Source organism: Pristis pectinata, chromosome 4 (assembly GCF_009764475.1).
Source record: "Pristis pectinata isolate sPriPec2 chromosome 4, sPriPec2.1.pri, whole genome shotgun sequence".
NCBI classification, from domain to species: Eukaryota; Metazoa; Chordata; class Chondrichthyes; order Rhinopristiformes; family Pristidae; genus Pristis; species Pristis pectinata.
Window position 1 is genome coordinate 48,138,633 of NC_067408.1, and position 288,358 is coordinate 48,426,990.

The 288,358-nt window shown below is 41.3% G+C and overlaps 4 protein-coding genes and 2 non-coding genes across 7 annotated transcripts; 4 read left to right on the top strand and 2 right to left on the bottom strand.

Annotated features, from left to right (window-relative positions):
* The first annotated feature begins 3,890 nt into the window (after nucleotides 1-3,890).
* On the top strand, nucleotides 3,891-5,009 carry LOC127569977 (actin, clone 302-like). Its single transcript, XM_052015110.1, has one exon. It carries the CDS (start codon nucleotides 3,891-3,893, stop codon nucleotides 5,007-5,009), a length of 1,119 nt encoding a protein of 372 aa, XP_051871070.1.
* Nucleotides 5,010-40,860: 35,851 nt separating this feature from the next.
* trnak-cuu (transfer RNA lysine (anticodon CUU)) lies at nucleotides 40,861-40,933 on the bottom strand. The gene has a single exon. It is a non-coding gene; the product is annotated as a tRNA-Lys (tRNA).
* A 7,585-nt stretch (nucleotides 40,934-48,518) lies between these two features.
* Nucleotides 48,519-156,347, top strand: shtn3 (shootin 3). The gene is made up of 17 exons (XM_052014265.1): nucleotides 48,519-48,697; nucleotides 66,932-66,992; nucleotides 112,211-112,305; nucleotides 112,686-112,842; nucleotides 115,129-115,226; nucleotides 117,109-117,190; nucleotides 120,270-120,364; nucleotides 123,169-123,315; nucleotides 126,809-126,962; nucleotides 131,040-131,199; nucleotides 131,848-131,918; nucleotides 132,612-132,712; nucleotides 137,076-137,093; nucleotides 142,806-142,865; nucleotides 147,418-147,538; nucleotides 149,908-150,055; nucleotides 152,301-156,347. Exons 1-17 carry the CDS (start codon nucleotides 48,686-48,688, stop codon nucleotides 152,476-152,478), a joined length of 1,758 nt encoding a protein of 585 aa, XP_051870225.1. The 5' UTR covers nucleotides 48,519-48,685; the 3' UTR covers nucleotides 152,479-156,347.
* A 4,434-nt stretch (nucleotides 156,348-160,781) lies between these two features.
* trnaa-agc (transfer RNA alanine (anticodon AGC)) lies at nucleotides 160,782-160,854 on the top strand. Its single transcript has one exon. It is a non-coding gene; the product is annotated as a tRNA-Ala (tRNA).
* A 2,228-nt stretch (nucleotides 160,855-163,082) lies between these two features.
* On the top strand, nucleotides 163,083-193,379 carry kif20a (kinesin family member 20A). Of its 2 annotated transcripts, none has more exons than XM_052014633.1 (18): nucleotides 163,083-163,387; nucleotides 170,671-170,947; nucleotides 173,784-173,903; nucleotides 175,910-176,048; nucleotides 176,357-176,541; nucleotides 177,777-177,888; nucleotides 178,466-178,663; nucleotides 179,264-179,375; nucleotides 179,904-179,972; nucleotides 181,337-181,480; nucleotides 181,978-182,143; nucleotides 182,815-182,988; nucleotides 184,971-185,110; nucleotides 186,085-186,238; nucleotides 188,728-188,926; nucleotides 190,743-190,834; nucleotides 191,171-191,308; nucleotides 193,048-193,379. In XM_052014633.1, the coding sequence occupies exons 2-18, from the start codon at nucleotides 170,690-170,692 to the stop codon at nucleotides 193,366-193,368; spliced, it is 2,721 nt and encodes a 906-aa protein (XP_051870593.1). In that variant the 5' UTR covers nucleotides 163,083-163,387; nucleotides 170,671-170,689; the 3' UTR covers nucleotides 193,369-193,379. The 2 variants fall into 2 exon arrangements, with proteins under 2 accessions (XP_051870593.1, XP_051870594.1); XM_052014634.1 differs by lacking the exon at nucleotides 163,083-163,387 and adding an exon at nucleotides 164,803-164,897.
* A 1,858-nt stretch (nucleotides 193,380-195,237) lies between these two features.
* Nucleotides 195,238-227,587, bottom strand: cdc23 (CDC23 (cell division cycle 23, yeast, homolog)). Its single transcript, XM_052014635.1, has 16 exons — nucleotides 227,418-227,587; nucleotides 225,137-225,209; nucleotides 222,712-222,849; nucleotides 219,155-219,197; nucleotides 217,248-217,353; nucleotides 215,676-215,808; nucleotides 215,015-215,192; nucleotides 212,670-212,767; nucleotides 210,592-210,673; nucleotides 209,147-209,300; nucleotides 200,768-200,887; nucleotides 199,904-199,979; nucleotides 199,283-199,344; nucleotides 198,983-199,061; nucleotides 197,897-198,016; nucleotides 195,238-195,405 (listed from the first exon to the last, which is right to left on the bottom strand). The coding sequence occupies exons 1-16, from the start codon at nucleotides 227,519-227,521 to the stop codon at nucleotides 195,238-195,240; spliced, it is 1,734 nt and encodes a 577-aa protein (XP_051870595.1). The 5' UTR covers nucleotides 227,522-227,587.
* Between the last annotated feature and the right edge of the window lie 60,771 nt (nucleotides 227,588-288,358).

Sequence of the window (288,358 nt, forward strand, 5' to 3'; positions counted from 1 at the left end):
AAAATATGCCCAGCTTCCTTTCTTAGGAGAGTGGAAATGTTTGAGAGGCAGGTGTGAACAGCTGGCTTTTCAATAAAACTAAGCTTTAATGTATTTTTTCCACCTCTCAAGTACTCCTTCTACCACTCACTTACCACCAGGGGAAATTTAGACGAACCTGCAAGTCTTTGGGATGTGGGAAGCAACTGCAACACCCAGAGGAAACCCATGCAGTCACAAAAAGCATACAAATTCTACCCAGACAGCGCCAGAGGTCAGGATTGAAGCCGGGTTGCTGGAACTCTCTCTCCTTCTCTTTGTCTCATTCTCACTGGACAAGGTCATGTATAACTGGCAGCAGCAGCAAAGCAATGAGTAAAATGAGTTGCTGCATTGCCTTTCTGCCCACGCCATCATCGATACTCGTGGCAGAGCGTGCCTGCTATAATTGGAGAAGCAGTCTTGACAGTCTGCCAGTGGGGGGAGCTGGAGTTGAAACCATTAAAGACAAGTACCTCATCCTCCACCCTACATCTCTCTCAGCTGACAATCTTTACAAGCTCTATGTAGTGTGAGCATGCACCTTTACTTCTTCCACTGCCAGCTTCTTTTGTCAAAGAAATCCAGTCTGGCCAGGTGGTGACCGAACAGCAAGACAATGCAAACAAACAATACTTGCAGTATGGAGACACAAGAAACTGCAGATGCTGGAAGCTGGAGCAACATGCAAAATGCTGGAAGAACTCAGCGGGTCAGACAGCACCTGTGGAAGGAAATGGACAGTCGACATTTCGGGTTGAGACCCTTCATCTGGACCGAAAGGTAGATGGTAGAAAGCCAGTATAAAAAGGTGAAGGAAAGGGGTGGAGCAAGAGTGAGCAAGCGATAGGTGGACCCAGATGAGGAGGGGGGATAGGCAGATGGTGGAGGGGAGAGTGGAAATAGCGACAGAGGCTGGGAGATGATAGGTGGAGGCAACAAAGGGCTGAAGTGTCCAGACGACCTTGGCTCTACTTTCCCTTTGGTCCCATGCTTTATCATGTGTTCCTTCTGTTGACCATCCAACATTTCTGGTCTGGCTTTGGGCAGCTCTGCACCTTTGCACATCTGTGCACTTCGAGAGTTAACTGTCTAATGTGGTCATTCCTTCCGGCTGGACTCCTGATTTCCACAAATAATCTGATCTCCAATAAGCAAGTCATTCACAAATATGAAAGTGCAGTTATCAGCTAAAGTCTTAGCTCTGTTAAGTATCAGAAGATTCTCCCTGCTCTTGGGATAGACAACTGTTTCATTTCTAGGCAAGTTGTCAATAATTGAAAAAGTCAATAATTGAAATTAGCAATAAAGGTAAAATAAAAACAGAAAACGTTAGCTGTTTAGTGAAGAGAGAAACAATGTTAACATTTCAGTTTGATATGAAACTAGTTTTAAGTTGCAGAGAAAAGGAGAGGGTCAGAGAGAATAAAAGGGGAAAGACGAGGAGCGATTGAATGCCAGCTGAAGAAGATGGTAAACAGGTGGTTGGCAGAGGTGTAAACAGGAGGGGACTAATGACAGCTGATATACCAGGAGAGAAAAATAACTGAATCGGAAATGTGAGGATCAAGACAGGTATGGCTGATTATAATTTATAATTCAATGTTGAGCCCTTAAGTTTAATAATGTGCCTAGTGGGGAGATGAGATGCTGCTCCTTGATCTTACATTGAGCTTCTTTGGAATAGAGGAAGACAGAGTGAGAGTGGGACTTAAAGCTCAAGGTCACCCATGCAGATTGAATGGAGATGTTCCACAGAGTGCTTACCATATCTGTGTTTGGTTTCCCCACTGTAAAGGTGACCACATCACGAGCATGGAATTTAGAACACTAAATTGGAAGAAATACCTATAAAGCAACAGGAGAAATAAAAGTAAGTCTTAAAATGTCAGGGCAAAATTTCTTATTTTGGACACCTCCACATAAGCAGATAGACTCTGGAACTGGGTGATTGTGCTTCCCGTTGTTGGAGAATCTAGAACAATGGGTCACTGATTAAAAATAAAGGGTCACCCATTTATGACAGAGATGAAACAATTTTTTTCTCTCAGTGGGTTGTGAGTCTTTGGAGTTTTCTTACTCAAAGAGGTTTTGAACATTCTTAAAGCAAAGATTGATAGATACTTGATTGGAATCATATTTGACTGATTACAATAGGATTGCCACAAACTGAAAGAGGCTATTAGGGTTACTGAGGTGAAGGATTACCATAGGTAGACTGTAATGTGGATGTAATCAAATCAGGCACAATTTAATTAAGCAAAGGAACAGGCTTAAGGTGCCGAATGGTCTATTCCTGCTCCTAAGTCTAATGTTTGTATGCTTGCATGTAATCTGATTGGCTATGGAGAGACACATTTGTGTATCCTGTTCACAAAATTCCCTGATCCATGTGCCAAGCTATTTCTATAATTAGCCAAGAGGGACGTGCACTGCATAGATAGTCTCTGGGAAGGTGCATGTCTTACTGTCACCACTCAAAACATTTAGTTCATGGAATCACAATCTTCTAGACTAAAGAATCTAGTTTTATGAAGTGGCAACCAATCTGGTAACATTCAGGAATAATACTTTGACAGAAGGTCTGGGGTCCGACAGTAGCCTTAAAAGCCTCTTTCAGTTTGTGGCAATCCTATTGTAATCAGACAGATATGATCCCAATCAAACAAGTAAATGATGATTCTATTATAACTGGACATCTTTCATTGGTCTTTGTTATTCCAGTCTGACATCGAGTTTCAATCTCAGTCCAACACCAGCCAGCAATAGTAATACAGTCTGACTTCAATCAATTACAGTCACAGTCTGACATCACAGCCCAGAGTGAGCTGGAAGCTGTGATAACTTCAGAATAACAGCAATCACGTGTGACAACTAATTAGCATCACCTTCAGAAGGATGATTCCAGTGGCCAACATTTATTTTGCTTCATTCTTACTTGAAATATATTTTGAATCAAGTCAGAGTGTTGGAGGCTGAGGGGAAACCTGATGGAAGTTTATAAAATTATGAGTGGCATAGAGACGGTAGATAGTGAGAATCTTTATCCCAGGGTAGAAATGCCAAATACTAGACAACATGCATTTAAAACAAGAGGGAAACAGTTTAAAGAAGATGTGCGGGGCAAGTTTTTTTACAGAGAGTTGTAGGTGTCTGGAATGAGCTGTCAGGGGTAGTGATGGAAGCAGAGTGCATATGAGAAGCTTTCTGATAGACACATGAATTTGCAGGGAATAGAGGGATGTGGATCATGTGCAGACAGGAGAGATTTAGTTTAATTTGGCATTATGTTCAGCACAGACATTGTGGGCTGAAGGTCCTGTTCCTGTGCTGTATTGTTCTATGATCTACTGTATATGTAATCTGGTTTCTATCTCACTACATGATATGCAAGCTTTATTTTACATGATTTCCTGTAAATATTTACATCATAAATAGTGGTTAATTGTAAACTTAAAATATTCTTGTTAATGACTTTAAATGGTGGATAGACAGTACTGGATTGATAAATTCAAGTTACGTGGTTGTGATTTTCTATTTGGACATGTTAACTCATTAATGTATTTATTCAATTAACCTCAATCTGCAGTAACAGCTCATAAGTTAGATAGGTACCAGGTACTAATGCAATGGCTCATTTCCCTGATCATCTGGCTGTCCATTGTGGCATCATCGTGGGTGTAATAATCTGAGCTGTTTACCCTCCTCCCCACCTCAGCAGTGACTGCACTGACTGTAGTTGCCTGTGCAGAAGAAGCAAATATTAATTGAAAAACATACCCCCCTCCCCAAAGTTGGTAGAAATTCAAAATCAACGAGAGTCCTTTCTCAAAGTATTTGCTCACCATCGTGTCTTTAGTAACAAGATCAAAATGATGGCTAATCCTGCTGTGATCATAGACAATGGATCTGGGCTCTGTAAGTCTGGGATAGTTGGTGACAGCATCCCTACATCAGTCATACCGTCTGTTGTGGGCTGCTCCAAAACTACAAAGGGACCACGTAGTGCCAACCTAAAAGACTATTATGTTGGAAAAGCAGCCCAAGCCAGGAGAGAAGTCTTGAGTTTGAAGTATCCAATTGAACGTGGCATGGTAACCTCTTGGGAGGAAATGGAGATGATCTGGAGATACATCTACGGCTTTGAACTGCGCGTGAAATCCAAAGAGCGGCCGATTTTGCTGACTGCTGCCCCATTGACTCCTTTCTTTAATAGGGAAAGGATGGCTGAAATCATGTTTGAAGGCTTTTCCGTACCCGCAATGTTTGTAGCTATTCCAGCTACATTAGCACTTTACACATCAGGTCGTACTCGAGGAGTGGTCTTGGACAGTGGATACGGAATAACTGATGCTGTGCCCATCTATGAAGGGTACTACCTCCCCGATGCTGTACAAAGACTTAATCTGGCAGGAAGTGATATCACTACAAGTCTTTGGAGATTCATGTTGGAGAATGGCCGCTCTTTTGCTGAAAAGATGGAAACAGATGTTATCCAGGACATCAAGGAAAAACTGTGCTATGTTTCCCTTGATTCCAAAGTGGAGAGCAATAAACCAGTAGAAGAAATACAACGTGAGTACAGGTTGCCAGATGGTACACAGATTATGATCTCAAATGAGCTTTTCAGAGCACCAGAGTTGCTTTTTACACCCGAGAACACAGGATTAAAAGATACTGGAGTTCACAAGCTATTGTTAAACAGTATTGCAAAATGTGAAGAAAGACTGCATAAAGAACTATACAGCAATATGTTGCTATGTGGTGGCTCAACCCTTTTCCCAGGAATGGAGGAACGGTTGCTCAAGGAGATCAAGCTACATACACCCAGTGGAGTTCCAGTCAAAGTCATTGCTCCACCAGAAAGGAACTATTCTGTTTGGATGGGAGCCTCGATCTTAACAAGTTTGGCATCCTTTAAACATATGTGGATTACTCTCAATGATTACAATGACTTTGGGCCATCTGTAGTGAACAAGAGATGTTTTTAAACAAAAAGAACCACGTGTCCCAAAGTTAGACTATAGTGATCAAATTTTTAAATGTATGTGATCAGATACTAGTTCAAAGCTCACAATGTCTCGAGTGTAGCTCAAATCAACAAAGGATTTGGAATTAATATTTCTTACCAGCAATTCCAGTTTAATTGTATTTCTTGTCATCCTTAATATGTACAAATGGAGCCAAACAGCGTGTAGGACAAACAGTTGATGTGAAAAAGTGCTTTCTCTAGTAGAGCATTGTAAAATGAACCTATTAACTTGCTTTGACCTTTTCTTCATAGTCAAGTGCACAGCCAATAATCACATTGGTTCTCTGGTTTCTAATTTCTCACTTAGCTGATTCCTGCTCCCCTCCCTCAGTCAATCTTCCTTCCCTGCTAAAGATCTTCATTCTCATTGTGCTTGGGCAAATATCAAGAGGAGTTTCCATTGTGATATAAAAAAATTCCAGAACCTTTGAATATATTTCAGAATGCTATTTAGTGATGCCTGGTGCAAAGTGGACATTACTGGCATCATTAAATAATCCGCCAGCACTCATGGTCTATGGTACTCCCATTAGGGTTATTGGTTCCAATGGGAAGTGAAAGGGGCTCTTAGGATAGGTGGATACAGAAATAGAGGTTGGTGTGGAGTGGAAATCAGGAAATTAACCTTAATTGTTTTCAACATGAGATTAAATGGGCTCTTAGTGTTTAGAAATATCAAAGGAGGACTGCAGGCTTGCTAAGGTAGAATTGCACTTTGGGAGTGGAAAGTTCATTCTTTTCATCTTCACAATCTCCTCTAAATATTTCAATCATACTTTTCTTACAGAAAAGCTCCTGATTGACATTGGTATACCAGTCCTTCCAGGTCATTTTTCAGAGAAGGTAGATTTTCTGATTTGAACTCACGGGATTTGGCTAATGTTGTGGCTTTATTTCAGAAGGGCTACAGGGACAAGCCAGGGAACTGCAGGCTGGTTGCCTAACATCAATGGTAGGAAAGCTACTGGAGGGGATTCTGAGGAACAGGATCTACCTGCATTTAGAAAGGCAAGAACTGAATGATAAGGGATAGTCAGCAGGGCTTTGTGCATGGGAAATCGTGTCTCATGAATTTGACTGAGTTTTTGAAGAGGTTACCAAGAGGACTGATGAGGGTAGGGTGGTAGACATTGTCTACATGGATTTTAGCAAGGCTTTCGACAAGGTCCCGCATGGTAGGCTGGTTCAGAAGGTTAGGTAATATGGGATCCAGGGTGAGCTAGCCAATTGGATACAAAATTGGCTTGGTGGTAGGAGGCATAGGCAGGTAGTGGAGGGTTGTATTCCAGACTCGAGGCCTGTGACCTGCTGCTTGTCACATATACTAATGATTTGGATGAGAATGTAGGTGGCATGATTAGTACGTTTGCGGATGATGCCAAAATTAGTGGTATAGTGGACAGTGAAGGAGGTTGTCTAAGGTTACAACAGGATCTAGTTTAACTGGAAAAGTGGGCAAAGGAATAGCAGATGGAATTTAACCCAACCAAGTGTGAAGTGCTGCCGTTTAGGAAATTAAGCCAGGGCAGAAAATACACAGTGAATGGCAGGGCCCTGGGGAGTGTTGTTGAACAGTGGGAGCTAGGGATGCAAATACACAGTTCCCTGAAGCTGCAACACAGGTACAGTAGACAGGGTGGCGAAGAAGGTGTTTGGCATGTTTGCCTTCATTGGTTGGGGCATTGAGTATAGGAGAAGGTACGTCATGTTACAGCTGTACAAGACATTGCTGAGACTGCACTTAGAGTATTGTGTGCAGTTCTGGTTGCCATGTTACAGGAACAACGTGATTAAGCTGGAGAGGGTGCAGAGAAGATTCACAAAGATGGTGCCGGGACTGGAGGGCTTGAGTTATAAGGAGAAACTGGATAGGCTGGGACTGTTTTCCCTGGAGCAAAGGAGACTGAGGGGTGACCTTATAGAGGTTTATAAAATCATGAGGGGCAGAGACAGAGTAGACAGTCACAGTCTTTCTTCCTGGATAAGGGAGTCTAAAACTAGGTTTGAGGTGAGAGAGGAAAGATTTATAGAGGATCTGAGGGGCAATTTTTTCATACAGAGGGTGATGGGTATATGGAACAAACTGCCAGACAAAGTGGTAGAGATAGGTACAATTACAATGTTTAAAAGACATTTGGACAGGTACATGGATAGAAAAGCTTTAGAAGGATATGGGCCAAGTGGAGGGAAGTGGGATTAGTTTAGGTAGGCACCTTGGTTGGCATAGACAGGTTGGGTCAAAGGGCCTTTTTCCATGTTGTACAACTCTATGACTCTTATTGGCTTTAAGAGTCTTTACTGGCCTGACTGCTGCTGAGGTGAGTAAAGTCATAGATTGACCAGTATTGGGTTAGTGAATGAAAATCAAAAAGTGGCTGATGCTGGAAATTGGAAATAAAAACAGAAAATGCTGGAAACATTCAGTAGATCAGGCAGCATCTGTGGAAAGAGAAACAGAGTCAATATTTGAGGTTAAAATCCTTTCATCAGAACTATGAATGAGAGAAAACAAATAACTTTTAAGTTGCAGAGAGGATGGATGAGGGATGGTTATCTCTCATAGGGATGTTGCCATGGGGATAATCTGCAAAGTTTCCTGGTTGATGGTTTAATGAGGGTAGTTTGAGTGAGGGAACATGAACAAAGGAACACTGTGGCTATTAAATGAGGGGAGAGAGAGACAGAGAGACAGAGGGAGATGGAGAAAACAAAGGAACGTAAAAGCCTCAAATGTAGAGCTGTGGGAAATGCCCAGCTAATCAGGCTGTGCTAATGGAGAAAAGAAGACTTGAGCAATATTGCTAATGGGTGACTTAGAACAGAATCTGTCAGTTCTGATATAGACAGAGAAAGTGGGTTACCTGACGTTATAAAATTTGGAAGGCTGCAATGTTCCCAGACAGAAGATGAATCACTGAGTCTCAAGCTTATATTGGGCCTCATTATAACAGTACAGGAGGTCATGGACAGATAGGTTAGAATGTGGGTGGAATGGAGATTAAAGTAGCAGGTAACAGGAAGCCCAGATTGCCTGTTGGAGTTCTAGAATATCTGCTATAGACCAGCATCTCAAAGTTAAGAGGTCTTAAGTCCCTTTCATAACACCAGCCTATGATGGCTTTTCATGGGCTTGTCTCAGTGGAAATACAAAGTGCTTCATGGAGTCTGATGCAAGAGACAATTTCTCCTGGCTTTCAACACAATATCGTACATGTCTTTTATAAAGTTTCTGCTGTAAAATATAATTCATTGTGAGCCACACTGAATAACTTTCAATGTACATATTATGTTAATATTATTGCAAACATATTATCACTTTAGTATGAAGCAGAATTTTTATGATTTAAAACAAAGTAAACAATCATTCACAATTATGAGAGGTTCTGACCGTTAAGGAAAAACTGTGTCACAGTCAGAAGAGCCTAACACACCTTTACTGTAATTAGTAAAAGAAAGTATAAAGAGTCAGAGAGTTTGTTTATGCACCAATATGTTTTGATTTGGAAAGACTGCTGGAAACACATTCAATAGTAACTTTAAAAGAGAATTGTATATATATTTGAAAAGGAAGAATCTGCAGTGCAGAAAATGGAGGGAATTGGGACTAATTGGACAGTCCTTTTGTAAACCAGCACAGACACAATGGACTGATTAAACTGATTCTGTGCCATGTAATCCTATGAAACTTGCTGATTATGAAACTCATACAGATTAAACTTTCTTAAACTATTGCATGAATAATGGATCAGAATATAGTCTTATTTCAGTGGATTTATATATTAACTCTTGAGCTATCCCATATAAAACAAGCTAAGTCACCAGCTGGAACCACATAAAGCACTGGCCAAACATTCTTCTTTCATTCCGAAAGGGTTAAGGACTTGAAAGTATTTCTATGCAGAGAAGGATAATCAAAAGAGAACAATGACTTATTTTTGAAACACTTTGGGTTCATTGGTAACATTGTGTAATAAAAACCATCATCATGGTTAGATTTTTCACTAAGTATGAAAATCTATATTTCCAGTTGACTGTATCTCTGCAAGTTCCTTCACTTCCACAATAACTATAGCGACATTTTGCAAGTTATTACAAATGGAGTAATCTCCAATTTTTGCAAGAGTTGCCTTATTGTTAAGTAGGTGAAGAATGTTAACCCAAATCCATCATCTTTTAGATGCTATTATAACTTAAACTCAAAAATGCAGGGTTGACCACAGATTTTGTTACAATCATGATATTGAGGAGTTAGGCACAGCAACAACTGAACAACCTGAGGTATCCAGGATTTGTTGTGGTCACCCATGAAATGTAAAGATATCTCTACAAAACCAGCCGGTAAAGCTACTAATGGGTGATGATCCATCGCACAAGTGGATATATCTGTCAGACGACTGAATAGAGATCTGTACCATTGAAACTTCTAAGTACATAAAGCACTGAAAGATGAAAATAAACTATGTTTGAATTGTAATGAGTATTTTTGCTATAATCTTCTTGTGGCTCAAGTATTCAGCTACTGTGTAAAAATGAAGAAAAAATATTTATATAGCACCCTGTCACGTCCTAAGGATGTCATAAAAGAATTCAAAATAAATGTTTTTTTGTACTGTGTAGTTATCATTGTCTTTCTTTCTTTTTCAATCTTTTTATTAGTTTTCAAATTAATACAGATTAATATATAACATCAATGTTTGTACATGTAATACAAAGAGATCGGGAGAACAATCATGGCATGGATAATCATAAAAAACAATAAAGTATATTAAAAAATCTGTAGATCCAACGATCTCAGTGAATGAATATAATATAAAAGAAAGGAAAGAAAAAGATTTATTATAAAATATAAAAGAAAGAAAAAAAAATCCCCAAAACAATAAGAAAATTTATAAACAATATATCAAACCAAACTAAGCTAAAGAAAAAAAAATTCAAAAAAAAAGGAAAAAGAAACTGGACTAAAATTTCTCAGTAGAAACAGAGCAATATTATGTCATCAACTCCATTCCTCTAAGTTGAAAGGGAATCTATATCATGTGAAAATATTGAATAAATGGACTCCAAACTTCCTCAAATTTAAGCGAAGGATCAACTGTACCGCTCCTAATTTTTTCCAAGTTTAAACATGATATCGTTTAAGAGAACCATTGAAAAGTAGTAGGGGGTATTGGATCCTTCCATTTAAGCAAAATGGAACATTTGGCCAATAAGGTAACAAAGGCAATCATATGGTAAGCAGAAGCAGATAAATGGCCAGACTCTATCCTTGGTAATCCAAAAATTGCAGTGATAGGGTGAGGTTGTAAATCAATCTTCAATACATTTGAAATAATGTTAAAAATATCTTTCCAATATTTTTCCAAAAGAGGACCGGACCAAAACATATGTGTCAAAGAAGCCACATTCGATTTACATCTGTCACATATAGGATTTATATGTTGATAAAAACGAGCTAGCTTATCTTTTGACATATGGGTCCTGTGAACTACCTTAAACTGTATCAAACAATGTCTGGCACACATTGAAGATGTATTAACTAAATGACGAATTTTCTTCCAAGTCTCTGTAGGTATAGATGTCTGGAGTTCACTTTCCCATTCATTCTTAATTTTGTCCAGTGGTTCTGAACGAATTTTCGTAATTAGATCATAGATTATTGCTATCAAGCCCTTCTGACAAGGATTAAAACCGAAAATTTTTTCTGTAATTTCAGTTTTGTAAGGTGTCGGAAAAGAGGGTGTTATCATCGTCACTTAGGACTTTACAAGCATCAAGTGAGTTGGGCAATGAGTAAATCTGTTTTGTTGGTATTAGAATTTAGAACAATTTTCATTTCAAGTTGACATTAAACCCTAGCTTATTTACAGAAAGTCAGAATGTCCTGACATACTGGTTGAGACTGCATATAACAATTTTTGGTCTGGATCTATTTATACTGCCTTTGCCCAATTCAGAACACAATAAAACATATTCCGAAAGAGTTGCAAGTAGAAAGATCAGGATGTTGAGCGAAGAGTGGCTATGGGCAAACTGAGTTCCTAGATCTCACAGATGAAGGACTATCATTCAACTCTGGACATGGTGATGTTTTCTCATCATGGCCTTAGAAAAGTATACGGTTGGAATTTCTTCCCTCTAAATGTTAGAGCTCGCAGGATGTATTATATTACTTGCTTGTCCTTTTCCTGCTTGGCATTTACTGTAACTAAAGATGGTGCTGTTCCAACACTCTATTAGTAAGTATATTAAAACTTGCTTAAAACCACTAGAGACTGAATCACATGGAGATTATTGTTTCAGGATGAACAACTCTTTGTTGAGTACATAACAGTATGAAATCTACTAATATTGATGCCCCTGGGCGAGACCTCAGTTAAAGGTAATAAGTAAAAAAGTATTAAAAGACTGATGCTCATCTGAACAAACCAGAGAACATTTGGCTATGACTGAGGTATAAATGGACACCAACCCTGCCTGCAAATGTAAATGAGAAGGAGATATTTTAATTGTGACTGATTTATAGGAAGCAGACAATGCAATACATAAAACAACCAAGCATCCCCTTAATTAAACCACCAGAAATCATAGAACACTAGGATGTTGGCTAGACCACTGTTGAAAATGAGGCAATTAACAAAGGAAGGTCAGAAAGCTGTGCTGCTGCTGGGCTCTGGCAAGAAGAGAAAAGTTTTAAATTGGAAGAAGCACAAACGGAAGCAGAGCAGCTGGAGCTGAAAATTCAATGAGATGAAAAATGCCACACCAAGATTGATTACGGCAGAAATAAGCCAATTAAATAAAAAGCTCTGTATCTGTAAATTACCTGTATCTTAAAACTACAAGAAAGCCATGAAGAACTGAAGTACACAAATGTTAGGATTAAAGGGAGAAAATCAGTGTTTGTGGAGTATGTGTTCCCCAACATCCAACTAAGTCTATTTGTAGAGTGTGCAAACAAATGCACATGAGGCACAAGGAACTCAAAACCAGATGTGCCCTATTCATTTAAGTGCCCCTCACAGACTTCCTCTATCAAACTTTCTGTGAACACTGTTGCAGGCTGGAGACCAATTAGTCATATTACACAATCCTTAGAGAAGTTTAGCCTTTAAGGTAAGAATTATTGCTGACAACCCAGATTACGTTTACTAGGCTGCTTCCTTTACTGAAAAAGCAACGACTAAATTGAAATCATAGGTTTACACATTTTACGGATTCAATATAGCCACCTGTTTGCACCTTGCTGTGACTTCTCAACAGCGTGGTCCCACCTGCATTGAGCTCCTAGGCTCATCTGCAATACTACAATACTTCTTGACCAGTGGTGGGATGCACTTCACAGACCTCCATGTCGTACTCCTGGGTATCATGGAATAAGTGGCTAACCTGGACCTGTGGAACCTATTGCCAACTTTCACTGGATAATTTTCAGTCCCATAAATCTCTGCTAACTCCCCAATATCCCAGCTGGGAGATACCAGTATTTGAAGTTAGACAACCTGAACCACATCTTCTGGCTGGAGTTACTGCTTCCACTGTTTCCATTTCTGCTCATCCACATTTGGTCCTGTGCTGAAATCCCTGGAGTGGAGTTTTAAACAATGACCACTGACTGTGAGAGTACAATCAGCTGACACAGAAATCAAAACGAAACAACACCCTCAAGACTTGCAGAGATCCATGATAAAGATCGTTGGATTAGATCAGTCAAGGACCCCATCAAAATTGAGGGCTCACAATCCAGAGGTGGGTTTAATAGAAACGATCATAAAATTGGTATGTCAGGACAAATGTGTAGTCCTGTTGTTGATTTGCAAGTGAGGTGAAGTGACGTGGCTTACACCTGCTTCGCCTGACTCCTCCATCCAACCTGAGGGCTTCTTAGTTCACTGAATGGACTGTTCAGTGTCCTCAGGCAAAGTTAGAGGCAGAGGGGTCTGCTTCTTAATAACTCGTGGTGCTCGGATGTGATGGTCCTGGCGAGTTCATGCTCACCCAACTTTGAAAATCTAACGGTGAAGTGTCGCACATACTACCTGTCATGGGAGTTCACTTCAGCTATCCTGACAGCAGTCTACATCCCACCCCAGATGGACGTGAAGCCTGCATTCAATGAACTATACTCTTTGGTCAACAGCCTAGAAACAGGATATGCTGAGGCCCTCTTCATCATTGCAGGTGACCTCAACCAGGTCAACTTCAAGAACGTTACCAAAATACTAGCAGCATGTCTCCTGTTCCGCCAGGAGCCCAAACACCCCTGACCTTTGCTATACAACTGTCAAAGGTGCCTACCAAGCCACCCCCACCCTCACTTTGCTAAGTCAGACCACCAGGCTGTGCTCCTTCTTCCTGCATACAAACAGAAGCTGAAATGGGAGGATCCAGTACAGAAAGTCATACAGTGCTGGTCTGCGGAAATAGATGAGCCTCTATGTGACTGCTTTGAGTCAGTAAACTGGTTTATGTTCAAAGACTCAGCTGCCAGCCTAGATGAGTATGTCATCACCATCATGGATTTTATCAGTAAGTGTGTTGAGGTCTGTGTATCAAAGAGGACAATCAGGGTGTTCCCAAACCAAAAACCATGGATGAACCAGGAGATCCACTCCCTAATGAGGTCTAGGACTGCAGCATTCAAATCAGTTAACCCTGATCTTCACAAGAAATTGAGATACAAGCTCCGTAAAGCTATCAGGAATGCCAAGAGACAATACCAGTCCAAGATTGAGCTCCAGAGCAGCTGTCAGTTGTGGGAGGGCTTACATGCTATAATGGGCTACAAAACAAAGTCGGCAGCATTGCTGACAACAGCACATCTCTTCCTGATGAGCTTAATGCATTCTATGCACGTTGTGAACAGAACGGGATTGGAATGTCACCACCCACCCCGACAGCCTCCAATGCACCTGAACCCACAATCACCGTTGAGGACATATGATCAATCTTCTGGAGAGTGAATCCGTGGAAAGCATCTGGCCCAGATGGTGTCCCTGGCTGTGTCCTCAGATCCTGTACAGATCAGCTGGCGGGGGTATTTGCAGACATATTTAACCTCTCCCTGCTTCAATCTCGGGTTCCCACCTGCTTTAAGAAGGCAACTATCATCCTGGTACCTAAGAAAAACAAGGTAATATACCTTAATGACTACCACCCGGTGGCTCTGACATCCATCATCATGAAGTGCTTCAAGAGGCTGGTCATGGCACGTATTAACTCCAGCCTCCCAGACAACCTGGACTCACTGCAATTCATCTACTGCTGAAACAGGTATATGGCAGACACCATCTCCCTGGCCCAACACTCATCTCTGCAGCATCTGGACGGTAAATACACCTACGTTAGACTATTACCTATTGACTACACCTCCTCCTTCAATACTATAATTCCAAGCAAACTCATCACCAGACCCTGAGACCTGGGACTCAACACCTCCCTTTGCAACTGGATCCTTGACTTCTTGACCAACAGACCGCAATCAGTAAGGATAGGCAGCAACACCTCCAGCACGATTATTCTCAGCACTGGTGCCCCACAAGGCTGCATCCTCAGCCCCCTACTCTACTCCCTGTACAGTCATGACTGTGTGGTCAGATTCTGCTCTACCTCTACAAGTTTGCAGATGATACCACGGCAGTGGGCAGAATCTCAAATAACAATGAGTCGGAGTACAGGAAGGAAATAGAGAGCTTAGTGACATGGTGTCATGACAAACAACCTTTCCCTCAAAGTCAGCAAAACAAAAGAGCTGGTCATTGACTTCAGGAAAGGGGGCAGTGTACATGCACCTGTCTACATCAATGGTGCTGAGGTCGAGAGGGTTGAGAGCTTCAAGTTCCTAGGAGTGAATATCACCAATAACCTGTCCTGGTCCAACCATGTAGATGCCATGGCCAAGAAAGCTCATCTGTGCCTCTACTCCCCAGGAGGCTAAAGAAATTTGGCACGTCCCTTTTGACACTCACCAACTTTTATCGTTGCACCATAGAAAGCATCCTATCTGGATGCATCATGGCTTGGTATGGCAACTGCTCTGCCCAGGACCGCAAGAAACTGCAGAGAGTTGTGGACACAGTTCAGCACATCACAGAAACCAGTCTCCCCTCAATGAACTCTGTCTATACTTCTTGCTGCCTTGGTAAAGCAGCCAGCATAATCAAAGACCCCACCCACCCCGGACATTCTCTCTTCTCCGCTCTCCCATTGGGCAGAAGATAGAAAAGCCTGAAAACACGTACCACCAGGCTCAAGGACAGCTTCTATCCTGCTGTTATAAGACTATTGAACGGTTCCCTATTATGATAAGATGGACTCTTGACCTCACAATCTACCTTGTTATGACCTTGCACCTGCGCTGCACTTTGTCTGTAGCTGTGACACTTTATTCTGCATTCTGTATTGTTTTACCCTGTGCAACCTCAGTGCACTGTGTAATGAATTGATCTGTATGAATGGGATGCAAGACAAGTTTTTCACTGTGCATTGGTACAATAATAAACCAGTTCAATGCAATTCATTCCATTGACCCCATCTCCCGGATGGGTTGGCATTAGGGTTAGAAAGGCAATAGTCAGGTCAAGTGGCTGGTGCAACAAATATAGTTGCCATGTATGGATCAGATCCTTAATGCCATCATGATAACTGTCTCACCTATTTTTACCATTATGCCTAGCCCAGAATTAAAACATTCTCTCACTATGTCCTGATATCCATGCTTTCTGTGGAAACAATCGCATTATGGTGGCCCAATGGTGTAGCAGGTACTGCTGCCGCCCCATAGATCCAATAACCCAGATTTGATGCTGACCACTGATGCTGTTGGTGTGGAGTCCACATGTTCTCCCGGTGATTGTGTGGGTTTCCCCAGGGTGCTCTGGTTTCCTCCCCCATCCCAAAGACTTGCTGGTTGTTAGGCTAATTGATTACTACCCCTGCTGCAAGTAGAAGCAGGGTGGAGTTGATGGGCATGTGGGAGATAATAGATAAATGAAGGAATGAGTTTGATGGCATTGATCTGACAGCCAGCAGAGATTTGATGGGTGGAACAGTCTCCTATTTCACAGGAAAACGTGAGGAAATAGGAGAAAGTAGCCCATTACAAAAGATTCAGGAGAGTAACTAGTGCATCTTGGTACTACCAAACTGTTTTAATTCCCAACAGATCTAAATATCAATTATCAGAACTGAAATGTTCTCTCTGTTTCATTCTCCATAGAAGCTGGCTGAGTGGCTGAGGGCTTCCAGTACTTCCTGTTTTTGTTTCAGATCTCCAGCATCTGCGGTATTTTGCTTCTGTGACAGAGATTAGTCTGAAGGAAAATGTACTAAATAAGACGAAATAAGAAAGGTGAAAAGGCACTTTTATATCACTCACCAACCCCACCCACCCCCCACCCCCCATCTCAAATTGCAGAAGTTTTTAACATTTTTTTCAATGTTTTCTCTTTATAAAGCCTGTGCAACCGTCTTGGCACAACTGCTGCAGTTTCCTCCTCCTTGTTCATTGAGAGTATCACAAATGATCAGCTTAATTGTGAAGACTAATTTATTGGTCTGTTATAAACAGTTTTTTTAACAATAATTTGGAGAAGAGCCTGAAGACGAAACAAAAATAACAATACAATTTACTGGATTTTGGTAAGGATGTGCTGTTTTGATCATTATATCTGTTGTATATTATGCTTAGTTAGTGAACCAAGGGGATGATTATTACAGTTAGCTAATTTATTCAATTGTGAAAATTTGGCTTTCATTGCAGCTGCACTGAAAATTTGGTTATTGTAACTTGTGGAGACTCAAATTCCGGCTGGGACATTACATCTAAAAATTGGTAACTCTGAATTACTTAACTGTTCATATAATTTGATGTGGAAAATTCTACACCTGTGGGAGTTGACATTTTGAGATACAAGCTTATGCAAACTAACCAAAAAGTTAATGCAGTTCAGCATTTTCTCACATAAATGCCAGTGAGTTTGGGATTCTGGTGCAACAGTGGGGCAAGAGCTTGCTGATATTTTTTAGCAGATCTGCCTGGGAATCTGCCCACCATTCATTCCATTGGAATGGCTCATTTTATTCAAATGCAATGATTTGTGAGCAGATTCCTGGACTTACTGTGAGAGTGTTTTAAGTTTTGTTTCCCAACAGATTTGTAAGTGTTTTAAGTTTCTAGCTGAATAATTTTTTTAAAACTTCGAATAGTTGGTTAATCCTTCTGAATGTCAAGAACATTCAAAAATGTTACAATGTAGACAAGTTTGACATTGTGGATTTGTCATCAGTCAGAATCTTTCAGAGTTTAGTGTGTTCTGCGTCATGTAGGGCATTTTTTGCTTAGCTCCAAGACCATTATGATAAGCCAGATCGCCTTTCCTCATGCTAACAAGATAAATGGGAATTACAAATGTCTTCCAGCAACAAGCATGGGCAACTGGCCCCACTCAGTAAGATTCAGGTCATAAATTCAGTGGTTTTGACATCTCTCAAAAAGTTCTTAATACTTAAACATGGGAGTTTAATTCATTTTAAATTTTTTCAACAGTATTTTTGATGCCTAAGCAGTTTAAAATTACACAGACTTTGAAACTCCAGCCTCCAGACAACCTGGACCCATTGCAATTCGCCTATCGCTGAAACAGGTCTACAGCGGATGCCATCTCCCTGGCCCTTCACTCAGCTCTGGAGCATCTGGACAGTAAGGACACTTACGTTAGACTATTGTTTATTGACTACAGCTCTGCCTTCAATACAATAATACCAAGCAAGCTTGTCACCAAACTCCGAGACCTAGGACTCAACACCTCCCTCTGTAACTGGATCCTTGACTTTCTAACAAACAGAACGTAATCAGTGAGGATGGGCAGCAATTCCTCCAGCACGATTATTCTCAACACTGGTGCACCTCAAGGCTACGTCCTCAGCCCTCTACTCTACTCCCTATACACTCATGACTGTGTGGCCAGATTCTGCTCTAACTCCATCTACAAGTTTGCAGATGATACTACCGTTGTAGGCTGTATCTCAAACAGCGGTGAGTCGGAGTATAGGAAGGAGATAGAGAGCTTAGTGGAATGGTGTCATGACAACAACCTTTCCCTCAATGTCACCAAAACTAAAGAGCTGGTCATTGACTTCAGGAAAGGGGGCAGTGTACATGCACCCGTCTACATCAATGGTGCTGAGGTCGAGAGGGTTGACAGCTTCAAGGTCCTAGGAGTGAACATCACCAACAACCTGCCCTGGACAAACCACGTGGATGCCATGGCCAAGAAAGCTCATCAGCGCCTCTACTTCCTCAGGAGGCTAAAGAAATTTGGTTTGTCCCCTTTGACACTCACCAACTTCCACCGATGCACCATAGAAAGTATCCTATCAGGATGTATCATGGCTTGGTATGGCAACTGCTCCGCCCAAGACCGCAAGAAGCTGCAGAGAGTTGTGGACACAGCCCAGCGCATCACGGACACCATTCTCCCCTCCTTGGACTCTGTCTTTACCTCTCGTTGTCTTGGTGAAGCAGCTGGCATAATCAAAGACCCCACCCACCCGGGACATTCTCTCTTCTCTACTCTTCCATCGCGTAGAAGATACAGGTGCTTGAGGGCACGTACCACCAGACTTAAGGACAGCTTCTACCCCACTGTGATAAGACTATTGAACAGTTCCCTTATTCAATGAGATGGACCACGATCTACGACCTTGCACCTTATTGCACTGCACTTTCTCTGTAGCTGTGACACTTTACTCTATACTGTTATTTTTTTTACCTGTACTACATCAATGCACTCTGTACTAACTTGAAGGAACTGCACTGTGTAATGAATTGACCTGTAAGATCGGTTTGTAAGACAACTTTTTCACTGTACCTCGGTACAAGTGACAATAATAAACCAATACCAATACCAATACCAAAATGTTTATATGAGACACCTACCATGCAAAAATGATTGATAATAATGCACTGAAGAATAGTTCTCAGACATGCTCAGTTATTTGAGAGCAGCTTGATATGAAGTGGTTAACGATTTAGGAGAGTGAGAAACTACTTTAAATCAAGGCACCAACACATGCTCCATAGAAAAGCAAATGCAACAATCTCTGCATAAAACACACTGGTAACTGTCAAAAAAAAAACTTAAGTTGAAGTAGAAAGACTTTAGACTTACAAAACTGAGGGCAGGATTTCCTTGAAAGGCCAGGAAAAATAACTCTTAGCACAGAGTATATTCTTAAGGTGTCCAAAGGGAAAGCTGCATGCTTTTAAATGCATGGCACACTGTACTGCAGAAAGTTAATATGTGTACACAACCAAATGTCTGGGAAGATACCGGAATATCGCCAAACAATGGTAAGGAGTGTGGAGGGTGTCAGCTTCTTCAGGATCCAAGCCTTTGCACAGAGTTTGGAGCCCATACTTCCGAATTTGGATTGGCTGGTCACTGGCGTCAGAAGACCAGTGAAATTTAATATGATATGGTTTCAATAGGTCACATCAGAACTTACATTAAATCATAAAAACTCCATTTCCACCCACATCTCAAAGATGTATCGGTTAATTGGCCATGGCAAGTTGCCCTTAGTGTGTAGGGGAGTTGATGAGAATATAGGGAGAATAAAATAGGATTAGTGTAGAATTAGTATAAAATGGTTGTTGATGGCCAGCGGGGACTCAGTAGTCCGAAGGGCCAGTTTCCATGCTGCACAACTCTATGACTTAGTGCCTCATAAATGGTGGCAGGAACTGCTCCATCAGATGGTAAAGTTGTGCAGCATACAGCTTAGCATAATAAACTGTGAAACCTGCTCAGTGGAGCTCTGCAGACCTTCTCCAGAGCAGTTTTGGAAGCACATGCACTGTTTTGACCTTGCACAATCTCAGCAGAGAAACATTATTAGGGCATATATCATATGTCATTTTCATGGAAAGTCTCCTCAATGAAAGCCAAGGAGACTGACTATAAAATGCAAATAACCCAAAGATCAAAATGTTGCTTAATTAAAGTTGCTCATGTCAGAAGTCTTGAGAAGTGGATAGGATGTGGCAGAGCAGGATGTGGAAAGCCTGCACTATGTTGTATGGGAATTTCAAATGATTTAGTACCACTGTATCTCTGGCCACAGGACTGCATCATCTCATGTTAAAAGTGCCCATCCATTCCGGATTGAAACAAAAGACTGAAGCCTTTCACAAGATTGCAAGGTGTAAAACCTGAGCATGCATCTCTGAGCAGCTCTATGGCATCCCTAAATTCTAAAGTTAGGTTATCCCAAGCTAAAGCACGTTGGCAAGATTCCTTGTACCTGTCACAATTTTGGGAAAAGGCTCAAGCATTTTATGAGTGAAAATCTATACCTGTGGAAAGGATATAAGAGGACTCACTGGGAAAGCAGCAGCTAAAAATGAAAAGCTGAGTGGATGGGACTGAGTGCAGGGAGTGTTGAAAGGAAATGAGAGTGGGCAGGCAGCTGCAAGAGTTGGCAAAGGGCAGAGCAGAATATTGTGGTGCCGTTGCATCTGTGCCCGTTTTGATCACAGTAACTGATGTAATTTTCTTTCCTTTTAAGCTAGTATTCATTGATCTATTCTCATTGTTCTAGCTCAGCTGTTGTTAGGAACAGCGTAACCATGTGCAAATTGCTGTAAGTGTGCTGACAGATGGCACCCTTTCGATCATTCTGATCATGCCACCCAGTCAATAATTACTGGCTCCAGTTTCCTTTTTTCAAATGTAAATTTTTTTTTGGAAACACTTACCAGCACAATAGTAGCACAGCTCTACGCACTTCTGAATTTCACAATGTCTCATTATCCTACTCTCCACATGGAGCAGTGTAATTAATTTTCTTCAGTTACATCACCAGCATTTTTTTTGGAGATAAACTATTCCAATTAACTTCATGCACCAAAAACTCCAATTCGAAACTGCAGCTGCCTCCAGACAGATTTCTGCTCCACATCAGGAACTGTGCTGTGTGTGGTACTTACAAACAGAAGTCTGAATGTACCATTTCAAGAATGAATTATTGAGACTCAATGGCATTCAACCTGGCTTTGAATTGAGCTTTAATGTGTGCTGATATGTGTCTTTTAAAAATAATGGATGGTCTTTGACAGTTGTTTTGTGTTTCCGATGCTGCTGTCAAGTACTGGAGTAATGATGGCATGAATGAGCAGTAGATGAGTTAATGGGGGCAGAATCAGAGGTGGAATCACGATGGCATAAAATGTAGTCCAAAACTCTCATTATGGTCAAATATATTGCACACAGTCAGGTGAGGTTTAAACTGATGCCAGTGATGCCAGGGAAAGGAGGAGAAAAGTGGCTAGGGAAATGTGGATTATGGAGGAGTCAAGGGTTATGGGGAAGAGGCAAAAATGTAGAGCTGAAGCCAAGGTCAGAATGAGAACAGATACAATGACCGAACAGGTTTGCGGGAACATATGGTCTGCTCTTGCTCCTATTTTGTATGTTCTTTTGAACTTGGAGTGAAAGAATAGGCTTCAGTTTTCCCAATTTTTATCCATAGAAAACTTTTGCTTGTCACATTGAAATGGTCTGACAACATACAGACAGTGGAGGGGGTTGGTCAGGTGAGGTGGTCATTAAATGGAGCTGGAGCTTACATGGGAAATGTGAAATGCTCCTGGAAGAGATGACCAAAGGCCAGTATTATGTAGAAAACATTAATCCTTTGGAGATAAAGGAAGAAAAGCCATTGCAGGTGGCTCTGTGCCTGCAACACAACAGATAAAAAATGGAGCTTGACCTTTCTATGCTTTGCACAGAGATTCTTTTTTTTAATATTGTCTTCAACCTTCGACGTAACTTCCTGATTCCTTCATCATCCATAAGCATTTTCTGGTGACAGGCAATACTTCAACTTGTATTAAGTTTCAATGGGATTAGAGTTTGTCAATATTAGCTAGTCAGGTTGATTGAGGATTGTCATAACCAAGCTAAATGCTAAGAAACTGGAAATGGAGGCAACAAGAACCAATTAGCAAGGTTAACTGCCAAAGCTGGTGCCTGTCAGCTGGAATTCCTTCCATTGTTTGTAGCACACTGACATGACAGAATATGTTGTAGGGCTCCTGGTGGGAGCACTTTTCCCCAAAGGAAGAGCAGGCACTTGTACGGCACCTCATCAGGTTTTCAAAGTGATTTGCATCTATGAATAACATGGGGACAAACAAGGAACTTATCACTTGCACAAGCCTATGGATAGGAGATGAGACTATTCAATTGTGCTGGCTAAGGAACAGTAACAGAGACATTGAGGAAACTCATTGATCCCACTGAAACTGGTGCATTTAAGTTTTTTATACTCACCAGAAAAAGTCAGAAAGGTTTACCAGAATGATTTCACCTCTGATCATACAGCAACACCTCAGTCGTTACAAAAAAAAGGCTATAAGCATCACCCCATCTCTTTCCCCTCCCCACCCTCTCAATCTGCCCATCACCCATATATTCCTCCCACCGGTTCCTGTCCTCACCTCCTTCCCTTTACTCCATGGTCCACGTACTCTCCTATCAGATTCCACCTTCTTCAGTCCTTTGTCACTTCCACCTATCACCTCCCAACTGCTTCTATCATTCCCACTCTCCCCCCTCCCTCACCTATCTATCACCCCCCTCTCCTGGATCCACCTAGCACCTGCCAGCTTTTGCTCCACCCCTTGCCACCACCTTTTTATACTGGCTATCTCCCTATTTCTTTCCAGTCCTGATGAAGGGCCTCGACCTGAAATGTTGATGTCCATTTCCCTCTATAGATGCTGCCTGACCCACTGAGTTCCTCCAGCTTTTTGTGTGTTGCTCCAGATTTCCAGCATCTGCAGTCTCTTGTGTCTACAAGCAGCTCATGATTGGAAGTTAAACATTCCCTTTGTAGGATCTTTAGAAAAGATAGGGAAACTGGAAGTGAAAGAGGTTGCTGGGAAGGACAAAAGATCATAAGAAATAGAAGCAGGAATGGATCCCACTATACTTCAATATGATCAATACTTCAAGACAATTTTGATCTCCCCATCTCCAAATCCGCAGATTCACTTAGAATTCAGAAACCATCAGTCTTATCCTTGGATGTACTTAACAACTGAGCATTCACTGAGAAGTCCAAAAACTTACAAGAATATCCTGTTGCTACAGAGACACAAGAGATTCTGCAGATGCTGGAATCTGGAGCAACACACACAAAATACTGGAGGAATTCAGCAGGTCAGGCAGCATCCATGGAGGGAAATAAACAGTTGATGTTTTGGGTTGAGACCCTTCATCAGGACTGGGGAAAATTCTGTTTACCTCAGGCCCCTAAAAGGCCAACGCTTTTTTCTGGGACCACGTACCTTAGTTTATTCAGGTTGAGGAAACAATTGCTTGGTACCTACCTTGTCAATTCATCTCGCAATGAGAACATCTCTCACTCTTCTAAACCTCAGTCAATGTGGACAAATCTTCCTCAATATCTCTTCACAAGAGAACATCAACCCCCCTCACCCCCATCCCAGGAGTGAATCTAGTGAATCTGCATTGCACTGACTCTAAGGTAGGGGTTGTTAGGTCCAGAGATCAAACCTAGACACAGTCACCAAATGTGGTCTCTCTAAAACCCTATACAATTTCAAAAAAACTTCCTTAATTAGTCCTCCAATCCCCCTGTAATAAAGAACAACAGACTACTTACCTTCTTAATCCATTGTTGTATCTGTATGTTCATATTCAACACTCAGTAACTGGCATACCCAGACTCCTCTATTTACCAACATTTACCAGTTTCACTTAATTTCAAAAAGATGTTCTGTTTTTCCATTCAGCTTACACTAAAGTGATATCCTGACATTTTCCCACATACTTTCTGTGGCATATTGCCTATCTCTCTTTGTGAACATCCTGCATCTTCCTCATAGTTCACAACTGCAAACTTTGATGTCTTACTCTTGTTTCAGAGTCATGTAGCAAAGAAACAGGCCTTTCTGCCCAACCAGTCCATGCCAACTATCAAATACCCATTTACACAAACCCAATACTAATCCCATTTTAGTCTTCCCACTTTCTGCTCCCTCCAGATTCAACCACTCACCTACACACTAGGGGCAATCTACAGTGACCAATTAATCTATCAATTTGCATGTCTTGGGGATGTGGGAGGAAACCCATGGGGTCACAGGATGAATGTACAAACTCCACACAGACAGCACCATAGGTCAGGATTGAACTCAGGTCACTGGAGCTATGAAGCAGCAGCTATACTAGTGGAACCACTGTTTCGTCTGAGTCTTAAATTATGAGCAGCTGAGGGTTTGATACTGAACCCTGTGATATCCCACTAGTAACAGAGGTAACAGCCAAGACTTCATGGTTAGAATTGAATAATAAGGGAGACCTTTAAACTCTTTGTGGAAGTTGTCTGTAGAGCTTCTTTACTAACAGATGTGGGTAATATGGAACCAAAGAGATTCAGGGGTCATGGTGCACATTACTAAAATGTGGTCAGGATAATTAAAAACAAATGGGCTAATAGAATATTGGTTTTTATACCCAGAAGTCTAGACTATAAATGGGGCAAGGTTTTGCTCTATCTATGCAAAGCTGTGCTTAAGCTACCTCTTAAACACAGTTCTGGACACCAGGATGTATAGGTCTTTAAGGGAATGCAATCAAATTCACTTGAATGTTACCAGCGTACCAAGAGTTAAATATGGAGAGAATTTGGATAAGGTAATCTTATATTTCCTAGAATATAGAAATTAAGGAATGAGTTAATTGGGAATTTTAGGGTTTTAAAAACAATTGATGTGGTAAACAGAGAGAAACTCTTTCAGCTGGTTGGGGAGGTAAAGAAGGGGACATAAAGTCATAAAGGAAACATAAACATAGAGCCAGTGTCCCTGGCATCTGAATCTGCATGGATTGCAGGGATCCTTATGTTGTGAATGCTCCACATCTGAACTCAGTCATTTTCATGAACTGAGAGGATTGCTGCTCTCTCAGTAATGTACCTTCTGCAGCAGTGCACCACACTCTGAGCAAGGTCACTATTATCTCCCTTGACGGTCAAAGCCAAACACAAAGGATCATTGTCATTGTCCCCTTTACAAACACTGTTCACGTGTTTTGCTGTAACATTTTACCTCAGTTTGATTATAACTATCCCTCTGCTCTTTTACTGTGGGCTAGTATTAGTCCACATTGGCTCAGCTGCCTCATGAGATGGACCAATGAATAAGTCTGGGATCAAATTTCTGCCAGAGTACCTGTCTTTTCAAGGTCATTTCAGTGTGATAGTAAGTGAGACTGAAGTGACATAAGGCTGGAGTAACCATGGCAACTGTACAATAGTCTCCTATTCCTTTGATTTGAGGACCATTAGTGGAAGCTGGTTATTGCTACCTCTGTGCAAAGGTTAGACCCAGAGGAAGTGATGGTGGAGGGAGACTTACACTGAGCTTCAGAGTATTCATGATTATGCCTAAAATGTGCTTTCTAACAGATTCTCTCTCCACTATAAAAATGCAGTAGTCAACATAATGAATATTATTATCAGAAAACAATTCCAAAATATGAGATGGATCTTTTTGTTGATTTGTCCCACAGCAGCTAAAATAGGTATATTCAGCAGGCACAGCCTATCACAACCTCCCCATCCTGACCTCAATTTCTCTTCTTTACATCTGCCAGGAAGCAGCATGTTGCAAGGGGCTCAGGTTCCCTGCCCATTTCTTCTCTGTTTGCCTCCTTATTGTTGTACCACCTGTGATGGTACACCACTCTAGGTGCGTTCTTTCCTCTAAATTTTCCCCAATGGTTTATGCACAAAAGTCTTAGCCTTCTCCAATGCCATCAGCAGAGTACTGCTCCCAGTGTTTGGGGCCTGTGACCTATTTATACTTCATCCCACTTCCTCAGTATTCCAGCAAAAGGCACAATCTGGATCCTGTTTTGTTGGGGGCCTCTTGTTAGGAACTGTCATAGATATATTTGCTCATATTTTACTGGCTTAGGCACCCAGGCCATACTTGCCACCTGCAATTCCCTTCCTCCAAATCTTCCACTCCTGCCCTGGAGTTGAGTAATGAGGCTCTGACTGGTAGAAGGTACTTGAGTGATGTAACAGAGTGATGCAATTAGGGTAGCACAATCCCTGGGCAGATAACTCCACTGGAAAGCTTTGACAGCCAACTGAGCCCCACCCCCAGCTTTGCCAGCTGTCACATCTCTCATAGTTTTCACCAATGTTTATGAAATTCAAAAGCATTTAAAAGACATTAAAAATAAAACCAACATTTTAAGAACATTAGAAATGCTTAAAAGCTGAAAAAGTAAAAAGAACACAATCAACTAAAAATATTTAAAAACACACACTGACATTAAATGAAGCACAAATACTTTTAAAAAATTGCAACTTGCCTTCCTATTCCCTTTCTTCTGTGCACTGTGACAACGTCCATTCAGATGAATGGCTTGTGAATTAGACATCATGTCTAAATGTATGAGAGATGCAACAAGCTCCACAGATAGAGAATCCAGTGAAGGAGCAAATCTGGGAAATGACTGGTAAGTTGGGGAAATCCACATTGACGTTTATTGGCATTAACACTAAGAAACACTAAGTTCTCTGTGGACTGCTGCCAAAATCGCATGAAATACAGAACACTATACTCCATACCAACAGACAAAACTGACTGCAATTTAACATGAAGAGTCATGAGAGTAGCTGATAGAGACAGGAGCAGAAACATTGGCATGTAGTCGGAACTGCTCCATCTGAGTAACTCTGCTACATGCAGAGTGGAAGAATTCTACATGGACCACAAAGCAGAATTCCAGAGGTGAGGTGAGAGTGGCTGACCTTGATGTGAAGGCAGTATTTGAGCAAGTGTGGCATCAAGGTGCCCTGGTAAAACAATAAAACAAAAAAAAACAAAAGGCATCAAATGAAAAGTTTGCAGTGGTTGGAATCAAACCTCATACAAAGAAGCATGGTTGTGGTTGTCGGAGCTCTTTATCCCAGCGCCAGGACATCAGTGCAGAATCTCCTCAGTGTCTCAGGCCCAATCATTTCCCGCTGCTTCATCAATAACCTCCTTTCCATCATAAGATCAGAAGTGGGGAAGCTTGTTGATGACTGCATGATGGTCAATTCCATTCTGAAATCCTCAGCAAATGAAGCAGTCCATGCCTGCACGCAACATGACCTAGATAACATTCAGGCATAGGCTGAAAAGTGGCAAGTAACATTCATGCCACAAACGTGCCATGGGATGACTGTCTCCAACAAGAGAGAATCTAACCACCTACCCTTGACAGTTGATGGCATTCCACTGCTGAGTCCTCCACTATCAATAACCATTGACCAGAACCTCAACTAGTTCACCCACATAAGTACTGTGACTACAAGTGCAGGTCTGAGGTAGGTGTCTTGCAGCAAGTGACTTACTTCCTGACACCCCAAGACCTTTCCACCACCCACCAACAGGAGGGTGATGGAATGCTTTCCACTTGCTTGGATGAGTGCAATATGAACAACTCTCAAGAATTTCGCAGCATCCAGTTCAAAACAGCTCACTTGTCTGACAGCCATTGAAACAATTGTTTCCTCCACAATCTGCACACAGTAGCTGCAGGTAAAAATTGCACTGTTGTTACTCACCAAGGCTTCTCTGATGGCACTTCAAAAACCCAAAATCTCTACCACCTGGAAGGACAAGGGCAGCAGCTGCATGGGAACACCACCACCTGCAGGTTCCCCTCCATGTCACACACCATCCTGACTTGGAAATATGTCACCATTTCTTCATCAATACTTGATCTAAGTCCAGGAACTCCTTTCCCAATAGCATTGTGGATACACCTTTAGCAGGATTGCAAGGATTCACCACCTTAGGATGGCAATAAATGTGGGCCTTACACAGCATTTATTGCCATCAATTTTACTTAATTTAGAGTATTACAGCGACTATATTACAAACCCTTGAGTGTATTCCTGCATCTCACAAGAGAGAAAAATTAAAACTATTGCACAACCTTCTTAAATTATTTACCCTGCAGCTTATTCTAAAAGTATACAATTTTTAAAAATGTTTTCTCTAACCCACTGATGTTTTTCTATGGGAATACAACCCTCAATACAACTGGTTAAAGTAATAAATAAGTTAAGATAGATTTTCTTCAACCATTGACTTATCTGTAAAATAACATTAAAACTGCATTACACCTGACAGCTTAATCCCACTGAGACCAGCATGATTTTCTTTGTTGGTTGTTCATTAAATATTTTTGACAGATTCCCAAGACTATAAGCTCTTGCAGCAGAAAGTTTGTCTTGCAGGAGAAATAAACCAGTGATGGTTCAGCAGCCGAAAGGGCAAGAGTCAACATTTTATTTCCTTAGCAATTTGGCTGGGTACAATGTCTGAAGTTGGTAGTTCTAAAGGCCACACAGTTAAGAATCTGCAGCTGAGGTGTTGCTGTCTGTATACCAGCAAAGGAGTATCTGATGTATGGTCATGAGGAGAGAAATGTAAACCAATACCATGGAGGGAGGCATTTTTAGCAATTAGTTCTACCTTTAAAATTAAAACTGCTCAATGTTTGAAGTTCATTGACCTCCTCAGGACAGCCAAGGTAGCTTAAGGTAATTATAACCTGTACCAGTGCACAATAACAGATAGCTTTCTAGTTACAGCTACCTTGGCTTCTGCTTTGGACACTTCTGGAATCTTTCATCTATATCTATGTGATAAAACATTATCCTCTACACCCTCTTTCTTTGAAAGGATAGGAGAAACTTGGAACCAAATGGCAGATAGTGCGATTTTGGATTTTTTTGAAATTGTTTGGAACATATTTCTTAAAGTATATTTCTGTAAAGTTACATTCTGTTTCCTTTTTGCAATAAGCCAGCAGGATGATTGCCATGATAACTTATCTAGCTATCCAAGGAGATCCCAGAACTGACAGCTAATACTTGTTATATAAACAGGTGGATGCAGAACACAGATGTCAGGTAAGACCCAGTTCTGGAATACTTCAATTAAAAAAAAGGAAAGCCCAGCAAAGTCCTGCAGCCTGAAATTTTACAAACAGATACAACTCCCTGATTGATTGCAACCTTTTATCAGCAGTTAGTATTATATCTATTACTTACTTAGCCAGAAAGCTTGAAACCATGTTTCCGACTATCTGTAAACAACGCCATGGTATATTTCTGTGGGTATCAATAAGAAATTTTGAAAGGGCTGACAAGTGCAGCAAACATCATTTTCAATTACCTTCTGGAGATAGAAACAATGTCTCCACGTTCTGGCATTGAGTGCCCAAATTGTCCCAAGTAATTTGTGCCATGACCCAAATGTTCCCTTATTGAAAGAAGTGTGAACAGTACTGAAAATAAAGTTAGAGGGATGTGCAAAGGAATAGAGAGGGATTACTAGAGTTGAATCTATACCCAGAATAAAGAAGAGCAATGAACCTGTTTAAGTTTTAAACTTGACAGAAGCAAAAGTCTAGAGGTTCAAATCACACTGGAAAACATGTGTTTGAATGGTGACGTGCAAGAGACCTATACCACTTGTTCCAGTGCACCTCACACCCAAAATTAGTGTGTGCATATTGTTATAGTGATTGCAGTGTTCAGACCAAGTCTATCACATTGTTTACTGCTTTAAGGGTGCCACTTTGGTTAGCTGGTAGAGCTACTGTCTCATGACTCAAGTAACCTGGGTTCAATCCTAACCTGCGGTGCTGTTTGTGTGAGTTTGCACATTTTCCCTATGAATGTGTGGGTTTCCCCTGGGTTCTCTGGTTTCCTCCCACATCCCAAAGACATATTGGAGACACAAGAGACTGCAGATACTGATAGTCCAGACGAAAGGTCTTGACCTAAAACATTGACTGTCCATTTCCCTTTACAGAAGCTGCCTGACCTGCTGAGTTCCTCCAGCTGTTTGTTCTTGCTCCAAAGACGTGTTGGTTGGTAGGTTAATCTCCAACTGTAAAGTGCCCCTAGTGTGTAAGTGAGTGGTAGAATCTGGGGGAAGTTGATGGAAATGTGGGGAGAATAAAAGGGGATTAGTATTGGATTAATGTAAAGGGATACTTGATGGTCAATACGTCAAAAGGGCCTGTTTCTGTGCTGGAGGACTAATATGCACATTCACAGGATATAATTTGAGGATTGCTCAGCACCAGCTGAGTAAACCTAGTGCTGGAGTTACACACCTGCACCTCTTAAAGGGGAAATCAAGTCCCGGCTTTAAAAAGATTTACACTAGCCATGGCAAATCAAGCATAGGATTAAGCACCTTGATTTCAGTTGAAGAGCTGGAGAAGAGGAGGGAGATTTACATCAAGGGCCCAGGAAACTACTGAGGTCAAAGGGAGAAGTGGACAAAGTGGCAAGAGCAAGGCCCAAAGGACTTGGATGCATGGTGGAAGAAGTTTAATGATCTCATAGCAATCAAGGTCCGTGAAGGTATTAATAAATCCCTCTACCAAGAACTAAACCACTCCACCCCCATCACTCATCTAAAAGCAAGCTCTGGCAGTGAACACTTTTAATTAATTTTCACATTGTACTCAAGAGCTGGCATGGCAGTAAAGTACTTATTGGATTAATAATCCAGAGGAATGAATGACTGAGCTGGAAGCAAATTCAAATCCTACCATGGCAAATGGCAACTATGAATTCAGGTTTTGTTTTATACATTTGTGGCTTCCCTATGGATGAGTACCGGGTATAAGCTCCGTGCATAACGTTGACTGCTGTGGAAATCACATTAATGAGGTGGGAGTGATTTTCTACGGATCTTGCACCAGGTCAAATGGAGCAAGGTTGGTTCTGTACCATGATGGGGTTCCATAGGGTGGTCCCGTATTGTGATCCCAACTCATATTTTCCAATGGTAAAAAATATCTCCCTCAGGGTGCTGCACCACCGACCTTGTAGATAAAAAGCAATTGCCTGGGATTTTATAATGGATGGGATTATAGTGGAGACACAACTCATTTTCATGGAATATACTCTGCAGTTTACTGTCAATCCAATTCCTTCACACTATCAGCCTAAGTAACATCCCAGCCACAAATCCAGTGTTAGAGGGAGTACTTCTACTGATATTCTCCCAGCTCTGTCAGGTTCATTAACACTTCCCAGTCAGACCCTGAATTATAATAATTACTTTCTGACCTACATGTGTGAAGTGGACCAGATCCAAAGAAAATATTTTCTGTACTTTAAGCACTCTCCTTTTAACTCTTGCTGACTGCACAACAATGAAAGGAAGAAGGTAAAAAAAGATGAAGGATGGCTGGTGGTCTTGGGCTCCTCTTCCTGGCCACTGCCATGTGAAAAGGTTTGGTTTCTCATTGATAACGGATGATGGTATGAATAGATTGGCCTGTATGCGAACAATGTACATCTGTCTGCTGTCTGCAAACATTATGTCGTCCTATTTACTGCAGTGAGAATAGATTTCCTTCTTAGGAAGGCTAGTTTCATTCATTGGACTGAGCTAATTAAATTTCTCTGATGACCAAAGATTGCTTACTTCCAGACTACACAGGCACTCAACACAAGCATTATAAGTAATGCTGATCATAATATCCACAGCATAGAAAGTAGTAATCGACCTATTGTGCCTCTTTAAAGGGGTTATCAGTTAGTTCATCCTGCCTTTTCCTTTCTAATCTTGCTATACTTTTCTCCTTTTTCAAATATATATTCATTTCCCTTTTGAAAGTTACCATTCAATCAGCTTCCATCACCATGTCAGACTGTGCCTTTAAGCTTCAATCGCATTTGAATGAACTCCACTGTCTTGCTAACAGTCCCAGTATCTCTCTCTGCATACCACCAAGGACTTTTGAGCTGTTTTTATAACGTGCAAGATCCATTCTATTGCCTGATACTGACAAAGAATGACAACATGAAAGTAAGTACACTGGCACTCTATCGGCCAGCTGTCAGGAACATGGCCATGAGTTGGTTACATGAGTCTAAAACAAAATTCATGTAAAAGCATTTACTTGTAAGTCTAGTCTCAAGGGATCAGGAGCTAAAAGAAGATGTGTTCTCCATGTGCTATTCTCTTCAGGTTGTATTCTACACCTGCAGTTTTATTCCACAACTGTTTGAAGTTAATACCCACAATAGATGAATTAAGACTAGATTTGCTTATAAAATACAGAACATGAAGCACTGTGGAATGGAAGTGCTTCATGCACTTGTAAGCTGCCTGCTATTGATGGCGACATTTATAGTATATAGGTTCCCTCTGGAGTCAATGTTAAAGTGGGAAGAGGTTGTGGAGACCCAGCAATGGTGGCTCTGCCTCATCTTCTCAGGGTATCCTCCAGTCTCCTGCCAAAGTACTAGTGGGAGACCAGTGATATTTCAGGGGCACTACACTGCAGCTAATCAGCCAGCACTTGAATTTAACTGCTGCCAACAGTAATGTGTAGCAGAAATTCCTCATGTAATTCAGAGGCAACACACAAGTCTCACACTAGGCTGGTAATTTTGTGGACTCCCTCAGGTTTCAGAGGACTTCCAAACCTTATATCTGGACCCATTAAAAAAATTAGCTGGAGAAGCTATAATTAAAATAAGGATATAGATAGTCCTGCCTGTTGCTGTACTGTAACAGGATAGTGGCAATGATAATTAAAGAAGAGCACAGCAGGGCAGACAAATTAACTCTGTTGACTGTAATGAGAATCTAGCCATCATTGACAAAATGGATGTAATCCAGTCAGGGAATATAGGAATACATGTAAGAACCTGCTTTAAACATAGGGTGAAATATCCTGAGAGGAAAGGCCAAGCTTATATAAAGGGCTTTAAGAAAAGAGTGGCTTTTCATTCAAAACCACGGTAACTACTGCATCAAAACTTCCATAAACCCTCTGTGTGTTTCCAAATGTTGAAGTAGGTGGAGCATTTTGGAATAGGATGGGGGGAGAGGGTGTTTGACCTAATTTCTAAAAGTTTGTAAGCTGTTCTGAGTTGTGGATGGAATTTTCATACAGAGAATGCAGATTCAGTGCATATTGCACTGTAATAGAGTCATAGAAACATAGAGTGAAACGCCATGGAAACAGACCCTTCAGCCCACTGGGTCCGTGCCAACATCAAGCACCCATTCTTTTACTTTAATCCTACTCTAAGTGATTTATTCTCCCCACATTCCCATCAACTATCCCTGAGAGTCTACCATTCACCTATATACTAGGAACAATCTATATGGCCAATGAACCTACCAACACAATTTTGGGATATGGGAGAAAACCAGAGCACCTGGAGGAAACCCATGTGCTCACAGGAGGAATGTGAAAACTCCACACAGACAGCACTGGAGGTCAGGACTGAAACAGGTCACTGGTGCTCTGAGATAGTAGCTGTACCAGCTGAGCCGCTGTGCTGCAATGGTGAAGCTTGGATCAATACTCAGACAATCAATACGGTACAAATCAGCTGATTTTGAAATCTTTCCGTTAATGCTTTTCTTAAGCCTGCAGATTAATATCAAGATATCCTAAATGAAGGCAGACCAAAAAATAAATGTGTTAGCAAAATTGAAGTCTATGGGATTAAAGGGAACATTGACAGTGTGGATAGTAAATTGGTTAAGGCCCAGACAGGAGAGCTGATTGAAACTTTTAAGCATAGTAAACAATGAAGATATTAACTGGAGGACTCAGATGGACACAGATAGACTGCTGAAACATGCAGGAACATACAATAAGAACTACTGGGTGATAAGGTTGAGAAAAGGAAATATAAATTAAATGGTATAAGGGATACAAGAACAGTGAGATCTATAGAATGTACAAGGGAACATTTCCAGTCAACTGAACCTGAGACCTTCAGGTCTCGGCCTCCAATTGGCACAGCCCCAACTTAAGACAAGCACAGATGCCAAGGGAGGTGTGGGGATGGCCCCTTCTGCCAGCAAGACCAAGAGTTTGTCCAGAAGTCTCTGGATCCAGGTAATTTTCCTAAATTGATCGAAACTGGGTCAAATCCTGAAGTTCCAAGATATCATGCATAAATCTTTGGAGGTGACAGGACAGGTTGAGGAAGTTGTTAAGATACATATGGGATGGCTTTAGGATTAGAGCACAAAAAATAAGCTGTAATAACCTTTCATGAAATGTTCATGAGGCCTCTAGTGGAGTTATGAGAGCACACTTTAGAAAGAGCCAATGACATGGAGATGGTGCAGAGAAAGTTTACTAGTTATGGCGCCAGGGATGGTGGACCCCAATTATATGAAAAGACAAGAAGCAGTTTAAGAGGTCGTCTTGACCACCCCAGAGGTTCTTTAGCATCGAAAAGTTCCCATGGAAATTACTTAGGCTCTTACAGAGTTAGCTTTTGGCATTTGCAAATCTCCCTGATGACAAGAGTGGGCAGGCATGTAGTTCAAATGAACAGGAATTCTAACACTATTGGCTTAAGTTAAAAGTTAAGTGTAGCCTGGTATCAGCCCAGGAATCTTTTAAAGTGACTTCTTAAGGCAGAAGCTGTATATGCTATTTGGACCAAGCCTTGTTCCATGCCGCTTTGACTAGTTTGGTCAATTGGGCCATGACAGTCCCTCTATTACCATGGGCACACACAGGAAACCTGGTATTTAACTGCAAGAAGCACTCACCAGTAAAACACCCAACCCCACCAGCACTGTTTAAAGAAATTCTCAATTAGCTGCAGGTTTGATGACGGATGAACAGAAGGAGAGTTGCATGTGCACATTTGCTGAAAGCTCTTTGGAGTTGCAGAAGCAAGAGGGTGTAATGTGGACCAGGATAGAATTTTACTTGAGCATACATCAGGTCCATCCAGATACAGGGTTTGTTGTGGCTCTACCTCTAAGCATTTAGCCTGACAGGGAGGAAGAGGAGAGGAGCCGCAGAGAATTGCATCAAGCCAGGTGAGGGAGGAGGAGAGGATTAACGACTCTGGATATGAGGTCCTGTCCATAACATATTGCATCATCTCTGTAATCATGGCCAGCTGTTAATGATGGTCAGAGCCTGGGGAGCAGCCATGATACCTACCTGTAGTCCACCATCCCTCCTATTTTTCAGCCACTGTACTGAATTGGAAGCTGAGATGTTGATCACAGAAGCTGCATGGTGATTGTGTCAATAAGCAATGAAATGGAGCTGGCCACTAAAGCTTTAAAGAATAGTTTTCAGGTTTCATAGTAAACCATCACAAGCTCAGGCTGCTTGACATGTCATTGGACTTGCCCATTGGCCTTCCCCATGGTCCACCAAAATGGTTACCACCACTCTCAGGAGCAGAGCAACCTTGTCATCAGGCGAGCTAAAACCTCACCGCTCCCTTCTACTGCCCTGGCTGCCAGCCAAGTCAGTAAATGCAGATGCTGCGACTAATTTTCCCACCCATATATGGAGTGAGTGGGTGCCTGAGGGCCTTAGGCCAAGTGTCTGGGTGCCTTCTTCCCTCCCTTGTGTTGCTCAGCAGTTAGAGCCTGGGTAGGTGGGAGCTCCTAGTTACCTGAAAATGTACAGTTGTAGTGAGAGGAGGGATGATGCAAGAGATGCACACTTTCTCGGCCTGAAACCTGTAAACCAGAAGTGATTGTAAGAGGAGGGGGAAGTGGGTTATGAGCTGGAGGGTCCGGTGTGAGTGTACCATTATTTTCAATTTTCTCTACACCATTGCTGGCCACAGACTCTGTAGCAGCTGCTGTAGTAGTGCCCAGCTCTCTGTTCTCCACACAGGTGAGTCTTTGGATGGGTTCATCCCTTCTTGTCTGCTGTTGCTATCACTGGTTATACTCTGTTTCTTCATGTACAAGGATAGGAAATGTGCTAGTTTGTGTTTTGCCATGTGTCTGGGTGATGTGCCTGCCATGGTGATTAAGTGACATGTATCAGATGGGAGTGTAAGTTTTGGAGAAGTGGTAAATGTGTGCGGGTGTATTGGGCTAATGAATGATGGGAAGGACCTGCCTGATGGGGATTATGTTCAGGTGAGCGATGAGGGCGTGTTGAATGGGGCAGTGTGTCGGGCTAGTGATACAGTTATCGAGATGTGGGATTTGTCCACACATGTGATGTCATTAAGCTTCTGCATCCATTTTGACTTTTGGAATTGACTTCAGTTATGACCTCCTTCCACTGCCACTTGACTATGCCTGAGGGGATGAAGGAGGCAGAGACTATAAAATCAATTGTGAAGAATCTAGATGAGCACTTGAATCACTAAGACAGAGAAGGTTACAACCAAATGCTGGTAAATGGGCTTAGTATAGAAGGGTGTGTGATGGTCAGCATGGACATGGTGGGATGAAGGGCCTGCTTCTGTGCTGTAAGATGTTATGAATCTATAAAAATGGAGAGCTTCTGATGAGCATTGGCTGAGGTGCTCAGAGAAGGTTGGGATGCCTGCTCTCCTTTTTGGTCTGCCTTGTCTTTCACTTAGCTTCCCAAACTGCTAGAGTGACTGGCACTACCAGCTGAAGGCACAGAGCACTTCTCCTTTAAGACCTGGTTATCTTCTACTCCTACCAATCACTCATGAATTTGGGTTCCACGGCCATCTGTGAGGGCAGACAGTGCAGTTACTGTTAACTGTACACTCAAATTGTGAGCATGAGGTAGCAGCAGAAATTTATATGCATCCTGCAGCAGATCAAACAGGCATGGGTTAATTGTGCATCACTACCCCAGTGCACGTTTTCCAATTTCTCTCCCATTGTCTCTCCTCTCCCTCCTTCTATTAGAAGCAGCACATGCTGCTTGCAATTCTATCTTGTTAGGGGAGTGAGAGCACCAGTGCAATGAGCATATCTGTGATCTTGCAGAATACTGGCAGCAGGCAGACTGCCAGGAAGCTGACAGAATATTAGTGTGCTGGGAGACTGCAGAATATGACACATTAACCCAAGTTCAGAATCACATTTAAATCAAGTGATACATAAATGAGCACAGTGCTGTCTTTTATATTCAATATAAGCAAATTTTCCTGACACTTGCAGTGCTTCTGAGTGTTGCTAATTTATGCATTTGAAAGAAAGGTACAAATGGAATGAGAGAAGAGAAAATAATTAGGAAAAGAAGCGAAAACATTACTGAGAGAGGCAGTTCTTGCATCATTGCAAGTACTTGACTTTGTGACAGTGACTTGTGTTTCCAATCAGCTTGTTCAGGGTCCTTGCTGGTGATTTTGCAGAAGGTTTCTTGATTCTGCTGCTTTCTATTCTACAGGATTTCTTTGTTCAACCCCTCGACCACTTAAGAATCTAGTTTCCCCTATATTTATAAATATCATCATATTCAGTATTTGGTGCACTTTCAATGGGGCCATCCCCTTCACAGCCCAGAACCAATCTGGACTCCAAAACCATTTTCCCATTTCAGCAGATTGAGGACCTAACAAGCTACAAAGGAGACTTCAGCAGTTTACCACCTGAAAGTAAACGTGTCAATGACGATGCCAGGAATGCTCAATTACATCTTAAATTATAGTCATTGCAAACCTAGAAAACTTATGATATGTTTGCCATTGGCTGCACAAGACCAGTACTATTGGAGCTTGTAGTATGTTGTCAGGGCCCATAGCCTTCCATGTGTCTAGTACTTTCAGCCACTGTTTATTATCACCCGGAGTGATTAAATTGGCTAAACATAGACTTGTGTGATGTGACGTGGAAAGCAGGTTGAGTAAAATCTTACACTGATGACACTTGCAAATATTCCAGCTTTTGTCTCATGGAGTCACGCATTGACAATGGAAATACTTGTGGAACCTACACCACCCAGTAACCATGTGGTTGTCTACTGCTGTTCTCAACTAGATGTGTTGAGTATGTGGAGATTAGTAATAATCAGTTGACGGTAGGGTTATAGAGTCATAGAGTCTTACTGCACAGAAAGAAGACCTTCGGCTCAACTCGTCCATGTCAACTGTGTTGCCCGGTGAGCTAGTCTTATCTGCCCACGTTTTGCCCATAGCCCTCTAAGCCTCTCCTATCTATGTACTTATCCAAATGGCTTTTAAATGTTGCTAATATGTCCACCTCAACCACTACTTCTGGCAGATCATTCCAAATACACCCCACCCTTTGCATGAAGAAGCTGCCCCTGATGTCCCTTTTAAATCTCTCATCTCTGACCTTAAACTTGTGCTCTCTTGTTTTTAGCACCCCTCCCTAGGAAAAAGACTATGTGCTTTCACTCTGTCAATGCCCCTCATGATCTTATATACCTCTGTCAGCTCACCTCTCAGCTCCTACATTCCAGGGAATATAGTCTACGCAACCTCTCCTTGTAACTCAGGCTCCCAAGTCCAGGCAACATCCTAGTAAATCTTTTCTGCAACTCTTTCTAGTTTAATAACATAACTCATTTGCCAATCCTCAGCCCCAATACCTAGCTCATCAAAAGCCCCCTGTAATTTTTCATAACCTTCTATACCGTCTACAACACCACCTGTTTTTATAATCTGCAAATTTACAAACTATGCCTTGTACATTCACATCCAAATTGTTTATATAGGGTTAGTCCTATGCTGCATGAGGTCTGTGTTTGCTCCTATGCTCTGCTTGATGCTGGGCCTGGTATGAATTTCTGTCATCCCTATTGAACCTGCTTTAGTCACCCTGCTAATTCTTTTGCTGCTATTGATAGAATACTATCTCATATCACACATTATTTTCATGCTGAAAAAAAATATCAGAGATCATGGCCTAAAAACTTCTCTCCCACTTTTTAATGGCATTACAACAGCATTGTTCATCACCCTAATGCTGTTATTAAAAGTCCTACAACAGCATGAACCTCAACTGTAGGCTTCTCAGAAGAGCATGGTCATGTTTCCCTGTAATCCCACTGCATCTGATTCAATTGATTTACTTCTAGATCTCACATCTGCCTGCCCTTATCCTTGTAGCTTGAATCTTGGGAGACAACTCTTAAAGGGATATATGCTCATAACAAACAGGCTACAGCAAGGTGTCAGGCAGGAAGTTACCAGCAGAGTATAAGTTGTAAGCAATACATGAGTACAGTCTGTGAGTGCCTGGACTTTGGGCAGGCTTGCAGTAGTGGAAAGTCCCTATATCTGATCTGCCTGCTCCTATGAGCCAAATAAAAAGTGGATGAAGTCTCCTTTTGTGGGTGTGAAGTTTGGGTGACTTCCTCAGTGCAGCAGTGAGCAGATAGAAACAAAGTGAGTCAGTGGTGGAGAATTAAAATGGGCAGCACAGTTGCATGGCAACTAGACCTGCTGCCTTATGGTTTCAGTGACTGGGGCTCTACCTGATCTATACTGTCTATATGGAGTTTGCAATGTTCTCCCTGTGACTGCATAGATTTCTCTTGGGTTCTCTGGTTCCAATGGCATGTGAGTTGGTAAATTAATTGGCCACATAATTGTGTAGGCAAGTGGCAGAATCTGGGGGAAGTTGATAGGAATGTAGGGAGAATAAAATGGGATGAGTATAAATGAGTGCTTGATGGTTGGTGCAGATTTGGTGGGCTGAAGCACCTGTTTCCATCCTATGTGGACCTATGACTCTATGAGAATCCAGATTATATAATTACTGTTGTGCCATCTAAGAGAGGGTGGTGAATGCTTGCTAACCATTGCTAATCTGTCTGGAGAAAGTGTAAATAGAAGAAGAATGAGTGAGGATCGAAAAGGGAGAAAAGATAAACATTACTGGAACTGTGAGATGCAGAACAGAGTAGTTGCTAGAAATCTATAAAATAGAAAGCAAGGAATACTCAGCAGGTCAGGTATCAACTATGGAGGGAAAACAATTGAGTTAATGGTACAGGTGGACAACCTCAGAACAACCCAGCTGTGAAACAAACAGGAAAGGGTGGTTGAATTTCAAATTGAGTCCCGAGGGCTGCAATGTGCCGGATAGAAGATGAGATGCTGTTCCTTGAGTTTACACTGGGTTTTGTTGCTACAGTGAAAAGGTCTAAAAACAGAGGTCAGAATAGAAGTTGGATGGGGAATAAAGTGACAGGTAACTGGAAGCTCATGGTCACCCTTGCAGAGTGAACGGAGGTGTTCTGCAAAATGGTTATCCAATCTGCATTTGGTTTCTCCAGTGTAGAGGAGGGTGCATTATGAATACTGAATGCAATGCACTAAATTGGAAGAAGTGCAAATGAATTGCTGCTTCTTCTAGAAAGACTGTTTGGGTAGGGAAGAGGTAAACCTCCAGGAAGAGGTAAATCTCCTGCATTTGCATGACACGGGAAAGATACAGGCAGGCACAGTAGTGTAAGTGGTTAGCGTAATGCTTTACAGCGACCCGGGTTCAATTCTGGCTGCTGTCTGTAAGGAGCTTGTACGTTCTCCCTGAGTCTGCGTGGGTTTCCTCCGGGTGCTCCGGTTTCCTCCCACATTCCAAAGACGTATGGGTTAGGAGGTTGTGGGCATGCTATGTTGCCTCTGGAAGCGTGGTGACACTTGCGGGCTGTGCCCAGGAACTCTACGCAAAAAGATGCATTTCACTGTGTGTTTCGACGTACATGTGACTAATAAATTTTTTAAAAATTTTTTAAATTTTATTTACAGTGTGGTAACAGGCCCTTCCAGTCCAACAAGTTCGTGCCGCCCATTTTAAACCCAAATTAACCTACCCATACATCTTCGCAATGTGGGGGGAAACCGGAGCACCCGGAGGAAACCCACGCAGACATGGGAGAACATACAAACTCCTTACAGACAGCGACGGGAATCGAACCCCGATCACTGGCGCTGTAATAGTGTCGCACTAACCCCTACGCTACCGTGCCGCCCCAAAATGTTATCACCCAACATGGGGCTTGAACCCATGACCCTGGGATTAAGAGTCCCATGCTCTACTGACTGAGCTAGCCGGGCTGTTAGCAATCTAACATATCTAATCTAATCTATATTGTGTTTTTTGTGAACCAAGAAGTGGTGGAAGGAAGGAGTCCCTTCAGAATTCTGAAAAAGGAGAGGAGAGGAAGTCTAGTCATGGAACCTCATTGGATGTGGAAGAAATCACAAAGAATGATCTGTTGAATGTAGAGGTTGAGGACAAGGGAAACCCAATGCATGTTCTGGTTGGTAGAAGAGGGTTGAGAGCAGAAGTGTGGGAAATGGAGCAGACTTGGTTGCGAGCCCTGTCAACAACAATAGAGGGGAAGTTACCAATATAGGAAAAGGAAGATATCTCAGAAGCATTGATGTGGTACCTCATCATCAGAACAGATACGGTCAAGCTGGAGAAACTGGGAGAATGGAATGGAGTCCTTATAGGAAGCAAGTTGGAAGGAGGTGTTGCTAAGAATGCTGTAGAACTCTGTGGGCTCATTAAGGATATTGATCACTAACTGATTCCCTGAGATGGAAAAGGAGCAGTTAAGAAAGGAAGTGTGAGAGATATACCTTACGAAACACAGAACAGGGTAAAAATTGGCAGCAAAGGTGGTGATATGTTCTAGTTCTGTACTAGTGTACAGAAAGATGCACCAATACAGTCATCAACATTGGATTAGTAGTAGGACTTCAGAACCAACATCTGAGTGTCTATAAATGTCTTTACTGACTGTGATCCCTTTACTGATTACAGCTTTTTTTGTTCAGTCACTGTTTGGAGCGATCATGGTCTCTTAATGAGCCAGCAGCTCACAGTAATCACAGTCACATATCAGGCTGGGTCATTATCACAGAAGGGAATCCAGACATATTGAAGAGTGCCATGTTTCCACCTCCCATGGCATTGGATTTGTGGAGAATCCCATGGAGCAGTGTGTAAAGTTAATGCTGTGACTGCAAGTGACTATGGATTTGTTCCTTGACCTTCGCAACAGTTGTGAGGTTGTTAAACATGTTCTGGCATGGTTTCCAGGTCTTGTATTTTTACTTATGGTGTTGATCTCATTTGCCACATCCTTCCTGGGGCATTTCATAATGGGTCTGTATGGTATCCTAGGTCACTGGGCACAGAGGACATCTGCTCCTCACTACCTCTTCTACTGAGACACTCAGAACAGATGTGGATGTTACATCCCTATTCCAGAGCTCGCACCCATACCTCTCCCATTTCCCGCACCTCCGTTCTCACCCCACCCCTCCCAGAGCCAACAGGGACAGGGTCCCCCTTGTCCTCACATTTCATCTAACCAACCTATGTATCCAACACATCATTCTCCATCACTTCCGCCTTCTCCAACGGGACCCCACCACCAAGCATATCTTCCCCTCCCCACCCCTTTCTGCCTTTCACAGGGACCGGTCTCTCCGCGACTCCCTAGTTCACTCTTCCCCACCCCACCCCCACTCATCCCGCTCTCACCTCGGGAACTTTCCACTGCCCCCGCCATAGGTGCAGCACCTGCCCCTACATCACCTTCATCACCTCTGTACAGGGACCCAAACAGTCACTATCTCTATCTCTTACCTGCATCTACCTATCACCACCTTGTACCCACCCCACCTCCCCTCTTTTGTCCACCTATCACTGCTCTGCTTTTCCCTCCTATATACTGGCCTTCCCCTTTTCCTACCCTCAGTCCTGAAGAAGGGTCCTGACCCGAAACGTTGACCGCCTGCTTTTCTCCACAGATGCTGCCTGGCCTGCTGAGTTCCTCCAGCATCATTGTTTTTTTCATCTAGATTCCAGCATCTGCAGTCCTTTGTTTCTCACCCCATTCCCACTCTGCTTAAGCTATGTCCAAGCATTTAACTCCTGTGTGGTCCCAGTTAGTTTCAGCTATAAAATATCACCCTGCAGATACATACCAATTTCAAAAAATAGGGTTGACACCAGCTGGACTTCAGGTGTAACCTGCACTTTATCAAACTAGCATGTTTAATTTGCATAACGCAGTCATACCACATTTTCCAGCACGATCCAATTTTGGCCCAATGTGCATGAATTATGATTTGTGTCTTAGTTTTCTACTCCGTTGTAACCTATAATGGATTTACAAAGCCATTAATACATGAATTGCTTTTCTTGATCTCCACTAGTCATTCTTATGCCTGAAGGCTGAGTCATTCCCTACCAGCTAATGTGTCCTTTTTCTTGTCTACAACACAATTAGCACTAAGTTAATTTGATGTTAACAGATGCATTTCCCACACACCTTCAGTCTTATTTCTATTTGTGCTATCATTTGCCCAATGAACACAAATAGTGAATGAGCTATAATCTACTTAAAAGGCAATTAAGTGTAACTGGCACGTCAAATGATGCTCCAACACTAGTTCCTCACTTTTAACATGAATGGTTTTCAAATGAATGTGGAATGTTGATTCTAATTGGACCTGAGTGCAGAACTGGGAAGTCCAAATGTTGTTACACAGCCAGTGGATCAAGTTCAACTAACTCCAGCACAAGTTGCCTCAGAATACTGTAGTATCGTTCCTCTGAACGCTAATTGCGCGTCCCTCTTGCCCCTTTTTACTGCTTCATTGCAGGACAATAATTCCCATTTTTGGCTAAACTAGGTCTGCGCTCCCGAGTACTGGTTGTTTCCCTTGCACACCCATGCTACTCCCCAAACCACCAAATGCCATGCAAGTGTTGAAACCTGCTTAAAATAACAATGCAGTTGAGCAAGCAAGATGATACACCCACCCAATCTCGGAAAATGCATGAATTCACATTTATAATGATGCATGTCGCTATTCGATGTAAGTGTTAACATTGTCACATAGCTCAGAGAAGTTTAAATAGATCATACAAGTGGATTTCATGCAATAGGGGCTTGACCCTGTTTGCCTTGTCACATACCTATCTCCTTCACATAGTCCACTACATTGAGCAAGCACTAACTGGCAATTAGCTATTTTCTCCTTCTGGTTTCCAGGTCCCAATGAAATCCCAGGTCCATTAGGGAGAGGAGCAGATGGGCACCCTTACTCATTCGTACACTTGCAACCAACAGCTCAGAACAGGATTCACACTGGCCCAGTGCACAGACCATAAGCAGCAAGGGCAGAAAAGACAGCTCAAAACACAACTCACCATCTGCTCAGCTTAATGTAATGAGAAGAAATGATAACTTTTCTGAACCAGGCATCAACTACATTCCAGGAACTGTCAGGTGTTGTGGACTGCCTTTTAGGGAATTACACAACATATTGGAGAACATGCAGGTACTTACATCCAGTGTGTGTGGCCGGGACCAATCTCGTCAGAGTGGAGGTTTTCAAACAGTGTTGGGGAGGGTTTAAGCTAGTTTGGCAGTAGGATGAGAAGCAGGAAGATGGGAATCTATCAGAAAAGCCTGAGATAAGATTGGATGTGGGTGACTGGGGATAGATAAATTATTTTGAAAGGTAGAGGTAACAATTGCAGGAAAATTGGTAACAAAGAAGTTATGCGGTGTTGAATGGTGTACACTTCAATGTAAGGAAGCTAGGAAAGAGAGTTGCCGAGCTGACAGCACAGGAGTTACGATATTAGAACGACTGCTGCAACACAGGTTAAAGAAGGGCAGGAATACCAGGTCAACATTCCTGGCTTTAGAGTCTTCAAACTTTTTTTTGGGAGGGAAGCAACAAAGCAGAAGGGGATAACAGTATTGTTAATTACAGATATGAGGAGGAATGATGTGCTGGAAATATCAACAAATGAGGCAGTATGGATTGAACTGAAGAACAAAGATAGGACTGCCATACTGTTGTAACATAGGGCCCCAAAAGTCAAAGGGAGTTAGGAGATCAATTATATGGGAGATTTCTGTGGCCTGTGCCTTGTAGGCTAAGAGGTCACAGACTCAGATACTCCCAAGGATCTGATGCAGTCACACATGGTATGTTCTGCAGCCAAGAGTAAAGTACGCCTGTAGTACTTGTACTTAAACAGTATTACAGCCTTTCAGTAAAGCACACCTTCTCACAACCTGTGCATTCTCAGTGAATCATGTTGTAAGATGTCTTCCAAATATAGAATGTGCACCTTAGAACATTACAGCACAGTACAGGCCCTTTGGCCCACAATGTTGTGCTGACATTTTATCCTGCTCTAAGATCTATCTAATCCTTCCCTCCCACATAGCCCCCCGTTTCTCTATCATTCATGTGTCTATCTAAGAGTCTCTTAAATGTCCCTAATGTATCTGCCCCCACACCCTCTGCCAGCAGTGCGTTCCAAGCACCCACCATTCTCTGTGTGAAAAAACACCCCCTGATATTCCCCTTATATCTTTCTCCAATCACCTTAAAATTATGCCCCCTCATGTTAGCCATTGTCACCCTGGGAAAAAGTCTCTGAGTGTCCACTCGATCTATGCCTCTTATCCATCTTGTAGACCTCTATCAGTCACCTCTCATCCTCCTTCTCTCCAAAGAGAAAGCCCGAGTTCACTCAACCTATCCTCATAAGACATGCTCTCCAATCCAGGCAGCATCCTGGTAAATCTCCTCTGCACACTCTCTAAAGCTTCCACATCCTTCCTATAATGAGGTGAACCAGAAATGAACACAATACTCCAAATGTGGTATAACTAAAGTGCTATAAAGCTGCAACATTACCTTGTGGCTCTTGAACTCAATACCCGACTAATGAAGCCAACACACCAGACGCCTTCTTAAAACCCTATCGACCTACGTGGCAACATTGAGGGATCTATGGATGTGGACCCCAAGATCCATCTCTTCCTCCACTCTGCTAAGAGTCCTGCTATTACCTTGTATTCTGCCTTCAAATTCAATCTCCTGAAGTGTATCACTTCACATTTATCTGGGTTGAACTCTACCTGCCACTTCTCAGCCCAGGTCTGCATTCTATCAATATCCGTTGTAAATCTACAGCAACCTTCTACACTATCCACAATACCACCAACCTTTGTATAATCAGCAAACGTACTAACCCACCCTTCCTCATCCTCATCCAAGTAATTTATAAAAATCACAAAGAGCAGGGGTCCCAGAACAGATACCCTGCGGAACACGACTAGTCACCGACCTCCAGGCAGAATATGCTCCATCTACCACCACCCTCTGTCTTCTAAGAGCGAGCCATTCTGAATCCACAGAATCCTTGGGAGATCAAATGTAAAGAGAGAGGGTACACTGTTAATGGCAAGACCCTTAACAGTGATGATGAGCTGAGGGATCTTGGGGTCCAAGTTCATAGCTCCCTGAAAGTGGCTACACAGATTGATAGTGTGGTGAAGAAGGCATATGGCATGCTTGTATTCATTAGTCAAGGCACTGAGTTCAAGAGTCAGGAAGTTATGCTGCAGCTTTATAAAACTTTAGTTAGGCTGCAGCTGGAGTATTGCATTCAGTTCTGGTCACCCCATTATAGGAAGGGCATTGAAGCTTTGGAGAGAGTGCAAAAAAGGTTTACCAAGATGCTGCCTGGATTAGAGGGCATGTGCTATGAGGATAGGTTCGACAAACTTGGGTTGTTTTCTCTAGAGGCGGCGGAGGCGGGGGGTGGGGGGAGATCTGATGCAGGTTTGTAAGATTATGAAGGGCATAGATAGAGTAACAGCCAGTATCTTTTCCCTATGGTTGAAATATCTAATACCGGAGGGCATGCATTTAAGGTGATGGGGGGAAAGTTCAAAGGAGATGTGTGGGGCAAGTTTTTTACACAGAGAGTGTGGGTGTCTGGAATGCACTGCCTGGAGTGGTGGTGGAGGTAAGAACAATAGGGGCATTCAGAAGCTCGTAGATAGGCACGTGAATGTGAGGGAAATGGTAGCATATGGACATTGTGAAGCAGAAAGGGATTAGTTTAGCTGGACATTTTATTACTAATGTAATTGGTTTGGCACAACATTGTGGGCCAAAGGGCCTGTTCCTGTGCTGTACTGTTCAATGGTCCTGCTCCATCTCACCAACAAGCTCTGATTTCAATGCTTACAGTTGTTGTATTGCCATGAGATGGTGCTACATATCACTGTACTTCATACAACAAGTAGTGTCCTTGCTATTGAGCCCCTAATCTCTGCAACATCAGTAATCAGGTTGCAGAGTGCTTGTAGTCTCAGGAATAGTGGTGGATAATCAACAGGCTTGATGAGTTGAGCACTCTGCTATGTGTCCAAGGGAATGTCTGTGCTTGTTCCACAGGACTACAGTTTAGCTGCACCCAATCAATGAGATATGGATTGCCTGAGGCTGATGACAGGGTCCTGTAGGGACTGTCTGCACCTAAGATTGCAGATTGTCACCAGAAGTTGACAGAAACACCAGGGGATGATGTACAAGCCTCGGCACTGGAAATTGTCTGCACCAGTTACTGGGGCTACAGGGAATGCCTGAGCCAATCACTGACATCTTAGGAAGTATCTTTGATCCCTGAGACACACTGTAGTCCACAACTTTTCTTTGAGTACCCCATAAATTTCTTGTTAATCTGGGGCAATGGCAAAGCCCTGCCCTGCGAGATGAACAGAGTATGCAACTTTAGTGAGGCAACATTCATCCCACAGAATTCTATATAGCAAGATAAAAATATCTCAGTGAGTGCTTTGGGGGTTATTTTTTGATAGTTTTTTTGTGAGGTTTAATGGAATGGTACATTGCTATCACACCTATGCCATGTGTGGTCAAATTTCAAAGTCTAACAAAAACTTTGACCTCATTACAACCCCAGTTTCATATCTCCTTGTCAGCTTATTAGTGGAGTGATATTTAGTTTGACTCTTGTTATCAGCTTTGGTATTTAAGAACCATCCTCTCAGGATCCAGTGTGGATAGTTCTGAAACAATAGGCAAGGCACAGTTGCAATAATGCTGAGACTTTCAGAATCTATTCCTGTACCAAGAATATGCCTCTGTCAGGGATTTGCTGAGCTCTCTAAGGACATATTATTGTGCACTACTCAAAATATATCTGATTTCTCTCTTCTGCAGTCTCGAAGATTCTTTCATGGATTCTGAATCTACAATGTCACAAAATCAGGATTAAAGAAATTTGCATCACATTTACAGTTGTATAATTCCTGCAATTCTTGGGAATAAACAAAAGAACTAAAAATATGCATGTTGTAGGAATAGGGATTTGTGACTGTGCCGTCTGTGATTTCATGAGGCAGATACACTCCAGGAAATGGTAATGTATTAAATATCTGAAAATAAATGAACATGTCAGCAGCAGTTCCCTCTTTGGGACTGGATCTAGTTTAATGTAGGTAAGATAAAGTGTTCTATATGGCTTTACCCAGAGCAGCTGTTGAGCAAATTATAGTGTATCAGTTGTACAATACTGGAGGGTGGTTGGGGTGGAGGGGAAAGGGAAATGTAGTCTGATTAATGCTACTGAATTGTGCTCATTAATAGAAATGGGGGAGGGAGCTTCTATTCAGAATGCATTGACGTGCAGTCCACAAGAGATCCCAAGGGATGATGTGTGTGAGTGCGTGGGAGGGTGGGGTGTGGGCGGGGAGTAGGGTGGTGGGGAGGGGGGGGGTGTTGTTGCAATGGGAAGGAGCCATTCTCTCTGGCAGGGGGCAGCTATTATCAAATGGCAGAATAGAAGAAAGTGCTGATGCACTACACATGCTCAGTGTGCTCTCTGCTGTCTCATGCAGCTGCCGGCTGCAGTCTGTTCTGCTCGTGGCTCGCTATCATGCTGCCTTGCCCCTCCACACCAGCTATCACGGAAGAACTGGTGGAGGAAGAACAGAATAAACAGGGAAAATGAAGGTGGAGGTAGGTTAAGATGGGATTATGTCTTTTTGACTCAGCTCCAAAAATAAGATTACATATTATTTGTAGACCTCTGCCAGATTTTGTATAAAATATCTTGCAATAATTTAACTATATAATATAATTCAGTAAAATATTTGTATTTTGTCAGTATAGATGTTAATATTGAATCTGTTAATATTTCTTGTTTTGCCCTTAAATGAAAGGCAGCATGCCTCACATTCTTCAGCTCAGTGCATTCTTTGTAGCAATCTTTATTGGGAAATGCATGTATAAAAATCAAAAATATTCAATAGATCTCAGCATTCTGAACATTGAATGTTAATCCACCTCAACATGAAGGACAGAATGAGTTACCCCAAAAGGTTCATTGAGATGTGTGTAGTAGGGAGTTGGCTGCCTGACTGGCCAGTCTCCTTCTGGCAAGTGCCGGACACAGCACTTTAATTAGGACAGGCAGACTGCTTGAGAGAAGCCCCCTGTAAATACCCTGGGACACAATAAACAGAGCATAACCTGAGACGAGGGGTGGGGTGAGGTTGTAATGAGGGGGGATAAAAGGGGAAGATGAAAGCTAAATAGGATTATTATTCACTAGAACTGATGTTGGAATTTGGAGAAAACACTGGTTAAATTGGAATGATCTTGTGAAAGAATAGCAAGATCGAAATAAAATATTTTTTTACATAAGCAGGAGTTTCCTTTAATTTTTGCTCTAGGCAGGGAGATCATGCTGTAATCAGCAGCCACTTAACATGCACATTGGAAATTTGAGAAACAATTATTTGAAAAATAAGCATTTATACCTGTAGAACACAAGGAAAATATTGCATTCTCTGTCGATATAGATTAATTCAGGAAGTGGGGGAGTTCCTTTTTCTCAGTGTTATTTAATAAATGTACTTTATAGATTTTCTTTTCCTTAAAAGGTGTCTGATTTCCAAGTTTATGATCAGTCTGACAGGTTGCATTATAAAGGAAGGAGCTTTGATCCTTGCTGTGGGATTAGCCAGGAGGATGGGTGACCAGTGTGGTGAAACAGTCGATGTTAAGACTTTTCCATTCACATGCTTGAGCTGTGGGGCAGTTTTTGTAAAGAAGGTTTTTTTTCAGGGAGAAATGAGTTTGCAGAATAACAAAGAACATATTTTGTATACAGCTGAAGACCTTATCCTCCAGAAAATCTTCCAATTCCTTGACATTTTTATGGGTTTCAAATCAGTACATTGGGTTAAATTTACCTAGAAATTCATCCTGGTTAGTAAGACTAAACACACTACGTGATATCAGCTCACATCTACACCACTTCCAAAATTTGGTTCTATTATTGTCAACAGAATTGAATTTAAGAAATGGAATAAAACTGGCAGTCTGTGGGGGCATATTGTGCTACTAACTGGAGATAAATCTCTAACAATCTTATTCCAGTTATTTTTACATTCTTGGATGGCAAAGCAGCGCAGCTAGTAGAGCTCCTGCCTCACAACTCCAGAAACATAGGTTCAGTCCTGACCTCCTGTCTGTGTGGAGTTTGCACGTTCTCCCTGTGACTGTGTGGGTTTCCTCCAGCTGCTCCAGTTTCCTCCACATTCCAAAGACCTTCAGGTTAGGAGCTGTGGGCATGCTATGTTGGTGCCCGAAGAGTGGTGACGCTTGTGGGCTGCCCCCAAGCACATTCTCAGCATTTCATTGTGTGTTTCGATGTACATATGACAAATAAATATTTTAAAAAATCAATTGGCCTCTGTAAATTGCTCCTAGTGTGTAGGTGAGTGGTAGAATGTGGGCCTGGGGTGGGGATGGGTTGATGGGAAAGTGGGGACAATAAATGGTTCAGGGTAGGATTAGTGTAAAAATGGGTGTTTGATGGTTGGCACGGATTCGGTGGGCCTAACAGCCTGTTTCCAGGCTGTGCCTCTCTATGACACAAAATTGTTTTAAAGATTTCATTTTTAAACTGTTTAAATTTATTTCAGCTATATCTGATCACATTTAGAGACGGTGGTAAAAGGCCTTCTGATAGCAGGAACTGCCAGAAGGCATTATAGTGCTCCAGGGCGGGGCCTCAGCTTGCATTGCCTGAGCCTGGTTCTCACTCATGAACTGCTCTGCTCTGTGGGACAGCTTCATATCAAGGACGTTGGGAATCAATTGGTTTCTGCCAGTGTTTATGATCCTCATAATCCTTCTCTCCTCCTACTTCATGTATCCGTCTCAGCATGACCTTCAATCTCTTTCTCCTTATCTAATTTCTCCCTGAGTGCATCCATGCTAGTTGCCCAACTACTCCACTCTAAACACATTCCACCCTCTGTGAAAGAGCTTGTCCTGAATTCTCCCCGGATTTATTAATGTCTGTCTTATATTTATGACCCCTAACTTTACATTGCTGTATAGGCAGAAACATTGAGCCAAGTAGCGCTTGCCCTTCCCCACACCTCGTGTTCCTCTCTCCTATGATGTCCAGAGTCACACTGACCTTCTGCAGCTCCCAATGTCCTCAAGGCGAGGCCGCCTCGGCTGTCCCACAATGCAGAGCAGTCTGGAAGTTGCACCCAATGCAAACACAATCTGAGGCCCCAACCCGGATCACAAATGATGGCATTCTGGTTGCACGTGCTAACAGTAGACCTTTTTCCACTGCCTCTAAACGTCTCTGGTGATCAGAGATGATTAGAGATAGTTGAAATAAATTTAAATTATTTAAATTTTAATCAGTTTAATTTAAAATTTTAAATGAATAGTTATTGGTTAATTGGTTTATTATTATCACATGTACCGAAGTGCAGTGAAAAACTTTGTTTTGCATGGCATCCATACAGATGATTTCATCACATCAGTACATTGAGGTAGTACAAGGGAAAAGAAATAACAGAATACAGAATGTAGTGTTACAGAGAAAGTGCAGTACAGGCAGACTCTCGCTAGGCAACACAGTCGGCATGTTGGGTCGAAGGGTCTGTTTCCATGCTGTATGACTCTAAGTTCACCAATTATTTACTTAATAATTGGTATACTAATTGAACATCAACATTAGTTAAAATAGAGGGGAAAAATCATTCACCTTCATCTAACTTATTATGAAGCTTGGCGCTAGATACACAAGCTATGAGACTGGTGTGAATCTGAGGGGCCAAGTATGAAGTGTATCTGGCTCCTCAGCTCAGGGCAATTAGGAACTGTTCCTGGACCTTGTGGTGAGTCCAGTGGAAAAGCCAGGAATGAGATGGTCTGTGCTTCTACATTGCACTGAGCTGGTGCTGAAGTCTGAAATGAACTGACATGTGCACTGTGGAGCTGTTGACAGGTCATCAGAAATATCTGGAACAAGTCAACCACATTGCCTGTTATAGTTCATTCTTACCTTTCCAGAGAAAGGAGCTCAGATTGTGACATCGGTCCCAAAAATAATATTGTTAAACTGATTATTGTGGACTGGATAGACATTTCTAGTTTGTTTGCTTGGATCTGTCTATGGCCAGTTTCAACCTTTATAGAGCTTAAACCTTGAGTTTTCTGCTAAAAACATGAGCTAAGAAGATACTGGACAGTCTTTACATGAGAAACCTCTTCTGTAATCTGCTTTGGGCAAAACTTCGTAATCAAATTGAAAAGCAAAATACTGAATTTGCTGGAATTCTGAAATAAGTACACACAAAAATACTCAGCAGGACAGGCAGCTTATGTGAGGACAGATACAGAACTAATGTTTCAGGTCAATGACCTTTCATCATGAGTAACACTCTGTTGGAAGTACACTTTAAAGAGTGTATTGATGAAATAAACAGAGCAACACAATTTAATATCCAGGAATTTGTGGTGTTTGATTTGCCAATGCCCATTTTGGACTGACTTCACCTCCACCATCATACTTATACTGTCCTGCTGCTCTTGAATATGACAGGCTCATGATTATGGTGCTGGAATAGTAATATAGTTATTATGTGGTTGAATCTTGCAAAGACAAATTGTGAAACTGAGTACGCTACATTTGTTTGAGTTCTGCCCACAAGTATAAAACATGGGCATTGGAGAGGGTGCAGAAGAACATGACAAAGATAAAACCAATTGCGTGTGAAACTAGAGAAACATGGAATAGTTTCCTTGTTTGGAAAGGCAAGGACTGATTAGGGATAGTCACCATGGCTTAGTGCATCAGAAATTGTGTCTCATGAATTAAACTGAGTTTTTTGAAGAGGTGACCAAGAGGATTGACAAGGGCAGGACAGTAGATGTTGTCTATGTGGACTTTAGCAAGGGTTTTGACAAGGTCCCCCATGGTAGACTGGTCGGAAGGTGACATCATGTGGGATCCAGGGTGAGCAAGCCAGCTGGATGCAAAATTGGCTTGGTGGAAGGAGTCAGAGGGTCAGAGGGTTGCTTTTTCAGATTGAGGACTGTGAACTGTGGTGTGCTGCAGGAATTGGTGCTGTTTCCCCTGTTGTTTGCCAAATCATACGAATGATTTGGATGAGAATACAGGTGGCATGATTACTAAGTTTGCAGTCGACACCAAAATTGGTTGCGTGGTGGACAGTGAAGAAGGTTGGCTAAAGTTACAACAGGATCTAGATCAAATGGGAAAGTGGGCAAAGGAATGGCTGATGGAATTTAACTCAGACGAGTGCAAAGTGATGCATTTTGGAAAGTTAAATGAGGGCAGGACTGACACAGAACAGAGAGAATAAATACATAGTTCCCTGAAAGTGGCAACACAGGTAGACAAATTGGTGAAGAAGGCATGTTGCATGGTTGCCTTCATTGGTCGGGACATTGAGTACAATAGTTGGGATGTCATGTTACAGCTGTATAGGGTGTTGGTGAGACCACACCTGGAATATTGTGTGCAATTCTGGCCACTATACTATAGGAAGGATTAGAGAGGGTGCAGAAAAGATTCACAAGGATGTTGCTGGGATTGGATAGGCTGGGACTGTTTTCCATTGAGTGAAGGAGGCTGAGATGTGACCTTATAGAGGTTTATAAGATCATGAGGGGCATAGATAAGGTGGATGGTCAGTCTTTTTCCCAGGGTAGGAGAGTCTAAAATCAGAGGGCATAGGTTTAAGGCGAGAGGGGAAAGATTCAAAGAAGACCTGACAGTCAAGTTTTTCACATATATGGAACAAGCTGCCAGAGGAAATGGTAGGGGCAGGTACAATTACAACATTTAAAAGACAACAGGAACATGGACGGAAAAGGTTTAGAGGGATATCGGTCAAATGCAGGCAAATGGGACTAGTTCAGGAAGACACCTTGATTGACATGGTTAGGGTGGGCCAAAGGGCCTGTTTCCATGCTGTATAACTCTATAACTCCAAAGTAAAAGGTCAGGAAATATTTAATAGGGCCTTTGATGGAGCTGATATGGTGCAACTATTTCCATTGGCTGACAGAGGGACAAGTCTGGAGCATTTTAGATAATTGGAAAGTAAGGAGATCTTTTTAAATGCACCTGAACAGCTGTGATTTGGAATGCATTGCCTGAAAGGATCCAAAAGTAAGTTTCAAAAGTGAAGCAGATATATTGTAAATAGCTGCTTAATCTAGACTTAATGGACACATTATCATTGACCTTCTCTGCCATAAACATTTCTGTAATGGATTTTCATATTCAGCACTACTTCAATTAGTTCATATTCTTATGATTTTGCAAGTTGGTCTATGAGTGCATCTAATAATAAATTAATCATACTTTCATCTATATATCACATTGCGACATCTTAATGTACAGCAGCCATTTGGCTCCTGCAACATCACATATGTACCAGCAATCACACTTATGCCAGTCACTGAAAGAATGCAGTTTAGCAAGGAATCAGATCTTTAAACAGAAAAAGAGTGGCTGGGAAATGCAGTAAGTAGTAGCAAAATTGAGGTCTTGCCATACGCCTTGATTCTATGAAATAAAGGACCAGGGTAAAGTGGTTAAGGAATAATCAATGAAGTGTAGTATGTTATTTTCTTAAGGAAGGTTCTTACATTTGTATTTCTGACTTTAGAGTTTACTACAGTGAAATTGACTCCAGTGGGAGTAAGGCAGACAGACAATGCTTAATTAGACTGCTTGTATGGCTCACAGGAGGGGTTTATGAACAGTGTTGTCTGGCTGTTAAGCTCAATGAAGCAGCTTTGTTAAGCGAGCATTTTGTTATTGGAAATTCTCAGAAGGAAAAACTCCAGTAGTTGATCTGAAGGGTGCCAGGTGTCGATAGCAACCTTTGCTCTACTTGATGCACTGTGTTTCAACATCTCAGTCCTTCCATTCTTTTTTATAGCCCGTAGGTATTTCCATAAAAAAGATGCCTTTTAATGTGGTAAGGTTACTAAACTGATCAGGGAGACATGAAGTCACTGCTCAGCTCCCAACACATGCAAGTACCCAGTGGGAGTTAACCAGTATCTAAAAGTTGAAACATTGTTACTGATTACAGTTGTCAGGCAATCTCCCCTAACTAAGAGGCAAAACAAATATCACTTGGGGCTCCCCAAAAATTAATCAGCTGGCTTTGCCCTGATGAAATTAGTCTGGAGTCACAGGTGCAAGGCCCCTGGCAAATCTCAAACTGACAGGAAGATATTCTCCATGCAGAAATAAGTTTAAAATTAAGAACCGTCTTTCATATTAGCATATCCAAAAACGCCAGCTATTCAAGTTCATTCACAGTCTAGCCCTATCTTTGGAGAAAGATAGTCAATTACCCGCATATATTAATGAGATAAATGACCAGATATCCACCTGGCAATGGCGTTGGTTGAGGTCAGTGTTCATTAAAAGAATGGAATAATTTCCTTTGTTTTCTTTAAATGGTGCAACAGGATCATTAACATATTGAGAGGCCAGACCTGGTTTGTTAATCTCAGCCAAAAGTTGGCACCAATGGTATTACAGGACTCCCTCAGTACTACACTGCAGTGCCTTTAGATTATATTCTTACATCCTGCAGTGTGTTTTGGATGCCTTTTGATGGAGGCACCTTTGAGCTAAGTTGACCCTTGAGCTTGTTGTCTTGATATGAATGGAGAAAACATATATATAAAACTGGGTAGAGGCAAATATTTCATGATGGGGATAGGTGGATGGGAGGATGACAAGGAGGTGGACAGCAAATATGGAGGAGGAACCAGCTTGACCAAATTCGCAACCTAATCAGGTCATGTTTAGCCTATGCAAGTTCTTGAAATATTAATGAAGAGAGGATTCTTCATGTCTGTGAGCCTTCACGCACAACATGAGCATATTGTAAGTGCAACAACACACAGTGGCTGTGTTTTTGCCTACTACATTTGAATGGAAAGGAGAATGTGTTGGGCTATTCATGTGGCCTTTAATATATGAACTTTAGAAAATGGCAATTGCCTAACCAGTAACATGCTATCTCTTTCAGATCACTTCTAAGTCTGAAAATTTCAGAATATGTTATGTAAATTTGTTTATAGAAAGTTTCCTTGACCATTGTTGCGGGCAGATTTGCTCAAGCTGTTGGAGAGGGTTTAAACTAGTTTGGCAGGGAGATGGGAACCCGAGTGATAGGTTAGAAGTTGGTGCATTTAGTGTACAAGTAGATGCAAGCATGTAGAAAGACTGTGAGGAAGGATAGGCAGTTGAAAGGGCAAAATTGCAGTCAGTTGGATGGGCTGAAGTGTGTCTACTTTAATGCAAGAAGTATCAGGAACAAGGGTGATGAACTTAGAGCATGGGTAAGTACATGGAACTACAACATTGGGTTGCCATTACAGAGACTTGGCTGTCACAAGGGAAGAATGGCTGCTGGATATTCTGGGGTTTATATGTTTCAAAAGGGACAGGGACGGAGGTACAGAGGTGGGGGAGTGCCTTTGCTGATCAGGAACAGTATCACAGCTGTAGAAAGGGAGGAAGTCCTGGAGGGATCATCTACTGAGTCAGTGTGAGTGGAAGTCAGAAACAGGAAGGGAGCGATCACTCTGTAAGGAGTATTCTGCAGACCCCCCAGTAGCAGGAAAAATGCCGAGGAACAGACCGGGAGGCAGATTTTGGAAAGGTCCAAAAATATCAGCGTTGTTGTCTGGGTGATTTCAACTTCCCTAAAATTGATTGGCACCTCCTCAGTGTAAAGGGGATAGATGGGGCAGAGTTAGCAAGGAGTGTCCAGGAAGGATTCCTGACACAGTATGTGGACAGGCCGACTTGAGGAGAGGCCATACTGGACCTGGCACTAGGCAGTGAGGCTGATCAGGTTTCAGATTTCTCGATGGGAGAGCATTTTGGAGACAGTGACCATAACTTCTTGACCTTTACCATAGCCTCGGAGAGGGATAGGAGCAGACGATATGGGAAAGTATTTAACTGGGGGAGGGGGAATTATGATGCTATTAGGTAGGAACTTGGGAGTGTAAATTGGGAACAGATGTTCTTGGGGAAGTGCACAACAGAAATGTGGAGGTTGTTTAGGGAGTACTTGCATGGGGTCCTGGATAGGTTTGTCCCATTGAGGCAGGGTAAGGATGGTAGAGTGAAAGAACCATGGTTGACAAGAGATGTAGAATATCTTGTCAAGAGGAAGAAAGAAGCTTGCATAAGGTTTAGAAAGCATGGATCAGACAGGGCTCTGGAGAGTTACAAGGTAGCCAGGAGGAAGCTTAAGAATGGACTTGGGAGAGCTATAAGGGGGCATGAGATGTCCTTGGTGAGTAGGATTAAGGAAAACCCCAAGGTTTTCTATATGTATGTGAAGAATAGGAGGATGACTAGAGTGAGGGTAGGACTGATCAGGGATAAATGAGGAAACATCTACCTGGAGTCAGTAGAGGTAGGTGAGGTCCTTAATGAATACTTTGCTTCAGTATTCACCAGTGAGAGAGATGTTGACATTTGTTAGGATGGCGTACAACAGGCTGATATGCTAGAGCATGTCGATGTGAAGAAAGAGGAGGTGCTGGAACTTCTGAAAAACATTAGGATAGATAAGTCACTGGAGCCGGATGGGATATATCCAAGGTTATTATGGGAAGTGAGGGAAGAGATTGCTGCATCTTTGATGATGATCTTTGCATCCTCACTGGCCACAGGAGTAGTGCCAGATGATTGGAGGGTGGGAAAATGTTGTTCCTTTGTTCAAGAAAGGCAATAGGGATAACACTGGGAATTACAGAGCAGTGAGTCTTACTGGAGAAAGATTCTTAGAGACAGGATTTATGAGCACTGGAGAAGCATAGGCTGATTAGGGACAGTCAGCACGGCAGGTCGTACCTCACGAGCCTGAACTGAATTCTTTGAGGATGTGACAAAGCACATTGATGAAGGTAGAGACAGTGGATGTGGTGTACATGGATTTTAGTAAGGCATTTGATAAGGTTCCTCATGGAAGGCTCATTCAGAAGTCAAGGGAAACTTGGCTATGTGGATACAGAATTGGCTCACCCATAGAAGACAGAGGGTGGTTGTAGATGGAGAGTATTCCGCCTGGAGCTCAGTGACCAGTGGTGTTCCACAGGGATCTCTTCTGGGACCCCTGCTCTTTGTGATTATTATAAATGACTTAGATGAGGATGTGGAAGGGTGGGTTAGTAAGTTTGCAGATGACACAAAGGTTGGTGGTGTTGTGGATAGTGTAGAAGGTTGCTGAGGGTTACAACAGGACATTGATAGGATGTAGAGCTGGGCTGAGAAGTGGCAGATGGGGTTCAACCCGGATAAGTGTGAAGTGATACACTTAGGGAGATTGAATTTGTAGGTAGCATACAAGGCTAATGGGAGGACTCTTAGCAGTGTGGAGGAACAGATGGATCTTGGGATCCATGTCCATAGATCCTTCAAGGTTGCTGTGCAAGTTGATAGGGTTGTTAAGAAGGCATATGGTGTGTTGGCCTTCATTAGCAAGGGTATTGAGTTCAAGAGCCGCGATGTAATGTTGCAGCTCTATGAAATTTTGTTAGACCACACTTGAAGTATTGTGTTCAGTTCTGGTCACCTCATTATAGGAAGGATGTGGAAGCTTTAGTGAGGGTGCAGAAGGAGATTTACCAGGATGCTGCCTGGATTGGACAGCATGTCTTATAAGGATAGGTTGAGCGAGCTAGGGCTTTTCTCTTTGGAGAGAAGGAGGATGAGAGGTAACTTGATAGAGGCATGGGATCGAATGGACACTCAGAGACTTTTTCCCATGGTGAAAATGGCTAACACGAAGGGGACATAATTTTAAGGTGATTGGAAGAAGGTATGGGGGGGATGTCAGAGGTAAGCTTTTTACACAGAGAGTGGTGGGTGCGTGGAATGCACTGCTGGGGGTGGTGTCGGAGGCAGATACATTAGGGACATTTAAGAGACTCGTAGATAGGCACATGAATGACAGAAAAATGGAGGGCTGTGTGGGAGGGAAGGGTTAGATAGATCTTAGAGCAGGATAAAATGTCAGCACAACATTGTGGGTTGAAGGCATGTACTGTACTGTAGTGTTCTATGTTCTATAATTTCTAAGGATTAAAGTGCTCTTCTGTAATAAACCGTATGCATTATAGTTTTTTTAATGTGTGGATTTTGAGGCAATGGTGCACACTGTAAATTAAGATTTTGTACCAAAGAATGCATTAATGAATTTATAATCTAAATTGACTGTATCAATTCAATACTACTAACAAAATATGGAATTCCTGTATAATTTATGGGGATCAATATGGTCTAGCCAATTATGATCTATAAGTAGATAACTGTGATGTCATCAGGTACTGAAGATAAGGCTATTCGCTTTCTCCTTAAATCAATTAATGACAGTTTCTCTTCCCTCTACCATCTTCACTTGAAAACCTTTACTGGCAATATTTCCTCCTGCTTGGTGTGGGCATTGCACAATGTGAGCTTTGATAATAAGAACAACAATGTTTTTTGCCATGGGCAAGGCTAAATCTGTCAACTCTCTGCCCACAATATCTCAACTCCCTACATGGACCTTTGGACTAAAAACAGAGAACAGGGCAAATGACTCACTTTTCCCCTGTTAGCTGAAAGGGATCGAATTCAAGCATAAAAAGTAAGACATGTTTATATCAGAAGTTTTCATGACCTTAAAATGCTTTAAACAGGCAAAGTAATTGAGGTGTTGGAAGCAACGACAGCCAATTTACATACAGCAATTAACAAATAGCCTGGTAATTTGTTTCATTGTTATTGTCAGAGGAATAACTGTTGGCCAAGCACAGACGGAATTCCCCTGCTCTTCTTCAAATGCTGTGGTGGAATCTTTAATAACTGCATGTAATAGTAAATAGGGTCTCTATTTAATGCTTATCCACAAGTCCACACTGATGTATCATCCTCAATAACCTGTTCAAGTATCTGGATTCAGCCAACCATCTTCTGACCCATAAAGTGAGATTCTCACCACAGAATCACAGCTGATGCTTTTCGTGTTGCCCTGAAAGGTCCTGACTGAGATCATTTCATCTAACCACAGGACCCGAAGCCATCTTGGTTTATGTGATTTAAGTACTGACTAAATTAATTTACAGAGGCAAGAGGAGAACTTAGATACCAGTGCCAGCTTCTGGCAATCCAGTTTAAAGTAATTGTTTTGTCTGTCTGAAGAAATTGAGTGTACAATGAGTGCAGTCACAAAGTGGTTTTGCAAAATGAGGTAATTGGTAAACCCCCTGTGGACATATGTATGCAAAGAAGTAACACCTGCTTCAGGTGAGTGCACTTAACACTTTCAAAGGAGCCTTTACAGGCAGTGTACTTTGACATGGATTAAGCATTTCTTCAGGCAATTCTGGCAGCCAACCAACAACCGTCAGGGGACTCTGGAGGCTGAAAAGGGAGCTGGAACCTCTGGCATTTTATCAGCCCAAGAGCTAAGGAGTTTCATTACAGCTGATTTCCATTCACTTGCTAAAATTCATTAATTATCCCTCCCTTCATTCATTGAATCATAGAAATTTATGGCACAGAAACAGACCATTTGGTCCATTGTATCCATGCTGGTCATAAAAAGACTAATTCTATTCTCCAGTATGTAGCCGTGTGTAGGTTATGGCACTATAATTCTTAACCAGGCACTACTTAAACCTGATGACAGCTTTTGCCTCCATCACTCTTTCTGGCAGAAAATTCCCGACATCACCCACCCGCTCCATACCAACCATGACCCTGAGAGTAAAATAAAGTTTCTTCATCTCTGCTCTAATCCATCTAATTTTTAATCCATGCTCCCTAGTCATTTACCTCCCTGATAAGAGAAATAGGTCCTTCTTATTCACCTAACTTGGCCTTTCATAATCTTATACATATTTGTTATATTTCCTCTCAGCCTCACCTGTCCCGTAGAAAATAACTCATGGGCCAAGGTGTCCTTATGGACTAAAGAAACCACCAATCATTACCATTTGCTTCCTGGTTGTGAGTCAATGATGGTGCAAGGGTTAAATTACTGGACTAATAATCCAGAGATTGAGATTAACAATCCAGAGAATTGACTTTGAATCCCACCGTGGGTGCTGTGGAATATAAATTCAGTTAATAATCTTGAATCATAAGTGTCATTAGTATCAACACCTATGAAACTCCTGGACCATCATTAAAACCCATCTGGTTTATTAATGCCCAACTGGGAGGAAATCTACCATCCTTACCCATTCTGACTGAAAAGTGACTCCAGACCCACCAATGTAGATGACTTTAAAATGGCCTAGTCAGGGCAATTAGAGATGGAATAAATGCTGGCCTTTCCAACGAAGACCAGATCCCAGAAATAATTACATTACAAATGGATCCAACTTGACACTTTCCCTCTTACTTTTCAGATCACTCTGTCATGTGGAAGTTTGGAGCATTCAGTGAGCACAATCTAGGACAGTCCTGAGTTTGATGGTTAGATTAAATAAAAATGAAAAATACTAGGATGCTGGAGGAACTCAGCAGGCCAGGCAGCATCCGTGGAGAAAAGCAGACAGTCAACATTTCGGGTCAGGACCCTCCTTCAGGATAGTCCCGGACCGAAACGTTGACTGCCTGCTTTTCTCCATGGATGCTGCCTGGCCTGCTGAGTTCCTCCAGCATCATAGTGTTTTTCATCTGGATTCCAGCATCTACAGTCCTTTGTTTCTGTTAGATTAAATAACCTCAGTTAGAGTATTTGTGGGGACTCCACACAAAGAAACAAGCACGACTCATTGTTGTCTTTCTTACCTTTGCTGGGTTCTTGGGTTAAAGTCTGTAGTCCATGTAATATTGGATGCAAACAATAATTGCTGCTTTAAGACGTTTTAAGCAGTGTTGCAACAATGTTTATAGAAAGCTCTAGAAGCTGTCAGTGAAGAGCCCTTGAATAATCCACGCACATCTAGTCTGAGCCCCTCTTGTCTCATGTGTATTAGTCTGTACACTGTAATATGACAGGCTGACAGCCCACTCATACTTCACACTGCCAGCAAGGATGGGTGATGAAGAATCCAGTCATTAAAAGTGATATAGTCATTGAGGTCATTGTATGATTATCTGACTGTGTTGATAGTGGTTAGCGCGACGCTATTACAGCGCCAGCGATCGGGGTTCGATTCCCGTCACCGTCTGTAAGGAGTTTGTACGTTCTCCCATGTCTGCGTGGGTTTCTTCCGGGTGCTCCGGTTTCCTCCCACGTTGCAAAGACGTACGGGTAGATTAACTTGGGTTTAAAATGGGCGGCACGGACTCATTGGGCCAGAAGGGCCTGTTACCACGTTGTAAATTAAAAAAAAGGTTTCAAAACCTCATGAAGGTCTGAGCTACAGATTTGAGCACAAAGATTAAGGCCACACCGGCAAAGGTTATTTCAAAAGAAAAAGTAACTGCATGTTCAGTTGGCCACCTCAGCTATGACTAAACATAACCACACTTCCATTCATGCATCGAACAGTGGAAGGTGCTCTTTGGGCAAATAACGTTGTCAAACTGGACAGGGAGGGTAAAATTGCTCAGAATGAGGAAATTTGCAAAGACAAGAAAACAACCATACTAGTAGGAAAAGGGTCAGACATTTAAGTGATGCATGCTTACCTGGGCAATGGATTAAACATTTAGAGAAGTAATAAAAGAACTGGCTAAACATTTCAGTCCAACGCTATCGGATATTGTGGATAGATATAAGCTTGAAACCTGCAATCTGAGGTCAGGGAAGACAATTCTGAATTAGATTGACCTTCCAAAAAATTGGTTGTGGCATTGCAACTTTGGCACATTCTTGGATTGGTCCCTGCATGATAAGTTTTTGTGTGAAATAACTCATGAGTACATGTAGCCCAAGTTACAGGTTCTCCCCAGGTTACAGCAGGATTCTGTTCCTGTGAACTGTTCCTAACCCCGACAGTTCGCATGTCAGAAATGCTGCTGTGAACCATTCAGAAGATGCCTGCAGCCCTGCAGCAGTCAGCAAATCCATCCTGCCGGTCTCCCAAATGCTCATTTGTAAGTACGGGCTGTACATAAGTCGGGTGTTCACAAGCTGGGGAGGACATGTACCAACATTCAAATGGACGTGTGACATTTATGGAAAGTTCAGGAGAAAGTAGAGGCCATCAGAGCCAGAAAACCTGAAAACATATTGGTTTCCGGTCATTTCTTGGGACGATTCAACATTACCCAGGACACTTAGCCAACCATGCACAATACTGAGTCCATTATATCCACTATTAAAGTCCCATGGAGGAATGGAAAAGATCAGTAAAAGACATGCAACCTATGCCAGAAAAGCACTCAGCAATAAGTCCTATTTGGCACATCACAACACTGAATATACACTAAAAGTTGTTTGTGATGCTCGTAACTGTGGAGCTGTGTCAATGATTTAGCCAAGTTATCTCCAGTGGCCATGAGGTGCCTTTTGTTTTCCACCCACCGAGTCTGCCCTAACCATCAACCCATTTTCACATCAATCCTTGATTAACCCATCTTATTCTCCCCACATTCCTATCAATTCACCCAAATTCTACCAATTATCTACATATATGGGACAATTTTCAGTGGCTAATTAACCTACCTTCGCATTTTTGGGATCTGGAAGCACCTGAGAGAAACCCACGCACGCAACCACATGGAGAACAGAAGCCTCCACACAGACAGCACTGGAGGTCAGGATTGAAGCCGGGTTGCTGGAGTTGAGAGGCAGCAGCTCTGCCAGCTGTGCCACTGTGCCACCTTGATGTTAAGTACAAAGCACCCACACAAAACACTACATCCAGACCACCTAATAAAGAAGACACAGAAAGAGGAATTTATACTCTACAGGTGATAGTAGATGATTCCCCTGTTCCAGCAGTGGAAGTAGCTAGAACTACCCAAAAAGACTAGATGTTGAGGAAAGTGCATGAACACATCTTGAGTGGATGCACTGAATCAGACCCGGGTCTCGATGAAGGCATCACGCTGTTCCATCACATACGCTATAAATTGCTCACCAACCAAGACTGTGGTAACAGGATAGTGAAACAGAAGGAAGTGCAAAATAAGGTTATAGAAGAACGTCATGCAGAACTTTTGGGTGAAAACAGTGACTAGAGGATATGTTTTTTTTACAGCGTGGTAACAGGCCCTTCCGGCCCAATGAGTCCACGCTGCCCATTTTAAACCCAAATTAACCTACCCGTATGTCTTTTTGCAATGTGGGAGGAAACTGGAGCACCCGGAGGAAACCCACACAGACACGGGAGAACATACAAACTCCTTACAGACAGCGACGGGAATCGAACCCCGATCGCTGACGTTGTAATAGCGTCGCGCTAACCGCTATGCTACCGTGGCCTAGCATCAACAAAGATAAGGAACACCCTCAAACAATGTATATCACATTAGGATTGAAGAACACAAACTTCTTAAGCCCCTCACTATATGCAGAAGTGACCTACAATGCCATTCCAACAGGACCACATCGATCATTCTGAAAAAAGGTGCGGACAGCCTTTTAGAATTAATTGACAGCCATCAGAAATGGTCATAGATATGTAACACTTGTAGGATCACACACCACCAGAGGACACACTAAAGAGTCTTAAAATCTACCTTTGGCCCACATAGTCTTCTGGAAGAAGTCTTATCAAACAGTGGCCCACAATTTAAATCCTTGCATTTTGAACAATTTATAAAGAGCATTGGAATAAAATACTATTTCAATTCTCCCCACCACTCAGCTTCAAATGGGAATTGGAAAGAGCAGATTGCTAGCAAAGGAGGCGTTAAGAAACAGGCCGTGGAAGGATGACAAAACATTCACTTGCAGCATATTTTTGAAGCTGTGGAATAGCATTATCCTCCACACCCACATGCACTTATGTAAAGGATGATGCACAGAAGACTCAGCATACAGTTGAGTGTTGTTCAGCCCAATTTGGAACTAAAAGTGGAGAAAAGGCAATTCAAATCAGTAAGTGACATGACACAAGTTGCAGGGAAAAGAGATTCTGTATGGTAGAGTTTGTACTGAGACTTCCAGGAGGGCCATAGGTGAGAAAATAGGATACACATGAATAATGGAGACAAATGACTCTAGGAATAACCTTCTGAAGGTTGGTGAGGAAGATATGTGTAGACCACTTAATAGACCTCTATTCTGGGAGAATAATGAAGAAGACTGCAAACTTGAAGATGTTCCTGAAGTGAATCTCACAATTATACAAGAATTGCCAACATCTATTTTTTCTGGCAAGAGTCAAAGTGAAACAGCATTACTGATTCCAGAGAGGAATGACTATCCAACATCTGGTGAACCTGTGAGTTCAGCCAAAATAACACCAGTATCACTGCAAGCATCACACACAGTGTCAAAACCTGTGACTTGGTTAAATTTGTAAAATCCGTAGATATGTTAAATCATTTTGTTTTTTTTAATGGAGAAGCAGCTTTGTATAAGTAATACTGGTTGAGAAGAATAATTATTGCTTTGAGGCCTTAAGGATTGTGTTAAATGACTAACTTCTCTCTGGGCTGCAACAATGTACAGACAAAGTTCCAGAGGCAATCTGTGAGACTCTCAAAAAAAAATCTTGTTTGATTCCCTTGAGTATCAATCTGTACACTCTGTAATGGACTTTGTTAGAAGTTAAGAACCCATAGAACACATATACTTTACAAAGACCTACTCCTGTCATGAGTGCATAACTTGGCTGTCACATCAGTGCAGAACTGTTGAACGAAACATTAAACTGAGGCTATTTCTTCCTTATCAAATATACAGCATTTTTCAAAACATGTTAGACCCAAAAGTTCATGTTTTCCTCATCTGAAATGAATGCAGCCTGATCAAGATTCAAGGGCAATCAATCAGAATCAAGTAATATGGATAATGATGGATTCTTAAAGCTCCTTGTAGAGTAACTCCAGAATTCGGACAGATATTCACATTTTGCTCTCATGAGATTATGTAATCTGAAAGTGATCTCATTGAAACATGTCCCTCTAAACTACATAGTTTAATATGCACAGTAAGTTTAAAGCCACAAAGTTGAGTACTGTATCTGGAAGCAGGCCAAGGTTTGGAGGATGGTTGCGTCATGGATAAGAGCCACCAGATCCAACATGAAATGATCTCCCATTACAAAATTTACCTACACATATTGTTAATCCAACACTTCATTAGGTATTTTCAATTGAATCAATACCATAAATTGTAGTCCAGATGAAGGGTCTCAACCCAAAATGTCGACTGTCTATTTCTCTCCACGGATGCTGCCTGACCTGCTGAGTTCTTCCAGCAGCTTGTTTCTTGCACCATAAATTGTACTCTCAGTTCCAATTGTACACAAAGTATTCGTTGACCATGGTAAGAGAGTGAACACACGAGTGGGGAACCTAAAACCACACATATACACAGCTCACAGACCCATACATAAATATGCAGGCAAATGTGTGTTCACACTCAAACAAACATGCAAGAGCCACAGAATGCAAACACTAAGCTCTTTGGAAGGGGGAGAAAAATTGCACTGAAAAATTAAGTGTTCATGCCTCAGAATGGACAATGAGAACCAGGCATGCATTTTCATCTTGCATGTTAGAACTCTGTAAGCTTCCATTTCATTTCCACACAACACCCAATATAGAACATGGAACATGACAGCCCCCACTCAGCTGCAAATCCCAACCTATATTTGATAAGAATGATCTTCAGGATCATGTTTTTGCCTTTGTGAATAAGCCAGGATTGTTAAAAGCAGGACAATGTTTACTTTGGCTTTCAGTAGCTGATACATGACCTGATCACTGACGAACAATCTTATTTGTTTTTTTCCCTCTAGTGTAAGCGACTTGCTCGTGAACGAGATGAGGCTGAGAGGCAGCTGAAACAGATCAAGCGAGGTATGCCTAAACCCTTTTCCTACATTTATCATTCTTCATTCTTCAACTTGCTTGCAGTGGTTTAAGTCAATCTTCAATGGTAAAAAATCTCTTTAATTCTGGTCAGTGAGGTAATCTATTCTACAAGAGAATGTTCATTTTCACCTATCTAGCAATTACATTTCTTTGGCATTGCTTTGCAATGAGCTGTTCATTCACAATCCATGGATAGTGGTGCTGAGAGGAGACTTCACATTGGTAAAGGCTAAAGTTATATCTACTGGACCTTTAGTTATCATCAGTTGATTAACTATCTTAACAAAACTCTGCAGATATTAGTGCATTCAATCACATAAGTTTGGAGTTGTTTGTACAGCGTTAGCATTGACTTGTTTAATTGGTGATGAATTGCATTGTTGCTACCTTGAGAGCCATTGATTGAATAGAGCACGCTACTCATTATAATTCTGCCTGGTGATGAACAACTCTGTCAATGTTTGAGTAAAGGATGTAGAATACACAAAAAATATATCAGTTTTTAAGATAATAATGTTGTAATTTTAACATTAAAATGTATTAATTTACTTTAGATGTTATCACTAAATTTTCAATGTTCTCCCACTGCAATCTATTGCCTAGTATTAAGAAAAAAGATGGTTTATTTATTTTCTTTGATACCAATGATATCTCTCTACACAAATATACCCCATCTCACTCTTTTATTCCAAAATGACTCCTGCATTATTGTTGAGTTTCAGACATAATGTATCCAATAATTTGCTGCTTTTGGGAGCTTCCATGCATTCTCAGTGAAAAAATGAAAATGGCAGTGAGGAGATACTCTGCAGAATGTTGTGAAAATGAAATGCAAAAGAATTTCTGCCCCATAATAATTTATATATGTTGTCCAGTGTGTCATTGGTACATTGTTGAACAATGTATGTTACAGCCATTAAGAAACTGTCCACATCAAAACTGTAACTCAGGAACTGCATTGACACTGTCTTGTCCCCTTGGTAGAGGGTCATTAACAACATCTGCTGCTGCTAATGGAGTGGGATGAATAAGTCACATTGTTTGTGCACTGTGCAATTGCGTTAATGCCATGAAGCAGGGAACAGATATAACAGTATTGCAGTACAATGAGAATAGGCTTGAAACCAATCTATCTTTGTAAATGCCAGTGATGAAAGATTAGAGATAAAACAAAATTATAATCCAACAAAATAAGACCAGAAAAAAGACTTAAACAGATACTACAAGCAATTAATTGGATTATCAAATTTGGGTCATCAAACTTGAGTTATATTATATCAGATTCAGTCTCGCAGCTCATAAATAAATGACTTGATTAGCTTTTGTAATAACAGAGTAACTGCGTTGGGGAAGGGAGCATTTCATTATTCTATTAAATAATTCAACTCTGAGTTTCAATAATTCAGCACTGGATGCAGTGTCTTGAATTACACATAGACCTTTGCTCTTTTTTTACAGAAATGAACATAATAGGGAATAAGACCTTTTGTTACTTTTTAAAATTGCTTTATTGGTAGATTCTCCTACCTCAATTATTACTTCATTGTAGAGACTCTTTCTATAGTGGATGCACAAAAATAGCTTACCAATGTCTGTCCTTCCTTCATAGTGAAGGTGGCTGGCCTTTGCATTAAAACTAAGCTAGAACTACATTATAGTGTCTAGAATCTTGGCATGTGGTGACTCAATCCTGTTTCTTTGTTGTATTACTATTCCATAATTTACAACTGGTTCACACAAAGGGTAGAAGATACCTAACCCCACTCCCTTTAAAGGCTGTAGTGAGACAAGGTCAAATGAAATTTTTGAGACTGTCATTCTTTTCATAACTCTAATGACCCACTTCCTGTGTCCATAAGTCTTCGAAAACAAGATTAGGGATGGAGAAAAGAACTTTTAATGTAAAATTATTAGAAGACAAGTTGAATAAATTATGATCCAATTGTTCTTGACACAAGCATGATTATTGAATTAGCTCAAATCATATCATACATCTGTACATTTGTATTATAACTGTGGCAATGTAGTTTTGTCTAGCCAATGATGATGAACACTGTTTTAGATATAGATGGTGATAAGTTATGCTATCCCTTGGAAAGCTCATTGAGTGTTTTAGAGGGTACCTTTTTAATAAGTTGGACTTATCCTATGCAAATGAACACATTAATAAACATAATAAGCAGCTTGGTGGTTTAAAGAAAAAAATGACAGCAGTAATAAAAATGCATAACTAAACCACAGTTAATAACAATGAAGTTATTGATATACTTTCTTGTTAATATATTTTATACATATATTTTTAAATAATGGTTGTCAAAAGACCTCTGTACCAAAATCAGTAAAGTTCCTGGATCTCATTGAAAGACAGATGACTAGAGGAAATGAAACAGTTATTTGAAATGTGTCACTGGATTTAGTGCAATAACCAGGAGAAATAAATCATTAACTGGCATGGAAGACGATGGTTCGACAAAATGTAGTTGATATCAGCAGAAAGGAATGTTGCACACATCTGGACAATGCAGACAAAAACCCCTCTTCAAATCTTGGTAAGTAATGCACATTTTTATTATTTTAATGAATATATCTAGTTAGTAAAGTCCTTTAAATTTTGTGCAGAATGGTTCTAATTATTTGCTGTTTATGAAGAAAAGTAATTCGTGGTTTTCTTTTAGTTTAGAAGTCTTATTGTAAATACATCTGGTTCTTCAAGGATAATCCACATGCTCAGTCATTCAAAAACCACAAGAGAAGAATAATATTGACAAAATGATGATGGGTCATCAGCTGAGGACAATCTCACCATATCCCCTGAGGACTGGTAAAAGACAGTGCCACCTGTGTCCCAGGCTTTTGAACCATAGAAAAAGATAACACTTCTGGAAGTTCCTTCAAAGTAATACAGGTGTCATGCCATCCATTTGGCTCCTTAGAAAATTCATCAAATACTAAGAGCCTTCAAGTCAATGCTCTAACACAGTACAGCAGGTGAAGTAGCTGAATTTACACAACCTGGCTGTACCCAGATGTGATGTGGCATATCTGTATCGTATCCTAAAATGCAATTTGACTGACATAGTAGGCACAGCAGATCATCATGACCACAAGTGTCACAGAATGAATCTTTTCCCCACTGGTCCAGTTTGCTTTCAGTGGAAACGTCTTGGATTCTCTGAAGAACAGTCTGCAGAGGTAGCATTCCACAATAATTTGGTTTATGTTTTACTACAAAATATAGACTAGGGAAGAAAGCTTTCAGCAACTTATATGTGGATTCTCTGAAAAACTATGGATTTTCTCCAAAAATGTCTTCTTTTCTCTTCATTACTTTTATACACATTTAACAGTTTTATAAATTTCTTCTTTTCATTTTCTACAGAGTTCACTAACAATATGACTAAGTAAAATAAAAATAGAAAATGATAGAAACATTGAGCTGCTCAGGCAGCACCTGTGGAAAGAGAAACCAAGTTAACATTTCAGATCGAAGCACCTTCAATAGATTTCCAGCATCTGCAGCTCTTTGGCTTTCAATATGTCAAACTGCATTGTTATTGAAATTAAATTATTTCATATCATTTATCAGCTGCTGGTAATGTTCACACATCTTTATTTTCCAGCAAAAATACTGAAATATAATGGCATCAGTTATCTGTGTGCCTTTGCATAAATTTGTGCAATGTGCTTAAAGTAGACTGACAAAATAAATTTCAGTGAAGGTTGCTGTAGACTGATTTCTGATTATTTGCTATTGTTGAAGGTACAGCAGATGAAAGCTGCTTTTCGATGAAAGTTAGTTTGCATTTTATTTTGAGCATTCTCTCCATGCTGATAGAATTCAAAGGCAGTTTATCAAAGCAAGTTACATTATTATTCAGGATACTGTCACTGCATATAGCCCACAATATCATTGAAGAAATGTTTATTAGAAGTAGTTTAGATTGAACTAATGCAGAATAATCTGTCAGAAAGCATCTTTGAGTACTGAATGAGCCACTGCTGAACTTCCTTGATGTTTCATTAGAAGATCTCTCTAGTTCATCCCATTTGGTAAGAAACATTAATGCAAATAATTTATATACTTCTCCCCAACATTTACAATGCAACACTTTGATAATACTAGTGGTGTTCTGCATGGATTCAGAATAACTTGTGAAAATATGATGAACCCCTCAACATAGGAGGAAAAAGGCAGGATCTATATGGCAACACTGATAAAAATAAAGAGAGAAGTAAGGTTTTGAGGAGACATAAATATTTCATTATCTTGCTTTATAGGCAGTTCTTTTAATGTTTCCTTATTCTCGTTGCTCACTTTTCAAGTTTAAGTTCCTCTCTTTTCACCTCCTATTAGTTGTGCTTTACGTTTACATCCAAACATTAGAAGTACATACAAGTATTTTAGGACAACAAATAATGTACAGGTACAAACCACTGAAGGGCAAAATAATGGAAATGGGAGGCATTGAGCTCTTAGAGCATGCCTATACGGAAGCATGGAACACAGTATGACCACAGACCAGACATCTAGGACAGAACAGAAGATAAAGTTGAGGTCCCCATACAAAGAAGATCCACTATGATTTTTCATATCTTTTAAGGAATCATGATCTCAAACCATTTAATCTCAATCTGCTAGAATAAAAACGTAACCCAATTCCCATTCAGTTTTGACATCCATCAGAACAAACCTAGGTCGAATCCAAAGGATGTTCATTTGATGCCAGACAATAGTGATAACATGCCAAGTTTATAAAGCTTATGAAAGACAGATGTTAAGTAATTGGTTCCTTCTAAATGTTATAGGATTCTAAAGAAGTACATGCCCACTGGACATGACATTATAAGTGCCATTCACATTGAAAACCATTTTGATCTGAGTCTGAGATAAGTGTTTGAATGTCTGGCTTTATGAAGTACAGTTGCAGTTATTTCAGAACCTATTTCTCCCTTCCTCAATAATCATGCAGTTATACTTGCAAGTAAAGATTTTCAGCACTTTATTGAAATTGTTTATGGTTACCCCACAATATAGAACATAGAACATAGAACAGTACAGCACAATACAGGCCCTTCAGCCCACCATGTAGTGCCGACCTTTAAACCTCGCCTAAGACTATCTAACCCCTTCCTCCCACATTTCCCTCTATTTTAAATTCCTCCATATGCTTATATAGTAGTATCTTGAATTTGACCAATGTACCTGCCTCCACAACTGCCCCAGGCAGCGTGTTCCATGCTCCAACCACTCTCTGGGTAAGAAAACTTCCTCTGATATCTCCCTTGAACTTCCCACCCATTACTTTATAGCCATGCCCTCTTGTATTGAGCATTGGTGCCCTGGGAAAGAGGTGCTGGCTGTCCACTCCATCTATTCCTCTTAATAATTTGTACACCTCTATCACCCCCAAACAATATGGGCTAATATATAATTTGCCTTCTTAACTGCTTGCTGCCCCTGCCTAATAACATTTTGTGATTCGTGCTCAAAATCACTAAGATCCCTCTGTACTTCACTCATCTGTAATTTTTCTCCATTTAAATAATAACCTGCATTTAGATTCCTCTTGCCAAAGTGCACAACCTTATACTTTCCAATGTTAAACTCCATATGCAAATTCAACCAATTATTCAAGTCATCTATATCCAGCCACAGAGTTGCAATATCCTCATCACAACATGCCCTCACACCTATTTTAGAGTCACCGGCAAACTTGGATACCTTACACTCTGTCCCCTCCTCCTGGTCATTAGTATGAAGGCCACAAACTGATTGTTGGAGCATTCCACATGTATAAATCATAAATAATTGAGGGCCATAAACCGATCCTTTGAGCACTCCACTATTTACATCCTTCCAGCCACAGAAAGTCAAGTTTATTGCCTCAATTTTAAAATTTTTATGTCATTAAATCCCACCATGGACTCACCTCCTCTCTATTCAAACAACCTCCTCCAGCCTTACAATCGTCTGAGATATCTTCTGGAATGATCCCAGATCATTTGGGAAACTGAGGAGATGATAGACAGGAGTTACAGGGAGGCAGTCACATCTGGGCTGCAGGATGCAGGTAGCTGGGTGACTGTCAGGAGAGGTAAAGGGGATAGGTAGTCAGTGCAGGGTACCCCTGTGACCATTCCCTTCAATAACAAGTATATCATTTTGGATACTGTTAGGGATGACGACCTAACAGAGGAAAGCCACAGTGGCTGGTCTCTGACACTGAGCCTGGTTGTGTGGCTCAGAAGGGAAGGGTGGGGGGGGGGGGGGGCGAAGAGGAGTGCAGTAGTGATAGGGGATTCATTGCTTAGGGGAACAGATAGGAGATTCTGTGGATGAGAAGGAGACTTCCAGATAGTATGTTGCCTCCCAGGTGCCAGGGTCAGAGACATGTCAGATAGATTCCACAGCATTCTTAAGGGGGAGGGTGAGCAGCCAGAAGTCTTGGTCCACATTGGTACCAATGATACAGGTAGGAAGGGTGATGAGGTCCTGCAAAGTGAGTTCAGGGAGCTAGGTGTTAAGTTAAAAGACAGGACCTCCAGGCTGGTGATCTCAGGATTGCTACCCATGCCACATGCTAGACAGGCAAGAAATAGGAAGATAGTGCAGTTTAACAGGTGGCCAAGGAGATGGTGCAACAGGGAGGGCTTCAGATTTTTGGATCATTGGGCTCTCTTCCAGGGCAGGTGGGACCTATACAAATGGGACGGTTTGCACCTGAACTGGAGGGGGAATAATATCCTTGTGGGAAGGTTTGCTAATGCTGCTCTCGGGGTGTTTAAACCAGAGTTGCGGGGGGGGGGGGTGGGAACCAGAGTGGCAGGGCATCAAGTGGAGTGGCTGTGGGGAAAGTAGATGTAAAGCCTACAAGCAAAGACAAAAATCGACTGGTCGATGAGTATGGTGGGACTAATGTTAAGGCAGATGAACTTAAAGCATGGACAGGCACATGGAATTATGATGTTGTAGCCATTAGTGAGACTTGGTTGCAGAAGGGACAGGACTGGCAGCTCAATGTTTCATGGTTCTGGTGTTTTAGACATGATAGAAAGGGGGGAAAGATGGCATTACTGGAGGGCTCGTCTACTGAGGCAATACGGGTGGAACTGAGGAATAATAAAGGGATGACCATGTTAATGGGACTATATCATAGACCTCCCAATAGTCAGCAGGGTTTGGAGGAACAAATTTGTGGAGAGATAGCTGACAGTTGCAAGAAAAATAAAGTTGTGATAGTAGGTGATTTTAACTTTCCACCTATTGACTGGGACTCCCATACTGTAGAGGGATCAGATGGGATAGAGTTTGTCAAATGTGTTCAGGAAAGTTTCCTTAATCATTATGTGGAGGTCCCAACTAGGGAGAGCACTTTACTGTATCTCCTCTTAGGGAACAAGACAGAAGTGTGTGTGGGGGGAACATTTTGGATCTAGTGATCATAATTCCATTAGTTTCAAGATATTTATGGAGAAGGATAGGACTGGTCCTTGGGTTGAGATTCTAAATTGGAGTAAGGCCAAATTTGATGGCTTCAGAAGGGATCTGGCAGGTGTGGATTGGGATAGACTGTTTTCCAGCAAAGAGATGCTTGGGAAGTGGGAGGCTTTCAAAAGTGAATTATTGAGAGTATAGAAACTGTAAGTTCCTGTTAGAATAAAAGGCAAGGCTAGCAGGTTTAGGGAACCTTGGTTATCGAGGGATATTGAGGCCCTGGTAAAGAAAAAGAAGTTGGCACATATAAGGTATAGGCAGATAGGATCAAGTGAGGAACTTGAGGAGTATAAGAAAGGCAAGAGAACACTTAAGAAGGAAATCAGGAGGGCAAAAAGAGGACATGAGGTTGGTCTGGCAGACAGGGTGAAAGACAACCCCAAGAGTTTCTATAGCTATATTAAGAGTAAAAAGGTAGCAAGGGACAAAATTGGTCCTCTTGAAGATCAGTGTGGTCATCTATGCATGGAGCCAAGAAAGATGGGGGAGATCTTAAATGAATTTTTTGCATCTGTATCTACTCTGAAGACCATAGAACTGAGGCAAATGAGTAGTGAGGTCATGGACCGTAACCGGATTACAGAAGAGGAGGTGCTGGCTGTCTTAAGGCGAATTAAAGCAGATAAATCTCCAGGGCCTGACAAGGTGTCCCTTAGAACCTTGTGGGAAGCCAGTGCAGAAATTGCAGGGGCCCTGGCAGAGATATTTAAAATGTCCTTAGCCATGGGTGAGGTGCCAGAGGACTGGAGGATACCTAATGTTGTTCCATTGTTCAAGAAAAGCTCTAAGAATAAGCAGGAAAATTATAGGCCGGTGAGTCTGACGTCAGTCGTGGGTAAATTATTGGAAGGCATTCTAAGGGACAGGATATATAAGTATTTAGATAGGACTGATTAGGGATAGTCAACATGGCTTTGTGCGTGGTAGGTCATGTCTAACCAAACTTATGGAGTTTTTCGAGGAGGTTACCAAGATGGTCAATGAGGGAAAGGCAGTGGATGTTGTTTACATGGACTTTAGCAAGGCCTTTGACAAAATCCCACATGGGAAGTTGGTCCAGAGGATTAAGTTGCTTGGCATTCAGGATGAAGTAGCCAATTGGATTCAACACTGGCTTAGCAAGAGAAGCCAGAAAGTGGTAGTAGATGGTTGTCTCTCTGACTATAGGCCTGTGACTAGTGATGTGCCGCAGGGATCAGTGTTGGGTCTGTTGTTGTTTATCATCTATATTAATGATATAGATGATAATGTGGGAAACTGGATCAGCAAATTTGCGGATGACACCAAGATTGGGGGCGTAGTGGACAGCAAGGAAGGCTATCAAAGCTTGCAGCGTGATCTTGACCAGCTAGGAAAATGGGCTGGAAAATGGCTGATGGAATTTAATGCAGACAAGTGTGAGGTGCTGCACTTTGGGAGGACAAACCAGGGTAGCCCTTACACAGTGAATGGTAGGGCTCTGAGGTGTACGGTAGAACAGAGGGACCTGGGAATACAGGACCATAGTTCCTTGAAAGTGGCAACACAGGTTGATAGGGTCGTAAAGAGAGCTTTTGGCACTGTGGCCTTCATAAATCATGGCATTGAATACAGGAGTTGCAGTGTTATGTTGAATTTGTACAAGAAGTTGGTGAGGCCGAATTTAGAGTATTGTGTGCAGGTCTGGTCACCTACCTACAGGAAAGATGTCAATAAGCTTGAAAGAGTGCAGAGAAAATTTACGAAGATGTTGCCGGGACTTGAGGACCTGAGTTATAGGGAGAGGTTGAATAGGTTAGGACTTTATTCCCATCCTATACCTCTATAAGATCTCCTGAGCATTAGAGAATGAGGGGAGATCTTAGAGAGGTATACAAAATTATGAGGGGTATAGAGAGGGTGAATGCATGCAGGCTTTTTCCCCTAAGGTTGGGTGAGCCTAGAACTAGAGGACATAAGTTTAGGGTGAAAGGTGAAATATATAAGGGGAATCTGAGGGGAAACTTCTTCACTTAGAGGGTGGTGCGAGTGTGGAACAAGCTGCCAGAGGAAGTGGTAAATGTGGGTTCAATTTTAACATTTAAGAGAAGCTTGGATAGATACATGGATGGGAGGGATTTGGAGGGATACGATCCGGGTGCAGGTAGATGGTACTAGGCAGAAGATCAGGTCAGCATGGTACTAGATGGGCTGAAGGGCCTGTGTTGTAGTACTCTATGACTCTATCTTCACTCCTCCATTTCTGGGCTACTTGATCAGTTGCTGGTCATTGCACTTTCAGCTGCCAAGGTCCTAATTTCTGGAACTACTTTCTAAAACCTTTCAAACTCTCTATGCCTCTTTTCTATTTTGAGGTGTGCTCCTTTGACCAAGCGTTGGTTGTCTGCCCATTGTCACTTCATGTGGTTCACTGTTGAATTATGTTTGATAAAGCTCCTGTAAAGAACATTGTTACACTAAAGGCACCATATAAATGGAAGTTGTTGCAATGTTGCAATGATATATGCATTTCTACTATACTTATCTTGAAGCAAGTGTAGATGAAATCACAAGACCTCACGGAATGGCAGAGCTGGCTCAAGAGGCCCTGTCACCTACTCCTGTTCTTGTATGTTATGTTCTTACAAAGCTTGAATACTATGCATTTGACATCTTCCAGCATCAATAAGTGAATGTGCAGGCTGTACTTTGTTATCGCCAATGTGCATTGTGTTATAACTAGCAAGCAACTCTTAAACTTGAGACATGCTCATCCATTTTCATGCACATGAAGGGATTGTTTCATAGACACATTAAAACTGCAGCTTTGTGGTAAGTATTAGTTAAGGCATTGGGAGAAAGCTCGAAGTGATGTATAGGTCGCCCGTAATAGAGTTAAACTGACAAACATTTTTGAAAGTCATACTGCAGATCCCAAAATATCTGTAAAATGCAGCAACATTCAAAGTTTGAAACAAGGTTGTTTTAAAATTTCATCAGTAAGCAGGAAATCTTATCAGGTGAATATGAACCAATGATGGTTCTCGAATGGCAGTTCCGAGCTGGTCTTCATTGTGCTGCAGAATGCTACCATTCTTAATGTCAGAGCAAGACCCGAAGGTTTCTTAAGATTAAAAATTGCATTATATTAACCTGTCTTTTTGCCTGAGAGACCCGTGTTCTAGTTCTGCCCAGACTGATGCCATGTAGTTTCTTCAATGTCTGACTAGAAAATGCTTCAGTGACATGAAATTGGATTAGCTCAGGCTGTCCTTGTGTGTAGTGTTATTCATAATTCAACAGAAACTTGAAGTACTGCAGTTCACCATATTTTGAAGACAGTAGCCTAGAAATTCAGTCGAGCACGCATGTTTCTTAATTGTTATGTTATTGATTTAAATTGCAAAATTGATCATGAAACATGACTGGTGCATGCAGTGTTTGAAATTGAATCAACTTCTGTGTGTGATGTGCCCAAGTTGAACAGCAGTGCTGAACACACATGCCCTTGAATGTTCCAGTGAGGGAATGGAAGAAAGCAACATTGCTCATGGAAATCAGAACAATCAATGTATTGTACACTGTGCAACTAAGGAGCTCAACAACAAGATACAGAAATCTTGCTTACAGAGGTAGGTCAGAGATTGGAAGAATTCTTCAATCCACATCCACGTTGATTGAAATGTTACTCCAAGAGCTATAGCTGAAGAGAATAAAGTAATGATGAATCTATCCCTAGCACTGATGCAGCCAGCAGTAAATCAAGAAGTTGTCATTTCCTTCATCTCCAGGATCAAGTACAATGTTAGAAACAGGCAAAGAGCTGAGGTGGTCATAGTTACTAAGGAAGCCAGTCAACAAACTGAACTTGGAAAGATTGTGTATAACTGGGAGACGTGTTTATACATATTTTCTTTAAAGTGGGAAAGCAGTATGGTGCATCTCTGTGTAGTTACGTAAAAGAGTCATGTGGTCAAATGTCATAGTGGCATTATTAATGTATTTATATTATGTAAGCAGCACATAAAAGGTGTTCCTTTTTGTAAGAGCTAAAATAAAAGCAGTCTTATGCAATGCTACCCTGTTCTACATCTATTACTATGTATAATAAAACTGGCACTATCCCTGGTCCATATTAGTAGACATCACAAGGACCGAGATTGACTGAATAGTTAGGAGAAATATCATTAGGTGTCTGGGGGGCGGGGTGGGGTGGTGGAAGGGAATAATGAGGTCAGGGCTCAGAGGTACTTAAGGGTCAGAGTTTGGGGTCAGTAATGCTTGTTCCTGGGTCAATACGATATATATCACCAACAATGATCACAAGGAACACTGTACCAGAAATTATGCATGTCTGATGCAGAAATCATCTTAGATACACAAGCTTGGAACAAGTCAGTAAGTGACCAGTAAAATATCCAGTGATGCAAAATAACATAGAATTGGTCAATATCAGGTTTCACTCCATGGGAAGTTTGATCTTCCATTGCGTGGCACAGAAATAAACAGCACTATGTGACCAAATTTCCAGGAACATCTCTCTCTATGTTTGACAGCTCTGCCAGACTTGACAGAAATGGAGTGGAGCTAAACTAGGATTTTAACTACCTAGAGATTGAATGCTGTGTTAGGAAATGCAAACAGTTCCTATGAATCACAGCTGCTGTTGTTCAGAAAGGACTTTGGCAGATCAGTAACACACAAATAGCACTTTGCACCAAACACACTGATTGTTTGTCTCCACCGTAATTGGGCACTGTCATTTCATAAAAGAATATTGTCAATGTCATTTGCATTGGTTGCCATTAAAGGGTCTTATAGTATGGATGTGATGTCATTATAGTGAAAATGATGCTTAGTTGCCCAACTGCCCTCCCTCCTCAATGGTAAAGGCCACTGAACTCAGGATACTATTATTAAACTGCGATTAGCAAGGGTCAATAAGCAGAGAAGGAAGCATTTGTCTGTGTTTAATGGGAGACTGCTTAAGCTCCACTGAGCCAGAAAATTGATGTCAGAAAAAATGGAGACTGATTAGAAAATTTCAGAAATTGTTAACAACGTGGCTTTATTCACACAGTATTGAAAGTGGATTTAGATTAACACAGGATTTTAAGTAGCTTAATCTTTCCTGAGCCAACAGGCTCAGTTTAGATTGATTCTATATGGACCTTTGTGATGGGAATTGTTAGATTAAGCTAGTTACAGCGGTTGGCATTGATATACATATAGTTAGTTAATCTGAGAACTGTGCAATGGGTTTGCGGATGGTCGCAGAAGTATTACAAAATGGTAATATGTAATGCATTTGTCTTAAGTGGAACTGTTTGACTTATTGCCAATAGTTCTCCAATGTACATGTATTCAATTGTGGAACCATCAAGCACTGAAGCAAGTTCTCAGTCACGTGTCTTTGTCAGTCTTGGTTCAATGGAGGGACTCACCTCTGAGCCAGAGGTTTGCAGATGCCTTATAGACCTGACTGTATGGAAATTCTTGCCCTGATTATCAATGTGCCACCATGCCAACTCCCTTCCCAAACTTCCTCTGTCCCCATACCCCTCCACCAACCCTCTATAACAACTCACCCTCACTCAGCCACCTCCCACAATAATCCTCACTTCCCAGAAGATTCCCAGAAGTCAATCCATACCCCAGGCTGCACTCCCCCTGAGACTTTTCAGTCACTGTGAACCAGAATTAAACATGCCTCATTTCCTAATTATCCTTACAATGATGAAGGAAGCAAAGGATCGACTTTTCCTGTGTAAGGTCTGCTCAGCAGCACAGGAAGCTTTGGGCCATAGGTGTGGCTGAATCTTGCTGCAGTGAGCCCTGGATCACCTGACTTGCACCACCTCACTAATACAGTTAAACAGGTGCCATCCAATTTCTAGGCAAGGAGGTCTCCTAACTGCATGATGGGAACGCAGTTCCTCTTCAACTCCATGCCAGGATCAGCATCAAGTTAAGAATGCCGATGATTAATTAAAACTTATTTCTTTTACACATTCAGTCAGGTGACAACATTGTTGTTGATGGTAAGGCCAACTAGTACTTCCTTTCTGAGTTCTGGTTTTATAAACTGATTGGTTTTTGCTAAGCATGTGATTGACTACACCATATGATTAACACTGACTAATCAGAAAGTCAACAATAATCCTTTATTATTCATCATTTGTACATACGTGAATCTTATGTACTTGATTGAAGCATACAACAGCATCAGTTCACATTATAACACTGCAAGAACATGTACTAAAACAAATCATACATTAAGCTTAGCTTTACCATGAGGAGAGAGGTGCTTGAAAGAGATTCTTAGGAAAATAAGAAGAAACTGATAAGGAGTTATATCTGGGCCACTGAGTGGTTCAGATCAAAACAACATTAATAAAGGCTGGGGAAAATTGTCTACTTATTCTCCCGATGTCACTGTGGAAACAAAAGAAACTGATAATAAGCAGTGTTAAACAAAGGCTTCCATTTATATAACTCTCTCCACTTTTACAGGACACCTCAAAGTAACTTACAGCCAACAAAGTATTCCTGAACAATGGTCACTTTTATAATGTAGGAAGGAATCCATTGGCACAGTAATGTATTCCAAGGCAAAAATATCAGCATCCAGAATACTCCATTAGTTTAAAAGCCCAAAAGCACAATAACAAGAAGCAACCATGAAGCACAGGGAATCTACGCTGATACCAGGATTATTAGGACATCTTTCCTCTTTGAAGATTTGTCATTAACTCAAACATTCCAAGCCTATTTGCTGCTTAAATACCCTGATTCAGCCAAGCTTGTCAACTTCATTCATTTAGAACAGGCGTCATTCATTTTGTTAACCTATTGTAGTGCATTTCACTGTGAAAAATTACCACAAACACATTTTTCAATGAATGAATTTGCAACTAAACTGGCTTTTTTTCTGATCATAAATTACTCTTCTAGCATCTTTCCATGTAGATTTAGCAGGCACATGTTATGAATTGGGCTGCGTCTATTTAAGCAAAAAGTGAAAACAAAACTCAAATGAATGGAAACAGCAAAATGTTCGTTGACAGTTTTAGTCTAATTACAGTGTCTCACACCAAAACAATATAATAGACTGTCATCAGATACTAGGTGAAAGCCTGCCAGGGTCATTTGTATTTCCTTGCTTGCTTGCCCTTATCTGTGGCAAGCTGCCAATTGATTCACTCTCACAGATAAATGGTCCAGCTGCTACAAGTGCAGAAAATGAAAGATGAAAATTGCATTCAAGATGAATGAAGAGTGAGGATTAGGTCTGTCTTTATCAGCTGAGCCTACACAATGTTCAACTTATGGGTACATTTTACAAACATACACTTCTACTGCACAGTTGTGTAAATATTGGGAATTTTTGTGTAAAGCTTCACTCTGAATTTATAACGTGCAAAATGCTCTGTCCCCTAACCTTAATTCCAATGAACAAAGCATGTTTGGTCGTGCTAAATCCAGATTTTTTTCACAAAACTGGATCTGCAGACTATACTTTCTAAGCCTTTTAGGAAGGCATTAGGTGCTGATCCACGCAAAGCTCTAAATGAGTCTGTGCTGTATTTTCTGATGACTCTCACTCTGTTTACTGTGCTTATGATCGTTTTTTTTTAAAAAGAGACTAGACAGACTAAGTGCAGGAAGATGTTGTGGTTAATTGAGGGAAGGAGCCATTCAGAACAAGCAGATCTTTACAGGTTTCTATGAGATCTCCTCTCATTCTTCTATGTTCCAGTGAATAGGGGCCTAATCGACCCTATATGTACATCTGCCATCTCAAGAAACAGTCCTTACACTCCCCCATGGCAAGAACATTCTTCTTCACATAAAGAGACTAAAACTGCACACAAAAATCTAGATGAGGTCCCACCAAGGCCTTGTAATCCTTGGTCCTGTATTCAAATTCTCTTGCAATGAAGGCCAACATACCATCTGCCTTCCTAACTACTTGCTGCACCTGAGCGCTTGTTTTCAGCAAATGGTGTACAAGAACACCCAGATTCCCTTTTTCCAATACATCACCATTCAGGTAATCATCTGTCTTTCAGTCTTTAGAATTAAAGTGGGCAACATCACATTTATCTGCATTATACTGCATCTGGCATGCATTTGCCCACTTACCAACTTGTATAAATCATATTGGAGCCTCTTTATAGCTTTCTAACACCCCACAGTCCTTCCATCTTGAGAAGCCCTATCAAAAGCCTTCTAGAAGTCCAAATACACCACATCCACTGGTTCTCCCTTATCTGTTCTACTACTTACATCCTTGAAAGGCTCCAGTAGTTTTATTAAGCAGAATCTTCTTTTCATAAACCCATGCTGATATCCTCCAATTCCATTAATTCTTTCCAAGTGTTCTATTATTACACCTTTTATAATGGACTCCACCATTTTCCCTAATACTGATGTTTTGCTAATTGGTCTGTAGTTCCCCATGTTTTCTTCTCCTCATTTTAAAATAATATCTGCCACTCTCCAATCTGTAGGAACTGCACCAGAGTCTAAAAGACTTTGGAAGATGATCACCAATACTTCTACTATTTCCAGGGGCACTTCTTTTGGTACCCTGGGATATAGATTATCAGACCCTGGGAATTTGTCAACCTTTAGCCAAATTAATTCCTCTAGCACTATTTCTTTACTAATATCAATTGCCTTCAGTTTGTTCCTCCCTCTAGACCCTTGAGTCCCTAATATAACCTGATATTATTTGTGCCCTCCTTTTGTGCACAACCAAAATTTATGTTCTGCCATTTCTTTGTTCCCAATTATAAATTCAACGACTTCTGACTGTAGTGGATCTAGATTTACCTTCACTAATATTTTCTCTCCACATATTTCTGGACATTTAACAATCAGTTTTTACAAGACCAAAAGAAAATAGGAGCAGGTGTAGCTAAAATATGTAAGATACTAGAAAAGGAGCATGCATCCTTACTGTCTTTAAAGATTTTGTAATGCAATATACAAGGCAATGTAAGCTGAGTTAAAATATTGTAACCATTAATTGAGACAGCTCTATGGAATATCGGGTTAAAGGGCTAATGGAGCGAAGTTAGGCTTGAAATGATTATATTTTGGGAAAGTCTAGTCCTTGGCAAACAACTGATAAGAAAATATTTTTATTGACTGGAAGGTAACTATAGGAACATCATTGCCTAGAACAAATTGTCATGAGAACAAGTTGAAAGCTCTGATGGGAAAACATGTTGCTCACATTATTTAGTTTATTTCAGGGTGACCTTTACTATAAATATATAGTGGGGACCTAAGTTTTTTGCAGTTGAGAAGCAAAAGGCATTCTGTTACCTTTGTGAGGGATTGACGTAGGCTGAAGGCTAAACTGTCTTAGGTTCCACAGAAAAGAGGTAAGCACTAGTCAGGATTGGTGGAGATACATTCAGAGTCTTGATCCTGATAAACAATTCTGGCATACACGCTCTCTGCCCCAGGACTTGAGCAGGTAGTGCGGCCCAATATCTGTTTGCAGCAGTGTTAACTACAGCATTAAAAAAAGTGTTTTAATTTTATGAGGAGAAATGAAGCTAACTGCTCTTAACCGCATTGATGTAAGGTTGAATGGCCCTCACACAAGATCAAACAGTGTTAACAAGGAAATGAGGATCATTGCAAAATTATATTCATTTGCTGTAGAACTGAACCGTTTTGTTTACAAGCAGGGACTTCTGGCTTGCAAGCTTGAAAGTGCTGAATATAGTTTACATTGATGCATGCTTGCATTTTGGCTTAGTTAACTTTATATTTATTTGGAAAATCACTCTGTTACGTTATTAATTTGCAGTGAACCATGAATTAGAACTTTTTGTTTTCAGATCTGCTTTTTACCAGAAGATTATTGCTTTCGTTCATTGCAATTTCAGAGCTTTTTAAAAACAGCAGTGGTCGTGAAAAGGAATATAGATTGTAGACATGTACTAGAAAGAACAATGTCAACTTTGTTGAAAAACAGGAAGAACAATGGATAATGGGTAGTAAATGGGATTCAGTGAATAATTCAGGAGTGTGCAGTAACAACCTTTGGGTAGTTGCTTTTTCCCATTTATTGCTATTACGATAAAGATGAACTCTTGATGTCTCAATCTACCTCGTCATGCCCTTGCATTGTAACAATATATTCTGTATTCTTTTTTTTTCCTTTTGTACTATCTTGAGGTACTTATGCATGGAATGATCTGTCTGGACGGCAGGCAAAGAAAAGGTTTTCACTGTGTCTCAGTACATGTGACAATAATAAACCAATTACCAATTACTAATTAGAATGGAAGGGACATAATTGGCTAGAAATTGGACTTCAGACATCTTTGGTGTGCTAACTGGCTGCTGCAAACAGCACTAATACCAAATCCGAATTCACAAGTTGGGACTCTCCTGATCTGAGAAATCATTATCATGGTTTCTGTTATGTTTGTTCTTCATCACGAGACAAACTTGGCGTGAGTTTAACATCTGAACATTTATTAAAACAACAAAACAGCAACAGGCTGCAACAGACTTGCAACAGACAGGCTGGCTGCTTTTCCCGCTCTTTCTAGACACTTCCTGTTCCCCATGCGACCCCTTGCATTGTCTACTGGGAATTGTAGTTCTTTATTATAACTACATAACAACACATAATAACACATCTTCCCCCATTAAAGAAAAACAAACACAATACTTTGTCCTTATAAACCTGCCAAGAACCCTTGTTCACTCAGCAGCTTTCAATCAGTCTCTGAGGTGGTTTTATGGTCCTTTTTGGTCTGGTACAGGATGTGGTATAAGTGGTTCTGCTTGCTGCTTTGGTCTGTAGGGAAGGCATATTTCACATGAAGCAGTAGTCCGGCTGATGTCTTGGTTCACTCTTGGCTAGTACATCAGTTCATGTGCTCTACATTTACATTTTTCCTCCCCAAGATGCCCTTCGTGTATCTTCTGGAGCATCTCCTTGCGTAGTGACACTGGAGTCACAAACCTGTTCCCTTTGAAGACCATATCTTTCACTACTGACAGTTCGGCTCCACATGCCCAATAATCCTGAATACACATTGGACAGTCATCCTTTGCTGCTGGCCATCCTTTCTGTATTGTATCATTGAGTACTTTCATTGTTTCATCTGCCTCTGCTATTTTCCTAATCTGCTCTGTTCTATCTGGAGATACTGGAAGAGAGATGACAATCATGTCAACATAGGCCTGCATATCTGCACTAACCTGTTGGTCATTCTTTTCTGTCTTGTCAACTGCTCGAGACAGAGCATCAGCAGCAAACATATATTTTCCCGGTGTGTAGATCATCTTCACATCATATTTCTGCAGCCTTATCAACATGTGCTGTATCCTCATGGGACAGTCATTCAGTGGTTTGGACATAATTGAGACCAATGGTTTATGGTCTGTCTCCACTTCAATAGTTTGCCCATAGATGTACTGATGGAACCATGCATATGCAGTGGTGAGAAGCTCTTTCTCTATTTGTGCATAGTTGGCTTCTGCACTTGTTAAAGCCCTTGATGCATAGGCCACAGGTTGCCATTTGCCATCATGCTGCTGCAGTAGTACTGATCCAAGGCCTTGGTGGGACGCATCAGCTGATGTCCTGATACACCTTTCCAGATCATAAAACCTCAGCACGAGCTCTTCAGTTAGGACCCTTTTCAACATCTGGAAACACTCTTATTGTTCATGAGACCAAATCCATTCATTTTGTTGCTGAAGGAGTGACCTAAGTGGTGCTGACACTGTCGACAGTCGATGGATGAACTTAGCCAGGTAAGTCACCATCCCTAAGAAACGTCTCACCTCCGCTTGTTTTGGGGCCTCTCCATGTTTTTAATGGCTGATATCTTTCTTGGGTCAGGCTTCACTCCCTCTTCAGATATGACATCTCCTATGAAGGTCAGTGTCTTCACACCAAACTCACATTTCTCTTTATTTAATTTCAAATTGACATTCCTTGTCATGTCAAGCACTTGTCTCAGTCGAGTATCGTGTTCCTCCTTGGTGGACCCCCAGACGATGATGACATCCATCATGGTCTCGACACCAGGTATGCTCTTGAAAATCATGTGGATGGTTTTATGGTAAACTTCTGGTGCAGACAGAATCCCATATGGCAGCCGAAGATAGCGATATCTTCCATGTGGTATGTTAAAAGTGCACAGTCTCGAACTTGCCTCATCAAGCTTCATCTGCCAAAATCCAGACGATGCGTCGAGCTTGCTAAACCATTTGGCACGTGAAAACCGGGACATGATCTCCTCCCGTGTTGGCAATTTAAAATACTCTCTCTTGATGGCTTTATTGAGATCTCTTGGGTCTAGACATATCCGCAATGCTCCGTTTTTCTTTTGCACAATGACCAGTGAACTCACCCAATCTATTGGTTCTTCAATTTTCTGTATGACATTCATTTGTTGCATGCGTGCTAGTTCTTGTTTAAGTTTATCTCTAAGTGGAAACGGAACTTTCCTGCATGCATGGACAACAGGAACCACTGCCTCATCTATGTGAATTTTGTGTACACCAGGTAAGCATCCGAGCCCCTCAAAGACATCTGCATACTCTTCCATGAGTGTTGTGTGGTCATCTTTGGTATGTGAAGCTACTATGAAAACTCTTTTCACTAGGTTGAGCTTTTCACATGCACTCAGACCTAATATTGGCTGTACTCTCTTTTCTACAATCAGTAGCTGTGATTTTAAGTGCTGCCCTTTGTGCTTAAAGGTCACCATACAGCCCCCTTTTACTGGAACTTTCTCTCCAGTGTAGCCTGTCACTTTTAACTTCACAGGGTAAATCTTACTCTTTACTGTGAGAGTCTTATAATCATCCATGGATAACAGATTCACCTGAGCTCCGGTGTCAAGCTTGAATGGAATTACTGTCTGATTCACAATTACTGGAACAATCCATTCTGTTTTTCTAGCAGCCACAGTCTGTACAGAATCCACAAAGAATTCCTCCATTTCCTCATCAAGTATGTGCACCTTTCTCTTGTTAGCCCCAGCTTTACAGCACCTTGCAAAGTGGTTCTTCTTCCCACAGCTATTGCAGGACTTCCCATAAGAAGGGCACATCTTTGGAATGTGTTTACCTCCACATCTGCTGCATTTGCTGTTTGAGCCTTCCTCTTTGATTTGCTGTTGCTTTCAGAAACGCCTTGGGAGCTGCTTCTCTGTTTTCACAGCATGTACTGTTGTGTCTGCTCTGTATAGCTCCTTAGCTTGTGCTCGTGTGGTTTCTGCTGACCCACACATATTCACTGCCTTTTCCAGGGTCAAATCTTTTTCACGCAACAGTCTTTGTCTGAGTCCAATTATTGGCTAGATTGCCAGTAAACTGCATAGGCTTGGGAGGACTTAGCTTATCCATAACGGGAACTCTTGGCCTCTCACCTGAATCTCTCTTGGCAAATCCGGTGACTGCTGAACTTCAGGAACAATGTGCTCCTTCACCACGCCGGCAGGCTTTTTCTCCATCTTTTTACAGCTTTTCTTTCATACTCATTGAGTCTCTTTCTCAATTGCACACAGTATTCGTTTACTTTCCTTGTTCAGACCTCACACCAACTTCTGACACCATGTTATGTTTGTTCTTCATCACGAGACAAACTTGGCGTGTGTTTAACATCTGAACATTTATTAAAACAACAAAACAACAAAACAACAACAGGCTGCAACAGACTTGCAACAGACAGGCTGGCTGCTTTTCCCGCTCTTTCCAGCCACTTCCTGTTCCCTCATGTGACCCCTTGCATTGCCTACTGGGAACTGTAGTTCTTTATTATAAATACATAACAACACATAATAACACAGTTTCCTCACCTGAAGCAGCATCAAAACCTGAACAGCATACTTCACTGATGGCGACTACCTTGTGGATTGTGACACATGGGGTAGCGATTGGAAGAGATGGACGGAGAGTGGAGGAATCAGGAAGGGTAACAGTGCATAGGTCTGCTGGGAGAAGCCCCCTCACCCATCCCCTGACTACTTAGTAGGTCTGACCACACCCTATTGCTGCAGGTGGCACCAAGCTCCTCCAGTGTGTGCCACTGTCAGGATAACAGATCAAGGAGCCTCTGAGCTGCAGCTGGCATTTCCAAGACTCCTCAATTCTTTTGAGGAGCGTGGCGACACTGATGTATTAAAAATTCCAATGGGAGCTTTTTTATGGATAACCTATAATTTCTATATGTAATATAAAAATATTATGCAAGTAATTCATGAATAGTATACTACTTTAAGCATAATGTACTCTGTTCTATTATGTCTTAAATCAGACACTTCTTCACAGTCACACCTAAGAAGGAGAGGCAGATGAGTCCAATATCTTGGCAAATGTGTCGGTTGTTGTCCTTATTTTGTTTAAGTTTTCCACCACATTGACCAACGATTAACCTATTGGGTCCCAATCTTTTCTGCATATCAGGCCCTGATCTCAGCTGTCGGCTGCACATTGGCCCACATTCTCCAACCCAGGCTCCATCTGCACACACTTTTCTGGTCCCCAGCTTCAGCTACACATCAAGCACACCTTCCTGGTGTCCACATACCTGCAGAAGCTAAGGACCAGGGTAAGAGACAGGGTGAAGGGTGTGTGTAGTGAGGATGGATGCAGTGGGCAAGGATTCCAATGCTTCAATGCTCACTGATCTGTGGGCATTAAAGTCCATGCAGAAGAGCCTGGTCTCCAGTCATCTTGGTCCACCTTGCCTCTGGCCTCACTCTGTAAGGCCCATGTGTTAGCTGATGTGCAGTGATTACCCCACTTTAAAACCACACACAGGCAACTTCCACTCCTTAGTTTGGAAGTTTGTGACTGGAATGTCAACACCCTCATGGACAATCCCAGCAGCAATTCTGCAATCAGAGCTCAGGAACCCAGATGCTTTGATATCAACATCACCAATCTGTGGTTCCACTTTCTCCTGGAGAAGCAAACAGAGTGGTCTTCACAGAGTGAGCTTTGCCATCAAGAATGAGTTGGTCTGCTGTCTCCGTGACTCCTGCTGCAGAATTAGTGAATGCCTTGTGAACCATTAGCGCACTCTAATTTGGAGCCATTGTAGTATGGTTATCTGTGCATACAGCCCAACCCTAGAAGCTTTGGACAAGACCAAGGAGGACTTGACACGGACCTTGACAAAGACCTGGTCCACATTCAATCTGGAGACAAACTGATCATCCTGGGAAACCTCAACATCAGGGTGGGAAGGTTTATAATCCTCTGGTAAGTCATGATTGGTGAGGAAGGAATAGGGGCTTCCTCCCCTGACAATATGTTTGGAGCGTGGGCTTTTCATAATGAACAAGGGTCATGTCAACACCCCTGTACAAGCACAGGCACCTGGTACATTATGTCACCATCCAAGGGAGGGACCGCAGAGATGTTCATATCACCTGCAAGATGACACCAGGTGCTAATGTCTGCTGGACTGACCATTGTATAATCAGCACTTATTTCCATCAATCTGACTTCAAAACACCAACATCAAGAGACATGTTGCCACAAAATATTAATGTCAAAGTTCTCAAGGATCCAACAGGATAATTTTTCCCAGAAAATGCCTCACAACTTGTCGACAGCCTACAGAAGCTGCAAAGTATCCACAGCTTATGGCTGTGCTGAAATCTGCCTTAATTGGCACCTGTGAAGAGACTCTAGGCTCCTCCACCAAGAAGAACCAGGACTGGTTTGATAAAAATTACCAGGAGATCAAAGAGAAAATTAAGGTCTTCCTGAACTAGAAGCTCTAGAGTTCCTCAACGGAAAATAAGACACCTTTTCAGGTACGTGAACAGGGAGATCCAGCAGAAAACCTGTGAGCTACAGAACAGATGGTGGATGCAATTCACTGACAGCCTTGACATGCATGAGCTTTTCAGCGCTGCCAAGACCATCTACAACCCAAAATACTCCCTGCTGTCTGTCACTGAGAGCCAAGAAGGGGATAAACCAATCACGTACAGAGAAGAGTCAACACTTTAGAGGAAGCAACACCTTGAACACCTTCTCAAGAGGTCCTTGATGTGATCACCCCTGACTCCATCCCACAGCATCCTATTTGGTCTAACCTTGCTGCCACTCCTGACTAACAAGAAGGTCATAAACCAACAAATGAATAACAAGGCCTCAGGAGCAGAGGGTATTCCTGCTGAAGTTCTAAAACTCAACACTGAAGAGCTTCAGTCACAAATCCATAATCTCATTGTCCACATTTCAGAAGAGGATGATACACCAGGGGAACATTTACATGCTAAAATCAAGAAAGTCTGACTGTGGCAAGTACAGAGGGGTCTCCCTTGCTGTCTGTCACAGGGAAAGTCGTCACCAGGGTCCTCCTCAACTGACCTGATCCAGTGGCCTTAAGAGCTGCTCCCCAAATCATAGTGTGGATTCCATCCATCCATCCATCCACCCACCCATCCAGGGGACATGAGCAGCATCATGAGACAATTTCAGGACTATACATGACCACTATACATGGCCCTTTTGACCTTATCAAAGCCTTTGACTCCATCAATCAGCAGGAAACACCCTCTTCAAATTCTGCTGCTCACAGAAATGTTTCTCCAACTTATATTTACTCGATGAAGGCCTGCAAACTCTTATATTAACCACTGGGTCTATAACAGAACCATTCTCAGTGAAGACGAGTATCAAACAAAGCTGCATCTTTGCCTCAACACCTTTCTCCTCTCTTCCTACAATGTTGCACTTCACCTCCAACACATATCCTGTTGGAGTGAGCTAATTTTTAGAGCTAATGGGAAAGTATACAACTACACTCTAGAACTAAGGGTCACCATTCCAGAACATAGAAGACACATATAAATAGCAGAAGGAGCGTACCATGTTGGAAACTATCCACTTGCCTGCCATATCAACCATCTCCTGTCCCACTGGTGGGAGAGTCTGTGGTTCCCACATTGACCCTATCGGTTAGCTTCGGAGTGGGAGCAAATCACCCTTGAGCCTGAGGGACTGTCTAAAAAGATAAAGATTCTATTGGGATTTCCTCATTTCCAATGACTCACTCATAATAGACATCAGCAGCTCATAAATCTGCCCCTTTCTTTCAGCATTCTGAGCTAAACATTGCCTTGTTCTAATGATTTATTTGTTTTTGAGCCCTTTTAGCCTTTCAAAGGCATTGATTTTATTTTGGTTATCTGTGTGTGTGGAATACATATTATTCATGTATTTCCTTGTGAATACTTGGGGGAAGTAATCATTCAAGTTATTTATTGTCCTGTGCTGATTTCAGTTTTAATTCTAATCTTCTGCTTTTTAACTTTATGGCTTTCATATCTTCAACTAGCTCTTCTTGTTCTGATTTTGATCGGTTTTCTTCCTTATATTGGTATTGGTATTAGTTTATTATTGTCTCTTGTACCGAGGTACAGTGAAAAGCTTGTCTTACAAACCGATTGTACAGGTCAATTCATTACACGGTGCAGTTACATTGAGTTAGTACAGAGTGCATTGATGTAGTACAGGTAAAAACTGTAACAGTACAGAGTAAAGTGTCACAGCTACAGATAAAGTGCAGTGCAATAAAGTGCAAGGTCACAACAAGGTAGATCATGAGGTCATAGTCCATCTCATTGTATAAAGGAACCGTTTAATAGTCTTATCACAGTGGGGTAGAAGAAGCTGTCCTCAAGTCTGGTGGTACATGCCCTCAGGCACTAATTCTATTTGTTTCTTTAAATTCCCCACTTTGGTCTCAAATTATCTTTTTAATTTATTGCTTCATTTTCCAGCATTTGTCTGAATGAAGTTCTTCTTTCTGTATTTTCTAGCAGTATACATATTTTATATCTCTATTAATTTGTTCGAGAATTATTGGGTTATATTTCATCTAAATTCCTTGGTTTCATGTGTTTATCCTGTACATTCAGTAAGATTGTTTAAGATATTCCACTTACCTTTCATTGAAATTCTTTTACAGGAACTCTTCATATTTATTTGCATTAGTATGACCTCGTTCCTTATTGGCTATATCTGACTCCCAGATCAAACTTTATAATTCTGTAGTCTGTGTCTCCCCTTGTGATATAGAATGTAGAAATTATCTGGATCATTTATTAGTACTTCTTGTAAATTTTGGGTTCACAGACGCTGCATGACGAAAAATAATTTTAAACAATGAGCAGTTAGGATTTGTAATGCACTACCTGGCAGAAGGTGGAAACACATTCAGTACTGACTTTCAAAGAGGAACTTGGATAGGTACTTAAAGAATGAGAATGGGGGATATGAGGAAAATGGGGAGAGAAATTCACTGAAGTGACCTTCAAAGAAACTGGAGCAAATTTGATGGATGAAATCGCTTTCTTCTGTGTGTAATCCTTCAATAATCTATATGTTCAATTTGAATTCTACCCTTTGTTGCGTCAATGCCAGATTAAGAAATAAAGAGGTCATGATTAACAATCTGATTATGCAACTCTTGGGTTAAATGTGTAAGCATGAATATGTGCGTTTGTGTATGACATTACATAAATTTTATTGGGTGTTTTGTCTCTTAAGGTGACAGAAAGCACTCCGTTTCATTAATAAGAATCTCCATGTTAGTTGTAAGGACTAAGCCATTCAAGTCCCTTGTTTGACCACTGATTTGGATCATTGATGATCTATACCACCACTCTATTGACCCACCTTCGCTTCATGGCCTTACAGTATCATTAGGCAACAAACATCTATTAATCATACTCCTGAACATTTCATTGCCCCTGTATTGATGGGCTTTTATAGAGATGGTTTATGTCAAAAAGTGCTTCCTGAATTCCCTTCAAAATGAAGTGCCATAATTAGAAGGTTACTGCCTCTTGTTTTCTATTTGCCCAGAAGAGGAAACAGTTTCTGCAAATCTTCCAATTGAATACTTCCATTATTTTAAACATTTCAATTGCAATTTTCCTTGCCTTACTAACACCAAGAGAACCCAAGCCATGCTCATTCTGCCTATCTTCAACATCTAACAATTTAAGCTTCCTATCATGCTGATAAATCTGCCTGGTACTATCTGAGCTTTGTCATCTGAAGCATCTCTTTCGCTTTGAATTCCAGCACCCATAGAATCATAGAGAAATTTATTACAGGAGAAGCTATTATGCCCAACTTGTCCATGCCTTTCAGTAGAAAAACTACCCAACCTAATCCTATTTTCCAGCACTGGTTTCATAGCCTTGCAGGTTATAGCTCTTCAAGCACACATCCAGGTTTTGTTTGAATGTTTTGTCTCCATCCCCTTTAGAAGAAGTGAATTACGGAGTGTTACCATACACTGGGTGAATTTTTTTCCTCACTCCCCCACTAATCTTTCTGCCAATTACACTTTAGTTTTGGGTCCCATGATTTTTGACTGCTCTGCAAAGGGAAATAGGTCCTACCTACAGTCTCTGTCTAGGTACCTCGTGATTTTATATTGCGCAATTAAGTCTCTGCTCAGCCTTCACTGTTCCAAAGGAATTAGTCCTAGCTTAGTCAATCTTTCCTCACAGCTAAAATCTTCAAGTCATAAATCTCCATTGCACCCCCTCCAATGCAATCACATCTTTCTTGTGATGTGGTGGCCAGAACTGTGCCCAGTAATCAAGCTGTAATCTAACTAGCACAATATACTGTTCCAGCATGACCTCCCTGTTCTTACATCCTATGCCTCTGCTAATAAAGCAAAACATCCTCTGTGCCCTCTTAATCATCTTATTTGACTTATCCTGCTACCTTTGAGGATCAGTGGTCATACATTCCAAAGTCTCCCTATTTCTCAGCACGCCTCAATATTCCCCACTTATTGTATATTTTCTTGCCTTGCTGCAGCTCTGCAAATGCATTATCTCATACTTATCAATTAAAATTTCACTTCCCATTCTTCTGTCTGATAGATTAGATTATCTCTCTCCTCTTGCAACTTAAAACTTTCCTCTTCACTGTCAACCACACTGCCAATTTCTGTATGATCAGAAATTTCATTAATACATTCCACAAAAATCAAGGGACCAAGTACTGAGCCTGTGGAACCCCCTCCAGAAACAGCTTCAATTCACAAAAAACACCCATTGCTTGTCACTGAGCCAATCTGGATCTAATTTAATACTTTCTCTTGGACCCCATAGGCTTTTACACTTTTGACCAGACTGCCATATGAGACTTTGTCAAAAGCCTTTCTGAAATCCATGTGGACTACTTCCAACACACTGCCCTCATCAAGTTTAATCAGATTAGTCAGAGAGTATTTTCCCTTAGCAAAACCATTCTAACTGCTCTTGATTAATGTATGCCTTTCTAAAGTTTAAACAGTCCCCCAAAATGATTCCAGTAATTTGACCCCCAGTAAATTACTCAGTTACCCCTTCCCCCATTTTAAACAGAGAAGCTCTCCAATCCTTCAACATCACTCCTGGGCTAGGGAGGATTAAAATATGATGGTCAGAGCCCCTGCAATTTCCTCCCTTGAGATAAAGATCAATATTCTAATTGCCTTTTTGATTATTTTTGTAAACAACTAATTTTGGAGACAGGGCCTGGAAACAATTTCACAAAGAGAAATGTTTGTGTGAGATCCACAAAAGAATTGAATCGCGATCATGTTTAGATGGAAACTCTTCCAATGTGACAAAATAGGGCACATGCTACTTAAATAAGTTTACTGTGCGTACCCAAGCCCCGCCCACAGATGCACAGTGTCTCACAGCAATCAAACATGCCAGTTCTAAAACAGAATATGCTGGAAACACTCAGCGAACAGGCAGCCTCTGTGGAAAGAGAAATAGAGTTAATATTTTAGGTAGAAAAGACTTTTACCTGCAGCGTTGACTCTTTCTTTTTCCAAAGATGCTGAGCGTTTCATTTCAAATTTCCAACATATGCTATTTTTTGTTATTTTCAGTTCCAGTTCCAATTTCTTTCAACAACTACAAGATTTTTTTCCCTCAGTTGTCACTGGTAAAGGGAACAAGCTGGGCTTGGTATCATAGAGTAATAGATAGATAAAGTCTGGTGAAAACCGGGTATGCATTTACTTTGCATAGCTTATGAGTGGTAATGGTGCAGCTAGTAGTCAGGATCAGCATGGAAACAAGCCCTTTAGTCCACCAAGTCCGTGCTGACCATCAGTCACTCATACCTAAGAAAGGATATATAGTATTGGCAGCAGTCCAAATGGAAAAAAAAGGCTTAAGTCCTGGGATGAGAGGGTGGTCCTATGAAGAAAGGTAAGACAGTGTGCATCTGTATTCCTCAGAGTTTAGAAGATACAGGAAAGAGGGATGACCTTATTCAAACATATAAGATCCTAAGGGGGCTTAACAGAGTTGAGATGTCTTCACAGTTGGAAGAGTCGCAAACAAGCAGACATAGCTTGTCTGATAGAGAACAATAGAGAAATGGAGGGCTTTGTAGGAGGGAAGGGTTAGATAGATCTTAGAGCAGGATAAAATGTCAGCACAACATTGTGGGCCAAAAGGCCTGTACTGTGCTGTAATGTTCTACATTCTACAGCTAATAAGGAGCCAACCACTTAAAACTGAGATGCGTAGAAAATTCTTCTCTCAGAGGGTGATGAATCTCCAGAATTCTCTTCCCCGAGAGTGATTTTCGCTTACACAAGTGTCAGCCATTCCCTGAGTTGCTGCGCTGGTGTATGGGCTCCTAGGAAGCCAGGGTGGTTGAGGCTGGTGCAGTTCTGGGAGGTTGCAAGGGAAGAGAAGCCCGCAGTTGGTGGAGGGAAACGTTGGAGATAGGGAGGTAAGGGCAAGGGTCAACTGGCAGCAATCAGTGCTGGGGGGTGGGTATGATCACTGGTTACATGTGGAGCGTGGGGAGAAGTGCTCACTGGGTTGGGGTGCAGTTGTCAGACTTAGGGGCAGGGGGCGAGTTTGTAGGGAGAGTTGCTAGCTCAGGGGAGGTTAGTGACTTGTGCAGTCAGTGGGTTATCACTGAGCTTGTGGGGATGGGGGTGTAGACCATGGAGAGTGGTTGTGAGTTGACGGCAAATCAGTGGGAGTGAGATTCAAAGTCAAGAGCAAGGACCAACAGTCAATCATCATGGCTGGGCTCGGGAGGTCAGAGCCCAAGGGTCAGACGATTAAGGACTGATGTCTGCCCATTAGAGCAATTAGTGTGTGTTTATTAGTTTAAATGAGGGTTGTGACGGGTGTCTAATGTGGGTGAGCCATAAACTGAATAGAGCAGGCAAGAAAATAAGTTGAAAGAAACGCATCTGTTTGGGTTTATGATGCTATCCTTAGATCTATTATGGAGGCCTCCATGATAGGTCTAAGGCTGGCAGAAATGTCAGTGCTGTGAATATCTGTCTGGCTTGAGAGTGCCCATCACAGCCGTGCTTTAGAAACAAGTGAATTAATTTCTCCTGGCAATCTTCAGAAGAGTGTTGCACAGGGAATGATGTCATTAAGTCCAGTGCAAAAAAAAATTATCTGAGCAATCGTGATCCAGAATAGGGATTGCCAAATTTCTGGATTGGCACAATATGATCTGGAAACTGTTATAATTGCAATTGACCTGACCTGCTGAGTATTTCCTGCACTTTCTGTAAATGCATTTCATTCTGAGGAAATAAAATCTGATTTTTAAATGCACAGTGCTGATAAAGGCAAGGTAATGTGACCATATTTCTAGGCAGCATGCCTAATGCGCTGATTTAGCATTAGAATGACAAATCCCAACAGCAGACAATGATGCTCTTTGTAGGACAGAACTGCATTGATGGTTCTCGACAGAGGTTCCTGAAATAAGTCTGTAAATACGCCATTACATAGCTGAAAGTTGAACAGCAGCATGAGGCCACAGGTCGCAGGATTCCACTCCATCTCAATCGGTGGTACATAGGACAAGAGTAATTACTGCAGCGAATTCACTTGAGTGCAATGTGCATGTCTAAATGGGCAGCTACTCCCTAGTAATTTTAGGGAAGTTGAAAGGTCACTTGCAGTTATGAAGACTAATAAGAAAGCCTCACATAAACACTACAGCTGTCAATGCATTCAAATGACATCATCTAGTTTGATCCACTCTTTTGCCTAAAACAGGGCTAATAATGCCTGTCCATTTAAATTCTAATAATCCTGGACACTGCAGGCTGGTCAGACTAACCTCAGTGAAGGGGAGTAATTTTCAGATGAAGTAAACCACAATAAATGTAATTTTCACTCAAAAGATGTGCGTTGATAACTGAGAGTGTGTGGATTTGTAAAAGGGAAATCTGACTACAACTTTAATCTATGTCAAAACCCAACCTGAGATGATGTTGCACAAGGGAACCACACATAGTTTCAGCAGAAACACTAAGTTACAAGTATGATGTCTTGTTATGGTGGGAGCTCTAAAGCTAGCATTTTTCTTCAGTAACTGCTTCGTTAAGCGGTGGGCTTCAAGTGTAATCACTTAACCAAGAATGGCAGATAAGAGAGGGAACCAGCGTCTTGTTGTAAGCTTTATGGCATTGCTGGTAGGCACCTGCAGGGAGCATCAGAAAAGTCAGAGATTCCCTCCAAAGAAAGAGGTGTGCCACATGTATGTGTGTAACTCTATGTGTTTATGTGCAGACACGTACATGTGCAATTATAGCCATTTGTGTCTGCCAGTGTGTTTGCACATAGGCACATGAATGCCTGTGTATGTGTATGTATTTTTGTGTGTGTGCACACGTGTATGTATTTATATGTGTGTTTATGTCTGTGTGTGAACATCCCAATCAATAAATAACAAGACTTTGTGAGGAGATGGTATATCCACTGAAAATTTATGATTCGATGAGGAAGAGCTTCAGTCACAAATCTACAGCCTCATTGCCTACATCTAGGAAGAGGAGGATATTTCAGGGGACCTCAGAGATGCCATAATTATGACCATCTTAAATATGACTGCAGTAACTACAGAGGGGTCTTTCTGCCGTCTGTCACCGGGAGGCTCATAGCCACGTCCTCCTCAACTGTCTCCTCCCACTGGCTAGAGATCTGCGCCCCAAATCACCATTTGGATTCTGTCTATCCAGAAGCACAGTGGATGCAACATTGCTGAGAGAAGTGCAGGGAGCAGCACCAGCCACAGTACATTTCCTTTCCTTCATCATTCGGTGAGGGGTACTGTAGAACATGCTCCTCAAATTCAATAGAACTCCACAGAAATTCACCTCCATTTTATGCTAACTCCATGATGACATACAAGCCATGATATTAACCAGTGAATCTACAGCAGAACTATTCTCAGTGAAGACAGGTGTCAAACAAGACTACATTATTGTCCAACACTATTATCAATCCTTTTTGTAGCAATGATGCATCTCGCTTCTTACAAAATCCCCATGGGAATGGAGCTAATATTCAGAACTAATGGAAAGCTGTTTAACCTATAGTGACTACACTCCAGAACCACGGTTACCTAAACCTCAATTCAGTAGCTGAGCTGCAGTCTGCATACGACACTGGCATTAGGACTCGCTTGGAGAATGAGCTCCAAGCCATTACTGACTCTTTAACTGAAACATAGGAGAGGTTGAGCCATACACTTAATACCCACAAGACAACGTCCTCTCTCAACTGTCCTTCTGACAATAAAAAGTACATGGTGAGACCCTGGAAAGCGTGGAACACATAACAAATCTTATGAGCTACCTCAATGCACCAGCACAGATTTTGGGTGATTGAGGAAAAGTGTATTTGCAGATTAAGCTCTCAGAACTGGAACAAAACTCATGGATTACTGGACAGCAGTGATCCCTGTCCTCCCAAATACTTCTGAGGACTGAATGCACCACAGCAGGCACCACAAGGAAAAAAAGGCACCTGTGCTGTCATTGCAAAACCGTGACATAAGACTTACGCCTTAAGTCTGACTTAAGTCTTATGCCTGACATAAGACTTATGAAAAGTACATTCTGTTCCAAGCTTTGTCATAGGGAAGACCAAGCAGAGTCATTACCAGGAAGACAGAGGAAAGTATTCAAGTATATGCTGAAAACATGTTTGAAGAAATGCAACATCCTCACTGACTCCTGGGAGTTTGAGGCCAATGACTGTTCAAAATTCAGAGAAAGCATTTGGGTATTGAGAGCCTCAAGTCCATGCATCAGGAGCACACAGAAACTCTGCCTGAGCAGTGGAAGGAGTGGACCACCTGCTCACTCAATCAGCCACAATGTGCCCCTCCTGAGGCAGAGTGTGTGGTTCTGACATGGGCCTCATTAGCCATCTCAGAACCCACAAAACTGGAGTGGAAGTGTTTGATCCCAAGGAGCTGTCAAAGAGAAGAGAGGGAGGTTATAACCAGAGGCCTTTGATGCATGAAGCAAATTTTGTAATTGGTTTTCTACTTTGTCCATTGGTCTAAATAATTGTGCATATCTGTTAAAGGCAAATCTTACTCGAAATTATAATGTACAACAATTATGTGTTCATTGTGGAATGAAGTTAATGGAATTCTTTTGTTGAAGTGTTGGAAAAGGTTGATAAACATGGTGAGGTTGTTGTTGTGAAACAGACTTTCACATGATAAAAATACCATATAATAGATGAATCTCATGGGTTTAAAGGAGTAGTGGAAGCAGAGACATGAAATTGGACAAGAAGCAGATTTTCAGACCAGAGAGCATTCTGTAGTGGTTCAATATCAGAAGTAATAAGACAAAATTTCAAAGTTCATAAATGGCATAAGATTGTGAAATGTTGTAAACAATTAGGACAAAAGTGGCAAATTTCAGAAATTCATTAATAGACTGGTGAAATGGCAGACACACAGCTGAAGAAATTTAGTGCCAAGAAAAATGAAGTAATCCTTTTGGGAGGGAGAATGAAGGGTGGTAATGAAAACAAATGACTAAAAATTCCATGATCTCCCAGTGGGCATCAAGGGCACATCGAAATTCACACCAAGGACCGTGGCACAAACATCTTCAGCTGCTTCATCAAGCATATTCCTTTCAATATAGGTTCAGGTAAAGGGATGTTTGCAGAGGATCACATAATGTTGAATTCCGTTCACTATGCCTCAGAAATTGAATCACTCCATACCCACAATGTAACATTTACACCATACCAGTGCCAGGCAATGGACACCTCCAACAAAAGAGAGTCTAACCAACTACATTTGATATTCCACAGCATTACCATTGCCAAGCCCCACCACCAACATCCTAGGAGTCACCATTGAACAGAAGCTCAGTTAAACCAGCCACATAAAAACTGTGGCTACAAGAGCAACTCAGGGACCAGATATCCTGCAGCAAATGACTCACCTCTTGGCAAATCAAAGCCTTCCACCAGCTACAAAGTACAAGTTAGGACTGAGATGGAATATTTTCTGTTTGCCTGTTTGAATGCATCTTCAACAGCTCTCTAGATTAACACCACCAGGACAAGGCATGATTAGTAGCCCCTCTACCATCCTAAACTTCCATATCCTTCATTCTATTTGGACAAGGTGGATCATGTAGTTGGTCCTTATTTTACATTTATGAGATTCAGTATGGAATGGAATTGGTTTTAAATTTATGGTAGTAATTAAACAAATCGTGTGCAAGGCTCCCGGCTTTATTTCGTGTGAATGAAGCCAAGACCTGCAACTTAGACGTTGCAACAATGGCCCTAAGGATACGTTGCTGTGCCTTGTTCATGTTGTGCCCTGAACATCCACTCCTTGCTGAAAGATTTGAGAAATAGTTTTACTGTATTACATCTTAGTGACTTCCGTGTAAGTTGTTCTATATAGAACAGGAAAAATACACCAGTAATAACTAATCTGATGGTGCTTGGTGTGTGTTCAATTCTCTAGATTTCAATCCAAGGTAAGGGTTGCTTAAGAATGTGAATTCAGTGATTATGCAGAATGCCATTTAAGTGTCTGACTTTGTACTCTGGCATCTTGCCTTGTCCCTATTCCAATATATTGCTTTACAGGGATCAAATAATGTGCATATTTTAAAAATGGTTAAATATAGACACAGCTCAGAACCAAGAACAGATGTATTATATATGTCAAATCTAAGCAAAGGTGGGACTTTTTCCTTTTTACACACACGACCATACAAGCTATAAAATTTAATTTTGCTGCAGAGTATGAATTCAGATTGTACAAATTCATGGAACTGCTTTTCAGATATGTGGTTTAAAAACTGTAAGATGTCACATCTTCAGTGCAAAAACGTGGGAAGGAGAATCCACGTTCTGTCTGTTTTCAAATAGAATTGGGGTGGGGAATGAAGGTAAATTCAAGCAGTGAGGGTCCCACAATCTCACAGTACCAACCTAGATTACTTCAATGCCCTAATCCAACACTACTGTTCCTCATTTTGCCAGGATGGTCCTGGCCACTCCCTGCACAGTACCACTGCGATTTTGCGAACCCATACTGATAAGTAGCTGGAAAAACCTGGATTGTTACTGGCTAAATTTATTCTAATATTTAATCACAAAAGAACAAGATCAAAACCATAGATGTTCAATACAGAGTTAGGGACCATGGAAGCCAACTCAACCTTTCTCACTGAGAATCAACAGGCATTGACCTTTGGCAGTTTAATTGCTTTGGTCTCAGGTGGTCAATGCTAAAAGGCAACAAATGATTATTCAAGGCTAGAAGCAAATTGTTTTGCATGGCCTTGAATATGTCAGCAGCCACTTCAATGACAGACATGAATCATACTATCACCGGGATTGGCATTTTAATTTATTGTGCAACAATGAGTGCTCAGAACCTGAATAATGACGGACTATACACAGATCAAGAGAATCGTGATGTACTTCCATGCTGCTGATAATATTGGAACAGCTACCATTGTGACACTGAACTCTAAGTATTCAACAACAACATTTATAGAATACTTCCTGTATAGAGAAAACAAATATCCTAGAGAAATAAAAGACTGCAAGTGCTGGAATCTAGATGAAAAAAAACAAGATGTTGGAGGAACTCAGCAGACCAGGAAGCATCCGTGGAGAAAAACAGTCAACGTTTTGCGTCAGGACCCTTCTTCAGGACTGAAGATAGGAAAAGGGGAAACCCAATATATAGGGGGATCTCTGCTTTCCCCCCTATATATTGGGCTTCCCCTTTTCCTATCTTCGGTCCTGAAGAAGGGTCCTGACCTGAAACGTTGACTGTCTGTTTTTCTCCACGGATGCTGCCTGGCCTGCTGAGTTCCTCCAACATCTTGTTGTTTTTTTCAAACAAATATCCTAGCTGCTTCAAAGGAGCACAGCCAGCTCAAAACTGACACCAAGCAAAAAGGAATTATTGTAGCATGGATAGGGGCCAGCCTTACCAGTTCTCTGCAAGAGCAGTCCCTGGCTCATTCCCTGAAAGATTTTCTCTCACAAGTAAAGTTCCCCTTCAAAAGAAGTTCCTGAATCTACCTCCACAACCAAGACTGGCCAGGGAAGAACATTGCACAGTAATCACATCTCCAGTGATCCGGGCTTGATCCTGACCATGGGTGTTGTCCAGGTGGAGTTTATATGTTCTCCTTGTGAATGTATGAGTTTCCCCCAGATGCTTTGGTTTCTTCCCACATCTCAAAAATGTGCTGTTTGGTAGGTTAATTAGCCACTGTGAATTACCCCTGGTGTTGCTGGGTGGCAGAAGAATCGGTGTGGTGTTGATGGCACGTGAGAGAGAGTAAGTTACAGGGAAATATGTGGGGACATATGATTAATGAGATTGTTCTGAGAGTCAGCAGGGCTGAATGGTCTCCTGTATCATAAATAAGTAAATGAGAAAATGTAATCAAAATATGAGAAAACATACCCTTTCAGACAGTGACTGAAGTATGTGAAAAGAAAAGGATTAATGAAGACAGGTTTGGTCTTTTACAGTCAGAAACAAGAGAATTTATAATGGGGATCAAAGAAATGGTAGAACAATTAAACAAATACATATGTTCTATCTTCACAGAAGAGGACACAACTTTTAGGAATAAAAACAGAAAGTCCTGGAAATGTCGAGCAAGTCAGACAGCCTTTGTGGAAGGAGGCACAGGGTTAATGGTTGGGTTGAAGACCCTTTGTCAGAACTGGGACAGAGAGAAAACAAGTTAGTTTTAATTTACAAAGAACGTGGGAGAGGAATGGATAGGACAAAGCAAATATCTCTGATAGGGTGAGAGCATGCCATGTGCTTAAGCCACTTTTGATGAAGGGTTTTCAACCTTGGTATGACCACACCTTGAGTATTGTGTTCGGTTTTGGTCTCTTGACCTAAGAAAGGATATACTTGCCATAGAGGGAGTGCAACAAAGGTTCACCACACTGATTTCTATGATTGTAGCATTGATGTATGAAGGAACAATGGGTTGACAAGGCCTGTTTTCACTAAACTTTAAAAGAATCATAAAGGATCTCATTGAAATGTACACATTTCCAACAGGGCTCAACAGACGGGTTGTGGAGAGGCTATTTGCCTTGGCTGGAATATCTCGAACAAGTGGACCAATCTCAGGATACAGACTGACATCTAGGACTAGGATGAAGAGAAATTCCTGTGGAATTCTTGTCACAGAAGACTGTGGAGGCCAAGTCATTTAGATTGATTTCCGGATACAAAAGGCATTGAGGAATATGGTTAGAGAGTGGGAATGAGTTAATGAAATAGACGACCATATATGATCATATTGAATAATAGAGCAGGCTCAACGAGCCAAATAGCCTACTCCTGCTCCGATTGTCTATGTTTCTATGATTCTAGATCAAGACCACTCGCTACAAAAAAATTCCACATGTCACCCTTGCTCTTATGCCAATCACTTTAAATCTGGTTCTCAGCCTTTCCACAAATAGGAACAAATGTCTCTTTATTCATTTTGTCTGGACGCTTCATTACTTTGCTGTCTCCCATCAAATCATCCCTCATCATGGCCAATTTGCTCTTATACTCTGTGCTCTATTTCTAAAACTTGTGTGCATTTTTAATGGCTTCCCCCACCTGCCACTTCAAAGGGTTGTGCAAGTACACCCAACTCTCTCTGTTCCTCCTCCCAATCCAGGGAGGGATGAGAATATGGAGAGGTCCAAACATAAGGAAGAGGATTTTAAAATGGAGGTGTTTGTACCCTGGGATCCAGTTAAATTAGACAAATTCATAAGTATTGTTCAACAGGATGGTGCAAGTTAGAATATGACATCAGAATTTTCAATGAATTCATTCTTATGGAAGGTGAGCTGCTGCCCTGGAAGATTCAAGTCTGCAGATTGTGGCTGTTGTTAGATTTTGTTGCAGGTAGAGTAGATGGGACCAGTACATTTCACCAGATGCCAGCAGTTATTGACAGTGCTCATACGAAATCTGCTGACATGGAAGAGACCTTCACTTGTTTAAGCAGGATATCCATGACGATGACACAAGAGACTGCAGACGCTGGAATCTGGAGCAACACGCAAAATGGTGGAGAAATTCAGCAGGTCAGGAGGCATCTATGGGGAAAAATGGACAATCAATGCTTCGAGTTGAGACCCTTCATCTGGATTGAGTGATAAGAGGTAGCCAGTATAAAAAGCTGGAGGGAAGGTGTGAAGCAAGAGCTGGCAGGCGATAGGAGGATCCAGGTGAGGGGGTGATAGGCAGGTGGGGGAGAGTGGGAATTGCATCAGAAACTGGGAGGTGGTAGGTGGGAATGACAGAGGGCTGACGGTGATGGAATCTGACAGGAGAGGAAGGCGGAGTATGGAATAAAGGGAGGGAGGTGGAAAGGGAAACCAATGGGAAGAGTGTGTGGATGGTGGGCAGATGGAGAGGGTGGAGGAGGGAGAGTGGGACTGGGGGATATCCATGATCCTACAGTGGCTTTCTTTTACCTAGCGCCTCAGGCCTTTGAGAATATTAAAAATTTTAATATTAATTACATTTTTATAATTGCATTTTTAAACCTTGTAGCTTACCTTATTTGAACTCACTGCAGCACCATGTATCTGAAGGTACAGAAAACAGTACATCTGAATGCTATTGTGCCTTCTTGTCTTGATCAGTTAGGTTTGAAGTGATACCTTGCAATGGAAAACAGGATACATGTGCATTATTCACTGAACAATAAGTCATTGATAAACGAAGAACAGCCAGATTTTATTGTTCCTTGGAAAGAACTGACACCGGCATATTAGTGTTCAAGCTATCTTTAGATGCAGGTGTGCTGCAATTAGAAGCATACATTAACTCTAGTGAGCTGGCTATGTATAGTTTTGAGAGATGATAGCTTTCAGGGATTAGAGCATTTTCTATTTTGCATTTTGGGTCTCCATGGACTAATGCTGGATGAAGAATGAGACAGAATGCATGAGATTTCCCTAATGCCTCCATTTCTGTGTTTCAGCTGGTCCTTTGATCCTTCACCTATGTGCCCATAGTTTATTTCCTGCAGCATGATTGACAATGGGCAAAATATACATTAATTTGACTGGCTTTGAAATATTTTGAAGGTTTCTTCACTTCAGACATATGAAATAAAAATCAAAACTCACTTCTGTGTTTGAAACCTGCTGATTATTTCCTTATTTCTTGATTCTGTATGCTTGAACTAGTGTACAGAACATTAGAACTGTATAGCCTAAATGGTCATATGGTCCACAGAAAAGTCAAAAATGTAATTCCGAGTGACGATATAGCAGGATGTTCACTCTGTATAATGTTTTTTTTATTGTCTCCACCTAGGTTATTTCCCTCTGGATGGTAAGGGGGGCTAGAAGAGGTGGAGGAACAGATATCTAACCACTTGTCTCGATTTCTCAAAGGTTAAGAATAGTACATGTGAACGGTAGAGAAAAGCTCCTATTCTATCCCACCTATGTGACTTCATCTTACTGATCCAACTTCACACCATTTCCCACTACTGCACCAAGGTGCTATAATTGTTTGACCTATTGTGCATCTTTGGGGCTCATCTGAAAATGGTGTCTTTCCTCAATTTCGGGCAAGTTGATCAGTAGGAATTTCAGTAATTATTCCATCATCTCCAAAATTGCAGGAGGCTTTCTCCCACTGATGTAGACTTAGCATTTTAATTTATTCACTTACCTACGCAAAAAAAAGGACACTAACATTCTAAGCAATAATTTTGGAGTAACAGCTGAAAAATAAATTTATGATGAAAAGTTTAAATAACATGTAAAAATGTCTCAACCTGAACTTTGTTTTAATGTTTGCATAAAATGCTATAGCAGAATGTAACCTGCAATAGAAGAGTGGAGAGCAAATTAAAGCCCTTGCTTAAGAAATGGGAATTACCTTAATAGGCTCCAGAAAGGAACACATATGTTGGTAGAACAAGGGTTAGATGACTGGACCAGTTGTTCCGAGGTTGAATTCGTAAACCGGAGACTTGCATTCAAATCCCACCATGGCAGCTGTGGTATTTAAAATCAGATTAATAATCTGTAATTATATAAGAAAACAACTCATTAGTTTTGATGACCACAAAAGTACTGAATCATAAAACCCATCTGGTTAACTAATGTGCTTCAGGGAAGAAATCTACTGCCTTTCCCTGTCTTATCAACATGTAGCTCCAGACCCACCAATGTGGTTGACTGTTAACTGCCCCTGAGTGCAGTGAGCCATTTCAAGGGCAATCAGGAATTGCCCCTGCCAATGACTTCCAAATGAATATTTTTTTTAAAAATGGCATTAAAACATGGCTTTTCTGAGAGTACCTAATATCAGCACTCCTGGGCCAAAATGGCTTAATTCCCTGACTAAGGAACTGATGCACCTCTGTCAATGAAATCACTTCGGATGCACAAATACAGCTCATGTCAGGAAATGTCTGGTTGAACTTCCAAAATAACATTGAGATACATAGAATATAGGACAGTAAAGCACAGTATGGGCCTTTGGCCCACAATGTTGTGCTTATCTATATAAACACCTACTCCTTGATCAATTTAATCTTTCCCTTCTACACAGCCCATAACCCTCTATTTTTCAAACATCCATGTGCCTACCTAATACCCTTTTAAATTTCCCTGTCATATAAGCCTCTACCACCATCCCCAGCAGTGTGTTCCAGGCACCCACCACTCTCTGTGTGAAAAGCCTACCTCTGACATCTCCCCTAAACTTTCCTCCTCTGACAAACTGATGTCCTCTGGTATTGGCCATTGCCGCCCTGGGGAGAAGGTGCTGGTTATCCACTCTATCTATGCCCCTCATAATCTTATACACCTCTCATCCTGCATCACTCCAAAGAGAAATGCTCAACCTTTCCTCATAAAACATGTTCTCTAATCCAGGCAGCATCCTGGTAAATCTCTTCTGCACCCTCTCTAAAGCTTCCACATCCTTCCTATAATGAGGTGACCAGAACTGAACACAATACTCGGCAAATGTGGTCTAACCAGAGTTTTGTAGAGCTGCAACATTACCTCGCGGCTCTTGAACTCCCTGGCTAATGAAGGCCAGCACACTATATGCCTTCTTAACCACCCTATCAACTTGCGTGGCAACTTGAGATCTATGGACTTGGACTCTAATATCCCTCTGTTCCTCCACACTGCTAAGAATCCTGCCATTAACCTTGTACTCCGCCTTTAAGTTTGTTCTTCCATAGTGTATCACTTCACACTTTCCAAGATTGAACTCCATCTGCCACTTCTTCGCCCAACTCTGTATCCTATCTATATCCCGTTGTAACCTACGACAACCTTCTACACTATCTACGACACCTCCAACCTTAGTGTCATCTGCAAACTTACTAACTCATCCCTCCATTTCTTCATCCAAGTCATTTATAAAAATCACAAAGAGCAGAACCCTGGAGAACACCACTAGTCACTGACCTCCAGGCAGAATACTCTCCATCGACTACCACCCTTTGCCTTCTGTGGGCAAGCCAATTCTGAATCTACGCAGCCAAGTCTCCATGGATCCCAAGCCTCATGACTTTCTGGATGAAGAAAGTCTGACTTTCTGGACTTCCTGGATGACATTGTGGTAGTCTTTAAGATAAGAGCGCTTTCAATTTTGCAATATTATGAATGACCATAGAAGAGTAATTGAAGCCTATTCCAAAATTACTGCTGTCAAATGTTTGCCTGAAGAGGAAATTATGTTTGATTTTATTACCAACAGTAACACAGTAAAACTCTGACAATCTGGCACCCTGACTAAAAGATCTTCCAGATCATTGGATGTTACTCCAACTAATCCAGCACACTTTTAATTCACTTTTTTTACATGTTACACAGTAATATCTCAAAAACAAATAAATAAAAAAAATTTGATTATATAGTGCTGTTTGTATCAGAGTTAAACAACTGAAAATGGACTGTACCTGGAGTGAAAGTCAATAAGAACATACAAAATAGGGGAGTAGTGGGCCATGTGGTCCCTCAAACCACCTATGTTTTAATGCTATTTTTATGCTGACCACAGTCCCAACTCTGACCCCATCCACACCTGGTGCACAGTCTGGACCTTGGCCCAGGTTGCATACCTGGGCCACTCAAATCATATTCAAGGCACCTGTCTCACATTCCAGATTAACGAGTGAGTCAAATGCTGAAAAATCAAGATTTCTGAACAATCGATAGTAGACTATTGACGTTGTACTGTAATTGGTATATCAGTTCTTCAACGTGCCAAAGTAATGGTGATTCACAGGGGAATATGAAAAATCCAGAGCCAAGCCAAGAAGAAAAATTTTAGAGCAGTGATCAAGGTCTTGTCAAAGATCTGAGTTTTAAGGATGACAGAGATTGAGGCACTTAAAACAGGACTGAGACAAAGGGGAAGTGGTGTACATGAGACTGGAGTAAAAGGATGGAAGAGGTTACAATGAAGCAAGGCCATGGTGGGACTTTAGTGCAAGGATGAAAAAATGCTAAATTTAAGGCTTTAGAACATTGGGATAGGTGTGAAGCATGGCTGTGTTTGGCATGGAATGGGATATGAGAGGCAGTGTTTTGAATGAATTGGTTTATGGACTGTTGGGGGAGTGGGGTTAGTGGTGCAGGGGGTTTGGGGAGTTACTGAGAGTCCTGCTAGGAGAGCAGTAGAATAGTTGGGTCTGAATGATAAAGGCTTGATTAAGGGTTTCAGCAATATCAAATCTAGCTCTAGCTAGATATGGGAGATATAAGGTACATATACACAGTTTATGTGTTGGAGGATTTGGGAGCTAACTGAATGCAAGATGGCATTTCTATCAGGAGTTTGACTTAACTGCATCAGCTGTTTTGGGGACCAGGTTGGACAATGGAGCTGAGGCCAAGATCAGATCAGTAGGGTCAGTTTGAGGGACCATATGACCCACTGATGACCAATTCTGTGTGTTTTTATTGAGTTTCCCTCCAGGTAAAGTCCAATTTCAATTGTGTAGCTCTGAAATAAACAAAGCTATACAATCCATTTTTAAAATGTATTTGTTTTCAAGATATGGACTTCACTAATAAGGCTAGCATTTATTATCCCAGCCTAATTGCCCTTGAGAAGTTGATGATGAGCCACCTTCATTAACTGCTGGTGAAATGCTTTTGGGAGAGAGTTGAGTATTTAGACTCACCCCTGCTACCCATGGTTACGTTTGGCCAGAATTAGACTCCTGCCAGTTGTGCAAAAGATCTGAAGCAGGGATTTCAAAAAATGACACCACCAAAATTCCATTACTTGAGGTTGTGAAAGCATTTTAATGTAACAGCTGGCACCATGATACCCTTCCTTCTCTAGATCCTTCTGTGCTATGAGCTGAACCCTGCATAATCAAAAGCAGACTGGGGGTTAATTTGCCATTGATTAGATGAAGTACAGCTCCTGGTGACTGACCAGGTCACCCTTCCCTGACTGCAGTTTCTGTCTCAAAGGGTCATCTGTCAACATCTGCTGATGACTAACTAGGACCATTCCCTAACTGTTGAGAGATACTGCTTTTAAAAATAAGACCCCACTAGCTGCTATAATTGTGGCTTCTCCTCTGACCTATACTCCCCCTGTTCCTGGCCTGAGCAAACAGGGTTTCATTTCGGATGAACCCCTTCTCTCTTTCTGGAATTTATGATTTTGATACAATTTTAATGTTACAAAGTCACAGTCTGAATTACAATACAGGTGTTAAAACACAGTATCAAAGGTACAATGGGGCTTCAGATGAGAGAATAAAAGTTTCGAGACTTCCTTACCGTTCTCTCTTGTTTTTATTGCACTGTTTGTATCTTGTTTTTTTTTTGAAAGCTTGAGCTAACCACCATGATTAAACATGAAATGTTATGGTAAGCAAACTGGTCCTTGAGACACAGGGAGTTTTGATCGTAGTAGCTCTTTGGATAGTCAGAGTGCTTTTCTAATGGCTTTTAACACACAAAAAAAGAAAAGAGATGGTTAATCTTAGTACACAGACCTCTTTCTCTCCCTCTCTCTCCCTCTCTCTCTCTCATCTCTTTTCACAACTTGTATATGTACAGAGCCCTTGGTTCTCTCATGACAAGCTAGACTATTAAACTTTGGTCAATTTCTGGGTAGATGGGCCATGATCCACCTTTACTCTACAGCCACACTACCCACTAATGTAGGTACAGTTTGTAACACTCCTTAATGTAGATATGGCTATTGCACCAATGATGAAGGAATCATGATATGTTTCCAAGTCAGGGTGGTGAGGGATTTGGAGGGGAACCTACAGGTGGTGAAGTTCCAATATTCCGCCTGCCTTTGTCCTTCTTGGTTGTCAAGGCTGTGGGTCTGGGAGTTGCTGTAGAAGAAGCCTGGGCAAGTAACTGCAGTGCACTTTGTAGGTGGTATGCACTGCAGCTACAGTGCACTGGTGTAGTAGGAAATGATTAGGATGGTGGATGGAGTTCCCATCAAGTAGGCTGTTTTGTCCTGAATAAATGTGAGCTTTCCGAGAGGTGTCTGAGCTGTACTCATACAGTTAAAGTATACACATTTCTGACTTATGCCCTGTAGGTGTTTGAAAGGCTTTGGAGGGTCAGAAGGTGAGTCACTCACTCATGGTATCCAACCTCTGACCTGCTCTTTGAGGTTCTGGTTAATGGTGATCTTCAGGATGTTGATGGCGTGAGACTTCACTATGATGATGCCATTGAATTTTAAAGATAGGTCGTTAGGTTCTCTTGTTGAAGTTGGTACTTGTGTGGTGCAAATGTTACTTACCATTTATCAGCCCATGCCTAAATATTGTCTGGATCTTGCTGCATGTAGGCATGGACTGCTTAATTTTCTGCAGAGTTGTAAATGAACATGATGTAATCATCAGCGAACCTTCCCACTTCTGATCTTTTGATGAAAGGAAAGTAATTGATGAAAGAGTTGAAGATGGTTGGGTCTAGGACACTGCCCTAAGGAACCTCTGCCATGATGTACTGGGCTGGAATTATTAACCTCCAACACTACCATCATCTTCCGTTGTGAGGCTCATTTGGTTGAAAGGCCAGTAATGTCAGTGAACATGTAATATAAGTTTAGTATTTGTAAATTGGAAAATAATAACTTAAAAGCTGAAAAGTTCTCCCTTCAGCCCCCATAACTCTTTGTATTTCTAGTTGTACCTTGTAATAGATTCACACTCCTCAGTGTTATTTTTGCAGAGATAATAGAAAACGATGGGCTCATCCTGCTTCAACAAGCATATTTGTGCATTTCAGAGGATTAAGTGGCAAATTAAGGCCGTTGCCAATTACTGTTACAGATTAATGAACTTCTTTAGATTTCACCTGAAAAGAGATGGAGTGGTTTTTATGAATTAACCTATCCATTCTCACAGTTTCACAGATGGTTATAGAAGAAGTTAACGCTCTGCACACACAACTAGAGATTGAAAAATCGTGTCGAGAGAATGCAGAAGTCTTAGCCACCAAGGTAACAATGCCTCTTATTAAACTCAGTGCTTATAAGGGGGCGCAATGCAGATGATGTTCACTCAGTTTTGGTATGATCAAGTGTTCTCGGGCTAATTAGGCATGGAATAAAACTGATTGCAGAATCTCTGTTAAATACTTATTAGCCTCACATTCAGTGATTTGAGGGAATATAGGAAACTGTCTTCAGAGTGAGGTTAAGTGCATCTGTTAAATACTTATTAGCCTCACATTCAGTGATTTGAGGGAATATAGGAAACTGTCTTCAGAGTGAGGTTAAGTGCATGAATAGTGAAATGTCTTGCTTCTCATGCCATTCCAGGTCACAAAATGTTTTTTTTTGGTCATAACAGACTTTGATTCAAAGACTTGTTGTTGCAGCTTAGTCATGAAAACAAGAAGCTGAAGTACCTGAGCCTAACATCACGGGTGTGCCTTGATGACCTTTTGCCCAGTATTTCAGATTGTGGTGCTGCAGAGGAGGAGCCACAGGACACCAGCCCTGACCCCTACATTCAGTATCAGCAGCAGGTCAAAGGTGAATATTGATGTCTGTACTAAAAAGGGAACCTGAGGTAGAAATTTTTCCCAGCTTACAATGTAGCAGGGAATTTACAGGTAGGGGTCATACGTTTTAGGGAATTGGCAGAAGAATTAAATGTGAGTTGTGGACATTATTTTTCACCCAAGGTACAGTGCAAGTGTGGAACTCACTGACTGGAAGGCTGGTAGAGACGCAAGCTCTCATGACATTTAAAAAGTATCTGGATAAGCACAGAACCAAAAAGACTATGGATTGGGAGCAGAAATGCAGGAATAATCTAAATAACTCCCTTTCTCTGTTATGAATGCAGAAGTCTGAATAGTTTCCTTATGTGCTGTAAAACTTTGATCCAGAATTTGCAGGGTGTGGAGTGTGCAGACTCTGAGGTTTGGGTATCCAGGTGCTACTTGGAGTCTGCACCTGAAAGGCAGAAGTTGGGTGACCCAGAATTTGAACTAGAGGTCCTGAGATCCAGTAGTTATCATAAATTAACAGAGACTTAAGTCACACTGAGAGAATTCCCAGGCTTGCCTATTATTGGTGTCGATGTACATCAATGTCAGGTTCACCAACATTACTGCACTACTACAGTGCAATACCCATCATACTGTGCGTTATAAAACAAGGAGAAAGATACACTCAGCTGGCATCATTTATTGAAGTATCATTTATGTAACCAGGTTTTAATAATTTAACAACATAATGTGGCAAAAAGTATCCACTTCCATCTTCCAGTAATCCTCCAGCTGACCCACTGCATAATTTAGGCTTTAATGTGTTATAAGTAATAAGGCTAAGTTGAGTAATTGGGCGAGTGTTACAACAACAAGCTTTACGATGATTCCCTTGACCTGAAGCCTCTCATTTTAGGGCCTACAGCATGCTATTGTGCAACATAGATGAGTAAACACCCCAAAAAACAAATGGTGAGTTGTTCCACGACCACCTTCAGCATCTATGGTTGAGTAAGTGCCCTAAGCATCATGGAGTCATAGAACAACACAGCACAGATACAGGCCCTTCGGCCCAATGAGTTCATGCCAACCACAGTGCCCACCCATCTCGTCCCAATTTCCTGCGTTCGGCCCATATCTCTCTGAGCCCTGCCCTGCACGTACCTCTCCAAGTGGTTCTTAAATGATACTATTGTACTGCCTCAACCACTTCCTCTGGCAGCTCATTATATATATTCACCACCCTCTGTGTGAAAAAGTTGCCCCTCAGGTACCTTTCAAATCTTTCCCCTCTCAGCCCAAATCTATGCCCCCTAGTTTTGGACTTCCCTACCCTGGGGAAAAGACTGCTACCATCCACCTTATCTATGCCCCTTATGATGTTATAAACCTCTATAAAATCACTCCTCATTCTTCTACGCTCCAAGGAATAAAGACCTAGCCTGGCCAACCTCTCTCTGTAACTCAGGCCTTCTAGTACTGTCAACATCTTCATAAATCTCTTCTGCACTCTTTCCGGTTTAACCACGTCTTTCCTATAACAGGGTGACTAAAACTGTGCACAGTACTCCAAGTGCGGCCTCACCAATGACTTATACAACTGCAACGCAATGCCCCAACTCCTATACTTGATGCCCTGACCGATAAAGGCCCGCTTTCAATGAACTATGCACTTGTACTCCTAGGTCCCTCTGTTCCATTACACTCTTTAGTGCCCTACAGTTCATGGTACAAGTCCTACGCTGGTTTGACTTTCCAAAATGCACCATCTCACACTTATCTGTATTGAAATCCATTTGCCACTCCTCAGCCCACTCCCATAACTGATCAAGATCCCCCTGTAATCTACAACAACCAATATCAACAACACCTCCTAATTTTGTGTCATCCACAAATTTACTGATCAAGCATTATGCATTTGAATCCAAATAATTTATATAAATAACAAATAATAAGGGTCCCAACACTGACCCCTGCGGCACACCATTAGTCACCGGCCTCCATTCTGAGAAACAGCCCTCAACCACCACCCTCTGCTTCCTACCTCTGAGCCAATTTTGAATCCACCTAACTAGCTCTCCCTGGATTCCACGGGACCTAACCTTCCACAGCCTACCATGTGGGACAACATCCACTGCCCTACCCTCATCTACCCTCATCCTTGATTACTTTTCTCCTAACCATTAGGCCTCAGGTCTTTCAGGTTGCTGAATAAAAATGATGTTCAAGAGGGCCTTCTGATGAGCTTCTGATAGATACATGAAGCTTGGGTGAAGGAGAAATCTGACTGTTTCTATTGTATATCATGATTCTTCTGTGTCTGCAGATCTGCAGGAGACTGTAACACAGCTGCTGGAGGAAAAGAAACAGCTTGCTGGTCAAGTACAGGAACTGCAGAGCAATATTGAGGAACTAACCACCAGAGTAAGTGCCTTACAGTTCTAAAGGAAAAAAATGTTTCTCTCCAGTTTGCAAAATTAGCCTTGGGTGGCTTTACAGAAGATAATCATATCCAGGCAAAACCAGCTGGAAAGAGCTGAGATAGTGAAGAATGGATAACTGAAGTCTGCAAATAAACTCGTTAGTATGAACAAGCTACCAGTCAACCTCTGAGTCAACAATCATGTGCTCAGTTCTGCACTGTGCTCTACAGGTTTAGAATACTGCTGCTGTACATTATAGAAACGCTGAGTGCATTAATTGCTGGAAAGAATATTAACCAGATGGATGCAAAATCCTTTCACCACAACCCTTAACCAAAGAATGAGTTGGAGATTTATTATTCATGACCAGGGTTCATTATGTGCTTAAAGTTTCACATGACTTCAACTGTCTTACTTCAGTCTATCCAACAGATACTCCTTTTAAGATGCACATATTGTTAATCCGTTGTTCGCTGTCAAAGAGGACAGACAAACAAGCATAGTCCATGAATTTATTCATCCCAACGTACTTAGCTGCATGAAAATACTGAACATTAAAAAGTCTCTAGACTTGAACCAACACTGGCAGAATCAAAAAACCTTTTTGTCACAAAGATTTTTTAAGTGCATCCCATCAACATAGCACCACTGAATTAGAATGAAGTTTCTCTCACTGCCCACAACTGGCAAGCTTAATTTAAGTTAGACTCCTCTGTGTGGCATAAAGATCCAATGGTTTGGGAAGCAGAAGGCAGTAGATTGGTCTTCATTTATACACTGACAGATAAGATGCATAATGGACAGATGATCTCGTACCACCAGTTTTACGCCCTACCACAGTAAAAGATTAACTCTCAGGTGCACCTTTGAATAACATCTACCTGGCATGTTCAAAGTCTAATTCAGTTTAATGCTGGTATGTTTGAATCCCTGATCTCACATAACCCATTCTGCTGTGTCAGAATTGTGATGAATAATGTGCTCCTTTGGTCATTTGTGGTCCCTTTGGGTATATTAATATGATGAATCTCTGTCCATGGATGTAATATGCATTCTTTTGAGAGATATTTCCTCTTTTGTAAAATTAATCTTACCTGCAGGTCTCAGAGACATAATCCTTACAAGCAAATTATGTTTTTAAACAATATCTTTCATCTTTCAGAACTTTGAGGTGTTACATTAAATAATCATTTTAAGGTTTATTTCTTTAGTTTTATAATCCTCTCTAGATTTATCCAAAGCCCTAAAGCCATCTAATTATTTTCCTCCCACTTTGAATATCTGGGACCTTTAGTATCAATCAAGAGTAGGCAGAATGTGGCAGTGCTGGGGGTTTAGTTAAAATAGAGGGATGTTACCCTATCTGCTGCTTTCCTGGTCAAAATGGACACCCAGCTGAAGCCAGTAGGTTCCTTTCTATATGTGAGAATAGGGCCAACTGATATCTCTACCTGAGGTCTGAGCAGTTGTACTTTCAGAAAAGGTGTGGAAGTTGGGAGACATAAGTGGTAGATGGCTAAATGAATGTCATCTGTTTACATTACCACCCAAAGTGAAAATTGCCCCTTCTGCATGTTTGCCAATTATTTGTAAAAAATAACTAGCAAAACATCTTCCCAGTAGAAATTCAAGTGGATAAACACATTTAATGAATTTGGTAAGAATAAATGAAAACATAGAGTATTAAGAGTGGACACTTAGCATTCAGATGTGAAGGCCTTCCTTGTCACTGTCTGTGGAGGTATACATTGGAGCATCATAGGTGTGATGAGTCATGATGGTTTGCAACATCTACAAATCCCCGTAATTAATCTCATAATAATATAATATTTTCACTGGATCAAAGCTAATATCAGTGTACCTGTGTGTGCAATTTTTTTAAGCTGGAGAAAGAACAAGCTGAGATGGAAGAGCTACAGAATGTGCTGGATAAACAAACAAAAACAATCAAAAGTTTCAACAGGGGTGAGTTCAAACATTTTGGTACTGTTCTGGGGAACAATAGTTTCAAATGCACTTGTTTAATTGCCAGTTTATAACTTGTATCTGTTACTCTGTATGGACACAGTAGTGTGCTGATTATATTACTGGATTTATAATACAGAGGCAGGAATTAATGACCACTCATGAGTCAAATCCCAGCACAGCAATTGTGAATTTAAATTATTAGGCACATTAAATCTGGAGAAGAAAAAGCTACTGGTGGTGATGATGAAATTCATCAAATTCTAGCTGGTTTACTTACTCACTCTAGGGAAAGCAATCTGACTTTTCTACTCAGTGCAGCCTTCATGGCTCCACGGCAATGTGATTGACTACTAATTGCCCCCTGAACTGTCCTAATGAGCCACTCAATTGTATCAAAATGCCACTTAAAAAGAATAATCAGATTAAATCAAACAGATAACCCTGCTGCAACCTAGTCACACAACAAAAATGCACCCAGCTTTGCAAAGTCCTTTTCACTTATTTCAGATTTACAGCATCTGCAGTTTCGGTTTGATTTTCCTTTTCACTGACATTTGGGAACATGGTCCAAAACTAGTAGAACTGTCCCACAGTTTGACGCAGTCACTCCTGTCGAATTGTACATTTTATCGATCCCCTGGACTCCTTTATCAGTGAACCGGGATGTATCCTTTCAATGTGGAATTATAGACCCAGCAGAAAATCATGTACAATCAGAGGATTGTGGGAAGAAATGTCCTTGGAACTCCTTCACATTATCTCTGGACCAAATGAAATCTCATGGCATCAGGTCAAATATGTACAAGGAAACCACTGATACCACCTACCACCTTTCCTCAGCTAACATTGAATATCACTTGAAAGAAGTATTTAAATCAGTAACTATTTGGTATGATTACTACTGTGGGCAGATGGTAAGACAATCAACAGGAGAGAATTTCCCTCCGTCCCCGACCCCAATCTGGTCTCCACTAGTTTATCTGTTGCAGATGCATCTGTCTATGATACTACAGGCTGATGCAAGAGGTAGTAGGGATGCAGCCAAGGGGATGGGGTGAAGGTGGTAGAGATGGAGCCAAGTGGAGTGGGTAGCGGGTGGTAGGGATGTGGTCAAGGGGAGTGAGTAGAAGTGATAGGGTTGGAGCCAAGGAGAGTGACTGGAGATGGTAGGAATGGAGCCAAGCATATTGGAAGTGACAGGGATGGGGCTAGGGGTTGGGGAAGGTGACAGGGATGGGGCCAAAGAGAGTAGACGGTGGCAGAGAAATACTAGAAGAGTAAGTTTGGAGGCAGTGGATGAGCATATTTGGATGCCTAGGGAGGAACGGAAAATAATTCCTATTAAAGAGCATATTAAAGACAATTCTAACAAAATGGCACAGCAAGTTGATTAATACATCCAACTGTCATTGTGCAATGTTTCATGCCATTTGCCTCGTAAAAACAGGCCGAGATTTTGACCTTACTATTTCTTCTTGAAACCAGGCATTGGCCTTCTGGTCATTTTTCAGGGAGATTCATTGCTCTCTCACCAGAAGACCTGCAGAAAGCCCATGAATTTATCTTTAAACTCTTTTGCCTCAAATGTGCATTCTGTTAGTTAATGCAAATCAAAGTAAACTTAATTTCCTGCAATGTAGGGAGTATATAGTTTTAAAGTAGTGAAATGTGTGTGTGTCTGTGCGTGTGTGCGAATTCATTATAAGAGTTGGATTAGAATCTGTCCCACATAAAACAAAAGCCCAAGCATTTGGTTCATGTTCTTGTTGCCCACAGACTAAATATTAAAATGTATTCTGCATTTTTAAGTACCTAGGACACAATATTCCCCTGTTAATATGCCTGGGTGATCTAGTGCAAGAAGGTAAATAATTTCATCACCAACTAGCGATGAAGTGGAAAAACAATTATAAATTTTAGTGATTAGACTGTCGTGGTGAATCCTAGACTTCAAATGTACTTTGTTGGGGGTGAAAGGCTTTCAGAAATCCTGAGATTATGCTAGAAGTTGTATAATACCATATTTTCTCTCTTGTTAAATGTGGTCTACTGCCTTATTCTAGCCCTGACGGCTTTATTCAAGTGATCTACTGGGTAGCAGTGATCCCTGCCCTCCAAAATGCTTCTGAGAATGGGACTACCTGCAGCAGAGATCTCAAGGCACTGGAGAGATAACACTAATACTGTCTCCACAAACTCTTCCAAATCTATTGGATACAAAAGTATATCCAATATTTCCTCTCCCAGGCCCATATGTGCAGAATTGAGGCCCTGCACTCAGTCATTTACTTTAGGTGGGCCATGTCGTTAAGATGACCAACACCAGACTCCCAAACAGACACTCTGTTCTGAGTTTTGACACAGAAAGAAGTTACCAGAGCAGAGGAAAAGACTCAAGGATGTGCTCAAATCTTTCATGAAGAAGTGCAACAACCCCACTGTTTCCTGTGAGCCTCTCGCTCATCACCACTCAGTTAGGATGATATCTGAACCTCACATCCAAGTATCTGGAGCATATATAAACCCTGAGTAAACAGCAGAAGAAGCACACCACCTCATAAACTGCCCTCGCTGTCAGGAACAAGCCATCCCATCTGACTGCAACTTCCACCTTAGCCTCATCAGCCACCTCAGAACTCACAGAACCGGAATGGAAGCAAATCATCCTTCAGGACACAATGATTAAATGAAAAATTAGGATTATATATTTGTGAAAAATGTTCCATACCAAATTAAAATGTTCAATATATTTAATATAAAATTCAACATTTCGGACAATGGGCAGACTCTTCAGAGAGCCTTTGGAAAACATGCCACAGAATGAAGCAGCATTTGGAAGGAGTTTGTGCAGTTTTATCAGTGCTGTGAGCACCCTTATTGGCTTTTAAATGGCCATAAGGATTCTCAGCCTTATTCTGCTCACCCACCCATCACCATCCTGTCGTGACCCTGCCCTGTCCTCTGCTGCCAAAACCCCCACCTCCTCCTCTTTTCATCTCTGTTAGATTTTTGCTAAAAAAATCTGCTAGATGTATGGGATCACAATAACCTCTCTGTGCAATGTTTCCTGGCCCAGTGTCCACTTTGGCTACCCAGGAGTATGAGGAGCTTAGGCAACAGCTGGATCTGGAACAGAGCCTGAGGCAGGAGGCGGAATCCTTTGCTCATGAGGTAGGTGTACAAAGGCAGGCAGGAAAAGGCATACTTCTTGGATGGTGGTTAGGTGGCTTTACTTAAACATTGTGGATGCTATTCTTGTGTTAAATGTGGTTGGATGAGCCTACTTAATCACGCAATGTTTGTTAAACGTCTAGTCAGAATATTGCTACTATTTTTGAATCACTAATAATGTTCATCAGTGATTAAAGGTGTGTAACAAGCCATCACAGAATTAATGTGGAGTCACTGACCCTTCAGGTTGCAGAATGGAAAATGACTCTATTTTGTTTCAGCGAATAATGGAAATATTATTACAGTACATACCTGAAAAGCTATTACAGCCTGTTCCCTTTCACACTAACAACATAAGGGTGCAAGAGGACATTATATTATTCAAAATATAATCTCAGCAGCACCCACCATCCAAACCAACACACGTGGATTAACATAAAGATGGAGAGAGAAACTTGGAGAGATGACAGTCATATCAAATGTCCTCATAGTGTTACTGAGTAACAGGGGAATTCTGAGGTCTCTTGCTGTGTGCAAGCTTTCTGCACGATAGCGATTACTTTTCAAAAGTAATCCATTGGTTGTAATGTACTTCGGGAAGACCTGAGGTCATGAACAGGTATTCTATAAAGAAAAATTCTTTCTTGAATGGACTGTTCTTTGTCATTTGCAGAGACGTGTGCCAGAGTGACAAAACTTATATTGATTGGGCAGCATCATATCATGAAAATGTGGCATCATCAATAGTATACAAATGTTCTGCCTTACTTACTCTTAAAATAAAATATTGCCAAGCACATTTACATGATAATGCTGTTTCCATAGCACTGCCTGACTGGAATTGAACTGTGCCAACCCATTTCATACCATGTTTCACTGGAGAATTGTAGTGACCAGTAGAATTGCTGTGTGGTTAAAAACATCTGCAGATAATAACCCTTAATACATGGTGATTAAACTACAGGACTAATATCCAGGTGCTTGGACAAGTAACCTGTACTCAGTTGCCATCAGCCATAACCAGACTATAGTATCAATGAGGTTTGAGTTTGATCATAGATACCGGCCATTTAAAGACATTAAAAGACATAAAAAAATGATTGACAAGCTTTATTTAGTTAAAATTAAAACAGAGCTGAACATCATTTTCACAAAGGGGTCATTGGTAAGGGATGCTGTGATGTGTTTTCATGCTGTTTAAGTAATCATGTTATAATCAAGTAGAGGGGTTTGCAAAATATTTTTATGGCATTGTAGCACATTTCTCACTTCTTGGTAATTTTATCCCTTTTATCCTCTGCCAGGGGACAAGCTCATTGTATTGTGTGATTCACTGTAGGCTTAGCTGACAAATACAAAAAGACATACACATTTCTGGCATGAATCATGATAAACACCACCTCAACTGACTCCTGCCAGAACTTGTGTATCAATACAGTTGTGAATCTTGTTTTTTGGTTGCCCTCCATTGAGTTGGCAAATTCTTCAGCACCCAGTGCCTTGCTGCACCGCATAGTTTAGATTAGGAAATGGTTTCAGAAGAAAAACTGAGCCTATTGAAATAAATTCCAAATTCATTCGAAAACATTTTTAATTGCATGTAAATGCTTTAAATGGCTGAACTAGCAGAATGGAAGGTACTTATTTCAGACAACATAACTGTGACCATGATTATCTACGTTCTTCAATGTCTTCTACTTTGTCCTCAGGTCTCTGAGCTGTTTCTACAAAGCTTTCAGATTTCCTATAGAATTGTTATGTCACAGGGGGCTATTAAGGCCATGCTGTGTCCTTCAGTTCAGTCCCATTTCACTGATCTTTCCCTATAGCCCTCCAAATTACTTTCTCTCAACTCCTTCAGTAATTCTGAATGCAGAGCAAAGCCTAACTCAAAATTCACTCTGAACTGAAACAGCCCACCCCCTCCCATTTATTACTCTCCCTCTCATAGCCACCCCTCCACTTTTGTTCTTCTTCCACTCTTCCAGAACTGAGCATTAAGGAACAAAGGATTGTGCCTGGCCCATTTTCCACAATCTAATTTAACTGCAGATAACCTGTAGCTTTCAAATTGGTAGTGTTTACTTATAGCAAATTAGCAAATGTAACTAGAACTGTAGTTTTAATAAGGATATTTCATTTTCTGTCCAAACAAAGCCATTTAAAGTTCAAGAATACTTTGGTAAAAGACACATCAGGAGCTAAAACATAGCTATTATCTTTGTACTAGACTAGCTTATTGACTAGAATGAGGACAAGATCCAAGTGTTGAGATCAAGATCATTCCTAACACTACAATTACCCTCAATATTTCTTCCCTGCAATAATGACTTTCTTTGCCTCAGTATCAGCTCTCTTTTCACATGGAACTCCTACTGTTGCTGCACCATCTCCCAGAAGTTTAGTTTCCTCTGTTGTGTCAAATATTTCTTTGCTTTCAATATCTCCAACCCAGTCTGTACTCCTGAATCAGATATCACCAGCCAATTGCATTCACATTACCAAATAGCATGGTAGGTAGTTTGTCATTCACAAAAAGCTTTCCCTAGAAATTTTACACATTTGCACACACGTTTCTTGCTCAATTTATAGATTATCCCTCAGATGGATTGAGCTAGCGATTATTTCCCAGTCAAATAGCAGCCATTGGGAAATTGGCTAGGCACTTCTGTGTGTAGTTCTCTGTATTAGATTGATGTTTGTCTGGTATGGTTTTGCAGTGAGGAGAAATGTCAGGGTAAGAGTGGCAGGAGCAGAAGGGAGTGGGGAAGGCCACCCTTTATTGTATTTTGATCTTGTTTCAGATGCTGATTAAGCAGAAGGAGGTGAATCGGCAGAGCGCAATCCTACTGCAGCAGGTAGATCCCAGCATGCAGCTGCTCAAAGCACTGGAGGAGGTGGCCACCATCACCAAGACCTTGGAGGAGGAGCGGCTTCAGCATCAATTAAAGGTAGTGACTTGGGTGCCACTCAATCGCTTTTCTTTGATCTCTCACCTCACAAAGTAATATCAGAGCTTGAAACCTGGGTGTGGCTGATGCAGACCCATCAGTTCCCAATGAGGACATTGAATGGGCCAAATTGCGTTGACTTAAGCAATGATTTAAGTAGCAGGAACAGCATATCAGTTCCTCTCGGTCAAACATGAAGAGTCATTTTGACTGTGTACATGAACATATATAGCAAGGTGCATGGTGTTATTTGTGTTTAAACCAAAAAATTGGACCAGTTTGTCTAACATGAAATAAGTTGGAAGCAATTGGATCTGTGATCTCTTCCCCATCACCCATCAATTTGATTTTCTGACAGTTCTATGTGTAACTGGAAAGTCTGTGGCAATTGCAAGTCCAAACCTTCAAGCGTTAGGAGCTCATTAACATCCCCACAGCAACATGAGCAACATTGGCTCATAGCCAGTCCCAAAGGTAAGGTCTACTGCAAGGTTAAAGCTGATAGTGGATGGATGCGAAGGGTAGTATCCCATATGCCTTCTTCATCACCTTATCTGCCTGTGGTGCCACCTTCAGGGATCCTTGGACTAGTACATCAAGGTCCCTTTGTTCCTCAGTACTGCCTAGGGCCTACCATTCATTGTGTGTGCCTTATCCTTATTAGTCTTCCCAAAGTGTTGTTTATATTGTTCAGGTAGCTGAACTCTAAAGATTATTCATCTGTCTCTACAGTACCCTTTCACTGAGAATACAATCATTGCCCTCTGGAAAAACTGGTGCTGGCACTTCCAAGTAATCATCACTCTCCAGTAGCTGGAAGGGTACTGTGTGGTTAAGGAAAATAGATTGGTGTTACAAAAGGGAACATGACAATGCTATTTATAAACCACCCAGTGGAATATCATAATTGTTTCACAGCTTTCTGAAGCAACATTAGGGAGACACATAATGCTCTTTTGATGTCGAAAAAATATTATAGAATAATAGAAATATACGGCATGGAAACAGGCCATTCGGCCAACTGAGTCCGTTGACCACCCATTTATACTAATCCTACATTAATCCCTTTTATTTATTCTCCTCACATCCTCATCAACTCCCCCCCGATTCTACCACTCACCTACACACTAGGGGCAATTTACATTTGCCAATTAATCTACCAATTGGCACGTCTTTGGGATGTGGGAGGAAACCGGAGCACTTGGAGGAAACCCACACAGTCACAGGGAGAACATGCAAGCTCTGCACAGATAACATCTGAGATCAGAATTGAACCTGGGTCTCTAGCATTGTGGGGCAGCAGCTGCACCGCCTGCATCAATGTGCTACCCTGTCATTGAGGAATTTCTAGCTCAAAGTGGTATAGGGTTTGAATGACCTCCCTATTGCAGTAGTGAGCAGCAAACTGTGAAATGTGGTTGGTATCAACAGCAGCAGCCTGGAATGGTCCTGAGGCTAGGAAGCTGAGACTGACCATGACTCTGACCCCCACAAGCAAAGTAGTCTAGGCTCCTACGTCAGGTTATATTTGAGATGATAGGGTATCATTAATTTCACTGAGGACAAAGAGATCAAAACTGGATCCTCAGACCCCATTTTTCAAGCATGGATCACACATAAAAGCAATTTTACTCAAGATATCGACCATTTCCAAGTGAAATCATGAAACTGTCCCAGGAACCTCTGTGCACATTTCACAGAGAAGCAACATTTTCCCAGCGTCGTTCGTGCAGCTGATGGTACCTCAAGTCACATGTAAATCCTCATAAATTGGAGCTTTTTGGTGCAATTTTTGAACATTCTTTTCCCCTCATTTTCCGTCATCCCGAGGGCAGCCTTTTACATAGCTGTTTGATGGTTGTTGTGGGCAGTGCTCCTTTAAGATCTGACACCTTTCGTAGTGCTCAGTGTAACAACAATGTTATTGCTGTGAGCATTCACACAGCACCCAGAGAACTGCTGGGTCCCTTTTCGTACATGATACTGCATGCTATTTTAAACGTACCTTTAACCAGTTTGAAATACTGTGATTTGTGAAATTTTTAGGGAGATCCAAGAGAGCATTTCCACTATACACTCCAAACGTTTCACGCACCAAACAGGATTGAAATCTGATTTTTAGGAAGCAGTTTGAATGTTGGTTGTATAAACAGCATGCTTTGACAGAAAACACTTGATTGTTCGGAAAGTAAGTAACAACCGAAGTTATCAGACGTGAAGTTGAAAATCTCACTACAGACACATTTTGGGTGTTGCACAACTGTTAATGTCATTTTGGGATGTTCCACATCCAGGAAGGTTTTAGGGCCAGACCAAATCCCACCAAAAAATCAGGAGTCAAGTTTCCCGACCCATAACAAGAGACCCAGAAACGTGCACAATTTAGTGCTGCAGGTTTGGCCACTTATTTTGGAATTGTGAAAATGAATTTCTAAGCTAAAGAGCTTGAGGTGAGGAGAAGTTTCTTCTCTCAAACAGTTGTGATTCTTTGGAACTCTCCCTAGAACAGTGGGTGCTATTTTTAGGAGATATATGACCTACTCTTATTGCTATTTCTTTTGTTCTAACTGCTAAACTATCCTCCCTGCATCCTTCCTGTCTTTCAGTTATTATCACCATTAAGAGGGATACTGATTAACCAAAATACATTCTAATGTGTCCATCAACCAAAGAAGTATCAAGGTTGTGTACTTATATGCAAGGGCATAATGTACTCTGTGTATCTATGTGTGCAGACTTTGTGTGATATGTTGGACAGGAGAGTCATGCAGTATAACTGCTTCATTAACAGTGTAACACTAACTGGAAAGTTTATTCTGTAGCAAGAGCTTGCAGAATTACCATACGGAAAAATTGCAATCCTAGAAAACCATCCGTATCACAATTTTTTGTGACAAAAACCTCCTTTTCCCATTGAATCCCATGTTATAAGCAGAGATATGTCCCTATGGGATTTTTTTTCTCTCTCATATTAAGCCATTTGATCAGAGATGGCAAAGTGACCAACCGCCGTTATTAAATAGTTGAGATCAACATTAGACTCAAGATGGACAAGGCTCGTGCTAATGAAACAATAAATTTTGCCAACTTTTATTTTTAGTTACTCGGTAATGTGGGGCAATAAGATTTGGATATGATGTTGCCCTGTCAATTGGGTTGGCAGTCACAGCTGAGTCCCTCCTTTGCCAGGCCCTCAGTCTAAGTAAGGATTACTTAAAGGGGAGAGTTGTTCCAAGGAAAACAGCATGTAGCAATGTTACAGAGACAGGCACTTATTCTGAGAAGCAGTGAAAGCATTTTTATTTGCATTTTGGTGGGCCAGAATTGGATAAGACACTCTTGACAGAGCTACTGTACTATAGCCCAGTTGGAAACCAATGTGAGCTATCTGGCCCTGAACTAGCAATTTGTACAGCACCAGCTGAAGGCAGCATGAGTACTTAGTGCTTCTGTGTTACAGAATGGGAATAATTTCCAAGACTTTCCTCTACAGATTCAAGAGCTGGAATCCCATCTAAATGACTCAGCGCTGCAGAAGGAACTGGGTATGCTGCAGAAACAGCTGGAGATGGTTGAGGAGGAGAGACGGGAGACAGAACAACGAGCACAAGATATGGAACGGAGGAACCATGAGCTGGAGGACGAAGGTGCAGAAATAATTTGCATCTATAAGTGTTTTTCAAAGATGAGGAATGACTCAAGGTGCTTTACAGCCAAATGAATATATTTAAAGGACATAGTTATAATATAGAAGATGTGGCAGCCGTATTGTTTATGACCGATGTCCCTGATTAGTGACCTTCAAGTAACTGAGAAACCTTGTCCAATTACAGCTTCGACATTATTTCTATTGAAATTAAATGGAAACTGTACATATTTAAAATGACCAGGAGTGATATCAATGGATGATCATTTGTCACCTTTATGCAATATTCCTACAACGTTTCAGGTCAAAGTCCTTTTGACAGAGCTAGGAAAGTGAGAAAACATTAGTATTAAGTTACAGAGAGGGTGCATAATGGACAGATAGGACAGAGGGAATAACTCCAGGGCCAAGTTTGCTGTGATGATTAGTTGTTGATGAAAGTAACTAAATATTTGCAAGGGAGTATAAAAGCTGTGAAATGCAGAGCTGCAGGAAATTCCCATGCAAGTGATGAGAGATAAACTGAGCCAATATTACAGATGGAAGTCCTACAGCAGAGCTGGCAGTTCTGATGTAAACAACAATTTTGGGGTTGATGGCATGCTGCAAGTTCAGAAGGGTAGGTTAGAAGAGACAGAATGGTAGCAACATCACTGTTGGTCAGAAATTTAAATTACTTTCATCCTGATTGTACTACTTTGTTGCATTGTTCCTGATTTTAAAGGGACACTAAGCCCTTTAGAACTCACTGCAGGCTGATCAAACACTTTTGAAAATCTTCAGGAAGTGCTACAACTGACAGGGAGTGCTTTCTCCAGCATTCAGGTGCTGAGATACTAATTCTATGGGCGCCTGAGTAGTGACATCACTGGCCACACTCCAGCACCATGGCAATGATGGCCACATAGGATGGGTTGGGGACATCAGGGCAAGAGGCATAGATATGCCCATCTCAGAAGAACCTACTCACAGAGAGTCTTCAGCAACATCACATCTCACTTGGAAGTCCCTGAAGAACAATGTGTTCACAGCCTCAGGTTTTCCAAGAGCTTTGTGACTTACTGCAAGCCCAGGCTGCTCACTCCATCAAGATCAAGGTTTCCCTAGTCCCATCTTCTTTTTCACAGTATCATTTGCAGCAGCCACAGCAGATCTCTCCCATGTCTCACACCTTGTTACATACTGCTGCATTGTAGAGGTCACCCTGGTCGTTTTGGTGAGGAAGAGGTGGCATCTGAGGCACTGGGATTTGTCAGCGTTTCCCCTGAGTGTAGCATGCCACTGACAGTAATCATGTGCCCTTTAGGGTCTCCTTAATAACCAGGACAATTTGCTCAACAGCAAGTGTTTCCATAACCTCAATACAGATCATCAGAAATTAAAATTAAATTAAATTGGTAAATCCATTTATTATTGTCACATGTATTGAGGTACAGTGAAAAATTTTGTTTTGCATGCCATCCATACAGATCATTTCATCGCATCAGTACACTGAGGTAGTACAAAGGAAAAGAATAAAGTATTACAGTTACAAAGAAAGTGCAGTACAGGCAGACAATAAAGTGGAAGGCCATAATGAGGTAGATTGTGAGGTCAAGAGTCCATTTTTTCGTACTAGGGAACCATTCAATAGTCTCATAACAGTGGGATTAAATCTGTCCTTGAGTCTGGTGGTACGTGCTTTCAGGCTTTTGTATCTTCTGCTCAATGGGAGGGGGAAGAAGAGAGAATGTCCAGGGTGGGTGGGGTATTTGATTATGTTGGCTGCTTTACCAAGGCAGCGAGAAGTGTAGACAGAGTCCATGGAGGGGAGGCTGGTTTTCGTAATGTCCTGAGCTGTATCCACAACTATCTGCGGTTTCTTGCGGTCTTGGGAAGAGCAGTTGTCATACCAAGCCATGAATCATCTGGATAGGATGCGTTCTATGGCGTATTGATAAAAATTGATGAGGGTCAACAGGGACATGCTGAATTTCTTTAGCTTCTAAAGTAAGTAGAGATGCTGGTGCACTTTCTTGGATATGGCATCTATGCAGTTGGACCAAGACAGGCTATTGGTGATGTTCACTCCAAGGAACTTGAAGCTGTCAACCCTCTCGACCTCAGCACCATTGATAAGATTTTCCTGTTGGTGAATCCCATGTTTCCCCGTGATGTCTTAATCTTTAGAGAAAACAGACTGCTCGATGTATTTCACAGCCATCCCTGACCAAGAGAGAGGGTAAATGTCAAAAAAGATATTAGTGCTAGGGTAGAGATGGCAGTGGATCAGTGAAAATACAAAATGTCAGAAGGAGATGTCAATGGAAGAAGCAGAATGAATATTGAATGTTAAAAACCTGAAAACCGAAAACAGTTATTATCTGAAATTGTTCAACTTGGTGTCAAGTCTGGAAGACTGTTGTGCCTAGTCACAAGATGATAAGGTGTTCCTCTTGCTTAGGTGAGCTTCATTTGAAATGGTGAAGGAGGACAAGGATAGGGAGATCATTGTAATACTGGGAAAATGAACAAACATAACAGGAGACCGGAAGCCCAGGCTATGCTTGCAGCTTGTGTTATTGCTTCTTGTAATTTAACCCTTGGACTCCAGGTATTGTGTTGGTAAATACACACTGCACCAACTCCAAGATTTGCTGCCCAGTAATTGACATGTGATGTTAACAAAATTTTGTAAGACTGTTGCATATCTTCTACCTCCTTGAACTCTAGATATATTCTATTAGCCTTCTGATTATTTTCTGTACCTGCCCATGAAATGTTATTGATGCGCACCCTACTTGTCCTTGAAATGAACTCCATCCCCACGTCCACCACCCACCTATCTGTGTGACATCACACAACACCGTTCTGCTTCAGCTATTCTTTCATTGAAACCTTTAGCCATCACTTTGTCATCTAGACTTGACTATTACAATGTTCCCCTGGCTGTCCTTCCGTCCTCCATGCTTCATACACTTAACTCATGTAAAACTCTGGTGCCCATATTATACTTCATTCCAAGTCGTCCTTCCCATCAGCCAAATGCTTAAGCTGACTGATAACTAACAGTTCTAAGGGAAACTCTAGCCATCTGTGCCTCTGAATGTTTTAGACTTCCTTGTGTAAGCAATCAAATGTGGAGGTCCAAGTTGTATTGAAGGTCAGATCCTGGTACATCTAGGTATCTGTTCTGCACCTGGACTTATCACTGAGCCCAGCAGCAGTGCAGTGATTCACTGAAGAGGAGGCCTGGATACACTGCACAGGGATGGCTGGCTACATTGGGCTATTTGTTTAAATAAGATTGCCAACCCAATGAAAAAAGGTGAGTGTAGTTAAGTGCTTTACTTACTATAATTTTTAAATAATTTGTTAATTTTTCATTAGTTTTAATTTTTTAAATTAGATCTATTTGAACAGGTTTTAAATGTCTCAAACAAGATAATCTAAAAATGTTACCTACCGTTTTAAAGTTGACGAGCTATAAACACCTGCCAGGATTTTCCAGAGACAGATCCAAGGCAATGCAGTCCTTAGTGATGCCAGGTCCTAGAGCATGTTGTCTTAAAATTCTCATCCTTGTGTTCAAATCCCTCCATCATATCTCTGTAACCTCATTCAGCTTTAATCCTCCTCCAACTCCCCCTCATCCAGCCCACCCCAGATCTATGTGCATCAGTTCTAGCTTCTGGCACACCCTCCTTGTTCACCATGACACAAGGTATGGCTGCACCTTCTGCTACTAAGAGTCTATGCTCTGGAAATCCTGCCCCAAATCTCACTACCTTTCCACTTCTCCAAATTTCCTGAAGATGCTTCTTAAAACAGAACCCATTATCCAACACTTTAGTGGTCTATCCTAATATTTCCCTGTGTAACTTAGTGCTATGTACTGCTCAGTGGTGCCACTGGATGTTTAAGGCATCATGTACTAAAAGTTGCTGCTGTTGTTGAGGCAGCAGAACTTCTACCGCTGGCTCCAGGAAGAAAGTGTAGAAGAACCTGGACTTTTCTGTAATACGTACACCACCACCACAGATTGAGATCAGCAAGAATTGCTCTAAGGACTAAAATGCATATTAATGTCTTTCTGCAGTGAAAGAATTAAAGGAGAAATTGAAGTTCCAAGTGACTGAATCAGCTCCAGCCACGGCCTCTCCTCCACCTCCCCCACCAACCCCACCCCCACCTCCTCCTCCCCCACCTCCTCCTCCCCCACCCCCTCCTCTTCCAGCCACACGTTGCAACCCAATAAGGTATGTTCCTAGAATCTTTTGCTGCTTAGAAGTGGGAATAGGATTGAAGGAGTAGGAACAGGAGGTAGGCCACATCATCAAGAGTAGGTATACGGAGTGCACTGGAAAGCGAGGGGTGAAATGAGGTTCGGGGGAACCTAGGGGTGGATTAGCTTGGTGGGCAACGCACAGAGGGAAAACAATAAAGGCATCTGAATGGATGATGACAATTAAATCTATTAACTCCTCACACTTGCTGTTAGAAGCCAGGGTGAAGATGATGACGGATAGGGGTGTGAGGAGTCAGTGAAGAAGAGGATTTTCGGATTATCCTTGACCACCAAGATTGTCTTAAAGTATTGGAAGAGTGAGGAGACACAGACATGGTCGAGCTTGATGTGGACCAGTCAGCTTTAATGAACAATTGGCTAAGCTACTTGTATGCCAGGTAGATTGTTTTGGGTACCTTGAACCTGGAGCAAAGAAGAGTGCCATGCCAGAAGAATTATAAGAATGAAAGACAGTAAAGAATGAGACTATCAAAGGAAATATTTGAACAAGTCATTAACCATAGAGGTACTTTAGCAAGTATAGGACTGAAGACCAGGCAGTTTGGAACGTTCTGATTGTATCTTTGGAGAGGTGATTTTCAAATTCTATCTCTTACAGTTCCCTCATTGCTATTGTGCGGCGATCATCCAAGAACTCCAAGACACAGCCAAAACCTGAACCTAGCAACAGTAAGTAATCAGGCTCACATTATGCATCGTGAGATGTGGGTCTCAATGCTCAGCAATGTCAACAACACCATCAGTTAAAACCAAATCTTCAGCTCCCTCCTAAACCTGGCATTTTTAGGACAATCCATTCATTGCGTAGCGAGCAGGTTTCACTCTGCCGGCCCATTTACACCTTGACCAATTTTACTTCCCACAGATTTTGGGCATGATGTGAAAGGAACAGCCAATCCAATTCCATTAGTTTTCTGCCAGGCAGATAAGGAGCAAGTTAGCCAGTGTCAAGTAAAATAAATTTGCTGTGGTTCAATTCTCAGCTGCTCTGCTCCACAGATTGTATTTTTAATGCAAGAAACTTTGTAAAGACAGGAAAAATGCCCCATACGAAGTTTGCAATTTAACATCACTGTTCTCTACCCCTTCTCACTATAATATTCACTGAGCACACTCAGCTTCCTTGGTTACAGATTTGTATGGTGGGAACTGGGAGGTGGAGGGTGATGCGGGTTCATATATATGTGGCAATTTGAGACCTTCTCATACATTTAGCTGATGTGGGAAAGTCCTAGGTATCTCACTGTTACAGGTTCTCTTGACAAATGTAACAAGGGAATCCAGCCTGGGGACAAGTGTGGCTGTGCGTAAGATTACTGGGCTTTTTGTTATATTGTCTCCATTTGTCAATGTTTTTTTTAGACCAGACAGGTATTGATGATGTGAAAGTGAAAGCAGTGAATGAAATGATGGAAAGGATAAGGCATGGTGTCATGCTACGACCTGTGACGCATGTCTCAAAGGTAAGACCCACCAAGAGTTTAATTCATATTATATCCAAACAGAACCTTGCAAATGCCATACTTCAGCTGGGAAGGTCCCATTATTTTAAATGTGATGATGTTTTTTCCCATGTTGTCTCATTCCCACTGATAATTTGCCAAATTAGTTTCACTTTGGATCATAAGAGAGGAGAGAAGGTTTCCAGCCTTCCTGGAAGTAAGAACAATTTTCAAATGCACTGTAATTTCATGCTCGCACTATTGAAAAACCAGCAAAAAATGAACAAAGTAATATTGCCAATCCAACTAACTGAAATATCCAAATTCTCCCAATGAGATATAATAAGTAATAACACCTAAAGTTAAACAGGATGACGCAATATTCCATTGTGTATTCAGAGGAAAAAGAAACTTAAAAAAAACAGAAGATTCATAGATAGAGGCTCTGAGGAAAGCAAACCATTAAACCCCAGCCCTCCTCAACATCTGTTCACTAACGCCAATAACATGATTACCAATCACTTTTGAAAAACATTGAGCAATTATAAAATAGGGAAACAAAACTTAAAGAATGAATAAAGTGTGCATATTTAATTTTCCTCTTCTTCCACTTTTCTATATTTATGTTCAAATAATCCTGACTGAATAGGCAGGTTAAATGATTAGGAACCCAGTCTGCCCCAACCATACATGTTCTATCAACTTTGCGAGCTGCCTAACATCTTTCAAAAAATCACTGGAAGATCTTCCAGATCTAGTCTTCCAGCCAGTTACAGAGAATCCCTGTGGAAATTTACACCAGCATTTTCAATAAATTGATAGTGACATTTTCCTATTCTTCTCTCTGACATTTTTTATTCCTCTGTTCAAAGTGAACAGACTGTATTTATACAAAGTCCACGAGGTATGTACTTCAGACCCATCAAGCTTTTTAAAAAATTATTTATTTTTAGGATACGTGTGTGTCACTGGCAGGCCAGCATTTAATGCCCATCTCTAAATGCCACACTACTTCCTTGAACTCAGTTTCTTGAACCACTACAGTCTTTCTGATGAAGGTGCTTGCACAGTATTGTTGGGTAGGGAGTTCTAGGATTTAGACCAGTAATGATGAAGGAAGATAATGTAGTTCCAAATCAGGTTGGTGTGTGACTTGGAGGGGAACCTGCTGGTGGTGGTGTCCCCTAACACCTACCACCTACATGCTTCTAGCTGGTACAGGTTTGGATGTGTTGTCTGAGTAGCTTAGGCAAATAACTGCGGTGCATTTTGTAGATGGTAATGCCAGTATTTATGTTGTTAATTGTCTGATCTTCTTGCTTAAGCTTTCATCAAATGGCTAGAATAGCAGGAATATTTCTGCTTGGTTTACTAGATTGTTACTTTAGTCAACATTCTACCATGAGGCAAAAATTGTCAACAATCAATCTTTCTACCATTGCTCTTCTACTAGCGATTCTGCAAAAAGTGCAACATTTTCATCACTTTTAGATAAACACGTGGGCCCAAAGTTTCATTGTAGGTAATGTAGAGAGTTCAGTAAGACTGACGACATGTTCACCAATCACTTTAGGAAAAGTGAACAGTTAAAACTAGTTCAAAAGGAGAGTCCATGGAGAAAGGTTGTCCTGCACTTTGTTGGAAAAAACTTGTATATGTGGCCAGCAGAGGGCACATAGCCCTTGTAGTTAAAGGGCCAGTGAGCAGTTTGTTTTCCACCACAGTTAATGGTTGTTCCTCACAATAAACTGGAAACATGCACCACAAGTTATGTTTTCTCTGTGCCAGTACAGTGATAATAATACAGAAACCAAGAATCAGATTGTTGCACGTCACTATGTCAAAAGATAAGGGGGATAACATTGAATGGTGCTGTCAAACGTGTGCTGAAATTACATTACATTATTAACCCCGGGCATCATTGACTTAGGATAGATGCATACACAATTTGTGCTTCCAGTGCATTAACCTATACTGTTGCTGCGCAGAATGCACATCTTCGGGTCCTGATTTCCTAAGAGACCAGCACCAGTTGAAACTAACTATTGCAGATGGAACCAGTGCCTTTTCTTCTTAAAGATGATGTTCTTTGTGACTGCAAGAAGTCATTCGCAGCTTCCTGAAAGCCATGGCTAACTGTAGCAGAGAGCAACAGGCTGAATTTTGTATGTGGCTCTGGAGGAACAGTGTCAAAGAGACGGAGAGAAGGAGAAAGTCCCTTTCCCGCAGGGGGGCAGGAAGCACTGTGAGGAGGTTCCAAATAGACCTTTGCCACAAGTGAAGCACTTTTGCAAAAAGTTTAATGATCTCACACATGTATCAAGGTCAGTAAGGACATCAAATACATAGCCACTGCATCACCAGCCTCATACTTGGTGTCGGGCTGCCACCAGAACAAAAGGTGTACTTCACTGTGTTTCGATCTACATGTGACTAATAAAGATATATTTAAATTTTTAAAAAATTTTTATTTACAGCGTGGTAACAAGCCCTTCCGGCCCAATGAGTCCGCGCCGCCCATTTTAAACCCAAATTAACCTACCCGTACGTCTTTTGCAATGTGGGAGGAAACCGGAGCACCCGGAGGAAACCCATGCAGACACAGGAGAATGTACAAACTCCTTACAGACAGCGACGGGAATCGAACCCCGATCGCTGGCGCTGTAATAGCATTGCACTAACTGCTGCACTACCGTACTGCCCACACTTATCCACACAGCAATAAACTCTGCTGATCAGTACCCCTACCAAACATCGTTACCTCCTGCTAGGGATAGATCATCAGGTTATGTAGATTGATAAGGGAAGATCATGTGCACTATTACCTGAATCTCTCACTTCTCCTTTGCAACCATATTTGTCATTTAAATCAGTCCTTGGGAACAAGGCGGAGCAGATATTTGTGCGGAATCCCTCAGAACAGACAATATCCTAGAGATGTTGAACAGCAATGGGATAAGAGCAACCATCCTCATTCAGAATATTTGCACTCATCGGTGGATCCACTGGGCCACCGTGCTGGATAGGAAGCAAGTGGAATTACAGTGTTTACTCTGACAGGACAAACTAATATAGTTGTCAAACAGCGAAAATCAAAGTCGGCAGATCCTGAAAATCTGAAGCAGAAACAGGAAAAGCTGAAAACATTCAGCAGTTGAGGCAGCATCAGTGGAAAGAGAAGCATAGCTAAGGTTTCGGATCCAAGAGTCTTTGTCAGGATCCATGTATTGGTATTGGTATTGGTTTATTTATACTCCAAGTGACTCCAGGTCCTCAACATGAAATGTTACCTTTGCTTCTCTTTTCACAGATCTTGCCTGACCTGCTGAGTGCATACCGCATTTTCTGTTTTTTAGTTTAGTTGTCAAGCTGGCCATGCTCACATAAGCTTTTACACCTAAATGTTTGCGGAAAAGAGAGAAGGACAATTTAGTAACAAGTTGCATGTGTAATATTAACTTGTCTCCATTTCAAAACAACTTTAGGCCATTTAAATGTGGTTATTCAAACAGCTTGAAATAATTTATCTATGTAAAAAGTAAGGATTTTAAAAATGAAATGTAAGCTGGCAAACTTTGGCACATCATGTTGGAGCTATCATTAGACCAATCCTTGAGCACTTCAGACCATTGACAGACAGAAGAAAAAGCGTCAGATGTCTGTGAACAGTGTAAAGATAAACCACAAGGTTGATCCAGGAGCCAAGTCTTTTGCAGAAGATCAGGCTTTGCCCCTGCCCTGTAACTGTGCTTGTGGCCCTGGCTAATTTTCCCAGGTCATTCATTTTAGTACCTTCTGCTGGCATTCCCATCTCATTTAGGGAACATGGCTCAAAGCAGGAGTGAGCCATCAGGCACTTGTCTCAGGCCACTAACTTCCAGAGCAGTTGAAGACATGAAGAATTGTTTTGAACCTGGTGTAAAAATCACAAGACTAAGGAGATGTAATGCTTATGCTCCAATCAATTCAATTCCCTTTAGATCATTTAAACTTTGTTTCCCATCCAATCTACATGCCCATTGAAGTGCATGGCTTACCTCGATTCCAGCTATGATGAAATGGATATATTGTGTAACATATTCCCGCCATTTGCATCTCATTAATTTCAATTCATCCATTCCCCCATCGCTATTGTCACAACATTTTGGAATAGTCGCCTCTACCCACCGCCCAAATTTTATTTTGTTTCTGCAAACGGGAATTCTGTTGAGCAGCCGGATGAGTTAGGTGGCCAAATAGCTACTTCTTGTTTGTTGTTAAGATTTCTTTTTTAAATGTGCTTTGATTACTAGGCGGTTTGTTTCATTTTAGACATTGGGAGACTTTTCACAGTGTATCTTTCCCCTTCTTTCTTGCTGGCTGATTGATGATTTCCATTCTGAAGAGGAAGGTTAGCCACAAGGTAGGACTCTTGCACCTGCTACTCCCCACTCCTAAACCCCGCCAAACCTCATGTTCTTGAAGTCCGTCCTGCACATAAATTCAAACATTCAATTAAGAACTGCCCACTTGGCCCCTGAAGCCTGCTACACCATTTAATAAGATCCAGGTGATCTGATTAACTCCATATTCCCACTCAACTGTAGTAACCTTATTCCCCTCCACCCCTTTCCTTATCAATAATCTATCTAACTCTGCTTTAAGAATATTCAAAGACTCTGCTTCCACTGTCATTTGAGGCTCCAAAGACTCACAACTCTCGAAGGAAAAATAGTTGACTTCTTTGTTTTAAACAGACAACTGAAGTCATAAATTAAAGGAATAGTTTTGCATTTCTTTTCCAAAAATACTTTCTAAAGCTATAATAAACAACAATGGGTTAAAGTCAGGCACTTACTTGTATAGATTGGTGAGAGGAGCTTTGTTATAAAAACCGGGAATTATGGTACAAGTCCTGATTATTACCTAGGCAGTGAAAGGGGAGATTCTTTTGGGTCTGAGGGAAACAATTTTATTGGTGCCAGACCTGCAAGTTAGCTAACCCCTCTCTGTGCGTGTGAAGCTAGCAAGGATGCCTGATAAAGTAGCAGTGCCCTTACCACCTGGGAATCTGGATTCCTTTGTCCAGCTTCTTTTAATGTTAGAAAAAACAATAAGCTCAGATGCTGGAAATCCAAAATCTCAACTGCAAATGCTGGAAGTACCCAGCAGATCAAGCAACATCTGTGGAGGGAGAAAGAAAGAGTTTATGTTTCGTTATGACCTCTCAACACAATAATTTGTTTTTCATGTGAGATTGAATTGATCCTGAACAAGGGAGTAGGGAAGAATCTTGTTACACTCCAAAAAGGAGAAAGGGAACGTTGAGATGATTTGAGTATTGGTAGCTCAGGGAATTAGTACTCCTGGGCAGTCTTTGCATGGTACAGGCCTGGTCCTGATCGAGAAGATTGTGGTCCTCCACTATTTCAGGAGTGGGCCAGCAATGATGCCATGTGAATCCATGTGGGACTCTTCTGTTCCACAGACAAGTATCTTTTACCCCAATTGTTTGTAACACTTCCTGCCTAAAGATGTTAATTCATGGACCATAATTCCACTGCCCTGACTACTCACTGTACTCTCACAACAGGTTGTTATTTATGTTGGAATATAGGTAATAGAGTGCTGGTAGGCAATTCCAACAAGGGGATTACAGTTTACCCCAAGCACTATTCTCACCTCATGCCGTGCATGTATTTTTTCAGTAAGGGTAAGCAGATCATGATCACTAATGGAAGCTCTGGATTATGTTCCCTGCATTGCTTAGCTCATTGGTATCAGTGTTTTTACCATCCGCACCAGTGGAGAAGCCTATTTAGCTCGGGTTTAAGTTTAATGTTTCTAAAGATAATTTGAAATTCAGAGTCCTTTTTTACTATTCCACATTATGTGATGATGGCCCTCTCCCTTCTTCAGAAGTGGCTGCTGCAGGGTTTGTAAACTTCAACTGTTTTATTCTTTATATTTACGATCAATTGTACAGATTTATTGGTGAGCATGACTGTAAACATGGCTATTTCTTTATTTCCACACCTGAGAGTCTGGGTATACTCTGAACTATATGTAGCATTGTTAAAGAGAATATTCTTGAAGGAGAAATGCAATAACATAACGGCAACATAACAATGCCACATGGCTGAAGTATCAACCTCACAAGGATCACTTGGGTCCTGATCCTGTTCCTTTAACAAGGGAGTTGGGAGACTAGCAGAAATGTCATGTTAATATTAAAGGCATGATCTCCTGTGACTTGGCGTGACAGGGTTCTGTGCTTCCACTGTGCAGATATTTGGAGAAGACATTTGATTTTGTCACGGCAGCTTGGGCTCAGCTGTTCAGTCAACCTCAGGGAGCAGTGACAGCAAATGAGCTGCTTGGCAGGCTGCTGCCTTAAGGATGCTCTGCTCTTAACGTGAAATAGTTCAGGGAATATAACCTTTGGTATCACTCTTGCTCTGCTGTTGTTTCCATGGCTATGTGAACCCCAATGTACATTTAAAAAAATTGCACTGCCTTGGTCAAAAGAGATGGACTTCATAAAAAATCTAAAATTTATGAGTCACTGACTCTTTGAAGATAAGATACGCATGGGAAATTTTCCCTTTTGCTGGACTTTAATTGGATTTGTTAAAAAAATGTAAACATTTTGTAATCCTAGTCCAGGTAAAAATTTTAAAAACATCTCATTGAAATAAACTGGAGGTATCAATGAAATTGTTCCAGGAGCACGGAATCAGAGTCCTGTTGAGTTTTAATGGCATGCAGGAAACAAAGCTTTAGTCATTGTAAACAAGCACTTGGTTCAAACAATTATACAGAATTTTAAACATTCTTCTGGAGTGAGTAGAACAGTACATTCTTTCTGTTAGTTGGTTTAATTTAATACAAAGAGGCATGGCTGAGCACATCAGATCTGTGGAATTCATATCCTGCGCTATTTATAAACTCTAGGATGCTTCATGTATCCTGGACAACCAGAGGTGCCATTAGTTGGAGGGGCTCGAGCTCTGAATTTTGGAGATCAAGCAACAGTTGATGCCACTATGGTGAATATGTGAGGGTGTGTGTTTTGCGAATAGCACATTAAAGGAAATGGTGACCGTACAACTGAAGAGAACACAGCCAGTGAGGGACAAGGTGACAAAAGGGCAGGCAAAAAGGAGCAGTCAGGTAGTTAAAGGAGACCCCTGAAGGCATACTCTCTAACCAGTATTCCCTTCCAAGTACTAATGGGGGAGGGTTTCCACTGGGGAGTGGAGCCCCAGCTAAGGCTGTAGCACCATCACTCAGCTGTAGAGAGGAGGAGAAAGGTCAAGAGAACAATAGTTATTGGGAATTCTATAGTTGGGGCAGAAGACAACATTCTGTGGTTGCAGAACTGATTCCAGGATGGTATGTTGTCTACTTGGTGCCTGGATATCACTGAGCAGCTGTAGAAAATTCTGGAAGGGGAATTCTGAAAATTCTGGAACAGCCAAGTGCACGCTCCATGACTGCACCAATAACCTGGGTATAAAACGGGGTGGGAGCCAGCAAGAAGATTATAAGGAGATATGAGAGAGATTGAGAAGCAGGATGTCAGAGGTTGTAATCTCCAGTTTCTTCACTGTCACAAGGCACATGGAGTATAAAAATAGGAAGATAGCACATATAAATATGTGACAGAGGTGGTGCTTCAGATTCCTGGGACATTGGGGCCAGGTCTAGAGGAGGCGGCATCTGTACATCACAAAGATTGAACCTCAATAGATCTGGGACCATTATCCTCCCAGGAATTTTATCAGTGCTGTTCAGAGGGGTTTGAGTTTGAGAGAGTAGCATTGAAAGGAAGAAAAAAGATGCAAAAAGAGATAAATAGCTCCAGAACAAGATGTAAGATGTTCTTAGGCAGGACCAGACTAAGACAGAGTATAAGAAGGTCTAAGATAGGGTTAAACTCGGTGGAAACATATTAAACAAAGTTGTGAGCTGCAGGTACATCTAGCCATGAGGGACAATGTTAATGAGGCAATAACAGAGACCTGTCGATAAAATACAGGCAAGAATACATCCTAAATATTCCTGGATCCAAGGTGTTCACGAAATGTAAGGAAGGAATAAAAGCAGGGGGAGTGGCAGTAATAATGCTGGAGGATGTTGCAGTGCCAAAGAAAGGGGACGTCCTGGACAGATCAAGGGCAGAATCTATCTGTTTAGAGAACCAAACAGCAAAACTATAATTGAACAATATGAGGCCTTTAAAGTGAAGGTACTTCAACTGCTGTCTTAGGTACATTCCCATGAGAAAGAAAAGTAGGGAAATAAAAGCCAGAAATTCTGAAGGGCATTGACAGATTAGATGGAGAGAAACTGTTCCCATTAACGGAGGTATCAAGAACTAGGGCACATAGAGTGAAAGTAATTAGCAAAAGGCCTAAAAGAGACATGAGGAGAAAACATTCACAGAAATGGTTCAAGTCCAGAATGGACTGAAGGCAGACTCGATTGTAGCATTCAAAAGAGAGCTGGGTAAGTGTCTGAAATGAAAGACAATGCAGTGCAGTAATATGGGACTAGCTGGATCATGCTGACATAGAGCCAGTACTGACTCTATATACTGAACATATTCCTTCCTTTCCATAGCCATTCTTTGACTCTGTGATTTCTGGGAGGGGTCTAAATTGTGTTTATCAGATCAGACCCACCACATGTATGTTTGATCTATTTTAAAATTCAGTGGAGATGAACAGGGGGAGAGATGTATAAAGTGTGGCTGATCCAATGTTGCCCCTTTTACACCATCACCAAGACTGGGCCAGATCTTGTGGACTTGGTCCCCCGCTTGGAATTACCTCCAGGAATTGCCTCCAGCAGTATACTGGCAGTAGCAGAGGTCCTGGCTCCAAAACTTCGGTTTGTTAGCTGTAATGGCCATGTGGGGTTATTACAGTTCTGAAATGTCTCTGACATTCTGAGACTTCTAAAAACTATTAGATTTGAATGATAATCTTAAAAAAAACTTAAAATGATTAAAGTTGATTTTAAAATGAAAACATAAACTTAACTGTATATACCTAAAACACATTAATAATTTAAAATATTAAACTAGAGCAAAACAATTGGGAAAATTTGACTCACTTTCCTCTTTGCCTCCAAATGCCCATGGAAGTCAGAGGGATCCTGCACTATGAAATCTGTCTGTAAGTCCAAGAATTCCTTATTAGAGAACATATTTGGAGATTTCTGGAACTTACTGCTCTTCAGCTGCTAATCATTGACATTTGGAACCTCTGGTGTTAGCCAGCAAGATCTGGCCCATTATTACATTCCATAGGCTAAGGCTGTGGGAGAAACTCTGAATCCTAAATTAGTGTCACACATGCAGACCCCAAGATAAGACTCCACACCATGCACTTAACCAATGCACTTAACCAATACACCATGCACTTAAGGCTGTAACTCCCAGTTCTTTGGCAATGCTTTTGATTCAGTGCCGATCTTGGTTCTGAATGTGTACAAATACATAGCAGGCGAAACAGTGGACATGTGCATCTGAATATTGTACAGGATTTAATACAGCGTTGGTCTGGGGAAGAGTTAAATATTTAAACATTATTAGAATAATAATGTAGCGTTAGGTTCTTTCCTATAAATATTTCATGTAGACATAATATAGCTGGTTGAATGGTGGGAGGGATTCGGAGATTTATTGAAAAGAGGTAGAGGTACCAAATGGGGTGAAGCAGCCATTCCAATTGAAACTTTTTTGGATTCCAAGTGGCAAATTATAGTCAATAATTACAGGCAGTGAATCACAGAACAAAATGAGAAACGGCTTGCAAAGTTCCTCATTTCTGCTCCTAGACTAAACAATCCCTGTTGAACTGCAGACAGTTTCTATAGGAAGCGGAAGTGTCTGGTTTAAACCTCTGAAGCACTGTGCCTAGATATTTATGGAGAAGACTGAAAGCCAGTTACTTAAGCTGAGGTGGCAGATGGAAGGCAGCTGCACTGTGATGCAGTGAGATATTAACTTGCCCAAGGGATGCTGCTGGGGCTGCAGCAGACACCACGTGCTGTGTAGCTGAGGGGGTGCAGTCTTACTGCAAGGCCAATATTCATACCTGCTGTGTGTTTGTTTTTACCCTGACAGCCGCCACCAGTGGATGAGAAGACACAGGAGAGCGCCATGGATGAGCTGAAGGGGATCTTGGTAATGTAGCAAACTAGTTTAACCCTTTCTTCACCAGCACAGATTTAACCATTTTGGTAAAAATAAAAGTAGCAGTCCAGATAGGGGGCTATGTGGGAGGGAAGGGTTAGATAGATCTTAGAGCAGGATAAAATGTCGGCACAACATTGTGGTCTGAAAGGCCTGAACTGTGCTGTAGTCTTCTATGTTCTATGTTCAGATGAAGGGGCTCAACCCCAAACGTCAACTATCCATTTTCCTCCATGGATGCTGCCTGACCTGCTGTGTTCCTCCAGCAGTTTGTTTTTTGGTAAAAGTAAAACTGTGTGGTAATAAGAATGGATCCAGTTGAAGGTTTGCCTGCATATTTCAAGTGGAGACCAAAGCCTAGAAATTGGATCCATTTCAGCATTTTCAAATCCCATACAAAAGCAGTTATACCTGGGTTAGATCATGCCAGTGATCATTTCTAGGTGAAATTGCATCCATCAGAGAATTGGCCCAGACACTCTGTGCGCAATTCGCGTTAGCGTGGCTGACATCTTCCTAGTGATGGTCACGCACCTAATGATCTCACAGCTCTTGAAGCACACATTCCCTCCATAGGTGCAATCTACAACCTTTGTTCATCATCCACTGAAAATCTAGAACATCACTAGATTTTCAGGTGTCAATTAAAGTGCTGCAAGGTGATATTTTGCACACAGCATCTGCCAGCCTCAGCTTTCAGTGTTGAGTAAGCTTCATTAGTACTACTCCCTTCCCAGTTCACAGCCTTTTTGTTCAAATCAATTACAAGCTGCACGTAACAATCACTGGCCCCCTGATCCGCCCACAGCCCGCAGTTTCATGGGGGTGCTTGTGTCACAGCCTTTCCTGCCACTGTACTGTGGTTATCATGAAGAGGGTTCTTAAGGTTCCAACTCACTTAGAGTCATACAGCATGGAAACAGGCCCTTTGGCCCCACTGGTCCATGCTGACCAAGATGCCAACCCAGTGATCAGCATATCAATTATGAGATCTTTATACAGCACCCAACAGGAACAGCACAGATCCTATTTTAACACGTTTATTATGTGCAAAATGCCAGAGCACTACTTTAACTTAATTGTCCCCAATTTTTTCAGGGATCAGCAGAGACGTTACCAGAAAAGTGTGAAATCCAATTTCTAGGCAGGGAATATTATGAAAATTTGGGAACTCAGCCCACATTTCCTTGCCCCTCAACAGTTACAGAGGCAGGGACTGAAATCCCATCATATTCCATAAGTTTTAGTGTGCTACTGCACTGTACCACAACCCCACCCTACACCCCAGATTCCACTGAACCCTCCCGGCTCCCAGTCCTACCAATCACATAATCTGCTGATCTCAAACCCACCCCTCTTCCTTCCAACTTCTGCGGATCCCCACACGTTATCCCACTTGCCCACTTCCAGCCCCAGTCCTCTCTACGTCCCTTAACTACCCTACCCACTGGCACCACACCAACAACCTACAGCCTACACGACTTAGTCCATTGGCTCCTCAGGACCTCTACTTGCTGTAGCAGAGATACTGGAGAAAAGCTTTTGTGTGCAGAAAGTGCACACGGTCAGTTGTGTAGAACATTTTGGGCCATGTATACAAGAGAATTTCACCACGGGAGGGCTTGGCACAAAATCAACACAATCGCCCACCACAGAGCAATGCCTTTTCTGGTACTGTAGAAGTTCTCAATGTTACAACCACTATTACGTTCAGAATTTAGCTCAGGATGCCATTGTTGTGAACAATCTAATTCAGAGTCAGTACACGCTCCTTGGAATAACACCTTGATCTTTGCTGGTGGGTTAGTCCCACTCTGTAGTTCAGTGGAAAATGCTTTGCATCCTATTCATTGTATAGCCAGTGTTTATATGACCTTCCACCAAACTTGCAGGCAAGAGCAAGAACTGTGAGGAAATTCGCCAAGATGTTATGCTTGTCTTCGTTATTATAGCAAATCCCTACTTCCCTCCATAATAAACATTGCACTGTACAATAAAACTAAATCAATAACACATTTGCGTGTATTATAATAGTTTGCTTTTACTAAAAAAAAGTAATAATAAATCAAACAATTTACAATTCTTTCATTGTCATATAAACCAGACCCTCTGTGTAACTCAGCCTGTATATAATCATCCGTGCTTAGCCACACAATGAAGCTCATTATCTAGATGCTCCAGGCATTGCTTTGAGTTTGATATTTACAAATTCTCCATATTATTTTCAGCAGGAGACTTTAAATATCAGGAAATCCCTTGGGGCTCGGCATTAATGTGAGGGAGAACAGCTATTAGCCTTCTTCAGCCTTTCCATTCACTACCCAAGTATGGTAACCCTGCACCCACCACTCGTTCACAAAATGCACGACTGATTAATAAAAACTCTGTATAAATCAGTATGTGAGGAGCACTATTATCGACTCAGCTGAGGATTAGTGGGCAAATCAGCATTGTGCTTTGGTGAACACAGCACTTAGAAATGTGAGAGAGTTTCTGACTTGAACTTTATTATTGTGGTCAGAAAGGAGGTGAATTGTTGTAATGCCAGATCACAAGATAGCAACTCCCTGTCAATGCATCCATTACATTAACATCTAGTGTAGGCTTGAGTAAATTATTCACATTGTCAGTTTGACACACGGTAGCCTTTTCCCCAGTATACTCATAATAGTTAGTTGCATTGCTGTTTAGGGAAAAAAACCTAAATAGCCTAATTGTGTACAACACAAGGAGTTATGCAAAATATCTGCAATACTGACTAATAGACCTCCTATTATAGCACACAAATGCATTTCATATCTCCTTAATGTATCTCTTAAACAACATAAGCCTGATGATAATAACATTTATATAACACGTACGACTGTCTTAGACAACAAAACTTACACACTTCTAAATAACACAGGCCCACCTTTGTCTAATGTGGTACCTTAAAAAAATCAGCCTCCATGCTCATGCTAAAATATCCTGCATCTCTTCCTTATAATGCTGATGTACCTCACAGCAGCATCCATGAAGCATGAACGTGGTTGTAGATCTCCCAGCGTGGTAGGAAACACTTTTATAACCAGAACGGTCACTCAGAGGCAGTTTTGTCCTTGAAAGGAAGTGGATGGGGAGGGGCAGGGGACAGACTTGGGGCTAAGTACCTCTGATGGGACATCATGCCATTGGGAGTATTCACCCAGAACAGCGACTTTGGTGTTCAGGAATCCCAGTCAATGCAATTGATTCACTTACCTCAAAATGGATGAGTTGACTGATGGTGCCTTTGCACCAGCTGACCTGAGAACCTTTGGCCAGCTAAGGATGGAGTTCTTAAAGTGATGCTGGATCAGGCCCTCACCCTCCAGCTAAAGCCCTCTTTAGAGTTCTAGGTCTCTGCTATTCATTAACAGTATTTATACAATTACATTTATGAAAATGAAGTCAATCATGTGTTGCATGCTGATCAGTGGCTTCTATTTGTGTGTGATTTATGGACAGAGATCTGGAATATAATTCCTCGAAGACTACTTTGTATACACAATATTTGCATTTAGTTGTTAGATTTTACATAAACTTCAATCATCTAACACATGAAAACATTGTGCTACATGATAGAATTTCTGGGACTACATTCTTCCACATAAAGTCATCAAAAATGATATGTAATGAATTGACCTGTACGATCGGTTTGTAAGACAAGCTTTTCACTGTACCTCGGTACAAGTGACAATAATAAACTAATACCAATACCATGTTCCTTTTTGAGGCAGCTTTTGGCAGCCGATTTAATGATGGTTGGCATGGCTACCAACAGCCTAAGTAAACTGTAGCACATATGATGCATGTTGTGAGCAGTCAGGAAGGAATTCTGACAATGTAAAGGCCTCCGACAGTTGTGTCTTCTATAGAATATATGAAAGCCCAAATAACTGTTCTAGTCATAGATCAAAGCAAAGCTTTATCAGTACATTTTCTCGTTGGACAACTCTGCATCAGCCAATGAGTTGAGTGCAATGTCAGGTGTATGTCTGGGTTTATGGCAAACTATCGACTGTACAGCTAACCATATTAATTTACTTCATGGAAGAAGAAAACGAAATTAAACTTATGAAATTAACAACAGCTTACTTCTCCCAATCAAAGCAGAGTATTTTTTTGCCAGAAATTCAAGGAGTGGAAAATAATTAAACACAAAGTAATGTGCTTCAGTTCAGTGTTGGTTCACATACAGCAAGACTGTCAGCAGGTTTGATGACAATAGAATTACCAAATCATGTCTTGGAGTAATGTTGCCACTCAAAACAGGTGTTCCATTACAGGGGATGGTACAAATCCTGCACTGAATGAGATCCCATCCAACACAAGTTTTTCCCCTATAAAACTCATAAACAGCATCATATTTCTGGACTGTTGTCTCCACTACAAATATTTTTGTATCTATTTTTACCTAAATACTGTATAAATTTACAAGCTTAAGTCTTGCAATAATGATCTGGGTATGTTGAGGTTGTCCAGAATAATGCTTAGTGTGTACTTCTGTGACGTCTGCTGACAGGACTCAATGAAGAAGAGCCCAAGTCGAGGGTTTCCAGATGCAGGTCACAACAAGACAGAGAATGAGCTGGAGGTTGTTCTGAGGCGGAGACGGAAGCAAGCTTCGGATTACAGTCCAAGAGGTACTGAGATTTTTTTTATTAAACAAAAGAAACTTTATTCATAATAAAGGAAACTATATACAATAATAAAAACTGTTCAAACCTTTACATTCGTGTACAGTTCAATTCTTAGTGTTACCTTTATATATAAAAAACACAGCACCGATGCCACACGTGTGGCTCCCTGAGGTGATACCCCAATCCCATCTTTACAACATTTGAGCGGCTTCCTCGCCTGACCCTGCCCCTCCCTCTCCAGTGGCAGAAGAACCCTAAACTGTCGTCCTTCCCCACCGAGCCCTCGCGCTGGCTGCACCCAGCTTCAGTGCGTCCCTCAGCACGTACTCCTGCAGCTTGGAATGTGCCAGTCTGCAGCATTCCCCTATGGACATCTCGCAGTGCTGGGAGACCAACAATTTTCGGGCAGACCAAAGGGCGTCTTTCACTGAGTTGATGACCTTCCAGCAGCATCTGATGTCCGTCTCTGTGTGTGTCCCTGGGAACAGCCCATAGATCAGAGAATCCTCTGTTACGCTGCTGCTTGGGATGAAACGTGACAAGGACCCCTGCATCTTTCGCCACACCCTCCTCGCAAACCCACAGCCCGCAAAGAGGTGGGCGACCGTCTCGTCCCCGGCGCAGTCCTCCCGGGGGCAGCGCGTGCTGGGGGTGATGCCCCAACCGTGCAGGACGGATCTTACTAGGAGGGCCCCTCTCACCGCCAGCCAAGCGAGGTCTTGGTGCTTGTTGGTGAGTTCTGGTGATGAGGCATTCTGCCAGATGGTCTGGACAGTCTGCTCAGGGAACCACCCCACGGTGTCCATCGAGTCCTTCTCCTGCAGTGTCTGCAGGATGTTCCGTGCTGACCACTTCCTGATGGACTTATGGTCCAAAGGGTTGCTCCAGAAGAACTTTTCCACGAAGGACAGGTAGTGCGGCAACGTCCAGCTGACTGGGACGCTGTGTGGCCACGGGGCCAGGCCCATCCTTCTCAACAGCCGGGACAGGTAGAACCTTGGTACATAGTGACACTTGGTGCCCACGTACTTGGGTTCCACACAGAGCCTGATGCAGCCACAGACGAAGGTGGTCATCAGCATGAGGGCGACATTGGGGACACCTTTACCCCCATTGTCCAGCATTTATTACTTTATTAGCTCAGATTCTCTAGCAACGTACAAGCTTGGTTATCTGTAGCTGAAGATCTAACTGTTAACTAATGGCAACATCTTTGATCAGAGCAATGTTCATAGTTGGTGTCATTGTAAACAGTAACATTATATCTATTTATGTCATTTAGATTCCCATTACACAAATCTAGAAGCTTAATGTCCCCATTAAGTCATTTTGACTTCTCATTACACAGATTTAGAAACTTAATGTGCTGATAACTTTGTTCTACACATCCCGCCCCCACCTTATCTCCTACTGCTAACTAACCCGCATCTCTCTTTCCCAGTCCTGAAGGGTTGCAGACTTGAAACGTTGAATGTTTCTCTTTCCAGCAGATTCTACCTGATCTGCTGTGTTTTTCCAGCATTTTCTGTTTTATTTTTGGATTTCCAGCATCTGCAGTTTTTTTGATTTTCTTTTTTTTTGAGTTGTGACTTCTTTTATGTTGAATCATTTATGTGTGTCTAAATCAGTTATTTATAGAGTTTTATTATTTGGTGTATTTTTCTTTCAATGTTCTTCTAGAACATATCATTTCTCATTTACTCCTTCTCAATTTTTGTCTGCAAACCATCTACAAGATCTACTAATATGTCTCATGTAATCCTGAAGTTACTCATGTTTCATTGTTAGGCACACACTATATTTGTTACATCTGTAAATTTTGATATTGTCCCCATTACTTATTTCCGGATCATGTGACACTAACCCCCAGATGCATCCTAAAGGTTCAAAAGATTTCCAACAAACGTGCACTAATTTTTGTCTTCAGTCCTTCAGCCAATTGTCTTTAATACATTAATACAATCTAGTCAATTAATACAACCTAGTCAATTGTCTTTAATACATTGCATTATTTTTAAAAAATCATACATATGCAGCAACTTATCAAATATCTTTTGAAACATATACACAGCATCCACTTCATTTCCTTTATCAATACAGTAACAGTTTACAAACAAGGGAAAGGGGGAAAATTTAGCTTGATGACAGTGCATGGTGATATCCATCACTATCCAATTTTACTCCTTTCACTACTGCTCACATGGCACCACCCTCATATGAAACTGTGGCAAATGGATTTCATTATAGGTAAATGTGAGGGTATATGCCTTGGACCTCAAAAGAGTGAGAATAGAATCCATGACTGCCGGTATCTGTTGTCAATTGTAAATCAACTTTAATGAGGAAGATTTGACCTCTTCTATCTCTGACAGACGGAAATGACACAGATGCCAGTGATTCTGCCTCTTCCAAATCCCTCAGCCTGAAGGACAGCGATGAAAGAAAAAGTGATAACCTGGAGCCCAGCCCTGTGCTCCAGGCTCCAGCAACTGAAGACCAGGAAAGCAGCACCTCTGGAAGGTAAAACTGGGGGCGAATCTGCTTGTTCTCATGATGCAAGTGTGCACACTTGTTTAAACTGAAGTCATTCCTGGTAGGTGAAATGAGGCACTTCTGGGTAGCACAATACCCATTGGTATATGGAGCTTACAAATAATTTGTCTTCCAGCAATATTTTCCTGACATTTTAAACATTTTCTTGTGTAGTGTCAAAAATTATACTTAGGTAATATTGCAGTCTGTGTATGTTAAGACATATGTTATTGTGCTCAAGAATAAATATATTCTACCTCTGGCAGGTTCTTGTTCTGAGATAATTATACTGACAAAGCACACACAACATACAAACTCAGCAGAACAGACGGTGGCTGCAAAATGAAGCAAAACCAGGCTGAGACTGGAGTCAACTAACACTGCCTGTTGGCTTTCCACATAAATCCTTTCTTGTCTGTGTTGCAGCTCTGTAGGAATTCTTGGAATTCCACACTCTACAACCTTAATGTTCTTTGCCAGCTGAAAGCTGGTGCGAGCCCCTGTGAGGCTTCGGGTATTCCCAGTAACCTGGCCACTGCTCTGGCGATCGATTCTGTTACAGTCCTGCCACATTCAGTCATGAACAATTAACCAATATTGGGAGTGGTCTCTATGAACATTCCTACCCTCAATGAGAGTGGACCCCAGCTCAGGAGTACAAAAGCCACAGCTGAAGAATTCTCAAACATTTTGAGCTCGAAGTGCCATCACAGTCATCAGCTAATGCAATTCACCATGTAATATCGTGAAATGGCTGGGTACAGTGGATACAGAAAAAGCATTTGATTTTCTTCACCACTGATGCCCGTGTCCTGAGCTCTGTAATCTCTCTCTAATTCACTTTTTAAAATCCACTTCTAGGACCAAGCTTTTAGTTACTTATCCTTTATCTCCGTATGTAGTTTAGTATCCAGTTTTGTTTGATAATCCCTTCCATTCAATTACTATGTTAAAGCAACATATAAAAATAGTGGAGTTGGACTCTTTATTTTGCCTCTGACTTTACACTCATTTCACCACATCAGTCACATCCATTACTTCAGCTGCTTGGGTCTCGTGCTGAAACTGGCTTCCTAATGCTACTCCACTATTAAAATGCACCATAACACCAATCTCTATGAAAATTTTGGTTAATGCTTCCTTCCCTTGCTCAGTCTCTGGAAACTACTTTGATTTTTGATATTGCAATAACATGTACATACAGAATTAGACTGCAGTCTAAAGGATTATAAAGTCTGATTTTATAAACTTTGCTTGTATTCCCTCTAGTGAACACCATAGGTGGAAGCAAAAATTACAAAGAGATATAAATAGGTAAATGGATAGGCAAAACTGTGGCAAATGGATTTCAGTATCGGCAAGTGTGAGGGCATATGCCTTGGATCTAGAGGGGAGATTGTACAATGAGAATTATATTCCCTGGAATTGAGAAGATTAAGGACCAATTTGATTGAGGCTTTTTCAAGGAGAAATAGCAGTGAAACCAGGTAAATTATTTCAGCAATTTTGGGAATCTGAGACTAGTGGACAGAGTTAGGCCTTGCAGAAATAATATTAGGAAACAGTTGTAAGCACATAAGAACAGCCTTCCACAGAAAACATTGATGCTGGGTCAACTGTTAACCTTAAATCAGTGGTTGGTAGATTTACATTAACGTAGACATTGAGGGATATGAAGCAAGAATGGATAAATGGAGGTGGGTCAGGGATCAGCTGTGATCTGACTGAATGGCAGAAGAGGTGCATTGAGTTAAGTGGTCTCCTCCTGCCTCAATGAATATAGATTTAGCAGTGAATTAATCAAGATATTTAAATGAAATGAAATGAAATGAAATGGTTTTGATTGGGTGAATAAGAAGCAACTGTTTTCTTTGGCAGTGGAATCTATGGTCGAGAACAGAAGCTGAAGATTAGAGCCAGAACATTGAGAAGTAAAATCAGGAAGGGTGCTGGGAATTGAAATTCTATCTCCCAAAAGGCAGCAGAGGCGGGGAGAAAAGAAGCATTTGAAAGAGAGATCATTAGATTTTTGTTAGGTGAGAATATCAAAATAAATCGAGCAAATGTGACTGGCTAAAGTAATGATTATATTATGATCTCATAAATAATAAGGCAGGCTCAAAAGGATGAATGGTCTACTCCTGTTCTTATGTTTCCATTAGATTTTCTTTATAAATGTAACTTGTTTTTATTTATGTCTTTTTTTAATCGTTCTCCTTCTTTCCCTTTTCAGCTCTGAAGAAATGAAGCAGAAATGGTTAACTAAACAAGAAAACATTCAACCCCAGGGTATTCTTATAACCATAAACAGCCAGTCAGAATCACCTGACCAAAGAACCACTCCCGCTCAGGGCCAGAACAAATCCGAAAGTCAAAGCACAGTTCAGGAAAGCATTGATGCAGATTGTTAATGGCAGCAAGGAGGTGTTGTTGTCAAGGAGCTTGCAGTTATTGTTGAAAATGATAACCTGTCCATCTCACCAGAACGCCTTTAGCACTGATGTGCAGGTTCAAATGAAATGGCTGACATGCATGACCTGGTGAGGTAGCTTCCTGAGAACATTCAGGCTTAGTCACAAGTTCAGCAGGAGGGTAGTTATAAAGTCAATTAAATATAATTCCTCTTCTCTCCACAATGATGTTTATTTTCTTTACAGTAAGTGGGTAGAAAGTCAAAGGCTGGAAGGTGCAGAAAAGGAATTTCTAAGATACATTCCTAATGCCTTCTATGGCTGATTGCAGATACACTTGACATCACTGCCTCTGTTGAGAGAAGTTTTATAGATGTTTTAAAATTCAAATATAAAGTCCACAGTAAACACATCTGGCTGTTGCCTTGAGAGCCTCATTTTATTTTTCATTTTATTAGTTTAATCACCTCCTCAAAAAGATTTAGGCATCAACATTAGTCACAACTAATTACAAATTCAACCAAGACCACCATTAGGAATTCATTCAAATGTAATCCTCAGAATCCCTGGGGATTAATTATGCCAATTTCCATCTCTTCCTGTTGCCTTTTAACCATAACCAAGAGCTGATCGAGGACAGGGTTTTTATAATACAAAAGGTGTATAACTTGTGGTCTCCTGAATTCTGCTGAGCTAAGCCAAACAGGAGCTCCCTCTCCCTTCCTTGAATGTATAGTCCAGCATTACAGAACCATCCTTTCATTACTGGCCAAAAACAACAGCCATATCATTCCAAATGCACACTGTTAGGCAGGGTAGTATCTAGAATTGATAATCAATCAAATAATATTAGTTGAATTCCCCCGTTATATCATTCCTGTAAAACTTGATCCTCCGGATCGTAGCACTGAACCAAAATCGAGTACTTGCTGTGTACATTCTGTTGTAAGTCTCTCATGCACATGGAAGAGGAGTGCCATGAAGGAGACGCACTGTTCTCTCGTACCTCAGCTCAGTGCTGCTTCGTAATGACTTCTCAGCAAAATACACATGGTTGCTGTTGCACATCTTATGGTACCATGATAGCACATCTAGTTTCTCCGTAGATTTAATGTGACAACTTAATGTGATTTTGATGAGCACAACTTCATGAAAGTGGGAAGAACAAAGAAACAGGGCAGCTGGAGCAAATAGAAATTGAACTGGGTCTTACTTCAGGTGTCTGGGTTGTTCAAGTCACAGGCCATTCCCTAGTTGAGAGGCATAATAACAATCAACGAAAGAAAATCTCCATTAGTTGTAGCTTTATGACCTGTGACTGATGCTAGAATGGTAAAGGCTGCTGCTATACTAGAGTTACACCTATATTCAAGCCAGAAAGAATAAATGCATATCTTCACACTGATCAAACCCACCAGGGAATGTAAGGTAACATGGTTTGAGGCTACATACTGATGCAGAGACAGATTTTCAACCAGCTGCCTGGCGGCTAAGAGGAATTACAGAAACTGGCCAATTTCCAACAGTGTCGAAAATCTGTTCCAGTTCTGCAGTAATAAGGATATTGCATGTGAAAGTATTTTTAAAAAAGTAAGTTGCTTAACTAAGTATGTTTAACAGGAAATGTTGCACGGAAGCACAATTCTAGTTACTCCACTTTATGGTAACAAGCTTAATTGAAAAGTTACAACTGGAAAAGTTTAATTCTACAAGCAAAACAAAGGAGATAAACTGGTCGCTGAAACAATGTGCTGGCTCACAGCAAGTCTGATGTGAAGGCAAGCGGTCAAAGCAACATCATAATTATCTAATCAATTTATAATGGGGTTATGGTTGATGTTAGGAGGTCACTGCACATCTCATCTTGACAACAGGTCATGCAGGTTTGTTGAACAATTATAACATTCCATACATACTTCCTGCTTCTCAAGTCCCTGGTCACCAATGTCATTACTGAGCTGCCCATGTACTTACATGCCTTTTGACTTTCCCTCCCTTCCTGCGGATGAGCTATAAATTCATTCACACAACTTCAAAAGTAATCAATGCCGTGGTGTCAAGTTTGGGCAAGCAGAGACCAGAGCAATTTTGTGCACATTTCTTGGTGCCTTAGCACCTGTTGGGAAAAAATATCCTGTCGATTTTAGACAGATAGTCATTCCCCTTACACTTTTAACCAGTATGAAACTACCCCAAGTGATGCCAAGATTAGTGCAGTTCACAAAATTTGTCCACTGTGAGATTTTCAGCCTCTCTAGTCTGAAGAAAACAGTTCTTCTCACAGAACAACCAGTTTTTACTCACACATTTCTCCTGAAACTGTGCTATTTAAAGAGCCACCGCTCAAACTACATCCCTTGCCCTCACTGAGATCTCTGCCCTCTTGCAACTTCAAATGTAGCCCCACACAAGACCCTCTCGTGGTCACTCTCAGTTTCTTCGTCTCAGGACTACTCCAGGCAGCTGCTGCTGCAATTGCTCTCTGCCATACCCCATGGTTTGCTGCTCATTGCTGTGTTAGGGAGGTCACGCAAACTCCATATTTAAGGATAGGAGACTACATCCACTTTTCCCTCAGCCCATAGGAGCAAGTACAGGCATTTGACTACAATGGAGGCTTTGCCAAAGTTCATATATCCTTACAGAGGCCTGGCTGGGCTGGAGCCCTGGAGGTTTTCTGTGACTTCGTGCACAGAGAACATGCCTCCTTGAACATTGTTCTGACCCCCTGAGCACAATTTCTCACTACCAAACCCCTCCCACCCCTACCCATTATAGCAGCATTATTTCATTCTGTGGCCGCACCTTACAATGAATTGTAGAGCGTTACTTGCACTGTGCTTTGTTCCGTTAAAGGCTGACTACTGAGATCACAATTGAGCTATGTGTTGAGAACTTCCAATACATTGATAGGAAAAGGCGGACTGAAACTGGCTATGCCAGGTTGTGGAAACCCAACAATGCTGTTCTGGGAATCCACACAGTTGAAGCTCTAGCTGTTTATATGAATTTCTCAAACAACATTAGGGTGAACCACAACACTGTTTTAACACCAAAAAACAAAGCAGACCATTTTTAGGAACTGGAGTCAGGCATCACCACAGGGTACTCGCACACCAAATAATATCACACCAAGGAAAGGTATTCTTTTGGAAATATGATAATTAAGGATTTTTTCTAGAATTAATATCACATGGAATATATTTTTCAGGCAATCTCTCATGGAATACAGATTTCCTAACTGTGAAATGTCAAAGTTACAGAAAATCACATTTATAATTTTCTGCGAGATAGTCCTAGTGCATTGCTGTCTTCCAACTCACTCCCTTCAATTCTCATTTTGACTTTGGTGCTTTATCAAGTGTCACAGGAATTTCCATGCCTTTGAAGCAATTACATGAGTGGCTTGAAAAAGATTGTTTTAATTGCTATCGGGTGCAAGATTATCTATTCTCATTCTGTGAACTGCTCTCAGAGGTGAAGCAGTGAGTGCAAGCAGCACTCCCCCAGCCCCCCACTTGTGAAACCATGCACTTAGGAAGTACACAGGGCGATTTATTTCCTGTAAGGAACAGTCTGTCATCTATCTGCAAATCGCCATGTGGCAGCTACAGTCAGAAACTCATGGTATCGCCATAGTGATTGTTCAAAAGCCCTGTTCTCTGGCAGCAACTCTATAGGGAATGTCACAAGGTCATTTGAAAAGGCTACAAAGCCTACTGGTTTTTGGAAGATAAACTGTCACTCACAAAAAAAATGTTTGTCTGCAAATCCAAATCTTTGACTTTCTCATATAGGTGCTATTATGGTTACTATTTCAGCTCAATGCAAGGTGTTGATTTGATTGAAAGTTTTCTGCTGAGTTTTCAACAAACATTGATGAATAAAGGAGAAAAATAAATTATATCAATCTCCCGGCTTTACTTTGGTTGCTGGTGATTTAAGCAAATGTAAACTTTTTGTATGCTGTGCTTAGTGGAAATTTACAGTGGTTGGTGCACTATAATGCAAGAGAAGCCAGTTCTGCCATAGCATTCAATTATAGCTGAACAGTGCCTTGTTTTTCAGCTTTGCTCTACATCCCTTTAAATCCTTGCCTAACAAGACTCAATTAATATTCACTGTCTTGAAAACTCCAGCTGTTCTCCTAGCATTCACATCCTTTGGGGAATAGAATGCAAGATTTCTGCTACACTTTGCTGATCACCCTCTTGAATAACTTAACTCTAATTTTAGGATCATATCTCCTTGTTTGAGATTTCTCCTACTGTATCAATTATGTTTTTTGTCAGATCCTTTCAACATTTTAACTACTTGGATCAGATCACCCCCTCAATCTTTTACACTAACATGAAAACAACAAAAATTTATAATTTAAGCTCACAATTTAACTCTCTAACACTTGACGCAGATTACTAATGTGCAGTTATTTTTAAACTAGTTTGTTCCTTTAAGACAACAAAATCAAATGCTGAAAATAATTAAGGGTTAATTGCTGGCAGGTGAAAGTTGCAGATTGGCAGGTGCTCCTGAATTCAGCTCTACATCCATAAGGTAAAGGGTATGAAGGAACAGTCTTCCATTCTCTTTAAAAATATTTTCTGGAATGAAATATGCACTGAAAGAAAGAACTGCAAATGTAGTATCTTATAAGATGTAATGCACAATGTATTATAGGCTAGAAATTCAATGATACTGAACAATATATCTTTAAAGGGTGTGGTATAGATAGTCAGTGCAGTTCTGTGTGAGGCTTTCAAGCAGTGAGATGCTATTACGGAGGAGCTTGAAGATTTTTTGTTCAAGGTGATATACTGGGCATATGGATGGCACCAATGGTATGGGGTAAGGGTCATGCTAGTGCCAGTTCCCCAGAGAGTGAGGTCATACAGAGGATTTGGATGATTATCGGGTGATTACAGGAGAAGACTAATGATTGAGCACAAAGGCTGGACAAAAGCATCCAGTATAGAAGATATCCTCTGATCAGTTGCCATCTCCTTGCAACTTTGATTTATAAATTTGGGATGTTTATTTTGTATTGGTTTTTAATTTTGCATTACAGCCAATTAGATGCATTGATGTAGAGGCAACAATGTGGAACAATAGGTGAATGTGGTATTGGTTTATTATTGTCACTTGTACCGAGGTACAGTGAAAAACTTGTCTTGCATACTGATCATACAGGTCAATTCATTACACAGTGCAGTTACATTGAGTGAGGTTGTAAGAGTGCAGTGCAATAAGGTGCAAGGTCACACAAGGTAGATTGTGAGGTCATAGTCCATCTCATTGTATAAGGGAACCGTTTAATAGTTTTATCACAGTGGGGTAGAAGCTGTCCTTAAGTCTGGTGGTACGTGCCCTCGGGCTCCTGTATCTTCCACCCGATGGAAGAGGAAAGAAGAATGTCCCGGGTGGGTGGCGTCTTTGATTATGCTGGCTGCTTCACCAAGACAATGAGAAGTAAAGACAGAGTCCAGGGAATTAAGTTTGTCAATGGGTTTTGTAGTCAGAGGAAATGCTCGTGGACAGTCCACCAGAAAGGGGCTGTCTGGGCTGCTTCCTCTCTTATTTTACACTTGCTCCAGGCCTTCATCCTTCTGCCCCACAGCTGCTTGCTGTGCAGCTCTTGGCAAGAATCAAGCCCTCCTGATCCTGAGATTGTACGGCATGTAGCAGACCATAAGAAATCTGGAGTCAGAATCTGCTTAGGGTTGCAAGGCTGCTCTGGAGTGGTCTGGGCAATGGGCATCACTTCTTCATCACACCAATGGTCTGCTCTTTCACATTTTGCACAAAGACATGGTTTTCACCACATGTGCAAGGGGTATTGAACTCATGAGCAATCTCCTAATTGGAAAGCCCTTGTTGCCCAGGAGTCACCCTTGGGTTTGTGATATAGGCTCAAATCCAGAAGACATAGAAGGTTGCAGCAGAATTGATGCATTGTGAAAACTCCAGCTTATTGGGTATGGACCTGCTGTGTACATTCATACTAAAGAACGTTCGAGAATGGAATCCCTTATTGTTGCGGTATACCTCAGAGTTAGCATGCGGCATGCAAAAGTTGGTGCCTGCATCAGGGGGTAGCATGGAATCCTCAACCCACCTGCTGCTTTCTGACAAGAGAGAAAGATGTGGTCATGTGTCTTTCAATAGAGAGACGCTGGAACCTTCCACACGATGACAAACTGTGAAATGTTCCTGCCATGAAGGATCTAACAGGTGAAGGTTTGTGGCCATGAACCAAGGCAATCTGGACCTTGCCTTAGTGTGAAGTTGCAATTGCTCCTGGATTGAGGTAAGTTTCAGCAGGGATGTTCTTATTTAAACCTGGATATCTAACACTGTTTCTTACTGACTTGCTCACTGAGCGTCCTGAGTGTGGCCTCTTGCTGAGAATCTTCTTTCTTCCTCCTCCTCCTGCCAGGAGCTATCCTTCTCTGCTCATTCTTCCAGACCTGGTGTATTCTGGGGGACCTACCAATACATCTATGTCTGGGCAAGCAATGGTTACTTCAGAAGCCTTCAGTGGAGATACAGACTTCAGGCACGGTAGTGTAGCGGTTAGCGTAATGCTATTACAGCACCAGTGACACAGGTTCAATTCCAGCCACTGTCTGTAAGGAGTTTGTACGTTCTCCCCGTGTCTGTGTGGATTTCCTCCGGGTGCTCTGGTTTTCTCCCATATTCCAAAGACGTACTGGTTAGGAAGTTGTGGGCATGCTATGTTGGCGCTGGAAGCATAGCGACACTTGCGGGCTGCCCCCAGAACACTATGCAAAAAAGGTGTATTTCACTGTGTGTTTCCATGTACATGTGATTAATAGATATCTTTAAGATATCTCTTTAAACTTCAAAAAAAAAACTAGAAGCTATTAAACTCTTATGGACTCATAGCAACAGGCAGTCAAAACTCCTTTAAATGGTGCTGTAGGAGAACAGATGTTTTTTTTAAAAAAATGCCTGTTCCTGAGGGGGATGAAAAATAATGCTCAGACAATGAAGTAAAGGTTTGTTCATTGTTTAGTTCTCTTGCAGTTTGTTTTTACATCTGTACCCAGACTTGCTGACTCCTGCAATCTCAGTCTGATTTCAAATTCTTATTCACCGTGTCGGTCTCTTAATGGCCTTGCTTCTCACGATCTTTGTATCTTCCACCTTGCCTACAAACCTCCCTCCCCTCGGCCTCGTCGTCTTTGTAACACCAGGCTTCAGCCTTTTAGGAACATACATTCCTTCCCAGATTAAACCCCCCGGTTCTCTATTCTCGCCAAAGTTTGTCCTTTTAAATTCAAAGTTTTAGTGACCCATCCCAAAGACATCAATCAACCACTGGAATTTTGCAACAATCGTTACAATTTCATGGTTGCCATTACAAGCACTAGCATTGTATGAATTCCATAATTTATTTAACTCCAAGCTACCATGGTAGAATTCAAAAAGGCCTATGAATCAAGTCACAGCCACAACTCTCCTGCATTGCATAGATACTAAGGGGGGAAAATGCAGGGCTACGCAGAGAGACCTGGGGAACAGGACCGACTGCACTGCTCCTACAGAGAGCCGCATTGGCGGCAGACAGGCACAATTGTATGACGCTGGGACTATACTAAGTTCTAAAGAGAGAAACACCAAGGGAAATCCGGTTTTTGTTACTGAAAGGCGGCGAGTTTTACTCCAAATACCTAACTTAAGTCTGTATCTACAAAATGCGTGTTTCTGGTTGTGACCAAGGATCCCAGACCTGAAACGCTTTTGAATTCTCTTTCTACGGATGCTGCCTGAGCTGCTAAGTGTTCCCAACGTTTACTGGTTGTATTACAGATTTGCAATATCTGCAGTTTTTATTTTCATTCATCATTCTGCATTTCAATATACTTCAAACATTGCATATTATTAGTCGCCGTAAATGCGTGGGTTCCCCTGGAACAAGTAGAAATGTACATCTTGACCCTGAAACACTTCTAAAGCTGGCAACATGGTTAAGTTTACAGTGAACGTTGGCCACGTGTGCAAGGGTTAGGAATAATATTTATTTACCATGAAAGGATGTAGGTGTGCATCCAGAATGTGCGCTAGGAATACACTATCTGCTCACCTCAGTTCATGTTGCAAGTCCCCCCACCTTCTGTAACCTAATGTACTGCTGCCTGATGTCAACCAATCCGGTTTACGGGTGTACTGAGTGACAAGAAGATAAACCAATTAGAATGGCTGCCAGGGAAGATCGGTAATATTTGAATTAAAATAAGATTGAGGCTGTTCCAAAGGAGGTGACGGAAGTAGTTCCTTTAACAGGGGAATTAGCTCAAATGGTAGAGCGCTCGCTTAGCATGCGAGAGGTAGCGGGATCGATGCCCGCATTCTCCAAAGTTTTTTTTTCTAACACTTTTAATATTTACTTGGAAATAACGTAGCAAGCTGCGGTTGTTAACCGTAACATATTTTTCTGGATTCACTAAACTTCAAACATATTGCAGATTTATTAGAGGTACCAGCAACTGTGTACAGTGTGAGGGCTCACCAGGGGCTTAACATCATGTTGTTGAAACCAGTTCCACTTTGAGTATTTTGGTTGGTAGAAAAAATACATAAGCAGGGTATTTTTGAAATGGTAAGGGGAAAGGTTCAGAGGCAACCTGGTTGTTTAGTTTATTCACGACAGAGATGAACAGGTCTTTAGATATTAAAGGAATCAAAGGATATGGGGTAAGTGCAGGAACAGAAGCTATTGAATCAGTGCAGACATGAGGAGCTGAATGGCCTACTGTTTCTAACTTTTATGTCCACATGCTTTTAATTATTAAGCATTTTTCTTCAGAAATTTATAAGATTCCTTAGGATCAGGTTTGGAGAACACGTGCAATTTACCATCTATACCATTCATGCCTTTCGGTGATACAAACTGCACACATTCACGATTCATCTATTTAAGACAAGTGATAGCAGATGAAAAACCAGAAAACAAAAAAAAGCTGACCAACAACTTTCAAACAGCAGATGCCATCCTCAACAACCTGACACCTCACGAACATCCTAATATGATATGTAATTTGTGAAAACAAATGGTTTTGTGCTGTTCTAATTGTACTGACTCAAAAACTATGGGGAGACATGAGGCTGTAGATGTTGGAATCTGGAGCAATACACAAAAATTTGGAGGAACAGTCAGAAATGTCAACTGCCCATTACCCACCACAGATGCTGCATGACCTGCTGAGTTCCTCCAGCTTTTTGTGTGTAGCTCAAAGCAATGTAAGAATGGGAAAAGTCATTGAACTATAACACTAACTCTTTCTCTCCTTCCTCAGAGCTGCCTGGCTAACTGAGTATTTCTAGCATTTTCTGTTTAAATTTTAAACGAACATCCATAATTTTTAGTTATTCCTAACTGCAATAAAGCCCAAAGAATTAAAAGTTCAAGAAGCCAGAGAATCCAACATTTTAAGGCACAAATGTTTAGTTTTGGAATAGTGTGTGTCATGAGCACAAACCTATGTGGAAACTTTTGAATGTTTTTGTTTCAAAAGTATATGTTTTTGTTGATTCTAAACATTTTTTAAAATTCTGAGTTAATAGATTTTAATCACTAACAATGGTAAAAGAAAATCTTTGCACCAAGTACAACTTTTCTATTTCCAGACAGGATTGGCAAATTCTATAAGCCTAATTCAAATCAGTCTTGGATTCTAACACTAATTCTTCATCCTACTATATAAAAAAGAACAGAAGATGCTGGAGAAACTCTGGAGGCCAGGCAGTGTCTGTATGGATGGCATGTTAAACAGTTTTTCACTGTATTTCAGTACATGTGACAATAATAAATTAAACCAAACCATCTGAGGTGAGAACAGTTAATGTTTCAGGTTGATGACCTTAACAAGGAAAAGTTAGAAATGTTGGAAAAGTTTTATGTTAACAGAGAAGAGGCAGAGAGCACAATGTGATGGGCAGTTCTGGATGCCACACTATAGGAAGGATGTGATTACACTGGAGGAACTGCAGAGGAGATTCACCAGGACTTTGCCTGGAAAGCAGCTTTTCAGCTATGAAGAGAGACTGGTATACAAAATTATGAGGAGCATAGATAGGGTAGATAGACAACTTTGCTATAGGGAAATGTTTCTAATTATGATCAGAAAGCATTGGCTTGAAGTAAGGGGTAGGAGATTTAGAGGGGCTTTGAGGCGAAGTGGTTGGAATCTGGAACACACTGCCTGAGAGGGTTGGAGGCAACTATGCTCACACCATTTAAGCATTATTTGAGTCCTGAAGAAGGGTCCTGACCCGAAACGTTGACCGCCTGCTTTTCTCCACGGATGCTGCCTGGCCTGCTGAGTTCCTCCAGCATCATCACGTTTTTCATCTAGATACCAGCATCTCCAGTCCTTTGTTTCTCTAAGAATTATTTAAGTGGGCGTTTGAAGCGCCAGGGTATAGAAGGCTACGGGCCCAATGCAGGATAATTAAATTAGTATAGATAGGTATTTGTGTCCGCCATGGACGCGGTGGGCCGAAGGGTCTGTTCCTGCACGGTGGGTCTCTTTAAGACGGCTTGATTGTAATCTTTTAAGATCCTGAGGGATCCACTTCTGTGAGGCACTTGGGATATTTACAGAGTTAAAGTTGCGGCCCACAAGTGCAAATTATTGCTGATTCTAGGAGCTGGGAGGAAGGAACTTGCGAGTGAGATGAACGCCCTCTTGTCGCCCTTATCAAACATGGCGCCACCCACGTCCAAATAGGCACATCGCGGCAGTGCGCATGCCCTGGAGTGAGGTCACCGGGAAGTGAACGGCGATTGGAGGGTTTCAGGAGCAGCGCGATGTTTGAAAAAGGCGAGTCGTTATAGCGCGGCTCGCAGGGGCCGGAGGACGCGGGCGATCGGCTCCAGCGGCTTCAGGTGAGGCTCGGCCCAGGCCTTCTGTGGGTCGAGGTGGATTTGGACGGTTTAACTGGCTAGGTTGCATTCCTTCCCCCCCCCCCCCCCCCCCTCCGCTGCCTTCCACCGGTGCGGGCGGGCTCGTTATCCGAGCGGGCTGGGTCGGGCCCCGGCAACTAACTAACCACCAGAACAGGGGTGTAGGTTAATGGTCTGATCGTTCAATATGCTCCTCAAAAGGGGGGGGGGGGGGGTAAAGAAGCGAGGTTGCTCATCAGCACGCAATGTGAAGGGGCAACGGGGTGTGCTGGTTACACAGCCAACGTTCCTCAGGGGGTGAGGATATCCGTTCATGGTCTGGGATATCTGGTGCTCGGCTCGTCTCTCGGGTGGGGGTGGGGGGGTCATATTCATTTGAGGCATCACTTGTCACATTTTCTCAAGGCACTGGAGGACAGTCGGTGCACCTAGTCCGTGCTGGCTCTCAGCAATTGGTTTATTATTGTCACATATACCGAGATACAGTGAAAAGCTTTTGTTTGCGTGCCATCCAGACAGTACGGTAGTTAAAACGGAGGGGGGCGGGGGAAATTGCAGGATACAGTGTTCCAGAGAGAGTGCACTTCAGGTAGACAAATGAAATGCAAGGGCCACGACCAGGTAGATTGAGAAATCAAGAGTTCACCTTTATCGTATAAGAAGTGTGTTCAAGAATTTACTCTATCAATCCTATTCCCCTACTTATTTTCCTTTAATTCGCTCTCTCTTGCATTGCCATCGATTGCACCCTGATTCTCCTACCACTCAACTATACTGGAGTAATTTGCAGCAGCTAATTAACTTGGCATCCAGCATGTCTTAAGATGTGGGAAGAAATTGGAGCTCCGGGGCAACCTACACAGTCGTAGGGACGTTGTCCAGACTGCATGCATCCAACAAGGGTTGCTGCAGCCCAACTTTATTCCAGTGGCTCAGTGCAGGGATTTTTCAATTTTTTTTCTTGTGGGAAGTAGGTTAGGGATTTGTATTACAACATATTTATAACATAGTTATTTTGCTTTGGTGATCGTCTGCTTTGAACTTTATACCATATTTTGAAGTGTTTGTTGGCTGATCCACTTCTGGGAGAAATTGAAAATCAGCCAAGTTGTCGTCTGAAGTCGCATAAGCAGGGCCAGGTGAAGGTTTTCTAAAGGACATTTGCTAATCTCTAGACAATCTGACTGCTTTTTATTGGCAGATTTTTGAATGTCAAAATCGAATTGAAATTTTCAAGCTGTAATGGTGCATTCTATGTACACTGATCTCTTGATAACCAACTTGTGCACTATGCTACCATAGTTTGATGAGATGTTTGCCAGTTGGAGAGGTTCTATGGTTGTATGATTGTTTTGTTTTCCATTACTGGAGGGCCTCCCAAACCAAAAACCACACATGCCTCTGAAAGAGGTCTTGTACAGGAGGTGATATGGAAACAATTTGACAGAGGCCACCACAAGGGAAGAAGGAAGGAAGCTATAATCACTTAAATGTGAGCATTCTGCCTCGAGGCAGTGTTTTCATTCTGGAAAACATAGACGCTGGTGTTGACTTTTCAGAATGTGGAGTTTATGAATGAATTTTAATTGAGTGGATGATTGTGCCTGCCTGAAATTTCCTGATGAGTGTATCGTATCAGTGAGATATCTTTCTGATATTTTGTTTGTAAAAATGACTCTTAAATGGGGCAGACACAATTTTCATTGTGCCTGGCAACCTAATGGAATTTTGGTATCCAAAAGATGCTTTTACAGACGAGTCCGTACTCCAATTTTAATTGGTGAGTTTACTGGATAGCTCTGTTCTATGGGGTGGTTTACAACATTTCTTGACTTTAATGAAGCCCAATCTGTGTGTGTGTGTGTGTGTGTGTGTGTATATATAAAACACACACACACACTTTAGTATATTGATCTGATTTTGTTTGGAATTTGGCATTTTCTTAATGTGTCTTTCATGCTGTTGCATGGAGATGTAGAATCCAGCAGCAAGAATGTGAAGCAAAAAGCAGTTTGCAAGTAACAGTGATGCTCTCCAGTGTTGGCAAAAGTCCTTTACTTTAATCTAAAGAGGTCCAGTTCTCTATGAACTGATGAGATAAATTTTGTTTTGGGATACTTTAGTTATTGTTGGCATCAGATTTACACAGTAATTAACTGAATGACAAAAGAAAGGAAGATCCCAAGTCTGGATTTGTGCAGGTCCCAATTTTGGCTTCAGTGCCTCTAAATTAGGACAGGGAACAAAAATAGCCAAGGTTCCTTTCCTTGCTTCTTATGCCATGGAATAAAGGTATCTTGTAAGAATGAAAAGGAGCCATTTGAGATGTGATAGGTGCTTGTGAAATTGTACAGGATACAATGTGCTGAGAGCAAGATTATTTAACCAGATCCAGCTTTGGCACCATCCATCATAACAGTGGATGCTGAGGGGAGGGTTAATTGAGATGTATAATACAATGTGAAACCTAGGTAGACCTATTCCCCTTGGTGGAGAAGCCAGAGCCTGGTGACATAGATTTATAGTAATTGGTCCAAGGATTAGAGATGAAGTTAGGAAAAAAATCATCTGGAGGGTGGTGGGGTTCTGGAACTTGCTGGTAAAGACAGAAATCCTAAATTCATTTGAATGATATGTGGATGTTTACTTTTTAATTTGGGGATCTGGGTGTCACTGGCAAGGCTAGTGCCGATTGCCCATCCTTAATTGTCCTCTAAGGTATTGGTGAGCCTTGAACCTCTGTGATCCATCTGGTGAAGATGCTCCCACAGTGCTCTTGGGCAGTGAGTTCCAGGACTTAGTCCCAGCGGTGGTGAAGGACTGTTGAGATATTTCCAAGTTAGGATGCTGTGCAATATTCAATGGAGCCTGCAAGTATTTTCGTTCATGCCTGCAGCCCTTGCCCTTGGTGGTAGGGATGTGAGTTTGGGTTATGTTGGAGTAGCCTATGTGAATAAATGCAGTGTGTTTTACAGATGGCAGACACTGCAGCCACTGTGCACTGATCATGTAAAGGATGAATGTTTAGAGTGGTGAATGGAGTACCAAACAAGTGGGTTGCTTTGTCCAGGACAATGTTGAGTTTCTTGAGTTCTTGGAGCTGCATTAATCCAGGCAATGGAGAGCATTCCATCAGGCTCCTGACATGTGGTTGGTAAGTTAATTGGCCACTGTAGATTGCCCTTAATATGTAAGTGAGTAGTAGAATTGTTGGGGGGTGGGGGGGGGGTGGTGGTTTGTATGCTGCAAGATATCCACCCTCTGACTTGTTCTGGCTGTCATGGTTTATATTTGGCTGGTCCTTCTGTGTTTTTGCTCAATAGTAAACCTCAAGATGCAGAGACGCGACCTGCAGGAATACAGATGAAGTGCTTGAAGGTGGGATTAGGCTGGAGACAAAGCAGAAACACAATGGGTCACCTTCTGTGTCACAAGATTTCCAGTTCAATTATTTTGTGATTGATCTATATCTTAACCCCAATTAGAGGAAAAAAGGACTACAGATGCTGGAATATCTAGATGGAAACACGATAATGCTGGAGGAACTCAGCAGGCCAGGCAGCATCCCCGGAGAAAAGCAGGCGGTCAGCATTTTGTGTCAGGATCCTTCTTCAGGATCCTGAACTGATGCAATATTTCTGATAAATGAGCTTCTGTCAAACAAACATCTGGTCTTGTTAATTAAAGGTTTCGGTCCAGAAACATTAGCTCTGCTTTCCATTTGCTCGGTTCCTGCTTGACCTTAGGGTTTCTGAAATTTTCTGGAGCTTTTCTGTGCACAAGTTATTTGTGAGTCATAGAGAAATACAACACAGAAACAGGCCTTTTGGCTGCACCAACCATCAACCACACATTTACACTAATCCTACATTAATTCCTTTTAGTTTCTCCCTACATTCTCTAACTCCCTCCAGATTCTGCCACTCACCTACACACTAGAGGCAATTTACAGTGGCTAATTAACCTGTCAACCCACACATTTTTTGGAATGTAAGAGGAAACCAGAGCACCTGGAGGAAACCCACATGGACACAGGAAGGACGTGCAAACTCCACACAAGCATCAGTTATTGGGTTTTTGACTACAGTGGTTGCATTTTTAAATTGTATTGCTTTGAAACATTTGGAAGAGTAATAAGCACAGAAAGCTTTTCATATAAATGCTGAGACTGAGGAAAATTAGTAAAAGCAAACCTAATATGTGAACAGAACTCACATGTTAAGGGACAATGATGATATAGCTATTAAGAGATTCCATTTGGTTTGAGTTCTCTGCAGGTGTTCATTATTCTTTAATATTTTTAGTTCATGTTTTACTGCAAGTATTCCTAGTTCCGTGCAAAAATTGTCACTTTGTCATTAATGAATGTTATGTTTCTGTGGTAACATTCCTATTCTGCAACACCTGACATTAGTTAAAATAATTGTCCAAGCGGATGCTTTCTTTGTGCTTGTGCAACTTTTACCACTTTGGGTAGGTCATTAGCTAAAGTTTAATGACTATCCCTGCACTGGGGATGAAAGGCAAAGATTCAAATGCTCAAAATGTTCCTTTCTGCGTAATCACAGCAGGCAGTGGTTGAAACCTTGGTGTATGGACTCGACCAATGCTCTCTGCATACTAGCAAGTTACTGCTTCTTCTTGAGATGTTTTAGTTTTGTAGTACAGAATTTGTGATAGGGATATTTCATGGAGCATTATGCACCAACTTGCAGTTATTTAGAACCCTGTGTTTACATTTGGTTTGTATGTTTATTGGGCTAGTTAGAAAATGAGCAACATCTGGCTTCACTCCAAAGCCTGTTTGGATATGAAGTCGCTGTATTTGTTGTCTGTTAACTAGGAGCATTCATATGTGGGTTAGTATTTTAAAATTAATTACCAGTTCAGATACTGACAAATGAGGAGCTTCTACAGCCCACTTAGATTCAATGAGTCAGTTAGAAGAGCTTGCAAAGAATGCATATTCAGTTATGACAGCTAACATTAGTGCTATTGTTTTGTTTCATTCTGGCTGAGAACTGTAAATTTCCATGTGCATTTTTTGCAAATTGTATGAATTATTCTGCTGATCTCAGTAATCTTCTAGCCTTTAATGTACTGTAAGCAATTTTTGTGTGATTTAATGACATCAGTTTAAATTGAGTTCACACTGTTTGGAATGATGACTAAAAGAGTATGTGACAGTGAGTAAATGGATTTACATCTGTGCGCCTAAATCTTTAAGCTTGAGTATTTTCAGGTCAGTACAAGATTTGAGAGCCAAAATCTTGTGTACTTCAATGTACACAAGAAGGCCACTGATTATGTTCAGTGACATCAAATGGCATGCAGCACTAATTTGATGAAACTTGCACAAAATTCTATTGCATGTACAAGACCCTGAAGAACACTGAAGCTGTGTGTTGTTTGGAGAGCTGAGGCCTGCTTTTGTGATAGTTAACCCTACTTGAGCTATGGCCAGGGAGTCCGAGCCAGCCATCTTCCCTTTCCATCCAGTATTTGCTCAAGATCTGCATGAATGCTGACGTTATATGCTAGCCAAAATTCCTTGGTGTTTTTGGCAATCATTCCTTCAGTGTGACTCTTTAAGATGCATATTCAAATGTGAAATCTTGTGCATTAATTATTTGGATTGTATTTACTTATCTGTTAAACCGCGCATGAAATTGCTCAGCAACGTTTGATTCAGAAAAGCATTAAAACTGAAGCAAATTCTTTAACGTTATATACTTGCTAATGTTTTTCCTGACCTTTCATTTCTAGTCCTGAATTTGTAATTTTCTATAATCTTTGAAGGTGCTGGATTAAAGTCATTCTTCAATCTGTCACATATGAAACCTCTTGGTCTTGGTGGTGCCAAATAGTGAGCTGCAGTGGGTATAAGTTTTGGGGTCCATCTCTGTAAGATTGAACTCTTGTGTTGTTACATGCTTTGTTTAAATCAGGTGCACTTTTGTCCTTGCTCTCAGTTTCAACAATTGTTTGTCTCAAGATCATCTCCACCTATTCCACACAGAACTTATTTTATTACAAATTCCCGGGTTCCTGACATAATTAGACTGAGTCTGAGCTGCCGTCTTGCACATCTCCTTCTATAACAATGCTAATGCTCAACGATTCAAATACACTAACTTTTATTTCTGCTGAGCCGAAGGCTGAACTACAGTCTTATTGCTTTGAGTCTGCGTATTGAAGTTACTGTGAATTAGGGTGCTTAGACTTGCCCTCCTATGACAAGTAGAGTAACTTATTGCATTCATCTTCACAGCTAGGGATGGGTTCAGTCCTGTTCCGTTCCATCCTCATTGCCCATATAATGTATGTGCTCCTTGCTGTTTCTGAGCTTGTAATAAGTAATGTATAGAGTGCAACATATAGAGAATTCTAAAGGTTATGTCTGTTTTATTCAAAATTCTTTTTGGATTTTGCATGTGCACAATGATGCAAACATGGTCAAATATATCACGTGGTAGCATTACGTATTTCTGTGCATTGCAAGCCCATGTCTTTCTTTCTTCAATCTTTTATTAGTTTTCAAATTAATACAGATTGATATATAGCATCAATATTTATACATGTAATACAAAGAGATCAGGATAACAATCATAGCATAGATAATCATAAAGAACAATAAAATATAAAAAAAATCTGTAGATCCAATGATCTCTTAGTAAATGAATACATAAAAGAAAGGAAAGAAAAAGATTAATTATATAAATTAAAAAAAACAAATCAATAAGAAAAATTGTAAACAATATAAACTAAACTAAACAAAAAAAAATTTCTCAGTAGAAACAGAGCAATATTATGTCATCAACTCCATTCCTCCAAGTTGGAATGCCCACATGTCTTATCACTGGATTTAAAGTCAATGTTAATGTCAGCAGAAGGGCCAGCTCTAACAAGGATACAGAACAACAAAAGGGTATTTTTGTGTTGTACATTCAAGGTTGTTAATACAGAAAGCTTGTTCATTTCTTGGCTGAATTTGGGACTAGTAGCTTTAAGATTAGGTGACAGTGCTTGGTTGATTAAAACTATATCATGTACGACTTATTACCTACCCAAAGCACAAATCATTTGTGGCCACTTTGTAACCCTTTTCTTTCTAAGTCCTGATGGTCATGAGACTATGATGTAGAATTACTTGGCCTTTAAAGATTAAATTTAATCTTTGTGATACTGTTGCTCTTGCTGTATTCTGTAAACTAATAAGAAATGTTCTAATCCAGGAATTGTAATTAAATGATTTGTATATGCAGGAACAACAGCTGAGTGAAAATGGCTACAGGAATAATTTCTCCAAATGTATACTCTGATGAAGAGGAGGCGGCCATTTGGGAATCAACTGCTCTTAATGGTGGTGATGTTAAAAAGCAGTTGTTACCAGACTTCTCTGTCATCTCACCAGCAAGCAATGTGCCAAGTTGTTCTGATTCAGTGCAGACCCCTGCAGAGACTTCTCAAGAAGACAGAATTAAGATCTACCTCCGGGTTAGACCTTTTACAGAAGCTGAACTTGAGAAAGGAGAGTCACAGGTCAGTGGTGGATTGTCAGAAGTTTTTTCATTTGATATATTTTCTATTCAAAATGACATGGAATTTCATCGGATTAGATGCTAAACTGTTGTCCCATTATCCTCTGGTTAGATGCAAGAGATCCATTGGTGGGCATTTTGAAGAAGTTATTTAGTTCTACCTGGTGCCCTCCCAATGTTTATGTCTGAACCAGCATCATTTAAATCTACTATGGTTGTTATTATTTGCTGTTCTTCTCTTTCGGGCTTTGTTTACCCACCATTCCATAGTTTTTGGTTGAACCATTAAACTTAAGGACTCTGTTCTAACACAGTTACATTTATTCATATCTCTGGAATCTCAACTATTGGAAGCAATTTACTTTCATCTACCCCATACTATCCTTTCATAAATCTTTCTTGTTAATGCATATGTTTCATTGCAGCAGGCAGTGTTCTAGTGAATCTGCATTGAATTGCTGAAATTCTACACTTCGTCAAGTTCAGTTTGATGTAATAAACTGAGCCCACCTGCATAGTCAAAGAATTACTTGGGGTGGGCAAATAATTTGAGGCCACTTTTTGCAAAAGAATGTTTGGAAATTTCTTGAAGATAACATAGCCTGCAGGAACCACCAAAATTCATTATGGAATCATGGAAATGTACAGCACAGAAACAAGTCCTTTCAGCCAACCTCGACAACGCCGACTGTGATGTCTATCCACGCTAATCCCATTTGCCTATGTTAGGCTTATCCATCTCTGCCTTTCTTATTCATCAACCTTTGCTACTGTATCTGCTTCCATCACCTTTGGCAGTTCGTTCCAGATATTCACCATCCTCTGTGAGGTAAACATCCCTCAGATTTCCTGTGGGGGAAAAACTTATCCCTCAGGTCTCCATTGTGTGTGTAAGTGGATGAGCTGAGTGCCCAGGTGGTGTGACTTTGATACATTGTTGAAGTAAACACTGCTATTTATTGAAGAGTTACTGCCTTTAATAAAGGATGTGTAAAGCTTTACCTGTCTATTTGTTTATACAAGCAGCAACAGAAAGGAACATGGTATCAAGTTTAGGACTGTTGCTGCTGTGGAGAACGAGGAATGATGATGCAGTGTGAAGAAAATAGAAAACTAAATAGTGATGATGGCAGGCAGGAATGCCTAACAGTACCAGCTGCATACTGAGGAACAGCAATGAAGTTTGCTTTATTGATTGAAGAAACATTGCTGTGGCAAGTCTCTGTATAGTGCAGGATATGTACCTGAAATGCCTCATTGTGTTGAAGTGGAACAAAATAAACTGGCACGTTAGCAAGAAGGACTTTGAGTCATGGAAGAAATTAACTTTGGGTCACTGGGAGAGGCTAGAAGGATTCAATTGCCTTTTATGGTCATGGGCCAACAATCATGATGGGAGACTTGTATTGAGGTTTTTTATACAATTATAAATTTGTGCAGTGAAGATATTGAGAAGCCGCTTGTGCTCTAGGGTGCACTGGCTCTGCTCCAGCAGACCACTAGTCAGGAGGGTTTGGAAGGTGCCAAGGAATCTCCAGCTAGCAGGCAGTGGCTGAGAGGTATCCATCTCCATGAGAGAGGTGTGGTGACCAAGACATAGATTGTTGTGCACAGGAATTATTTCAAGTGAAATTTGATGACAGCCCATCCCACAAGGAATGTGAAGCTTGCCTGCAGAGAGATGAAGCAATTAAACGTGAAACTTTCTGAGAGGAGGAGAGACAGCATCTTAACTCAAGTGTACATGTATCGTGTGATGATAAAGCACAAGGAAAGTTGCAGAAAAGCAATAAGTGGAAATAAGTTAGCTCCAGAAATGTGTTTGCAATGAGGTGGATATTGACAGGGGAGAATGCCTTCAGAGATCTAAAACACATGAAGGACATTCTTCAGGAATAGTAGATTTGCAGTGCTAACTGTTTGGATGTTAGATAGCAAAGGCTGGGAATATGACTATTGTGCTGAGAGTCAACGGGTAGAGGTTGCATCGTAGTGGTGAAACAATAGAACAGAGGTATTAATTACAGAAGAGCCTGCTGAAAGTCCTCAAGGTTGAGGAACAGATCTGCAAAAAAAAAAGTAGCATGTATAGCTTGTAATGAAGAGTTTATTGATAAAGAGAGTGAGTAATTAAATGTATGTTTAGTTGACTAATTGTATAACTTTGTGTAGGTAAGTAGGTTTAAAGGGGATGCAGTGTAGTATATACAAGTGTATATATATTTTACTAAGTGTACCCTATGATATGACTGAAGTTGTAGCAAACATTGCTGTTTAATTGACCTGATGAAGGGTCTCGACACAAAACTTCGACTGTTTATTTCCCTCCATAGATGCAGCCTGACCTGCTGAGTTCTTACCAGCATTTTGTGTGCGTTGCTTCAGATTCCAGCATCTGCAGAATCTCGTGTTTTGCTGTTTGTTACTGCCTTCAATAAAAGATTCTGTGTCTCCTGTCTTTGTTCATGCAAGGAGCAATACAAAGAACCTTCATGTGTTATGCCTGTGAATATCTTGGCTACCTCTTTTTGCAAAAGTACTTAATGGTTTTTAATTCTGTATTTGTTTCATCTGTATACACACTTGGTATTTCATAGAATCTAATCTGTCACCATAGCGTTAAACCACATAAGCAAAGATTGTCATTCAAAGGCACCCAGTTGGAACTGAAGTAATTCTTCTTTCTATCCTATTTATCAGGTTTGATCTAAAGATCTGTTGTGCTGAAATAATTAAGTTTTACCAGGAATGGGCAATTTAATTGAACCTTTTAATACTTGTAGCTTTAAATTCTGGGAACAGTTGCTCACTTGTGGCCTTTTCTGAATTCCCCACAGGGCTGTGTTCTCATCGAGAATTCTGAAACGCTTGTACTACGCGCTCCCAAGGATTCATTTGCTATGAGGAGCTGTGAGCGAGGGATTGGTCAGGCGATGCACAAATTTACCTTCTCACAGGTTTGAAATAAAAATGTGATTTATTTAGTGGATTAGGTGAAACTGATCAAAAGTGAGCTAACCACTTTCAGTGCTTTCAGGACATTACTGGAATTGTGTTTACTTTTTAACTTCTTCATCCTACCTATTGTCCTGCCTTCTGTGTTTGATGCACAGTAACCTCATTTAACTGGAAAGGACAATAAAATTAAAAATAACTTATCTACGTGCTAGTCCAGTAGGAAAATTGAATGACTTTCTACAGCACATTAATTTATAGTACATTATGGTGTAAGTATTTTGCTTGGTATGCTGACCTTACCAGAGAATCTCTAGTTCACTCAATACATTGAACATCTGTCTTTCCATCGTTAAGGAGCAGAATGAGGTCCTCTAATGCACTTCCTTTCATCTCTGGCCAATGCTATAGAAATATGTGCTCTGGCTTCCCTTCAATGATTCCCACTGACAGCAGCTGATTTGCTAACTTTGAATGCCACATTGTTGTTCTGATTTCAAAACGTTCAATCGTAATTAAAATTTAATGCATTTTTTCCAGTTTCCTGAGTGAGCACAAGAATATAAGAGCAAGAGTAGGCTACTCGGTCCCTCAGACCTGCTCTACCATTCAATTTGATCGTGGCTGATCTGCCCCTGGCCTCAACTCCTCTTTTGTGCTGGTGCCACATAGCCCAGCCTTCCCTGCTCTTTCAAAACAAAATAACTACCTCTTCAAGTATCTCTAGTGATCTAGGCTCCACAACCCTCTGGGGAAGAGAATTCCACAGATTCACCAGCCACTGCAAGAAATTCCTATGCACCTTTGTTTTAAATGGTTGCTTCCTTGTCTTGTAATTATGCCCTTTCATTTGAGACTCTACCACTAGTGGAAATATCTTAGCATCTACATTGTCGTTGTCCCCAGACAATCTTGCATGTTGCAAAAGATCGCAAGTTTTGTTTTAAATTTCATTTTGTGCTGGCTGTTATCACAAGCATGTAACTTTCTCTCTTCCCAATTGATATGATCGAACAAATTATTCACTTTAGGAACCATAAGGATTGACAGATGAAAAAAGTCCAAATCCATCTAATTTGTTTTCTGCTTTCCTGATAACTGCAGTACAAGGACAATAGAATTGATTAACATGGGTAAAGCAATGTTTTGAGATGAGGAAAGTCAACAACACTTGTTTCCCTCTTTCAATTCTGATGAGCAGTCCTGGATCCGAAACATTAACTGTTCCTCTTTGCACAGATGTAGCCTTATCTGCTGAGTTTATCCAGAATTTTTCATTTTTATTTCTGATTTCCAGCACCTACTGTTTTGATTTTCATTTATTGCTCAAGCTGCCTGGGACTTCCCTCCAAATTAGGCATGCCCCCAGATGTTTGCAAGGTTGAGCTGGCTGGTGTGCCTTTGTCATGTCAGTGCTGAATGTTCTATCCAGTTTTATTCTTGTTTTGATATAGCAGTGTGGTACAATTAAGTGGCTTTCTAAATTATCTTAGAGGGCAGCTAAGAGTCCACCATAATGCCGGAATCTCACATAAGCTAAAGTTGATGAGCATGAGGTTTTTACTGATGGCCTGAAAGCTTCACACTCTCCATTACTGATTCTTCTAGTTATATTTTTATTTAAGATTATTTAATTAACTATATTTAAGTTCTTAGCTGCCATGATGAAATTCAAATTTATTCTGATCATTACTCCTAGTGGTCATTAGTTAAATGACTACTTGGTTGCTGTTCATAATCCAGTCTAATATTGCTCATTATACCTCAAAATACTTTGGAAGAAATTTGATTCAATTTACTTAGGGCAGGGTGGATGGATGGAAATTGACATTTTATGGAACTCTGATAGAAGTATTAAATAAAATTATTGCCAACCAAGCAATTACAAAGGCAACATGTGGTATTAAGGTAAAACCAATTAATCATTATCAATTCTTTGTAAGTAAAAGCTTGGTGTTGTCCTAATTAACATAAACAAAATAGATGCTTTTTGGTTTTATTCCTTCAGATATTTGATCCTGAGACAAGCCAGAAGTTGTTCTTTGACGTTGTCATGAAGAACCTAGTAAAAGAATCCCTGGAGGGACAGAATTGCTTGGTTTATACCTACGGTGTATCAAACTCTGGAAAAACCTACACCATTCAAGGTAAAATACATTGTGTATATTTTGCTGTAAATGGAATTGTATTGCACAAACTCGTAAGGGTTCTCTGAATATTTTGCAAGAGTGGTGAATGTGAGGACTGAGTTGCCAGAGGAGGTGGTGAAGGCAGATACAATTCCACTGTTTAAAAGGCATTGAGATATGTATTTGAATAGGAAATGCGTAAAGGGATAGGGGTTTAATGCAGGCAAATGGATAGGTATCAGGGTTGGCATGGGTGCCGAACAGGCCTGTTTCTGTGCTGTACATTTCTATGATTCTATCTGCTTTGAATCCTGCTCTATCTGTAGGCACCAGGCAAGATAATGGGATCTTGCCACGGTCACTGGCAGTAATTTTCAACAGCATCCAAGGAAAACTGTATCCCAGATTGGACCTAAAGCCTAACCTCTGTAATGATGTAATCAAGTTGGATAATAAGATGGTGAGGCAAGAGGAGTTGAAGAAACTTTCGTTACTGGGCATTGTCAGAGAGGTCAGTTTTGAATTTTTACTGTATCCATAGTTAGTGCTTAAGTCAAGGCCTTTTAGTTGACCCATTTGCTATGTCACTCCTGAGTCCAATAAGCCTATCCACTTCTATGCTGGAAACTACATCTGGTCTTCCATGGTGTCACACTGCTTTCAAAATTTGCCATGATGCACACTGGATTTGTTTATTATGCTAAATGTGCGTCTTGTTTTTGTAACTCACTTTGTTTCCTATCGCTACTGGGTTTGGGGCAGGATACAGATGTTAATCTGTTCTTTTTTGTTTAAAAATCGTTTGACCTGCATTTGAACAGCTTTTCTATTTTGTATTTGTGAGGCTTCTAAAATGGAATAATAGAAATTACAATACTGAAGTGGGTGGTTCTTCCTGACCAGTGTCGTTGATACTACAGGTGAACTAGAATTCCAATCCCATTTGCCTCTCTGAACCCATATTCCTTTATTTACTCCCCTTCTTTAAATATGTATCTAACATAATTGTAAGTGTTGACATTTCCACCACAGTCGGAGTTCTATTGGACTAAATAAAAATGGCGAAATATGGTGGAGGAATAGATGTTAAATTGAGACCTGTTTGATTGTGATTAACTAGTCATAGATCTACAGACCAATGAAGATCGATAGTAGGGGAAAAGCTAAGAAATTGCAGGTGTAATTCCACCATTTGCGTTTTTATTACTATTATTGAAGATTGGTGATTTTATTTTTCCTCTCCCTTTTGTAAAGGGGTGCCTGGCAATTAGGTAAAGTGTATAAAATTTGCTTTTATTAAAATACCCAACTTTTGGTATTTCAGTCATCAGTGTCATTATGTACTGTGTAACTTTGCACTTAAGATTTTCCCATTTTTTTTAAATGAAGAAGAAAAATGTATGGAATTGCAGCAATAATGTTGAAAGATTGCTGTTTTGCACCTTCTAAAGTATGGTCAAGTAGAAATTAGATTGCTGGCTTTAGCAGCTGGGACTCCCAGAAGGATAAATTCTGTATTTGGATAAAAATCATCAACATTACATTGTAACTTTGCTGTCTCTGTTCCTCTGTAATGAATGTATTACATTGCATTCTGATTTCAGTTTACAATGTAAGTTTTCCTGGGATGAGGTGAAATTCTGCCCTGTCTTTTCTACCCTAATATAATTAAGGTTGGAAATTTCTTAAGGTTTGGTGCTGGGCACTTTGTTTCTAATCTTGGTCTACAATTTTTTTTTTGCTTAGGAGGATCTGCAAACTCCAATGAAAAAGAATCCAGAGTTTAGACTGAAGGAAGGTCTCAGCTGTGATTCTGATAGTGGTATTGGGGGCATGTCATCTGTCAGTAATTTCGAAGGTAAGGTGGTCACTCATTTGAATCTGATTTGTAGGTTTTAAATGGCAAACAGTGACCAGTGTTCCGTTCTCTTGCATGTTGCTTGATTTGCCTTGTACGCAGGTCATGAGCAGTCAGCTTGTATAGTACCTACATGTAAAAAGAATTTGCTTATATCTGTTCTTTTAATATTCTTGGAACATCAAAGCATTTAACATTCAATGTATAATTTTCTGAAAAGGAATCACTTTTGTTGCCCAATTTCTTTACCAGCAAGTTTTTTTTTGTTGTTTTAGAGGAAGATCCCACACACGACTGTGATATGTGACCAGTTGATGATTTTCTTGCTAGTAGAAGAATGAGTGTCTGCCAAGATTGGGAGAAATGGGACATAGTGTTTTCCTTAGTTTCAGCACAGATCCTTTGCATGTCATTCTAAATGCTTAATATACCCTTGAGGACTTTTTAATTGCTTACAGTGTGTACACAGTTGAAATTGCATGTTCACTGCTATGAAAAAATCAGTCACTATACTTTCACTGCAAGCCACTAAACATTTTCAATCATTTATTTTTCTTTTTGCTCTTTGACCTCCCAGAGACTGCATCCCGTTGGGCTGATCATGATACAGTTGTTATCCAGCAGGAGGAGCACATCCAGTATTCCATTTGGGTCTCCTTCTTTGAAATTTACAACGAACTTGCCTATGACTTGCTGGACACTGCTCCTACTGCAAACCGCAAACGACAAACCTTAAAGCTATGTGAGGATAAAAATGGAAACACTTATGTAAAAGGTACTTGCCCTGTTCTGCATATGGCTTTTTACTTTTGTGTTTACATTTTTGGAAGAATATGTTCATCCTTGGTATTTTTTAAAAAGGGAGATTATGTACTTTTTAAAATAAGTTAAGGATGTAGTAAATTGAGAATATGCTGACGAGTTCACATCTCTGGGAGCTTTAGACGTCATTGTATGGACTGAAACGGGACAGCTCTTCGCGGGGAATCATTTCATCGCATGATCTTTGTAATAATACCCTGCATGTGACTATGTATGCCTGTTCTGGTTATGTGTGTTACAGTTAGGGTCCTGCATGTAAAGTTAGGAATTGTTTCTAGAATTTTTTATTTAAGGAGTTCCTGAAGAATAGGCTAAAGTATAAGCCATAGATATTTAGGTATGTTTAATGTTAGCATATGGACTATTCAATGCTGATGATTTGACTTCAGGATGCTATTGGCAAAAATAGACCCAACAGCTTAAAATTGATGTAGAAATCAGACCACGGTCTTAGTAATCATACCTGTCTACATGTCATTACTGATTAAGGCTTTTGGCTTTTAACTGATGAATTGATAAAAAGATTTTAATTTAGTTTTAAATTTTGTTTCAGATCTGACCTGGATCAATGTGGGTGATGCAGAAGAAGCCTGGAAAATTCTTAAAGTGGGCCGTAAAAACCAAAGCATAGCCAGCACACATGTGAACCAAAATTCCAGTAGGAGGTCAGTGCCTTTAGTTGGGATTTTTGCCCTTCACTGCATTACAGATGGTTATTGTGGTTCAGCTTGACAGGTCTGAGACTGCAGTGGGAAGTGCAACCACCCCCAGTCATGAAGTACAATATTCCCATAAATAAACATCCAGGGCTAATAATTCTAAAGGATTGAGTCTATCCCTCTGCTCTTATCTTGCCTCTGCAGGTTTTATTGTGTGTGACAAAATATTTGTACAAGCTACTTAAACCAGAGATTCTGGCTCGATTGTTTAAAATTCCAAAATTCAGATTTTTTTTATTTTATGCACCAATCTTCTAAAATCTAATCATGTTTTCAAAGGAAATAAAAGTTTAATTTTTTTTCTCATCAGAGAAGATTGGTGATAATAAGTTGAAGGATTGTTGCTATTTAAAATACATTTGGGCTCCTATGTACGTAATTATATCATACAGGTCCATGGCTTTTACCCTTTAGAAAATTTGAAATATTCTTTTTATTCTCCTATTCTGAACTTTTCCTCGCTCTTGTTTACAGTCACAGTATCTTCTCGATTCGCATCATTCATGTGTCCGAAGATTGGAAATCCATACTGCAAACAAGCGAGTAAGTATTAATCACTGTGATCATCTTTAATTATCCTTTGAAATGTCTGATGGATAAATACTTGCGGTTTTCTGCACAAGTAGGAACCAATTTTTAGTGTCAGTTAAAGCATGGTTGGGGGTGGGGGGAGACTAAATGGAAACTGGACCATGGTATGTGATATAACGCGATTCCTTAAAGTCGTGTGTTCTGTGATCTATTTTTACATAATCCTCTATTATTAAACAGCAAAATGGTCAACAATTTGGAAATAACTGGACCATGGGCATATCTTGAGGTTCAGGCTCAAGTGTATATATTTTATATTGTAAAGAACTGAGGTACTACAGCACTATTGTGCCTGTAATGCATTGTATCGAGTTTACATTGACATATATAAAAGAAGCTACCAGACTTGGAATGTATCATGTAAAAATAGTTTCACAGCCAGGATTGCAAACATAAGATTTTTAAAAGAATGAATTAATTTGTATTTGTATGACTTTTTGCCTTAAAGTCCCAGTGTAGTTTCTTTTAGAAAGAAGTGCAGCAACAAGGTAGTTGTTTTTGTGGCGTTGTTTGAGGAATAAATGGTCAATAAGGACATCCTGCTCTTTGAGTACAGTAAAGGAGGCACACTTGGTTTACTGTCTCATGAGTGTTAACTTCTGACAGTACAATACGCTTCCTGCTGCAATGTCAGCAAATACAATGAGCTTGCATCCCATGTCCTAATATTGCTTAGGACATGTAATCCTTAGCAAAAGAGATGGTTTTAAGCCAAGCTTGCAATTCTTCTGGCTGTGGTAGGTACATGAATGTTATAGACTTTCCAAGAATGAAATCTGCGTTGCAGAAGAATTTCAACTAAATGTTGACAAATGCACTGTTGGAGTAATATTAACATAGTTCACCTAATGGGATTGGACAAGATCGGTTTAATAGACTCTGCCTAGTTCTGAAGTCTTGGAAGAGTGAAAATGGGCAGTTAATCAAACAGGCTTCCTGCCTGTGGCTCCCTTTATACCACTTGTTTCTGGTGAACACAAATTTAGTATACATATTTGATAATTGCTGTGCATTTTTTTTCTGAATTCCTACTGCCGATTTTTGTTTCATTTGTGAATTAATTTGCCCTAATCTCCATGAGCACTCCTTCACTTAAATGAATCTTGAAACAAAATGTTAAGCTGGCAAATGTGTTGGTTTGGAGAATTTTTCTTTATGACTGCATCTCTTGTGAAGAAATTGGAGAAGCAATTCTGTTTAATAGCACAAGAACTGATATTGTTACCTTCAAGTGCTGGCAGCCAGAGGAAGTAAGAATTGCTTACTATAAGCAAAAATACACCAGAGCACGGGTTCATTCCTTTTCTTTCCTCCAGATTAACTTTGTGTGACCTGGCTGGCTCTGAACGCTGCAAAGAACAGAAGTGTGGTAGCAGGTTGAAGGAGGCAACAAACATCAACACTTCTCTGCACACACTCGGCAGGTGCATCAGTGCCTTGCGTCAGAACCAGCAGATCAAGTATGTGCAACATTATTTGTTTTTAAAGCTGTCTACTCTATTTCATTGTCCCTGTCCTTGCTGGTTTTCAATCTTGTAACATAACCACTGGTGCAGCATTTTTCAATGAGTTGCTTTTGGGCTGGCTGACCAAAAGAAGTAAGATTGACACAAACTTTTTAGTGATAGTAATGATTTATTTAAATAAAAGTGTATAGCTATGTCAAAACAAAATACTGGAAGTTAACAAGAAAATTGTTCTCACTGATGACTGTTAAATAATGCATTATTGTTTCTGATTTGGTTGGCGATTTGGATACTGGGCATATGTTAATAGAAATGATGCAATTGTATCTTCCACTCTGTGGAAGCAAGTTGTTCTCAAACCTGAGGGACTGCCTGTGGAAAAAGGAGAATACTGCCACATTGCAACCAGATTAAGTGTCACCTTCTGGCATTTGTAATTCCTGTTTGTTTACAATGACCAAGTTCTTGAAGTATTTTTGCTGTGTTTCCAGGTCAAAGCCCAATGTGGTGCCTTTCCGGGACAGTAAATTGACTCGTGTATTCCAAGGGTTTTTCGCTAACCATGGGAAATCCTGTATGATTGTGAACATTAATCAGTGTGCATCCACATATGATGAAACATTACAAGTCATGAAATTCTCAGCTATTGCCAGCCAGGTGAGTAATCCACAGCTCTTATAATGGGCATGTATTAGCCAATAAATGTTGCCATCTATTCAGGGAATCTCACCTGTAATGATTAGAATCTGCATGTTAGGTTTGATCTTGCTTTTGCAGTTGAGATTCAAAAGTCGTCCTGTGTGTAAACTATAGTTCGTGTGGTAGTATTTCTCATCTAGGCTGTGGGTTTAAGTCCCATTTCAGAGATACAAGCAGAAAATCTAGGCTGACTTCTAGTGTTAAACTGAAGTTGAGCTGCAATATTGAAGGTGCTATCCACTGAAACGGATGCTAAACCAAAGTCCATTTGGTCCCATGCATGAAAATAAAAGATACAATCACATTCTTTGAATGAGTAGTTGGGGAGTTATCTCTGGTGTCCTGGTCAATATGTATCCTCAATTAATATCCCTGAAATGGATTACATGGTCATTTAACATGTAATTCTTGATAAGTAAATGTCAGTCTGTGTACATTTTCTTTTTACCTGGCCTCCAGTTTAATTGAGAGGATATCAAAACTCTCTTAATATGCTCAATGGTATGTGCCTTTTGTTTATTACTGGAATGCAATGCTTAATAGATGTGTGATTTGTGATTCAATCTGCTGTTGTTATTTACTGTATAAACCCAGTTGAATTGACTATAATGATTGTTGTTTCTATCAAGCTGATACAGGCACCTTCAATGAAGCTATTTCCTTCTATCCGATCACTACTCCGAGAGCATGATGGATGGAACAACTGCAACGCACAAGAACCAGTTGAAGAACAGGAGGAATATGATGATGAGGAAGAGAATGATAATGAAGATGACCCTGATATCAGTACATTGGACAAGGAGGTAGGTTTATATTGCACACTGATGCAATATCTCTGCTTTACCTGCTGTGTGTACCTGCCGCGGGTGACTCAAATCTTCACTTGTCCTCTTCATTTTTCTGTGTGGTTCTCATTTATGCATTGTTCAGCTTGAATTTATTCTTACTCCAATGTCACAAAATGTACATAATGTTGCTGTAGCAAAACTTCTAAAGGCAGTTGCTATTGAATAGACCTGCATATTTGCATTTTTATATGATTTGTTAAGAGCATAGAACATCAACAAAGAGAGAATGGGCTATTGGGTCCCTTGTGCCTGGTCAAGTTGGCTAATCCTTTGCCTCAATGCCACTTTCCTGCATTAACCCAATATCTCTCAGTGCTCTTAATAAAAAGCTATTGATTTTTTTGTTGAATATATGTGGTGACTGAGGCTTCATAGCTCTCTTGGGTAGAGAATTACAAGGTGTCACTATCCTCTTCTGGGTGAGCAAAATCTTTTTCCATCTTTGTCCTGACCAGCCATCCCGTTATTTTGAGACCATGACTCCTGGTTTTAGATATCTTAGCCAGGGGAAACAACAACCCTAACCTGTTGAGCCTTTTGAAAATTTTTATGTATCAATGGGATCACCTTTCATTCTTCTGAATTCTGAATGTAGGGCCAGCCTGCTTAATCTCTCATCCTACTACAGTTCCCCAACCCCCTCACCCCATCCCAGGAATCAGTCTAGTGACCTTTCACTGCACTCCTATCCAAAGTATATTCCCCCCATTCCACCCCCTCCCTTGGGCAGAGAGACCACACCTGTGCTATCTCACCAACATCTTTTATAATTGGAATAAGATGTCATTATTTTGCTACTCAATTTTTCTTGAAATAAATGCTTACGTATTGATTGTTTTCCTAATTGCTAGATGTACCTGCATGTTACAAAGGCACCTAGGTGCCTCTGAACACAAAAATCTTTCAATCCCACCGTTTAACAAAAAAAATTGCTTTTCTATTTTTACTACCAAAGTGGATGACTTCACTTTTCCCTACATTATATTCCATCTGCCATATCCTTGCCCATTCAGTCAGCCTGTTTATATCCCCTTAAGGCCACTCTGCATGCTCCTCACAACTCTTGCCACCATCCAGCTTTGTACCACCTGTGTTGCTGAAAGTTGGAGCTGATCTTGTTGCTGCGGGAGAAACCGAACATCTAAGACTAGAATCTAAGACAAGCAGTTCAGTATCTCTAATTCTGTCGAAGCACTGTGCAATATGCAGCCCAAAGACAAGGGAATGAATGCAGTAGAATGAATGCAAGAAGAGAAATGAGGTAAGGGTAAAAAGAATCATTGCATTTATTTCTAGAGCAAAGAAATAAAATATTTGAATCTCAATACCTGAGAAATTTCACATTTCTCAGTGGCAGAGAGATTGCTTAACAGTAATTAATACTTAAGTTGTTTTGTTGAAAGGGTACTTGAAATGATGGCATTCTCTGGCAGATGGAGATTACGATTTACTTTGCAGACACAGCAACTTTGTGGCATATTGCGCATTTCAGTGGTGAGCCAGATGGGGAGATGCAGTTTCTGTTAAACCATTGTCAATAATCAAGTCAGCAATATTTGATGTTTACTCTTCAAGTTTACTGCTCCCCCAAAATTTGCTTTACGCATAATTTATTTGAAGTCCAATTAGCTTAGTTTGACAGGAAAGTCGAGCCCAATTCCTTTCTAAATTTTTTTTTCAAAATGTATTTTAACGAAATCAAACTATCAGACTGTAGGCGATACTGTTGCAATTTCCATGGAAGCTATTGAACTGGGTCCATCAATTTGTGAAAGTGTTGTTAAACTACTGGCTTTTAATTAATTTGGTACCTTTTTATTGTCTCTGTCTTTGTGGTATAAATAGTCAACAGTTCTGCCATAAACTAACATGGTTCCTGATGTTTTGATCTGGCTTCTGTTTTTGTCATCTATTTAATCATACATTTACTCCTTTAGTCATTGCAGAAAATTATTGAATGCCTACAGCAGCACCTGATTAAAGAAAAGCAGGAGAAGCTATTAATGGAGAGCGAGATCAGACAAAGTGTTGTCAGTGAGATGATGGAACAATACAATGCTATGGAGAGACACTGGAGGTACCTGTTGCTGATCTATAAAGTGTGATATTGTTGCCCAAGGTCAATTTTTTTAAGCCACTATTGTTACAGTATCAATGAAGATTGAGGATATTGGTGATTATGTTTTACTGACAAATCCAAACTTGTTATTACTCTGAGATTTTGTAATTTCTCAGCTGAGATCCACAATGTAAGGACAACACAAGCAATTGCTGCTAAAATTATTTTTGGGACTTTTCGCATCTTTGAACTGCTGCATAGTGCTTAATGGCTAATGGACTTTGAATTATGCCCAGTTTCAGTTTGTAGGCAACAGCAACAAGTTTGATTGGGGTGACAACTGCAGGGTGAATGTTGGCTGTGACACATGAACCTTTTTGGGAAAAAGTGTCCTGGTTCTCTTTCATTCAATACAACGTACAGAAATGGCTTTGGTTTAATATCTCATCTGGGAAGTTGCAACCACTCCTCGGTGCTGCACTGAAGTGTGGACTGGGATTATTTTACTAGTCCTATGGTGAACTTGTGTACATAGTGTAGCTAGAGCCATTTTCAGTAATCTGTGCTTAGATGTGTATTTTACCTTCCTCTTTCTATAGGAGGTAGTTCAAATGGCCTCCAATTGTTTTCTGTTAGACTTCGTACTGACAATTAATACTTGAATGTTTTTTAAAAAAAACTTTACTGTTAATTAACCGTGCCCAGTAATTGTATGTATTTCCTTGACAATCTTGTTATTTAGCTATCTTTAGCTAATTTTTTTCTCCATCTGTCCCATATCAATAGAAATATACTTTTAAGCCCACTTTCAAAATATAATCCATTGTCATCAGTTTTTTTTTAAAACAATCAACTGTATTAGAAATTTCTATTTGGTCCCTGACCTCAAGTGCATATTGTGAAGGATTTAATTTGTATTCCACTTTCCAGGACAGGGAAAAGCCCTTATGAGATTGGGATGAAATTCAACCGTTTTCTCTTTTATCTCTCAGTGAGCAACTTGAGGAACAAAAAGATCGTCTGGAAGATGCCTTTGAAGCAAAGATGAAAAATTACCAAGAATATGTGAAATTCTATTATCAGCAATCTTCTGCTGAAGAGGAAAGTTCTGAATCTGATGATGAAATGTGTGATGGTAAAGCACTGGTAAGAAATATTCTTTTTAATTAATGATATTGTAATGTCTCCGAAGTATTCGATCCTGTTTTGGCTTGTGAAGCAAAGAGTAAAAGTTAATATAAAACAATAAATGCATGGAACTGCCAACTAAAAGGAAAATGACAATTAGTGTTAAATACCAGAGAGTAGCTCCCCAGTGATCCACTCAATTTATGGAATGAATGAGTTAGTCAAACAGATTAGAAAGTCTTGGTGTTTTTTATTTCCTATTTATACATCCCTGATTAGCCTTAAATTGACTGGTTAAAGCTGGGGCTGTTGTGTGTGTCTGGCGTTGCATGTCAGCCAGAATGGTTCCGCCAAAGAATGGTGGTGAACCAAGTGGGTTTAAATAAAAATCCAGCGGGTTATGTAACGGGATTTGAATTTGTGCCTCCATCATTAGTTCATTATCTTTGGATAACTACCCAATAACATAGCCACTGTTATTATATCTGAATTGGTTTCTGTCTGTAGTGAATGGACCCAGTCACTGACCAGGTAAAAATCTCTCAGTCGTTGTGCTCTAGATCATTCTGTAATGATCAGTTTTGGAAAGGGGTCTGGATTGAGTAATTGGGTTGCAGTAACTCACTAGAGAGAAAAGCTTGGTGACTTTCTGGCATGGTCCTTGTTTGAGAAACAACCCTTAACTGCCACTCTAGGAAAAGGGTGGCAACTTAAATGGCTACATTTTAATGAGCCCACTTCACAGTTTGGCCTTGCCATTGACTACTGTGATGCCATAGATGCCAAAATGTGAAGAATTCAAGGAGCTGGATTATAAAATTATTACTCTGGTCAAGCTATTAGCTGAATGCAATGGGCAGACTTTAATTTGGCTGCCTGGCTGGTGGGATCTCTAGACTTGATCTCTTTACCATGCTCTCAGGATGTTAAGTGCACAACTATTATTTTTGCTCTGCTCAGTTGTTACAGTTGGGCAGACCATACTGAAATTTGCCTTCCAATTTCTATAATACCGTTATCTTTACTGCTGCATCATTACACTACCCAGCACACTGCTGTCCAAGGTTTTGGAATTGTTCATGAACAAGATTGTGTAATTTTTAAAAAAAATTTCTGTTTTTGTTCTTTATCAAAGATGAGATCCCCAAATGCTCCCCTTGTGGTTGGGAGATTTGATTGCTAGGGGAATCAAATATAAAAGTAGGGGAAGTAATGCTTGCATCTGGAATGGGAAAGTTGTCTTAGGTGGAATGGTTGGATAATCTAGGTTTGTATCTGCTGGAATTGAGAAGAGTGGGAAGGGGACTTGATTGAAACATAATATCCTGACTGGTCTTGGCAGGGTGGATGTGGAGAGAATGTTTCCCCTAGTGGGAAAATCTGGAACTAAGGGTCACTGTAAAAATGAGAGGTTGCCTGTTTAAGATGGAGGAGGCAATTTATTATTATTTTTTTGAGGGTTTAATCTTTGCCCCCTTCCTCAAAGTGGTTAGAAGCAGGGTCTTGGAATATTTTTCGAGGCAGCGGTAGATAAAGTCTTGATAAACAAGGCGATGAAAGGTACCACGGGTAGATGAGAATTCTGAGTTGAGGTTACAATCAAGTCAGCTATGATCTGGAAAGATGGAGCAGACTTAAGGGGCTGAGTGGCCTACTCTTGCTCCCACTTCATATCTTTTATTATAATAATAGAACATAGAAAACCTACAGCACAATACAGGCCCTTCGGCCCACAAAGCTGTGCCGAACATGTCCCTACCTTAGAAGTTACTAGGCCTACCCATAGCCCTCTATTTTTCTGAGCTCAGTGTACCTATCCAAAAGTCTCTTAAAAGACCCTATCGTATCCGCCTCCACCGTCGCCGGCAGCCCATTCCATGCACTCACCACACTCTCTCTGAGTAAAAAAAACTTACCCCTGACATCTCCTCTATACCTACTCCCCAGCACCTTTAAACCTGCGTCCTCTTGTGGCAACCATTTCAGCCCTGGGTAAAAGCCTCTGACTATCCACACGATCAATGCCTCTCACCATCTTATACACCTCTATCAGGTCACCCCTCATCCTCTGTCGCTTCAAGGAGTAAAGGCCGAGTTCACTCAACCCATAAGGCATGCTCCCCAATCCAGGCAATATCCTTGTAAATCTCCTCTGCACCCTTTCTATGGCTTCCACATCCTTCCTGTAGTGAGGCGACCAGAACTAAACACAGTACTCCAAGTGGGGTCTGACCAGGGTCCTGCAACATTACCTCTTGGCTCCTAAATTCAATTCCCTGATTGATGAAGGACAATACACCTAGAGTCAACCTGTGTAGCTGCTTTGAGTGTCCCATGGACTCAGACCCCAAGATCCCTCTGATCCTCCACACTGCCAAGGGTTTTACCATTAATACTATATTCTGCCATCATATTTGACCTACCAACTAATCTTCTAGAAGAACACAAATAGCTGTAGTCTTTAGAAATAAGCTTGGATTCTTTTTTTTTCCTCCCTCCACCCCAAGACAAAGAAAATCCATGAACTAGAAGCAACTATTCAGCAACTGAAGGCAGAACGAAAGTCTGCTTGCCAGCCAAAGAGGCAATCTGCTCGCTTGGCCAGTACGAGCCTCCGAAATGAGCTGCATGCTGTTCAGTTGGAACTGGTGAATACAAAAACTGAGCTGGAGCAAAGCAAAGCAGAAGCAGCGTTCAATGCAGAGGGTGAGTGTGTATTTGGTCTGGTAACAGCATTTTCTCATCTTAATAGCTAAAGAGGTGAGAAACGTTGCAAGGATTGTCTAATAGGTGAGCAGTTTGTGGTCAGTCCTACTCTGAGTATTTCTGCTCAAAATATAAGGTGATAAGGATTGACAAACTGGTTTGAATGGATCCAATTTATCTTGGGGCTTTGTTAACCACCATCAATGAATCTGGTCAGACTTTGGAATTTTGCATCACCTATTGAAAAGTGAATATTTTACTCAAGACAAGATTAAAAACTGAGATGGTTTCAAACCACTTACAGAACTGAATAATAAAAAAAGTCCTTTTCGATGCGAGTTCATTGCAGTGGGGCAAAAGCAGAAGCATCACTCAATTTGCAGTGACCACCTTGGGTAAAGCAGGTCTGTTAAATGCAGTCAGCCCATTTTACATGAGGAATGTCGGGCTAAATTGATATGCTGTGACAGAGTAGAGACATCTGGGTTATAAAAGCATGCAGGCACAGTAAACTATTTTCTCACTACTAGTGTAAACTTTCTCCTGAAAGAACTGTTTGAGCACTAATGGGGGACCACGTTGAGTCAGTTGCTTTGTCCAGTGAAGTCTGCAGTTATGTATTCCTAAGCTACATATTAGGTAAATTGGTATAAATAAGGTTTTGTTTTGAACATAATTAAAATTTGATGAGAGATTTCAAAAAATAATTAAATATCAATTCACAATTGCTTAGAGCTGGTGCTTCTTTCATTGGGTACATACTTATCACAACATCAGACACTTGTTTAACATTACTTTTAATAAAATCTTGGGGTTAAAGCTGCAGTCTCCTTTTGTGCCACCACAGAGTTCAAGCATTGCACACGGGAGAAGTGTGATATTGGTTGCAGTAAATAGTGCCTCAAAGAATAGCATGCTTCCCTCTATGGCCTTGTTTTTGCTCTGTACTTGGCTAGAAAGACACTAATTGTGATATTAAAATAAGGTCCTTCCAAAAGCATCTAGAGTTAATCCAGGTAGCTTTTTTTAATTAAACAATTTATGCAGACCTGGCTTCTAGTGAAAATTTGGGAGTTGTAAGTGTGTTACGTCAATGCAGTATACATGTTGACTTCACTGCTTCAATTATTGCAGGTTTCCAAAGAAACATTTTGGAAAGAAAATGATGAAAATCTTGTTTTCATATTCAGGGGATTACTTTAGAGTGACTCTACCATAAATAATTGTCATTTATTATTGGAAAAGGGTAAAATCCAACATTAGAGCTTGACTTTTTTTATTTTTGGTTCAATTTCGTGAAAAGATAATTTCAGTTATTACTAAGTCAGTGAGATGCACCAATTTGGGCTCTCTGTACAAGTTAAAATAATGTGCATAATCTAATTTTGTTTTATTAAAATTCAATTCATTGCCTGTGTCTGGCACCTCTTACAAAAACATTTAATTAAAATGTATACTGGTGTTATATATCTAAAAATTTGCATTTAGGATTAGGAAAGTGCATTGTAATAATTCATTGTAATAATGCATTTTTACTGAATATGTCTATGTTGCAGTCATTGAATCTGGGAGAAGGAATGATGCTTCTGATTTGGAGAAATCAGTGCTGGTTTAATAATGCAGTCTGTCATTCTGTCTTTAGTCGGGTAGGAAACAAAAAGGAAATGGGCTTTTTTTTAAAAACATCTGCACCTCCCAGATGAATGTCTTGAGGGCCGATGTCACTAACACCTTTGACATTTACCATTGCTTGGTTTGACCTAAAAATTTGCATGGTAGATTTTTGTGACATACTGTTTCTTGGCCACCTTAATAGAATTGAAGCGATATAAGGAAATGGTGGAGCCTCCTGCTGGAGTAAAACATCTTACAATTAATGCAGACCGAAAACTAGAAGAGGGACAGAGGGTGAGTTGTGCTTTTCCTCCTTGGTCTGGTTATCATATTGGGTTTTCTCGTTAACATTTTGTGGCTACTAGACTGCATGGGTGCACTTTGATTTGGGTGCACTTTACATTCCACACTGGAATGTTTGTGTGAATGAGGACAAGTGGTGTAGGATCAAGTTATTGAGAAACCACTGCACGTGAGCTGGTTTCTTGATGATTTTGCAGAGAGTTGGCAACCTTTCCTCATTCCTCTGAAAGGTCATTGAGCTGAAATGTTTGCTGTGTTTCCTCCTTTTAAAAACATTTGGAGAATCCTTTTACTGATTTGGCAATGATCTACATAATAATTTTTCAGCATGCAAAAGCCTTGCAGAAGGAGTTACAGAAAATAGAGCAGGTACTGCAGACATCAGAGAGAGCATGTTGCCATAACACTGAAGCAGAGAAACTGCGGCATACTCTAGCCAAATGTGAAGACCTAATGTTAAAACAGGTATGTTGGAAAATTGAGACTATCTCCCAGCCACAGTGATCCTGGTTGAATGCATAATTTTCAAAAATGTAGATACGTTGAAAGATGTACAAACTTGTCTGTGTATATTTTTGAAGCATTTTGTTCAGATAGTGTGAAGCCTGCAATAGCTGCCTTTTCGTCATTGGGAGGGGTCAGAATATGGTTATCTCAGCAGGGAAAACTGCTGTTAGTGACATCAGACCTCATTTTTAAAAAAAAAAATCTGAAGTAGATAACTTGCGATCTTTTACCTTTTTATATCTGCTCTTTGGTAGGTCCTGTTTTTAACACAATAGTGTTTGATTGGCTCCAAAAAATAAAGAAATTACTTGACCTGATTTTTCCAGGTTCTAGATATGTAGTGGCACCACATATTGGTGCTCAGGTCCACTTTCCCACCAGATTCTCAAATCCTAGATTTTCTTAGCATCCAAAAACTTGTTGAAATTGGCTTTGAGTACCCTCAACCACTGAGTATCCACAGCTCTAGCATCAAGGATTGTGATTATTTGGAATTCTGAGCAAATGGCTGAATTCTCCTGAGACTCTGCCTCTTGGTTCTAGACATTCTAACTGGAGGAAGCATCCTATTGGCATCCACAGTGGTAATACCTCTCCCGAGGTATTGTTAGGACAGCCCCATCCCATCAATCAGTTTGGTGAATCTTGGCTTGACATCAACACTTGCATCTCCCTTGGATACAGAAACCAAACTGCACACGATACACCAAAAGACCTCTCGTCAAAGCCCTGAACAATTTCAGTAACTCTTCCTTATTTTTGTACTCTAGTTCTCTTGCAAATTGCCTGCAACACCCATGTTTCCTTTCTACATCTCATTAACTAACACACCAAGGATCATTTAAAATATTTGCTATTTTCACACCATTGGAAAAGGTTCCATTGTTCCTGGGGGAAAATGCATAATCTCTCATTTTGAGCTCTGGTGATTTCACCTTGTTTTAATTATTCACTAGGGAATGCTACCTATAGCTGACTGTATTGCTGGTGTTTTGGTTGGTTTGAGAATAAAGCTGAATGATGAGATGGAGTGCTGTGGCAATTCAATAGAATAAGTGTGAAATGGTAACTTGTAATAAAAATAATTGTAAGATTTGAGCAACACCCTGTTCAGCTACCATGGTTATCGTGAAGAAACCTGGGTTCAGAGAGTTATACAGCACAGTTCACTTTTGAGTTGCGGTAATTTAGCCTCAAGATGCTGAGTCTTGCATTGATACAACAGAGTAACACGCATTGAATTATGTTGAAGTGATCATTTTTCCTGTTGGGTCATTTGACAGTTGAAAGCCATCATAAATTAAGACCTATCTCTAGTTATGTATCCACATGTATGCTAGTTGTAAGGATTTATATTTTATTTTCAATGGTACCAAATTCTCAATTGGTATTCTCCTAAAATTGCATTCAATCAGAACATACCAGAAATCTAAATTAGTTTCTGGTAGTCTGCATTGCTCAGTTTCAAATCTAACCAGACCTTTACCAACCAGACTTTCCATTGAGTTCACAGCTACATTGCTATGGGAAAGTGTGCAGCATCATCCTTGAGCTGAGGCTGTGCGATATATTAGTGATTTAGGTTGAGTGAGTAAGCTTCCCTATTCATCCCTCTGGCTGGGATTTTTGAAGCAAGAGAAGCCAAAATCCCACATTATTTTCACTAGAGAACTGAAAATTGATTGTCTTTCTGGCAGGATCATACATTGGCAGAGCTGCAGAAAGTGATGATTTTGCTAAAGTTGGACATGAAACGCAAAAATGCCTGCATTGCGGAGCAGTATCACACAGTCCGCCAGCTTCAGGAGGGTCCTGGCTGCAACAAGCGTCGCTGTGCCGGCAATATTGAAAATCAACCACCCCAGGAAAAGAAGCCCTTCCTAACTGGTCTCCTGACCCCATTGAGGCGTGCCAACCTGCAGCGCGGTAACACTCCTTCCACTTATATTCTGCGATCCCGGGCAAAGCTGGACAAACCACTGCATCGTGTGGAAGCAAAATACCAAGTAAATTATTAGTGAGGTCACAATTAATTGGTTTTTAGACTTTCTCTTAAAGTACATTCTATTTGGAAATTAGATCCAATGAACTATTTACAGTAAGGATTTTCCCCCATGGTAATCAATTACGATAGTAAAGGTGTTTGCTTTTGTAAGAACTTATGGGAATGAGTGGATGTGGTGTGCTGGGAGATTGTGGGCCAGAAATTTTATCACTGGTTACTTTAAGTATTTCATTTATTTATGCTGCTTGAAGAATCTATTCTTCAATTTATTTTCTCTGTCTGGCCAGTATTTGTTGACATGTAACAAGCAACAGTAAGGCATTAAATGGTTTATAGGGAATTTAGTGTGAATGGGCAAGTATGTGGAGATTCTATCCCTACACTAATCACTTTTGGAAAAAACAGTAGTAAGAATTTCAATGCTGTTGATCCAGTTGTTTTGTTCAGAAACTGGATCTTGTGTTTTAAATATCTGCATGTGGACTAAAAATTAATCTTAAGCTTTCCTTTTGTTGAGCTATTTATATATAAAGCTCTCCTGTTACTAATAATTTGAATTAACCTATACTTGAGTCTTTTGTGCTTCCTATATATTCCAAAGAACTTCAGATATTCAGTCGAAGGGAAACATTTTGCACCAAAAACTGTCCTGAGTTTCCATTTTTTCTGAAAATGTGAAGAGTTGCTAGTGCCTTACACACTGCTGAATGAACAAATTGACTCTATTTAATAACCCACATGAATGATACTTGCAATAAGTTGTTTCAGGTTCCTGTATTTACATTATCCATTAAGTCTGTATTTCAAATAATGTTGTAATAGCTGCATTCTCATGTCTCATTCTAAGCAATATTGTTACTGTTTTTATTAAGACATTTATGTTCATACTATGTAATGAACTCCGTGGGCCTTGTGCCGTAACAAACCAAAAAGAATGCAGTTAAATGAAAAATGTAATTGTTCATTTGAGATTGCTTCTGGTAATTTGAACAGGATAACTGCTGCATTACATAATGTAAGCATTTGTAAAATAAGACCACCAGGCTTTTATTTTGTACACTACTGTTAGTATAACTTTGTCACTCTTGAATCTTGGTATATGCATGTGAAATAAGGGAAATTAAAATTTAACAAAACTTCAAAACTTTGTAGATTAGTCTATGTTCTTAGGTATTAACATGCATATCCAGCAACAATGTCAGATGACTAATTTAACTGAAATTTACTTAGCTTGCAGTAGATGTGATTGCTGAAATTATCTAAGGGAAGTTGAAGAGGAAAGGAACTCTGCTCTTCTGTTGACACTTTAATGGAGGATTAGCTACATTTTACAATTAACAGCAGCAGCCTTTTAGATGGTTCTTCCAGCAATGTTACAACCATCCTTTTTTACATCACGTCCTTAAGTGACCCATTACAATTACACCATTAGTTGACTTGGTTAGGGCAGGGCAAACGTAACATCTTAAACTTTGTGCCTTAATGTGTTCTAGGGCAAAACATAATGGTTTATGTACATTACAATTACTAGCACCATACAGTTCTGCTTTATTCTTTTGGCCTTGAGGCTGTACGAAGTGCCATCAGTTTAGCCATCGACAGATAGAATGGGCTTGATCTAGGGCCACCAGTCCCAAATCTGTGGGGGTCCCAGTGAAACTTTTTCATTTAAGAAAAAACAAACTTTCACTTCCCACCAATATTCATGTTTATGAAGTCAGCTGAAATGCTTAAAATCTATATTTTGAAATGGGAAAGTAGTATATTTACTGATCAGAAGTGGAAAGGAAGATGAAAGTAAATTCAACGCTGTAGATTCAATTGCCAGTAGTAAACTTTCATTCCAAACAACCTGTGGTAGAGTCTTAGTTTCACTGAAGTTTTACGGTGTAATGGAGGAAAGGTTGAGTGGGGGTAATTTTGCAGAGGGGGTGTTAACTCCAGGGACAAATGTCCTTGATACGTCAGCAGGCACAGTTGTTGGTGATGCGTCGCCCTGGTTTCGCAGCTGTGAAATCTGTCTGAGCAGAGCCTTTCCTTCTTCTCTGGTCTGGAACAAATCAAAATGCTTTGAATCCAAAACTGTTTCTTTAGACTGTCTAGTAATCTCAGTGGAAAAACAAACAGTTCATTTACTAAAAATTCAAGTTTAGACTTTATCTTCTGCTTAAAATCTGCAATGTCTCAAACAGCAGGGAAATAACCCCTACACCAGAATGACCCTCCTCTTCAGGTCTGATGAGCATATGCTGATCACCTACTCACTGCTTCCCTTAGCCTTGGTTTGGGCCAGTGGCTTGTTTGCGTCACGCTCAGCTGTCAATGGTAAAGAGTCTCCAGTTTTAAATTCCTGGGGGCATACATCACCGAGGACTTTTCCTGGGCAATACACACCTCAGCTGTCATTAGGAAGGCACAGCAATGTCTCTATATTTTGAGGAAATTGAGGAGAGCCAGACTGTCTCAGAACATTCTGGTGAACTTCTACCGGTGTGCGGTGGAGAGCATCCTGACATACAGCATTACTGCTTGGTATGCCAGCTGCACTAGGAAGGAGCAGAAGGCTCCACAAAGGGTCATCAAGACTGCCCAAAACATCATTTGGATTCAGTTACCAGCGATGGAGGACATCTATCAGGCTCGATGTCAGAGCAGGGTTTAAACATCAATCGAGAACCAGCTCACTACCTTTTTAAACTACTCCCCTCTGGTAGGCGATACAGGACAATATATGCACACACTACAAGACTGAACCACAGCTTTTTTCCCCCAAAGCTGTTAAATTGTTGAACATGGACTGACACCTATACATACATACACATACTATGTCTTCCCCCTTTACCAGCTGGACTCATCATGGTGTTATTTAATATATTGATATGCTGCTGATTATCATTATTATCATGGTTCATTTGCATACTGCCTTTTTATTTTTTTTATATACTTTATACTTGTGTAAGTATTTGTTTTATTTTAGTTATAATTGCTCTTATCAATTTACTGTTTTGGTTTTTATTAGGCAAGGGAGTGCCATCATAATCTCGTGTTGGTGTTGCAACAGTACAATGGCAAATAAAGAAATAATCAATCAATCAAGCTAATATTGCTAACGGCCAGAACCACCCAGCTTGAGAGAAAAATATACTTGGACACAAAGTAAAAAAAAGACAATTTTTAAAGTAGTTGAATTTTGTTTTAGCTTTCATTTAGTCTTGATAGTTGACACTGTAACCTCATGGCACAACATATTTCTTCATACTATTACCAACAAGCTTAAGGAATACAGCAGGACCAAAATGAGGTTGCAACCCACTGAAACAACACAGGCTTGCTGGCGTACAAAGTAGCTCCAGGCAATTAAGTAATATAACCAACAAGTTAGAGAAATTATTTGCAGTCTACATGGTGGTAAATTAAATAAAGGAGTCATTCCATTATATTTACCAACTGCATCGATAGAGCACAAAAGATCAGGTTGAATTGCTTGCAATTCTCTTTAGCCAAAGTACTGAGTGGATGTTGCACCTTGGCCTCCTCTTGAAACCACTGCACTTGGAATCAAACTTCAGCTATTTTAGTTTATTCCACATGATGAAATAGAACATAGGACAGTACAGCACAGGAACAGGCCCTTTGAACATGCCAAAACAAACCAATTCCTTGTGTCTGTACATATGATCCTTTCAATCCCTACATATTCATGTGCCTATCTCAAAGCCTCAAATGCCATCATTGTGAAATAGATACAGCAAAAACCATAGTTCTGATAATACCCTGGCTACAGTTTTTCTAAGGGACACAGATAGGGTAGATAATGTCAAATTCTAGAGGGGTCTAGGTCTAAAAAGGGGGGGGGGGGGGTGAGTTGAGGGGGAAAAAGTTTAAAGGAGATTTAGAAGGTACATTTTTTCTTTGTGCACTGCCAGAAGTGGTGAAGGCAGATATGATAGCAACATGTAAGAGGCATTTAGGCATACATGAACAGCCAGGGAATCGAGGAACGCAGGCAGATGTGCAGGTTAAATTGGCATCGTGATTGGCACAGGCATCATGGACTGAAGGGCCTGTTCCTGTGCTGAACTGTTCTATGTACAGTCAAGGCCATGCTCTAGAATTAGTAGCTAAAATTTGATTCTTATACTCCAGTACAGGCTGTCCTGAGGTAATGAATGGGTTCTACATATGTCCGTGTTGAAAATACACAAAACTCCCTCTACGTGCTAACCATACTATCCCAGTATTGTAATGAAAGGCACTAAAAGTGGACAGAGAGAGGGGAAACTAGTTTTGCCATTTGTAGGATCAAAGTATGTATGTACATTGGACTTTTGAATTTAATATTATGGGAGCTCATTCATAGCTATAGGTGTCCATAAATTGGACATTCATAACTCGTGCAATAAGGCTGGAGCAAGTAAATCTGATTACAACTTTAGGTAGTTATCTCAATATCAACCGCACCTTTTCCCTAGACTGCACCCACACAACCTGAAAATTTCCTTCTACTCTAGCTCCTATAAAAAGATAGGATTGAGACTTACATCATTGTAATCACAACACTTCTGTGCACAGACCGATGACTCGTCCCACCGTTTACATTTGAAATAATACTGAGCCAGGGCCCGAAATGCAGTGCTCATTTCATGATGCTCCAGAATTTCCTAAAGATTTGAACAAGAGTTAATTAGAATAATGTTCCCTAGAATTCTTTAAAGTGGAGCCAAAAGACCCTTGTATAGGTGTACTGTATTCAGTCATAACTGCAAATTCTAAAAAAACTTCTTTAAAATTCTGAGGGTATGACATTTATGTTAAACCAGGTTGCATTTCTGCAACCAAAATAAGATTTCAAGAACATAATTTTACTTCTTTCCTAACTTGATTCCCCCCTCCCCACTTCCCAACCTTCCAGAGTGATGCAAGAATATTCTATACATTGCACAGGAAGACATTACACTTAATAGTGGTTGGATCAGTGCGGTGTGTTCTCACCTGCCCCAGCAGCTCAGGGCTGCAGTCAGTTTTACCCTGAAGCTGTTGTGACCTGGTAAAGTCACCACTGACACCTCAATTTCTGGACAGAGAAGCCTGTACACGAGATAAATAAAGAAAATACTTCTTGTGGAACCCTTGATGTGAATCCTCAGAGTTCCTCAGCCCTCTAATATTAACTTTATACTCTGGAACGTGCCTCAATGTTCTGCAATTACCATCCTGACCTTTACTAACCTTCAATGGCTGCGACATCATCTGTACCTATTTCTATGAGGTGATATGAATCATCAAAATAAGGCCTGAAAGTTAAAATGAGCCTGGCCTCACGATTAGCTTACTGGGGTTAGGAGGAGGAGGAGAGGGGGAAAATTTCCTTTCATTCAAAAGCACCATCACTTAAACTAACAAGCACTTAGATAGCTGAAATTGACTACTTGTTCTAACAGTAGATTCCTGAAAATTCTGGTAGCTCTGGTCGTTAATTATTACAAGAAAACTTTTCTTTTTAAATGTTGTAGATGGAGTACCAGTATTATAATGCCTATCATGAATTTAAGGCAACAGACACGACGTAATCAGTGTTGCTCTGCAACTACCAGTCCAGCCCTGTAAACCACACAGAAACCACTTACCCCACAATCACAGATGTCTTGGACATACTTGATGTAGCACTGAGCTGCTTGATCTGATTCACCCATCTGCTCATGAATTCTGCAAAGTAATGCAAGGAAATGTTGACATTTGGCCACTGCACTAGCAACACAGATCACTGAAACCTTAAATGGCTGAAGATTGCAGTGAGCTATTTGGTTTACTTTGCCTTTGGGCATTCCACATCTTGGCAGTTGAACAGAAAACTGAAAAACATCTTTCACAATACATTCTCAAGGCAGTGAAGGATAACACCAAGCCCCCCATCAATTGGTACTTACTTTGCTAGTTTCACCAAAGCCATTTTCTCTACATCACCAACAGAAAAAGCCCTCCAGTAACACTGGTAATTAGAAAATGAAAGTAAATATTTAGTTTAATTTCAGGTGACACTCAAGAGTAGGTTGAACAACCACAATGCTATGCAGTCCTATACCAAAATAGCAATCTTAACATTCTGCTAAAGGGTGATTAAGTTGCTAAACATGAGACATAGTCATAAACCGGTTTCCAGTATTAAACGGAGTATACAGACTGCTTAACTTGTTCAGTTCAGTTTCAATGCTCTTTGGAAATGGGAGTAACCATTAGCAGTGAATAATCAATTTGGTGACAAACGATATCCAGTCAAGATAATTAAACATTTCTAATGACAGCAATTTTTAAAAACTGACAGCTTTTAATATATTGGACAATTTTGTCCGAATGTAAAAGTACACTTGTAAAAGTCTAAAATGCATGATCTGGCTTTATTATAAACTCTTCACCCACTTCATCATTTAACAGATTAAAGACCTGTTTTTAAACAAGTCTTGCAGTTCTCAAATAAAGCTGCAATATGCCATCATCACTTGTAGTTACACTTAAAAATTTAAGTTCTGAATTCAAAACCTGGAAATTACCTTCTTGGCTTCAGCCAGCTGACTCAGCTTTTCATAACATTCACCCAATGCAATGAGCATTCGAGAGTCGTTGGGTCTGTGGAGAAAAGTCAATAATTGTAATGATGATAGCCTGGAGAATGAGGCAAAGCATCGAGATGATATTTAACTGTAATTTTGGGGACAAAAAAATAATATTCTACACTGAGCTTCATACCTACTGTCAATCTAACTGGGATGTATACTCTACTGTGAACATATTAAATAAGTAGAAATGGTTTCACAACTCATTAGGCTGCAGTTTGTTTTAGTTTAAAGTCACCATGCCTTTGATTGCAATGTGCACAGCTACTTCCAGGGATATTTTTACTAATAAAATTGTTCAATGGTAAGTCCCCTTTAAAAGTAATGAGCTTGACAAAATAAGGATATTTAACAAAATTAGAATCCAATGTAAAATTCTCAAAAAAAAAACTGAAATGCAAAAAAAAATCTACCTCCATTTCGGAGACACGAGAGATTCTGCAGATGCTGGAATCTGGAGCAACACACACAAAATGCTGGAGAAACTCAGCAGGTCAGGTCCTCCCCCTACATTTGTATTTTGGCTTCTGCCCTCTTCCTTTCCAGTCCCAATAAAGGGTCTCAACCCAAAATGTCGACTGTTTATTTCCCCCCATTGATGCTGCCTGACCTGCTGAGTTCTTCCAGCATTTTGTGTGTGTTGCTACCTCCATTTCAATTATTCTTGCAAAGGTCTAATTCAAAAATCTTACAGACAAAACAAATCGATAACTGAACATTATCTTGGGCATCACACTACAGAAGGCATATGTTAATTAAAGTTTTCACTGAGCTGCAGTCTTGACATCTGTATTGCCTTACCTCAACTGATGAGCTCGTCTGTAATAATACAAACAATAAAATGGCATCTTGAGTATTTCATAGGTCTGCCCCAGACCATACCAAGCCCTGTAATCTCTTTTGTTCACCTCAATGGCATGTCTGCAGGAACACAATGTGTGACGCATGGAGTAATTAGTGCAGGCTAGTGACATTTTAACTAATGACATTTTTCAGGCCCTATCCGGACTACAGCATCAGATTTTGACATTTCACCTCAGGGAGAATATATACACCTTAAAGGGGAAACAGTGAAATTGTATCAAAATCAAATCAGGACTCAAAAGAATGATGAAGACCAATTTCATAAGCTTGATATATGAGTTTATATGAGAGGTGAACTGATCAAAGTGTTAAGAAAAGGATTTGATGGAAAAAATGGTGAGAAACCATTTTGCTCTGGTGGGGAAAGTTCAGGGTAACAGAATACAAAAGACCCAAGAGATTGATAAAAATTGAAGTATATTGGAGTAATCTAGGAAGAAGTAAAAAGAAACTATAAAAAGTTCCTCTAGGTAAGTACATCGGAAAAGATTAGCACAAGTTAATGTGGGTCCTTTATAGACCCAGATAGGAGACACTATATTGGCGAACAAGGACAAAGAAATTAACCAAATATTTTGTGCCTAATGTCAAAGATGATGACACAAAACGCCTCCTGGGATGTATGGCGGACAACAGGTTAGACAGAATGAGAAGCTGGGAGAAATTAGTATTAATTCAAGAAAATAAAGTATTGAAGAAACTAATGGGACTGCAAGCCAATAAATCCCCAGGACCTGATGACATATCCCAAAATTTTGAAAGAGGCGGCTTTGGAGAATTTATCATCTTCCAAAATACCAGAAACTGCAAATGGTATGTCTGTTCACGTTTAGTGCAAAAGGATTTGAGTAAAAGAGTTGAGATGCTTTGCTCCAATTATATGGAGCACTAGTGAGACCACACTTGGAATACTGTGCACAGGTGAGGTCTTCCTACCTTGTGATAAAGGGAGTGCAGTGAACATTCACCAGATTGATTTCTGGGACGGCAGGTTGGTCATATGAGAAGACATTAAGCAGACTTGACCTATAATCTTAAATTTAAAAGAAGTGATCTGATTGAAACATAAAAATTTCTTACAGGAATTGACAGGACAGATGGGAGTTTATGACTTTTAGTTCTAAACACGAAGGAGAAATATCTCAAAATAAGGTGTCGGCCATTCTGCACTGAGTTTAGAAGAAATTTCTTCACCTAAAGGATAGGAGGTCTTTGTAATTTGCTTCCCACGGCAACTGTGGAGGCTCTGGGTATATTCAACATAAAAATCAATAGAATTTTGGATACTGAGGGAATCAAGGGATGTAGGTTTAAAAGAGGATAGTGGTGCTGAGATAAAAGATCAGCCATGATCTTACTGAATGGCAGAGCAGGCACAAGTGGCTGAATAGCCTACTGCTTCTATTTCTTACCTTCTTATTGACTTTTGACAAGTGAAATGAAAAGTAAATTTTTCCTCACAAAGTTAATGGAAACATAGTATTGAGGCCCCACTCCACCCCAAAACAGCCGTGTCAACCAAAAAACTTAAGACTTAAGACCAACATTATTAGATTATGCAATTAGAGTTGAGGTACAGATTTAGCCAAATGGTGGAAGAGCTCAAAAAGCTGAATAGTCGACATCTGGAAATTCTGCATTTACTTCAGTACTTTGATAAGCTTAAGTTGCTGCCGGATCTGATTTGATAATACAGATTTTATTTGGGGGTTTGTAGGGGAAAGATAGGGGAAGGATCATACAGGCACTAAAAGGGAGGGCAGGGAGTGGGAGACAGGTAGCAAGGTCAGCAGGTGAATGACAGAGATAATCGACCGACCTTTGGCAGAAGAGCTGGGAGCACAGCGGCTCCCAGCGAGCAATATCATGATTAATTGATTTATGATTATTAACTTCCATTTACTCCTTAAGGTAGGGTAGGAAATAAACTTATGGTAGATGAACTAAAGAATCAGGAGAGACTGAAAGTAAGGGAACCAGGTTAAAAATAGGCACGAGAAATTTATGGATGCAAGTATCAGTGGCAAAGACAGCAATTGCTACCCATCCCCAATTGTTCTTGAGAAGCTGCTGGTTAGCCACCTTCCTGCACCACGGGAATCGTGGTGAAGATACTCCCAGAGCATTATTGGGCAAGGTTTTGCGATTCAGACTCAATGACAAAGAAGAAAGAGCATAGTATTTCCAAATCAGGAATGTCGTGACACTCAGAGGGGAACTCACATCTCCTTGCACCCGCTATCCTTGTCCTTGTGGGCTATTAGGGTCACCAGTTTGGAAGACCGGTGAAAAGGCCTCTTGAGTTGCTGCAATGCATTTCGTAGATGGTGCTGCACCATGAAGTAGGATTGACTGCTAGTCAAGTGGCTGCTTTGTTCTGAGCAGCATTCAGTTTCTTGCAAGTTGTTGGAGTTGCATTCATCCAGGCAATTGGATTTTTCCCAACACACAGAGATTTGGGGTCCTGCAGATGGTGGCGCAAGGATTTGGGGGAGTCAAGAAATGAATCACACCACAAGACAGTCAGAGTTTAACCTGTTCTTGTGGCCGTAGTATTTGTGGGCTTCATTTACTTAGTTTCTGGTCTACATGTAGTCGACGGCGGAGGACCTGACTATGATAATGTTGTTTAATGTCAATTATCTTGTTGGAGGATGTCACTGCCAAATGTTATCTGTCAATTATCACTGACAGATTATGTCCGATTTGTTTTCTAGGTATTGCAGCAAGCAAAGATTTCACTATTTGAGAGTTCTGAATGGAAATGAACTTTGTACAACCAGCAAACATCCCCACTTCTGACCTTATGATGGAAGGTCATAGTTGAAGATGTTAGAGCCAGGGACATTGCCCTGATGAAGTCCTCCAGTGCTGTCCTTAGACTGGGATGATTCAGCTTCAACAACCACAACTGATGGATGTAGCATATCTAGATTTTCAGAAGGCATTTGATTAGGTACTACATAAAAGACCGATACACAAAATAAAGGTTCATGGGTTTGAAGTGTGGATGGTGAATTAGTTCAAGGGCAGAAAGCAGGCAACAAGAACACAGGTTTCTTTTTTCTGGATTAGCAGATTTTTTAGTGGGAACTATAGATTTTTTTTATTATTTGTATATTTATATATTTGGATAAATATAATAAATACCTATAGGATTATAGAACAAAGGATCAGGTCATACAAGCAAATTTTTAGGAACTAGAAAAAACTTCAAAAAGCACACTTCTTTTTAAAACAAAAACAGCCGAAGCTCTGATGTGGCGGATTTTCACTCGATTACCTTCCATTATGATAGCTACAACTTCAGTCAGTGTTTTATCTTCTTGTCCACAACAGGAACAAATGGCAACTTTATTTCTGGATAATTTTATCAATAATTCAGGAATGAAATAAATGACAGGGCATTTCAATTCCATCAAGCTACCTATGCAAATGCTGGGATTCCAGGACAACTATATTCTGGACAATCACATATGCCAAAAGTTTTGTCTACTGGAGGTACTTAATTCTTGTTCCAAAGCTCAGGCAGCAGAAGGCATCACTGTAATGGATGCAGGAGGATGAGAAATGCATGGATAGCATGTTTTAGTTGGTCATCCCACAATTTACAGCCAAGCAAGCCAATGAAAGGGGTGACTGTCAGACAGAGGGCAAATACCCAGGTAGAATGGGAGTCCCCAGGCGTGTTTGCCCTCTAAATGGTGTCCTGGTTAGTGCAAGTGAGAATGGCAGTTCCCCCAGGAAAGACTGCTGGAGATAAATTCATGGCATTATGGTTGGATGAGCATTACAAAGGGGGAAAGAGGACGACCAAGAAAGCAAAGTAATAAAGACTGGAATAGTTAAGGAGACAAGCAGATGGTTTTGCAGTCACTGATGCAATGCCAGAGTGGAAGGCTGCGTCCCCAATGTCAGAGGTTCACAAGGTCAAGGATAAAATGAATGACCAGAGTACATCTGGGGAGTGGGCAACAAAAGAACAAATGGTCAAGAGGTCCACGATAACCACAAAATAGGTAGAACAAAGGATCAGATCATACAAGCTGATTTAGGGAACTAGGAAAAATTTTAAAAAGCACCACCTCACAAGTTAGTAGTATTTTACAGATTACTTCGCAGACAGCTTTAATCTCTCCCTACTCCAATCTAAGGTTCCCACCTGCTTTAAGACCTTCACTAAGACCTTGACTTCCTGAGCAATAGACCACAATCAAAATGGATAGGCAGCAATAGCTCCTCCATGATCATCCTCAACACCGGTGTCCCACAGAGCCACGTTCTCAGTCCCTTAATATATTCCCTATACATTCACATTGGTGTGGCCAAATTCTACTATAACTCCACTTACAAGTTTGCAGATGACACCACTGTAGTGGGATGGATCTCAAATAACAAGACAGAGTACAGGAAAGAGATAGAGAGCCTAGTGGCATGGTGTTAAGACAACAATCTTTCCCTCAGTGTCAGCAAAACAAGGAGTTGGTCATTGACGTTAGGAAAATGGGTGGAGTACACACCCTGTGTCTATCAGTGGTGCTGAGGTGGAGGTGGATGAGAGCTTCAAGTTCCTAGGTATAAATATCACCAACAATTTGTTCTGGTCCAGCCGTGTGGATGCTACGGCCAAGAAAGCAGAGGAATGCCAATAATTCCTTAAAAGGCTAAGGAAATTAGGCATGTTCCCAATGACTTTCAGCAATTTTTTGTTTTTTTTTTACAGATGCACCATAAAAAGCATCCTATCCAGATGCATCAAAACTTGGTAGGACAACTGCTATATCCAACACCGCAAGAAATTGCAGAGAGTTGCGAATGCAGCCCAGTCCATGGCGCAAACCAGCCTCCTTTCACATTTCCTGTTGCCTCAGGAAAGCAGCCAACATAATCAATGACCCCCTCCACTCTGGTCATTCTCTCTTTGCCCTCCTCCCATCAGCAGCGGATACAAAAGCTTGAGAGCACATAACACCAGGCTCAAGGACAGCTTCTGTCCCACTGTTATCAGACTCTTGAAAGGACCTCTCATGTGCTAAAAGATGAACTCTTGATCTCCCAATCTACCTCATTGGACCCCTTGCACTTTATTGCCTACCTGCACTGCACTTTCTCTGCAACTGTAACACTATATTCTGCATTCTGCTTTCCTTTTCATTACCTCGATGTACTTGTGTATGGAATGATCCGTCTGGATAGCATGCAAACAAAACCTTTTCACTGTATCTCAGTACATGTGACAATAATAAACCAATACTACCAAATACAGAAGCAGGAAGATAATGCGAGGGAGCATGATGTAGGAGGGATTACTTTAGGCTCCTGGGGGCTGTGGGTATGATTCTGGTGGAGATGAAGCCTAATAAACCCTGGGGTGTTCACCACCATAGAACTGGGATCAAAATCACCTTGAGGTTTGTTCACTCACTTTGGAGAGGTTTAGTTAGTTTGGCAGGGCATGGGAAACAGAGTACAGATTCAGAAGCAAGAGTGGAAACAGAAGGCAAAGAATTAGTAAACAGGGTTGGAAGACAGGCAAAGAAAAAGGCTGGAAAACGTACAGCAAAGGGAGGCAGCATTTAAACACAAGCAGGCCAATGAATAAGGCAGATGAGCTGAGGCCACAAGTTACTGTAGCTTTAAGTAAAACATGACTCAAAGAAAAAGGGCACGAAAGGCAGCTCATTGTTTCTGCTTACAGGAACTTCTGATGAGGTGGGGTGATTAATATATACATAAAAAAATACAAGTCACACTACCAGTTAAAGAAGTGGCTGCACTGGGAGGATGAACTATTAGAAGGATCAACAAACAAGGACACAAGAAAAACACAAAATAGAAAAAAGGACCAAGTCATTCAATCCACCAGCACATTAGTAATATCCAGATCCTAAAAAAATTTTAAAAATTGCCAATTTTACTCAAAAACTTTTACTTTAGCAGAAGTGGACTGAATATAGTTACTGAAAAGTAAATCTCCATTGAAGTAAATAATCTGTCACTAAGAAAAAGGGTGAGGTCTCGTGTTAAGAGGCATGTAGAGTAAGAAAGCATTTTAAAAAAATGCTTACGTCAGGTTCAGAGTGCTCAATAGTCCATTAAAGTGTCAAGGCATATAAAAATGCAAAAAGGCAGCATTAAAATATTTGCATGTAAATACATTGAGCAAGGAGTACTACCTTTTGGAGAATAATAGAGTAACCTGCTTGTGGTGCAGAACAAATGACAATGATTCTCATTGAATACTGAGTGTCTAATTTCATAGGAGTTGGCAGAAGAGTGGGGAAAGAGAGTGCAAAATACTGAGTTGAACATTCATAGCAAGAGGGGAAATGTCAAGGGGTTTGGGTCTTTTAAAGTAAATAAACTGTCACGATAATTTGAAGTGTATCCCAAGCAGTTGAAAATAGCAAGGAACGAAATATGGAGGCCCCAATTCTCATTTCTGAATCTTATCTAGCAAAAAGTTAGGTACATCAAGATTTAGCAAATGGAGGGCACATTTAAGGCATCAGCAGATGAACTCATGATTGATTGGGAAAAACACAGGAAAAGGATTAGACTCTTCAACCACTCAAGCAGATCATGGCTGACCCAGGAACTAACTTCATGTACTTAACTTTTGTTACAAATCCCTTAATACCTCTGGTTAATTCAACTACATTGAATTCCTACTGTCGTAACTTTGCCCAAATATTTAATTTCTATAAACTATTTTATGATCCTATCTATACTGCTCATAATGCCTTAGATCTTTGCATTGTTGAAAAACTTGAATAGGTAACTTTCTATCCCACCATCTTAGTCATTAATATAATGAATTAGTTGGGCCATCAACTCAGTTTGCCAAGAGAAAAAAATGCTCATACATTACTTCAGTTAATTTCATAACAAGGCCAATAATTTGCTTCCAATTCCACAAGTTTCAACTTCTGCCGACAGTATTTCAGGCAGGATTTTATCTAATACTTTACAGAAATTTGTGTGAAAATTACCCATGTGAAATTCCCATCCTCCACTTTAGAGACCTCCAAAAAACTGAGTTTTCATCTAGCGTGATCTGGTCTTTTGAAAGCCACACTGGTTTTCACCAGGGGCTGAAAAATTCTGAGCTGTTCAATGACACTAATTATAAGCTCAAGTACTTTCCCAACAACAGATGTTAGGTTAACAAGCCTACAATTCCCCAGTTTCCATTTCAAAATACCAGGAGTACTGAGGAAGAAAACTGTAGCCTCTAGGGAGATATCAATGGACTAGTCAGGTGGACAGAAAAGCGGAAAATAAGCTTCAACTTAAAGAAGTGCGAGGCAGTGCATTTTGGAGAGGACAAACCAGGGAAGGGATTCACAATGTAATGAAAGTTATAGGAACCAAAGGTAGCAAGTCAAATAAAAAAGGTGCTCGAGACACATGGAATGCTTTTCTATTCTAAGCCTAGACGATTAATAATAGCAGACAAATTACGTCAGGACTAATTTAAAACACTAATCAGGCCGCAGCTAGGCTGCTGCTTATGTTTCAGCTCAATTCACAGAAAATATAATGATTTGATGAGATGGGGATTTCCAATGACGGTGACAGTATGGCAGAATTTTAACTGAAGAAAGACTGGATGTGTTGGGGTTATCTTCTGTAGTATGGAGGAGGCTGAAATGGGTTTGATTCGAGATATCTGAAGTTGTGTGACAAACAGGCCTAGACAAACAGAAAGGACCTATCTGCCCAAGCAGAGGTCAATAGCCAGACTTCAGATAATTAAAAGTAAAGTGGGCAGAAAGAGAATTTCTTCAACCAGACAGTGGGGTTCTAGAACTCACTGCCTGAACGAGAGTCAAAGCAGAAATCCTCAACACATTTAAGAAAAAGTGAAAATGCACTTGAAGTACCAAAACCTCTGGTGTTACAGAACAAGGGCAACAAACAGGATAGCCTCTTTGTCTAGATATGATGGACCATATGATCTCCCTTCTACGCTGATTTAGCTCAGTACTGGAAGGCCTCGTCTCTCTTGCTATGGGAGGCAAAGAAACAATCATAGTGGGAGATTACCTTTGAAGCCTGAGACAGAAGATCCCACTGGTGACAAAGCTAAAAAGATGCTGGCACTGGCACATTTGTAAATTGTAATCAACTACAGATAACATGTGTTACATAAACTGAGGCCTCTTATGGTCAAATTTATCCACAAGTACGAGGACGAATGCACTTATTTCCACAGGGAGTGAATGTAAAAGGCATACAATGCAGTGATTCTATGACTGGATGTGTACAAGTTTAAAAAGAGCAAGATTTTTAATGCAATCAATTGGAATGTACCTGTAGGCTTGAATAGCTGCTGATATGTTCTTCATCTCCATATACTCATGGCCCATTAACGTCCAGGCACCAAGATAACGAGGATTTAACTTTAGTGCTCGTTGGAAGTACAGGGCTGCTTTCTCATGTTGAGACCTTAAACTATAGTAATTGCCTTAATGAGAAGAGAAAGAACATTGCATCATAACTTAGATACAGTGCAGCAGCTCTAAGGCAGAAAGGCCCAAAAGACCCACACTTAGTGAGGTAACCCAAGCTGCACAATAGTCTGAGTACTCTTTTCCTGGTTAGGGGAGATTTACCGCATTTCCATTCACTGATGCAATCACGTGAGAACTGCTAGAAAGTGACGACACATCAGATTAAGAACAGGCTGGGATAATGCTTTCCATATTGACAAACATTTCATTCTCCAAACATTCATCAAGGCAGGTAATGATTACTCCATTATGCTTGTGTCTTGTGCCCTGTAGATTGTGGAAAGGCTTAGCGTCAGAAAGTGATTCACTCACCCATCCTCTCTAGTCTCTGTTTTGTTCTTGCGTGGCTGCTGCATTTATGTTTCTGGTCAGAAGGAACCCCCAATCCCAGGATTCTGATGGGTTTTGGGGAAAATAATATCTGAATGCATTTTGGATCAGTGTTTGATGAGGAGTTTAGTTAGATGGGAATCATGAAAAATGCCCATATATAGGCACCGTTGGAGTCATATCTCAACAACCAGGAGATAGAAACGTAAATGGAGACAGTATCAATGAAAGCCATTGATCTCAATATATCCTATTTATGTATTGCAACTCTCAGTGGTGAAGTGCAAAATATTAATGTGAGACACACTTTTAATTCCCCATATGGTAAAATCAAGGTACATCCAAACCCTGTTAGTCTTATAAATTGAGACATTTCAACTCTATTCAACACAGTAGGAGTACACTGGACAACCTTTTGCTTGAGGTTTCAGTATTCTCATCAAGAATGTGTTAAGAGTGGGAGAAAGAGAAAAAGAAGAACATGTCTCTTTCACTGTGGATCTATATAAAATGCTGCTTAAGTTCTTCCAAAAAGGATGGAATGGAACATTTGGAGTCCAGATGCTCTGTGCCATTGGCTGGTTGGACATTAGGATGGAAGTGTGAACCTTTATATCAAATTTCCATTCTCAGATGCAATGAGAGGCATTTTTCATGAGAAGAAAAGGGAAGAGGATCAATCAATATCAAAGCATTAACTCAGACCATGTTCTTACATGATTTACTGGCTGTAGAGGAGCACTGGCAAAAGCAGCAGATACAAAAGAATGGAGAAGCTCAATAAACAGAAGATAAAAGATAGTTCACATCTCAAAGTAAGAGGGTTAAGTGGTCAGTAAAAAATCAAATTAGTATTTTGGTTTGTTTATCAAATTATTAAGCAATAATGCCCTGTCTGAGACAAACAGTACTTACCTATCACACAACATGTTTCCACTCGATACTTGTCGATTTCACAGAGATTATGAGCCAGATAGCTCAGCTCAGGCTTCATGTTCTAATTGAAATATAAAGATGGGAATAAACACATTTTTGTAACCACTATAAAATGATTATTTGGGACTAAAGTCTATTTTTTATTTAATTCACTGTTGCTTTAATCTAATTTACATGATCAGTAAATTCTTCTGGCACAAGTACAACCTGAGATGACATTAAACGGTCCACATACTTTCACATCAAAGATAACTTAAAGAGAACAATATGATGCTCTGGGAAAATTGATGACTTGGTACTTCTACTCAGAAAAGGAAGGTACCCCAAATATTGCTCAAGATTCAACAAACCTCACACTTTGCCTTTAACTGAAACCAAGAATAGATGTGTTCATTACCAGTAGGTTTCTTTCAAGTCCTCCAGATCCTTTTCCCTCATTCCCTTGTTTGAACATTCCTGCTGCAGCCAACCATAGTTTTGACAAGAAACTGCACAACCCTCAAAAAGGAATCACCTATTACTTTGTATAAAGATTACTTATCAAAGCTCCTTTAATTCACAGTCTTGTTTCAAAGACTTGGAAAAAGTTGAATTCAACAGGCAAGATGAAATGTCTTTAACACTGGGGCAGGATTCCAGGACACCAAGAAGCCTTACTCAGTAAAAAAAGTGGGGATGGAACTCTCTGCTGGCTAGACACATGATTAGCACAAAAGAAGATGGTTTTGGTTATTGGGTCAAACCATCTCACTCCAAGTAGTTCCTCAGGGCAGTAGCTGGGCCCAATCATCTTCACCTATTTCATCTTTTAATGCCATCACCATAAGGTGAAAAGTGCTCACATTCACTAATGAATACAGTGTGTTCAGTTCCACTCACAAGCCCTCAGAAAATGAAGTAATCTATAGATGCAAGGCCTGGACAACATAAAGTAAGCTGAGACAATAATTACCTACAAAAAGAGAAAGTCTCACCACTAATTCCCATCTAACTAAACTCCTCATCAAACACTGATCCAAAATGCATTCAGATATTATTTTCCCCAAAACCCATCAGAATCCTGGGATTGGGGGTTCCTTCTGACCAGAAACGTGCAGCAGCCACGCAAGAACAAAACAGAGACTGGAGAGGATGGGTGAGTGAATCACTTTCTGACTCTAAGCCTTTCCACAACCTACAGGGCACAAGACACAAGCATAATGGAGTAATCATTACCTGCCTTGATGAGTGGAGCTCCAACACCACCAAACAAGTTCAATGTCATCAAGGCACAGGTCACTAGTCTGGCATTCCATTCACCACATTAAACATTCACTCCAATCATTAATGCACTGAGGCTGAATTTTGTTGCAGTTAAAAGAACTGCAGTCACTTGCCAAGTCTTCTCTGACAGCATCTCCCAAACCTGCAACCTTTACCATACAAGGGCATTGAAGTGTTTGGAAAATTATACTATCTGCAAGTTCTCTTCCAAGTTACACTTCACCCCAACTTGGAAATATATCTTCAATCCTTTATTGTCAGAGTCTCCTTACCCAAATGTGTTGCACAAGTATTTTCAATGCAGACTATGGTTCAAGGTGGCAGCACACTCGCCTTCTGAAGGACAATTGGGAATGGGCAATAAATGCTGAATATGTCCTGTGATGCCCATATCCCTTGTTCACGGCAAATATTGAGACCAATTAACTCAGCACAAACCTAGGACCTAAGCTAGTATTTAATGTATTTTATGGTTATTTGTGAAACTTGTAGAAGCTTTATCCATTAAAAGTCAGGAGAGCTAAGCAAAGCAAATAACTAAATTCTATAAACCTCAGATTTTGCCACATAGAAAACCGTTATGTTAGGAAAATTAGAGGATACAATTATTTTACAATATTGCTATCAGAATGGTCCAAAGTATTATGGAATTTTAAAAATTTGTAACATTTCTAGGCAAAAGCAGAAAACATTAAGTAGATTAATATTAGGTTTCTTCAATTACATAGGATGGAAATTAGTTGCTTACATTCTTAGACTTTTGAATGCTCTTAAACCAGTCTACTAAGTCTTACCCGAACATACAGGAGATTGGATAAAGTGTCCATATTCTCTATTCTATATGGATCTTGATTTCGTAACTCATTGAAAAGGGTTAAAGCTCTATCAATGTCTAAGGATTGCAGAAAAAGAAAAACAAAAATCAGCATTTTCTGAACTTATGATGTTAACACATATCCGTGAATGGAACATAAATCAAAAGAACCCTTCATCCAACAAGCACAGGACAGGGCATTGACATATTTTGTTCAGCAGAGTACAGTGATGGTTAAGACAATTTCATAAATCATAAAAATAAACCTATAAATGCTTATATCATCTCAATTCCACAACAAATACAGAAGTGCTCAATTTTTTAAAAAAGTATATTTATTCAAAAATTAATATGGAGTACTTTTAGCCTAATTTAGTTGTGCTTTATAAAAAGTGACCATTGTCTCCCAGTTGCCTTCACACACCCAGTAACATACTTTCAAAGAATTGTAGGGGCATCAGACTGTAGTAGCACAGAAACTCTTCAGCAACAGCAAATGTCAATGAAAGGATTTTAAACTTCAATTTTAGCCAGAAAATCAATTCGAGTGCTGAATATTTATTTGGCAAGGGCTAGTTTCTTTTGTTAAAAAACAATTTATCAAGAAACTTTAACAAGAACAGAAATTCTGAAAGAAATCAGCTAGTCAAGCAGCATTTGTAGAAAGAGAAATCAGTTTCTGGTCAGGGACCCTCCTCAGAATTGAAATGTTAACTGATTCCTCTTCCCACAGATGCTGCTCAACTGGCTGAGTTTCTGTTTCAGATTTTACTTGTTTTCCATATCAGGAAACTCTGACTGGAGCTTCAACACTATTTTGGCTCTTATTTTAAGCAGATAACTGCCTAAAAAGCACAATTCATCCAAAAGATCATTGAATATTAAGCATAAACTTTATTCAACCGAACTTGAGTTTCCATGATAATCTACACTTTTTTTTAGAAACTGTGTTAGAAACACACCCCACTGGTCTGAATTGATCAGTGCTGGGAATTGCTGCTAACTACATGTGATTAATGGCCTCCTGGAAGCAAGGAAACTAATCAGTAAGTTTGAAAAGGTCTGAGTGTATTATTTTAGTTTATTGAGAAATTGACTACCCCTTTCTTCAAAATATAAAAACTATATATCAAGTCATTTTTAATAATTTAAAAACAGGCTGCTCACTAATTAAACTGTTTATTTTCCTGTGCTAAACCCATTTTCAGCTGTAATTAATCAAACTTTAGTGAGCTGTTGTTCTTAAGTAAATCAGGAGACGCATTTTAAAGAAAAATCTGCAGTGATGTCACCAAATGGACTCAAAACGTAAATCATTCATCTCCTTCTTTAGGTAAATGGTAAATCTGTGCACGAACCACATCTGAACCTCTTCTCCAGCAGATCATATAAATTACGACTGGTTCAGATCAGGTAAGTAGAGGAAAGCTGCTCCCATTAGCATATGATTTCAAGGACCAGTCACAGATACAAAATATTGACCACAACATGTGAAAGGGAATGAGAGGATACAGTTCTTTTTAAAAAATAGATAGCAATTATTGTCTGGAACTCAGAATGTAGGCCTGTAGAATTTATCCAGACTTTAAAAAAGGAATTGGATAGGCACTTGGGAGCGCTTAATTTGTAGAACAATGAAGAAAGAGCAGGAGGATAGGACTGATAAGATTGTTTAACTAAGAACTGCTAATAGGCTGAATGGCATTCTCCTGGTTTTCTTTGAAATTCTTTTGATATTTTTGAAATTTCTTTGAAATTCTCCTGAAATGCATCCTCCTCAATAATTCCGCAATTTCAAGCTTCAATTCCTTTACAGAGATGCTGCTGCAGATAAAGTAATGGACCAGAAGCCGCCTGTGCCACATCACTAAAGAATATCTGGCGGGAGAAGGGGAGGTTGGTGGTTGGAAAGCACTTCACTATCTCCTTAGAGGCTACCAGGAACATAACTGCTGCCATGCCACACGAGTGGGGTAGAGTTCATATTTTTAGAAAATTTTCTGGCATCCTGCATTAGTAAGATGACATGCCAATCCAAAACTAGGCCCATTTATGGAATACCCCAAACTTGCACTTATTCTTTTTACTTACAAAATGATTTGTCAAGAAGGGTAAAGAATTTCAGGAAGTAACTGGGTTAGTTCAAGGTCAGTTACCAGTGACACCTAAATAATCTTACTGTTAACTTCCATAAAAGATTAACTTCTAGAAATGTTAGCTGAAAAAAAATAGGTTTTATAAATACAAATCTAAAATGAAGGACATCTCTCAATTGAACCTTACAATGCAAAAATGACATAACTGCAATCTAATACAAATACTGACCTCTAACATTGTGATAAGCCACAGCAATTTGAGAGATGATGTAAGTGCTTTTGGAAAAGCCAGCATCAATCAGGTTTTGATATTTCTGAAGAGCCTCTTCAATTAACTGCAGCTCTGTGTATATGTGAGCCAGGAAGAATTCTTTCATCCATGTACTGGGCAGAACCATGGGCTTGAGCTGGAAGAGAAAAGCAAAGGACAATTGGTAACAGCAATGTGCACAAGTGAACATTAAAGTCACTGCAGTCAGAACTTTGGTCTAACAAATACTTAATGGAAAAATAAAATCCATCTCTCTACCTTTTCTCAGAATAGTGAACATCCTCAAGAACAGGAAACTGTTGTAGGCAATCTTTGCAAAGGCAGAGATGCCAACTCCAGATCATCAGCTCAACTAGAGGCCTACCTTTTCTTTCAAGTACAGCTCAGAAGTGCATTGAGGGTAGTTCCATGCAATGCAAAGGTTTAACTCAACTTTTATTCACTTTTAAATCACCAACACTCCAGGACACAAATGTCCAATTTCATTCACTAATTATTAAGCCCAACTCCCAATAATCTAAAACTTACACTTCCTATGCTAAATATCCCATTGTAGAGAAACAAATAATTTATTTGCCACGGTAGAATCTCCAAAGAAAGAAAAAAATTAATCACCTACCATCTCCTTGTCAGTAATGAGGTTGCAGAGTTCGAGCCAAGCTCCCCAGTGCAGCGGCAGACTGTGTGTAGCTTCCACAAACACATCAATAGCTTCTTTGATCAAGTCCAGCTTTCGTAGAACTACTCCATACCTAACATACAAATTCTAACTGAATTTCATTGTGTATAACAGTGTCAAATCAATCTATACTTGCATCTAAATTTAAATTAACAATTTATTACAAATAGCATATGCTCCTGGTTACAACTAAAACTTACTTACATTGTTACCTAACAAGAGATGTTAGTGTGCAATTTTCAAGTCAGGCTTTTATATCTCAATGACCATGCTAAAGTGAATGTCTTCCCCAAATTCTCTCTACTCCCATCTCCACAGAAGGTACTGACTCTTGCTCGCACAAAAGTCACTAAACATTGCAGCCTCCAGCACTTCATCCAAGTGTGCACCCAATCACTTTCCCTTTTAATTCTCACAATGGTTAATTACTACTCACTTTATAGTCTTTATGTTAAGGAATAGCCATATGATTAGCAGGATAGGAGAAATTAATAGAAATACTCAGTCAATTTTATTACACTAATAATTTTAATTGGTATAATGGGAGATATTGCTGTGTTTTTCACTTGTACCTTGACACCAAAAGTTAAATTTCAGTGGGGTTGCTCTTTGGGTTCAGATAATTCATTCAAAAACACAAGGACAAAGGAAGCACAAAACAAGGAAGAGTAGCAGATAACATGATCCCAAAAGGACTGCTCAGTTATCAAACAGGATTATCTCCTACATCAATTCCACTTTCCTGCCTTACCCCCATACTCTGTTAGCAATTTTATTTATTTGATAATTCCAGACTTATCTCACCACGACCCTGACCAAGAATCATTTTCATACAGATTCTTTTAAGTCTGAAGAGAATCTACGTGACATCATGGCAAGTTTTCCATCCGCCTACACTTCTTTGTTCAAATCTTATGATTTACTGCTTAGATTTATCTGTTCTAGATCATTAACCTTTCTTGTATAGCTCTGCAATGTCATCTTTCAATCACCTCCGTTCAAAGATGAAAAGAACAATTCCCTCTAGTCTTTCCCCACACCTCAGCCCTCCAGCACTAGCTACCTGTCTTAAGGCTCCTCTAACCATCATCCCCACGGTCTTGAATGCCTTTCCAGAATTAAGCACAGAATCAGTTCAAAGCAATGCCCATTGAAAGCAAGACTTCAGCAAACTTGCAAACTATGGTTTTGGTTCAGTCCTATACTTTAAAAGCCACCTCACTATTTTGGAAAATTCCACTGAGAAGATAAATGCAAAATATTCCAATGATTTATTTTACGTCTTAAATTAATATCAATGAAATACAGTTTCATAATGGCATGGTTTCTATCCAAATTGTTAGTTTCCAGACAGTCACTAACCAATTTCAAAGTACAATGCATAGAGCAATACATGATTATTAAGATATGGGCAGTCCACACATTTATTCCACTCTTTTTTTGTAATATACTAAATCATGTGGAGATTAAATAGGATAACCTAATAGTAGAGACACAAAAACCGATACATACAAATATAGTCCAAATCCATCCAGCTCCCTGGCTTTGTGTTTTTTGCTCAGTTCCACTCTCAATTCCCTCAGAGACTCATTCTTCACTTGTCCTTTCTCCAAAGGGCCTGCCAAGCCAACAGAAGAGAAATATTTCAGTCTTAGCATTGCAAATACAGCTGTGATTCAGAGACCAACGTTTAGCAGACCAATAATGCTGCCATCTACATGCTCCCAGGCAGTTACATAAATAAAACTTCCACTCCACCATGATTTTCCAATATTGTAATTGATGTTACTACACCGGCACCGGTCTTAGAGCATGGACTATTTTCCCTGGAGCAAGAGCGTGAATGGAATCAGCACTAATTATAGCATTATAATGAGTAATTATAGCATTAGGAAGCACTACTGTAGTGTTGCTATGCTGGGAACCTGACATGAACCCCTGCACACTCCATTGACACGCTCACAGCAACGTGACACAGCTCACTGACATGAACCCCTGCACACTCCATGGCTCAAGTGTGCAGAAGCTGCCTATGAGGACGGAAGCAAGCAGTGTTGCTGCTCAGCGCTGAGATGTGGGGCTCGTGGCTGTACCCTGTCTGACACAGCCAGTGTGGGCCATTGCTGGGGACTAGCAGAAGCTGCTTTGATTTCTCTACAGCAACAAGCTCAATGGCATGCAACCAACATTGAGCTCATTACCAGAGAAATCTCTGGGCTGGGAACAGTTGTGCAGCCTAACAAAGATAGGGGGAGACAGCAGCTTCAATTGCATCCAACATGAGAGAGCCCAAAGGATCCAGGCAATCCTCGAGCAGATGCTGCCTATCCCCTGCAATGGTCTGCGTTCACTGTGCTGGCGAGGGTGGGGCCCTGAGCTCCACACCTGCACCGCTCACCGTGACCCACCCAACACCAGCCCTCAGAGACAACCACGCAATGTGATTCTTTGCTGAGGGAGGGCCAGCATAGGGGAGGGGTTCACATCAGGTACCCGGCACCCAGGTCTCTGCAAGGAGCTCAAGATACATCCATGTGAGTGTTCAGAATGCAGCACCAAGTGCGCCAAGACAAATCAGTGCTGTGCGGAGCAGAGGCAAATGGGATACCTGTGTACAAGTCTTCATAAATATTATTAAATTATCCAATGAGATATATTTAAGTTTAATCAACGTTCCTGAACAGGTTAGTACCTCTCCTGGAAATCAGTGAGATCAGTTCAGTTATTTTTTTAAACATAAAAAGAGATAAAGAATGATGTACAACTCCAAAAAATTACATTCATTATCTGCATGGTCAGATAACAAATCTAAAAAAACTGCAGATAAGTTACAGAGAAATAAAATCTTTAAAAAAGGGTTATTTTCAACTACATATTTAGTATTTTAATTTTTAAGATTAAATCTTCCTAGCAGCTCCACTGATGATTCAGCCTATTTATTCATGGAGGTGGCAAAGGGTATTAATTAAAGTCCCCTGGCTTCTTGCTTGGTCTGTACGGAGTTGATTAGATACAGCAGTTAACAAATATACAGCAGAATTCCAGGGGAATGGGAAGCAGGAAGAAAATATTAACCAAGACCCCAGCTGAAAGAGAGCCAAAGATTCTCCCACCATAATCAGAGGATGATCACATTCAATAGCTCTAATGTCCCACATGTTAAATAGCTAGTTTCTATCACACATAGAGTACAAGATGAATAATGAACAGTATACAGAAAAAAACCAATAGATTCCCGAGCCAGAAATGAAAGCCTTCAGATGAGCAGCAGAAAACATTGCAAAAGTATACTTTAAAATATATTTTAATACTGGTTAACAGGAAAACCTGGGGCCTTACATTGTTAATACAATAGCCAAAAAAAAAAATCACAGCTTAACCCTTTGGTGGTCAATTATTCATGTCAGCTTTTTGTTTACCTAAACTGTCCACTGTTTCGTCGTCCTTCTTCTTTTCTCCAGACTGGAACAAGAAAAATAAGTTTATCTTTTTGCAATCAGAGCTTGGAATTATAGCTACAATATGACAGAGACAATAGTTGGGATAATCTTCCCAATACACATATTATGTTTTAATCATTTAACCATTGCTTCCTGCTACAACTGAAAAGCTAGCTAAGCCACCTCAAAGGGCTGTTTACAGGCATTTTGGTATGGGTGTGGGGTGATATACAGGAAAAGCAGATTTCAGTCTAAAGGGCACCAGTTGGGTTTTTATAGTTGAACAATGCTTTTACTATTACCACCATTTTTAACGCAGATCTATATTAAACTGAATTCAAGTTCTTAAACAACAAAGCTTGAATTTGTGTCACTTTTTTTTTCTAGATTATTAGTACAGGCCTTTGATAACATAGTCACGTCCCTCTCATACCCAACTCTGACATGGCACTTCTGTGACACAATACTCCAAGATTACCTATATCTTGCTTAAGAACCTGATAGGTAGGAAAAAAGGAAGAGAAAAGAAATGGGAATAGTTGTCACAAAACAGTCAGAGGGGCTGATGTCATCTGTGAAGATGGATGCTTGGGGCAGGTTGTCTGCTTTCCTTCTTGGCAATATAAGAACGTAAATAAAGAACAAGCTTGCACTAACAAATGCCTTTCATATCCTCAAGTCACCTCAATGCGCATCATCACTAATACAGGTAGTTCTGCTGTAACGCGTGTTTCCATAATGCGAGTTGGATATAACACGATTGATGAATTAGGGAACACTATTTGTGTTACGTGGAATGAATTGGTCATAACGTGATTGGACCAGAGAACCACTTAGGAATTAACACGACTGAAGTTCGAGTTGGGAAAAGAGATTAGAGGCCGAACAAAAGAAATTAGAGACTGAACAAAAGATAACTCAGATGAAGATAGAGGCTGATCTAGCAATGAAGCAGATGGAATTGAAGAGGATGGAGCTGGATAACGAGAAGAAAAAGAGGCAGCATGAGTTACAAATGAAGCGTAGGAGTTCGGAATCTGATTCTGATGATGGTTTTTCAGCCAGCAGGGAGGTTCGATTAGTCCCTCCTTTTGAAGAAGATCAGGTTGATCAGTATTTCCAACATTTTGAAAAGGTTGCTGTGAGTTCAAACTGGCCAAGGAAAGGATGGGCTCTTATGGTACAGAGTGTGATTAAAGGTAAAGCTCAAAAAGCTTATTCTGCTTTGTCTGCTGAGGATGCAGCTGATTATACCAAGGTAAAACAAGCTATTTTGAAGGCTTATGAATTGGTACCTGAGGCTTATAGACAAAAATTCAGAGACTTGAGGAAATCTGCAGATCAGACTTATATGGAATTTACCAATGGAAAGAGAATGTGTTTTGAACGATGGTGCCTGGCTAAAAATGTAGATGGGGATTTTGATAAATTGAAAGAATTGATACTAGTGGAAGACTTTAAAAGATGTGTTCCAGCTGAATTAACAACATATTTAAATGAAAAGGCAGTGGAAACTTTACAAGAAACTGCTAGGTTGGCAGATGATTATGCTTTAACCCATAAATCCAAATGGGGACAACCTAAAACCTTTCAAAAGAGTTACAAAGACAATCCAGGTAAACCGGAGATTAAATTGGGAGGTAATCAAAATGGAAAAGATTTTTGAGGGAGGTCTGATAAATTCTTTTTAATTGGCGTGTGTGTGTGTGACAAAGTCCAAAACTCCCAGTTCCGGAATGGTTCTTAAAGTTCAGTTCCGCAAGCCATAAGGTGAAACATGAGCAAGGGCTTCTTCAACAACCACCGTTGTCTGAAGATAAGACATAGACGTAGAGAAACATAGAGAGAGTACATATGAAATCCAAATGTTCCACGATAGAACCCAAACGACACTTCAGTGTTTACTCGGTAGTGACTTCCTCACCGCGAAAAGCATCCGAACCGTGGTCGTCCACACACAAATACCTGTTTCCCTCTACAGGTCAGCAACAAAGTGAACTCCACCGGATTACTTCCAACTTCCATACATGGATTTCAGTGGCAAACACAGTTATTGTTTCTCATCCATCAATAGAGAAAACAAGCAGGTTGGTGTCTCTCTCCCTTCTCTCTCTCTCTCCTTCTTCTGACTTCTTCAACAACGTCATTACATCCTTTATCTTCTATTGACGTAAGCACGCCCCACACACACATACACACACACTCTCTATCTTAAAGGGACTTTCACTGAGTCCGTAACACTTTGGAAATTGACAAGCAGGAAAACAGCTGTCTTGGAAATCAGACACCATTGCCCCCTAAAGACAGAGGCTGCTAGTTTCACTGCAGGAGACCATTGGAAATTGACAAGCAATCACTTCTATGGATACTTATGCAAGGATGCTCCATTAAATAATGTAACATACAGCCTTTAACACTTATAGCTTGCAGCAACAAAATAAACTTATACCCATTAAAAACACCTTTGTTTTTGAAAACCCTGCAGGAAAAATAACGTGGTCTGAAACTCCCTTTTCCCATTGACACAATTGTTTCTATAATGCAATTTTCTATCACACGAGGTCTCTTTGGAACACAACTATCACGGTATAGCAGAACTACTTGTATATGCTTTTGACCTATATGGGTCATCCCCAGGTTACGGCAGGGTTCTACTCCTGGGAACTGTTTGTAACCCGAGCAGTTTGCAAGTCAGAAGTCCAACAACGGACCAAGTTCCCACACGACAGAAGATGTCTGCAGCCCCAAAACAGCCTGTAAGTCCATAATGCTGATCTGCCAAACATTCGTTTGTATGGCATTCGTAAGCTAGGGAGGATCTCTAGTCACCGCTGTGATGTTGGCAGAATATGATAAAGCTGATATTTGAGTGTGGGATAAGGAAATTTGAAAGTCCATGCAACTAAACAAATAAAAAGAAAAATTCTCAGAGATCCCAAGGATGGAAATTAAGTGGGGGTTCACTGTGGATTACTGGCACATTAAAATACTCATTCTCAATATGGTGTTGGCAGGTCTGTGCACAACTCTCTGTTCTCTCTTTTTAAGATGTCCCATGGACCAGGATAATTAAAAAAGTAGAAATAATAAAGGAGGCAACCTTCCATTAGGTTTTACTTCCTTTGTGGAAATCAAGCATTCACTGTTAGTATCTCCAGTAAGGCAACACAGCATATCCCTGTACACAAGAAAGTTATGCACCCCTGATTATTGCCAATTTCTGTGACAATCAGGGCTTTTGTCAGGACGGTGAGAGGAAGTGGAGAGAGAAAGCAGGATGGAGGAGAGAAGAGGGTCCCTTCTATTACAAAAGACAATGACATTTCTGCTGGATTTTGGAAAATGACACGCATTAGGATTGCATCCAGTTAAAAAAAAACCCAGGCTGTGAAATTTTTCCGATGAGTCTGGAGAAATCGATGTGAGACAAGCACCAGAAATAGAAAAACAATAGCTAACCCACCAAAAGACCCAGTCACCTTTACAATGTCAAAGCAGGTTTGCAGCAATCCCATTATCAGTGAAGGTACCCTTACCAGATATCTGGAATACATATACAGGAAGTAAGCTTTCTGACTCTGACAGCCTTTGAGAAAATATGCAGCTCGGTCATACTCCTTCAAATCAAAATACGATTTGGCCAAAGTGTAGGCATCTAAATCCGCCAGGTCTTCCTAAGTACAAACAAGATTTTATTAAAGATGTACCAAACGGAAACATAAAATCTATTATAAAATGCAGGCATAGCCCCCATCCTGTATCTGAACGGTACTCAATAGATTTTCATCCTCAGGGTTTTGTTAATGGAAAGAATAAATCGAACAGGGGTTCACCTTGATGTCCTCTCCTCCCCTCCTCCATCCTTTATTCCATGGTCCACTGCCCTCTCCCACTGGATTCCTTCTTCTTCAGCCCTTTGCCTCTTCTACCTACCACCTCTCAGCTTCTTACATCTGCCCCTCCTCCCCTCCCCCTCTCACTGGGACTCACCCATCACCTGCCTGTGTGTGCTCCTCCCTCTCCCCCCACCTTTATATTCTGGCTTCTGCCCTCTTCCTTTCCAGTCCTGAAGAAGGGTCTCGGCCTGAAACATCGACTGTTTATTTCCCTCCATAGATGCTGCCCGACCTTCTGAGTTCCTCCAGCACTTTCTGTGTATTGCTCCAGATTCCTGCATCTGCAGAAGTTCTTGTGTCAGGGGTTTTAATACCAACCTTTCCTCAAACCCAGCTCCAAGGTAGACAAGTGTAAATTGTAGTCAAATATCTTACTAGAACTTTCATTCCATGAAAATTGTGGTTCTCCTGTCTAAATAAAATCAGTCTGTGTACCTGCAGTTAGAGTCCTACAGCATAGCAACACGCTGCTCAGCCCACCACATCCGCGCCAATCACTGCATCTCTACTAATCCTGTTTACCCATTTTAGGCCCATAGCCTTTTATGCCTTGGTGATTCAAGTACTCGTCTAGACAGTTCTTAAATATTGTGAGAGTTTCTGCCTCCACTACCCTCTCAGGTATATTCCAGATTTCAACCATTCTATGTGAAAAAAGTTCCCTTCAGATCCCCATTAAACCTCCTCTCTCTCACCTTAAACCTATGCCTCTTATCCTAGATATCCCCAGCATGGGGGAGAAAGATTCTTGCTCTCTACCATATCAGAATTTTTTATAATTTTGTTTACTTCCATCAGGTCACTCCTTAGCCTCCTCTGCTCAAAGTTAAACAAACCCAGTCTATCCAACCTCCAATTCAGCAACATCCCAGTGACTAAATAAGAGACTGCAGATGCTGGAATCTGGAGCAAAAAAACCTGATAGAGCCACAGAGTCATAAAGCAATAGAGCATGGATACAGGTCCTTCGGCCCAATCAGTCCATGCTGACTACAGCGCCCACTCAGCTAGGTGATGCAGGGTCTTGACTCGAAACATTGACTGTCCATCTGCCTCCAATGAGTAGCTACAGCAATTTGTTTTGTGCTTAACATCTTAGGGAATCTTCTCTGTACCCTCTCCATCAGAATCACATGCTTCCTATAATGTAGCCACCAGAATTGCACACAAAACTCCAAGCGTGGCCTCATCACTGTTTTATAAAGTTATAACATGACATCCCAGCTGCTATATTCAATGCCACGGCCAATGTAGGCAAGAACATAGAACAGTACAGCACAGTACAGGCCCTTTGGCCCACAATGTTGTGCCGACATAGCTATTCCCTCCTACCTAAAGAATGCCCATATCCCTCCATTTTCCTCTCATTCATATGCCCATCCAAGCCCCTCTTAAAAGCCTCCAATGAATTTGCCTCCACCACCCTATCAGGCAATGCATTCCAGGCATCCACCACTCTCTGAGTAAAAAACTTACCCCTCACGTCTCTTCTGAACCTACCCCCTCTCACCTTAAATGCATGCCCTCTGGTATTGAATCGCTCAATAATGGGAAAAAGATATTGCTTGTCCACCCTATCTACGCCCCCTCATAATTTTATACACTTCCAACAGATCACTGCTCCAGAGGAAAGAGCCCAAGTTTGTCCAGCCTCTCCTGATAGCACATGCCCTCTAATCCAGCCAGCATCCTCTCTAATCCCTTAGAATTCTTCAGCACCCTCTCCACCTGCACGGCCACTTTCAAAGATTTATGGACTATTTGTCAACACCCCTTAGGGCCTAACCATTCACTGTATATGTCCTACTTTTGTTTGCCCTCCCAAAATGCATCAACTCACAGCTGTGAGGATTAAATTCCATCTGCCCATGCTCCACCCAACTTTCCAGCTAACCTATATCATGCTGTAGCCTTTAATGCCTCCGTTTCCCCAAAGCAAATTCCAAGACACAGGTGTAATTTGTGGTCAAATATATTATTACACCCTTTGTTCCATGAAATATGTGCTTCTCCTATCTAAAGAAATTCAATCTGCACATCTCTTTTAAACAAAAGACCATCATACCTCTGATAACGGAGGGACAGGAGGCAGCTCGTCCTTTGGAAGAGGATCCAAGGAGAAGGCCAACTCTGAAGCCCTGGTCGAATGACATCAGAATGTATCAAATCCAGAGCTTGCAACACCATGTAGCACACACATATTAACACAACAACTTTTGCTTGCAGACAGTTTGAAGGATCAGAAAACACTGTTCATTTTGAGATGCATTCCCTTTCACCCTTCAGGACTGCAGAAACTTTTTAACTCTTTGTAATACAAATATTTAAATTTTCTCTCTTGCCTGGATTGAAGGACCACTGCCACTGTTAATTCCATATAGATATAATATCTGGTAATATTACTCTGCACATTCACTATTGTGAGCTGCTCACTGGGATTTACATAACTCCACTCATGTAACATTCCACTGAAACACTGTACAGCAGAAGAATAAATTACCTGACTGAGTCACATGTGCTATACACAGTATAGACAGGATTCCTGCTGGATACATAAATCTAGTATCTTAATGCAGATAATGAACTTAACAAGATTCTGACCCATATTTGCACCCCAATATTGACAAAAAAAAGATTGTGATCTGACCAGAATCCCCAAATAACCTTAAACCTGGGTATAAGGTGAGCAGAAAACTAATGCAATGAAATCATTCATATAGAAAGAGATTGCGCTACATTTGCAAGGGTGGTTGAGAATGCAAGAAATACAAGCAGTACGCTACTTGGCCCCATTAGCTGGCTCAGCCATTCAACAAGATCTTTGACATCAACACCATTTTCCTGTCCTTTCCCTCATTCCTTGATTCCTCTATCATCCAGAAATGTATCGGTCTCAGTCTTGAATGTAATCTATGACTTATTCTTTTTGATGCTAGAATCTGGAGCAAAAAACAAACTGCTGGAGGAACACTGTGTAGAACAGCATCTGTGGGGGGAAAAGGAATTGTCAATGTTTCAGGTCGAGACCCTGCATCATGCTCTCCGATTTATTCTTCACAGTCTCTAGTATAGTGAATTCCAAAAGTTCATGACCCTTTGACTGAAGAATTCTCCACATTTCTAAATCCTACCACTTATTTTGAGACGGTGATCCCTACTTCTAGGTTCCTCAGACAGGGGACAAATCCTCCCCATATCCACCTTGTCAACTCCTCTAAGAATTTGTCACTAGCTAATATTAAAAAAGTTCACCCACAACAGACAATACAAACATCTTTGAAGTGAAGGAACATTCCACAAGCACTCACCACAACTTCACAAATTTATAAATTGATTACTTATACCTGTATTTGGCAGACAAATCTATAGCCCAATTCTGTACACTAACAAGCAGAAGGCTAGCGCTTATATGTTGCATCAGCACAGGGTAGTTTGTAAGCAGTTAACGAAGAACAGACTAGAGTTCGTCAGCATGACAGAAATGAAAAATGTAATCTAAAAGGGATGAGGCAAATTGAAAATATTTTTATATGATTTTGTGTTTACGTATAAGGTAAGTGGAGAATTGGTGAATGCCCAGAGTTGGGGTCCAACAGACATCAGTGGATCACACTTTTGTCACATCTGAAGGATATTACCTCCAACAGTGCAGCATTCCCAATGACCCTGGACCAAGGTGCTTTAAGTTCCTCAAGGGAAAAGATGTATTCCCACCCAGCAGATCAGGTCTCCAGTCACCTTGGATCCCTCTGTCACTGAATCAGAACCTGACTCTGTGCCTAGATCAGGACCTTTCTTACTTATCAGATTCAACATCTGAAGTTTCCACTTATCACCCTCCAGTCTCTGTCTCTAACTCTTCCCTTCCCCCCACCCCCACCAAGTTGCATCTGCACCCTTTTTGTCCTCTCTCCTCATCTGTTTCTACCCATCACCCACCATCCAGTGCCTCCCCAACTCCATTCCCCTCCCCAACCTGGCTCCATCTGCTCACCAACCCCCTCCTCACCTGGTTCCACCTACTAGCCCCTGCCTCACCCCTTTAGACTGACTATTTCCCCTCAGTCCTGACGCAGTCTCGACCCAAAACCTCCACTACCCCCTTCCCAGCCCCAGATGCTGTTCGACCCACTGAGTTTCTCCAGCAGATGCTCCGGATTCTAGCATCTGCAGCGTCTCCGGTTAGCGCTGTTGTTCCTGGCTCGGTGCAGCCACTGCTGTGCATCGGGCAGCTCGCCGACCTCCCCGAGGTGCCGGCAGGGGTCCCCCCCCCAGGCAGCGCAGCATCCAGGGGAGGCGACTGGGCGCCACACGGCGGAGGACGGAGCCCTGCCTCCGGTACTCACCACTTGGCGCTCTGCAGCAGGCCGCGCTCCCGGCACAGCCCGCTCACCGCCATCAGGCCGCGCTTCACCTCCTTCAGCTCCGGGAACTCGTTCGCCGCCGCCATCTTTCCTCGCAGCCAATCGCAGCGCCCCTTCCTTGGCACCGGCCGAGCTGCCGCTCACCTACCAGCAACCGCTCCGCCGATTGGCCCCGGCGCTTTCGGCCCTGGAGCACGTGGGGAAATAATTGACAGCTGTCAATCACCGGCCCCAAGGCCGCCGCTTCGCACGCTGCGCAAGTTTGATCACGGGAAAGGTGAAAGGACAGACTGTACTATTACTGTTCATAATATTAATTAAGCAACAGTAAATACATACGCGAAAAATATCAACAAATAAATTACTTATCAACGAGTTATCCTCGTTGTCATAGGTGTTGCCTCATGGTGAGGCACCTACAGTACTTGGTTAAAAATACACGATACAAACCGAGGTTATAGACTGGAGCAAATAACAAACTGTTGGAGGAACTCAGCGGGTTAAGCAGCATTTGTGGAGGCAAAGGGATGGTCGATGTTTCGGGCTGAAATCCTGTATCAGAACTCGTCCCTTTGCCACTACAGATGCTGCTTCACCTGAGTTCCTCCAGCAGTTTGTCGCTTTTTGCTCCAGATTCCAGCACCTTCAGTCTCTTATGTCTGAGGTTATAGACTAACTGTCCCTTCAATTTAGCCTGCTGCAATATCACGCGAACATTCTACTGTAATTAAAGCAGTTATTGCAAGTCTCCACTTTTTTTTATTTAGAACCAAACGTTCTGTTAAAGTAAGTTCAGATTTCTGAAGTATTGCTATACAATTTTCATTGAAAGAATCAACTAACTTGTCAGCTTTTCACAAATGTTGAAAATTGCAGTTAGGAGTGAGAGACCTGTGGGCTGCATTCTAAAGTGGATAATGTTAGTATAGTAATGAAGTTATTAGAATTTCATTAGATTTTCGAAAGGTCTCTGATAAGCTGCCCACAGTAGGCCAGTAATACAGTTAGAGAATGCAGGGGATTAAGTTGCAGAATGGCTTTGGGATAGAAAGCAAAGAGTGGGGGTAAAGGGTGACTATTTGCAATTTAAGAAAATGGGTAATGATGATCCACAAGAATTAGTGTGCTGTCCGTAATTTACATTAATAATTTAGATACTGGAATCAAAAACACTATTTCTAAATTTGCAAAACTTACCAATGGAGAGAAGGTGATGGTTGGGATACATACAATAGCGAGGAAGACGACATCAAATTACAGGAGGATGGTAATAAAAGTAGAAAGGGCAAATATTCGGTGCTTGAATTCAACACAGATAACTGCGAGATAGTGCATTTTGGTAGTAATGTTATGAAAAATATACAGAAGTATTGGAGAGGCTGCAAAGAATTAAAAGTAATGTAAGGGTTTTCATTATCAGGAAAGGATAAACAGACTGGAGCAAATTTGTATTCTGCTGTGGGAAGGCAACTTCACCATCACTGCTGTTAAAGAGGCAGTTGGCAGCCAAATCCTCGCAATGTAAAAGATGTTATGTACAAAAATGCTCTGCTCCAATTCATCAATGTCTATGGCTCAGCTCTGAAGAACGAGCAGTTGACTGCCTTCCAGTGGCTCCCACTGCTGCTGGTGATGTTCCAGACAGTCATCCTGGGCAATGAGTTCATCTGCATCACTGATGCGGCTGGATGATCCAGCAGAACTGATAGCAAACTGGACGTCACCTCCAGATTCCCAAATGAAAAGGTGCCAACTAAACGGCATCTTCAGCAACCCTGCAGAAGCAGCCCTAGGAGATAACTATGGCATGGATGAGGGTTTCAGCTGCAGATAAGCAGAGGTAGAAGTGCATCAGGTGAGGTAAGGCTGGAAATATGTTGTCTCAACGATCATGTAGGTATCTGACGAGATGCACAAATTGGGATCAAACATGACTACAAACAGGCAGGCTCAGTGGTTTCTATTTCATGTGCCCAGGTTGCTCAGTGTTCAGTGGTAATTACTTGTCGGCCTGTCGCTGTGCTGCAAGTAAATTCCATACAAGTGATACTCTTGGCATCAGAGCATCTCAGGGACTTTAGGTGCAAAACTATTTCTCTCCGCTAGGTGGCAGAGTGAGTTTGTTAATCAGCAAGCTAGTTGCTTGGGTGAACACAGAGATGCGACCTGGGTACCGCACTGCCTTCTGCAAAACTGGAGTCTTTGCTGTAGGAATATCCAGACAGGCCAGTGAGGAACCCTTTTAGGGTGCAGTTATTATGCTTTACATTGCAAATCAATCCAAGAGTGACAAAACAGCTTCTGCTCCTTATATTGGTGATGCATTGTCCTACCGCATCTGCTTGAGGTTAACAACATTGGGGGCTACTGCCACTGACCGTACGGTGCCCAGGTGGCTCACTGAACCTCCTGGGTACTTCCTGAGTTCAATGCTTTTTTCACTAATATTGGGATAAGCAGTCTCCCCATTCCTGGTCTCATACATTAAAAGTAAATGTGCGTGGAAGGGGAACTTGACAGATTTTCTCAAAAGGGAGTGAGGAAGAAACTAGTTGGCCTGATATTGGTAGTGGGGAAATTGCTGGAGTTCATTTTTCAAGATGTAACAGCAGAGCATTTGGAAAACAATGACAGGATAAGCATGGATTTATGAAAGGGAAATTATGCTTGACAAATTTGCAGGAATATTTTGAGGAAGGAACTAGTAAGTGTGGATGGGGAACAACCAGTAGACGTGGTGTATTTGGACTTTCAGAAGGCTTTCAACAAAGTTCCACAAAATATATTATTTGTAAAATTAAAGCACATGAGATTGAAGGTAATGTGCTAACGTAGATAAATAACTAATTGGCTGGCAGAAAACAAACAAAAGGAATAAATGGGTCCTTTTCCAAGCGGCAGGAATGTCTCATGGGGTACCGCAAGGGTCAGTGCTTCAAGCACAGCTGTTCAAAATATATAATCATGATTTAGGTGAAGGAATTAAATGTAGTATCTTCAAGTTTGCAGGTGATACAAAACTGGGTTGCAGTGTGAACTATGAGGAGGATTCAGAGAGGCTGCAGTGTGACTTGTACAGGTTGAATGAGTGAGCAAGTGCATGGCAGATGCAGTATCACATGGATAAATGTGGGGTTATTCACTTTGGTGGGGAAAATAGGAAGGTAAATTATCTGAATGGCAATAGATCAGGAAAGGGAAGGGACAATGGGACTGGGATGTCTTTGTACACTAATTGATAAAAGTAAGCATGCAGGTGCAGCAAGTGATTAAAAAGATAACTAATATGCTGGCCTTCATTGTGAGAGGATTTGAGTACAGGAAGAGGGATGCCTTATCATACATGTACAGGGCCTAGGTGAGGACACACCTTGAGTATTATGTGTAATGTTGTCTTCCACATCTGAGGAAGGATGTTCTTGCTATGCAGCAAGAGTATCAAATATTAACTGGGTTGATTCTTGGGGTGGCAACATTGTTGGAGGAGTAGGACAAATTGGGATGATTGGGTTTAGATTCACTGGAGTTTAGAAGAATGAGAGGGGATTTAATTGAAAATTATAACATCCTGATAGGAGTGGACAGACTAGATGCAGGAAAGACATTCCTAATGATGGGGAGATTAAAAACTGAGGTCACATCTGAGAACACAGGGTAATCCATTTAGGAATAAGATAAGGAGAAATTTCTTCACCCAACGAGTGGTGAACCAAAAAGTGGAGTTTCTACCCCAGGAATCAGTGAAGGTCAGGTTATTAGATGCATTCAAGGAGGAGTTAAATGTAGTTCTTATGGCTAAACAGATGGATGCATGTGGGGAAAAAGTAGGGATGGGGCATTGAATGTGGATGATCATATTGAATGGTGGAGCATTGAATGAATGGCCTAATCCTGCTCCCGTTTTCCATTTGCTATATTTCTGTGTTGCAGTTGCATACAAGGCTCGAGGAATTTGGCTGCTGGCTGTGCCACACAAGATGTCCAGATCCCAACAAACATGTGTAAAGGCCGCATAAAATAGTAACATTTTACCCAGGGCACAGGTCAGAGAAACCTGGGGCCTTACTTAACAAGTCTTTGAAGATGGCAGGAAAGTTAATAAAGTCGCTACAAAAGCATTTTGGCTTTATTAGGATATGGAGTACAAAATCAAGGTAACTGTTAGAAAGCCCGGTTAAACCTTAGCCATGATTTTATATTTGCTTCTGGGCAGGATGTCAAGGCCATTGAAATAGTGCAGAGGAAGTTAACCCAACAGTGGGAGGTTGCAGTCTGGTGGAGGTACTTGAATTGCTTCACTTGAAACATGGAAAGATGTGGAAATATAGAAGGATTTTTAAAAAATAGTCGAAAGGGAGAAAACTGTGCTCCCTGGCCAGAGGATCGGTGCTCAGGGGAAGCACAGACTTAAATTAATTAGCAAAAGATTCTAAGGAAAATTCTTTTTACTCAGCAGGTTGTGATCAAGGATGTGCTGCCTGGAAGGTTGAGGAAGCAGAGTCATTGGTTATTTTGAAAAGCAAAGTAGATAAATGGCCAGAAAGGAAAAAAATGCAGCATTAGGGGCAAGGGCTGATCGTAGCTCCTTCAAGAAGCCCATGATGGTCTGAGCGAAGTTTTTGAAAGCTGCATGATTTCACAATTCAATGAAACAATTAAAAATAGCGAAAATTAAAATTGTACCAGTTGGCTACTTTAGTTTGAACCTCTTACCAAGATGATACTACAGAGGAGTTGTGCTGTGTTTCATCCTCCAGTATCTGTGCAACCCGAAAGGCAGTAGATCTTTGCATTGGATATTGCTTCCCTCTCCAGCTATGGGTTAAATGGGGGTAACCACATCTCCCATAATTCCCTCCCTTCCCACTCCCACACTGACCTGTCTGTCCTCTGTCTTTTCCACTGCTACGGAGAGGCCAAATTCAAATTGGAAGAACAACATCTCATATTCTGCTTGGGTAGATTACGACCCAATGACGTGAATGTTGATTATTCTGGTTTCAGGTAATCCACACCCCCAGTGTTCTCCTCCAACACATTCTCACCAGTCCACCGAGTTTTCTTCTCCCTTTGTTTACCTTTCCCAGCCCCTCCCTCAATCAGGTTCCATCTGCTCATCATCCCCTTCCCATCAGGTTCCACCTATCACCTAAAACCCTGCAAGACCAAGGAATTGATTGTGGACTTCAGGAAGGGGAAGTCGGGAGAACACACACCAGTCTTCATTGAGGGGTCAGCAGTGGAAAGGGTGAGCAGCTTCAAGTTCCTGGGTGTCAACATCTCAGAGGATCTATCCTGGGCCCAACACATTGATGCAATCACGAAGAAGGCATGCCAGGAGCCCTACTTCATGAGAAGTTTGAGGAGGTTTGGTATGTCACCAAAGACTCCTGTAAATTTCTATAGATGTACAGTGGAGAGCATTCTGACTGGTTGCATCACCGCCTGGTATGAAGACTCCAATGTGCAGCATTGAAAGAGGCTGCAGAAGGTTGTAGACTCAGCCAGCTCCATCATGGACACAACCTTCCCTGCCATCCAGGACATCTTCAAGAGCTTGTGCCTCAAGAAGGCGGCATCCATTGTTAAGGACCATCACCACCCAGGACATGCCCTCTTCATGTTATCATCAGGGAGGAGGTACAGAAGCCTGAGGACCCACACTCAACATTTCAGGAAGAGTTTCTTCCCCTCCACCATCAGATTTCTGAATGGTCCATGAACCCATGAATAATACCTCACTATTCCTCTTTTGCACTATTTATTTATTTTTGTAACTTATAGTAATTTTTATGTCTCGCACTGTACTGCTGCCACAAAACAACAAATTTCACGATATATGTCAGTGATAATAAACCTGATTCTGATTCCGATTCTCTATCCACCTCCCCACCCCCACGTACTGCTATATACTGGAAATTTTTCCTCTTCACTCTCAGTCCTGATGCAGGGTGTGGACCCGAAATGTCGACGTACACATTTTGCCTCCACAGATACTTTTTGACCTCTGAGTTCTTCCAGCATTCTGTTTCTTTTGTTCCAGATTCCAGCATTTGTGGCCTCTTTTGTTTTCTCCCATAATGCTCATAATCCCCTGTAGTTCTGAATAAACACCAACAGAGGGCACAACCAGCCAGCTTTTGGCTGCTGGAAACTCACCAAGCAAATAGCTGCTACAGTGATTGCCTTGACAACCAAATAAATGCATTGGACCAATTAATTTACTAACATGTTTTTTTTTAACCAGATGCTCTTTTTTTGATTTCTGCAAAATGAACTCCTCCGCCCAACACTCAGTTCTTAGGAAAGTGCTTTCTATCATCCTGTTTGTTGATTAATGCAAGGGCAGTCGACGAGATAAACAGATGGTCAATCCAAATACTCTTTACTGGGCTTGAACAGGTGCGTGCAGGTTCAAAATTTTATTTTCCCGGTGCCTGAAAGTCCCTATAAAAGACATAAGCATTTCAGCCTGATTATAATTATAGTGCCACTTTCTATTGATTTTCATATGGAGGGAGAAAGAGAGGGAGGATCTTGTCTGATTGGCCAACAGGAGTAACAGTGGTCTATAGTGAGGTCTGTTTTTGTTAACCTATCTGAAAAACATACTAAGCTGGTCCGTATAGTGAAATACAACCATACAAATATCATTTTATTCCATACCTAATTCATAGTCCCTCTCAGTCATGTACTCACTTACTTCAGTCCCTCAGGAATCTTTCATGCTAATGTCCTCATGTTTTCTTCACCAGCACACTCAACATTTCACTCATTCACGCATTCTTTCACTCACTCTTTCCATTCTGTACCATCACTTTTTCACTCACGTACTGTTTCGCTCATGCTTCCTTTACTCACGCACTCAATTATTCATTTGTTGACTTCAATTTAACCAATCAATTGCCCTACCCTGTGTAATACCAGGAGCAGCTCCACAGTCTTGCACAGGTTTAATCAAAATAACATAGACAAGGATTTCACACAAACTGTATGTAATGTGGCATCACTTATGCCTTACCATCTTGGGAGCTAATGGGAAACATAATCAGAGCAAGAATGGTTCAGGTGAGGGAATTTCAAGCTTAACCCCAAGGGCTCAATCATTGATGAAGTTATTTTGTTATTTTATTGCAGTATGTCTTCAGGACTCTTCCTGACATTATTAGTGAACTGATTTTTTCTTTTAACACAGAATCAATTCTGATAGAGTGAAAATTGATGTTCTTCCTGTACTTTAATTACAGTGGTGATTGTGTCGGTCTCTGTCGCAGTGACATATTATGGCAATAACAGGGCCAAGCATCTCATTTGTAGTGTTTATGGTGGTTGTGTCGCTGAGCCTTTTTCTTCCTTTCCTGAATGCAGGAGTAATCGCAGTAAGAAAGAAAAACAGAATGTTAGCCTTTATTGCAAGAGATTTGAAGTATAATAAGAAGCAAGTCTTTCTGTAATTAAATATGACTTGGTGAGATCATAACTGGGGTACTGTGTTCACTATTGATCTTCTCACCAAATACTTGGCCTACAGGGGGTACCAGGAGGGGCTGCTGGATCAATGTCTGGAATAAGAGGGACACCCTCCAAGGAGAATGGGAGTGTGTGCAGCCAGGAGTAGGACACACCCCTCATATTAACATGCATGTATAACATGGGTCTATTTAAAACTCTCCTCACCAGGTGGTCAAATCCTTTGGAGGGAGAGGTTGAGTAAAGTGAGGCCCATGGAGTTTAAAAAAAGAGATGATTTCATTGAAACCTGTAGAATTTTTCCGGGCTCTTTCACCTGGCTGGAGGCTGATTTGGCATTTGGCTCAGGTTTGGAGGGGGATGGGGCAATCGGGCCTGTGGTCTGAGGATCTACGGCGGGTCTCTTGCTGCTGAGGCTGCGGGTTTCATTCCCACTCCAGGAGCTTGAACACAAAAGGAGGATGAGAGTTCCCTGAGGCAGGAAGGGAACGCTACCGAGGGTGGAGACATAAGAGACCGCAGATGCCGGAATCTGGAGTAAAAAAACAAACTACTGGAGGAACTCAGCGGGTCAAGCATCACCTGTGGAGGCAAAGGGATGGTCGAAGTTACAGGTCAAGACACTGCACCAGGACCTGCGTCAGTTCCTGATGCAGGGTCTCGACCTGAAACATTGACCATCCCTTTGCCTCCGCAGATGCTGCTTGACCCGCTGATTCCTCCAGTAGTTTGTTTTTTTATATGCTACCTAAGGTGCTGTCCTTCAGATGAGATGACAAAGTACCTTCAACCCACTTGCACAGACAAAAAGGTGCAATGACAGATCCTTTGAAGAACAGAGGAGTTCTCCCCATTATCTTGGCCAAGATCTCGCAACAAACATTACTGTAAATAGACAGCAGCTGTGGAACATTGCTGTGTGCACTAATTACAACACTGACAACATTTCAGAAATTCTTAATTGGCTATCAAGTAGCCAGAGGCAGTGAATGGGGCAATGTAAATGCAAGCCCTTCCTACTTTGAATTCCACAACACATCGATGTTTACAGCAGCGATGTAATTATTCTTTTTCCTGACCTGTGCACCTCCTCAGTCAAACTACAGCTTCAGGAAAATATCGAATGGCTTCCTTCATAATAAATGAGGGGTCTACAGCTAGTTCGATGGTTGATGTTTCCCATGAATCATAAAAACAGATAGTTTATTGCTGCTGAGAATTCTTAATACAAAAAGAGTGAGATGAATTGTAGTGGAGGATTTCTTTCTCCTGTGCAGAGGGTATTCTAAAAGCACATGTAAATATTTCATGAACCTGAATTGTTTATTGCACAAAGATGCCAAATTAGAGAATAAACACATCAATGTGTGTTAATTCAGCACAGTTTTCATGCTAACAAGTTTTTGTTAAATTGCTCTAGTTTCTATATATTCTAGTAATGCCTTTGGAGTGCTCCCATGGCAGTGTAGTGGTCACCACTGTGTAGTCATGTTACTGCCTCTGATACTGCACTGTGTGCACGCGTGCATTTGTGTGTGTGTGCGCACGTGCATACGTGTCAGAGAGACCCAGTGCCAGCCCTTATACTTGTGCAACACACTGCTCCATACAAGGGGAGGAACCACCTGGTCTATAGTACTCTCTACCAAAATAGTGTGGTACATTGCGTAAGGGCAAAGGAAATATCTGTGAACATGCATACAAGCATGTCAGTGAAGCAGGAGGTTCTGGCTGTGGGAGCATGTGAAGATCCATCTTGAAACACACTTGTGGTGTCTCAAGATGGAGTTTCACTATGGATATTATGTGACCGCATCCTCTTGTCTTCCATTTCTCCCTTCAAACTCATCCCATGGTTTGAGATTTGATGGCCTCAGGCTAATGACCAGGCTCAGTCACTGATAGATAGAGTTGCCACATCTGCCATTAGCTGATGAAAAGCCTGTTTAAAAAGGACGCTGTTTAATATTATGCTCAGTCAGTCTCAGCAGCGGTTATCAAGTTCCATCAGACAAAGCCAATTACTGCCAGCATATCGATGCAGAAAGGCCAGCCAGTGTATTAAAGGGAAATGACTCCACGTTCAGCTGAGTGATCACATCATTCCGAAACATTCCAAAACAGTGATTGCTTCATGCTAGGCTGAACCTCATCTTGTTGCCAGGATTAGAACTTGTATTTCTGTATTAACACAGAACACTGAGTGGCCAATTATACGGCAAGGACCCAGAAACTTCACTGTTTAATAATGATCGAATTAGTTGTATAAAAGTTTCAGTTGATGGACAAATATTCATATGAACATTGGGACAACTCAGATCTCTTCCTTTAAAATTTTACCATGGGGTATTTTGCAATGAGAGCTAATGACGACAGATCAACTCTCACCCAAAGGCTTCATTACGAGGCTAAAGGCACCAATGTCAGTTAGGATCAACCATAGCCACTTGTTGCTGGATGGCGAACTCCATGCACAAGGAGCATCATGTTCATGAAAAAGGTTTCTCAAACACAATCCCAGAAATACTTGCAAGTGCAACAATTTCTTTAGTTTGTTTCTGAATGTTATTATGTTAAACCCATATTCAGGTCACATTCCAATCTCGATATGTACACCACGACTCATTCAATGTGTCATGTGTATTTTTATTTGTTCAGGGGATGTATACATCGCTGGCAATGCCAACATTGATCGTCCATCCCTAATTACCTCTGCACCGAGGGAGCAACTAACAGTCACATTGCTGGGGCTGGATCACAGAGTGGGTGCTGATACCATACTTCCTCCCCTGAAAGATATTAGTGAACCAGACAGGGTTTTTCCAACAATCTGGTAGTTTCATGGTTACTGTTACTGAAATTTGTTTATTTCTGGTTCCAGATATTTTTATTTAATTATCTGAACTTAAATTTCACAGCCCCCATGTTTTGAACGTATGTCTCTGGATCTACAATCCAGAACTCTAGCTGCTAATCCAACTACGTTACTCTGTCCCCTATAGTTCTTACCCAGGGATGCCCCAAAGGACCCCAATAACTAGTCGATGGCAGTAGCTATTATAGTGGGTGGCTAAAAAAAATGATTTCCCCTAACATTAAAGTTTTATATCTTATTTTACATCTCATTGAGGTTTTCCACTTCAGTACAGCACTAATAAGATGACAAACATTGGGGGAAATAAATACAAGGCACTCTTTGGCCCCACACAGATTTAAAAATAAATCACCTAGTATTTATAAGGCAATTCATGTCAGCATCAGCTGTGGCAAAAGGCAGCTTTCTTGTTTGTGGAAAGAATATATTGTTGGATCACAGACCAGGGAAAAGCAAAGGGTTTATTTCTATCACACATTAGTAATTCAGCCACCTAAAATGTATTTTAAGCCAAAGATTTGAGTTCTTAATGAAAACTGCAGGGAATGGGACCCATATTGTGATTTGCACTCAACTGAACAACTCTTAATCCTAAAAGCCAATTAAATGTCCCAAGCAACCTTTAATTAAAGAAATAACATTTGTGCTTGCAGTAAGTAAAGAAAAGTAATTATTAATATTCCTTTGATCGAGCTTGCATTACCACAGGCTACTGCAGAGGTAATTATTCAACTTCTCAATGCCCCTGGCTCTCAGTGGTATTCCAGATTTATAATCATTTCCTATTTAGATTTTTTTGTTGGTTTTAACCCTTAAGGGCAAGAAGAGGCCACCAGGATCCTTTTTTGTCTCTTCTTCTTCAGCTGAAACACATCCTGTGAGACAAGCTTGGTGTTGTGTACACATGCATGGGTACAGAACCTTCTCCTTAGTGCAAACAGTCAGAATTTCTTAAGGTAATCCACAACTCACTGGTAAAGCTTCATGCACCTGCAACTTTGTAGCGTGTGACTGCTGAGCGTACAATTTTTGGGTCTGCAGTGAAAACCTAGCAACCAATCAACAGGTATCTGAACAAAGGACCCATTAACTTTTCTCAAACAGGTGACAGTCCACTGGATTAAATTCTTGGAGGTTCAGTAATCCAAATGTAAATTGTCCATATCGCTGATGGAAATGCCCCAATGAAAATTACAAAATGCCGCACTTCTGAATAATATTTGGCAAATAAGGGAAATGCACACAGATCAGCTAAAAGTATTCCTGCAGAGGTTTGTGAGGTCATGAAGGAAAGTAGTAGCAAGTATTAAAGATATCTGTTGTCTGTTCCAGATATTTGGGGGCGGCATGGTAGCGTAGCGGTTAGTGCGAAGCTATTACAGCGCCAGCGATCGGGGTTCGATTCCCATCACTGTCTGTAAGGAGTTTGTACGTTCTCCTGTGTCTGCGTGGGTTTCCTCCGGGTACTCCGGTTTCCCCCCACATTCTAAAGATGTACGGGTAGGTTAATTATGGGTTTAAAATGGGCGGCGTGGACTTGTTGGGCCAGAAGGGCCTGTCACCACACTGTAAATAAAATTTTTAAAAACATTTTTAAAGATTGAAAAAAGATTATTAACGGGGTTATTACAAGTAAAATTTTAAAAATAGTTAGATTTACATTTATCTTGTGACTTTCTCAATGTTGCTATCTTAAAGGACTTCACGATCAATGAGGTGTCGTAGCTGGGTCAGAAGGTTACGGTTTCTCAAAAGGCAAGAGTGCAAAATGGGATTGATGCTGCAGTGCAGCACTAAGGGATGGCTGCATTGTCAAATGTGCCCTCTTCCAGACGAAATGTTGAACCAAGGTTCTGTTTGCAATCTCAGGTAAAAATAAAAGATCACATGATACATTTTGTGAAATTGAGCAAAAATCCATGAAGAGCACAACAGCATTTTGCACCTGGAGCTTCTGCACCACAATAGGACCTGTGCTGCTTTCCTCAGCATGAAGGGCTCACAGTGTCTGAATCTCTACCTCACTGATCACTGGGAGATGAGTCAGACCTTGAAGAACTCACCCATGAACAGCTGAAGAACAGTTGGATAAAAGGTCGCTACAGAGGTGAAGGAAAATGCGGGAGTAGGGAGTGGCATGGTCCTTTCCTGTGTGTCTGTGTGCTCCTGATGTGATGCTCTGCCCCAAGTGACTCCTGTGCTGGAAGTGGCCCCCATGTTGCTGCGAGGTGAGGGCGACTCAGGGAAGTGCAGCTCAGAACTGACTTGCACAAAGAGGCTGCAAACAGTGAAAGGAGCCCCACTGATACCAATTCAATTAACCTCTCCATTAAATAATGAGGTTGGCAGATGTTGCATGTAAGAGTTCCACGTCACAGTGCAGGTGCTATGAGAGTGGTCTCACTGTAGATCTCAATGCAATGAGTTCCTGGTTTTTCTGTGAGTGTTCAACGAGGGTCATAGGTTGCGCCTGAAATCTGTAAATTACGCCAGCAATGGAGGAAATGTGTGGTACATGACCTGAGACATCATAAATACACTCCAGATACCGAGGAAACATTAGCCAGACAAAGGTGAATCACACAGTGCAAGGTTCTGTTTGCAATCTCAGGTAAAAACTGAAAAAAAAATCACGATACATTTTGTGAAACTGACCAAAAATCCATTGAGCACAATGGCATTTTCCATATGGAACTTCTGCACTACTATAGGACCTGTGCTGTTTCCCTCAGCAAAAATGCTGGGCCAGATTCCCGATGGCCACAATTTGACCTGGAGATGGTCCAACCTATTAGCACAATCTATGCATGAGGAACATGAGCAAATAAATTCAATTTCTATGAATTTTATTTACTACATTATCCTAGTATACTCTTCTGCAAAGAGTTTAATAATTGTTAAACTGACCTTTCTCATCTGAAATCCGTGCCAACCACTACTCATGACATTCTCGCTCTGTAAATGTTTTTCTACAATATTGTTGAGCAAACATCTTTCCTACCACCAGTATTAAACTACCAGGCTTATAGTTCCTTAGACGTGATATAGCTCCCTTGCTAAATATTCAAATAGTGTTAGTTCTCTGCCAGTCCGTTAACACTACCGAATTATTATATAATAGCGTTTCTGCCTCTTCTATGGTGTGTTTCTAGGGCCTGCAGATAGGTGCAATGTTGCTCTACTGGAGGCTAAGGCCATTTTCAAATGTATTGTGCCATTCTTTTCACCCTTTGAGAGGAATCTCTAGGCTGATATGTTGACTCTTGCATTATATGTCACACATTTATCCAGTCAGGCCCCACATTATATGTCATACAGACAGCAGGTTCCACATAGCTGGCAAGCCTGATTTTACTTTTTGCAAAATTAACCAGTTTCCTGTTATCTGCCAGTGTACTCAACTGATTTAATGTATCATTTTTAGTACCAAGTATTTAACTCATGGTTTAATTTTTTTTTAAAGTAGCCCGACCTGAATGGTTGGTGGTTGGGTGAGTCTAGGGTAGAGTAACTTTCCTCAAATGGTGGTCCCAGAATCAGGCAGGTTGGACAGAATCATCAATTAAATGACATGGCCTCTTTAACAATGGTTGCAGGTACTTCACATCAAGCTTGTAAAATCAACAAGAACTAAAAGTCAGATTTCAAACAAAGCAAGAGAAAACGCATTAAAGCCAATGTTCTCTGTAATAATCCTTAGTAATGCGTCATGCTCTTTCCTAATACCCTTTGTTTACAGGTCTTAGTGGATTCCTTGCATCAATACAACTTTACAGCACATAAACTCATCAATATGTCACTGGGTATTTTTGTGGTATGATGACGCACATTGACATATTTATAGCAATACTGACTGTGTAAACACACCAATAAGCTGTAAAGTTGTCTGAATGGTGTTTATACAATTGGGCACTAGCTTCTCTCAGTTAGTTTGACTTTAGTAAACAGATCACAGTTGTAAATGGTTCAAGTGTGTAGGATCACCTATTTTGTAACGACCGTTAAATCCCATTGTTCATGTCTATAATGACTTGGGTGGTGCATACACCATGGATTCAAACAACTTCAGGGCTACGTTAACTGAGTTCTGTGGTATTCTATGGGATGTCTTTCCAGAGCAGAAAAAGAATGGCAATCCATCAGCAGAAGAGTCTGTGGTTCCCATGTTGGCCTCATTGTCTGCCTCAGAACCCACCAAACTGGAGTGCAAATACATCGTCCTTGATCCCAAGGATCCCAAGAAGAAGAATATCCCTTATAATAGAAAGCAGATTATCTGGTCATTGTCATCTTGTAGTTTGTGGCGCATTCTGTGCTTTGTTCTTCTGACAGTGACTACAGTTTAAACAGCACTTTGTTGTTTGGCATGTCTGAACTTCAGTAAATCCTACAGAGGGGCAACAGGAAGTTACTGTGTCTGCTGAAGAAGCATAGACTCAAGGACAGGGAGGGAGTGATGTTTCAAACCCCCTGATCGCTGATTGTCCCTCACAGTTTGTTTTGTATATCTTGTTTCAATATGTCATCTGAAATGGTTAAAACCTTAATCTGAAAAATAGTTCTGGAACACAAGATTCTTGTGATTAAACAAAGGCATTGAAGATCTCTTAACCACATCACAAATAAACAAATACATGTTATTTAGAGCAACTCTTGTCAAACTCAGAAACTGCTGTGCTGAGGAGTCCACGGCATCATGAATGGAGATGCACAGGACATGCACAGGAGCTCACTGACGTTAACAGAAGAGCTTAACATGAAGCGTCCGCTCCCACATTGCTTCCAACCAGCTGTTTAAAATGTACAAAAAACATACTGGCAAGACACAACTAACATGTGTTACCAAATGACAAATGCTTGTTTTCTCAAGATGAGGATTAGACAACTGAATATAAAATCTTTTAGCATTCATCCGTCCCTTATTGTATGGTGAAGTTTGTATTATTTGTATTGAGGATATTATCACTTTTGAACACTTTTCATTTCGGGCACATTACAGTCATAGAGTCATACAACACACAAACAAGCCTTTCGTCCCATCATGTCCATGCCATACATCTATACAAATCCCATTTACCAGCACTTGGTCTGTAGTCTTCTATGCCTTGGGGATTTAAGTGCTCATCTATGTTGTGAGAGTACCTGCCTCCACCACTCACTCAAGCAGTGCATTCCAGATTCCATTCATGCTCTGGGTGGAAAAGTTCTTTCTCAGATTCCCCCGACACCTCTTACCCCTTACCCTAAATATATGCCTTCTAAGTTTTAGATACCTGTGGGGATAAGTTTCCTACTATCTATCCTAACTGAAGTACTGCACTCCAGGCGACATCTGGTGAATCTCTGCATCCTCTTACTGCAATCATGTCCTTCCTATAGCGTGGTGACCAGGAATGTATACAATACTCCAGCCAAACCAGTGGTATATAAAGTTGTACCACAACCTCCCTGCTCTTTTATTCTATCCCCACTAATGAAGACAGGCATCCAATATGCCTTTTTCTCCACTTTATCTACCTGTACTGACAACTTCAGGGATCCTTGGACTTCTACAGTGAGATCCTTCAATTCCTCAATACTTCCTGGGGCCCGATCATTTATGGTATATGTCCTACCCTTATTAGTCCTCCTGGAATGCATCACCTCACACTTAGGACGTAGAACATAGAACAGCTCAGCACAGAAACAGGCCTTTTGGCCCATGATGTCTGTGCCAACATGATGCCAAATTAAACCAAATCTCTTCTGTCTTCACATGATCCATATCCCCCAGTTCCTGCATATTCATGTGTCTTTCTAAAAGCTTTTTAAATGCCACTATTATATCTGCTTCCATAACCACCCCTGGCAGCCCATTCCAGGCACCTACCTCACATCTCCTTTAAACTTTCCCCCTTTCACCTTAAGTGCATGTCCTCTAGTATTTGACATTTCTACCCTGGGAAAAATGATTCTAACTGTCTACCCTATCTGTGCCGCTCATAATTTTATAGACTTCTATCAGGTCTCCCCTCAGTCTCTGATACTCCAGAGAAAACAACCCAAGTTTGTCCAACCTCTCCTTTTAGCTCATACCCTCTAATCCAGGCAGCATCCTGGTAAACCTCTTCTATACCCTTTCCAAAGCCTCCATATCCTTCAATGTAATGGGGCAACCAAAACTGCACACAACATCAGAATTAAATTCCATCTGCCATTGCTCTGCCCAGCTTACCAATTGATTAATATTATCCTATGGCTTACAACAATCCTCCACACTATCAATACCACCACTGATTTTTGTGTCTTCTACAAAGTTATTAATCATACCCCCTACATTCATATACAAATCATTAATGTGTAGAATAAACAGTAAGGGTCCCTGCAGTGATCCCAATGGAACACCACTAGTTATTGGCTTCCAATCACAAAGCAACCCAACACCATCACTCTCTGCCCCCTATTACCAAGCCAATTTTGGATCCAATTTGCCACCTTGCTCTGGATTCCATGGTCTCTAACGTTTTGGACCAGTGTCCCATGTGGGACCTTGTCAAAGGCTTTACGAAGTCCATGTAGACTACATCAGCTGCACTGCCCTCAACAATACATGTTGTTACCTCTTCAAAAAATTGGTTAGACAGGACTTAACCATGCTGACTATTTTTGATTAATCCCTGCCTTTCCAAGTGCAGATTAACACTGTCCTCAGGATTTTTTCCAATAACTTACCTACCATTGACATTAGATTCACAGGCCTATAATTACAGGCATATAATTAGGCAGGCATGGTAGTGCAGTGGTTAACGTAACGCTATTACAGCACCAGCAACTCAGATTCAATTCTGGCCGCTGTCTGTAAGGAGTTTGTACCTTTTTCCCATGACTGCATGGGTTTCCTCTGAGTGCTCCAGTTTCCTCCCACATTCCAAAGATATACAGGTTAGGAAGCTGTGGGCATGCTATGTTGGCGCCAGAGGCGTGACGACAATTGCAGGCTGCCCCCAGAACACTCTACGCAAAAAAGCTGCATTTCACTGTGTGTTTCGATGTACATGCGACTAATAAAGATATCTTATCTTACCTGTATTATCCCGGCTGCTCTACTTAATTAAAGGTTCCACATTGGCTGTCCTCCTGTCATCCGTTGCCTTACCTGCCGCCAATGACGATTTAAAAATCTCTGTAGGGCCCAGCAATCTCCTCTCTTTGAGACGCAAGAGACTGCAGATGCCGGAATCTGGAACAGCAAAACAATGTGCTGGAGGAACTCAGCGGGCTGAGCAGCATCTGTGGGAGGAAAGGAATTGTCGAAGTTTCGGGTCGAAACCCCGCATCACTTCTGCTGCTGCTTGACCCACTGAGTTCCTCCAGCAGATTGTTTGAATCTCCTCTTTTGCTTCTGATAACAGCCTGTGATATATCTGAGACAGACATCTAGGGATTTATCCAGCTTTAAGCCTGCTTGGGCATCCTCCTTTTTAATAACAATGTGTTGTAGAATTTCACTGACCACCCACCACCTCCTAGTACCACGCTGAATTCTCCAACTACAACATCTTTCTCCTTAGTGAATACAGATGAGAAATAATCCTTTAAGACCTCACCTATGTCCTCTGGCTCCATGCACAGATAGTTGTTTTCAGGACTGACTCCAGATCAGGGAAAGCTTGATGCAGAGAGAAGCTCCTTCATTTCTACCCCAGGAACTTAATTTTAATGAAAATGACACATTCTTGCTGAAGATTTCATCAGGCATTGACATTTTTCTGTAGTGGGACCAGTTGGATAGTTCCTTGGGATATGGGAGGAAATCGGAGCTCCTTGGGAAAAACCCACATGGTTCCTGGGGGAATTTGCAAACTTCACACCCAAAGTCAGGATTGAACTCTGGTCACTGGAGCTGTGAGGCAGCAGCACTACTATGGTGATGACCGTGACAAACTGAGGCTCTAGCAGAAAGCAGATGTGAAAAGGCACGTAGGAACCTATTGCAAGATGAGACATAAGAATGCAGATCCTGGAATCTGGAGCAAAAAACAATCTGCTGGAGGAGCTCAGTGGGTCAAGGGAGCATCTATGGAGGGAAATGGACAGTCAAAGTTTTGGGTCAAGACCCTTCATCTGGACTGAAAGAGTGGAAGAGAGGTAGAGTAGATAGACAGAGTATTGCAAGACCATCTCTCTTACAAGTCCAAGCAGGCAGAGAGACCCCCCCCCCCCCCCCCCCCAGAAAATCTCCAGCAGCCAACTACTCTGGCCATTGCATGAATGAGAAATTCCTGCTTCTATTACTGTTCCCTGAGTATTTTGAGGAGAGTATGTGTAGTTTAATATATAAGTACATGTTTGATTTAATATATAACTGCAGGAACTTTCTGCAAAATTATATGCCTATTCAGCTGAAATTTTAGGAAGGATTGACTGTCAGGTTTCCTGTAATATTGAATGTCACCATTATTATTAGTACTACTGGCCACAACATTTGCATCAATAATCTGAATTTCTAAATTAGTTTGTATGCTTGTAACTGGTCCTCCCAGTGTCCATTGGTCTATTTATGTCCAAGCTGAACCTTTTGATTAGATTCTAGCTTGTAATTCACTTCCAGGTATCCATTAGTCTACATCTAAACCTTCGCAACCTCTTGATTAGATTCCAGTCTGTAACTCATTCTGACAAATCTGTTATTTTTCCATAAAAATTCTTAACTCTTGATAAAACAATTCATAGAACACAGACCAGGAGAATTGTATAGTCTTAAAACAAAGGCTGGTACAGCGGGAAATGCTGGTACTTTCTGGCTTGCAGCACTAGCCAAGAGATATAGATATGCTCAAACATCATTGCTTCAAGCCAAGTAAATCACATCCACTCCTATCTTTATGGAAGACAGTCATTGTCATTCATCATATTAAAACTGACCTGAGAGGATCATAAATTATAAAGACAGACAGTTCATATTCAGAGAACTTTGACTATTAATTAGTCAAAGACCTGAAGAGGTGACTTTATCCTCAGTCTGAAACACAGGCTGCTCAAGAAAGTGAGAATTATTTTGAACACATGGAGATAGGAGCAAATTAAAGGGGCAGTTAAAGGGATATGGTCATCCAACTGGAGTGGCTTACTTCATAATTGGTGATATAGCATAAAAACTAGATTTTGACTGTTTATTCAATAAACTTCAGTACAATGTGTTCACCTATCAATGCTCACTGGAGCAGAGTGATGAGATAAAGAACGAACTTGCATTGAAACATCATCTTATCATGTCCTCTGGACATCCAAGTTGCTTAACAATCAACATGTTTGAAATAAAATGGCTTGGATCTTCCACTTAAAAATCCTGCAGTTTGGCTTGGAAGCGCCAACCTTTACCTATGCAACTGGCTGGAAGTTTGAGATTCCTGATCAGAGGTGCAAGTCCCAAACTCTGGTCAAGTGCAGTTTGGCACTTGATCACGTGGGGAATTGCAAACTTGTACTGATTTCCCAATACTTTGGCTGGGACGGTCACCCACTGAGCCTGCACCAGGTTAACCTGGTGCACATCCAGCAGGCTCATTGATTTCAATTGAAAGAAGTAACTGAAGACTCATAAGTATGAGGTATCTTCCCTTTTTTACCTAATTGTGTTCATGCAAATCTAATTATTTAAATATTTTCTCGTATTGTTAATGGTTCTAATTAAAAACAGTATTTGTAATAGTTTTTAAGTGTTATTGAATGTCTGTGAAGATGCTCAATCTCCTTGACGGCTTTGACTCTGGAGCAGGGCTGAATGGGTTCTCAGAGCAATCCTGGGGGTGGGGTTTGCCAGTTTGGATTGGACAGGCCCATCTCTGCACCAATCAGCCTGCACCATCTTCCTGGAGGAAGTCTGCACCTGGGGACCCACACCAGGTGAGAATGGCTTCAAGGGCAGGTGATTGGTGAGCTTGGGCAGCTCACCAGTGATGGAAGACCAAAGGCCAGTGTGACAACCAATGTGTGCAGAGCGAAATTAAAATAGCCAATCCTTGGTCTTTTGTTAACAATGGTTGACTTTGGTGTCATTCAATTTAAATAGCCTTGTTATTTAAAAAAAATCAAAGTTCTTTTGCTGGTCTCTTTATATTACTGGGTCTTTTTTCCCTTCTCATCATCTCATCATCATTGTTTTGTTTCTATTTGTTTCTATCAGCTTGGAGAATCCATTTCCCTTTCTCCCTTCAATAATTATCAAGGGTATTTTCCTCTTTTTTGTCTAATTAAGCTGTTTAGCATTTAAGAACAGAATAATAGGAGTAAGACATTTCAACCCTTGAGCCTGCCCTGCCATTCAATAAGATCATGACTCACCTAACCTAGGGAACTGGCAAGAGCAGCAGGATGAGGTTAGATCGGCTGCAGTCACTGAAAGTAGATGGGGTGGATCACTTGAGGTTGGGGTTGTGATTGGTGAGTTAAAGCCTGGGCAAAGGTTAGTCAGGGCCTATCATTGAGGTGGTGGTATGGCAGTGGTCAGCGACTGGGATTGATGAGTTGGAGTGTTGGGTTTAGTCAGATCCTAGGTAGTTGGTGGGGCGAGGCGATGGTGGGATGGAGGGGCATGTTAGTCAGGGGTTGGGATTGTTGAGGTTGTTGCGGGTGGGGTTTCTTGGGGCCTGGGATCAGTTTGTCCTTTGAGGCAATTAGTGAGGGGCTGCAGTGAGTTAATTGGGGGCAGCTGATGTTTTAGGTGTGTTTGCTGAGACGGGGCAATTAGTGAATTTGGTTGTGAGACTGTGGTGCTTGGGAGTTGGGGTGCTGGTAAGACTGAGGGGTATCCAGTGGATGGTGAGGAGGATCCCAGGGTTAGGGCAGAACCTGATCTGGGAGCAGTGCCATGCAAACCTGCTGGGGCTGAGGGGGTCCAGCAACAAGCTGAATCATGTTCACTAATTCCTCCCTGTGATTCATAACCCAATGTGCTCAGAGGTATTTTTTCAGGATGATGTGATTTGAACCAGAGCTACCAATAATTATTTTACCTTGAGGGCTCTAATGGCAGGGCTACATGACTACATTTCCAGCCCAGCTCTCCCTCAAATCTGCTGAACATTATAATTCTGTATGAATTATTTTATACAGTGCATTTCATAATCTCAGGTCACCTCAAACCACTTTACAGGTAATAAAGTACTTTCCAAGTCTATTGTAATGCAGAAGGTGTAGCAGACCATGTTTCAAAAACAGCAGATAAAAGAAGAGAAAAGATCTGTGTTTCACTACCTCAGGTTGTTCCAAAATACGTTACTGATCCGGCCTTTTCTTAAATTGTTCAGTGTTAGAACAAAGGAAGTTTGAACAAGGTAATGTTCCCTCACTTGGATTTAAATCCACAACCTTCTGGCTCAAAGGCAAGCATATCATTGACTGGGTCATAGCTGAAACATTTTGAGAGGATTTCACCACAGACAAAATGGTGAGGCAATTGGTGCAGTAACCAATATTCCATTTGCCTATCAGTTGTCTGATGGTTAGAATGGCTGCGGAGGCTCAAACAGTCTTGAAAGTGAGACACTGAGCAGTCAAAGTCAAAGTCAAAAGTCGAGTTTATTGTCACATGCACAAATGTAGGTATGCACAGGTGCAATGAAAAACTTACTTGCAGCAGCATCACAGGCACATGGCATCATACCAATTCAGATAGGACCTCAACTTTTCCCTACATTTATTAGTGATTTAGGTAACACCACAGCTTGATGGGGTGTTAAGTGGTGTGGATAGGAGTAGGGCATTACAAAACAGCACTATTAGATTAAGTGAGTTGACAGGAGGATTTCAACATAGGTATGTGAGGTTATCTCACTCAGACCAACAAATGACAGATCCAAGTGTGTTTTAATTGATGAAAAGATAAGAACAGTGGAAGCTCAAAGAGAATTGGAAATTCATGTTCACAGATTATTGGTTCAGGAGTCAAGTACAAAAGTAATTAAAAGGTGAATAGAATGTTATCCTTTGTGCTTGGTAAACTAGAATGTAAAGGGGAGTAAACTTTACTGCAGTTATTTTTTTCTTCTTAGGCAGTCCCTCAAGGTTGTGATGGATTCTTTCCACCTCAGTTCTGTGGATTCTGAATGGTAATGAGGTCACCTGGGGATCCTCAGACTGGGGTACAGGTGGGACAGATGTCTGCGTAGAGCCCCGACTGAGTACTGCGGGACATTAGAAAGGACAAATTAGAAGGAATCAAGTACAGGTCAACCAGAATGTTACCAGGGCTCTAAGGGTTAAATTATGAGGAGAAATAAATTAAATAGGTTTACATTCTCTAGATTATGGAAGGTTTGTGGGTGATTTGATTTAAGTTTCTAGAAGTTTGGAATAAAATTACACTGTGGTAATTGCAGAGACCCTCTTTCTGCAAGTGGGAGAACCCAAGATCTTAAACATAATGTTACCTTAAAGTTAGATCCCAGCCCATTCAGTGGAGAAGTCAAGAAAAGCCTATTCACACGCAGAGTGGTCGAAGAGTGAAACTCTCCCACAAAGAGTGCAGGTGCTAGATCAATGAGTCACACCTGAGATCTGGAAGTTTATATCAGCCTAGTGCATTAAGGGAGACAAGACAGGTAACAGTAGTTAATGTCCAAATCAGTCATGATCTCAACAGATGGCAGAACAGGCTTGGAATGCTGAATATCCAGGTCCTATTCCCATGTGGAATTGTCTTCAAGAGCAAATCACTGACCCTCAGGTCTCGATGCACAGGATAAAGGAAAATGTTTACTGTAAGTGGCTGATTGAGATCTGCAAATGTTGTCTTACAACACTGCCAAGGAAGTTAATTTAGTTACAAGAGGGGCCTTTTCTAAAGTGTACTTAATAATCCGGATATTCTGATCACAGATAGTCTTATTAGCAACACTACTCTGTGCAAGCAACACACACAAAATGCTGTGTGTGTTGCTCCAGATTCCAGCATCTATAGAACCTCTTGTGTCTCTACTCTGTGCAAGGCTGCTTATGTATGAGAGTAACTGTTAGCAGGCTTTCTGAGTACGGAACCGCCTGCGTTTAAGGATTTTCTAAAGTACGAACAGAGAAAGCGGGACCTGTAGTCCTGAGGATTTGTATTAAGGTAAAATTCCCCCACATCCCACCCATTATTATCTGATTAACAGAGAAAGGACCTAAAATAAGATTCAGTACCTCATGATACTTCTTTTCAAAGGAATTTGATTGCCCACAGCCTCCTGGTATTTTTTTCAAATACCTTCTGGTATTCATCGGATATTAGACATCACTGGCATTTATTGTCCATCCATAATTGTTGATCCAAGGAGACAGTTAAGAGTCCTCCACATTGATGGGTCCGGAGTCGCATACAGGCCAGATCGGTTAAGGATGGAAAATCTCCTCCTCTAAAGGCTATTTGTCAACCAGATGGAGTCTTACAACAATCCATTTTATGACTACTATTATTAGGATGAACTTTGTTTAAAATTGCAGATGTATTTCATAACCTGAATTTAAATTCCCTGTCTGCCAGAGTGGGATTTGAACTCGAATCTCTGGATCAGTGGTCCAGAACTCTGGCTGCTGGTCTTATAACCACCACAGCGCAGTAGCAAATGCAGGAAATAACCCAGCACCAATTTGAAAGTCACTGGTTCATCTGTTTAAGGTTTCTGCTGAGTCAGAGTTGCCCTCAGCACCCTGTACTGGGTAAAGAACAACAAAGGACTGCAGATGCTGGAATCTAGATGAAAAACACAATGATGCTGGAGGAAATCAGCAGACCAAGCAGCATCCGTGGAGAAAAGCAGGTGATCAACGTTTCAGGTCAGGACCCTTCTTTAGGACCAAAGATAGGAAAAGGGGAAGCCCAAAATATTGGAGGGAAAAGCAGAGCAGTGATAGGTGGACAAAAGAGGGAAGGCGGGGTGGGCAGAGGGTGGTGATAGGTAGATGCAGGTAAGAGATAGTGATAGGCAGGTATGGGGGAGGAGGGGAGAGCAGATCCACCCAGGGATGGGTCAAAGGTAAGAAAAGAAAGGAAAAAAAAGGTAGAGAAAAAGTCTAGGAAAGGGAAGAAGAGAAGAAGCGTGGTGGGGGGGGGGGGGTTGTGGGGAAGTGGGGTACTGGGTAAAGATGGGGAAGTCAGCTCTAGTTTCTCTTCACAATCAGTGACTGTTTATTCCTGCTGAGGAGTGTATTTGTGTGAACATTGCACATAGGTAAAACAAGAAGGGTTGAATTTATCTAATGCCTTTCACAACCTCAGGATGTCTCAAGCCAGTTTAGTGTGCCATTGAGTGCCTGTGAAACACAGTCACTGATAAAATAGGACGACCAATTCCCACCAAGAGCAGGGAGATAAATAAGCAGAGTATATGATCTGTTTTAGATGCTATGGACATTAGCTCAGAAACCAGAAACACTCTCCTGCTCTTTTTCAAAAATTTTCAGATCAGATACTTTACTTCCATTGGAGATGAGAGATGGGGGCCTAGAAATAGCTTTATCATGTTTCAAAACAACATTGTGTGTCACATTAATAGTGTATTTAAAGTCCAATAAATGGCATTGACTTCTATTCCGAGGTTCCTAGAACAGTTGTTAAGTTTCCTTGTGTAACACTGAGCTGTGTCAGTTTCTGCATGCATCGATTTCATTGATTCATTTCAAGTTCTTGCAGCTGCCAGCACTTAGTCATGCAGCTGTGGCTTGGGAACCAGGTTTGCGCACGGTAGTGTAGCAGTTAGCGTAACGCTATTACAGCACCAGCGACCCAGGTTCAATTCCGACCGCTGTCTGTAAGGAGTTTGTACGTTACATTCTCCCTGTGTCTGCGTGGGTTTCCTCCAGTGCTCCGGTTTCCTCCCACATTCCAAAGACGTGCGGGTTAGGAAATTGTGGGCATGTTATGTTGGCACCGAAAGCGTGGCGACACTTGCGGGCTGCCCCCAGAACATTCTACGCAAAAGATGCATTTCACTATGTGTTTCGATGTACATGTGACTAATAAAGATATCTTATCTTACCTGAAAGGGGCATACCACAATACAAGCAGCAGTCTTCAAGTTACTGGGGAGTGCTACTGGTGGAAGAGCAGATGCTCCAATGATGGGACACAAGCTGGGAAACTGCTCCTAGGGCTGTGTGGAGGAGTTGGCCAGATGGACCTGAATTGATTGATGGAGGGCAATAGCTGGAGGAAAGGTCTTTGTGCAAGGGGCCACAGAGAGCCCCCGAGAGTTGGAGCCTGGCACTCCTGTTGAAAATCATCAGGGGGTTCTCCAAGGATGGGTTCAGTCTACAATGCAGACTGGGAAAGACAGTCAATAATGTTTGAACTTTAGGGAAGTCTACAATACGTCCAAATACACACGTCATTTTAGGGAAGTGACAATGCGGTGAAATCTGCGTGGTCACTCTGCCTGCTCCTGTGAACTGAAGAACAAATGTGAAGTCTTTTGTCCCTGAGTACAGAGCTTGGGTGATCTCCCTGAGGCAGCAGTGAGCAACGAGCTGTGAGACATGGCAGAGTTCAACAGCAGAAGCCTAGAATGTGAATAAGTATTTTGCATCAATCTTCACTGTGGAAGACACCAGCAATGTGCCAGAAATTCGAGAGAATCCAGGGACAGGAGTGAGTGTAGTTGCTATTACTAAGGAGAAGGGCTTAGGAAACTGAAAGGGCTGAAGGTAGATAAGTCACCTGGACCGGATGGACTACACCTCAGGGTTCTGAAAGAGGTAGCTGAAGAGATTGTGGAGGGATTAGTAGTGACCTTTCAAGAATCACTAGATTCAGGAATGGTTCTGGAGGACTGGAAAATCGCAAATGTCGTCCCACTCTTTCAGAAAGGAGGGAGGCAAAAGACAGGAAGTTATAGGCCAGTTAGCCTGACTTCAGTGGTTGGTAAGATGTTAGAGTCCATTATTAAGGATGAGGTTTTGGGGTACTTGGAAGCAAATGATGCTTCCAAGTACCGAAGTCCGAAGTCAGCATGGTTTCCTTAAGGGGAACTCTTGCCTGACAAATCTGTTGGAATTCTTTGAGGAAGTAATAGGCAGGATAGACAAAGGAGAGTCAGTTGATGTTGTTTACTTGGATTTTCAGAAGGCCTTTGACAAAGTGCCACACATGAGGCTGCCAAACAAGATAGGAGCCCATGGTATTACAGGAAAGGTACTAGCATGGATAGAAGATTGTGTGACTGGCAGAAGGCAAAGAATGGGAATAAAGGGAGCCTTTTCTGGGTGGCTGCCACTGATTAGTGGCATTCCACAGGGGTCAGTGTTGAGTTCGCTACTTTTTCACATTATATGTTAATGATCTGGATGATGGAATTGATGGCTTTGTGGTCATGTTTGTGGATGATACAAAGACAGGTGGAGGGGCAGGTAGTGTTGAGGAAGCAGGAAGTCTGTAGAAGGAGTTGGACAGGTTGGGAGAATGGGCAGAGAAGTGGCAGATGGAATACAACCCAGGGAAGTGTACGGTCATGCACCTTGGTAGAAGGAATAAAGGTGTAGACTATTTTCTAAACAGGCAGCGAATTAAGAAATCAGAGGTGCAAAGCGACTTGGGAGTCCTGGTGCAGGATTCCCTAAAGGTTAACTTGCAGGTTGAGTTGGTAGTAAGGAAGGCAAATGCAATTTTAACATTCATTTTGAGAGAACTAGAATATAAAAACAAGGATGTAATGCTGAGGCTTTATAAGGCATTTGTCAGACCACATTTGGAGTATTGAGAGCAGTTTTGGACCCCATATCTAAGGAAGATGTGCTGGAGAGGGTCCAGAGGAGGTTTACAAGAATGATCCGGGGAATGAAAGGCTTAACGTATGAGGAGTGTTTGATGACTCTGGGCCTGTACTTGCTGGAGTTTAGAAGGAAGAGGGGGGATCTCAATGAAACCGACCAAATATTGAAAGGCCTGGATAGAGTGGACATGGAGAGGATGTTTCCAGTAGTAGAAGCGTCTAGGACCAGAGGGCACAGCCTCAGAGTAGAATGGTGTCACTTTAGAACAGTGGTGAGGAGGAATTTCTTTAGCCAGAGGGTGCTGAATCTGTGGAATTCGTTGCCACAGACGGCTGTGGAGGCCAAGTCATTGGGTATTTTTGAAGCGGAGGTTGATAGGTTCTTGATTAGTAAGGGCATCAAAGGTTACGGGGAGAAGGCAGGAGAATGGGATTGAGAGGAAAAAATAAATCAGCCATGATAGAATGGCAGAGCAGCCTCGATGGGCTGAATGGCCTAATTCTATTCCTGTGTCTTATTGTCTTATGAATGAACACGGCTAGGAAGTTGAGAGTAACCGTGGCCAGGCTTTCCACAAATACAGTGTTCCTGGCACAAGTACATTCAAGATCCTAGGAGTTCACAGATCTAAGTGAGGGCAAAGAATGAAGTTTGAGTGTGGCCTTGGGGAAACAAGTTTAGTAAACATGGTAACACAAGAAAGTCTGCAGATGCTGGAAATCTGGAGTAACACACAAAAAATGCTGGAGAAACTCAGCAGATCAGGCGGCATCTGTGGAGGGAAATGAACAGTTGACATTTCAGGCCAAGACCCTTCATCAGGACTGGCCAGTCTCCCACTCCTGATGAAAGGTCTCAGCCTGAAATGTCAACTGTTTATTTCCCTTCATGGATGCTGCCTGACCTACTGAGTTCCTCCAGCATTTTTTGTGTGTTGCTCCAGTAAACGTGGTAGTCTTGTGAATAAATAAGAAATGATGTCTTTCAGACCAATGAGATTGAAAATCAACTAAGAAATTTTAGGTATTTTACAGTATTAATCATTCCAGAGAGTTTTACACGAGATAAAGAACTGCCGGATCAAATGAAAATCCCTCAAAGTCAGGAGTCAAATTTCTTGATGGTCACTAAGACACACAGAAATGTGTTTGAAATTCTTCGATTCCAAGTTAAATTACTTTTCAACACCATTGGCACTGTCTTTTAGGGAGTTATGCACAGGAATTAAGGTCAGGGTGTCAAATGAACACCTCAGCTGAAAGTTTATACCTACAAAATGCAGCCTGTCCTCCCTTCTGGTGAACAGTCACCAATTTGAAACTTTATCTCTGTTTCACTCTCTACAGATGCTGCCAAACCCACTGGGTGTTTCCAGCATCAGTGGCTCTTGAACTTTTCGACTCAATGGAAGTACCTGTATAGATGGAGTGATCAATTCACCAGAGTGTGGGAAAATCAAAAAAAAACTGCAGATTCTGGAAATCTGAAATAAAGATTTAGAGGTTCCGGTACTGTTCCACTGAGGCCTAAATAAACTAGAGAAACAACAAATCACCTTGGCGTGTGGCAGCCTTTGGGACTCAATATTGAATTCACCAATTTCAGTTACTCCTTCTCTGTACTGGAACCGGCCAATTCTGCTGTAGGTCAGCCATCTGTAGTATTATCTCAGGTTGTCTTTCTTCACTGACACTGGCTGATTTGCTGGGCATTTCCAACAACTCTGATCTCCATTTCATGGCTTTTACATGTCCCTTCGTTTGATTTTTCTCTCTAATTGATGTCATTAATCAATCAGATAGCTTCATCAACAATTTATCTCCACAACCATGTTGTCTCATTCTATCAGGGATACAGGTCCTCTCCAGCTTACAAATGACCAACTTTTGTACAACCTATACATACGAGTGAGCATTTGAGAGACCAGCAGTATGGATTTGCCAGCTGCTGTGGGAACTTGGTTTGTGTCTACATTTCTGACTTGCAAACTGTCGGTTACAAACAGTTCACAGAAATGGATACCTGCCATAACCTGGGGATGACTTGTATTCCCTTTTCCTATCCATCCCTCCCCCACCCTCTCCAACTTAAAACCAACCTGTTATCTCTCTTTCCCAATTCTGATGAAGGGTCTTCAACCTGAAATCTTGCTTCTCTCTCCACAGATGCTGTATGATCTGCCGATTATTTCCAGCATTTTCTCCTTTTATTTTACCAAAGTGGGACTTGAATGGACAACTTTGTGATTCAGAGGCAAGAATGCAATCGACTGAACCAGAGTTGACATCATACAAAAGAGGAGAGACACTTGACAAGTTGAACATCTGAAGAGATCTTGGAGCTGTTGACAGAGAGAGAGTCAGCACTGACAGAAAAAAAATAATATTTCAAATGGGACAAAAATTTGTTATTTTTATTTTTAATTCAAAACTTGATCAGTCAACATCAAAAGCTAGAAAAGATCATTTAAAAGAACTCAACCTACATGGTCCCTGGTTTATCATTCAACTCCTGTTGTGGGGATAAGTACTCTCACAACCTTAATCAGCATCTAGATGGGTACTTAAATTACCAAGGCATAGAAGGCTATAAGATTAGGATAGATGGGTGTCTGATGTTTGGAATGGACATGTTGGGCTGAAGGGCATTTTTCTGTGATGCATGACTCTTGGTTGTAGACTGTTATCACAGTGTCTTAGCACAACTCGAGGACAGTGAGTAACTTAGGTTGCAAAGAGTTCAGGAGCTGGCTGTGTGAGGCAGAAGTAAAGGCATAGGAGAGGGCATGAGAATGTAATGGATGATTGTGAAAAGGTGGACAGGTTGTGGGGGTAGATGCTCAAGGACAAAAAGCATAATGAACACAGAGTGCCCGTCAGCACCAGTCCTCTCCCCTGGGAACAGTATAAATTGCAGGCACTGGCCTTAGTTTAATTAATCCTTTGGTAAATAATTTATGAGGCGTAAACAACTCAATAATCTAATGTTGGAGTTGTTTATTAAAGTCCCTGGGTGTTGGAGGATGAGACAGAAGATTTTTTTTTAATGCTTGTTAAAGTGAGTGATGGCAGAAACATCAAAGCTTCCCTTTGGGAAGATGGGTTGCAAGCAGTCTACAAGACAGCATTATTGGCAGATTAAAACTATTTCTCATACAAATTTGTGCCTGTGCAAAATCACTATGGTCCATTAGGTTGCCATGTGAGAAAGAACTTGCATTTATTTATCATGGGGTCAGTCCTACAAGCAGTTCACCAGTTAACTGGTTTTACTGGTGTTGTTTGAGGAAGAAATATTGGCTGAGACACTTGGAAAATTTTGTATTCTTCTCCCAAGTAGTACCATGCAATCTTTTACATTCAACTGAAAAAACAAGTTGAGTTAACATCTCACCCAGAAGCCAACTCCTTTGCCAATGTCTCATTCCCTCAGTATCTTTCTGAAATGCCAAATTAGATTATGGGCTCAAATCATGGTGTGAGCTTTGATCCCTACACTATTTTGAGGTAGCACCAATTAAAATAATCTAGCATATGTGCATCATCTTTATGTTAATTATTTTCTTGGCTGTCTTTTTTGTTTACATATTAAAATTATTAAGCAGTCACTAAATTATGCTGGAATTAATCAGAAGGGGTTCAAGGTTCTGTTGCAGGTTTAATAGAGTGAACTCTGAGTGAAAGTGTATGTTGCACGGTTAATTTGGCAAAATGTCCCAAGACATTTCACAGAGACATTATCAAACAGGAACTGATGTTGCACCTCATGTGGTACTTTTAGAACAGGTGAGCAAAAGCTGAGTTAAAGTAGTAAAGTTTAAGGAGGGCCTTAAAAGGAGAAAAGAAACCTAGTGAGGGTGGAGGTTTAGGGAGTGAATTTCAGAGCTCAGGGCCTTGGTAGCTGATGGCACAGCCACCAATGGTGGAACAATTCAATCTGGGAATGAAGAAGAGTCCAGTGTTAGAGGAGTGCACATAACTTGTTTACTAGTTACAGGGGTGCAACAGATTAGAGATATTAAAAACAGCAAGGTCTTGGAGGGATTTAAATTGTGGGACCGGATGAAGGTCATGTAACTTGCAGTGCAATGTGTAAGCATGATGGAAAATGCGAAGTGCCGAGAAAAAATGTGAAGTAGGTGTAAAACACCAGGAGAAATGATTACCTTAAGAAATGTATTATTTTCCTTCCTTCTACAGACAGGATAGCTGTTATTTAAATCCCACATGGAAATATTTCAACCACTGTGAGCCAAGCTGGTGTGCAGGTTGAATAATGACAATAGTGTAGGATAAGCGTGTCCCAGAAAGTTACAGTTTAAATATAAATACTTAAATTTCATGGGGAATCTTCTGAAGGCTGGTTGGAAAGCCCAGCCACCTCCCTGGTATCCATCCTGATAACAACAGTCCATAATTTATTCCTCATCAATAAATAAGGAAAGGCTGATCTGATCAAAGTGCAGACTGAGGCGAGTACAGCTTAGACTCTGTGCCACCAGAATCAAGCCCCTGATTACTCTCCCGTCATGTGTTGCCGTGCTCTTTCTGATGTCAGATCTCCAAACCCATCCCAGTTGCTGCCGGCTGAAGCTCTGACTTCAGACACAGTCTGTTCTCTTCCCTTCACATTACATCTTTGGACCAGACCACTGGTGTAGCATCGGACACAATTTCCTGCATCATTCCAAAGCCCTCCACCCCACACAGCTTCTTGTGTTATTTTTTTCTTCCAGAACCTTATTCCACTTCTCTCCCTCCCCACCTGCTGAGCAATATTAACACTTGAAAATGGTAGCTTCACTCATCAGTCTCTCAGGCTTTCAGTTTCTCCAACTCAACGGTGACGGTGAGGGTGGGAATAGGGACAGGAAAGTAATGGAGAAAAACAAAGAAGGGTAGGGTGAAGGGAAGGTTAGGTAAGGAGATGAGAAGGAGACAGAAAGACCATTTCCCTTTCAACGCTCCTCTTCCTTTTTAAAACTTAGGGGTTGCTCATTTAAGACAGATGAGGTGAATTTTTTTCTTTCAAATTGTCTACTGAACTTCCTCAAAGGGCGGCAAAAGGCAGAGGTAGATAGGTTTTTGATGAGAAAAGGAGCGAAAGGTTGCGGTGTGGAGATGGAAATGCAAAACTAAGATTACAATCACATTACACGTATCTTAAATGGAAGAGCAAGCTCGTGGGGCTGAGAGGCCTGCTCATCTTCCTAATTGGTACTTTCATTTGTTTGCATTTTCTTATCTTAGTTCCTTCCTCGGAACCTGCCTCTGTACCTCCTGCTCCCTTCCTCGGCTTCCCTCGTCTCTAGTCCCCTTCCCTTCATTCCTCACTTTTTCTCTCTCTTCCCATGCATTCACTCCCAAGTATGATAGGCTACAGGAGATAATTAAGTAGAACTACCAGCATAAGCTGCAATATAGTTAAGGTGATAGGGATTTGGGAACCAACTACAAGAGCCTCCTTGGATATGAAAGTCACAAAATGGTAGTAATATTTGAAAATAGTTAAAAAATACTCCCTGTTAGAATTTAACATCCCACACCAAACACCTCATTTCGTTACATAGGCAAAATAATTTGTAAAGGAGGATGACAAGAGGCATTCATTGGCCTATCTCTTAAATTTACAAGCAACTACAACAGACATCAAACTAACCTTAACAGTTACAATTTACCTGAATTTACCTGGCTTGATAACTAGCATTAACGTTATAGGTCAGGTTAGCAGCTAAACATCACAACCATGTTGACAACTATGGATCTATATCTAGGATCTATAGATGTGTTCATCAAGATATTTTAAGATAAGGCAATAGCCCCATGTAGATGTCCATATCAGTTGTGACTTGCATCTTGCTCTGTAATGACTTGTCTACAGATGCCTAGGAATGAAGAACATTGAAGCATACAGGCAATGTTGTTAGAGATCTACTGGCAGTGGAAGAAAACCATAAGGATAATCAAAGCAGACTAAACTCTTGAATTCAAAGACCCCACCCACCCTGGATGTTGTCTCTTCTCTCCCCTCTCCATCAGGCGGTGGATACAAAAGCCTGAAAGCACATACCACCAGGCTCAAGGACAGCTTCTATCCCACTGTTACAAGACTATTGAATGAACCTCTTGTACGATAAGATGGACTCTTAACCTCACAATCTACCTCATTATGGCCTTGCACCTTGTTGTCTGCCTGCACTGTACTTTCTCTGTAACTGTAACAGTATATTCAGCATTCTGTTATTGCTTTTCCCTTGTACTACCTTGATGTACTGATGTGATGAGATGATCTGTATGGATGGCATGCAAAACAAAGGTTTTTCCACTGTACCTTGGTACATGTGACAATAATAAACCCATTTACTATTTTTCCCCCATAAACTTACTCTAGGCCTCTTAAGTTACACCATGTGGAATAGATACTTCTCCCTGGAGTATTTCTCATTACCAATGTTCAAATGTCTCTCATTCATATCCATCAGGATAGAACCAGCACTGGTGATGGTTCAGTCAACTTTCAATAGCTTACTGTATATAGGTCCTCCAAATAAAGGGTGTGGGGGCAGGGGCCATTGAGGGGAATGGCGAGGGAATGTTGGTAGCTCAACAATGCAAATCTTTGGTGCAACATTGTGTTCTTGTTGGCACCGCAGAAAATAGCCAGCATTGAATTTAAGACAGATTCCACATGCAAGTGCTCCTGATTCTTATAAATCACCTAGGTCAGCCACAACCTTCTTGTTTACAGATGAACCAGAAACCTGCGATTGAATTACAACACTAACTCACTGCCAGACAACTGGTTTGTCATTTGATACTAAACCGCATAATACAAAATACAAAAACAATAAAGCTTAATGTTGATAAATGAAAATGATTCACAAATGAGATTTACACATTTAAAATGAAAGCATTAGCTTTACAGCAATACATAACATCTGACCAAAAATTGAAAAAGTACAGAATTGTAAGTGAGTTACTGCTTGCTGTTATCTAACACAAATAGAGCATCAGCAACGGGAACACAAATAACTCACTCTGCACAAAGACACATTATACCCAGTAACATTATTTATAAATTGCAGGAGTATTGCACCCTGTAAAGTGCAATTTAATAATATGTGCAGAATATTAGATCCCACAAAAAAGAGAGACTATCTGTTGATGTAGGAGTTGTGTATGCATGTATGTGTGTTTTTATGTATGTGAAATGTATGTGCATTTGTGTGTGTGCTTGTGTGCCTGCGTCATACCCAACAACATGCATCCTGTTAGTAGCATCTCCACAGATCTTTGCCCATGGGTAATCCAGGATCTACAGAACAGTTTGCCAATATATTTTAAAGGGAAGGCAATAGCCCTATGTAAAGGTCCATGCCAGCTGTGACTTGCACCTTGCTCTGTAATGGCTTGTTTGCAGATTCCTAGGAAGGAAGAACATTGAGGTTTGCAGGAAATGCTGTGACAGATCTACTGGTAAAAGAAAACCATGAGGATAATCAAAGCAGACTAGACTTTTGGATGTAATCATCTCATTGTAGTGGCAACTTAACAAATTGTGTTCCACAGGGTTAGTAATTTACATAATCTCAATAAACTCTGTGCATTTTCCCATGTGCCTAGGAATGAAGAACATTGGAGCAGACAGACATAGAAAGGTCTGCCAAAGTTCACAGGAGTAGTAGTAGACATCCACCCACAAGCCTGTTCCACCTGCGACATAGATACTGACTGATATACTTACCTTTGATCCATATCCTTTTGCCCAACTGCATTTGCTTTTTTTTGATTGACATTTTTCAACATCCAGTGTTGAATTCTGTCTTGAACTAATCCAGAATTCACAGATGTTCTGAAAAGAGTTAAATATTTCCATTAACTTTTGTGTGACAACTATCTTCCTAATTTCATTCCAAAGTAATTCTGCTCTGATTTTAAGTTTGAATATATTTTTAGGTGAATCAGAAGAGGAGGCCATTTGGCCCATCCCATCCATGCTAGTTCTTGGAAGAGCAATCCAGTCAGCCCCATTTTTCCCCGTAATTCTGCAAAATTTTCCCTCAAGTGTCTTTCCAACTCCTGAAAACCCCAATCGATTCTGTTTCCACCACCTTTATAGCCAGTAGGTTCCAAATCATGACAATTCTTGCACAGCAGAAGTTTTTGTCAGATTGACTCCAAATCTTCTTCCTAACACTGTAATTAAACTGTCTATCAAGGGGACCATCTTCTCTCTATTTGCCTCATATAAAATGATCATGCACATTAATCAAATCTCTGAATTTTCTATGCCTCAAAGAGAACAACCAATCTAACCTTGTGGCTGAAATCCCTCATCCACCCGGGACATTCTCTCTTCTCTCCTCTTCCATCAGGTAGGAGGTACAGGAGCTGAGGGCACGTACCATCAGACTTAAGGACAGCTTCTACCCCACTGTGATAAGACTATTGAACGGTTCCCTTATACAATGAGATGGACTATGACCTCATGATCTACCTTGTTGTGACCTTGCACCTTATTACACTGCACTTTTTCTGTAGCTGTGACACTTTACTCTGTACTGTTATTGTTTTTACCTGTACTACCTCAATGCACTCTGTACTACCTCAATGTAACTGCACTGTGTAATGAATTGACCTGCACGATCCGTTTGTAAGACAAACTTTTCACTGTACAAGTGACAATAATAAACCAATAAACCAATCCCTGGAACCCATTCTGGTACATCTTTTCTGAATCTTACCTGAGAATTTTTCATCCTTCTTATAATGCAGTGACCAGACTTGGATGTGATTTTCCAGGTGTGCATGACCAGGCAACCACAGTACCAGTTAACTGAGAAGAATCCAGCTGGGATTTAGGGAGGAAAACTGCCCCACCTACCTTGCCCAGACTAACGTAGCTTGTTTTTTAACTGCAGCTGTTGAGAGGCTTAGCACAGCACTCCATTGTATTAAGTTGCTGTAAAGGAGAACTTTGTGGAAGTATCTAACTCACACAGACATGCAGGGTTTGTACGATTTCGGCTACCAGATCACTAATCATTAATTAGCTGGAAATTAGATTACAAGGTAATCAAAGGTTATAGTCAGAGAGCTTAGTTTCTGTGTATTGGTGCCCATAAGCTCATAGCAGCTTGATAGATCATGAAAGCTCAATGTTCATGTAAGGGAAAGGGTAAGAAGAAAAAAAATGTCCTTAACTGAAAAGTGATTTCAACTTAAAAGGTTTTGATGCTCTCCCACTTGAAGCTCACGGAAACAGGTCTGGCTTCCTTTGCAAAGATAAGTGGGCACAATGGAATGCAGACAAAAGGCAGAAACCTTGGTTCTTGTCTGTTCAGATAAAGAGATGAGAAGGCCTATATTAGTGGGAATTGTTCAAACAAAACATGGTGAGGCAACCTGAGCACAGGTAGACATGATCCTTAGCTGTCTGTCTCCTGGTGATTAGAAATGTGATGGACAGAGAGCAATTCCCAATCCCTTGGAGGAGGATCTTTTGGTTGGTGCATGACAGGGCAGTGAATAATTTAAGGTTCTTCAAGGTGAATCCTATGGTGGTCTTGCTTTAAAACCTCTCCCAGATTGAGAAGATGCAACTGCTGCAAACTTTTAAAGAAAATGGAAAATTGTAGTATGAGAGCACATGGCTGTCACGTGACCATAACAACACTGACCCCTCTGGACAGAGAACAGCATCGCTTATTGGATCGGAAGTGACACCACTGTCAATCAAGGTTTGGCTCCACCCCACCCATCAGGTGTGGGCATAGGGATTGGCCTTGGAGAGCACCTTTGTTCCTGAACCTGCCTGACCACTGGCCTTGATAAACCCCTTTGTCCCTGACACCCCCCCTCCCCCCCAAACCATTGGCCTGTCTAAATCACCTGGCCGGTCTCCACCCAGCCTTCTAGCACTATAAAGAGTGTTGCACATCCCTGGCCCTTCCTCTTTTGACTGCCCCAGGAGTAGTGAGACGACGCTGAAGAGACCACTGGTAAGAGTGTGCACCACCACATGGTTTGGGAGCATCTTAGTCAGATTCCAGGGAGTGTTAGGGCTGATGCTTGTTTGGGTCAAGGTATTCAGGCATTGAAGTGTTTATCCCTTGATAAACTATACCTTGTTTATTGTGTGTGTATCTCATCCTTGTTGCGATTCCCCCTTGCGTTCGCAGTCTCCTGCGTGTGTGTGTGCATCTGTTCCCATTCATTCTGTCCCCGCATTTGCCTTTGTGATTAAACTATTTTTAAAATCCAAAGCCTGTGTCCAGAGTCCTCCATCTCTAAGATTCCAAAAGAACCGTTTCACACAACACTTGACGCTCCGAGCAGGGTCTTGAAGATCCTGGCTGGTCACAGATGTGGGGAGAATGTTTTGGAACTGAGGGTACGAGGCTAGTGCAGATACAGAGGAGAGAATCCCTGGGTGGACAGATGAGAGTGAGGGATTTGGGAGCTTGGCTAGTATGCTGGCAAACCACGGTAATCCAGTGGAGTGGGCTGAGCAGTAAGATGCTCGTGGTGAGAAACTGGGACACCACATGGTGGCCCTCCTCCAGCAGTCAGGGTTCCCCATTGCCAAAGGGAGTCCGAGGGGTGCTCTCTGGCTCCTGGCGTCCCTCCTGAGGTGCCAGGTTGAGATTACTGGCCAGTTGCAGGATACCCAGCTACAGAGGGAAAAAGAAATAGACACCCTCCGGCAATGATGTTGCACACTGCAGGAGGCAGTTCAAACTGCCCAGACAAGGGCCAATGACCTTGAGGTCCGGGGTACCGAGGTTGCCTGCCAGTGGATCCAGGTACAGCAGGCACAAGCCGTCTGGAGGTCTGGCTGGCAGCCTGACCCACTTAAAATTAGAGCCCTGGTCCAGTGCGGCGACAAGCTAAACACATGGCTGGGGGATGGGGATATATGGGTGGATACGGACGAGGAAGGGGCGCCCGAAGAGCAGGGGCCCCTTCACGCCCGCCCTCCACCCTGTGTACCCGAGCCCTCGCAGGCTAGACCCATCCGAACTCGGACCCAGATCCACCCCACAAGGGAGGGGAACGGGGATGAGGCCTCCCCAGGGGAAAATACACGGATCCCCTCCAAGATCACAGAGACCCGAGATTTTCCTATCAAGGAGCTAACCCAGCTGGCGGATCGGTACCACCAGCAGCCAGGCGAACACTTGGCTGCGTGGTTGCTCCAATTGTGGGATGGGGAGGCCTCCAACATGAGCCTCTCCCACCAGGAGGTGTGCACTCTGGGGAGCCTGTCCAACCAACAAAGCATTAACAATACCCTCTGGGTGCCACCAAGGAGGACTGGGAATGATGTTACTCTGTGGAACCAGGTAGTGACCACAGTAAGGACCAAGTACCCTACCCTCCTTGAATGGTATTTGTACGGGCGATCCCAGTGGAGTACGGTCAGTGAGGGCACCAGGGTCATTAGGGAATGGGTGCTAGTGACAGGTATCTATGAGAGGCCCAGCGATCGTGGGTTGTTAGAAAACACCAGGGTGACCGGCACGCTAGGAGGATACCTGGTCACCACCGAGTGCCCTGATTTGAGGCCAGTGGTCCTGCCCCTCATGGGACCAGCTAATGGGAAGACCGTGCAGGACGCCATCACCCTCCTGGAAGGGCTGGTGTTCTTGCAGCGGGGGAAGTTCACCGAGGTCTCCAGAGTGGAGACGAGGGCTGGGGAAATGACCCCCCTCGTCCGACGCGCAAGCAGTTATACCTAGACCTGTCGCGCGCAGGGGTGGACCACGCCAGCATAGACGGGGTCCTGACCTCCGCTCTCCACCCACGCTGGAAAGAGCTCTGCGGGGGGAGGCCCGGCCGCACGAAGATCCACAGCAACCCTGGGTCCAAGCCCAACACAGAGGGCACCCCCAACCGCCGGACCATGTGGGCTGCCCCTGCAGATACTGATATTGCCTCCGCCCCTCCCCCACCTGAAACAGTCTCCCCTGCACTCATGGCTCAGCTCCGGGATCTGCTGAGACAAGAAATAGCCCATCTCCACCAGCAGGAACCCTCACCCATGGAATGGCAGACCCCCACCCCCCTCCCATAGGATGAAGGCCAGGGTCCCCAGCGTGTCTGCTCTGTCACCCTTCCGCGCCCAGGGGACCTGAGGCCACACATACCCGTAGCAATACACTGGGGGAAGGAGAATGTGCAGAGGTGGATGGCACCTGTCGACACGGGTGTCCAGCACACGATCGTACCAGGGAACCCCACTATTTGGAAGGGGCCACAGAAGCAGATAGAGGGGTTGGGAGCTTCCTTTTTGCCCGCAAAGGAAGTCAAGGTCCGCATGGTTGTCGGGAACCAACCTCCTCGAACTGTGGCCGTTTTAATTGCGGACTCGCCCAAGTGTATACTGGGGATAAATGTCTTAAAGGGACAGTCCCTACACACCAACCGAGGCAAGTTTACATCTGGGGTTGCCCGAGCCACGGTGGTAGTCGGGGTGGCCAAATGGGAACCAGTTGCCATCCCCCCTCCCCACAAGTTCATCAGCAGTATAGGGTACCGGGGGACACCAAGATATCACAGAGGCTGCCCAAGCCTTGCTGCAGGAGGGAGTCATTAGGCCCGCAGCCTCCCCTTTTAATAGCCCCGTCTGGCCCATCTGTAAAAAGAACGGGACCCGGCGCATGACAGTGGACTACCGGCACTTGGACAAGGCTGCCCCCCAACTGGCTTCTGCAGTACCCGATATAGTCACCCTCATGGAGGATATCTCAGGGCACCCAGATAAACCATGGTATGCCGTTATGGATTTGGCCAATGCCTCTTTCTCCATCCCCCTTCACGACACCTCCCAGGATCAGTTTGCATTCACCTGGGATGGGAGACAACACACATTTAAACGTCTACCACAAGGGTACATCCATAGTCCAACAATATGTCATGGGTTAATCGCACAGGATTTGCAAACAAGTGTTGTGTGAAAAGGTTCTTTTGGAACGTTAAAGATGGAGGACTCTGGACACAGGCTTTGGATTTTAAAAGTAGTTTAATCACAAAGGCAAACGCGGGGACAGAATGAATGGGAACAAATGCACACTCACACATACACACAGGAGACCACGAATGCAAGGGGGAATCGCAACAAGGATGAGATATACACACACACACACAATAAACAAGGTGCAGCTTACACACTCACACACGCAGGAGACTGCGAACGCAAGGGGGAATCGCAACGAGGATGAGATACACACACAATAAACAAGGTATAGCTTGTCAAGGGATAAACACTTCAATGCCTGAATACCTTGACCCAAACAAGCATCGGCCCTAACACTCCCTGGAATCTGACTAAGATGCTCCCAAACCACGTGGTGGTGCACACTCTTACCAGTGGTCTCTTCAGCGTCGTCTCACTACTCCTGGGGCAGTCAAAAGAGGAAGGGCCAGGGATGTGCAACACTCTTTATAGTGCTGGAAGGCTGGGTGGAGCCCGGCCAGGTGATTTAGACAGGCCAATGGCTTGGGGGTCAAGGACAAAGGGGTTTATCAAGGCCAGTGGTCAGGCAGGTTCAGGAACAAAGGTGCTCTCCAAGGCCAATCCCTATGCCCACACCTGATGGGTGGGGTGGAGCCAAATCTTGATTGACAGTGGTGTCACTTCCGATCCGATAAGCGATGCTGTCCTCTGTCCAGAGGGGTCAGTGTTGTTACGGTCATGTGACAGCCATGTGCTCTCATACTACAGGAATCCAAGTTGGGAACGCAAAAGCTCCATACACAGAAATTGCTGGAGTAACTCAGCAGGTCAGGCAGCATCTATGGACAGAAATAAACAGTCAACATTTCCGCTCGAGACCCTTCATCAGGACTGGAAAGGAAGAGGGCAGAAGTCGGAATAAGAAGGTCAGGGGAGGAAAACTTGCAGGCAGGTGATAGGTGAACTCAGGTGAGAGGGGGAAGGTAGGAGGGTGAGGGAGGGGGGAGATGCAAGAAGCAGAGAGGTGATAACCCTTCTTCAGTCCTTTTCCTTTTCTATCTATCACCTCTCAGCTTCTTACATCTCCCCCTTGACCACCCTCCTACCTTCTCCCCTCACCTGGACTCACCTATCACCTGCCAGCCTGTGCTCCTCTTCCTCCCCTGACCTTCTTACTCTGGCTTCCTTTCCAGTCCTGATGAAGGGTCTTGATCTGAAACGTTGACTGTTTATTTATCTCCATAGATGCTGCATAACCTGCTGAGTTCCTCCAGCAAATCTCAGTCCCAAATGGCTATGAGACTGACCCCTAGTTCTAGACACCCAAGTCAAGGGAAACATCATTCCTACATTAATAGTATCAAGACCTGTAAGAATTTTGTATGCTTCAAGAAGATCACTTCTCATTCTTCTAAACTCTAGGAAATATAGAGACAGTCTGCTTAATCTCTCCTCATCAGATGATAGACACCCTGACACTCCAGTAGGGAGACCAGATCCATACATAATATTCCAAGTGCAGTCACACTTGGGCCCTCTATAATTCCAGTGAGATGACTTTAACCTTGTACTCAAAATCCTCTTGCTATGAGGGGGAACATAGAGCTTGCTTTCCTAGTCGTTTACTGTGCCTGCACATCAACGTAGAACAATACAGCATTGGACAGGCCATCCGGCCCACAATATTGTTCTGATCTTGAGGCCAATTTATACTAAATGTCTTCCTCCTGTGTATCACCTATATCCCTCCATTCCCTTCATATTCATGTGTCTAACTAAAAGCCTCAAACTCCACCAAACTGCCTGCTTCCACTACTACCCCGGTAACCCATTTCAGGCACCTACCATTCTTTGCATAAAAAAACTTGCCCTCACGTCACCTTTAAACTCCCCCCTCTAAACTTAAAAGCATGTCCTCTGGTATTAGACATTTCTATCCTGGGGAACAGGTTTTGAATGTCTACCCTATCTATGCATCTCAATTTTTAAAAACCTCTATCAGGTCTCCCCTCAGCCTCCAACACTCCAGGGAGAACAATCCTAGTTTGTCCAACCTTTCCTTATAGCTCATACCCTCTAATCCAGGCAGCATCCTGGTAAACCTCTTCTGCACCTTTTCCACAATCTCCACATCATTCCCATATTGGTGCAACCAGAATTGCACACAATACTCTAGGTGTGGTCTGACTAAAATTTTATGTAGCTGCAGCATGACTTCCTTACTCTTATACTCAACACCCCAACCAATGAAGGCAAGAATGCCATATGCCTTCTTTACCACCTTATCCACTTGCATTGCCACTTTCAGTGAACTATGGACCTGGACCCCAAGATCCCTCTGTACCTCAATGCTATTAAGGGGCCGTCCATTAACTGTGTACTTTCTCCTTTCATTTGATCTCCCAAAGTGCAATACATCATACTTGCCCAGATTAAACTCCACCTCCCACTTCTCTGCCCATATCTGTAACTGATCTACATCCCACTGTATTTTTTCATAGTCCTTTACACTGGCCACAACTTCACCAATCTTGGTGTCATCAGCAAACTTGCTAATCCACCCATCTACATTTTCATCCAAATCACTGATAAATATCACAAACAGAGGTCCCAGCACCGATCCTTGTGGAACACCACTGGTCACAGACCTCCAGCCAGAATAACAGCCTTCCACCCCTTCTCTGTCTTCGATGGGCAAGCCAGTTCCAAATCCAAACTTGAAATTCACCCTGTATCCCATACATCTTCATCTTCTGAATCAACCTATATGACAGACCTTATCAAATGCCTTACTAAAGTCCATGTAGATAACGTCCACTGCCTTACCCTCATCAAGAACCTTTGTAACCTCCTCAAAAAACTCAATCAAGTTTGTGAGGCATCACCTGCTCCACACAAAGCCAAAAGTTATTCTCTCCAATAGCTTCCCTACCACTGATGTGAGGCTCACTGGCTTTTAATTACCTGGATCATCCTTATTTCCTTTCTTGAATAAAGGCACATTTACTACGCTCCAGTCCTCCAGGACCTTGCCTGTTGCTAGTGAGGACATGAAGATCTTTGTCAAAACTCCAGCAGTCTCCTCACTTGTTTCTTTCAATATTCTGGGACATATGCCATCAGGCCCTGGGGACTTATCCACCTTAATGCCTTTCAGAAGACCCAGCACTACCTCCTTCTTAATCTCAAAGTGTTCTAGCACATTCCTTCAAATCCTTCTCCTTGGTAAATACCAACACAAAGTACTCATTTAGTACCTCAGCCACCTGGGGTGACTCCAAGAACAAATTCCCTCCTTTATCCTTGAGTGGACCTAGCCCTTCCTTATTTATCCCCTTTTTCTTAATGTAATTATAAAATACCTTGGGATTCTCCTTGATCCTGCTCGTCAAGGACATTTTATGGCCCCTTTTGGTCTTCCTAATCGCCTGCTTGAGCACTTTCCTGCTATCTTTATATTCCACAAGGGCCCAGTCTGATTTTAGCTTTCTAAACCTTACGTATGCTTTCTTTTACTCCATGACTAAATTTAGGACCTCTCAGGTCATCTGAGGTTCCCTTACCTTACTATCCTTGTCCTTACTCCTTACTGGAACATGCCGATCCTGAACTCTGATCTGCTGGTCTTTAAACAACTCCCACATGTCAGACGTGGACTTGCCCAACAGCAGCTGCTCCCAATCAATGCCCCTTAGCTTCTGTCTTATCCTGTTGTAATTTGCCCTCCCCTAATTTAGCACCTTCCTGATAGATACAATTATATTTTTACTCATAACCATCTTAAAACTTGATGAGTTGTGGTCACTATTCCCAAAATGTTCACCCACTATCAGGTCTATCACCTGGTCCGGTTCAATTCCCAAAACTAGGTCCATTATGTTCTCTCCTCTAGCTGGACTCTCCACATACTGTTTAAAGAACCCCACTTAGATGCACTGAAGAAATCCCGCTCCATCTAAGCCTCTTGTGTTAAGGAGGTTCCAGTCAATACTGGGGAATTTAAAGTCCCCCACTAATGACAACCCTTGTTTTTGCACCTTTCATAATCCGTCTACGTATCTGTTCCTCCACCTCTCAGTGGCTATTGGGGGGCCTACGTTATAATCCTATCAGCACAATTGCACCTTTCTTATTTCTGAGCTCCACCCAAATTGCCTCTGTGGATGATCCCTCTAGTCTGTCCTCTCTGAGTACTGCTGTCACGTTCTACCTTATCAGTAGTGCAACCCCTCCACCTCCTTTACCCCCCCCTCACTATCACTTCCAAAACAGCGAAACCCAGGAACGATGAGCTGCCAGTCCTGTCCCTCATGCCACCAGGTCTCTGTAATGGCAACAACATCGTAATTCCATGTACTGATCCAGGCTCTCAGTTCATCCTCCTAACCCATAATACTCCTAGCACTGAAATAAACACATTTCAGCCCATCAGTCCCACCGTGTTTATTAGCCTGTCCCTTGCTGTCCTTCCTTTCAGTCTTACATGTCGTACCATCTTTCTTGCCCTCAACCCAACCCCTGCCCCTCTAGTTTAAACCATCCCGAGTAGCACTAACAAACTTCCCAGTGAGGAGATTTGTTCCCTTCCTGTTCAGATGCAAACCATCTTGTTTGTACAGTTCCCACCTGCCCTGGAAGAAAGCCCAATGATCCATAAATCTGAAGCCCTCCCTCCTGCACCAGCTCCTTAGCCACATAGAGAACTGCGGTGTGTATCTATTTCTCACCTCACTAGCATGTGGCACGGGTCGTAATCCTGAGATTACAACCCTGGAAGTCCTGCTTTGTAACTTTCTACCTAGCTCCCTAAAATCACTTTGCAGGACCTCATTCCTGCTCCTGCCTATGTCATTGGTACCTATGTGGACCAGAACCTCTGGCTGCTCACCCTCCCCTCTCAGAATTTCCTGTACCCGCTGTGAGACATCCTTGACCCTGACACCAGGGAGACAACATACCATCCTGGAGTCTTGATTGTGGCCACAGAAACACCTATCTGTGCCCCTTACTATCGAGTCCCCTATCCTTATCACTCTGCCTGACTTCACCCTTTCTTTCTTTGCCTCAGAGCTAGGCATAGTGCCACTGACCTGATTACTGGTGCTGGCCTCTGAAAGGTTATCCCCCCAACAGTATCCGAAGGGGTATACCCGTTAGTGAGGGGAATGGTCACAGGGGAACCCTGCACTCTGCCTCCTCCCCTTACATTTCCTGGTGGTCACTCATCTATCCGTAGCCTGTGCCTAAGGTGTGACCACCGCACTAAAACTCTCATCTATGATCTCCTCAGCATCTCAAATGATCCTGAGTACATCCAACTATACCTCCAGTTCCTTGATCTGGTCAGTCAGGAGCTGCAGTTGGTGCATTTCCTGCAGATATAGTCATCAGGGAGACCATGATGTTCCCTGTCTTCCCACATCTTGCAGGAGCATTCCATTGCCCTGACTGCCATTTTAGTCCACACTTTCAAAGGTCATGGATTAACAGGAAAATAAAAACCTTACCTGATTCTTACCAGGTCCTCACCTGTGCTTCCTCACTGAAGCCTCCTGAGCCAAAGTCTCAGCTCCCCACTCTCACAATGGCCACTCCAAAATGGACACTCTGCTTGACCCTACCTTCTTTATATTGGTTGAGTTGCCACACACTTAGCCAATCAGAAACAACTTTTAAAGAACTTTAAGTGATTTGTGTACAAGGAATTTAAGGTCCCCTAGAACACCAAAACCTTTCTTGTTTCATTCCATCTGCCATGTCCTCATCAGTTCACTGAGCCAGTCCATATCTCTGAGGGCTGTCTGCATCCTCCTGACAACTCACACAGCCAGATGGCATTGTGTCCTAAGCCAATTTGGATATATTGATCACCTCAACAAAATTATATGTGCTGCACTTTATCGAAGGCCTGAACATTCAGATATGCCACGTCCACCACTTTCTCCTTACTTATTCTGCTAGTTACAACCTCAAATAAAAAATTAATATATTTGTCAAACATAATTTCTGTTTCAAATACCTTTGTTGACTCTGACTAATTGTTATTTTCAAAATGTCCTGTTACCACTTCCTTAAAAACTAGATACAAGCGTTTTCCCTCCTACTTATGCCAGACTAATTGGTCTATAGAGGTGGAGGACATTGGATGATTCTTCACATTACTTTCACATTATCTGAAGCTTGTGATACTTATTCCATGAGTACACACAAACCACAGCATTTCTCCTATACTCACGATGTATGATAGAAATGCATGTCAGTCTTGTGGGTGTGCCACTGTCCCTCACAGATACCTGATGACTGGTCTCTTGGGGAATACTGGAAAAACCGAGAGACAATTGGCTTTCCATTAAACATAGAGCAGTATAGCAGAGGAAAATGCCCTTTGGCCCACAGTGTTGTTCCGAAATAATTAAACTAGTAATTAAACACCTAACTAAACTAATCCCTTCTGCCTACATATTGTCCATATCCCTCCATTCTCTGCACATTCACGTGCCTATCGAAGAGCCTCTTAACTGCCTCTATTGTATTTGCATCCACTAGCATTCCTGGCAGCATATTCCAGGCACCCACCACTCTGTGTAAGAAAAACTTGCCCCGCACATCTCCTTTGAAATTACCCCCTCACATTAAATGTGTGCCCTCTAGCAATGGGACCTAACGGGACCCCCTAAGCTTTGGAAGACGCCTAGTAACCACTGCTCCAGTGAAGAACCATTGCTTTTCTAATCTGCAGATAAATATCACCTACTTCAGTGCAAAAAACAAGGATGGATATTAACTGCCACTGCAAATAATGGCAACCGACAGTAAAGTTAAGTGGAAACAGTGGGGAACAGAACAAGAAACACAAGTCACATAGACCAGGCCTAAATAAATTTCACTGTTCTCACAGCTGATGGTAAAATTGAGGTTTTGATGAAGGAAGCAGTTACAAGTTTAGCTCTCATCTACTCAACCCAAGACTTAAGGCCAGGAACCCACTGGGGAATTGATCTCCAGGGAAGGTGCTCTGACAGTTTTGACTGATGCCTTGACATAAAGAACCTACTTAAAAATACTATTATGGTTATATTACTTACCCACAATAAACTTTTTAAATTCCTCAGCTCTTTGATTAAACCAAGAACTGCCTTGAAACTCATTAGGGCTCTGCCTCCCACACTCCTCTTAAACTCACAGGGATTCTATTTCCCATGCCTCTCTTGGACTCTCTGGGCTCCTTTCTGCCACGTTGTCTTTGAGTGTGCATGAACATGGCCTCCCACTGATAGACTTTCTGTTGAAGGTTGATTGGAGAAATGCTGTTGACGTGGTGTGTATGTTCTTCCAAGAGACTTTTGGTAAAATTGTACTTAATAGGTGTCATCAAGTTTGAAACCCATGGTATAAAAGTGACTCTGGCAGTATAGATAGAACATTGAAAATAGGAAACATAGTATAATAATGAAAAATTCTTTTTCAGACTGGAGGGAAGGGTACAGTGGAGATCCCCAATGTTCAGTACTGGGAAAGCTACTTTTCTCAATATATATTAATGACTTGGACTTGGAGATGAAACAATTTCCAAATTTGCAGAAGCTACAAAACTTGGAGATGTAGTGAACTGTGAGGAGATAGGATAGACTGAAAAGAGATACAAACATGCCAATAGAATGGGCAGATAGGTGGCAGATGAAAATTAATGCTAAGAAATGTGAAGTGTTACATAGTGACAGGAAGAACGAGAAGAGGCAATGCAAACTAGAGGGCACAATTCTGAAAGGGGTAAAAGAATCAAGAGGTCTGGGGGGATATGTGTATACACATTGAAAGTAACCAGGCAGGTTGAGAAAGTGGTTAAGAAGTTATATAGTTCCTGGGCTATACAGGCATAGAGTACAGGAGTAAGTTAATCTGAACCTTTATAAAACATTGCCCCTGCCACAGCTGGAGTATTGTTTCCATTTCTGGGCACCACACTTTAGGAAATATGTATAGACTTTAGAAAGGATACAGAAGAGATTTACTGGAATGATTCCAGGCATGAGGGACTTTAGTTTGTCAGTCAGTGGTTCAGGTCTGAAATGGAGTGCTAGGGATGGTAGTGGAAGCATATTCAGCTGTGGCATTCAAAAGGGAGTTGGATGAAAGAAAGAAAATCCAGGGCAATGCGAAAGGATGGGGTAGTGGAATTAGCTGAATGATTTTGCACAGGCAGTACTGGATCAATGGGTCAAATAGCCTCCTTCCAAGCTGTAACCATCTGTGATTCTAAAATTCCCCTTTGGAATTAAGCAGCTTTTTGGTAATGCAAAACCTTGTTGTGACATCTCCGAATGTAAATGTGAGGGGGGAAAAGATGGAGGAGTACAATGATCTCAGCCTAACTCTTCCCCACAACTGGTAGCTGTGCCTTTCATCCCCTTGGGTCCTAAGCTCTGGAATTCTGTCCCCCCCCAACCTCCCCATCTTTTTCCTCCTTAAATACCTCTTCAATCCCTAACTCACTGATTAAACTTATGGTCACCTGCCACAACCTCCCCTCCTCTGGGCCCAATATTTTTCTGATGACTCTGATGAAGTGTCTTGGGACACTTTCAACATTAAATACACTTTTATAAATGCAGGTTATTGCTACTGTAAATCAATTACCATTTGAAAATGAGAAACGTTAATGATTCTCCTGATTTAGCACAGAGCATGAGCGTTATTGATGGGAATCCTAATACTGAGTCATGCCACTGGTGAACAACATTGCCGGGTCAAGGTGCTAGGGAGCACAACAAGTTTTCCAAGCCCAGAATGCTGAGTGAACTTACCAAGTATTTTATGATACTGATCCCAATGTTGCTATTGATTCCACAGTAATTAAATCCAGTTCAGAACAAGCTGGGAGGCAGACTGTATTATGAGGGTTTAATGATTATGATAACTGTAATAGGTGAGGGGACTGACTGGTTTGTCCCCTGCTGGCAGAGAGATAGCTTATGGCAGTGAATGATGGAATTAATAACACAGTTAAATGAATAATTTAATAGTCTGATCACTTGAAGCTGTCTACAATTATATGGAAGAGATCCAAGGATTACCTGTTCTCCTGCCATAAACTCAATATCTCATAACTGTCCATCCTAATCAGCATGAGTGGAATTTTTATTTTAACCTAAACACCAGAAAAATTGTGGGAAGAAGTAACTTTTATGCAGTATCTTTCATCAGCCCAGGAAGTCTCAAATCACTTTATAGCTAATGAACTCCCTTTGTAGTGGGCTTTGTTGTAGTGTTGGAAAAAAGGCAGCCAACTTGCACACACCAAACAGCAATGTGATAATGACTAGATAATCTGTTTTAGATGTTGAGAGACAAATAACGACAAAGTTATTACTGTTCTGCCACATTACATAATGGTATTTTACCACTTAAGAGGGGAGATGGGGCCTCAGATTAATATTTGATCCAAAAGGTGGTGCATCTAATGATGCAGCAGCCCCCCTCCCCCCCAAGCATTTCACTGGAATGTCAGCCTTAAGTATACATTCATGCCTTCCTTGATGGTCTTTGTCTCAGAGTTACATGGATAGGAAAGGTGTTGAGGGCCGTGGGCCAAATGTAGGGAAATGGAACTAGCTCATGAAGACACCTTAATCAGCATTGACAAGTTGGGCCAAAGGGCCTGTTTCTGTGCTATATAACTCTATGTGGGTTTGCTATCATTATGCCCCAAATGACATCTAAAACCTGGCAAGTTGTTTTTCATTTCACTACCAACAAAAGGCTTGAGGTAAATCTCCCTAAATCACTTTGACTTGGTTTAGGAGTGGGACACATCTGAAGCAGTGGGGAAAACACAGAAGTAATTTCTGTGAGTAACATTTAAACACAGCTACCTCATGATCATTTAGGTTTGTGATGGTGGAACATAAACTCTGGTATTAACAAGGCCAGCCCAAAGGTGTAAAGGAGACCAGTTGGGAGATTGGGCCACGTATGGCAGTTTCACATTATGGACTCAGAATGCCGACAGCTTGTAGCCCATTTTAACACCTCACTTAATGTATTGCTGGGGGTTGACAGAAGGTGTGAACTAGTGAAAGAAACCTGCTGCTACAAAGCTGTGTCAGGGTATGGCCAGGGAGATCTGAAAGAGAAGCTAATTGTTAGCTTGGCATTTTGATGCATATCTTGTCTTTCATATCTTTCCTCCTCATGCTTAAATCTATCTTGTCAGATCAACTGCCTTCCTTCACGTTATTCCTCGCAGTTGTTTACTTTGCAAGTAGACCCACTCTTCATCTGTGTACTTCCTCATATGTCAGTTTAATCCTCCACAAAGACCACTCACTCTCATTCTTCTGCAGCTCACCTCCCTATTAGCTGCCCTCGCCCAGGGAGAGTGCTCACGAGTCTGGCGGACACAGGAAATCACAGTCACGTCTATCTCTTGCCCTTGTCCCATTGCAGGAGAAGAGGGTGCAAAAGACAAAGGAGAGCTTAGACCATACGTGGTCCTCCATGAACCTCACAGATGACAACTATTGGTTAATGGTGTCTCTGGCCAACAGAAGCAGGATATCCCAGCTAAAGAAAGAAACTCAAAATCATCACCCCTCATCTCCTACAACTTTCAACCACATTGGTTTGATTTCAATTGTGAGTTAACTGTGATCATGTAATAATAAGTTGAATTCTCATCTTGCCAGGACCATTTTTTTTCTCACTCCAGGGCCTTCAAGCAAACAGCAACAGTCATCTGACAAAGGAACAGATGAAATAAAAGCAGGGATAGGCCATTCAGCCCCTTGTGCTTACTCCACCAGTCAATAAGACCATGGCACATTAACACCACTTTCCTGCATCGTCCATTATCCTTGATTCCATGAAGGTCAAAATATCAATTATCTGCAAGACTTTGATTCAGCATTTTACCAAAAGCCTTCTAGAAATCTAAGTATACTACATCCACTGGTTCCCCTATATCACAGCACATGTTACCTCTCCAAATAACTCAAATCTATTGATCTCTGCCTTGAATTTAATCAGTGACTGAGGTGTCACAACCCTCTTGAGTCAAGAATTCCAAAGATTCACCAAGTAATTTCTTCTCATTTCAGTCTGGTTTGAAATAGAAGTTTGTTAGTTTAGGGTAGAAACAAGCATTAACACCTACACAATTCCAGACAGAACTTCATTTCAGCTGCCACCTCTTTACCAGGCAGCATTCAATGATGGGTATCAGCATTTAAAGGGACACTCACCAAGGCAGAAACACAGTATGTCTGCCAGAGATGAGACAGGGGAGAGGGAAGCAGCTCCCATATCCTGGTTAACAAGGCACATACCAAAAGGAAGGTCCTGTGCACCAGGGATCAGGAAATCCACCAGGCCCACCATAAGAAGAGCTTGGCAGGAAGTGGCTACAGTTGTTTCCACCCAGGATCGTCAATCCTCACACTATATATCTGGGGACTTAGAGAAAAAAATGAGTCACTGGGCAAAGTCAACATGGTTTGATGAAGGGGAAATCATGCTTCACCAGTTTATTTGAGTTATTTGGAGAGGTAACATGTGCTGTGATATCGGGGAACCAGTGGATGTAGTATACTTAGATTTCCAGAAGCCTTTTGATAAAATGCTGAATCAAAGTCTTGCAGAAAATAAAAGTTCATGGTGTAAGAGATAACATATTGGCATGAATGGAAGATTACCTGGCTAATCTTAAACTAATCTTAGGAAACAGCAGGGAGGCATAAATGGATCTTTTTCTGGTTGGCAAGATGTAATGAGTGATGTGCCACAGGGACTGATGCTGCGGCCTCAACTTCTTACAGTTTATAACCTGGATGAAGCCAGTGGAGGTATGGTTGCTAAACTTGCTATTGACACAAAGTAAGGTAGGAAAGGAAGATATGAAGAAAACATTAGGAGGCTATAAAGAATATAGATAGATTTAAGTAAGTGGTGAATGGAGTTTAATGTGGGATAAGGGGAAATTATCCATTTTGGCAGGAAAAATAAAAGATAAACATATAATCTAAATATGAGAGATTGCAGAGCTCTGAGATGCAGAGGGAGCTGGGAGTCCAGTGCATGATTCACCACAGGCTAATATATGGGTACAGTGAGTAAATAGGAATGCAAACAGAATGCTATTGTTTATTACAGAGGTAATGAAATAGAAAATAAGAAGGGCATGCTTGAGATATGTAAGCCAAGTCCACATCTGGAGTACTATGTAGAGGACTGAGCTCCCTATTTAAGCAAGGATGTTGAAAATTGTTTAGAGAAGGTTGACTAGACTAACGGAGATGCAAGAGACTGTAGATACTGGAACCTGGAGCAAAAAAAAAGATGCTGGAGGAACTCAGTGGGTCAGGCAGCATCTGTGGAGGGAAATGGAGAGATGATGTTTCAGGTCGAGACCCTTCATCTGGACTGCCTGACTAGACATATCTGGACTGGGTGGGTAGTCTTTAGAGGAGAGGCTGGACAGACTTGGCTTGGTTTAGAAGAATGACTGGTGACTTGATTTAAACATACAAGATGCCAAGGAATCTTGATAGGATGGCTGTGAAGAGGATGCTTCCTCTTATGGGAGAATCTAGAACTAGAAGGTCACTGTTTTTTGTTCCCTATTAAGACAGAGATGACACAAAATATTTTCTCTGAGAGGTTCATGACTCTTTGGAATTTTCTTCCTCAAACGGAAGTGGAAGCAGAATATTTTTAAGGCAGAGGTGGAAAGCTACTTGGGAAGGAAGGTTCCTGTGGGTAGGTGGGGGTCACTATCAGGTCAGCCATGCTCCTCGTTTATGTGTTCTCCAGCCTCTGTCCTATGGCTCTCAGGCTCTGAACATCGAATATTACAGCACAGTACAGGCCCTTCGGCCCACCATGTTGTGCCGACATTTTATCCTGCTCTAAGATCTATCTAACCCTTCCCTCCCACATAGTCCCCCATTTCTCTATCATTCATGTGTCTATCTAAGAGTCTCTTAAATGTCCCTAATGTATCTGCCCCCACAACCTCTGCAGGCAGTGTGTTCCACGCACCCACCATTCTGTGTAAAAAAAAACTTACCCCTGACATCCCCCTTATACCTTCCTCCAATCACCTTAAAATTATGTCCCCTCATGTTAGCCATTGTTGCCCTGGGAAAAAGTCTCTGAGTGTCCACTCGATCTATGCCTCTTATCATCTTGTACACTTCTATTAAGTCCCCTCTCACCCTCCTTCTCTGGGTCTCCTGTTGCTCTGCCTTTGGTTTCAGCGGCTCTCTTTGGTCTGCAAGGTTATGCAACATGGAGAACATGAGGATGAAGTCTCCACATCTGCTTGGCATGAACTGCAGGAGGCCCTTGGACTGATCAAGCAACTTCCTCACATCTCAAAGGGACATGCGGCATTTTTCACCACCATCCTTTCACTTGCATGCACGTCCCTTCTATCTGTGCTCAGCTGGTATAATTGGAGAGTGTGCTAGTGTGAGGAGCCAGGGGAGTAGAGAGTAGCTCTTATCCTCCAGGATCCATACCTCCAGGCAGTGCTGGCCACTGAGAATATGAAGTGCCGACTCCTCACTGAGAAAACAATGTCAGCTTCCCTGGAACATGTCTCTCCCCGATGGGAAAATCATCTCATGATCCCAGTGCTGCACATTGAGGGAGACGAAATGTTTTCTGTTCATGGAAAAGTCTGGGCTATTGAGGGGAGGCTTTGGCTGCCTGCACTCTTACAAAGGCTATAATACTGACCAATTGCAGTGGCCAAGATGCCAACTGTTCCTCACTGAGATCAAAGAAGATGACGTCATTTCTCCACGATGAGCCAGGTGGCCTCCACAACACAGAACCAAGCAGTTGGGAGGCGTGGCATAAACCTGCTGCAGATGCTTGGAAAGTTCATTTGGCAATGAATTTGAGAGTCAACATGACCTTAACCTCCACAGAAAGTTCAGCTGTAAGATGGTAGCCAATTCTTCCTGCAGAATCTTAGTGATGACTGCCTTGGAAAACCTGAGCCGACCATTACAATGTTCATCAGCAAGTCCCACTAGGACACCCTGTTCCTGAAGGCTTGATGGGGATGTCTGCACCTCCTGCTCTATGGTCCCTGATCCATCCTGAGTACCAGCCATGGCCAGTAACAGAGTGCTACCAACTGTATCACTACTGGAAAAAACACCCCTGTTAGTTTAAACGCACACTGTGGACTTTAGAAAGTGTCTGAGCAACCTATGGTCAGTTCTGAAGGTGCCTGGTCAGGTCTCTGATGTCACCAGAACATTCTATCAAGTAGCAAAAGAAAAGTCACAAAATATGCTGCTGCTTCTACTGAGAATGTCCCATGTAATGTGAAGTATTGAGTCCAACCTTTGACTGGGGTTGGTGGAAACATCTGAAGGGTGATCAGTGGCATCATTCAGTGCGTACCCAACACTGGAGAGAGGACAAATGTGGAGGTTGGTCATGCATGGAGATTCTTGATTCAGTTTCACAATTAGAGCGATTACAGCCAGAAGTGATCACCAGCGTTATCAAATGGGTTAAACTGAACCTTGCACCGTTACCATGTAAAATACAGGCAGTGCAATGATCTGTTTTCTAGGCTATTGTGTCTACATGATGGAAGTATGATAATATCCCTCCCTCCCCAATTTGAAAATAGAGGGCCCCAGTAACACAAGTCTTTGAATCCAGCATTGCATGCCCATCCGGCCTCCCCTCTTTTGTCCACCTATCAGTGCTCTGTTTTCCCCCCTATATCTATTGGGCTTCCCCTTTTCCTATCTTCAGTGCTGAAGAAAGGCCCTGACCTGAAACGTTGGCGGCCTGCTTTTCTCCATGGATGCTGCCTGGCCTGCTGAGTTCCTCTGGCATCGTCGTGTTTTTCATTGCATTAGTTCCTCCTGTCACCACAAGCCTCATGAAACAAGAGGAGTTGGCCATTCAAAGTTAATTGTATCCATCTAATTCTAATAATTGGTGTTAACTGTATGCAGGTGATGTGCATCATTTAGAATTCTCTTTCACCCATTTTGATGAGAACAAGTTTAGGAAGAGGAACACAAGCTTATCTTGGGGAAGCATGTTATTGGAATGTGTGCTTCAATAAACAGAAACTTGTAAGCAACTGAGGACAGCTCTAGTATCCTCTCTCACCATTTGGTTATTTAACATTCAACCTCTTTAAATTTACTTCATCATTTAATAATATAAAAGTTGATCTGCACCTCCACTGCTTTGTTCCCATGTCCCTGATATTCCAAAACATTAACGATTCTCAGTCTTGGAAGTCTCTTAGGGTGTTTAATTTCCATTTATCTTTGTATGAGGAAGTATTTGCAGACTTGAGTCCTGCATAGTCTGTTTTTAATTGTAAGGTTATGTCTCCTCATTCTTGTTCCCTGCACCTAGAGGGAACAGATTTTACAGGACTATCACATCAAAACTTCTTAAGATTTTACACACATCATCCCCTCATATCTCTCATAGTGCAGGGATCATAAATCTAGTTTGTGCAACCTGTCCCCACAATTTAACCCAGTGGCAATGCATTGTACAATGCCAAAGACTAAAGCAGGACATGGAAATAAAGTTCATGCATATGCAGGATCGTAGGACAAAATAGTGGGACAGTAAAAGAAAGATAGGTGTGGTTTAAAATCCGAGGACGCAAGAGACTGCAGATGTTGGAGTCGAGCAAAAAAACAAACTGCTGGAGCAACTCAGCGGGTCAGGCAGCATCTGTGGAAGGAAAAGGACATTCAATGTTTCAGGTTGGGATCCTTCATCTGGCTTCAAATCCCTTTCATAACCACAGGGCACCCAAAGCCCTTTCCAGCCATAGAAATACTTTTGTCACAGTTGTAATGTTGAAAATGCTGCAATTTGTTAACACACAGTATTGTCCCACAAACTTCACTGCATTAACGATGAGGCTTTGGCAATGCCGATTGGCCAAGATTTTGGCAATAATTTCCATGTTTTCCAATATCGGAGTTTGGACTCTTTTACTAAGGCTCATTGTGTTGCCATCCACAAGACAGCATCTCTGGCAGTATAGCAGTCCCCCATTACTGATCTAGATTTTTGTACTCATGTTTCTGGAGAGGTTCAGAACCCATTGTCTTGGTGAGGGTGTTACTGAAATGAGCCACAGCCAAACTGAATGTGATGAATTCAGTTCCAAACTGTTTCCTCCCAATGCTGCATTGACAATATAGTTGATACAATGTCTACAGTTGCAACACACTGCTAACCCTTTACTTAAATATTTTCTCTTCTATGTACTCAGGAGACATTGTATATCAGTAGAGCTCAGTATAAACACAATTCACGGAAAAATACATAGTTACCAATTGATAGGCAGCCTGTAGTAATAGGCAGAACACATCTGAGTGATCTGCCAGTAACTGAGTAAATTTCAGTAGATTCCAGTTCAATATTGTACAGTATTCTGTGGCCCGAGAAGAGAAATTAAAAGAAACACTTCTCCCATTTACTGGGGGAGAAATTCACCTTTGGTGGGTAGTACTGAATGCATACGAGCATCTTCTGCCTGTTGTACGTAGCTCTGAAGTCATTGAAACTGAATGTTGGGTAGGGTGCAACTGGCTGATGGTTTCATGCAATGGAACCAACATCAAATTTCTCCCTTACCTTTACCTCCAATAGGATTGATCTAAAACACTGCTTCCATTTCCCCAGCAACTATTGTTGTGGCATCACATCAGAATTTGATTAATAATTCAGTACAAACGTGGCCAGCTTGTATTGTGACTTCATGGCTACTGAGTTGGGAACATGTGGGACCCTGATTATCTGCAGGAGTTGTCAAGGCTGAACTCTACATCTGCTTTGTGGACGTGACCAATTTTGAAATCATCTTTATTTCAATATCTGGACAACAATGCCCAGCCTTTATCTGCAAGCCTGCTTTCCTTGATACCTCAACATTTCTTAGCCAGCTCGTAGAATCATTCAGGGGTATTATTGTGGTTTATGGACATGTGTACGGCAAACTAAATAAGGTACTACCCAAGGGTATCAGTCAACCAGTTGATTAACATGGCAAGAAATTTGTGGTTTTAGTGCCCACTTTTCCCATTATTAGCAAATAAATTTTCAGATATGTTGAATACATTTTACACTCAATTATGCACTCAAGGTTTTGTGCCTCACACTATGGTGGACTCAAATCAAAAACTCAGAACATCAAAACATTATTTTTATTAACCCACAGAATGTCTTCTACATCCAAAGAAAATAGTGACAGGTGTACAGAATCATATTATTTATAGCTGAAAATATGATAGGCTGGTAAACAAGCAATAGATACTCAATTATCTCCCAGCTATTAAACTACCACTCTCTAAACAATGATTAACCATCAATAGTCAATTAAGCCATTGATTCAGATGAAATTTATATCAATGCAAATGAAACAACTCAGCAACCTGACCATACTCAACTGACCTTTGTTAATGATTTCATTTTGAGTGAGCTAGATACCAAACTATCAGTACTTCTACATCCTTGCTATCTCACAGCTAACATCACTGCACCTGGAAAATACGAGGGAGCATGACAGCTACAGAGGGACGCGGTGGAGAGGGCGGATTCCCTTATACACTTACGTCACAACCAACAGGGCACCCTGAGCAGAAGGGGCTGGCTGGCTTTTACACTGGCCCCTCATTCTATGACTATCATCTTTGATTTGTCTCCAAAGATGCTGTGAACCCTGAGTTCTTTGCATATTGTGAGGTGCAGCCTTCTTGTTCTGCTCCACATGGTGCTGAAATAAATACTGGATACATGTTCAGAAAGATTTTAAAAAATCTGGTTTAATATTGCCTTGAGTTGGATTCCAGCACACTGGTCTCACACAGCTAGGAGTTGCCTTAAGAGGAGCTGCTGTATGCACTATTGCTGGGTAGAGAGGGAGTCCATGTCAGCCTCTCAGCAAATGCACAACATCTGTGTGGCCAGGGCCAATTTCACCCCTACACTTAACCCAATGTACAAGTAAAAGGAAAATTTGTACATAATCAGGACATGCTTAACTTTACAAAGGCAGGAGTCACTCCCTGCACAGCGCCATGCCCCAATACTAGTGGTCATCTTGTGAATTTATAAGAAAAGATAAGATATTTATTTATTAAACACATGTACATCGAAACACAGTTTTTGCGTTACTGAGAATGTGCTGAGGGCAGCCTGCAAGTGTCGCTACTCTTCCAGCGCTCTTTCATGATGTTTTTACCAAGTGTTGTGCTTCTCCTGTTCTAGTAAAACTGCCATCCCACCTCACTGAGAATTGTTTTGAATCTAAAGTGAACTTAGAAGCTCATTAACCAAGAGTGGCCCCTTAGTAATTTCTTTAAAAATAACTCAATGTACCTCGAAATCCATTTATAACCAAAAAGCTCTTGTAATAAAATGGTTGAGGAAGAATGAAATAAAAAGGGAGAGGAAAAAAAAAGAAATGGGGCAAGAAAAAAAAAGAGACCAAGGGTGAGTCTGATCTCAGAAACTTAAAAGACACTTGGACAAGTACATGGATAGGAAAGGTTTAGAGGGATATGGGGCAAACATGGGCAAATGGGACTACCTTAGATGGGCATCTTGGTTGGAATGGACCAGTTAGGCCAAAGGGCCTTTTCCATGTTGTATGACTCTAAAACAATAAGAATATTGGGTGATACTCCCTGTTCTTCTTTGAAGTAATGCTCTGCTACCCTTTAAATGCAGTTGAGAGGGCAGGCAGGGCACTTCTGGTGATGAAGCATTTGCTCAGTCCTGCACTGTAGTTTCAGCCTGGATTGCGTGATAAGATCTCTGGAGTGAAACTTGACCCAAAAAGATTCTGACTCAGAGGCTACCAACCAGGCCAATACTGACACTTCTTTTAAATTTAATGGTGGTTCTGGCAGAGGTTGCCCCATATAACTAACTGATGGGAAATTTATGGACAGTCAACATTTCTATAAGTATCCCTTACTTAGATCAACAGGCTGTTATCACCAACGGGGTTTCCTACCTGTCTCTAACATCATGTAATTTTGAGAATTGTGAGCATTATGCCCAGAACTCTTGAAGCAGTGGTTTTCAATAGGACCTCCCAATGGAAGTGGTACAGAGACTTGGGAGGGGAGGGGTGTGGCTGAACAGGTGTAATCAATGCCAAGGTGGAGATAGGAGTGGGCACCATGATTTACCAATGACAGACTGGAGATTGTGGCAGTAGATGTGGATGATCAGGAGACGATCAAAGTTCTCAGGGGGCCACTCAATGAGAGCTCCTCTCATTCTTCTAAACTCTACAGAATACAGGTCCAGTTTACTCATCTCTCCTCATGTGGTAAACCTGCTATCTCTGGAAACAGGCTGGTGAATCTTTGTTACAGTCTCTTCGTTACAAATGAATCCTTCTTTAGGTAAAGAGACTAAAAGTATGCACAATACCGCAGATGTGGTCTCACCAATGACCTTCTGGTTGTGGTCACCGTACCATAGAAAGGATGTGATTCAACTAGAGAGAGTGTAGAAAAGATTCAGAAGGATGTTGCTAGCACTGGAGGGCTTGAGTTATAGAGAAAGACTGGATAGGCTGGGATTGTTTTCCCTGGAGCGAAGGAGGCTGAGGGGTGACCTTATAGAGGTTTATAAAATTGTGAGGGGCATCGATAAGGTGGATCTCAGTCTCTTGATTTCTTTAAAAGGTCACAGTCTTTTTACCAGGGTAGGGGAGTCTAAAACCAGAGGGCATAGGTTTAAGGTGAGAGAAGAAAGATTTAAAGGGAACCTGAGGAGCAACCTTTTGCACACAGAGGGTGGTGGGTATGTGGAATACCCACATACTGACATAGCTGCCTGGACAAGTGCTAGAGGCAGGAACAATTACAATGTTTCAAAGAAATTTGGATTGGTTCACGGATAAAAAACATGGACCAAACGCGGGTGAGTGGTACTAGCTCAGGTAGGCACCTTGGACTTCACGGACGAGTTGGGCTGAAGGGCCTGTTTCCATGCTATATAACTCTCTGACTCTAACGCACCATTTGCCTTCCTAATTACTTTCTGCACCTACAAGTTAGTTTTCAGTGACTTGTGACCCCTAGGTCCTTTGAACATCAACATTCCCTAATCTGCCATCATTTAAAAAAATAGTCTGCATTTTTGTTTTGTGCACTGAAGTATTTAACTTCACAGTTTTTCTCGTTATATTTCATTTGCCAAATTCTCATCCACTCACTGAGTTTATCTATATTCTCTTGCATCCTCTTTACAACCTACCTGGTTTTGTATCAGCAAATTTGGAAATATTTTGTTTTATCTCCTCAGCTGAATCATTGATAGGGATTGTGAATAGTTAACCAACCAACATCTTTGACATATGGGAGGAAACTGGAGAACCCAGGAGAAACCCACGTGGCCACAGGGAGAACTTGCAAACTCCACACAGACAGCACCGGAGGTCAGGATTGAACCTGGGTTTCTGGAGCTGTGAGGCAGCAGCTTTACCAGCTGTACCACTGTGCCACCCCATCAATGTTCAACACTGAGCCATAAGAGGAAATGTTAGCACTGACGACCAAGTGCTTGGCTGAAGGGGTGATATTTCAGGAGTGCTTCAGAGAGAAGAGGAGAGGTTTGGGGAGGGAGGGGCGAGTTCCAGAGCTTAGTGCGTTGGCAGCTGCAGATGGTGGAATGATGAAAATCAGGGATTTACAAAACACTATAATGGGAACAAATCAGCGGAGAGCCACTGAGTCCATTACTGCTGCTTCAACGTGCAAACAGAATGTTCCGAGGGGAGACCTTCACGATTCTGGTAATTCAGCCAGAAATTTATTCTTGTGATAAACTGAGGGTAGAAATTAAAGAGACCACCAAGTAACTTTTTGCC

Coding starts and splice junctions, on each gene's coding strand:
- cdc23 (XM_052014635.1), bottom strand. CDS start 227,521: ATGGCGGCGGCGAACGAGTTCCCGGAGCTGAAGGAGGTGAAGCGCGGC. Junction 219,198..222,711: donor ATATGTATTCCAGATATCTG/GTAAGGGTACCT, acceptor TTCTTGTTCCAG/TCTGGAGAAAAGAAGAAGGA. Junction 199,980..200,767: donor AGACGAGCTCATCAGTTGAG/GTAAGGCAATAC, acceptor TTTTCTCCACAG/ACCCAACGACTCTCGAATGC.
- shtn3 (XM_052014265.1), top strand. Junction 112,306..112,685: donor CAGAAGTCTTAGCCACCAAG/GTAACAATGCCT, acceptor TTGTTGTTGCAG/CTTAGTCATGAAAACAAGAA. Junction 147,539..149,907: donor TTCGGATTACAGTCCAAGAG/GTACTGAGATTT, acceptor TATCTCTGACAG/ACGGAAATGACACAGATGCC.
- kif20a (XM_052014633.1), top strand. CDS start 170,690: ATGGCTACAGGAATAATTTCTCCAAATGTATACTCTGATGAAGAGGAG. Junction 185,111..186,084: donor GCTATGGAGAGACACTGGAG/GTACCTGTTGCT, acceptor TTTATCTCTCAG/TGAGCAACTTGAGGAACAAA. Junction 186,239..188,727: donor TGTGTGATGGTAAAGCACTG/GTAAGAAATATT, acceptor CTCCACCCCAAG/ACAAAGAAAATCCATGAACT.
- LOC127569977 (XM_052015110.1), top strand. CDS start 3,891: ATGATGGCTAATCCTGCTGTGATCATAGACAATGGATCTGGGCTCTGT.